At 37.0% G+C, this 288358-nt stretch overlaps 13 protein-coding genes and 1 non-coding gene across 34 annotated transcripts in view; 7 read left to right on the forward strand and 7 right to left on the reverse strand.

The window, feature by feature from the left end:
- The first annotated feature begins 1041 nt into the window (after positions 1–1041).
- Positions 1042–9909, forward strand: ctdnep1b (CTD nuclear envelope phosphatase 1b). The gene is made up of 7 exons (XM_046852015.1): positions 1042–1549; positions 4278–4344; positions 4832–4950; positions 7021–7209; positions 7668–7779; positions 8589–8673; positions 8751–9909. The coding sequence occupies exons 1-7, from the start codon at positions 1445–1447 to the stop codon at positions 8809–8811; spliced, it is 738 nt and encodes a 245-aa protein (XP_046707971.1). The 5' UTR covers positions 1042–1444; the 3' UTR covers positions 8812–9909.
- Positions 9910–13724: 3815 nt separating this feature from the next.
- Positions 13725–17104, forward strand: gabarapb (GABA(A) receptor-associated protein b). The gene is made up of 4 exons (XM_046852449.1): positions 13725–13943; positions 15635–15713; positions 16105–16223; positions 16378–17104. Exons 1-4 carry the CDS (start codon positions 13854–13856, stop codon positions 16441–16443), a joined length of 354 nt encoding a protein of 117 aa, XP_046708405.1. The 5' UTR covers positions 13725–13853; the 3' UTR covers positions 16444–17104.
- A 7117-nt stretch (positions 17105–24221) lies between these two features.
- spata6l (spermatogenesis associated 6-like) lies at positions 24222–30814 on the forward strand. 3 transcript variants are annotated; one of them, XR_006926251.1, is made up of 11 exons: positions 24222–24377; positions 24892–25029; positions 25118–25166; positions 25291–25332; positions 25482–25606; positions 26570–26653; positions 26768–26926; positions 29354–29484; positions 29846–30186; positions 30334–30427; positions 30503–30521. XR_006926251.1 is itself a non-coding variant. In XM_046852447.1 (10 exons), the coding sequence occupies exons 1-10, from the start codon at positions 24330–24332 to the stop codon at positions 30602–30604; spliced, it is 972 nt and encodes a 323-aa protein (XP_046708403.1). In that variant the 5' UTR covers positions 24222–24329; the 3' UTR covers positions 30605–30814. The 3 variants fall into 3 exon arrangements, 2 of the variants coding, with proteins under 2 accessions (XP_046708403.1, XP_046708404.1); XM_046852447.1 differs by lacking the exon at positions 29846–30186 and having other exon boundaries at positions 30503–30814; XM_046852448.1 differs by lacking the exons at positions 30334–30427; positions 30503–30521 and having other exon boundaries at positions 29846–30270.
- Positions 30815–34799: 3985 nt separating this feature from the next.
- slc1a1 (solute carrier family 1 member 1) lies at positions 34800–47029 on the reverse strand. Its single transcript, XM_046852451.1, has 12 exons — positions 46784–47029; positions 42784–42924; positions 41326–41418; positions 41109–41223; positions 40687–40729; positions 40466–40570; positions 40150–40334; positions 39930–40037; positions 38416–38538; positions 37772–37966; positions 37458–37592; positions 34800–36395 (listed from the first exon to the last, which is right to left on the reverse strand). Exons 1-12 carry the CDS (start codon positions 46887–46889, stop codon positions 36155–36157), a joined length of 1590 nt encoding a protein of 529 aa, XP_046708407.1. The 5' UTR covers positions 46890–47029; the 3' UTR covers positions 34800–36154.
- Positions 47030–51749: 4720 nt separating this feature from the next.
- Positions 51750–106983, forward strand: rap1gds1 (RAP1, GTP-GDP dissociation stimulator 1). Of its 3 annotated transcripts, XM_046850808.1 has the most exons (16): positions 51750–52134; positions 57796–57906; positions 59353–59475; positions 61718–61843; positions 66892–67038; positions 70707–70835; positions 71748–71873; positions 73508–73651; positions 75080–75211; positions 75777–75911; positions 76031–76156; positions 77037–77176; positions 77266–77392; positions 78750–78878; positions 82885–83053; positions 106961–106983. In XM_046850808.1, exons 1-15 carry the CDS (start codon positions 52125–52127, stop codon positions 83010–83012), a joined length of 1833 nt encoding a protein of 610 aa, XP_046706764.1. In that variant the 5' UTR covers positions 51750–52124; the 3' UTR covers positions 83013–83053; positions 106961–106983. The 3 variants fall into 3 exon arrangements, with proteins under 3 accessions (XP_046706764.1, XP_046706763.1, XP_046706765.1); XM_046850807.1 differs by lacking the exon at positions 106961–106983 and having other exon boundaries at positions 82885–84513; XM_046850809.1 differs by lacking the exons at positions 66892–67038; positions 106961–106983 and having other exon boundaries at positions 82885–84513.
- Positions 83458–106742, reverse strand: tspan5a (tetraspanin 5a). The gene is made up of 10 exons (XM_046850813.1): positions 106382–106742; positions 97129–97179; positions 94799–94945; positions 93674–93844; positions 91690–91815; positions 89533–89580; positions 88999–89115; positions 88260–88321; positions 86227–86262; positions 83458–86140 (listed from the first exon to the last, which is right to left on the reverse strand). The coding sequence occupies exons 1-9, from the start codon at positions 106463–106465 to the stop codon at positions 86250–86252; spliced, it is 819 nt and encodes a 272-aa protein (XP_046706769.1). The 5' UTR covers positions 106466–106742; the 3' UTR covers positions 83458–86140; positions 86227–86249.
- Positions 106798–111020, reverse strand: LOC124386830 (bone morphogenetic protein 2). Of its 4 annotated transcripts, none has more exons than XR_006926026.1 (5): positions 110276–111020; positions 109545–110157; positions 109380–109460; positions 107122–107328; positions 106798–106868 (listed from the first exon to the last, which is right to left on the reverse strand). XR_006926026.1 is itself a non-coding variant. In XM_046850812.1 (5 exons), exons 2-5 carry the CDS (start codon positions 110421–110423, stop codon positions 109164–109166), a joined length of 975 nt encoding a protein of 324 aa, XP_046706768.1. In that variant the 5' UTR covers positions 110424–110483; positions 110589–111018; the 3' UTR covers positions 108066–109163. The 4 variants fall into 4 exon arrangements, 3 of the variants coding, with proteins under 3 accessions (XP_046706768.1, XP_046706767.1, XP_046706766.1); XM_046850812.1 differs by lacking the exons at positions 106798–106868; positions 107122–107328 and adding an exon at positions 108066–109296 and having other exon boundaries at positions 110276–110483; positions 110589–111018; XM_046850811.1 differs by lacking the exons at positions 106798–106868; positions 107122–107328 and adding an exon at positions 108066–109277 and having other exon boundaries at positions 110276–111019.
- Positions 111021–114753: 3733 nt separating this feature from the next.
- On the forward strand, positions 114754–140574 carry frem1a (Fras1 related extracellular matrix 1a). 4 transcript variants are annotated; one of them, XM_046850818.1, is made up of 37 exons: positions 114770–115009; positions 120131–120505; positions 124320–124414; positions 124565–124878; positions 125059–125255; positions 125353–125676; positions 125938–126046; positions 126155–126286; positions 126388–126732; positions 126830–126972; positions 127169–127365; positions 129430–129520; positions 129607–129774; positions 129990–130198; positions 130290–130383; positions 130488–130740; positions 130922–131125; positions 131686–131875; positions 132016–132211; positions 132344–132566; positions 132695–132839; positions 133499–133640; positions 133824–134019; positions 134155–134419; positions 135273–135690; positions 136209–136410; positions 136497–136641; positions 137124–137253; positions 137364–137436; positions 137552–137701; positions 137829–138013; positions 138103–138150; positions 138590–138763; positions 138848–138979; positions 139093–139208; positions 139298–139383; positions 139489–140574. In XM_046850818.1, exons 2-37 carry the CDS (start codon positions 120272–120274, stop codon positions 139689–139691), a joined length of 6528 nt encoding a protein of 2175 aa, XP_046706774.1. In that variant the 5' UTR covers positions 114770–115009; positions 120131–120271; the 3' UTR covers positions 139692–140574. The 4 variants fall into 4 exon arrangements, 3 of the variants coding, with proteins under 3 accessions (XP_046706773.1, XP_046706772.1, XP_046706774.1); XM_046850817.1 differs by lacking the exons at positions 132344–132566; positions 132695–132839; positions 133499–133640; ... (13 more) ...; positions 139298–139383; positions 139489–140574 and having other exon boundaries at positions 114757–115009; positions 131686–131871; positions 132031–132161; XM_046850816.1 differs by lacking the exons at positions 132344–132566; positions 132695–132839; positions 133499–133640; ... (13 more) ...; positions 139298–139383; positions 139489–140574 and having other exon boundaries at positions 114758–115009; positions 131686–131871; positions 132016–132170.
- Positions 140575–140628: 54 nt separating this feature from the next.
- On the reverse strand, positions 140629–180887 carry LOC124386836 (inactive ubiquitin carboxyl-terminal hydrolase 53). The gene is given in 19 exon segments (XM_046850819.1): positions 140629–141725; positions 143107–143213; positions 143321–144027; positions 144153–144189; positions 152676–152740; positions 156385–156852; positions 156854–157106; positions 160107–160241; positions 161957–162106; positions 163164–163332; positions 164922–165071; positions 167493–167639; positions 168001–168100; positions 168358–168440; positions 168831–168944; positions 170412–170546; positions 170641–170733; positions 171507–172117; positions 180250–180887. Coding segments are annotated over 17 exon segments (3027 nt in total). The 5' UTR covers positions 171651–172117; positions 180250–180887; the 3' UTR covers positions 140629–141725; positions 143107–143136.
- A 3038-nt stretch (positions 180888–183925) lies between these two features.
- On the reverse strand, positions 183926–192838 carry LOC124386719 (myozenin-2-like). 4 transcript variants are annotated; one of them, XM_046850667.1, is made up of 7 exons: positions 192520–192838; positions 191883–191919; positions 191591–191678; positions 190255–190412; positions 189515–189659; positions 187247–187430; positions 183926–186888 (listed from the first exon to the last, which is right to left on the reverse strand). In XM_046850667.1, the coding sequence occupies exons 3-7, from the start codon at positions 191670–191672 to the stop codon at positions 186633–186635; spliced, it is 825 nt and encodes a 274-aa protein (XP_046706623.1). In that variant the 5' UTR covers positions 191673–191678; positions 191883–191919; positions 192520–192838; the 3' UTR covers positions 183926–186632. The 4 variants fall into 4 exon arrangements, with proteins under 4 accessions (XP_046706623.1, XP_046706622.1, XP_046706621.1 ...); XM_046850666.1 differs by lacking the exon at positions 191883–191919; XM_046850665.1 differs by having other exon boundaries at positions 191591–192838.
- Positions 192839–194313: 1475 nt separating this feature from the next.
- On the reverse strand, positions 194314–214637 carry LOC124387256 (synaptopodin-2-like). 2 transcript variants are annotated; one of them, XM_046851479.1, is made up of 5 exons: positions 214483–214637; positions 205752–205903; positions 204394–205109; positions 199328–202827; positions 194314–196962 (listed from the first exon to the last, which is right to left on the reverse strand). In XM_046851479.1, exons 1-5 carry the CDS (start codon positions 214588–214590, stop codon positions 196387–196389), a joined length of 5052 nt encoding a protein of 1683 aa, XP_046707435.1. In that variant the 5' UTR covers positions 214591–214637; the 3' UTR covers positions 194314–196386. The 2 variants fall into 2 exon arrangements, with proteins under 2 accessions (XP_046707435.1, XP_046707436.1); XM_046851480.1 differs by having other exon boundaries at positions 200123–202827; positions 214483–214636.
- Positions 210530–210601, forward strand: trnae-cuc. The gene has a single exon. It is a non-coding gene; the product is annotated as a tRNA-Glu (tRNA).
- Positions 214638–216966: 2329 nt separating the features above from the next.
- Positions 216967–236325, forward strand: sec24d (SEC24 homolog D, COPII coat complex component). The gene is given in 24 exon segments (XM_046851426.1): positions 216967–217118; positions 218129–218280; positions 218623–218710; positions 218797–218945; positions 220404–220676; positions 220766–220905; positions 222467–222542; positions 222545–222577; positions 222851–222978; positions 223842–223980; positions 224123–224238; positions 225819–225943; positions 228452–228643; positions 228829–228922; positions 229437–229553; positions 229646–229816; positions 229940–230036; positions 230187–230332; positions 231221–231359; positions 231526–231644; positions 231916–232095; positions 234452–234643; positions 234985–235074; positions 235328–236325. Coding segments are annotated over 23 exon segments (3096 nt in total). The 5' UTR covers positions 216967–217118; position 218129; the 3' UTR covers positions 235469–236325.
- An 854-nt stretch (positions 236326–237179) lies between these two features.
- kcnip4a (potassium voltage-gated channel interacting protein 4a) overlaps positions 237180–288358 on the reverse strand; it is a 161281-nt gene continuing 110102 nt past the window's right edge. For 6 of the 7 annotated variants that reach the window (XM_046851433.1, XM_046851427.1, XM_046851428.1 and 3 more), the window contains 7 exons: positions 254349–254473; positions 242323–242392; positions 241994–242064; positions 239940–240047; positions 239746–239850; positions 239498–239560; positions 237180–239258 (listed from right to left, as the gene is read on the reverse strand). In XM_046851433.1, coding sequence (XP_046707389.1) covers positions 239211–239258; positions 239498–239560; positions 239746–239850; positions 239940–240047; positions 241994–242064; positions 242323–242392; positions 254349–254473 — 590 coding nt within the window. In that variant the 3' untranslated portion in view covers positions 237180–239210. Of the gene's footprint in view, positions 239259–239497; positions 239561–239745; positions 239851–239939; positions 240048–241993; positions 242065–242322; positions 242393–254348; positions 254474–283568; positions 283921–288358 lie in introns of those variants that run through there. The other variant, XM_046851430.1, reaches the window with a different exon arrangement.

The raw sequence follows: 288358 nt of genomic DNA on the forward strand, positions 1-288358 counted from the left end.
GCAAAATGTGTTCATGTGGTGATTCTGAAACAGGGAAGGTGCTTACAATAGGCTCAATAACAAATGTGAGGTTTATTAAATAGTAGAAAAACATTTAACTGCAGCATTTAACTTAAAGTATTTAATTTTTTTGTTATCATTCACCCCATACATACAGTGGAAAAAGTTTGCACACCCAAGGACAAAATGATTTTTAAATAATCAAGACATTTACCAGATGTTCCTTTAATATCATAAGTAGCAAACAAAGTGTGTGCTTGTTTATATTCTGTTCCAGATGTACTGTAGTCTCCTTTTGCTCTAATAAACTCCATAGATTTTGGAGTGTGTCTGTGGGAATGTGTGCTCATTCAGCCAGAAAAGCTTTTTCATGCAATGAAGTAGTGTAGTAGAAGGACTGAGGAATGTTGTTATAATTAATATAAACGTTTTAATAAAAGTTTGAAATCTGTACCAAGGTGTGATAAGAGATAATCTCTAAAAACATACTTTTTTATAAAATGATACAATCCTCCTAACTCTGATTCGCCACTTATTCTTCCTGACATGTTAAATCTCAGTCAGATTGCTTGTCCAAAATCTTTTTTCAAACCAAATGCTAACAAAGAGAATTTCAACTAAACTTTTGACTTATTGCTTTTTTCTTTCCCAGCTTTTGCTCCTTGTTTTCCTGTTGTCTTCGTGCAAGAGGTCCCATGCCACATCTAGGTATTTAGTTTGTAGGGAAAATGTTTTAATAGAGGCACTGCATTTTATCATTCCAAAAAAAAAACAAAAACAAAAAAAAAACATTTGCACTGAACTGATAAACTGTAAAATCGAATGCCACGCGTCATTTCGCAAAACGAAATAGCAGCTATCCTTCTTGTTAGGAAATCTCAAACACGCACATTGTAACCCTATTGGAATTGTTCACGTTTGTCTGACTTGTCAGTGCGTTTGTTTAGTTCTTGAGTAGAATTAAATAATAAGTATATTTAAAAAAAAATAAATGAAGGGTCTTTACGGAAGTGACGGTGGTTCCGGGTTTGGTTTGAGGTCTCTCAGAGTCTTTATGAGCTGAGCTTCTGCACCATTCACTGGTGAGGAGGCAACAGCGCCGTGTTTCAGCTCTGCTTGTGGACTGGACCTCATGTCACCTCAACAAGGCTGCTGCTCAGGGACGGATCAGATCACCCACTAGACTAACTAATTTTATTTTGTTTGGTTGAGCTGGACACTCATATTTATACCTAAACCGGTTTCTTTCACTAAAGAGCAACACCACACATGCACTTTCGGTTGCTGATTGTTTTGAACCGGTTTATGCAATAAGAGTTTGTCTCAAGGAAGACTGATGATCACAGACTCTTCTGGAAACTCCAGGTTGTAAATGAACTCATTCGGGTTCATCTGAAGTGATTTTAACACGGCGTGTACGGAGCTTCTTGGTGTTCTGGTTGATATGATAAAGACTCGGCAGTGTCTGCTGTGTGTTCGCACTTTCTTTGGCGTCACGTCCAGGTTATGGAGTTTATTCTTATACGTGCTCAGGAAACCTCTAAGAACCGTGAGTATGTTCTATATGAAGATTGGCCCGGAACAGTGCGACTAACAAAACCAGACCACATGCACTCTAAGTTTATTAATGCATCGTTTTACACACTGCTGCAGGAGATTTTATTTATTTTAAGCAAACACAAACACTCGCACCTGTCAATATGGCGATTCATTAAAAAGAAAATTGCTTGAATGTTTGTAGAAAGTTTTCTAATTGTAACTTTCCGTCTGCCATTACACTGCGTTAACGTCTATCTCTCTTCTGATTGGCTTAGAAGCACTTGCCCCGCCCACTCAAACCCAGCAGTGTACTATTACAATTCGGTTCTTACAAATCGAGTTCAGAGAAACTTAAAAAGCAGAAAACCTCCAGGATTTACAAAAATTAATTCGTCCATTTAAATCCTCTCCATGTTTGCAAATAGTTTTAAAATATTTATTAATCAATTAAAACCTAATTTTAATTTAGAACAGGCCTCCACTTTTTTTTTTTTTTTTTTTTTAAATAACCCAGGGATCCTTAATTCTCATTTAAATGTCAAATAATTTCTATAGACCCCCTTTAATATAGATGCATTCAATCAATATTTAAGTGTACAATAATTTTATGTATTTATTGTAAATAAAGTATTGAGTTTCTAAAAGTTCCACCAATAGAACACCACCAAAATGTCCAAATAAGCATAACATTTTTATTTTAATTTAAGCATTGCTTTACACTCAAAACTTTTAGGGCTAGGGTCTCACACAGTGATTTCAGCTTCTTATTGGATTGCTTGTTACTTATAATAATAAAAAAAAATGTGCATATGCTTTTAACCTACTCACAAATGTATTGGCTTCTGTTGCAAAAGGAAACTGTTAAACCACAGCAATAGTGTTTTTCTTTGTATGCATATATTTTCACAATGAGTTTCTTTCTCCTATTTTAAGATGCGCTTACAGTTTATTCAAATTGGCACCATGGCATCAATGCAGTGGTGCCAATTAAAATCTTTGTTTGTTCTAGTGATTACATTGTGTGCAGGTCAGAAGCTGATGAGAGGAAATGTTATAGTGAAAGGACATGTAATTTAAACATACATGGCCAAACTGAGCCAACTACTCTATTGTCCATTTGACCCAGAAATTAATTATTAAAGGTGAAGTCATTTGGATTTTCATACGTTTTGTACAAATAATTATATACAAATAGTAGTTACTTATGTAACGGTATTTAAGATGAAGAACTATGTATAAGATGATCCAACACCCCCTGTTGTTTTTCTGCTTCTTGTTTTTAGGATTTTGCCTTTTTGGGGTCTTGGACAATTTCACTTTTTTTTTTTTTTTATTATTTATTTACAAAAAATTTAAAAACAGTTTAAAAAGCAAAACAACTGGATAACAGTACAAGAGCCCAAATCAGAACAAACTAGCTGACTAACTGGCTTACTAGCTTAGTTTAGCATTCTATCTGCCTGAATCCTTTTACATCTTATAGTATATTGCACACAGTCACTCTCTTTCACTCCCCTCTTTTAAATTTTTTTTTTTTTACACCATTATGTATGTTCTCTCTCTTTTGTTCTGATTGACTGTCACCTTGCCAGTCACCCTGTAACCAGACCTCTTTCAAGTGCAGTGTGATGACGTTTGACATGTCGGAATCTTATGGCGTACAAATTTCCTGCCAATTTCAACCCTACACCTCTGGCAGAAGATAAAAAGAAAAGTATTTTTTTCTTACATGACTAAACGATATAAGTATATTTGTTAATTTTTAAGGAAAAAATTATTTTCAGTAGAGGTTTAATAAATACAGAAATGTTGGCCATGACTAAGCAGGGGTTGCAGTCAAGTTACAGTCAACCCCCAACATCTGATGGGGTCAGCTGGGCTCACAGACTGTGTGTAACTGCATTCAGTATGTGTTCAACGCCCAAAGGCTAGAACAAAACCTTCCCTTCAAAACACCATTCACCCGGGCTACCCCTTCTGTTTGCCCCTGCATTCCCACCAACTCCTAACCTTAAAGCTAATTTTAGCTAGAGTGAGAAGCATTCGGGGGGACGAACAGGACACAGAAGTGTAGGCGTCTCAGAAATGGAGGGAAAATATAACACAGAAGAATGACCCAAATTTTGTAGCCAGAGGTTAGACCCTGATCTCTGGCTATTTCATCATTATGTTTTGGTCTGTGTTTTGAATGACAGTGTATATGTTTTGATAACATGAATGATATTATCATGATGAATGAATGATGATATCTAAATGTTTGTGTGAATTTTAAACACCACCACAAAAAAAGGACACATTTTCTATTTGAGGTCTAATTGCCCACATTTCTGGATTTTGACTTTGCTTTTTTTTTTTTTTTTACACTATATTTTAAAAAAAAATGTATTCTCCAAAAAGAAATGCAGTCTGAATTGATTTGATGCTTTTGATCTGGACATTAAATGTTTTTTTTTTTTTTTTTTTTTTTTGACCAATATTCTGTAATAAATGTTTTTATTAATTCAAATTAAATCTATAAGTCTAAAGGATTTTACCTCATTCCTCTGGGGAAAGCTGTTAAGGCTCTATGTAAAGAAATAGAAATTAACCGTTTCAATCCAATTTTATTTGTATATCACTCGCATTTCTACATTCAAACGCTTATTTTTTTAAGATTATGCGTTTGAAGGTTTAAGACTTTTTATATTCTGCTGCCTTTGTCAGTTTCCTTGTTTTTTTTTCCCCCCTTCATATCCTAGATAATACAATATCAGACGGTGCGATATGACGCTTTACCCTTGTCACCGTTGTCTAGAACCAGACTCAGTGAGTATCTCTCGTTGTCTCTTCTCTTAATGTGTTTTATGAACTTTTTAAAAAGTTTTTTTAATTAGTTTATATCTATTTGTGTAACTCTTTCAATGATATACAATATCACCAAGTAGCTTTACAAAATATAAAGAATATAAAGATTGTGAATGGAGAGGAACCCGAGTAAAAAGGAAACCCAGCCCAGTCACAGAATCATGTTGAAGAATGCTGAGCACATAGCAATAGACTACAAAAAGCTTTATTTATTCACTTATTTATGTAAAAATAATATTAATTTAAAGAGCCTAGATCATGACAAAATACAAACTCTGCAAACAAGTGTTTTGACAGCAGCAGATGTACTTAGTCTCTCAGTAAATAATCTTAAAGCCTTTGAGACTTTGTTTTGCTGTACAGTTTTCAGCTCAGTTGCATACGGCGATGGAACATTTTACATATACATGTTCATTCCTGACCTGTGTATTTTTGTGTGTTTTGGCAGATGCAGTAAAGCGGAAGATTCTGGTTTTAGACCTCGATGAGACGTTGATTCACTCTCACCATGATGGCGTTCTGAGATCAACTGTACGACCTGGCACTCCACCAGACTTTATCCTTAAAGTAAGAATTTTGTTGCATTACAAAATAAATAAAATTTTTTGTGTAACTTCAAAAGACATCACATAACAACACGGACACAGCTGGGAGTATTGTTCAAAAAAGCTAATTGTGCAAATCATTTTAGTGAATATATTTCAAGTCAGGAGGCTTTTATTGTCATTTCTACTATACACAGTGGTACACAGTAAAAACGAGACAACGTTCCTCCAGAACCCTGGTGCTACACTAAACAACATAGAACTACAACACACAACATAAAGCTACATAAAGTGCATTGAGTGCAAACAGTGCAGATGAAAAACAGTACAGACAGACAGGCAACACAATAACGCATAACACATAACTCAGTAAACCTACTGTATACTCTGAATATACAGTACTGTGCAAAGAGGACTATAAAGACTATAACCGAGAGTAAATGTAAACAAACACAATGCAGTGCAAAAACAGCAGTAGCAGCAGTCAAGAGGTGCATATTTGTCTGGCTGTTAAAAATGATACTGGACACTGTGTACTGTCTGTGTCATGACCGTGCCCTGTGATGATGTAGATATTATTGCATTTGAATTTATATTACAGCACTATTGAAATATGTGTACAATAATTTTGGACTTTCTTTAACACATAAATCTAATGCTTCTCAATCTTCGATTTCTGGCCTGTCGCTGAGAAACACGGAGTTTGAGCTCCCTCCAAAGATTCTCTATTGGGTTTAGGTCTGGAGACTGGATAGGCCACACCAGAACCTTGATATGCTTCTTACAGAGCCACTCCTTGGTAATCCTGGCTGTGTGCTTCGGGTCATTGTCATGTTGGAAGACCCAGCCTCGACCCATCTTCAGTGGTCTAACTGAGGGAAGGAGGTTGTTCCCCAAAATCTCACAATACATGGCCCCGGTCATCCTCTCCTTAATACAGTGCAGTCGCCCTGTCCCATGTGCAGAAAAACCACCCGAAAGCATGATGCTACCACCCCCATGCTTCACAGTAGGGATGGTGTTCTTGGGATGGTACTCATCATTCTTCTTCCTCCAAACATGTTTAGTGGAATTATGACCCAAAAGTTCTATTTTGGTCTCATCTGACCACATGACTTTCTCCCATGACTCCTCTGGATCATCCAAATGGTCATTGGCAAACTTAAGACGTGCCTGGACATGTGCTGGTTTAAGCAGGGGAACCTTCCGTGCCATGCATGATTTCAAACCGTGACGTCTTAGTGTATTACCAACAGTAACCTTGGAAATGGTGGTCCCAGCTCTTTTCAGGTCATTGACCAGCTCCTCCTGTGTAGTTCTGGGCTGATTTCTCACCTTCCTTAGGATCATTGAGACCCCACGAGGTGAGATCTTGCATGGAGCCCCAGTCCGAGGGAGATTGACAGTCATGTTTAGCTTCTTCCATTTTCTAATGATTGCTCCAACAGTGGACCTTTCTTCACCAAGCTGCTTGGCAATTTCCCCGTAGCCCTTTCCAGCCATGTGGAGGTGTACAATTTTGTCTCTAGTGTCTTTGGACAGCTCTTTGGTCTTGGCCATGTTAGTAGTTGGATTCTTACTGATTGTATGGGGTGGACAGGTGTCTTTATGCAGCTAACGACCTCAAACAGGTGCATCTAATTTAGGATAATAAATGTAGTGGAGGTGGACATTTTAAAGGCAGACTAACAGGTCTTTGAGGGTCAGAATTCTAGCTGATAGACAGGTGTTCAAATACTTATTTGCAGCTGTATCATACAAATAAATAGTTTAAAAATCATATATTGTGATTTCTGGATTTATTTATTTTTTTTTTTTAGATTATGTCTCACAGTGGACATGCACCTACGATGACAATTTCAGACCCCTCCATTATTTCTAAGTGGGAGAACTTGCAAAATAGCAGGGTGTTCAAATGCTTATTTTCCTCACTGTACATTTAACTTTGAGACACGATGACCTGCAATACCTACTTTTTAACTGGACCATCACTCTGGTATCTCAACACTCTGATAATATCCAGAATTATTAGTTTAAAGGTACTATAAAGATTTCACATTTTCCTCTTCTACTCCTCTTGTGGTGTTTTTAGGTGGTTATAGACAAGCACCCAGTCCGATTCTTTGTGCATAAAAGGCCCCATGTGGACTTCTTCCTGGAGGTGGTCAGTCAGTGGTACGAGCTTGTAGTTTTCACTGCTAGCATGGAAATCTACGGCTGTGCAGTTGCAGACAAGCTGGACAACAACAAAGGCATCCTGAAACGCAGATACTACAGACAGGTGACTCTCTGAAATACCTCGTTCTCATGCTCACTCTTCATGATAGACAGTTCTGTACAAAGCATAAGGCAGACAAAATTAGACAACACTTACAAATGCACGTGCAGCTCATGCATCTTTTGTTTTCTATGGAATCTCTGAATTAGTTGGCAGATAAAATGAAAATTCATAATCACTGAACAATCTATTCTGTATTAACCATGTGTTTACTATATTATTATGGGTTATAATTTCTTTGGAAAGCATATCTCCATGTATTGAACTATAGCACTGCATGATAGTTAACATCTAAACAGTGTATTATACATTGAATAGGGAATTTGGCACATCGCATCTCTCGTGCCTGCTGCTCACTTTGTTGTTTATGTATATTTGTATAAATTTATGCCTAAAGGATGCACTACTACCGATAATCATTTCATTGTCTTTTTATTTTTTTTATTTTTTTTTTTATTTAGCATTGCACACTGGAGCTGGGAAGTTATTTAAAAGACCTGTCCGTCATACATACTGATCTTTCCAGTATATCAATTCTGGACAATTCGCCTGCAGCGTATCGCAGTCATCCAGGTACACCATCTACCTATTACTTATATTCTGTCTCTCATGACCATCTGATTATCACTTGGGTCAATATCTTTTACAAATATGTATTTGTATGAGAATATTTGATGTTTTTATTTCTTCATTCCTTTCCTATTAATGCCTTTTAAAATATTTGATATATAATATAATTTCATATACTTTAATGTATTTATGCCAATAAATTACATTGCACGGTGGTGAGCAAGAGTATTAGCATGTGGGCACATGTGCAAGAGTACATAGTCAATTCGGTCTCCGCATTTTCCCATGTTTAAGGTTGGCTGCCCACATGCACATGGTTGTACTTTCAGTATGTAATCTTGTGAAATCACATAGTACTTCACAGCAAGTATTAAATGGCTTGAATTTACAAGCTCACAATGGGCCTCCAAGCTCTTGCCTTAAAATACTCTACTCCGAAATGTCATTTATTCATGGCTGCAAAGTCACACAAGGACATAAGCACAGCATAATATTTGCTCTTTTCCATTCACGTTGAACTTCACACGTTTGTTTAGCCCAATTTTTATTATTATTATTTTTTTATATATACTGGTTGAGGGTTTTTACATTGACTGTATTGAGACTAAATCTATATGAAAGGGTATGATGAGACTGCAACTTTAGCACACTATAGGTTTTTCAGTTTTCTATTCATATATTAAAGAGATTAAACATTGTGTAAAGTCTTTATCAGCTTCAGACTCTGTATATAAGTGCTGTATCAGTATTGGTAGCGGACATTTTTTTTTTCTTAAGCACTTTTGTACCGTAAATGATTTTATTTTTCACAGACAATGCAATACCTATAAAATCATGGTTCAGTGATCCCAGTGACACAGCACTTCTTAACCTTCTGCCAATGTTGGATGCATTAAGGTAAGGATTTGAGCATAAATTGCAGAATTGCATTCTTTAAATGTCAAACTTTGTTTAAAACATGTCTGTTTCTACAGGTTTACAGCTGATGTTCGGTCCGTCCTTAGTCGAAACCTGCACCAGCATCAACTTTGGTGATTGTCCTACTGAGAGATGTTGTTTTGTTTGTTTTGTACTTTTTCCCATTCAGACTCTGTCCCTCAGTTCTGATCCCTCTTTTTATGACCCCGAAACATCTGAACTTGAAGGATGTAAAGAACATTGAGAACACGTTTACCCTCGGTGCCCTTTCCATCTTCAAACTGGAGTCGCTGTTTGAAATTTCTTTTAGAATAATGTATAAGGTCTGCACACACAACCACGGGTACAGAGGCAGAGCCGTCAAAAAATGGTTTTATTCACGCAGTGCCATGTTTTTAATCTGACAGATTTTAGGAGTCTGCTCTTCTCAGGATATTGTGATGGACAGTGTTCTTTTACTGCTATGAATATGTGGATGAGCAGTAATTTGGAGTCCTTTTTTATACTCTCCTTTCTTTCTCTTGAGTGAAGGCTTTGTAGCCGATAATTTGGGAAAGTAAATGCCGAAAGGTGCTTTTTATTTTATCTTTTTGGTGAGGGGGTGTAACAAGAATCCACTTTAACTCTACAATGAGTGAGCATGGAGACATGTATTTTAATAAGAATATATAATTTTGGACTTGAATAAGTGGTACATCCTTTGAACAGATTTCTTGATCTGTACAAGTTCCCATTTACAACACTTTATATTTTGTGATTAATGTAAAGATTCCTTCATTTCAATTGGTCAAACAATTATTGTTGTTGAGCTGTTGTTTAGGTGCCATCGTTGAATAGAAGAGTTTTTACTGGTTTATGTATTAATGGCCATCTTTAAGTTGGTCATTTTATAAGACTAGTCTAATTTCTATTTTATTTTTTTTATATATATGACTCCGATATTAGTTTTTTTTTTTTTTTATGAATTGTATTATTCTGAACAGCATAAGGTAGCAGCAGCAGTCTGGTTAAGTCTTTAGAAGTAAAAAGAAATGGCATTTATAAAGACATGCAAGGAATGAATATTGTGTTGTAAGCCTGTATAAATGTACAAAACGTTGACTGAGCAGTTGCCATTTTTTTTTTGCCTGCTAGATTGTAAACAATATTCAGTTCAAATCACAGAGCAGCTCTTTTTGAACTGCAGACCTGACATTAATAAAACACATGACCATGTGAGGTTTGTTTGTGACTTATGACTTTTGCAGGTTCTCAAAGATGCTTAGAAAAAAATTACCAGTCAGTTTTCTTATAAATTACATAAAGTGTACCTCAGATTACTGTTTCCAAATATTGACTATTTAGTTTAATGCTTTTTTTTACTGCACTTTATAGCAGATGCTTAAAATGTAAGTATTTACTTTCATTATTTCATGGGGCAGCTCTGTTTTACTGGGTTTTGGTTTTTAACCACATGTTAAGATTTGGGGCACATGTGGTTATTATTTGGTACATTTGGCCAATACAGGATGGCATGGCTGAATGAACCTGGGCCAAATATGAAAATGTTTAAAATGAGTACTCATTTTAAACACAGGTGTGGCCCACATTTATGCATATGACGCACTACAAAAAGTGTTTAGATATGATTGGCTGACCTTTTTATTAACCACATCTAAACTGGCGCTGTTTGTGAGTGTTTGCTATGGTGAGGTATGGACTGCCACAAAGTTACGGGGGGAAAAAAGGTTGTGATGTTTTTTAATTGGTGATTATTTCTGAAAACTTTTTTTTAAGGGTTTGTGGTTAGTTTGCTTAGAGGTAAACTGAGATAAATCACGGTCAGATTGTTATTCCTTTTAAAATAGTTAAAATTTACTGTGTTTTAAGTATTCTGATCATATTGGCAATGTACTCTTGATGAATAACAGTGGTATTTTAAGAAATATTTATATTGTAGCTGTTTATTTTTTTCGTGTTGGTATGATTTGCACAACACTGAATTCTTCCCTTGTTATGCTGAAATACACACAGAAGCACTTATTTAAATGGTTTTTAATATGTATTTGTTTTCCCTTTTTAAAATTGACAGTAGTAAACGAATTTAAATTATTTAAATGATTGATGATAGGGTTTGCCTATCAAAATTTATCATGCCTGTTACTTGGCACATGGTGAGAAATTTTCCCTTGGATGGAAATCCAGACCACAGAAGGGCAACAATCCAAACTCACTGAAATCTAGAGGCAGTTTAGCAGAGTGACTGCCTACCTGCATATTATTTTTTTTTGCCAGTGGAAAAAAAAGTCAGCAACCTAGATAAAAACCACATTAAGATTGTTGGAACATGTTACATTCCACACAGACAGTACACTGTGCTCAGAACCCAAGTATTGTGGCAAATATCACTAACCAAGCCATGTGGTTTAGATTTACCTGATTATTACACCACTCTGATTTACAATGTTGAATTTCTCTCTGGGATCAATAAAGTGAATTATCTAATGTTATGGCGTAACCCAGCCAACTCTTCGCACCGGTCCCATGCCCGGATAAATAGGGAGGGTTGTGTTAAGAAGGGCATCCAGCGTAAAACGTGTGTCAAATCAAATATGCGGAGCACGAATCAGAATTTCATACTGGATTGGTCGAGGCCCTGGTTACCAGGAGGAGAAGGAGAGGAGGAAGACGTCTACAGAGACAGCAGGGATGTTTGTACTATGCCTGGTAAATGTAGGAGATGCAACCTGAAGGAGATTGGAGACTGTAAGGTGTTGGCAGGGGATAGTGGAGCTAGACAGCTTTGGATGGTGGTCTGTAGGATATTTTTGGAGGTGAAGAAGAAGAGGAGGAGAGTGAGGACTGAAAGAAGAATACGATGGTGGAAACTGAAGGAGGAAGACTGTAGTGTGAGATTTGGGGAAGAGGTCAGACAGGAGCTCGGTGCTGGTGAAGAGGTGCTGGATGATTGGGCAACTACTGCAGAAGTGATAAGGGAGACAGCTAGAAAGGTACTTGGTGAGATCTAGAAATAGAAAGGAAGACAAAGAGACGTGGTGATGGATTGAGGAAGTGCAGGAAAGCATAAGGAGAAAGAGGTCGGCAAAACAGAAGTGGGATCCACAGAGTGATGAGAAAAGTAGGCAGGAGTACATTAAGATGTAGCAGCAGGTAAAGAGGGATGTGGCGAAAGCCAAGGAAAAGGCATACGAGGAGCTGTATGAGAAGTTGGACACTAAGGAAGAAGAAAATAATTTGTACCGATTGTCCAGGCAGAGGGACTGAGCTGGGAAGGATGTGCTGCAAGTTAGAGCAATAAAGGATGGAGATGGAAATGTGTTGACTAGTGAGAAGAGTGTGTTGAGAAGGTGGAGGGAGTATTTTGAGCAGCTAATGAACAAGGAAAATTAGCGAGGGTGAAGAGTGGTTGATGTGGAGATGGTGAAGCAGGAAGTGGATAGGATTAGTAAGGAGGAAGTGTGGAAAGTTTGTTGGACCAAATGACACCAGTAAAAGCATGGAGATGTTTGGGAGAGATGACATTGGGGTTTTTAGCCAGATTGTTCAACAAGATTCTGGGAGGTGAGAGGATGCCTGAGGAATGGAGAAGGAGTGTGCTGGTACCGATCTTTAAGAATAAGGGAGATGTGCAGACCTGCAGCACTACAGGGGAATCAAGTTGATCAGTCACACCATGAAGTTATGGGAAAGAGTAGTGGAAGCCAGGCTGAGAGAAGAGGAGATATCCGTGAGCAACAGTATGGTTTCATGCCAAGAAGAACACCACAGATGCGTTATTTGCTTTGAGAATGTTGATGGAGAAGTATAGAGAAGGTCAGAAGGAGTTGCATTGTATGTTTGTGGATTTAGCGAAAGCGTATGACAGGGTGCCGAGAGAGGAGTTGTGGTATTGTATGAGGAAGTCAGGTGTGTCAGAGAAGTATGTGAGGATTAGAAATTAGCTTATTAGAGGGACCACGCATGTAGGACGTTTTGGGTACAAAGTGAGAGAGGCCTGACTGAGATGGTTTGGACCTGTGCAGAGGAGGGATAAAGGGTATATTGGTAGGAGAATGCCGAGGATGAAGCCACCAGGAAGAAGGAAAAGAGGAAGGCCAAGGAGGAGGTTTATGGATGTGGTGAGGGAAGACATGCAGATGTAGAGGACAGAGTAGTATGGATGATTCACTGTGGCGACCCCTAATTAGAGCAGTCAAAAAAAGGAGGAGAAGAAGAAGAAGATCTAATGTTATGGAGCAACACATATTGTTGTTTTAAAAGAACATTCTGATTCTGTTGTTTTTTTCCAAGGTTAGGGGAACGTTAATGGTGCAGTTTTATTACCTTTGGTGTGCCAGCCATTGATGGCCACATATGGGCCTGGTCTCAGGTGTGCAAACATTCAACATAAGGCCCAGGTGTAAACTTTTTAAAACCATAGCACAATTCCGGGGCTGATGTAGCTGTCTTATGGCATTGCATTGTCTATACAAACATAATCCATAAACAGTGTTGTTCTGCTTTCCATCACTGACCATTGGCACAAAGTTGCCAGGTGTGCGTTATGCAATGCGGACGCAGTCTATTTGCATAATACGGCAATTGCAAAATTATGCTTTAAAAACCTCTTAGTTTCTGAAGGTATATTTTATACATTTTAACAGTATTACAGAAGCACTACTAAATGAGCGTATCGCGTCTGGGTTGTTTCGTATTTCGCTCCAAACATACAAAAAATAAATAAATCCGTTTCACTACTTGTCTAAACGTTGACCTGGCAACCCGAATTCTCCCCACCCACTAATCATAATGACGGCATAAACACTGACCTAATCACTACTTTGTAGCTCTCCGCGCTCTTGTGGTTTTACAGTGTAGGCCATGAGAAAATAGGACATATACTACTAGTATAATGAAAAACTTATAAAAATAAAACATTGATGTGATCACATCTATTTCTTTAAAACTGTCGATTTGAAATCAAATAGCAGTTTCACAGCAGGTGTCAGTGAAGCTGAAGATAATATCATTGTTTGACGCATGCATTGTTATTGTATTCATCCGCGGTAAAACCCCCGGTCACAAAAACAGCGCTGCTAGTTGAAGTGTGCCACTCTGCTTTACAGATCATCGCTTATCAGTAACGTTAATTACGCTGCCGCCTCTGACACCGAGCTACAATGAAGTTCCAGTATAAAGAGGAACATTCGTTCGAGAAGAGGCGATCAGAGGGAGAGAAAATCAGGAAGAAATACCCAGACAGGGTTCCTGTAAGTAGCTGCACCCGCTCACCTTGCTAACAGCTGGTTTCAACTAGAACTAGAAACTGGAGCGTGTAAACCTTCGTATTAAAAATATATTCAACAATTTCTGTTTTATTTGGTTAAGGATAAAAATTTGAGGTTGAAATATGGATAGGTGATTAAAATATTAGATTGCGTCATGTTTAGCTAAGTACATGGGTTAGTAAGCTAGCATGTCCAGCTAGTCGCTTCTGTTTACTGTAACATCATGGAGGACTTTTGTCAATCAGTATTAAGATGACCTGAGAGCAAGTTCAGCATGATAATTCGCGAAATAAATTATATAAAGATAACTGTGGGAGGATATTTAAAGCATTAATGTCTGTTAGTTGAAGGTCTTTGTGTTTTGTACTTGATGCAGTCTACAGGAAGTCATCTGAGGTGGGTGATTTGTGCACATTTTTATAGTATTTCTGACCTATAAACAAAGTATAATTAATTGCTGCACATTACAGGGTGTAAATAAGAATCAGATCTACGTTTATATAACGTTTTATATATATGTTTTCTTTCTCCCACAGATGTTGGTTCCTCCTCCCCCACCAGAGTGTATATAGCCTTTGTTTCTAGTTCTCTCCCAGCAATAAGACAGCTTTCAGTGTTACCTTTCATCCATATATACAAAGCTGTCCATTAAAATCTGTGTTCTTTAACTCTGATATAAGTTATGGATATAAAACCATTACGAAGGAGTGCGTTCGGTGTCACGAAGAACCACTATATAAATAACTTTAATTTTCTTTTTTAGAAAAGGCCAGTCTGATTGCACGTAAACCCAGGAATGATTAAAAAAACCTTGCGCAATGCTGAAGATGGGCACTGGGACTGTTCTGTTTTGAATGGTTTAGGGTGTATGATAATCCAAATATTTGTGGGCCATGTAAACAAACATGTCAAGTAAGCCAACTGTGACAATAAAGAAGGGGAAATATCATCGTAGTAGTGCTTACTGTTATAAATTTTTGTGTATATAAAAAATAGGCCAAATCCTTGTATCATTTTCTTTTGTAAAAATGATTTAATAACACCCGTAATCTCTTACTTGCCAGCATTTGTAGCATGTTGTCATTATAAGCTTACAGGAGACAATGTGTCAAAAACATGAACGTAAAAACCGCATTAAATAGGCATTTTATTTAATTATGGCCTGCATTGCCGTCCTACTCAGTGTTTGACTGATTGACATTGTGTATAGTAAAGTTACAAAAATGCTGAGTATCAGATTATTAACGTAACACCTTTTATAAGAACCACAGCGTTTTTAGCATCGTGTATGGTGAAACTAAGGTTGCTGTAGCATGATAGAGGTGTATTAAAACAGCTGAAGTAAGGAAAGTGACTGGGTAACAGTATAAAGGGGTAGAAGGTATTAAATAAATTGATTGTATATATATATATATATATATATATTAATAAAGTAATCATCTGAAGATACAACACTACTGTAACTTGGAAATTGTGGCCTTGTAACAACTGTAGATGAAATACATGCTAATATTATTTGTGTCCTTTGTAGGTGAAATGAGAGTACAGCTTCGGTCCATTATTCAATTGATTTCACTAAGGTTTCCTGAACCTTCACTAATCTGAACCTCTGAATGTATCCGTGCCGGATCTGTATATGCACTTACGGTTTCTGCTTTTTGTTTTTGCATTAGGTAATTGTCGAAAAAGCTCCCAAAGCCAGAATAGGAGATCTGGATAAGAAGAAATATCTGGTCCCGTCAGATCTCACAGGTGAGCAAACCAATACAGAGAAGAAAAAAACCCACAAGTGCTAAATCTAAAACATAACTTATTCCCTGTTAATAGTTCAAAGGTCTTTCGGTAGTTGTTTCTACCTTATATAATATGCATGTATAATATTTAACGAGAGAGTTCTTACACTGTTGGCCAATAGAAACTCGAGACCTCATTGGCTGTAATTCATGCAGTGATATAATTAGTGAAGGCATTATTCAGCTCCTGACACGGCTGCAAAGAAACGACTGCCTCGTTAGTCAGACTGAATCGATTATACAACCAGACCCCGGAGTGAAACGAGTGAATTTATTGGTATTCTGTTCACATCTTTTGTTGTTAAACAGGGGAAAGTCACATTCTCTGTCATGTCTGTGTTTCTCTGCAGTCGGCCAGTTCTATTTTCTTATTCGAAAACGAATCCACCTGAGGGCCGAAGATGCTCTGTTCTTCTTCGTAAACAATGTCATTCCTCCTACCTCTGCAACCATGGGCCTGTTATACCAGGTATGTCACGTGTGAAACCTTTCTTTCATACTTTTTGTGATTGTCCCTGTTGTTCACGGTTTCTCGTTCTTATTATAATACTTTTATTGACTTGAGCAATTATATATATTTTGTTCTCTCTCTCTCTCTCTCTCTCTCTCCTCTCCCTCTCCAGGAGCATCATGAAGAGGATTTTTTCCTCTACATCGCCTACAGTGATGAAAGTGTGTACGGAGAATAGAACCAAAGGGAAACCCCCATTTCCACCTCCTTTTCCTTCCTTTTACATACATATATAAAACCAATTAAGGCAGCCTAGAGTTCAGAGCTTCTGACATCAAATGCACTTTTATTCTTTATTTCTGTTTTCTTTCTGGAGCTTGCTGTAGTTTTTGGGAATTTGGTACATGAAGGTAATTTTTCTTTATACCATAATTTTTTTCTGATATAGCTTTTATTACTGGCCCCTAGCTGACACTTATATTTTTTCACCACTTGGCAGCAAACCCTCAGATGGAGCTCCAATGCTAAAATTAGTTTGCCTAGATTTTGAATTTGGCCTTTGTTTCACTAAACGTGAATAGTTTCCCTAGAGCTTGGAAATATATACATATGTTTTGGGGCATTGCGCATAAGTGCTGCTGATGAGCCATTTGCTTAACCAAAAACAGTCAGCTTTGTTTCAGAATAATATTTTACTATAAATATTCACTGAGTTATTGTACCTGGATATCTCTAGGTAATTTGATTTGAGAGTGTATATCTTATTTGATTTATTTAGCTATTTTATTCTTTGTTTTTTTTGTTTGTTTTTCTTCTTATTTTTTTCGTTTGAACTCGGTATTCAGCTGCATTTCTAATACCCTTAAATTGAGGTGACAATATAAACTAAACATGATCTATCACTGTATGTTTGTCCTGTTTCTTACAATACACTTTGGTTAGTTTGGTCTGAACAATTCAAGTGAAGCAACAGCTTCATATTCGTCACACTTATATTATTGTTTAAATAAGGGCTGTGGTGGGACTGGAGCGTATCCTGGGAACACTGGGAGGTGGGAATACACAGTGCTCCATCATAATCACTCAATAATTTACACATTTGTACACTTAGGAACAAAAACTGGTGTTTTTCTGCTCCTGCACTTAAAATTGTTCTTGAAACCTGAAGCGGTTGTCCTTAGGGTTTACTGAAGTCTTAATATATGAAGCTTTTGTTCAGTGTTTGCCAGATATGAGGTCGATGCTAGGAGTTTTCTTTTCCCAGAGCCAAAGCCGGTGCCTTCTTGTTCTGGGGAAGGCAGTGAAGTACTTATGACAAAAAGCTACATGTCCACAAAATGCGCTCTCATAATTTGCAGCAGCATAATGTGGCAGGGGGGAAAATGGCGAATTCCGAACATATATATATATATATATATATATATATATATATATATATATATATATATATATATATATATATATATAATGTATATATATATATATATATATATATATATATATATATATATATATATATATATATATATATATATATATATATATATATATATTAGTATACTAAAATGTATTCTTATTATTTTGCCATGAATTGCTAGTACAATGTGTTCTGATATTTATTTGTCAAACACATGTCTTGTTTGTTGTGTTTGAAGGCCTACTATTGGCTGTTAACAATGAATGCAGGTAATTAACGCTATAACTATTAAATACAACCAAAAGCTTAGATCATTATTAAACTTTAAAGTTTGTAAAATTGTACATTTTTAAATAGTCGAATCCAAATGCACTTGGTTTTGAAAATTTAATTTCTGTTCCTGAACTTTAAAATATTTTTTGATTTAAAGCCATAGGTTGGTTATACTGAATAACTATTTGAACTAGCTGGATTTCTCTTTTTTAATAAGTTTAAATATTCCACATTTTGCTGAATTAAAATACATTTAAATCAGTGCTGGAAACTGGCACACTGCAACACCTCGGGGTGAAATGGAATGCTGGCAGTACACAGGCCTCCTGACCCGAGTGGTACCCAGAGGTGGGAAGTACAAATACTTTGTTACTCTACTTAAATTCGATTTTTTCCTGGCTCTCACACACCACAGATGTAGACTAGTTTACGAAGCTCACAATGAGCAAAGCAGAAGGCAAGAGGTCTGGGGTTAATGTGGATGAGACAGAGGGAGACAGTGATGTGAACATTACTGAGAACAGAGACATTTTTGATCAACTGATCATCATCATCTTTTCTCTGCTTGGGTTCTATATGGTGGCTGTTCAGCCTGAATACATTCATTAGGTAGTAATTCAAGATTAGTTTTGTATTAATTTAGTCATTTGGGCTGTCAAAATGAAGGCGTTAATAACGCAAAATCATTTTAAAGGCACTAATTTAACGCATGATTGACGCGGCGTGCATTTCTGTTTGACCATTTTGGTAAACATATAAATAAGTATAAAAGACACAATATTAAAACCTTGAACGCAACACATTTATTCACGACGTCCTAGTTTAGTCAGATAAAATAAATACAAAAAAACTTTTTTTTCAATCAGTAAACATGTTTTACTGATGCGCCAAGTCTCAAATCAGACTCGTTTTTATCGTACAGATAAAAGCAATACATCATTCCAATCTGTAAAGGGTCTACATTTATTTCTATACACTCACAATAACAACAAAACGCTGTGCTTTGAAAACAGACAGGGGGCGCTTTCTGTCGTCTCTGTCATCTATTCACATATACCGTATATATATATATATATACAGAGGTGGCAAAAGTACACACATCCATTACCTAAGTAGAAGTACAGATACTCATGTTTTGAAATACTCGGGTAAAAGTTGAAGTACTGATTATAACTTTTTACTTAGGTGAAAGTAAAGAAGTCTTGGCTCTGACATGTACTTAAGTAAAAAGTAGTTATTACTTCTACCTGTTTTAGCTGTTAACTGGACCTCACATCATATTAATATTTGATAGATAGATAGATAGATAGATAGATAGATAGATAGATAGATAGATAGAACATTGTCATTGCATAGTACAGGTACAAAGCAACGAAATGCAGTTTGGCATCTACCAGAAGTGCAAAAAGTAGCAATCGTGCAAATAGTGCAGAATAATATGTAGCATATGTACAGCATGTGATATATATGTGAGCATATGTACAGTGATTAAATATTAAGGCTATAACAGTGCAGAGATGTGTGGACATCATTAAGAGCCTTTGCTATGTTTCCACACGGACAGTTATTGAGGTGATACCGGAGAAACTGCACCTCTTCAAGTCAAGAAGCTTTTATATTTATAATCATAGACATTTTACAGATTTGAATGATTTATTGTTTTTATCTGTACGATCAATAAAGACAGTCATTTATGTTCGTTTCGCCATTATGAGGGAAAAAACGCCACCCAGAGGATTAATTGTGTAAAACATGGTGGATTTGGTGTTTGATTTGAGACTTGGCGCAGAAATAATACAAAAGTTTACTGATTAAAATTATTTTTCGGTGTTTATTTATTTATTTTTATATCTAAGTAAAAAAAAAAGGACGTCGTGAATGTTGTGTATGTATTGCTGGAGGTTTTAATTTCGCCTCTTTTCTTCTTCTTCTTCTTTCGGCTGCTCCCATTAGGGGTCGCCACAGCGGATCATCCGTCTCCATACCACCATGTCCTCTACAGTTGTGTTCAAAATTATTCAACCCCCAATGCTGTAAATGGTTTTAGGGAATTTAGTGTACATTTGTAATTGTATTCAGAATGAAATCCTACAAGGACTTCTTAAAGAACCATATGCAACTAAAATGACATCAATTAGTTTTGTAATACAGTAGTAAATGTTTCTTTTGTGAATTCTTCATTGACATAATTATTCAACCCCTTAAAGACTACCACTCTGAAGAACAGAGGTTCAATGAAGTGTTTTCAATCAGGTATTGAAAACACCTGTGGATATCAGGGAGCAGCAATAAAGCCTAATAAGCACCAATTAGGCAGCTTTAAAATGACTGTGATACTCAGCTCCTTCTAGACATTTACTGGTGTGGTTACAAACATGGTGAGGTCAAGAGAATGGTCCAGGAAGACAAGAGAACAGGTGATTACTCTTCACAGGAAGGGCAATGGCTATAAGAAGATTGCAAAGATGTTAAACATACCAAGAGACACCATAGGAAGCATCATTCGCAAATTCAAGGCAAAGGGCACTGTTGAAACGCTACCTGGTCGTGGCAGAAAGAAGATGCTGACTTCGACTGCTGTGCACTACCTGAAGCGTAGAGTGGAGAACAGTCCCCGTGTGACTGCTGAGGAACTGAGAAAAGATTTGTCAGATGTGGGTACTGAAGTTTCTGCTCAGACAATACGGCGCACCCTGCGTAATGAAGGCCTCCATGCCAGAACTCCCAGGCGCACCCCCTTGCTGTCCCCAAAGAATAAGAAGAGTCGACTGCAGTATGCCAAAAGTCATGTGGACAAACCACAGAAGTTTTGGGATAGTGTTCTGTGGACTGATGAAACAAAATTAGAACTGTTTGGGCCCATGGATCAACGCTATGTTTGGAGGAGGAAGAACAAGGCCTATGAAGAAAAGAACACCTTGCCTACTGTGAAGCATGGCGGGGGGTCAATCATGCTTTGGGGCTGTTTTGCTTCTGCAGGTACTGGGAAGCTTCAGCGTGTGCAAGGTACCATGAATTCTCTTCAGTACCAGGAGATATTGGATGACAATGTGATGCAGTCCGTCACAAACCTGAGGCTTGGAAGACGTTGGACCTTTCAACAGGACAATGATCCCAAGCATACCTCCAAGTCCACTAGAGCATGGTTGCAGATTAAAGGCTGGAACATTTTGAAGTGGCCATCGCAGTCACCAGACTTAAATCCGATTGAGAACCTCTGGTGGGACTTAAAGAAAGCAGTTGCAGTGTGCAAGCCTAAGAATGTGACTGAACTGGAGGCTTTTGCCCATGATGAATGGGCGAAGATACCCGTAGATCGCTGCAAGACACTTGTGTCAAGCTATGCTTCACGTTTAAAAGCTGTTATAACTGTAAAAGGATGTTGTACTAAGTACTAAGATTGAATGTCACTTGGGGGTTGAATAAAACTGATAATGATGTGAGCTCAGAAAAGACATTTGTGGTTATTTCATTATAAATGTTATGTTATATTTGTCTGACCTACACGTGCCTCTTTGATTTAATTGTAAGCAGGATGACTGAATGATCATAATCAATGTCAAACCGACCAAAACAATCAATTTCAGTGGGGGTTGAATAATTTTGAACACAACTGTACATCTGCCTCTTTTACACCAACTACCTGCATGTCTTCCCTCACCACATCCATGAACCTCCTCCTTGGCCTTCCTCTTTTCCTCCTACCTGGTGGCTCTATCCTCAGCATTCTTCTACCAATATAATTCATGTCCCTCCTCTGCACATGTCCAAACCATCTCAATCTCGCCTCCCTCACCTTGTCACCAAAACATCCTACATGCGCTGTCCCTCTAATAAACCCATTTCTGATCTTATCCATCCTCGTCACTCCCAACGAAAACCTCAACATCTTCAGCTCTGCTACCTTTAGCTCCACCTCCTGTCTTTTACTCAATGCCACTGTCTCTAATCCATTCAACATCGCAGGTCTCACCACAGACCTATAAACTTTCCCTTTCATTTTTGCAGATACCCTACTATCACAAATCACTCCTGTCACTCTTCTCCACCCACTCCACCCTGCCTGCACTCTTTTCTTCACTTCCCTAACACACTCTCCATTACTTTGCACTGTTGACCCCAGGTACCTGAACTCCTCCACCTTCTCCAGCTCTTCTCCCTGCAACCGCACCACTCCACTGCCCTCCCTCTCATTCACACACATGTATTCTGTCTTACTCCTACTGAGTTTCATTCCCCTTCTCTCCAGCGCATACCTCCACCTCTCCAGGCTCTTCTCAGCCTGCTCCCTACTCTCACCACAAATCACAATATCATCCGCAAACATCATAGTCCAGGGAGACTCCTGTCTGACCTCGTCCGTCAACCTGTCCATCACCACTGCAAACAGGAAAGGGCTCAGGGCCGATCCTTGATCCAACCTTCACCCTGAACCAGTCTGTCATACCTACTGCACACTTCACTGCCGTCACACTGTCCTCATACACGTCCTGCACCACCTTTACATACTTTTCCGACACACCTGACTTCCTCATACAATACCACAACTCCTCTTTCGGCACCCTATCGTACGCCTTCTCTAAATCCACAAATACACAATGCAATTCCTTCTGTCCTTCTCTGTACTTCTCCATCAACATTCTCAAAGCAAATAAGGCATCTGTGGTGCTCTTCCTCGGCATGAAACCATACTGTTGCTCACAGATGGTCACCTCTTCTCTCAGCCTGGCTTCCACTACTCTTTCCCATAACTTCATGGTGTGACTGATCAATTTAATTCCCCTGTAGTTACTGCAAGACTGCACATCTCCATTATGCTTAAAGATCGGTACCAGCACACTTCTTCTCCATTCTTTAGGCATCTTCTCACCTTCCAAAATCCTGTTAAACAATCTGGTCAAAAACTCCACTGCCATCTCTCCTAAACATCTCCACGCTTCTAACGGTATGTCATCTGTTTCAACCGACTTTCCACTCTTCATCCTCTTAATCGCTGCTCTCACTTCCTCCTTACTAATCCTATCCACTTCCTGCTTCACCAACTCAACATCATCCAACCTTCTCTCTCTCTGATTTTCCTCATTCATCAGCTGCTCAAAATACTCCCTCCACCTTCTCAACACACTCTCCTCACTAGTCAACACATTTCCCTCTCCATCCTTTACTGCTCTAACTTGCAGTACATCCTTCCCAGCTCGGTCCCTCTGTCTGGCCAATCGGTATAAATCCTTTTCTCCTTCCTTAGTGTCCAACCTCTCATACAGCTCCTCATACGCCTTTTCCTTGGCTTTCGCCACATCCCTCTTTACCTGCTGCCACATCTCCTTGTACTCCTGCCTACTTTTCTCATCACTCTGTCTATCCCACTTCTGTTTTGCCAACCTCTTTCTTCTTATGCTCTCCTGCACTTCCTCATTCCACCACCACGTCTCCTTGTCTTGCTTTCTATTTCCAGATGTCACACCAAGTACTTTTCTAGCTGCCTCCCTCATCACTCCTGCAGTAGTTGCCCAATCATCCAACACCTCCTTAACACCACTGAGCCTCTGTCTGACCTCTTCCTGAACCTCACACTACAGTCTTCCTCCTTCAGTTTCCACCATCTTATTCTTCTTTCAGTCCTCACTCTCCTCCTCTTCTTCTTCGCCGCCAAAACCATCCTACAGACCACCATCCGATGCTGTCTAGCTACACTGTCCCCTGCCAACACCTTACAGTCTCCAATCTCCTTCAGGTTGCATCTCCTGCATAGCACATAGTCCACCTGTGTGCACCTTCCTCCACTCTTATCGTCACCCTATGATCCTCCTTCTTCTTAAAATAAGTGTTCACCACTGCCATTTCCATCATTTTAGCAAAATCTACCACCATCTGCCCTTCCACATTCCTCTCCTTAAAACCATACCTACCCATCACCTCCTCATCACCTCTGTTCCCTTCACCTACATGCCCATTAAAGTCTGCCCCAATCACCACATATATATATATATATATATATATATATATATATATATATATATATATATATATATATATATATATATACAATATTGCTTTTTTTGTATTTAATTAATGGACCACACTTTTGCACTAACTTACACCATTGGATTGGATTACAGCATCTGAAATTTGTTCCAAGTAAAAGAAAACCATCATTTAAAAAAAAAAAATGATCAAAACAGCTATTTGTATGCAAGCTGTTGAAAAAGGCCACACAACAAGGACTACAAATCCCAGGAACCATATTCCAACTTCCGGTGTTTACTTTCTAGTTAAAGAGAAAATAAAAGTCTCTAATATAAATAATAAATGAAATACCATGGAAACGCGACGCTCCAATGAATTCACATCGCCGGCTTAACGCTAAAAATGGCAATGTTTTAGGTTTCTCGAGTATATATCCAAACTATTGAAGTATTTGATATATTTGAGCAATGCCTCAGAAAGCAATCAAAGTGGAGGCTGAACTTTACATTAAAGCGGTAAGCTGCATTTAGAGTTTTATTCAGCATGGAGATTTATAGAGATACATATATTTTTTTCTATGAAGTTATTACATGTTTTTCTACAGGCTAAATCTAAAAAAAAAAAAAAAAAAAAGTTAAGTATTCGGGACAATAAATATATAATAATCAACTATCAATAGACTTTTGGATGGCAATTAAAATACCATGATAATGGTCCAGTCCTATTTGACTTTGTACGCCCTCTGTAAGTGCACTAGGTATGGAACCATGACCTACTCAATAATACTAACTACAATTCTGCTGTAGAGCCATTTGGATTTCAGCCAATAGTGTTGTGTTTTCTTTAGGCTAAAAGTTCCCAACCTATGATCCAAACAAAGCCTGCAGGTGTTTTTGACAGATTTCCCTGTTGTACAGGGACACATGCACATGCAACACATGCAAAATAAATACTGGTGAAGATGGGGGTATTCCAGGACCAGAGTTGGGAATCTGTGTTTCAGATGCCTATGTATTTTTCTTTTTGTAGGTGACCTGTCCTGGAGTGCACCTACCAGCAAAGGATGACATTTACCTCAGTGTGTGCCTGATGAACCAGTACAGAATGTCACAGTGTCTACCAGCTGTGTTCCCCTTGCTGTTTAAAACAAAAATGACATTTGACAAGGTTTCACAGTTAATGTGGACATTTGCCCTCGTTAAGGCTTGTTTTTAAAACGGTGTCTATTCCCTGACCTGCTTTATGTTCTTTGCAGATATTCAAGTATACCACTGATCCTGCAGATGTTGCTGAGATGCTTCAATGTACAAAAGATTTACCACTATTTCAGTTCAAACGAGCTATTATTAGATATCTATTAATCCACTGTCCACCCACTAATATCAATTGTAAAAACTAGCGTACGCAATCCTGTTTTCTCTACTGCAGGTCAAACTGTTAGAGTTGAACTCATACAGCTGATTCCTCCAGGTAAATTCTGCCACTTGATATATAATGTTACTTTCATGGACAAAATGTAATGGGAATTGAGAGCCCTGAAAATATATCCAGTAATATTGTATTTATATTGTATCTATATACTATGTATATAGTATTGTCACTTCTTTTTTTTCTTGCAGGTGGAGATGTGTTGGCTGAATATCAGGTTGATGCTAGAAGTTTCCTTTTCCCAGAGCCTAAGCTGGTGCCGTCTTTTTCTGGCGAAGACCGTGAAGTGCTAATGACCAGAGACCCCACTTTCCCTGTAAGTTACATGCTGGAACTGCAAGGGAAAATGTGAACCCCTTGGAATTGGTTTTTCTGCATGAATTCCTAGTAAAATGTGCTCCAATATTCTTTCACGTCAAACACACCTTAGTGTAGAAGTGTCAGATATTCCTATTAGGGAAGGGAGATACCACTTATTTTCTTTTTGATCTAATGCAAAGTATTACAAAGTATAAAGTTGATCTAAGACCAGTACCGATATTGATAGCAATACTGATACCAGTTCTTTTGAATGTCAGTTTTATTAATATGAAATAGACTACAGTGGACAGTTTTCCTCTGTTCTCTTAATAAAAAAGATTTAAGAGAATGCTAACATTTTTCTCAGTTCAAAGAATTCTCTCGAAAGTACACATGACAGCAATCCTAATACGTCTATATGACTGAACGACAGAATATTCGCCTATGTGACTTTTTGTACAATGAACTGAGGCACATCAGAAGTCAAAGTAAATATTAAGGCAGGATCACTATTTTAATGTGAGTGAACATTTGTGAAATGTGAATTTCTTAAAAAAAAACCTACATTGATTCATCATTCACAGTCCTGGATGGAAAAAGTGTGTGACACGTGTAATGTGGTAAATTGGAAGGAGCTCCTACAACAGTAATAATACCCAGTTAGCATTTTTTCACCGTACTGCACAGTAGGACTGAAGATTTTGGTGTCATTTGGGTAATGGTAGGAACCACAAAATAAACAGCTGATCTACAAACATGGGAATTCATGCTTTTTCCCAGCCAGGAATAAGGAATATGATTGATTAATATCATAAATCATTTATTTGTCTGTAGTAAACACTTTATCCCGGTTTAGCTTATCTGAGAAACTCAGTTATTTGTGTTGGTGTTTGAATGAATGCATTTGATATTTTTAACTTGAATGAAAATTAAAATGCAGAACATGTAATAATGACTTTTCTGGCTTTTTCCTTCATAGGGTATTTCTCCAAAGTTAGAGTTCTCCACCAGAACGAAAATCATTGAGTGCTCTGAGCGGGATCTTTTCCAGAATGCCCCTGTGGTATAGCCCTTGTGCAATATGCTTGCTTTCTAAAGGCCTTAACCATGATAATGTAAAGCAGCATTGATTAATATAAACAATCTCTCCTGCCACTGTCTCCTTATTAATTACCAGAAAATAATAACAAGAAAAAGAGCAAAGTCGTCCAGACGTCACTGCTGCTTTTCAGAACCAAGAGGCTTCAGGAGCACAGAGATGCTGAGATCCCGTTCCCTTTCCCCGTTCAGAAGCAGTCCTTCAAGCTGGAACAACACTGAAAATCTAAATGAACATGTAAGTATTGTGTGCTTATAGTACACAAACAATTGCGTCATAATTTCATGTATAATAATGATTATAATAATATCATGTTATAAAGAGTAGTGTCCAGCAGGGGGCACAAAGTGCATTACAGCTAATAGAATAGGAAACTACTGTAGTAACAATAGCTAACACATTTACTAGTTATATATTGTATTATATATTATTGTTTTTCTACCCCAGAGGTCATGATCAGGGCATGATCACTTAACCCATTTTATTATATTTGATTTTAAATTAAGCTTGTACATTTTTGCACAGGAATTTTTATACAAAACCACATCGTTCATTCGCTAGGTGAAGATTTTCATATTTTAACCGTAATATATTCAGTAGCAAAGAGCTTTATTGTCATTCTAATCATAAACAAGTATATGTATCTATGTATCAAATACAAGTTCAACTAAACAAAATATGACTGGAGCTCAATGAGGAGACAATCACTTAACCACACGTATTGCAAATAAGTTACAGAAAAAACTAGCCAACAAATGATCAGACAAGAAACACATTATGTACAAGTGGGCAGAGGAATAAGTGTCAAACAATAACCGGTTTCAGTACTCACTAAAGGCATGACAGCATGTACATACACAATATCTAGTACAACAGCAACGCAGTGAACAGAATATTGTGTGATTCTGTTACCACGACTTGCAACACATAATTGTCAGAACTGAACATTCCTTGTCTTCAGTGTCTTATGTGCTGCCCTTGACCACAAATGTACTTAAACAGCAAAAGATATCTTTGGTGTCCAATCTTTAGCACCATGCAGATTGTACGTATGAATCATCACTCATTTGCCTCAGCACAAGTCCTTTTTATAATCCCTTTAGAGAAAGTAAGCAAGCAAATAATGTATTACAGTTTTTCTCAGCTGCTTTGGATCATTTCTTGAATCATCCTAAATATTTGCAAACCAGTAAGTGCATTCTCTTACCAATGTGTACAAACAGCACAACACATTGGATTACTGTACTTTTCTCCAAAATCCTTAGTTCATCTCTCAAAAGTAAGTATTTATGTTAATGAAAATCTCATTCCCATCAGAATGAAAAAAAGCCCATTTTTCATTGTTCACAAACAAGATCATTAAAATGTTTAGTCATGTTGTCAGTAAGTTCTGCATTTCTTGATATAAACTATGGTTTGGATTGCAGTGATTGAAAATGCACAAAATTGTAATTTCTTCTGTACGGTATCTATGAATTTCAGCAGCACAAATTCATTTATTTGATTGCATATTTGATTAATATTGATTGCATTAGACCGGACAGGATTCACACTTTTACTGTACTGTACAAGTGTCCCTTCATTTCTTAGTTGTTCATCCATGTTCAGATTTTATAATTCTTTGTTTTGCTCTGTCTGTATACACTCTCCAATTGAAGGTTCACAAGATTCACCTTTGACCTGTTTTAGAGATCTAGTTGATTATTGGTTGATCTGATGCCATACACTCTGCTTCATTAGTGATATTTAAGATTCATCTGCACAATTCAGCAATTCAAGAAACATTTACCAAAAAAAAGTTGAATAGAATTTTTTAGATGACAGATGATGACAACTGGTTTAACCATTTTGCATTCAATGACTTATACAATGAATCTGATGAGATGATTTGGGGGTTAAGACTATTCAGGTGAAACCAGTATAATATATTTTGATCAACATGAAAATAAACAACTGATAATGTAGGAAACAGTAAATAATTGTACACAATTAATTAAATGAATGTACAAAAGCATTTTTTTTCTTTGATCAAAGCAACAAGAAATGTTCTTATGGTACAAATGACTAAATGATGTGAAGGTTAAACAAGTAGTTTTGAGAATTTCCTTTCTGATCTGAGAAACGCACCAAAGCAACAGAAAAACATTAATAGTACGGTACATGCAGGGACAAATGACAGAACTGGACATTTTGTCTGGTTTTAGATAAAATTACAAAATAATGGCAAGCACAGCTTTTCTTTTAACCACACTTGATAGCTATCAGTAAAAGTGCTCCTATCTGTCCTTCAGTGGTGTGTGCAGTGTGCATGTCAGACTTTGAAGCCATTATTTTGAAGGTTTAATAATAGTAATGTTGTGGTACTAATAGGTATGTTATGGTTAGTCTGTTAAATGTTTCTAATGAACCTTTTGTTAATTGATCTGTCAGAAAGCAGATTTGGGAACTTAGAAGTGTTTTTGAGGTGACGCAAAAAATTTATTTAGACATGCAGTCTGGAGAGTTAAATTGCAGCTATACAGATTATCTTAGGTGTACACTACATTAGCTGTGTGGCACTTAATTGAACACTGTATATCATTTGTCATCTCTGTTTCCCTGGTGGAATCCCTTGTAGACAAGTCCTGACATACTAATGACCCCTTTGTCTGCTTATTATTTCAGCTCCCTGATGATAAGTCCTCAGACACAGATGATCTCCTTGACAACACAGAGGAACTGTCCCAGCGTAGTCGTCTAGTGGGAAATAAGGGATCTCCCAGCTCATATGCACTAGCTCACCCGAAGTTGAACAGGTTTGAGTGGACGTGTGTGTGTGTGTGTTTTTTTATATGCTTCTGTCATCAGCTCTTCCACTCTTCCGTTTCATTACATATATATATATATATATATATATATATATATATATATATATATATATATATATATATATATATATATATATATTCTATTTATATTCTATTTATATATTTCCTTGATCAAAGTAAATCTTTGTAGTGTTAAATTAACTAGTTTGCTTTTTTTTTTTTTTTTTACATGCCTGCAGCTCTCAAAAACCATAAAAGTCCAGGTGTTTCCAAATGTTTGATGGACAATTTGAGCAAAAGTATTGGAACAAAAATCCTCAATTAAAGTGCACTTAATATTTGTTTGCAGATTTCTTGCTTACAATTGCTTCAACAAGCTGGTGCCTGACAGACATCACCAAACTATTGCATTCTCCTTTTAAAATGCTTTTCCAGGCTCCTTCCAGTCATTGTTTGTTTTGGATTTTTTTTCCCTTCAGTCTCCTCATCAGTAGGTAAAATGCTGCTCAGTTGGATTTAGCTCTGTTAATTGACTTGGTCAGTGTTAAACCTTCCACTTTTTCCCCTGATGAAGTCCTTTGTTGTGTTGGCAAAGTGTTTAGAGTCATTGTCCTGCAATGCCTAGCTGTTACAAAGCAGCCTTACAGGAGACCGAACTCATGCCTTTATCCTGAAATCTTCATGATATAAGTAATGATTCGTTTGTATTTGTTTAATAACAACAGCTTTTTAAAATGTGTTCATTAAAAGGCTTAGATGGCTTGGTGAGTTAAATTGGTCTAAACATTTGCGTGTCAGCTATAAATATGTTAAATACTGCACAATATATTTCAACAGTTTTGTCTTGAACTCACCAAATTCATGGGAAGAGGTTCAGGAGCGAGTGCACAATCTCCTCACTTCTCCCCGAGCCGTGCACAGACTGGCCTACGTGAGTAATGCACATTTTACACATTTTATTGCTGTATCTGTGCCATGTTACACAATGTTTCTTGTCTGATGGCAGGGTGTAACGAAATCTGAAAGAGACGAGGTGCTAGAACGCAGGTCCATATCACAACCCAAGACTTTCTGGGAGCAAGAGTACAAAATGGCAGTCTCGTTCTAAAATATGAGACCCTTTTGTAAGAATTCCTGACATGCTGCTTATCAGATCAGCAAGCTGTATCTAATTCAGTTTTTCTCTCCTTTCTCAATCAAAGATCTGAAACATTTTAGCTAAATCTTTGCACATTTGACTACTGTGAATTGATTCAGCTTTCATTCAGGGTATGTGTGTGTGTGTGTGTGTGTGTGTGTGTGTGTGTGTGTGTGTGTGTGTGTGTACATTTAACTTTTTTTTTGAGAATAAAAAATTGATCTGTGTTTTCTGTGACAGTCCATTCAATTCTTCAGACAAAAATAAAAGTACAAGAACAAATGAAAGAGGTCATTTACGGCAGACACGCGTGTCCAGAGCGACTTACTTTGATCTCATTCGTACAACTGAGCAGCTATGGGGTTAAGGGCCTTGCCCGGGAGCCCAGGAGTGGTAGCTTGGTGTGGCTGGGGTGAAAACTCATGACCTTCAGATCCAAAGTCTATTGCCTTAAGCACTAACCTACAAACTGCCCAGGTTGTGCTTTTATGCCTGATAACAACTATAGTTCCAGTGAGGTGTTGCATACAATTAATACAAAAACATGGTGTCAGAAATAAGGATTGGTGAACACTGGAGAGTTAATGATTAAACCACCAGCGAGACCAGACCCATGATGAGTGAGACCTGCATGGAGCGAAAAGACATGGTTGAAACAAAGTAAGAGAACAAGTGTTTTCTCGTTATGGAGAAGTTAAATCCACCAACGCCTATGCAGCTTGTCGGTAATCTTGCTGATAACTAGAAAGGTTTTAAGCAGAGATTCAACATCTATCCTACTGTCAGTGGTGCAGGTGGAGATGAGAAGTTTAAGGCATCAATATTTCTGCATGTGATAAGTGAGGATGCACTCGACATACATAAAAGCTTTCGACTTGACAAGGCTAATTTAACACTGACTGGTCTCATGACGAAGTTTGAAGAATACTTTGTGACTAGCAAAAATGTCACGTTTGAGAGATTCAAATTTTTCTCTGCTGAACAGAAACAAGGAATGACTTTTGACCAATACCATGCTGAACTACACACACTAAGTAAGACTTGTGACTTGAGATTTAAGAGATTCACTAGTGAGAGACAGAAAAGTCTGGGGGATTCCTGATAATGGTCTCAGGGAAAGACTGTTATGTGAACCAGCTTAGACACTAGAGAAAGCTGTCAACATGTGTAGAGCTGCTGAAATAACTCATGCACAAGCCAAGGAACTGCATAGAGATTATTCTGCAGTACATGCATTAAAAAGAGAGTATAACAGAACACAAATCAACCAACAAAACAAAGTCAGCATTGAGCAAAACCCCCCAAAAAGTGTGGCAGATGTGGCGGGACACATACCACGATCTTGTCCTCCTTATGGAAAGATCTTTAAATGCTGAAGGAAGAATAATCATTTTGCAAAGTGTTGCAAAGAAAAAAGCACAAAGTCGAAGAGCAGCCTGAGAAATTCTTTGTTGATTCTGTTTGAACAAACAGAACAGACAAAGCTAAATGGATTGTACCACTGACTGTACAGTAACGAGACAGTCATTTCATTCTAATAAGATACGGGTGCACAAGTTACCCTGTTGTCTATGGATGTCTACAGTTAAAGTTAAAAACAAAATACACTCAACAAAAATAAAAGTAACAGGATACACAGGTGAGGATGTTCATGTCAAAGGAAGCTGCCTGGTGACTCTGAAACAAAGGGACAGCTATTAAAGACACAAATGCTGATCGTGGAAAAGAGCGTAAATTCTAGGACTGAGCACGTTTTAAAGTTATTTACTTTTAAAGGGGGAAAGATGTGATGTTATGCCTGATAACAACTATAGTTCCGGAAAGGTGTTGCATCCCAGACAGTTCTGGATAAAGGACCTTGCTGGAGAGTGCAAGGCCTTGTGTGTGCACATAGTAAATCAGCAGAAGTTGCAGCAAGTCGTCGTCCTGTGGCATTGATAACATAACACAGGTTTGTGAGGATGACCTTATTTTGTTACAGAACAAAATTGAATGTATGAGATTTGTTTATTTAACAACCTTCCTCACCATGATTTAATGATTTATTTTAATGAACAATTTTTTAACAGTAATTGTTTTAGTATTTTAATTATAGAAAATTGGCTTTGAAAATGTCATTCTGTAGAGTAAGGTGGTGAGAGAGAGAGAAAGAGAAAGAGACAGGTTTAATTTTGAGCAAAACTCTGCTGCGTTGCCTTTAAGACCATTAATAAGTAATAGTATAACTTTAACTGTCCATCTTAATCTAATATTGCTGGGTCTGTAGGTGTTATCATCTCATTACATCCAGCGTCTCCAAAAATTTGGAATCACCAGGTATTTTTTTTTTTTGTTTCTAAGCAACATGTATGTTCTTTTTGTTAAAATGCATCAAAATAGGCAAAAGGCAAAAACACACAAAATTGGACAGTGAATCAATCAAAGAAAATGTTGTGGAGAATTGAGTCAAATTTGACATTTTTGGCTCTAACAGAAATACTTTTGTAACTTGGAGAAGATGGAGGAAGATGTAGGAGAAAGCTTAATGGTTTGTGTTTTTTTTAGGTTGGAGAATATTATTATTCTATATTAGACTTATTTTCGGGTGAGGAATACTGAACCACTATGGCTACTGTTCCATACTACAATGTCACGCCATACAACAAAACAATGACTCAAATACGTCCAAGTTCCATACTGTAAGTGTTATTTAGAAAGCAAACCGTCAGATGGAGTGTTATCTATCATGGAATGTCCTGCCCAGTCACTGCACTTACATTCATTTGAACTGCTCTGGGATGAACTGGATTGCAAGGCCACTGATCCTCAATTAGTGATTAGTAGCTTTGGCTAGTTTCGCAATTGGCATTTTAGCTGAAGTGTATCAGCTACATTTTTTAAAAAACAAACTGTTCTGTTTGTGTTAAGCTGTTAAGGGAAGATGTTTTAATGATATGAAGATTAACATCTGTACATTTATATACAGTATTTGTTTTAGTATTTTAATTATAGAAAATTGGCTTTGAAAATGTCATTCTGTAGAGTAAGGTGGTGAGAGAGAGAGAAAGAGAAAGAGACAGGTTTAATTTTGAGCAAAACTCTGCTGCGTTGCCTTTAAGACCATTAATAAGTAATAGTATAACTCTAACTGTCCATCTTAATCTAATATTGCTGGGTCTGTAGGTGTTATCATCTCATTACATCCAGCGTCCAAAATTTGGAATCACCAGGTATTTTTATTTTTGTTTCTAAGCAACATGTATGTTCTTTTTGTTAAAATGCATCAAAATAGGCAAAAGGCAAAAACACACAAAATTGGACAGTGAATCAATCAAAGAAAATGTTGTGGAGAATTGAGTCAAATTTGACATTTTTGGCTCTAACAGAAATACTTTTGTAACTTGGAGAAGATGGAGGAAGATGTAGGAGAAAGCTTAATGGTTTGTGTTTTTTTTAGGTTGGAGAATATTATTATTCTATATTAGACTTATTTTCGGGTGAGGAATACTGAACCACTATGGCTACTGTTCCATACTACAATGTCACGCCATACAACAAAACAATGACTCAAATACGTCCAAGTTCCATACTGTAAGTGTTATTTAGAAAGCAAACCGTCAGATGGAGTGTTATCTATCATGGAATGTCCTGCCCAGTCACTGCACTTACATTCATTTGAACTGCTCTGGGATGAACTGGATTGCAAGGCCACTGATCCTCAATTAGTGATTAGTAGCTTTGGCTAGTTTCGCAATTGGCATTTTAGCTGAAGTGTATCAGCTACATTTTTTAAAAAACAAACTGTTCTGTTTGTGTTAAGCTGTTAAGGGAAGATGTTTTAATGATATGAAGATTAACATCTGTACATTGATATACAGTATTTGTTTGGTCAGAGTAATCTTCATACTCTTAAATGGCCTAGTTTGTCACAAATAAACAAAAGTAACATGCACATGTCTCTTAAAAACTATAAGAGACTGTGTTTCCAAACTTTTCCAAACTTTTCGCACTGTAGATATGACAAGAAATGTTTTCATAATATTCTGTCCTGTCCTTTTTTGTAAATAAATGTAGTCAAATACAATTCTATAAATTAAAATGATATCTCTGACCTTTCTTCGATTCATGCTTTTTATAAACATGTTTTAATGTAATAAATTTAGCAATCAAGGAAGCACAAAAAGTGTACACTCATATTTTGCTGTATTTTATTCATCTGTAGTTACATAACATGTTAAGTTAAACAGTAGGTTAACTGACTGTAATTGACTGAAACTCTGACAAAAAAATGTGCTTTGAACAGCCTATACAATGTAAATGCTGGTTCACATATTTTACATCTATCATCATAACAACCATTTTCTCAGGCACTTCCAGCCCAGCCCACGAATCCAGAGTACATCCAGTGTATATACAGTGTATATCGAGTAAAAACAAAATAAACTGATTGGCACTAATGTATAACCACATCAACTGTAGTCAAATTGATGGGAATATTTAATTACACTTTATATTTTCTCTGCACCTGTGCAAAGTGTCCCCGGTAGCTTTTACATTATGTTTCTACACACTTGGTAAATGAAAACGTTTAATAAAAACATGGAAATGGCTCCTTTCATTGAAATTCTAAGACAGTAAGCCGTGCTCCATGGCTGTAGCATGCTTTGTATGCATGGGAGGAGGAGTCCATTTGCCTTCATCCTCCCAGATCGATGGCATTATCATGCGATAATGGCACTATAAAATAGCTACCGAGAGTGAAATAAAATGATCCGGGATTCATTCATTCTTCGAAGGCCACATCTGAGTTGTTCATCATATTGCTTCATGCAATACTTCATTAATTGTTAATAGCTTCCTTCATACTAAAACATTCCATTTTGGCACAAGTTAGAGATCTACAATGTTCATAGCTGATGTCTCAACAGCACGTGTTCAGGCAGTAGGGTAAGATCTATGATTTTTAGGGAGAGATGCTGCAAAGTAACCTGCTAAAAGCCAATTACATGGCCAAGCAGGCTGAACCGTATTGCTTTTTAACACTACAGGTCATAAATATACTAGTTTTGTTAATGACATGCTCTTTGTTGCAGTTACATACAGAATACACAAATCTGCTTTGTTGGCACAGTAAAAATCACATGTATTGGACATACTTCTAAAGCAGAACAGAATCTACAGCATTTTCACAAGTGACTGTTAGTATTAAACCATTGAAAAACCACAGCGCAGGTAAGAAAAAGGTTTTACAAAGAGCCTTTGCATATCTCTTGGCAACAGGACAACACATTTTGGAAGCACTCACAACATTTTTTCCCTCAATTCCTCCTGAATGACTTGGCACAAAGAAAGTAGTAGGTTCAGCACAGTAATAGGGCAAATGTGGGGTGAGAACAGTGATGACAGCTATTGGTAATGTCTGCATTTAAACGTGTCCTTCGGAATGAGCCTCCCCCTTGTAATGGCACTGATTAATTCTTTTTTTCTATACCTCTGATTTCTTCCTGAGGTAATTCAATTTATCCATAACTGTTTTGGGGCCTAAAATTGTGAGGTCTCTGTAAAAGAAATCGCATCACTCTTGTCCACAGTGAAGCCACCATTGACGTAAGATTTCTTCTCACACTCTTCATCATCCAGAGTGGTTTCAAGGGCAAATGGATTGGCCACATCTACATCAGAAGTAACGTCCATCCTTTCCAGCTCTCGCTTTGAAAGCTTCTGGACTATTCCAGCACCAAAGGCATCCCCCAGCACGTTGACCATAGTGCGGAAGCGATCACTTAAAAAAAAAAATCGTGAAGGGGGAAAGAATGAAAGTTTCACAATGAGTTAAATTTCAAACTGAAAAAAATGATGCAAAGAATGTTTAGTTTTGGATCCATCCTATATGTATAAGCTTTAACCATGCATAAGTCTCCTTAATAAGTGTAGAATTCAGGGGTGTCCTATTTCTTAGCTATTTCCTGAAAATGCTAACTTTTCAATCCAGGCCACTTGAGTATCCCCCTCTATCTCACATCTCCAAGTATTAAGCTCTAATTTTCCCCTCCGATGGCAACATCGTGTGAGGATTAGAAAAGGTCGGCATTCATGTGGTCCATTAAACCACCTAATGCCAGCTTCTAAGCCTTGAACTGGATTAACACCCTACACACACTCCCTCTACACTAAAGGGCACAAGGTACACAAAATATGTGTGGCCAGCCTTTTTGACAGGTCTTTCATGACATCACGTATACAGATTTGTAATCATCTGTGTTTGAGTAAAAAAAAGCACTGAATTACAACATTATATTATTATATTAAATGAGTAAAGCATGCATAATGGTAGAGGACAATTTCCCATATACTGTGTCTAAAAGTAATATAGGTCATAATTCCAATTATATATGTTGTAATTACATGAATAAAGTATATACAAAGTAAATTGTATACAGTCCATTGCTTATGAATATATACTCACCACTCACTTTCACTTTAATAGAAACATCTGTATATTCATACAATTATCAGCATATGCAGGTGTTTCTATGAAAGTGAATTCATAGAATATTCATATTCATAAGCAATGGACTGTACACAATTTACTTTGTATACAGTTGATTATATATATATATATATATATATATATATATATATATATATATATATATATATATATATATATATAGAGAGAGAGAGAGAGAGAGAGAGAGAGAGAGAGAGAGAGAGAGAGAGAGTTTAGTGCTACTCACTGCACATCATGTGTATTTAAATACTGTTCTGATTTATACAGCTCTCTCTGATACTGTTGTTTCGAATGAATATCGGTCTGAATCTAATTAGTAATTCAGATACTTACATAAGCCAATCAACAGCCACGATTATGGTGACATCACTGGCAGGAAGGCCCACCGCTGTCAGCACAATCACCATGGTTACCAGTCCAGCATTAGGGACCCCAGCTGCTCCGATGCTGGCTACTGTTGCTGTAATACTGCAGAGGTAGCATTAATTAATTCAATGCTGAGTCTTCTGGTTTTCAGTAACAAGACATGAATGAGTAAAAATCACTGTTGTATTTAAATCCCACTAACATAATTTTTAGCTAAGAGTACGATGCTACACGCTAAGAAAATTCGACCCAGATGTGAAAGGAATTAAAGCTATACTTACCTAATGGTCACTATTTGTCCCACATCAAGGTCAAGACCATTTAGCTGGGCAATAAATATGGCCGCCACTGCCTCATAAAGTGCTGTACCATCCATGTTAATGGTGGCACCCACTGGAAGGACAAAACGGGTGATCCGTTTGTCAATCCTATTATTTTCCTCTGCACATCGGAAGGTGACTGGTAAGGTCGCAGAGCTGAAGAAAATCAGTTTAATAGTTAATATAATCATCCTTGTTCTCACGTCACAGTTTACAATATTTCTGCGTAAATCTCTGATTTTAATATTTCATAACCATAAACATATTGATAAAAAAGAACAAAGCTAGCAAAGATGCAATTATAAAAATTATCTCTAATCCAGTAAAATACTAGAATCTCTCTTTTCCTCTGCTCTGTGTTAAATACAGACAGATTTCACCTCTCTGTTTAGATTAATCAGTTGTTTAATAGCTACACAATACAGACTGTCCCAGTTACACTTCTTTTTTTTTCATCTGCTATTTACGCATTTTGTAGTCACAGCAAAGTAAAAACATCAGCTGACTGTGGTACACAAATGCCTTAAACATTTAACCTCTGATTAGCAGTTACTTTTTGCACCATATAGACTGCACTGTAGATGACATTAGAAGCTGAAGCTCACCTTGAGGAGATCATTAAAGCTGTTACCAAAGCCTGTGCCATCCCCAGAGCAAATGTAAATGGATTCTTTCTCACAAAGGCAAAGTAGATCAGGGGTAGGAAAATAATGGCATGGATGGCAAGTCTGTGAAATCATAATTATTGTGAATATTTTGAATAAATCAATGAAGAAAAAAATAAAATGCCTGTTCTGCAGTAAAACTTAGAAACATGCATTATTGGGCAAAGACTGAATTTAAAATAGTTTAAAAAGTTGACTATCTTTTATAATAATAATAATAATGAAATACTGTATTTTACACCAAAACACAATACTGTCTGACCATCACACCCATATTTGCTTGTCGAATATTCCTTTCCAAATCCATACGCATTAATGTGAAGTTGGATGCAACAGCCTCCTATCTACTGGGCCAGGTATCTACTAAACATGTCTATGGGGATATTTTGTGCTTGTTCAGCTACAAGAACGATAGCGAGGCCAGGCACTGATGTTGGGTGAGGAGGCTCAGGCCGGTTGGGTTTCCCATTCCTCCCAAAATTGTGTAATAGGATTAAGAATAATGCTCTCACAATCTTACACTCCAAATTTTTGCTGAAGGAAATTCTTTATGGTAAAGTATAAAGAGACATTCTGTTCTGTTGTTTTTAACTTTGTGGCATCAGTTTGGGCATGAACCACATGTAAAGTGATTGCCAGGTGTCCACAAACTTCATGTAATGTTCATGAAAATGTTATGTCTCTATCTATCTATCTATCTATCTATCTATCTATCTATCTATCTATCTATCTATCTATCTATCTATCTATCTATCTATCTATCTATCTATCTATCTATCTATCTATCGATCTGCCTGCCTGCCTGCCTGCCTGCCTGCCTGCCTGCCTGCCTGCCTGTCTGTCTGTCTGTCTGTCTGTCTGTCTGTCTATCTATCTATCTATCTATCTATCTATCTATCTATCTATCTATCTATCTATCTATCTATCTATCTATCTATCTATCTATCTATCTATCTATCTAAGAGGAATCATTAATCAGAGTAAAAGAAAGTTGTAATGGCATGGATTACAGAGGAGTGATCATTTTCCTGCACACACTGCAATTTTAACATGGTCATGACAGCACTTATATCAGTATTTATTTTTTAGCACTATCCTCCATCCAGCTATGTGAGAATCGAAATGTTTTTGGTATGACTCAGCGGGCAGCAGTTCTCTAGCCTCTTTCCTTTCCACTTCAGTTGGCTGCAGCTACAGAATCTCCTCACGGCTGTTGGGTCAGCAGCATTATTCATGTCATTGGAAATTTAGGGGAGCGTACATCCATCGAAAGGTCTTATTACTATAGCCGCAGGTTGAGCAATTTTAGAAGTCCTTGGTTCTTATCTGGTCAGGGACAGGGCCAGCCAATATAACACAGCATGGTAGACGAAAAAAGGCTACCATGACTGCAGCAGTAAATCCACTTCACTGACAATCAATAAAGGATTGCTAGCATTTCAGCAGATACTTACCCACTAAGCACAGTTACCATGTATAGGCCCATTTTTCTGAAGATTTCCCAGTCCTCTACTTCAATGATCTTAGCAGCAATCAGAAATAGGATGCCTATTGGCATATAACTACAAAGTCAAAAACAAAAAAGCTGACATCAGAACGTACGATTTAAAAACACATTCATTACTTATTACTATTGTATATTGTTTACCGAATCATTAAAAAAAAAGTACTGACCACATAATGATTTGGACTAATCGCATAGTTGCCTCATTCAGGGCATCAAAGAACTCCAACAGGATACGTCCACGTTCTCCCATTTTGCCAATGACCAGTCCAAACGCAACACAAAATACAATGAGTCCGAGAACATTGATGCCATCTGAGTACGTGCCCACTATAGTATAATCTTTGGTCAGGTTCTGTTAGAAGTAGGCAGACAGTCAATTATATTGTTGGGTTCTACTGTCTAAACTTATATCTCTATTCTTTAAATTACTAGAGATGCTTGTTGCTAGAATTATTTTGGTAAAAAATATTTCTTCTCTCTTACCTGTGCAACTGATGACAAGATGGTGGTTAAAGGTGGAAATGTTGTTGTAGCTATATTGCTAGTATTTGAAACAGGCAATTCTATCTCCTTGCGCTGAGTTTTGTACTAAAGAAGAGAAAAACATGGTTACATTGTTCGTTCGTTCGTTCGTTCATTCATTCATTCATTCATTCATTCATTCATTCATTCATTCATTTATTTAAAAAAGATCTATAATTTACCTGCTGAAAACATGCCTGCACTAGATTCTCTGGAAACATATTCCTAATGAAATAACAAAAGACCATAAATGACTTTTTATTTAACATTTTATTTAATATGGGTATCACATAGCACTGGTCAAATACCCAGAATCCACACCTGGCAAACACCAGAAAGATACCAGAAAATGCATTCTTACTCTGTAGCAAACATAATCGAAGTTGATCATGTGATAACAGCAGAAGCCACAGAACCAAAAGCTAAGAATCATTTAAAGTGTAGTCGTTTTTTAAAAAAGAAATCGATATTGGATAATAATTTTTGAACAGGTTTCAGTATCAGAAAAGAAAAAGTGGCATGTGCCATCTCCAATATCAGACACGTAAACAGTTATTTGATTTGTCAGCAAACGTTTACAAATGACCAAATAATAACTGGTTACCTGATAAGATCCATGAGAGTGTCTACAGTGGTGACATTTGGAGTGGATCCAGCTCGATCAATATTGTCTGCTGTCTGAGAGACTCCAGGTTTAATAGTTGTTACTAAGATTATACCTGTTGGGCATAATAAGATTTAGCACTAAGTGATTTAATGTAAAACACACAAATGTTTATTAAAACATAATTATTGAAAAGGTTATATTCCTATTTCCTCACCAAGAATGACTGCTATGATTGTTGTGGATAAATAGTAGATGACTGCACGGAGTCCGATGCGGCCTGACACTTCTGAATCTAGAGCTGCTACTCCTGCAGACAAGATGTTTTATAATATTAAAATACTTTGAACAATGACTTAATCAAACTATATATTATCAAAAATATAAAACGAATAGACTGATAGAAAAAACTGTGCAACAGATTTATTTGCACACTAAAGTAAAAAATATTATTTCTGCATAGTGAGACTATGATACATTATCTCTTACACATTATTTAAAGCAAATACACTTTTTAAAAATAATTTACCTGCATTATTTTGCTGAGCCATATCAATCGTGGGATTTATCAACACCCACTAAAACATCAATCTGACAATGATCAGGACAATCACAGCACATAATGATGTATTACATACTAGATAACGTGATAGTGTGTAGATTAACAGTATATTACGCAGCAAACATTTCTTGAATGTTTATTTTCAGTAGAGCTGAGTACACTGCAAGTTTATCATTACATTTATTAAAAATAAAAATCCAGTGTTTCACATGACTTCTGACTTTTTCTTAGACTTTCTCTTGACTACTTTTTTCTACACTCTGATAAAGACTGAAAATTATTGATTAATTGATCCTATTTTTTATTGTAATTATTATGGTTGTTATTATTGTTATTGAGGTTGATTTATGTTAACAGTCACTCTGATGAAGTGTAAAAACGTAGGTGAAGCATAGGCATGTCTGCATACACAAGATGGTGGATAATTAAATAAAAGTTAGCAAGTGTCCGTCTTACATAGTTGACTACATGTAGATAAAGTGGTTTTTAATACGCCACCTTCACATTAAAAAAAATAACTACAACTAAAGGCTATACTGAAATGTTACTGTGCTTATCTACACAATATGAACGAATACCACTTGAACTTAGAGTTTAATAATATTATGTTTAGGTTTTAGATTATTATTCATGGTACACCTACAGTTCTCATTTATGAATCTATTACTACTGTGTCTTTTTTAAAGGTGCAGTTTAAAATTTTTAATTTCTAGACCAATATAAATCATGCAATTCCAAAGGAAAGCTGTAATCCACAGTGATTCCATGCAGCAGATCTTGTTAATTTAATGGTGAATGTTTTTCACCCTGGAAATAAGCTCCACCTCCAGCTGGAACATTTTGGGCCTTTGTTTTGCAAAAGGAAATTCACAAGGTGTACATAGTAGTTTTAACAGGGCTCTTTAACAAGATCAGATTAGATGGAGGCCTGTCAGATGTTTACATTCCAACTGAAATCACTTTGCCGGGTAATAAAAAGTGCAAATTGGCATTTCAAAAACTGGGCTTGATTTGATACAAGTGTGGCGTAAAGTCCATCATCTATTTTTCTTTAATTTTTTATTTGATAAAACAGAATTTCCAGTGAAAATACCATAAACACTAGATCATTACCTGTTATCATGCTGGAGATGATGAGGGGTAATATAACAAGCTTTAGCATTCTCATTAGGAGTTCGCCTGGGAAACCAAAGTATTGCTTATCAAGGTGTGAGAGTGCAGCATATTCCCTTACTAACACACCCAGACCAGTTCCTGTAAAAAGAACACACACACACACACACACACACACACACAAACTTTTGCTTTATAATATTTACGCATTCTGGAAATATCTTTTGTGGTAAGTATGTTTGTTTTTCTGTTCAAATCCCACTTAAGCTGTTACCAAGAACAAACGTCTACAATATTAGGACAATCTACTGAAAAAAAAAAAGGCATCAGATGTTTATGCACATATTAGTAGACAAAGTAGACAAAATGGCTACTTTATTAAAACATCAAGCACTGCAGTAATTACAAGCTTTGTATAATGACATACTGAAGCCTGATAAATGTTCATGTGAATGAAATTCTGACACTGAATTGTGCTCATACTGAAAAAAACTGCTACTGATTTACAGTAAATATCTTCTCAGCATATCTGAGTTCATTTGACTACTAAATAAAGTTTTTTATAGACTTATTAATTTCTTTGGAATCTCTAATTTTCTTTTAGCTTTATCACACAGGAATGAGCCTTGCATACCCTAATCCCAAGATATTAAATTGTGACTTCAAGTGCTTGGCATAAACTGATGCTAGATTATTGTTCTTACTGGATATTTTTATAGCGCTTACATTTAAAAAAAAATTGTTATATAATTATGTTATATTATTAATTTTTGATATATAATTATATCAATATATTATATAATTATAAGTGCTGGAAATGTTGGGATGTTGCTGTTCTGCTGTTATCACATTAAAAAAAATCCAAACCTATAATTCTTTACTCTTTTTTATTTATTACTGAATGGATGAACCATAAATTTGAAATCTTTCTGCAGTCCATAAACTAGACTGACATGCTGGTTTTACAACCACAAATCAGGGTACATTCTCATCTACATGAATATTGCTTGATATGCTTTGATATTTGAGGCCACTAAGCATTGATGCCCTATAATATCCCTGGTTTGATCCTGGTGAAGTGGAGATTCACATCTTCTCTGTGTTTATGTAAGATTCCTTTAGGTTTTACTGTATCTTATTACTGTTAAAAAACATACTCCGAGGTGTGAATCTGTGTGTAGACCATGTCCTATGATGAATTGCCATCCCATTCAGGGTGTATTCTAAATCCTAGGTGATAGTAAAGTGATTACTGGATAATAATTGTTCTGACCTGGTAAATTAAAGTTTGTATATGACCTAGGTTTACATTTGGACTCATTCACTTTATTCTTTCTTAAGTTTGAACTCAATATGATCTGTTATTTGGGTGTTAATGTTTGTTTTTTGGTTCTTACTTCTTTGTTGGGGCTGCAATGCTAATGTTTCTGACAATAGCTAGTTTTGCTAACTTGTCGCACACATATCTCATACTGCTCAGTTATTATGTAATCATTACTTAACATGCTTATTTGGTGTCTGATACTGTATGACACACTGACAAATATAAAAAAGTACAAAATGCAAAACAGTGTGAAAAACAGGTGTAGCCAACTTGAAACTTCTTTTAGGTAGGTGGTGCTGCCTGAACTTTGAAAGGTGGATTTGATTAATACACATATAGTCAGACATTATGAAGCAGTTTCTATATAATTGCCAATTGGTAACCAAGCCCTGTCTTGATAAAGGAATTTAATTAACCTAATAAAACTTCTTACTTGATAACAAATTTAGGCACATAGCGCCATTGCAGATAGAAAGAGGTATCATTTTGGCAAAAAAAAATGTAATATGCTAAGGATTTGAATGTTGCATGTTGACTTTATCGCTGTTTAGGACTCTATAACTATACAACTGCAATAAAGGAACTACTTAATTGACAGAAGGGCAATACAAAAAATGCAGAACTGTGCAATACTATGTTTTTATGAGGCAATCATGACATTTAGAGCATCTTATAGTTCACAAAGTATGAACTCAGCATGGTTTTGCATCAAAAAACGTGGCAGGTTGCAAAGCAGGATATTCACGTATTAAAATATTGTTTTGCATTGTAAAATATACTTCTAATCTAATCATATTATAAAATACAAAGACAAAATACATAGACAATATACAACACGAATACAATGCAACACAACTAATGCTTATTACCACACAACCTTGATAATTATTAGTTAGATATTTAAATCTGGCTAGGTTTGATGTATGGAAAGCTTTAATCTGGATGCCTGACAGAATAATGATTGTAATTTTACGTTTGACTTTTTTCCACATGAATATATGAAGACTATGTAATCACTTTGTATAAACACTTGAAAATGCATTCCACCATGTGCATATTGACATGTTAAAAATTTGATCACATAATACAACTGCTGTGAATATTTATTAATAACGTAAATATAAATTTATTTATATAAAAACGAAACCACAAGACCTCCATGTGGATATATTCCATTCATCCATATCCTACACTGCTTATAGAAGTCTGGCACTCATCCCAGGGAACTCAAGGCAGACCCTGAACAAGTTGCCAACCACAAACACACACATATACCCAATTTGGAAATCCCAATCAGACTACACATCTTCGGACTGGAGGAGAAAACCGGAGTACCCAAAGAAAACACCCAAAGCACAGGGACCACCTGCAAACTCCAAGCACATAGGATGGAGGTGGAAATTCAAACCTCCATCCAGCAACACCCCATAAATCTCTAAGCCACCATATACCCCAAGCGAATAAATGAATATGTAAAAATATATTCAGTACACTTTTTTAATATACTGATTTTCAATTATTGACAATGTCCTAAAGGACAAACAAAAGGTTATAGTGGCAAGGTATAAACTTCCTGAACTGGCTTACGGTTTAAATTTTGAGAGGAATCGTAATGAAAATGGTCCCATCCTATTCTACATTGCATCAGATTGTCAGATTCTTCTTCTTCCACCAATTTTATTCTATAAGTTAAATGCTACAGAGTACACAGAATCTTAATCTTTGTGATTACAGCGAAGTTTTTAGGTACAATTCAACAGTGTCAAAGTTAAGTTTTCCACTGTTGCATGGGTTATCCTTTGGCATCCACTGTTTATAGTACATGTATTCCTCATTCATGTGGGAGTATAACTATTCTCATGGAACCATTGAATAGGAGCTATGATTTGATGTAACCTTTGTGCATGGGTTTTTATACAATTAACCGTTGCAATGAACATAATTTCATGCTGTATGTGAGGCCCTTCATTCCAGTCATGTTCATAGTCCTGGATATTTTTAAAAGCTCAACATTAACAGAAAAATTAGGAACAACAGTGGATGTTAATGTGTGCTAAAAAAGAGAGATTTTATTGTCTCAAACTATAGTCTAGTCCTGCTTCTCTGTGGTGGCTGTTAAATGTTTGAACAGCCAAGTAAAACTGGGACTCCAACCTCTCTCTCTCTCTCTCTCTCTCTCTCTCTCTCTCTCTTACACAGACAGACACACTGAGACACGCCCACATACTGAGACCATGAGAAAGCTGATCAGTAACTAATCACTTATGAACACAACATACCTGAAATACCTAAAACATCAGTGCTTTATTCACACGACTGTGGTGTGAAGCTACGACAAAAGACCAAGATATCCTATAGGAAAAGACAAACAGCATTTTTTGAATAACCATGATCTGGTAAATGATATCCACACCACAGACAAATAGCACTGTAGAGAGATAAAAAAGAACAGAGAAGGGGGGAGAAATAGAGAGGGGGAGAGAATGCTGCAGCTGCAGAAGAATGGAGGTGCTTTTCTGTCATTGCATGCTTGCATGCAGCACACATAATAAACCCACTGAGCACACAGCAACAGAAAGACAAAAGAATAATTTCTGGAAACATACAGCTCATCACTACAAAGCCACCTGTCCTGCCTTACATTCAGACTGATTTATCATGGAGTAAGAGCCTTACCCAGTAGCACAGAAATGATGGTTGCTATGAGAACCCAGTTCCTCTTCAGCATGCCTTTCACATCCCTGCCTCTTCGCTCCTTTTTGGCCAACATGTCCAAGCTCATAGTCCAAAGCAAGGCACAAAGGCAAATAATCAAACAGAATGGTCCTTGCCACCTTTCTGTAGCTCCACTGGCACAGCTTTTTACACACACAGCCGGGGCGGCTTTATAAAGGATGCTGCTGTCAGATCCAACAGGGTGGGGGGTGGGAGGCAGGAGCAGAGAGCATAAGTGAAGTGTGTGCAAAATGAGCATGTGTGGAGCTGCTGGGAAGGATTTGGTGCTCAAGATAACCTTTGACCAAATATACTGGCTGTAGTGCTTGTTTTCCTGCAGTGTGATCCTGTGTAGATTATGGGGCAGTGGATGTTATGCCACCTTTTTACTCAGAAGGCTTGTTAGTGAAGGGTGACAAAATTGGAACATTGCAATGCTGAAGCTGAAGGAATCAATACAATACCGAAATGTGTAGCTCGTCTAGTCGTTCTTGGTCAGATGACTAATACTTGATATGTCACTTCACTGTCTTTTGCTGAATTAGGTTTTTAGTTTATTGCAAATGAACAAAACTGTTTTTTTTCCAACATTCACATATAGGTTTAAATATAACACTTAGTTTTTTTTTTTTTAATAAAGCGCTTTAAAAAATGACCAGACTTAAAGTTAATCAGTAATTTCAAATATTATAGGACATTTAAAGTTTTAATGTGTCAAAGAATTTATTTTGGTTCTATAATTCTTTAACAATTCTGTCTTACAAAACGCTGAAAAATTTGGTAATAATTAATACCATGCATTCTACAGGAACACCATAGACCAAAAACGAAAAAAAAAAAAAAAAACACTTTATGGCATGCCAGTTAAACATTAAATTATTTAACAGTGACACCTTTGTTTTGTTATTCAAAGGTGTGTTGAGGTTTTGACAGATCTCAACTCATATTTTAATAGTACCACACACAATAAAAGGCTTTTAAGCCATAGATTAGAGACATTCTAATATACTGATAATACATTGATGATAAAAAGCAAAGAATATGCAGGCAATATATATATTTATTTTGTAGAGACTACATTTTGTAGAGCAAAAATCAGATCTTCATCTTCAGAAACCAGTGGCATTCATTTGGCGATGTATACTGCCCCCGTGTGTCAGAAAACATGTAACTGTTAGAGAGCCTTTCTCATTATTATTATTATTATTATTATTATTATTATTATTATTATTATTATTATTATTATTATTTTATACTTTTATTTACTGTTTAATAGGTTCTTATTTTTTAACTATTGGACTGCATAACAACCAAGTGCATTCGCAAGCGCTTTCTGTGACAATATATAAATTAAAATCTCAAAATCAAATAATGTAAATTACTGTTTAATTTGTATGCATGGATGTGTTCGTTTATTTGTAGGGCCTTTTAAACATTGGTTAACATTGGTTTATAATTTACCTTGGCAAAGAGTTCAGCTGCTTTCGCATCACTCTCTTGTGTAATGGACATTTGGAATTAAAAACAAGCTGTATTTTTAAAATTTTTAACAAATATACCCTTTCAACCCCTTTATAATAAACCTTAATTTTTAACCTTATTATGTGTTAGATTACACTTTCTATGTAACTTGTAGTTAAGCGTCTTGCTTAGCTATTTATATTAATATTAACCAGTGGTTTGCCTCTTGACTTGTGCATCAGTTGGAACAAAAGGAATATGCAATTTGCTGGCCAGTTTCATCAGGCACACCTACTAGTAAGGTGCAGTTGATATGTATATAATTATTGACCACAGATCATTTGATTTTGTCTCCTTACTCCCTCAATCAGTAGAAAAGAAAGGCCATATCAAATATTTGCATATGGGCTGTGGTTACTTCTTGGAAAGCCACATCCAGCCTGTGGCTATAGGATTTACTGCAGTTATGTGGCAGGAATTTTTATTAATTCATTTTTTGTTAGAAACAAACAAACAAATAACAAGGGAAGGGGTATTGATTTTGCGTTGTTGTACCTTGAGATAAGAAAAAGTGGGGATTCAGAGGTAAGGTTACCCAGATATTATCACCATTACTTTAGATTTGAATTGACCCAAAACCCAAACTGGCTTCAGCAGCAGTCAACATGGGCACTCTGACCCTTACCCACCTTGTTCAACGGTCCTTCCTTTGCAATGTGGCCTTTGTCAAAGTTGCTCAGATCCCCATTTTTTCTGGCCTCACTGTTCAACTACTGCCTCATGCATTCCATAAATCAATTCATGTTATTTATGCAACCTGCCAGTGGTTTAAATTTTATGTCTGATTATTGTATTTTATGTAGATTCCATATTGATGATGGGAAACAGGAATTACATGTGTTTTCTTTTTATATATCAAAGTGAACTGACAATAACTTACAACACAATACAGCCTTTTTTTTTTTTTTGCTAAATAATTCTGCTGTAATGTTGCTACTAACTGGAACATTTTCATTCTTTGCCTTAGAAATAAGGGATTTAAAGTGTTGTTTATTGTTGTCTGGTTGCAGTTTTAGGTAAAATCAAGGGTCATAGGGGTGTTTCAGCTACATTTGGGACACCTAAGGGCCACAACTCACACAAACATTTCACATACATTTTTACTGTGGCTCACATCTGGTAGAGAGGTGGCAGTGTTGTGTCATTGTTCTGTTTGTACTAATGTGAGATACAGTGAATGATATTTTCTGATACACTTGCCATTTTTCTGTCAGTATCATGTAATTTGGCATAGCATTCTTACCCATATATGAGTGTCTCGAGTAAATGCACCGGAAAATTGTAACCACTCATTTTTTTTTCAACATTTGAGAACCTGTTTGTTTTCATTGTGTGTGTGTGTGAGTGTGGTGGGGGATTCCACAGTCTTCATCTGTGAGGCTATCTGTCAATAATTTGCCATTATGATTAATGCCAAGAATGTTTACATTTACATAGATGCTATGCCACGAGGAATATTCTATGCTATTATGGGACGGCATATTAAATGTTGTTTGCTTGACTATTGGGATTATGCATCTGGGTCTACTCTTGTTAGCAAGAGTGAAGATGGAAGAAAACAAAAATACATTTCCTTAAACTGTAGAGATGAACATATTAAGTAATACAACCTATACAAGATTTTTGAGAGTGTGGTTGAAAAGTTTATGTGTGACAAATATAAATAATCTGACTATGGTTTAACTATAAATTGTTGTCATGTCTTGACAAATCATTTGAGACTTGCATTCCTCTCTTTTATCATCCTGAAATATAAGGCTTTGACTAGTTATAAAGGGGAAAAAAAACCAGAGAGCATTAAATTGACAGAAAATTAGAGTCCAGGCCACTATCATTGTTTGTGGAGATAGTTACCATGGATACCTTCCTCACTAGCTGAGGGACATTTTGATGCCACAGAGGAGCAGGAGGCAGATCAAATTCCTCATTGAGAGCAATGCATTTTCTGGGATTGTGCAGTGTTACAGCTGTTGAGTCGGTATACACCTTGAAAACCGATTCCTGCACCCAGAAGAGGTACACATAGGTCTTCCTATTTAGGTAGACCTTTTCTCTAATGCCAAACTGATTTACTGCATGTGTGAGGTCATGGTCACAAGGTTTTAGTATTAGGACTAGGTCAAGGATATGAGCCAGTGGGACAAAAAATGTGGTGTTAAAAGGAAGTTGAACTACATGTTTGCTTATTACAAACATTTTAGTAGATTTTAGTAAGTGGTTAATTGATACTAGCAAAACATTTTACATTAAATTTCAACTCAGTTTTATTTCTAGAGCTTTTTTAACAACAGGCATTGTCCCAAAGCAGCTTTACAGAAATAAATAGGTTATAAAATGTTTATTTTTTATGTTAATGCCTATAAGTTTAGCTTCTGTAGGTTTATCCCTAATGAGCAAACCAGTGGTGACTATGGCAAGGAAAAACTCTCTGCCATGGTATAAGGAAGAAACCTTGAAAGGAACCCATCCTCAACTTGGTGGCACCGAATGTACATTAATTGTAGCATAAATGGACATTCATTCATTCATTCATTCATTCATTCATTCATTTGCTAATTAATTCATTCATTAATTCTTAATCATGGATATTCAAGTGCAAATGCAGAACTGTTCACACAAAGTTCACTGCTACAAGTCATAAGCTATTTTAGCAGATTTCTTTTACAAATTAATTACAATCCAAACACATCCTCATAGTTCAGAAGTTGCTCAGTAACTTTGTGGAATTTTATGCTGTTCAAGTGGAACCATCTCCAACTGAGGAGAACTGCATCCAGAGGTAGGGCATCAGGGTAAATAAGGTGGATTAGAAAAAAAGAAAGAGACATTACATTTAATTTTGACCTTTGAAATATGTTCCAAACTTGAATATACAAATAACAACAAATACTACTATATTAAACGGAAAAATAGGGCAAAAAATAACAGTCATCCTACATCCTAAAGGAAAGAATCTATCTGAATCAAACAATACCCATAAGCCAGATCTAAAAAGCTTCATAATAATACTAATAACGTATTATATAGGTGTATCTTATGCACATGATTTAAAGGATGGTGATCTTGTAGGGAGGTAGCCAGTTGTTTTTTTCAATGTACCTCTTCTAAAACTGACATCTAATAACATCTGATTTCGGGAAAATGATCACATGTGCCATGTGTTTGCTGTTTCACAAATCTGTGATATTGTAATGCAGAAGTGATGATTTCTGCTTGCACACGGTGGCCGTCAAACTGAGAAGAAGAAGAAGAAGGGGGGCGGGATTACGTTGGTGAATAGGCGTAGCCCGAGCGCGAGAGATTCTGTTTGTATCCAATCAGCGTCGTTCCGATTAGCTCGGCAAGGGCCGATTGGCCAATTAGCGTGTAGGAAGGCGGAGTCTTGTCGCCCAATGTGTCGGCGCTTTGAAAGCGGACTGCTCAGGCAGGAGGAAGTGCACACAGTACGGCTTGCTGTGTTCATGTCCGCGTTGGGTCGTTTATAAACAGTAAATATATATATTTATTTATATCAACGCCGACGTTAGAATTGCGGGGTGCTGGGATATTTTCCGCACTGTCCAAAGAGCTTTGAAGGTTTAAATTAAATCGGAGTGGGCAGTGTGTGTAACTGGAGCAGCGTGGGTTAGGGTGGGCCTTGCCCGGATATCTGTCTGACAAGCAAACTGGAAGAAAAAAAAAAAAAAACCAATATCTTCTGTCATCTGCCTGCTAGGAGTTAAAAATATCAATTATCTGGTACGCATTTAAGTTGCCCTCCAAGTGGACTGAAAACCCCCTCATGCAAATGGGTAAGTGTTGGTTTATTACAATTGTGAGAATGGAGATGATTTTTACACATGGTCTGATTCAGATTTATAGAGATCACCAGCCGGTCTTTGGGATGTTTGGGGGTGCAATGAGAAATCCAGGCTAGACAGGTGAAATATCCACATTTCTTCCATATTCACGCACATTTGCCTGTTTGTTTCTGTTACTGTGGCTATCAGAGCATCAAGGGAGGAGGAGGAGGAGAAAACATGAAGCAGCAGTTTAACTGTACAGACCCAGGACTGAGCTGATGACTGCAAAAATAAATCCACGCATGCATGTCTGCTGCATTGAAGTAGATCAGTGGATTAGATCAAATACAAGCGAACACATTTTCACACAGCTTCACTGTGCTGTAATGTAGATGTTGCTGATGAGAGAGAGAGAGGGAGAGGACATCAGTGATCAGCATCATCTAAACAAAATCACATATCGAGTCACTATTGTCTGTATTAATCCCTTTCTTTTTTTTTTCTTGGTGCATCATCATTGGTGGGCTTTAATGGCTTTGGCTTTAGATGGATTGGTAATGTAGGGACCCTTCAGTGATGCTTCGCCTTAGTCGTTTTTGTACATGATGCCGAGTCCCTTCGTGCAATCATGAGCCTGAAAGTGATTAAAAAAAACAACAACGAAAGCTCTTTCCGAGTTTGTTTAGATGAAAGAGGTCAGACTCATCCACACCCTGCACTCGTCCATCTCTATTCTGACTGAGGGATGAGCTGGATGGGAGAGGAAGCTGGTGTAGGAAGAACTGGGCCTTAGCTTTGACTTTTGTACACCACATACCAATTGAACCAAATCATTGTTATAATATATATATACTTCAGCTAGTCAGCCACTGCAATATACACTGACGGAGCACTTTGATAGGAACCTGTACACCTACTAATTCATGCAGTTATGTAATCATGTGTCAGCAGGGCAATGCATAAGGTCATGTTCACCTCAACTATCAGAATGGGAATAATGTAATCTTAGTGATTTTTTATTTTTTTTTTACTGTGCCATGATTGGACAGCAAAAATACTGCTGGATCTTGATTGATTGATTTATTTATTTTTTACACACATATGGTAGGTTCCGACCTGCCTTTTATCAACAATCCAGGCTGGTGGGGATGGTGTCTTGGTGTAAGAAATTTTTTCTTGGCACTCTTTTGGGTTCGATTATACCAGTCAATTATACTAGGTGAATGCCACAGTCTGTAAATGTTTTTTTGCTGACTATGCATCTTTTAATTCGATTCAATTCAATTCATTTCATTTTTTATTGTATAGTGTTTTTTAACAATGAACATTGTCTCAAAGCAGCTTTACACAGATAATGTGGTGATAAAAAATGAATAAGATGTTCTTTATAAGCGTAAGTTCGTCCCTGATGAGCGCGCCGGTGGCGAATGTGGCAAGGAAAAACTCCCCGAGACGGCATAAGGAAGAAACCTTAAGAGGATCCAGACTCGAGGGAACCCATCCTCATCTGGGTTTGCATTCGATTTTTATAGCCACAAGCTCTCCCCACTGTTCTGTTGTCTTCCCAGTCACCAGATGTAAAACCAATAAACACCTTTCGTATGTGATAGAACTGATGATTCACAGCACGAAAGTGCACTTAAAAAAAATCTGCAAGAATTGTGTGATGTCAACATGGACCAGAATCTTAAAGGAATCTCTCTAATGTCTTATTGTATACTTCAGTGTCCTCATTCACTCAGATATGTTTGTCTTAATATGCTTATGAGGACCTTAATAATTATGAATCCAGCTTCTCTCTAACTTCTAACCTCAATAACCAAAGGAAACCTTTAACTCCTGCCTCATCAATCCAGTGTCCTGAGTTTAATCCCGAACCTATTTTGCTCTCTTGCATGTTCTCCTATTGTTTATATAGGTTAACATGATGGAAGGTAGATTGACTATGCTAAAGGTGTGAATGAATGAATTCTCTTTTCCCATGCCAGGTGTTACTAGGATAAAACAACTGTGACCCTGACCAGGATAAAGCAGTTACTGAAGATGAATGGATGCATTTTTGTTAGAAGCAGCTTTACTCTTGGAGACCAGTCAGATGTCCTTTCAAGTTCAAATACGTCAGATATTTAAGGGGACATTTGGTCCGCACCAAGATATTAAAAACATGATGCCCCTTATGTAAACGCACTCGGTTGCATACATGCACAGCTTTTTTTTGCACTCAGCAGATCCTTTTTGAGTTGATTTCTTTTAAGCCTGATGTGTTGTTCGCCCTAAATCACTGCGATGATTAGATTTGGCAGTGGATTTCAGGTGTCCTGTCACTGCCTGACAGAATGCCACTTGCAGTTTGGGATCAAGCAAAGAACTCTGCTTCTGAGGGCAAAGGAGTTCTCTTGTTTAATAGATCAGATAAAGCCAAAAATGCACTTGACCTCTATGTATGCCCCGTTCTTCAGCGTGATCCCTGACACGGGTTTATTTGATGTTTTAAAGAGGAATAGGCCATAATAAAAAACACTTTATAAACCAGCAGGCTGCAGATGAAACCCTGCATTTGAAAAGCATTATATTCAGCATGTTTGATGTTGGTTCCTGTAATGTATCCTTCACTGTTGAGCATAATTGCGAATTTCGTTTCTGTATAAAGTAAAAGAGGGAAAAAAAACGCTGCATACTCTAGCTTATTCTCCAACTAATGTTGAGTCATCATATATGTAGGATGCAGTGACCACCAAAAATAATTGGTACTCTGCTTTAAAGTGAACGAAAATAATGAAATATTGGTCCTTAAAAAGTTTTTGCAGGATTTACGTGAATGATTTCAGCATTTGGCAAGTGTGGGTGTTGAAAATAAATCCTGTTTTAAATTAGTCATCCCAGTCACGTGAATAAAATCAGGTAAAACTAATGCGCTCTGAAAACCTGAGTGCTTTCTGATTGTTTATTTATTTATTTATTTATTTATTTATTTATTTATTTATTTTAACAATGACCAGTCCACCGACCAGTCAGTTTGTGATTTTTACATATTTATTACTACCCAGAAGTAGGTAAAACTGGCACAGTCGTCTGCTGATGTCCATATATTTCCATCAGAAAATACTTAGACGGATTTGCAGCATGTTCTCCTTCTTCACTTATCCATGAAGAATTGCCTCCCCACCATATGGCCAGTCTCAAATCCTTCATTTGCTTACCTTTTTATTATGTAGTAAAGTCTGGGTTTTCTGTTTGTAGTTTAGCCAACTTGTGGGTGTGATACTGCTTTAGTAGCAGCGTTTCAGACACAGTTTTTCATAGTAATAAAGGAGCCCGACAGGCCATTTGAAACATTGCTTATTCTCTTCACCCGCTGAGGGTTCCTGCTGACCTTCGTTCCAAGATGACTGAAGTAGGTACCTTAATAGCCTCGGTACTTATCTATCAATTGTAATGCTTCTACTGTGGCAAGTATTCTCTTGCATTGCCATTTTAATTGGCTTCCCCTGTGTTCACAGTGACATTAGTAGAGCTGGCATGCCTATTGAAATAAGATTCATTACCTACATAGTGTTTCCTGGATGAAATTGTTTGTTCTGATTTCTTAGACGAGGTTTATATTTTGTGTCTTTCATTTAATAATGAGACTCTGGGTCTTTTATTTACAGGGCTTCACAGAATATTGCAATGTTGCAGAAATATCGTTTATTTTGATGAGTCATAGACTATGCCTGAAACAGCTTATTTAATGTGTGTGCATCCCTGTGTGAAATCAGAGTATTTGCTGGAAAAAAAGGTATGATTGTGTTGTGTTTTTCCAGTTCTTAAACTCAGACACTATGGTGAGGCAACTTGAATCAAATTTGGTCAATTATAACTTTAAATGGATCTTTTTTAAAAAAAAGGACAGACAATTATGTGTTAAAAATAACACTTTTGTAAAATGTAATTAATAGACTAGTTCAGGGATCACCAACCTTTTTTTAAAACTGAGAGCTACTTCTTGGGTACCGATTAATGTGAAGGACTACCAGTTTGATACACACTTCTGAAATAACAAATTTGCTCAATTATCCTTTAATTATATGTTATTATTAATAAAGAATGATATTCATCTATATCTAGTCATCTTTATTTTAATACTGTCATTTTCAAATTCACACCAATGCAAGAATAGCAACAAAAAAAAATCGTTTTTGTTTTCTATTTTTAAAAAAGGCCCACGGGCAACTCGTGTGGTCCTTCTGGGCAACCTGGTGCCCGCGGGGACCATGTTGGTGACCCCTGGTCTAGTTCTTTAGAAATGAAGTGGACTTGTATCATATCGTCTCCTGTTGTATTGTTTCAGTGATATCATGCAATATCAAATCGCTTTTTTAAAACCAATCCATATTTTTGTAGAAGTCTATTGATTTATGCCTATGTGTTGTACATTTAGCTAGCCAATGGTTTTAGATCAATTATATTTCTCTACACCACTTTCCAACAGGAAAACCACTCCACCTTTTTCCTGATGTCTAATTGTTCCCTATGATTCCTGACGGAAGAGGGTTTCCCATTTTTAGCCATATCATTGTGTACATTGTGAGTGAGAGTAGGCTAGTGTGATTTGTGGTATTTCTTTTCTTTTTATTTGCTTGTTTTGACAGAATATGACAGATGTTTTTTTGTGATTAGAACCCCATTTCATGTAGCTTCAGTTTGATATGAAGCTAGGGTTGGATGCTAGATAGTGTGGATGGTAGTGTGGTACTCTGTAGACTTAATTTTTGACTGTATACCAATTTCTGCCTTTTATTGCATATTACATGAATATCTAAATCACCGAGTAGAATCTACCCATCATACCGGACACATTTGGGCTACGAGTCAGCAGTTTTCTGAATAGCATTTATTTTATACATGGTATACTGTAATAGCATCACGTTATGTTTTCTATATAAAACAGTTCTACTCAACATTAAAAGTGACACTCGACCTTTTAGAGGTCCTTAAAAATACATTTCTCTTGCCGGTCATGTATTAAATATCATCTCCTGTTAATGCACTGCTGTATTAAAATAGCTCATGAAAACCACACATTTTCTGATTTTCTCTATTTCTGTAGATAATGATAAAATACTGACACAATATGACACGTGTTAAGAAGTGTTAGAAATGCTAATACATTCATCTTTAATTAGCATTCATGTGTTAACAAGTTTTAAGTTTGTTTTTTGTCATGTGTACAGATATCGGTGTATTGTACAGTGAAATTTTAAAGTGAGGCCACAGGCAAACTACAGCAATATAAAACATTAAACATTTATCAGTGTTAAACAGCAAAGAGAAAAAGGAGAAAGATGTAATAATGAGGCATTCCCATTAGCGTCTTCAGTGCATCTGGAGTGGAATTGTTCTAGAATTGTGAGAAGGTGAAAACGAGAAGGTGGCACATGTTAACTTAAAGGGAAGAAATTTTGGATTTCAGTGGATTCACAAAGAAAAAGCTAATGGCTTCAAAACCAGCACAGAGAACCTTGTGTGCTACTGCAATGACAGTCCATTGTCTTCATCCTGTACAATAATGTTATCCATGACTGTGTTTAATTAAAAGATTGAGTTTCAAAACTGGTATTTTTTCCCTCTTATGAAAACCGTATTTATTTTTTATTCATTTTTTATTTTATACTGATCTTTTTCTTTCAGCTGATAACCTGAGCGAAGCCTTGAAGACGCTGAAGCTCTCATCAGCAGACAGTGCGTCAGACAATGTAGAGAGTTGCCTGGACTGCCTGCTTCAAGCTTTGGTCCATAACAGTAAGTATTTCATCTCACTATAACGCTCTTATTTCCATTCAGGTTTTAGCTGAATATTTGTACATTATTTCAAGCATTTTAGGATAGAAATTGACATGAAGGAACTGCTAGTAATCATCCATTATGGCTGATTTGACGATTGCCGTATTGAAGTGACGAAACGTCGATTCGAATAGTAGAGTTTGTATAAAGCTTAAATGTGTTGCAGCACAGTTTTATTATATGCACATTTACAAAAGGGAAAATATTTTTAAAATGTTTGTTTGCTTTTCTTGGGGTTGGACTATGAAACCTCCGATTTTTTTGCCATGTCATTGACATTTTTTCATTTGTGAATAAAGTAATAAACATTATAGTTGTAAAAAAAAAAAATGTGCCTACTTCTAATTGGTATAGTGTAGTTTTTAACGACAGTCAGGACTTAGTTTGACTTTTCAGGAGCATTATGTTGATGTGACTCCAAAAGATAATGTTGATTATTTATTATATTCAGTTAATGTTATACTTAATAGTTAATATGTTTAATTGTGATAGAAGGGTATCTGCAAGAGTGAATGGGAAAGTTTATAGGACTGTAGTGAGATCTGGTTTAGAGATGGTAGCATTGAGTAAAAGACAGGAGGTGGAGCTGGAGGTAGCAGAGCTGAAGATGTTGAGGTTATCGTTGAGAGTGATGATGATGGACAAGATTAGAAATAAGCGCATGTAGGACGTTTTGGAGGGAGGTGAGATTGAGATGGTTTGGACATGGGGTATATCGGTAGGAGAATGTTGAGGATGGAGCCACCAGAAAGGAGGAAAAGATAAAGGACAAGGAGGAGGTTTATGGATGTGGTGAGGGAAGACCTGCAGGTAGTTGGTTTTGAAGAGGCAATGTAGAGGATGGGGGGTGTATGAAGACGGATGATCAATATTGTGATATGGTTTTATATTTCAGCCTTCCATCGCTTCCATATGAAAACTTGTGAGACGGACATCTTTCAGTCAAATTGTGTAGTTTGGAAGTATTTCATAAACATTTACTGTAACGGTGTCAGAATGATGTTCTCTTGATATTGTTCAGATGAGAGCAGTGTTTTGATGATCTGCTGATCTGAGATTGTCGAATGCCGTAGGCTTTTTGTGGTTTGAGAGGTAGTGCTCTACTGATCCTTAGGGCACTTATAAATAATGATAGCGAGTGCCAGAGAAAGAAATAATGAAATTTGGCCTTGTTGCTTCTCTATGTTTGTCAATAATTATTCACAGGATTATGGTCTGATTTTCAGATTTTTTTTGGCTTTACTCTTGAAGTAAAGCAGTACTTAAATTGATTTGTGTAATAGTTGTAATATGAAGTGTAAATATGATTTCCCATTACATGAACATGATGTAATGCTATTTGACCTTTTTTGTGTATTGCAATGTACCTGCGATGCATTCCTTTTAATCCATCTTTATGTTCAGATGTTGAAGCCAGTGGAAAAATCCAGGAGATGGGTGTTCTTCAAATGATGCCTTCTTTATTGGCCTCACAGAATTCCTGCACACCCAAAGTAGCCAACATCATAGCGGAGGTGGCTAAAAACGGTGAGGACTCCTAATCCTGCTTTGAAGCTTAATCTACCTGTAACAGGGTCACAGCTGCCTGTAGATGGCCCTAAATATTCATTTCTTTGCTTATCTTTTTTGACATAGTTGAAATGGTTTGAGGTAAATGTCAGATATTTGATCTTCTTAAGATATGTAAGCAAACCTGACAGGCTGTGCTTTGTAACAAGATAATCAACAACAGAGTGGCTGAATGTGGACTGACGTGACAGAGTAGTAGCCCTAAGGTTGAATATTTATAAATAACAGCACATTCCAAAGTGATTTCTTTGTCTAACACCATAGCAATTTACCAATAATCACATTTGTTTATTAATTAAAGACAATATACTTATTTTTTTCTATGTAAACGCTATATACATTCCTCTCAACACCCCGTGTTTGAAGTCTGTCTGAAATTTAACAAACGAGGGGAAAAAAAGCCCTCATCCAAAATGTAATAATAAACCAGAATTACTATCAGCGCCGTGCTGTTCTAGAAAATTAATCAACTATAATGTTTATAAAACATGTCATTATGATCTGTTATCTATAGATTTACACAGAAATGTCATAATATTTTATTGCAACTTGTAAGAACAATGGTATCTTTTTACGATTATTAATTCCACACAGAATAATAAATATGTCAAGTTGGGTTATTGTTGTAAGAGTATAATCGGAAGACTTGGAAGACTTCTGCAGATTTTGAGTCCCCAAAGTGCAGACACAGCCGTGCTGTTCCTGTGAGCTTGGCAGGCTGTCTAGACTGCGAGACTGTTCTTTTAGTGAACATCTACAGCAGTGTCTTCTTGTTGGAGAAATTTGGACAGGCTAAATGTTCAGCTGAACTCAAATGCTTAGTTCAACCTAGCAAGTTTGAATTGAATCTCAAACTTAGCCCCCCCCCAGATTTATTCAGTTTTACCAGCAAAGCAATCCGTATATTGGAATCCGTTTTTTTTTCCCAAGGTTCTACAGGACTAATTTTCAGCTCAATACAATAATCACGAACAATGAATCATCACAAGATTCACTCCAGCGACTGCACAGGTTTATATCCTGTTCTGCCACGCTGCTGCCTGCAAAAGCTATAAAACCTGAATTCTGCCGAGTCAGAGCTTGGCCTACTTCTCTGCTTTTAGGCTAATTATACAAGCGCTTCTTGCTGCTGGAAATCTAGGTGTGTACAGACTGGCAATGAATTATGTTTGTAAAAGGAAAAAAAAAAAAGGTTTAAAATGATGAATGGGCTTTTTAGCAGAATGTGTGCCATCTAATGCTAAACCAAGCTGGTGTAGCATGATTTTGGTAGCAGCATCCCACCAGGAACATCTGTGCTCTGTCCATTTCAGGCTGTAGCTCTTCATAGGGTATGGAGGCATTTTAAAGGTGCTATAATTGATGTATCATTTTTTTTTGAGCCAAGATATATAAGAGCAAAAATGCTTTTTCCTTTTTAGCACTTTCTGTTATTGGCTGTTATGACTTGTTACACAGAACTTTATATGTGCAGTACTTATCAAAAATATTAAACTATCAAGGCATGTGTAAAGAAGCTCTGGAAATTAAAGATAAGACATGTTTAGCATAAAAACTGCTCTAATAAGCAGCAAATAGTAATAAGTAATAAAAGATTTTTTAAATGATCTTGCAGTGAAGTATTATTATTTTGGAAAATCTGGCAACCTGGAGACTTTGTAACACACGCTTCTATTATTTATTTCTATCTAAAATGTGGTTTATTAATTAATATTTTGTTACTTTCCAGGCAAACATACAGACAGAAAACAAAAACAGCATCGAATCCAAATATTTGTTTTAAGAAATGCGTGCTTATGACTTTTCACAGTTCTATATTGTGTACATAAAATACCTAAACATTTTTGAATGCCAAATAATGGAGATAACCTTTATTTGTGTAATCACACACATAAAAAATTATTATTTTTTCTGGTGTTCTTCAGTGTTCTATTGTCATTTGTAAAACCTGCTTGTGAGATTTTTTGCATATAAGTATCTCTTGGTTTGCTGCATGCTTTTGCCATGATTTTGACAGGAGAGACAGTTGCTGCATTGCTTTTAGCAGCAGCTGTTATTTTGACAGTAGCACCACAAGCAGCTTGTTCCAGCATAGCTGTAATTATTTTAAAGAAAGTAATTCTCCATCATACAGTGACATTCAGGAACCATGTTCCTGCACACAAAGATTGATTTTGTAATGTATTATGTCTCCTTGCAGAGTTCATGAGGAGTCCGTGTGTGGAGGCAGGCCTCATCCCCCCACTGGTTCAGCTGCTCAACTGCAAGGACCAGGAGGTGCTGCTTCAGACGGGTCGAGCCCTGGGCAACATCTGCTATGACAGCCGTAAGTCCCCCTCCCCTGCCGCTGCCATGTGTTTAGGAACCGTTTTAGGGTCTGCAGAAAACTGTAGGCTTATTGAAGAAATGGATCAAAGTGAAAGGTGTATTAAAGAATAAATCTGGAGTCATGTTCATTTTGCTGCCTCGTTCAGGTCAGAAACACCGCAAATAACTTTCACCCACTCACTCACCGTCTGATAATTACATTGTTACTATGGAGTATCTAGTGGATCAGATTAAATCTTTGAAATCATAACTGCCCACTGTTTATTGCTTCATTAGAGTTCTGCTTACGTCTCAGTCTGATTATTGGAATTGTACACATGCTAATTAGTCTCGTCCTTTCCTGGTAAATTGTGATATTTTAAATTTTGTTGTTATTATTATTATTATTATTATTAATAATAGGACTATGGAAGACGCTTTACTGCCTCAATGTCTGTCGATTGTTGGGGACGTGACGGCAGAACGGTTTACAGGATGGATATAAATGTGCTGCTAAACTTCCGCACCTGTAAACAGAGTCTGTCTCTGTGTAGGCTCCTGTGGGTGTGTGTATCTTAAGAGTAGGCCTGCAGAAAGAAAATATACACGTGTGCAGCCAAACACACTGTTGGAGTTAACTGTTTGACTGAGAAAAAAACAGTGCTGCTGGGTCAAGTGTCTGGAAAACAGCAAGGCTCGTGCAAGTTTCTTTTGGCATGTCAGTTCTGAAAAGGAGATTTGTGGAAAGCATATTTAGCGTTTGATAGTTTAAAAATAAGTCCAAATTTAGATTTTATTTTATCAGATGCTTATAGCTTCTGGTCTGTGACATATAATGGGATTTATAAAAAGAGAAAAGGGTAGAAATCAAAGATTAAAGAAGGAAAAAGCAACGAAAAATAGAATTAGAAAGATAAAATAGAATTTAGAATAGAATAACAATAGAAGTGCAATAAAATACCGATATTTATATAAAAGTAGAAATAAAATGTTCAGAATTTGCATACCTATTGGAGCATTTAAATTCGTAACTTATTTCCACGATGTGCATCAAATGCATTTGTGGAAAAAACTAAAATCAAATAAAAAAAAAAAGTGGAGCAATAAGTTGAATTTGTATCTAAACGCACATATAAATAAAACTAAATAAATAATTTAATAAATAATTTAAATTTAAGATCTGGCTCTGTTGTTTTTGCTCCACATTTTTTAATATATATTTTTTAATATATATATATTTTATATATATATATATATATATATATATATATATATATATATATATATATATATATATATATATATATATATATATAATATTTATTTATTAAAAAAGTGTGTGTGTGTGTGTGTGTGTGTGTGTGTGTGTGTGTGTGTGTGTATATATATATATATATATATATATATATATATATATATATATATATATATATATATATATATATATATATATATATATATATATATATATATATATATATATATATATATATATATATATATAGTGGACCACGAGGCTACGCAGGCACTTTTGTTACATACCAGGTAGAGCACATAATACCAGACAAAAAGGAAATCGTTTGGGATTGTGTCTTACAGTGGTTGTGGGGCACAAATAATGCAAGCTAAGTGTAAACTAGTGTTAAAATGCAATGTGGTTTTCATCATCAGAGTGGAGGGAAGCATTTTTGGCTAAGAAACCGAGAATGTTCACTCCTCTTAGTGTGTCTGCACACAGCAGTAGCGTAGGCCATCCAGAGGAGGCGAAGAGTAGAAATGGAAATAGCGCCTGCCAAGTGAATAGATCTAAATAATGATTCAGGGGATGAAAAGCATATAGGGATTGAGCAAATGTAAACGTAGTCCGGTTATTGTGTGAAGCACAAAGATGGATATACTGCTGCTTCTTGTTTGCCTTTATATATATATATCGTGCTTTTATATGCACAATTTAGAATCACGAGCGGCAATGTGAGCAGCGTATAAAGCTGTGTATATCGTTCTCAATATGCGCTCTATATGTGCAGTTTAGTATACATGGGAAGCTCTTGCGTGTCTTAAATATTTGTTGTAAGTTATTGGCTCTATCAGTCAGCCAAAGTGCAAAAAGAACAAACTGATAAAGACAGAATTGTATATACAATTAACCCCCCTCCCCACCCCCCTAGGAGCGAAATTCATGAATCATGAATGCTTTTGCTAAATTACTGGCAGTTGAATTGCTCATGAATGTCTGAACCATTAGCAAATCTTGTGGTTTTGAGGTAAAGAGAAGTATTTCTCAGTCGCTCATACCCTGTTGCTCTGTACGCTGGCTGATGGAGCAGCTGAACTGGAGCTCAGATGCGAAGACCCTGCGTCTAAGCCAACACATGTTATCACAGCAACAGCCAGTCCATTGCAGGCCTTTGTTGATTTTACAACCCCACTGAGAGTAATCCTGCTCAGCGTCTACGCCTGGTGAACATCCTTATCCAGCGAATCTGCATGTCCTTGGTTATTGTAAACTATTAGAATGTAGGATATTGAAGGATTCATTGCGATAAATGCGAGGCCAAACACTAGCACAACTGATGCCTGGAAACAACCAAAGCCTGATGGTGAATGCTCTGATGTTTCTTCTTTCTTCCTTCATGATTCATGAGCTGTGTTTATGTGGGGGTTGTGGGTAGTGGGCAGCTGTCCTAGACTCTGCGTGGGCATGGGCGAGTGAGACCTGGAGTTTTTTTCCTGCCAAATGGAATGACTCACAGATCACACACAGCTTATAGTTATAAACAAGAGAGATTTGCTGAGTTATAACATACTGTGCATAAACACACCTGCTCATAGATGGGGTCTCGTTTTCTCTCTTACTTTACAATAAAAGATGTTCACACTACGAAATAATGCATATGGACATATTAAGTGACCCAGAAAAGTGTTTGAATCGAAGTTGTTTTACTCTTAATTTAGCATTAGTATTTTCTCAACCAGCTTCATGAGGGAAGTTTCCAAGTAGATCTGACTGGTTGTTTGGGAGAACAATTTAATTGAAAAACTACTTGATATGTGCAAAGGTTTCATTTAAAATTACACTCTTTTTGACTTTATTTAATTTGATTAGGAAAAATTGCACCATTATTTTATTTTCTGTCAATCATGTGGCAGTCGTGCAAATCATAAAACTTTACAGATAAAGTCACGAGCTCTAGTTAATAGTCATATTAGACATCAGACGAGGGCTGTTTTACTGTGCAGTGCCTGTAAGCTTGAACCAGTCTGGTCATTCTCTCCTGACCTTTCAGATTAACAATTCACAGACTAAATTGCTGTAGGATTGTCACGTTTTCATGGGGTGTATTTCCAGGCAACTCATTGCGCAGTGCTCAACAGCTGGAGACAAAAAAGTCTTTAATGTGCTTCCTCTGGTTTTTGGAGACCTGAGAAACCACAGCTGAATATGCTTAGGAAAAAAAGCAATAACTGCCCTCCTACAGAAGCTCAGAGAAAGTGATTAATAAAGTGATGATTGGTGTTCTATGTGTATTCAGTACAGGGTTATATGGAGTCATTTTGGTCTCTGTGTTAGTAGTTTACTTGGTGATTATAAGGTTACAATAGTTTATTCCACTGAGATCAGCTTTGCGTCTTCTGCTGCCGATGTCCTTAACATCCTAACAACAAACACTGAAAAAATATCATCTTCCATGAAGTACTCTAGCATGTCCAATTAGAAGGTTGCAAGGACCAAATATAACCTTAATAAACAAAAAATAATTTCGTACTAATTTTAAGTTTATATTAGTACTTTTTTTTTTTTTTTTTAAACCTATTATTATTATTATTTAATTATAACCAATAAAAAATTACTTTCTGAAAATAAGGTTAAGGTTAAATATAGTTTATTAATGGGATTATGTTCGAGATTTTTACTTGCTCCATTGTCATTTTGTGGAGCTTTCTCAAAATAAGCCCAATGCATGATGTGTGTGTGTGTTTGTGTGTGTGTGTGCGCCCCTAACAAATCCATTTTGTCAGCTAAAATCCGATCAGTAGCACTCTTTTCCAACTGCTTATCAATGTTTAAGACACTCAGACTGCTTCTGCTTTTCTTTGTGCTGCTTTCTTAGTGAATCAAGTGCATATGTTTTTTTAAGGAACCAGCAACATGGTTCAACGTCCAACCAAAATTGCATGACAATGAGTGGTCCCCTGCTTAAATGGGTTTGTTCACTCTAGTTTTAATATCAAAACATAGGAATCAGACAGACATATCTCAAAACTGTATGAATATTAATTAAAGCGTTCGGGTAGCAGAAATACTCGGTGCATTTTATCTTTCTTTTTTAGATTCATCCTCAGTGTTTGTGATCTGCATTGCTGTTGGCTCTGCAGCTGTGGTCTTCAGCGATGGCCTGTAATTTTCTGGGGGGTGTTTCCTTCCTCTAACGGAGTGGAGGAGATATGTGAAGGGAGGAGGGGAGTTATCGAGTTGAATGGAGGGGTAGGAATGAAGAGAGAGAATGCAAAAAAAAGTGGGATTTTGCAAGTGACAATCTGTGTGATGTGATTTTCACTCTAAGTATATCCAGCATAGAAGATGAGAGGAATGATGAGGTCTGTTTGTATATTAATTGTGAAAAGGTTGTACTAGTTGGCCATTATTATTTGTTGCAGATTTTTGTTTCACAATTACTTAGCGTATAGTCTTTATATGGGGGATTTGTTTTGCAGTCAGGAGAATTGAGTTCATGCTGGTTTTCATCAGGTCATGGCAACACCATGAAGAAAACAAGAGACCTCTATAAGAAACACTATCAGTGATCAGGAAGGTTCTGTAGCTAGTATTGCAATTTTGTGCTTGATTGTTTTTCTTTTCTTCTCCATTTTTATTTATTTATTCGAACTTTATCAGCAGTTCTCCTGTTCTAATAATTATCTCCACTCATTTATTTTAATATTCAAATCCGGTCATATGCAATTTAAGTTGCCTCCTTTTGCTGTCATTTATGATTTGCAGGTTGTTGTCTTTTTGTATCCTTTTTGTTGTCCTGTTTATTTTTACGTGACCTCTTTGTTTTGCAGATGAGGGCAGAAGTGCAGTTCACGAAGCGGGCGCTGCTCAGATAGTAGCAGAGCACATTAAGGCTCTGGCTCATAACACTGACCCGGCCACCGGGAAGCTCTTGACTGTCTTTTGTGGCATGCTGATGAACTATAGCAATGATAATGGTAATGACCGAACCCCAACCAGGGGGAAAACTACATTTGGGTGGTTCCCTTTAGATGAATCCTGAGATGCTCTAGAAACTGTCAATGATGTATTAGGCTAGTTGGACTTATTTATTCTTTTCCCTTTTGCATCTTTGCTTTGTAGTTAATAACTATTTGGTTTAAGTATGGTTTTTTATACCTAGTATAGGAAATTGTTGACAGGTTGTTGAGTGTCAATGCTAAAATCTTTAGGGGACCATTCAAATGAGGATAAATGTTGATCAATTTGTTCTCAATGATGGGTCACTAATCACAGTCTATAGACTCGTTCATTAACATACAGTATGCCGCTAGTAACCTGTAAGTAAACTGTTCCCAATACACGTTTTCAGTGGTTTGCTGGTTGCTATAAGGTCCAGTAAAATGCTTTTAAAGCATTCTGTGAGATTTGAAAGCTGCAACCAAATTGCATAAAACTAAACTGTGAATAGGTGGTGACAGGATCTCCCTTTCTAATCAGTAGGATTCTTTAATAACACTATCAACAATGAAGTGTAGTCTAGATGCAATTTTACCTCGAATAGGAATGCATGCCGAGTATTTATCTCTTTGTTACTGCAGTGAATAATGAGCACACAGGCCAAACTCCATTTTGTTCTCTGTCTTGCTGGTATCGTGGCTGGGCATAAAATGGTAATTACTTTCCAGTGCCTTACCTTTCACAGCTAGCAAGCTACATTGGGGTCAGAGTTTCTCATTCTGTCATGCTGCTTGCGGGGGAAAAAAGTGCACACGGCTACTTTAAAAAAAAATATAATTTGATTTGAACAGTGCAGAAACTACTCAGGTGACGTGTTTGCAGCTTCAGACCCACACAACACATTTTCATAACTATAAGCCTGTATAAATCACAGCAGGGTTTTGGATGATAGGGCCTGGGTTGAATAATAGAATACTAACCTGCTGTATGTACACTATAAGGTCAGAAGTTTAGGGACACCTGACTTTTCCAGCCATAAGCAGTTCTTCCCTAAACTGTTGCACAAAGTCTATGGCACACAATTGTATAGGATGACTTCGGATACAGAAGAATCAAATTTTCCCTTCATTCGGACTAGGAGACCCAAACCTGTTCCAGCACGACAATGCCCCTGTGCTTAGAGTGAGTTCCATGAAGATATGGTTTACATGGTTGGAGTGAAAGAACTTGAGGAGTGGCCTGCTATAGAGCTCTGACCTCAACCGTGTTGAACAAAATTGGAATGATGACTTTATGTTGACCTTATGACTGAATGATTTCCACAACCACACTACAAAGTCTTCCCTGAATCATGGAGGTTATTATAGGGGTTAAACATGGAATGGGATGCTCAGAAAACACATGAATTTATGGTGAGGTGTCCACAAACTTTTGCCCATAAATTGGATGTGGGGTTGATATGTACCCATTTATTTTTTTTCAGAATTGTGTCTGTGTTTCTGTCTCTCTTCTTTTCCTTTCTGCACTGTTTCTAGATTTCTGTCTTGTCAGGTGCATCTGTGTGATTAGGCTACACTAAGAAAGTCCTAATGTAATGAAACATTTTCCTGCTTAGTGAATTTGGATAGAATAAAAACCCTAAGCATTACTTATTGCCAGTGACTCAACAGTCTTCTTACACAAGATAATAACTTATAGTCATTCTGTGCTGCAGTGATAGATTAGCTGTAGCATTAAATCAAACCCTTTCTACTTTGCATTATGCATTGCACCAATTGGAAAGCTCCTACAAGTTTAACACATGTGGATCCTTGATTTTCTTTTCTCCATTTTAACAGATAAACATCTTTGTGTTAGACAGCAAATAACCCACAATGTAGTTAAGTATAGAGCATCAGAAAGAATGTCTGCAGCAGAGCTCATAGCTCATTAGTGTGTGAAGTTTGGTTTCTAGTATCAAAGAAATTGAATAAAATGTACACTTTGTTTTTGCTAATTTTGTATCCTTAAAATTAGTGGGTTTGTTTTTACGAGATGACTGCATCAATCAAGCTAAGAGTCAATGGCTGAGAGAGACTCCACAGCGACATGAACAAGTACTAAATGGAGCATGCATTCACTATTGGCAGTATTTTCGATTAGAGCTGGATTATTTTGGATTTGAGTTAAATGGGTTTTATAGTTTCAGGAAATCTTCTCGTTCCTTATAAAATCCAGGAAATTAAACCAGCAATATTTTTCAACGCGGAATAGTGACACGTTTCCTCCATTTCAAATTTTATGCTTGTGTGCTACCCAGAGACCTTACAGATGAAGACCTTGCAGAAATAAAAGTAATGTTCTTGGCCGTGCACTGAGCTGAAGTGGGACTGTCCATAATAACTAGCCGTTCAAGTGTTTGCATTTACAACGTGCAAAAGTGTTTGTCCGCATGCCAATTTGAGGCTCACTGTTTGCACACGGCTACTGTAGTTCTCGTTAACGTCCACGGAGGTTTAAGTGCTTAGAGCTTTGCCTGTAGTAAAAACACTGCTTCTTGTGTCAAAATCCGCTGGAAAATTCTTTTTAATATGAGAGCTAAGGGTGCTCACTGAGGTGTGTGACCGATAGATGGAAAACATTTGCGCTACTATTTTAGGCCTTGTACATTGCATTATTGAGAGTCATAAAAGCTAAACCTGAAATAACCATGTTTGCTGCTTTTAATTCCTGGATTTAACACTGTCAACAATCATAGCTGTAATATGTCCTCTTTTCACAGTTATAACTAATGTATGACCACACGGTATCAATTAGTGATCAAATCTAGCCATTGTGTATTATAATCTGGTGCACAAAAAAAGTGGAAAGTGCTCAAGAGACTTAACTGCCAGCCATATTTTGGCCTTTTGTGTTCTATATAATAATGCAGCAAGCATAACTTGAAATTAAATCATTCAAAAATGAAAAAGTGTATCTTCTCTAACCCTACATTCTTTTCTTTCCATGGTATATGCAGCATCTGGCCTTTATATCTAATACCCACCCCCCTCCCTTTTTCATTAGGTCTTCAAAATTCTTTAGTCTCTCCTTCTCGTTCGTCTTTTTTTATTGCTGCCTCTTGACTTGTCTCCTTTTGGTCTATTCCTGTTCTGTTCCTTCTCGCCTCCTCTGTCTGTCTCCATGAGGGTTGTTGAGTACAGTTTTGCAGTCATGAGACTATGTGAGAAAATAATTTTTCTTCAGGATTTATCACCCTTTTGCTGCATTGATGGGGAGGGGGTGCTTGCTGATAATGCGATTGAATCGAATGTGACAGGGCTACCAATATTGTAGTATAACGGACAAAAACACTCCAATTCGTTTCGTTACGTAGTCAAGATGCACGCGAGACCATGCTGCTGGTGTGAGACAGCTGAGACAGAAAGGATTATATCGCTTCAGGCTAACGCATTTGTACCCGTGAGATCTTTTGTATCAGTCAGATTATCGGATCAGGGTTATTTTATTTAGCTCTACATGGTTCCTAAATGAGTGTTGCTTTATTATGTTTTTATTATTTATGTTAATAAATAACCTAAATAAGCAAATGATTTTAATTGACAGTGTCACAATGATGATTAGGAAAACATTCATTTTGCAGCTAAATAAACTAATCGGCTTTGGTGCACTGATTTATGTGAATGTTGAAGTTAAAATGATGTATTTAATCTCTTTGCATTCTCAGACACATTACAGGCCCAGCTGATTAGCATGGGAGTGATCCCCACCCTGGTGAAGCTTCTGGGAGTCCATGCACATAACACAGCGCTCACAGAAATGTGTCTCATTGCCTTTGGAAACCTGGCAGAACTGGGTAAATACCTGACAGACTTATTTTGTTCTCCTTCATTCATTCCATTTGACTCCTTAAGTGTTTTCTGGAGTTTGTTCTGGAGCACAGAGATGCAGAATTCAGAAGTACCAGACTTGGGTCTAGGATTAGGTCTAAAATATTAGACCTTAAAATATTGGAGGAAGAGATAAAGGTTGAAAAGAAACTCTGCAGTGCCGTGGCCTTTCCAAGACTGGAAACTTCTCTTGTAATCATTTCCATCTTGATGCGCTTTTTGTTCAGCTGATACCAAACAAGTAAGATTTAATCTATTGTTGAGTGAGAACTCTCAGGAATGGATTTGTAGACACTGACTGCTATGGAACATGAATCAATAACATCTACTGCTTTTTGATGAAAAATCTTCCTTTTTTCGACACGTTCTTCTGCTATAATTGCTAGAGATAAAGCAGAGATAAGAATATGGTGCTAGTATAAGTTCCTATAAGTATACCACATGCTAATTATGACCCCCCATTATAAGTCTGCCAGTTTTTTTTTTCTTTCTCTTGATTTATTTGTTAATTTTTTTTATTATTAAAACCTTTTTTTTTTTCTGAACTTTCCATTGCCCTGACAATGGATCTTTTTCCAAAAATCACACACTTATCACAGAAACTTTATATTAAAATTACATACAAATAGAATAAATGTATTTGGAGCATCCACTATACAAGATGTGTAGAAATGATAAATTCAGTATGAACCTGGATTTTGTCTTGCAACGATGTTGTTATAAAAAAATGATCATTATCTGACTGTTCAGATTTGTTTGGCTTACAAAAAATAGATTTTCTCCTAAAAGAAGAATGTACCATTATTCATGTGTAGTTGAGATGGTTTTAAATTTTATGCGATTATCCTTATGTGTGTCTGGTCATTCGGTCTCTGTAGAATCAAGCAAGGAGCAGTTTGCATCTACAAATATCGCAGAGGAGCTAGTGAGGCTTTTCCGCAAGCAGTCGGAACATGAAAAGAAGGAGATGATATTTGAGGTGCTGGCTCCTCTGGCTGAGAATGGTAAGAGTCAGACATGGATTCTTTTTTTTTTTTTTTTTTATGAATTCCTTGCAGTATGATTGTAATAGTTGTGTCCGATTGCTGGAAATTTGTTCATTCATTATTCATTATCGCAGTAGAGTATATATGATTTAAGATGAGAGACTTTATTTGCTAGTCCTAATTAAACGTGATCACATCGACATGTATATGTACGTGAGATATGTAGAGCAAGTATTCATCTTCAGGGTTTGATTATCTAGGAGCTTTTATTATCTAAAAAGAGGGACAATTGTATTATTTATATATATATATATATATATATATATATATATATATATATATATATATATATATATATATATAAAATATATAATTAGTGTTGTGCTTCCCCCATTGTCTGGAATAACTCTAATCAGTTTGCTAGTTCAAACAAGTAGAAGCACCAGAATTATACAGCTATTGTGCTTTGGTTCTTCTTCAGACTTAGCAGTATTGCAGAGTGGTGTACAATTAGCCAGCTGCTCGAGTTGTTTGAGCATAGTCTGTGTTTGGATAATAGGTGCTGTCACTTGCTCTCACTGCAATCGCGCCCACATTAAGAATCGGGGATCTGTGAACAGCTGCAATCTGCACCACTTCTGTGACGTGAGAATCGTCTCTCAGCTGCTACCCCGTGTCTTTTATCCAGGAGACGGGTTGCATTTTTAAGAGAAAATACGCGTGCAACAGTAACGCATGCCGGAGAGAGTGCATGATCCATTTTTAGATGCGTGGATCTTTCTAAGCGTGATTGTAGAGATTCATCGCTAAAAATAGCTTAAAAACACACATTGGAGTGTGTGTGAATGTGTGGAATATAAAAGTGTAAAAAAGCCCACAGGGGGGAAAAGGTTGTGTTAAAGATACATGTAAAGTTTTTACAGAGTGAAAGAGTGTTTGTGTGAGAGAGAGAGACCAGATAGATGGCGTGGCCCTGAACATATGATGGTTGAGATGGCAGAGAAAAATTAGTGTGATGGAGACTCTAAATGTGTGGGGAAAAAAAAAGTCTTGGGTGAGAGGTTGATCGCCTGAATGTTTCTTATCATTCAGTGCACAGAACAGTGCTCTCTGTCTGCCAGTCTCCAAGACAACGTCCTACTTAAAAGCTACTACATTGTACTATGAGAGAGAGAGAGAGAGAGAGAGAGAGAGAGAGAGGCTCAGATTTTTCTGGAGTTTCATCACCAAGCACAGATCTACAATCGGCCTTAGAATGCGTTTTCACATGCACTTTCTGTTTCTTCTTTTTAGTTCCTAGTACATTGCTTCTTAGTAATGTGTGATACTAATTTGTCTGTGATGCGTGTTTTTTTTTTTTGTAACCATTGCATAATGTAGTCTATTTTAATAGTGATTAATATGCATATTACTCATATTGTGCATAAATAATAAGTACTGAAATTCTCAGAGCGGTGCACATATGTACAAGCTCAGTGACTATCATTACTGTTCCTCAGGGTGGTTTCTCCATCCGGATAAATTGAAACTTATATGTAGTTTACTTTCTGCTTCCCTCTGTTCGTCTGTCTGTCTGTCTATCCATTGTTGTCACTCCATCTGTATGTCCTATCTTTCTGTCTCCTCGGTTTCTCTCTCACACACTCTCTCAGATGTGATAAAGCTGCAGCTGGTCGACGCTGGTCTGGTTGAGTGTCTGTTGGACGTTGTGGCTCAGACAGTGGACAGTGACAGAGAAGAAGACCTGGCTCAACTCAAAACAGCGTCTGACCTCATGGTGCTGCTGCTGCTGGGAGGTGCTGCTCAAGGCTTCAGCCATTAATCCTTAATATTGATTTTAATTAATGTAGATTTATACAGGAAAACGCTCCTCAGGCTCAATTCTGTTAAAATCAATGTAATAGAAATTACTCGAATTATCCACAGATCCAGACTTTACTTTGTCCACATTTTTTTTTTCGTTCTGATCGTTCTGGTACTGGCATCCCCACAGTAACTAAGCCTTTAAGTCATTATCAGCCCTGATACCAACACTCGTAATCCCTAGTTTGTTTAATCAGGTATTCGAGTATTGATCATTTGCAGTGACTTGAGTGTGTTGTAGAACCAGCTTGTGTCACACAAACAACTACAGCAGACTTCACTATATTTAGCTGTAGCAGATTTTTTGTCCCTGTGGAGAAGTCTTTCTGCATTAATGGTCTCCAAACACACCTCACACCTGAACATGTGGTCCTGTTTACCTCGTTAGACCAATTAGCATTAGAATAACAAGACTGAATAGAGGAGTTTAGAGACATGATATAGATAAAATACACAATCTGGTATTTTGTCTACTTGACATGTATATGGATATGCTCAGATGTTTTATAGGTAGCATTGAAATGTAGGTCGGTTTGAAACTGTTTCTAGAAAGTTCAACAAATTATTATTAAAAATGATGTTTTTCTAGGTTTTGTAGCTTGAATACACCAAATTACTACTTGTTTGAAAATGCAACTTTTGAAGTAAATCTATGCATCACAATGACCGAGAGAGAGAGAGAGAGAGAGAGAGACAGGAAGCCTCTGTGTGAAAATGGATGTCCTCTGGACCTCTCTTTCTTTCTCACTACTTAGTAGGCACCAGATTGTACAGGCTGCAGAGCGGGGTTTGTGTTTCATTTCACTGAATAATTGATGAAGGCTGAATAGGTCGCGGGGTTCTAACACAATTCCACTTCCACTGTGTGGCATTTTATGGATGGAGCAAAGCTCTTTTCCGTTTTGTTTAGTTTTTTTTCCCCTGGGGTGGGGCAGCCGGGAGTAGAAGGGCTTCTGTTATGCGTCCATGAACTTTGAGACACCTCCAAGACACTGCATTTAACCAAGAGAAATGTACTTTAACGCTAATGGAGCACTACATGGTTATGTAGCAGTTTAGCTTGTCCTTATGTAGCTATTGGCCGAGTCACTGTTCTGTTATCCTGAAAAGTTCAGTGGTGCTGTAGCTAAAGCATTGTTGATGGGCATAAATCACTTCATTTCTTTCATTAGAAGATAATGTCTGTGAGAATTTTTGTTCTTCCTAATGTAAGAGACAGAACACCACCTGATAATAAAATTAAACAGTTGCTGTTTAATGTTCCTGCATGCAGGACTGATATATTGAAGTTGTGTACAGTATATTTTTGCTGTAATCAATGCACATTATTATATAAGGTCAGTCATTTCTTTCTTTCCCAGATGAATCCATGCAAAAGTTGTTCGAGGGGGGTAAAGGTAGCGTGTTCCAGAGGGTTCTATCTTGGGTTCCATCTAACAACCACCAGCTCCAGCTGGCTGGCGCTCTGGCTATCGCCAACTTTGCCCGCAATGGTAAGAGCATCGATACACAATGTAAAGTATTTTTCATTGATCATTAATAGTGAGAATAACTGTTCACGTTTCTGAGTGTTGATGTTTCGTTCCACACCTGTGTACATTTGCTACAGCCAGCTTTATGGAGACTTAAGTGTTACATACACCAGATACACACATTCATATCATGTAATGGCTTGCTCTGCTGCTCTTTGACCAAATTAAGGCTTGGACACTGCACTGAGAATTCCTGTGATATTTCTCAGTGTTTATAAAGACACGTTCTTCAGGGAGGTGTATCCTCATGTGACTGGATAGACTAGAACTGGTTAATGCTTTGCCTGATTCATTTATGTTCATTGATAAACTGTTATGATTCTACCAGGCAAATGAGATGTGTTGGTGAAAATACACCCTGGATGGGGCACCAATCCACTGCAAGACAGGGCACACATTTTGCAATGCCAGTGAGTCTGGGAATTGAGAGAAAAAAAACGATAGAATGCCCACACCACATGGGGAGAACATGCAAACCTCCACCATAGCATGCTGTTATATAATTTAGTTGGCTCTTTTCCTTCAGATGGGAACTGTATCCACATGGTAGACACAGGAATTGTGCAGATGCTTTTAGACCTGCTGGACAGACATGTTGAAGAGGGGAATGTTACAGTGCAGCACGCAGCCCTCAGCGCTTTAAGGAATCTGGCAATCCCAGGTTAGTGTTAACTGTTTACTCTTCACCTTTTCTGTATTTCAGCAGGCTTTAAAACCCAGTATCTGTTAACACAGGCTTTTTACTTACCATCATTATTTCTCCTTCCCGTTATTAATCAGTGGTGAACAAATCAAAGATGATTTCGGCTGGAGTGTCTGACGTGGTGCTGAAGTTTCTTCAATCAGAAATGCCACCAGTTCAGTTCAAGCTGCTGGGAACGTTAAGAATGCTTATCGACACACAAGGTAGCTATAGCCGACTTTATAAAATGCTTTCAATGTACCTCGTCTGTGCTTAAATTTAGAAATTGACAAGGTAGCCTAACTGTAGATAGGCCAAAAACCTACAAAGCAGCATTTGCTGCATTCAATGACTGCATAAGCAATTTGTTTATCCCTATTAAAGGAGCTTTGCCAGGTATAAGCCAGTTCCCCTCTGTCCTGTGAATTAGAAAGCTGTTATCCTATAAGTGAAATGGACTAAGACGGGGTTCAATGCCACGGTGCTGAGATATAATTGCTATAGATTTTGAGTGACTCTGCAGCTGCCAGTATGGACAACAGCACTTTGCATTCTCAGCACAAGGTGTGTAGCCAGCAGCTTTAGTTTTCACTGACACAAGGTGCAGTCCACATCAGCAGTGCTTTAAATACAGCTCTAGGGCATTAAAGAAAGCAATTTATAAAAGTATTTGATTGAAATCTTGTGGGCATAATAATTAAAGGTAGTGCTTTTTTTTCCTTTTTGGAAAAAAGAATGATGACCAAAAATCCTTACTGGGAATATTTTATTAGTGTTCATAAAGAAGTGTTTTTTATTTTTATTTCAAAAACTAGGACCTGTCATATTTTACATTAGAGTACCTTTGATACTATGAATTAATAATCTTAAAAAAAAAAAGTGAAGTTGTCTTTATGCTGTTATTAAACTTCGATTATTTGATTAATCCAACTGGATCCATCTTGATAAAGTGTACTCGAATACTGGAGCTATGTGGAGATTGTGGCTTAATAACTACAAAATGACCCAATGAAACAAAACTATTAATATTAGTTTGTTTGGGTTTTAGGTGCAGAACTGATTTAATGCATAGGTCAATGTTTAATGTCTGTCTATGTGATGTAGCGGATGCTGCCGAACAGTTGGGAACGAATCGCAAACTGGTGGAAAGGCTGGTAGAATGGTGTGAGGCCAAAGACCACGCAGGAGTGATGGGAGAGTCCAACCGCCTGCTCTCTGCACTGATCCGACACAGCAAGTCAAAGGTCCAGGTCTTATACACATCCACAGTTTTTGAGAAACTCAGACTTTCTAAAAATGTAATTGTGTTTTGATGTCTCTCGGCTTTGTACAGGAAGTGGTACGGACGGTCATTCAGTGCGGGGGTGTAAAGCACTTGGTGACCATGGCAACGAGCGAGCACATGATCATGCAGAACGAAGCACTGGTGGCTTTGGGTCTTATAGCAGCACTGGATTTGGGTAAACTGACCATACACCAAACTTTCACCCAGACTAATATCAGCCCTTTCACATCAAGTATTTATTGTCTTAATTAACCTAAGGGGGGTTTAAAAGTCCACATTATGCCTAATCTCTGAATGCTAGAATACTGCTTTATGCTTCCTCAGCAGCTTTATACACCAGAGGTAAAGGTTTAGTCAGTGAGTCAGAACATGTTTTGTAAAATCTTCTGATATTTTGCATAAGGCAGCTGTCCATATAATAATAATAAGGAAATCTAACTATCAAGACCTAAAAAGTTCATTCATGTACATGCAGATTTTTCCTGTAATGGCTGCCATGGCTGTGCAGTATGCTTTGGTAAAATCCCAGCTCTCTTTAGTTAGTATAACGTAACATTTTGGAGAGTTCTGTTGATATTTATTCAGGTTAAAGTATATTTTAAAAAGTGCACAAGATATTTTCAGACAAACTAGTGTTAAACTTCACTTTTTGTCTTTTACACACCGCAGTGTGCAATATACAACAGGTTTACTGGTGGTGCTGTTTTGTGTATTTGTCTTGCACTGTCTTGTGTTGTCTTTGCACTGTTTGCACCACGTTGCACACAATGCACTTTATGTGGCGAGGACACTAGTTCTTAGCCGTGTATTTACTGTATTTCACTGTGTACTGCGTCAGCTATATATGGTTGAAATGACAATAAAAGCTTCTTGACTTGACTTGACTTGACTAAACATTACCATGAGCTTCCACCAAGGCCAATGAATCAGCTATCAAACTCTAACTAGCCATGGGCATCTGTAAAATGTATAAAAATCTGTTGCCATCTGTTTTAATGTCATTGTTATTGTAATGATCATGTTGATGTTCCAAGGGTTCAAACACCTATGATCAGCTTATCCTCAGATGCATAAAATATTTCCTTTTTTTTTATATATATATATATATATATATATGAAAATTTACCATATAAACTGACAGAAAATGTATGTAAATGCATTTAGATGTATTCAGCTTTGTTAGTTTGAGTTAGATTTCTGTGAATACTGTGACAGTGAGTCTACTGCAGATATTTTTATGAGAAAACAAATCTCTGGATCCCCAGAATTTATAAATAGTAGGAAAACAAACAGTATAGATCAGCAAAAATCTAACTAATTGAGGGAAGGGTGTTCGGACATCTCTACATACCTGTAAGTCAGGGAACATGATAAGCAAAGACTGAATTTTGAATTTCTGAAAAAAATGCTGAGTAATTAGTCTAACCCCTGGGCCAGGAAAGCTCATTTGAATAAAACCCACAGTAGAAACAATAGACTTACTTTTTTTTTTCTCATATATTAAAATAACATCGATGTCCTATTTGTGACAGATTCAGCAGAGAAGGATTTTGTTGGAGCCACTCTGGTACAGGTCTTACATAAGCTGCTGACAGAAGAGAAGAGTGCTCCTGAGATCAAGTACAACTCCATGATCCTTATCTGCTCCGTCATGGGCTCAGGTGAGGAATATTTCTACCGTGGATATGAACCTGCATTTCACCTGATACTATTCTGCATTAAAAATAAAGTCTAGATATCTTCATATAGTTGGCAAAAGAAATGTTTTATTTATTCACATTAAAGTATATTATTGACTATTATAATTTATTTAGTAACTGTGTTAAGTAGCTCAGTTGTGTATTTATGAGTGTGTGGCGTATAAGTCTGGACCCAGGTTAGTTTCAGCTATTTTAGGGGATATCTGTGTGTGCAGGTGACTATTACTGTGCATAATTATTAGGCAACTTAACAAAAACAAATTCATACCCATTTCAATTATTTATTTTACCAGTGAAACCAATATAACATCTCAACATTCACAAATATACATTTCTGACATTCAAAACCAAACAAAAACAAATCAGTGACCAATATAGCCACCTTTCTTTGCAAGGACACTCAAAAGCCTGCCATCCATGGATTCTGTCAGTGTTTTGATCTGTTCACCATCAACATTGCGTGCAGCAGCAACCACAGCCTCCCAGACACTGTTCAGAGAGGTGTACTGTTTTCCTCCTTGTAAATCGCACATTTGATGATGGACCACAGGTTCTCAATGGGGTTCAGATCAGGTGAACAAGGAGGCCATATCATTAGATTTTCTTCTTTTATACCCTTTCTTGCCAGCCACGCTGTGGAGTACTTGGACGTGTGTGATGGAGCATTGTCCTGCATGAAAATCATGTTTTTCTTGAAGGATGCAGACTTCTTCCTGTACCACTGCTTGAAGAAGGTGTCTTCCAGAAACTGGCAGTAGGACTGGGAGTTCAGCTTGACTCCATCCTCAACCCGAAAAGGCCCCACAAGCTCATCTTTGATGATACCAGCCCAAACCAGTACTCCACCTCCACCTTGCTGGCGCCTGAGTCGGACTGGAGCTCTCTGCCCTTTACCAATCCAGCCACGGGCCCATCCATCTGGCCCATCAAGACTCACTCATTTCATCAGTCCATAAAACCTTAGAAAATCAGTCTTGAGATATTTCTTGGCCCAGTCTTGACGCTTCAGCTTGTGTGTCTTGTTCAGTGGTGGTCGACTTTCTGCCTTTCTTACCTTGGCCATGTCTCTGAGTATTGCACACCTTGTGCTTTTGGGCACCCAGTGATGTTGCAGCTCTGAAATATGGCCAAACTGGTGGCAAGTGGCATCTTGGCAGCTGCACGCTTGACTTTTCTCAGTTCACGGGCAGTTATTTTGCGCCTTGGTTTTTCCACACGCTTCTTGCGACCCTGTCGACTATTTTGAATGAAACGCTTGATTGTTCGATGATCACGCTCAGAAGCTTGGCTATTTTAAGACTGCTGCATCCCTCTGCAATATATCTCACTATATTTGACTCTTCTGAGCCTGTCAAGTCCTTCTTTTGACCCATTTTGCCAAAGGAAAGGAAGTTGCCTAATAATTATGCACACCTGATATAGGGTGTTGATGTCATTAGACCACACCCTTCTCATTACAGAGATGCACATCACCTAATATGCTTAATTGGTAGTAGGCTTTCCAGCCTATACAGCTTGGAGTAAGACAACATGCATAACGAGGATGATGTGGTCAAAATACTCATTTGCCTAATAATTCTGCACTCCTGTATATATATATATATATATATATATATATATATATATATATATATATATATATATATATATATGAAAATTTACCATATAAACTGACAGAAAATGTATGTAAATGCATTTAGATGTATTCAGCTTTGTTAGTTTAAGAGTTAGATTTATGTGAATACTGTGACAGTGAGTCTACTGCAGATATTTTTATGAGAAAACAAATCTCTGGATCCCCAGAATTTATAAATAGTAGGAAAACAAACAGTATAGATCAGCAAAAATCTAACTAATTGAGGGAAGGGTGTTCGGACATCTCTACATACCTGTAAGTCAGGGAACATGATAAGCAAAGACTGAATTTTGAATTTCTGAAAAAAATGCTGAGTAATTAGTCTAACCCCTGGGCCAGGAAAGCTCATTTGAATAAAACCCACAGTAGAAACAATAGACTTACTTTTTTTTTTTCTCATATATAAAATTACATCGATGTCCTATTTGTGACAGATTCAGCAGAGAAGGATTTTGTTGGAGCCACTCTGGTACAGGTCTTACATAAGCTGCTGACAGAAGAGAAGAGTGCTCCTGAGATCAAGTACAACTCCATGATCCTTATCTGCTCCGTCATGGGCTCAGGTGAGGAATATTTCTACCGTGGATATGAACCTGCATTTCACCTGATACTATTCTGCATTAAAAATAAAGTCTAGATATCTTCATATAGTTGGCAAAAAGAAATGTTTTATTTATTCACATTAAAGTATATTATTGACTATTATAATTTATTTAGTAACTGTGTTAAGTAGCTCAGTTGTGTATTTATGAGTGTGTGGCGTATAAGTCTGGACCCAGGTTAGTTTCAGCTAATTTTGTCAAGCTTCAGCTATTGTTTGCCAGCCTGGGAAAATGTTTTACCTGGTGAAATATAAAAACAAAAATTGCATATTTAGATTGTCATCATCATTATGCGACAACTGGTATTTACAGTCTTGTGAAAAAGAAAGTTCATCTGGTCCTAAACAGGTTTTAAAATTAGCCTCAGATGAACACCACCACCACATGACACATTACACTGTGTGAAAAATTAAGTATATCTTTCCTGCCTTCATAGGAATTAAGAGGTTAAGTAGCAGCCAGGTTCTGCTTTTCAAATGCTCTTGATTTAACTGATCATCAGCAAATGTGACTACCACTATAAAAGTCGAAGTTTTAGCAGTTAGCTGCTTGGGAGCATTCAGCGTGTGTTAACACAACACCACAGAAGAAAGCAAACTTAGAGAAGCAATTATTGCCGCCCATCAATCTGGGAAGGGTTATAAGGCCATTTTCAAACAAATTAAAGTCTATCATTTTACAGTGAGGAAGAATATTCACAAGTCGATAACATTTTAAGAAAGTTGCTAGTCTTGCCAAGAGTGGGCATCCCAGCAAATACAGGTCAGACCGTGCAATGCTAAGAGAAATTGCAAAAAAGAAAATCCAACACTTACAACTTAGACTCCAGATCCTCAGTTAGCATGCTAAATGTTAAAGTTGAGGACTGGTGGAGGGTCATGATTTGGGCTTGTTTTGCAGCCACAGAACCTGGTCAACTTGCAGTCAATGAGCAGACCATGAGCTCTTCTGTATACTAAAGTATTCTAGAGTAAGCTTGGTTGAAATTAGTCCACGAAGACAGTGATGCCAAGCACACAAGTAAATCTGCAATATAATGTCTGAAAAAGCCCAGAAACAATGAAACTGGCCCAGTCAAATGCAGACCTCAGTCCAGCTGATATGTTGGTAGAACGTTAAGAGAGCTGTGCATAAACAAATGCCTAAAAACCACACTAAAGAAACACTAAAAAGAAGAGTGAGCGAAATTCCTTCTATAGGATAGTCATACAGAACATGATTATTTCAAGTTATTGCTGCTAAAGGTGGTTCTACAAGCTATTGAAGGTATAATAAGTTTTTCACACATGGCTTTTCCGTTGTCAAAATAAATAATGACAAATGTCTCATGCTGTTCATCCAAAGTTGTATTTATCTAATTCTAAGACATGATAATGACTAGATTATTTTTACTATGTCCTGATAGGATTAAAAAAACTTTCCCCCTTTTTAAAAAATGTATTGCAATATATGAGACCAAAGGTTTGGAGACTCCAAACTATCTTTGGGTAATCACCAGACTGGTGCAACAAAGTTTCAGGTGCACAAGTGTATAGTGTCTTTTTCTGTTGTAGCTTTACAATTTCCCTTCCCTAGAACTAATTAACTCAAAACTGCTCCAGCATGAAAATATCCCAGTGCATACATCGAGGTCTTTGAAAACACAGTTTGCCAGGGTTTCTCAGAGTGCCAGACATATTGCTAGAAAATGACATGAAGTTTGATTTCTACCTGCATTCTTTCTCTGCAGAACCTCTACATAAAGAAGTACAGAGCTTGGCCTTCATTGACGTGGTATCCAAACTACGTTCCCATGAGAACAAAACGGTGGCCCATCAGGCCTCTCTAACAGAACAGAGGCTCACTGCCCAGAGCTAAAAGACTCTTTTTACACACCCAACACACACACACACACACACTCCATCCATTCTCTGCCTGCCAACCTTTCCTATCCACAATCTTAACCTCCTTCGAGTCCCATCGTCTCCCTCTGTCATGTGCCAAGGTATTCAATCCCACTCCAGCTCCATTCACGCATGCGTTCGACACTTCGTAGGACATCGTAGACTGCCTCCTGCAATAGGTTGTGCGAGTGAGTTAGGAAGCGTGCAACACACAAAAACAGACCATAGCTGTGATAAACAAAGCGTTCACATCTCATCGAGGAAGACGAAACCTGCAAAAAAAAAAGGAACAAAATAAAATGTCTAGACAATAACAACATGAGGGCTAGAGGAGAAACTAGCGCAGCCATATGTTCTTGCCGTGTAAACCCCACGTGTTCCGTGTAGCTTGAATACCTGCTGATTTTGACACCTGCATGTTTTTTTTTTTTTTAAGTAGTCTGATTTAATGGTGCATCTGTGTTCAGCTAGTTACACCTCGCTCTCTACAATACACTTTCCCCCCCTTTAATATATACACTAGTACCTGCCTTTGACATGTTTCGAGTAGAGATCAAATGTGTTTGTACTGTAGGTGGGATGACCTGAGCAGAGCAAACTCTTTACGTTCGAACCCCCTCATGGTCCTAGTGCCACTTCTGTTTGTAGTCACTTTCCTGGAAAGAGCTAATTCCATATCACTGGTCTGTTGAATTTTGAAACAGATTACTGTTGTCATATGGATATTATGAACAAATAATAGCATCTTGTTAACAATTAATAAGTATTTCTATTTGCCGCCCTTTTGTCAGAGTTTATGACGATGTCTAGGCTGCATACACGTAGTCAGAATAGTAAAAAAAAAGTTGCTTGACATTACATTGTTAATAATGTTAGGCTATATGATCTGTTCTATAGCACGCTGTTTAACACAACTGTCTTTTTAGCAGGCATAACAACGCAAATGGATATGGATCATAAGGTCTTTAAATATATAATAAGCAATCATGTCAAGTGTCAAGAATGGGCTTAGACAAGTCAGTGCATACGAGTGTTTTATGTTCTGAGGTGGTTGAAATTCTGCCAACAGTTCCACAATCCATGGCATTGAGCAACAATTCTGAGTGCCCGAGACGACGTGCTCTCTTCAGTGCTCGTTCTCAAAGGTGTACATTTGATACTGTGGTACATTTTTATTTCCTGAGCTGGATTTTTTTGCATGTGTACAGGTTTGTCTTTTACCAACCCACTGAGTATCACGAAACATGCCTTTCCATTGCATGTTGGGATACCGTACCTCCCTGACGTGGTCACTTTATGTACGGTAAATGTTATTTATCAGATTTGTAACCTTAAGGAACCACTCAGCAAACCAATATATCTATATAAAACTGCATTACAAATATTTAAACTCGAATAGTTGTTGTAAATGTCACTGATTAATTGTACATTTGGCAGATAGAAAATGATTATTAAAGACAATTGCTGGCGATAAATTGCTTTCATGGCCCTTTTTTCCCTTATAAGTTTTTACTCATTTAAAACAATGATGTTTAAACCTATAAAATTCTCAAAGCTACTTCACGAGAACTTCAGTTAAACCACCTTTCTTTTCAGCTAGTTGTGTTCTGGTGGCCTGCTGCAGTTTTTGCAGGGTGGCATCTTTCTCGCCCGTCACACATTTTTGCATTGGAACATGCATCGATCTTGGAGATATTAATAGATTTATAGTATTCAGAGAAGTGATTTCAACCATTTGAATCGTTGCATGTATCTAAAAATGTTAAAAAAATACCAGGAGAAAGATGTGGAATGAGGAACAATACTAATAGTATTTCGACCCCAAAAGCATTTATATAAGTAATTGCACAAGTTAATACAAGAGAACAAAAATCCACAACAGGTCCTCATTAATATTTAAAGATCCAGTGACTGAAAAACAAATACAGAAGATTAACTGAAAACTAATAAGTAGTATAGAGCTTCTCCTGTCTGTGTGTGTGTGTGTGTGTGTGTGTGTGTGTGTGTGAGAGAGAGAGGAGAAATAGTTTATTCTTACACAATACTAATACATGAAAGCTCTACACTTAATTTACAGGTTTATACACAATACTACATTTATAGTTTTCATAAACTCTACTAAGTTTCCATAAAATCCTCAAATTCTGGGGCTGATTTTGCAATTTGATTTATGATAATAATGAGCACCAATGTACTTGGTAACCAGATGTAGTTCCTTTCCACATGTTTAATGTGAGGCACAACGTCAGGTGAAAAATTGTTTATTTGATAAAATGGATAAGTAGAGCACAGAATTGACAGTGTATTCAACATTAGTTCCTTTGCTTATAATATTCCTACATTAGAGAAACATTCCCTTATACATTTTACATTCTTTCACTTAACATATTTATGTTCATCAGACATTTCTTCATTGGCTGCTTAAATAAACTGTAGAACATCCACATGGAAAACCAGTCAGGAAATCACTCTAAAAATCCCTGACCTTTATAGAAAGTGTGTAACTGAATACTTTTTGAAGTATATTTAATCTAAATAGATATTCATCTCTCCAAGCCATTTTTCTACTAACATATTAACTATTATATTTATCAGTGACTATAACCTCTGAACCTTTCGATTTGATTATAAATCACTACACAATACTTTCACTGTATATTCTGCTGGTGTCAGAGGTCGTTCAATATTATAGACTTTACCTTGATGAAGTACAGGTTCATACCTTTTGAGGTATTACGGCACCAAACGGTTACCAGTCACTGTCCACAAACGGGACAGAGATTTGTTCATTAGTAGAATAATATCAATGTGTGTGATTATGAAACAATGTTAACAGGAAACTAACACTCTAAATCATTGGACATAGTGAAGATGTAGTGCATACTAATAATAAAATATGCCAAGAAATGTGCACGCGCACACGTGCAAATGCACAGCCACGCATTTATACATTTTATACACACGTGACTGGTCTGTGAAACACTGAAAAGATCTTTATTTCCCCAATAAAATATAATGAGGCAGGTCACGTCTGTACACACACACGCAACCTGATGACCGCGGCATGTTGGGTTCTGTTGCTGGCGCCATTACTGTCGAATTCTGTAAAAAAAAATAAAAGGAGAAGTTTTAAATAGTAAGAATAGTTCTGGCTTTATGGTGTGAAAGTGTGTTTGTCTGTCAATTACCTGTGTCTAAGGGAACATTATCTTCAGGTGAACAAACTGCAAGAGAGATCAAATTAGTGAGACTCAACTAAATGTGCTCATCAGGTCAAAAGGTGCATGCACCATGCTGCAGCTTTGACCAGGTTTTGGAGCACAATATTTGGTGTTATCCCACCACACATCTAATTCTTTTGGAACCATGTGTACTCATAGCCCTTTTAATACACAATCTGTTTAGATTAAGAAGCAAAATGTCAGTGGTAGGTTTAGAAATAACAAATGACCTCTGGAAGACCAATGAGGACTAAACAGTTCAGCCTCCAGAATGTAAAAAAATGCAAACAAATAGACTTGAGTTCAAATACAAAAAATCAGGAGAGATTAATATGTTCAGTGAAGAACTGCATTACAAGTCACCACACCATCACCACAAAAGAGCTGATATAAAGTCAAAGATTTGAAGATTTTTTCAAAGATAAAATTTTGTTTCAATTCCTTGAATGGTTACGTGTCTAAACAGCTGTGATTACTGAATGGTTTACTCAATACTCTTGAATTTACACTTCATATTCTGCACTGTTATGGCTAACAAGCAACTATGCATTTTCCTTTCTGCTGGTATGTAAGGAGAACCTCCCAAAATACTAAATGACCAGCTTAATCATGGTTTCAGATCCAGAGTACTGATTAAAAGAGTAAAACAGCAGCAGGTCACTATACATACAATTACACTGCAGCACTTAGAAAAAGAGTGCTGGTAAGAAAACAGCCCTAGAGGAGGACAAAATTGATATGGACTTGGGGGGGGGAACGTAGCAAAGCGAGCCAGCTTTTAACAGGCACATATAGAGTGTATCAAAGAGAGGATGAGAGACTGTGTCTTTAAATGCTCATTGAGGAGTAGCATGATGACTTGCAGCATGCACAGAATAGAGATGCACAAAACGCAGAGGAGAAGAGAATGCAATTTAAAAAAATCCATTCAAATGTTCTGCATGCTGACATCATCATCTAGGAAGCTGTGAAATTTGTCTCTGATTCTGAATCAGTGGTTTCACCAATAAGGAGGCAGTGAAGCACAATCGGGGGGTTCTGAGATATTTTTTTTTCACTTTTATTGTTATAATAGCATTATTTTAGTCTTGACCTGTTTAATTGGTCTGAATGGGTTTAATTTAAACCCCAGTAACTGGAAAATAAAAAAAATTAACCCTATAATGTCAGAATGTTGTTCGAATTTAATCAAGTCTAATATGTAAATAGTTTAGTTATGATAGTCTGCACTGAGTGGCTCTGTTGAGTTTATTTTACAGCTATAGTGGTTCTCGGTCCAAAAGTAGATGAAGAAGACCTAGTATTAAAGAAAGCCTCAATGCAAGCCTGTGGAAATGAACCGTTTTCAAATGCATGATGAGCAGCATGGAAGGGGTTAGTTTATTATTTACCTGCATATACACATTGTTAAATTAAAATAGCAATACCTGCAAATAAAACGGAGACAAATCTACCCCTGTGATAGTTTTAAAATTGTTTATTATCCTGAACCTCACGTTTCTGTAAGATCTGATTATGTGTCAGACCGAAGACTGGCTACTGCAGAGTTGTGAGGAGGAGCAGGAATGGAAAACCTTGCAGGGCTTTCCATGACTAAAGGAAACATGCTAAATGTGATGGGTGTGGCCTAATTTTTCACCCACAAGGTGAGTGCCTCTCTCACAAGTACACAGGGGTACAGGGGGGTACATGCTGGTACAGTCTCATGTGGACAGAGGAGTAGTGATAATGGTTATGGGAATACCCCATTTATCAGCTTCTTTTGGAAGTTAAAGGGACAATAGTGTCTGCAATTACTTTTTTTTTTTTTTTACAAATAAGAATAAATGAAATGACAATTGATGAATGGATTAATCAGTAGAAATATAAAGGAAATGAGCAGGAACATGCTTCTAGCTTGGTTGCCTACTTAAGAGTTAGAATGCAGTGTTTTGCAGATACAGCATGCATAAGCAAAGCAGACGTATTCAAACTTCATTAGCCCGATCAGGTTCACTTACCAACTTGCCTGCACGGCTTCAATATCACTCACTAGATTTTGGGCCAGGCATATTCCAAAAATCTGGTAAACAGAAAGCAAGTTGATTGTCTCACATAACCATATACCAAAAAAACACGTTGTACATTATAATATACAGCAATATGTACAATATCATCACAACCCGAGACTATTAGAAAGGTAAATAAATATGTTGCATGATGGAGAGACTGGTGAGTCCACCGTGCAAAATCAGATCTGACTATGGCATGCTGATATTATTTTATTTGCACTACTTTACAATGAAGCCCTCACATTCTGCACATGTGAACAAAAGACCTACTGTCAACATACGTTTGCAACTGTGTACTGTAAATAAAATAGACTGATGAGGAACAGTGCAATAAATCATCTTATACCATGATAATTGAAGAATTTATATTTGTGAGAAGTACAGGTAGTCGTCGACTTACGACCACGATTGGTTCTGACAGACCGATTTGGTCGTAAGTAGAGTAGGCTATATGTACAGTACTGTGAAATTATGTTGTAAAAATCTTGAAGTAGTATTTGTTCATTTTATGCCATTTGTATCATCTCTACACCATTTTGATTCACGAATGCTTTATCTTTCAAAATCGCGGAGACTGGTACGCACTGTCGTACGCCGCGGCTTGTGGTCGTAATGTCGAATGGTCGTAAGATCGCAAGGTCGTAAATCGACGACTACCTGTAAAGGGAAGAAAAAAAAGAACCTTTACCTGTAGCAGTGCAATGCCTATGAAGATTCCGGCTACTATGGTCAGGTTGTCCTGTAACCACTTCTCGAACTGAGGCACACAGCCCTTCACGTATATGTAGTTCTTTTGCTCATCATCCTACAGAAACAAATATCATCATAATCTTATAGAACATTATATTTTCTTCAGATTACTCTAAATATATTTATAGCAGCACCGTGTGCAGTGGTTTGCTTATCAACATAAGGAATGTGTTATGATTCATGACCTGCAGGGGGCACCTCATCCTCACTGTGTAATATCTGATCACTACATGCAAATTATTTTTCTCTAACTGATAAACAAAGAAGGAAAAAAAAAAAAGACACCAGTGGTATTTCTACATTTTTTTTACCAGAAAGTAACTGACATTTTTACATATTGTGTCGCTATGGTAGATGAGAATAAAAAAAAAAGCATGAGAAAGATCAGGATATATTACTGTATTTGCTACAGTTCATTCTCCTAAATGTGATAGAAGGATGGACTCGAAAAGAAAAGAACAGTTCAACATACTATTTTAGCCCGGACGTCATATCCACACTGTGTGTTGATCACATCCTCCTAAAAAAACAAGAAGTGTGTTATAAATAATAGTTCTTTCAACAGAAGCAGCAACCATTAACAAAAAAAAAAAAAACCACAAGTAACAAACAGTACTGTGGTACATGTGGACTGGTAAAAAAATAAAATAAAAAAATAGCATAAAAACTCTTTAGCCTACATTTTTTTCTTATCTTCTGTATTCACTGAAATAATTTGTGGAAACTCTAAACCATAGTTTTGTTTAATTCTGTTTTCTTCAAAACATACATCTGCTAGACCTGACTGTTAAAGTGATGTAATTACACACAGGGAGGAAAGAGATGAGTGATGAGTTATGAGTTACAGCATTTAAATAAAAGGCTGATTAATCCTAGCATATTATAATGAATGCTCTTTACCTTAAATGGCCTCCTCCAACTCATTCTGCTTACTGAGGTGGGTTTTTTATGATTTCTTTGATCTTATACCACAAACCATCATGTTCTCCTGATCACTCCCAGCATCCCAGAAGCTGCTCTGGGATATTTGAGTGCCACCACCCAGAGATTTGTAGAGGGGCAAACAGGTGATCACTGCTGTGCTGAAAATAATCAACTCTACATGTCCTCCCCAGGTGGTGATCTCAATCTAACCTCAGCATTTCAGCCTAGATGAAGCATCAAAGCTTTTTAGGATGAAAATAATTGTGGTGATCCTGCAGGTTCGCCCTGCATGACATCAGCTAAAGATCACACTAGATCTGGTGGAATATGTGGGAACTTATCATCTAGGCAGCTCATAACTTCTCTAGTCTAAGTCTGTGCTGCTAACTTGTACCACCAGTGGGCTGTAATGTTACAACAGAAAAATGAATTAGAGAGATCTTTAATGTATTTGCGTTCATTTTCCATCATCGCAAACATGCAGCCTGGGGTACTTTAGGGCATTTACAGAGTTGTATAAGCCACTCCTTTGTTGTCTTGGCTGCGTGCTTAGGGTCATTGTCATGTAGGAAAGTGAACCTTTGGCACAGACGGAGGTCCTGAAAGCTATGGAATAGATTTTTATTTGGTATATCTCTGTACTTTTTGGTTTGAAAGAGGCAGACGAAGAGGACAGGGGGTATGGAGACGGATGATCTGCTGTGGTGATGACTAATAGGAGAAGCCTAAAGAAGAAGATATCTATAAACTTTGCCCTTTCTCAACCCTGATCACTTGTCAGGTCCCTGATGCAAAACAACATCCCCACAGCATGATGCTACCACCATCATGCTTCACTTTTGGGATGGTTTTGGGCAGGTGATCAGTGGCACCTGGATTCCTCCAGACATAATTTTTAGAACTGAAGCCAAACAGTTAAATCAGACCAGAGAATCTTGTTCCACAAACTCTGATAGTCCTTGTCTGTTGGCAAACTCCAAGCAGGCTTCCATGGGTTTTGCAGTGAGGCTTTCGCCTAGTCACTCTGCCAAAAAGCCCAGATCAGTGAAGGGCTGCAATGATGGTTGTCTTTCTGGAACTGTCCCATATTCACACAGGATCTCTGCAGCTCAGTCAGATTGACCATCGGGTACAATTGTGAGCAACCGAGTGAATGAAACTTGCATGTGTGTGTGTTGCCTGTTGAAATTGATCAGATTGTAAAAGAATGTAGCTTTCTGCTGCTCGAAAACGGCTAATTGCAAAGAATTCATAGTACACACGTGGTTATTTTACTACCTGAACAACTGCCTGCAAGTTTGCTACTTTGGTCAATGCTTTCTTATTGGCAATTTTTTCATGCAAGCTGTGCTTTATTTCAAATTAAACCGCCAGTGAGAAAGCTATGAGACAGCATTGTATTTTTGATTCAAATTGTCAAACAGAGCATCACTAGCTAATTGTGTATGCAGAAGTGGGCAGTGTGATCTTTATTTTAACTGTGTTATGCTGCCCTGTAATGCCTCATGAGCAAAAAGCAAAAACAAAAACAATTACATGATAATTTCATCAATCTTTTCACAACCTATACAACTTAAAGAGATTGTACTGTACCAAATCAGTCTTGTTATATAGATAAAAAAGATTCATACTAAAACTATTGCTAAAAAGGAAATAAAATACAAGCAGTTAAACCAGGCTCCTACATCGCCCACTGCTCTCTTACCGCTGGGTCCTTGTTGCAGCAGGAGAAGGGAACACCACACTTCTCTCGGCTGTGGTTGTTGTCTGTGCAGTTAAAGTAGATGTTGAGATCCCAGTCATCGGCTGAAAATGCTCCACAACACTCCCACTGCGAATATAAAATAACATGCTCTTTTCTTCCACTGTTTATTGGCTGGTATATGTATAAAAATGCTCTTGAAAATCACTTAAATAATTCTTAAATATTTAGTTATTTTTAAGCATGAATTATGACAGTGGCTTTGGCAACCACGCATTAATTTTTCACAAGCTAACAGAAAATAAATATTAAAAAAGGAACCGTCTCAACTTTCATTGATTGTACATTCAAGGCTGCTTCTGCTGAGGACATTTATTTGTTTACAGCTTTTTCATATTTACTAAAAGATACACAATTTACACAAAAGCATCCGGACACCTTTGTGGTTAGAGGCACACAATTGAATAGGATGTCTTTGGAAATGTTTCCTTCACTTGAGCTACGAGACCCAAACCTGTTCTACCATGACAATGGCCCTGTGCACAAATCCAGCTTCATGAAGATATGGGTTACATAGTTTGGAGTGGAAGATCTTGAGTGGCCTGTTATAGAGTACTGACTTTAACCTTACTGAACACCTTTGGAATGAACTGGAATGCTGACTGCACCCCAGGCATTAATACCTGACTTACTAATTCCTGTGTCAATGACTGAGCACAATTTTCACTCTGCAATCTAGTAGAACTTGTTTTCAGAAGATTGGAGGTTATTATAGTAAAAAATGGGGAATAAATGTATAATGGGATGTTCAAAAAACACATAGGGAATATTAGAATGAGGTGTCCACAAACTTTTGTCCATATAGTGTATGTTTAGGTTTAGCCTGTTTGTTTGATAATGTTTAATTGTTCTCTATTCGAATGGAAACACAAACCCTATAACTAAGTTAAAAGAAATTTTTTGGTCATAAAAATAGATAAATTCAGAAACATACAATAGTCTATTAATTCACATAGAACAGTTCACTGTATTAAATTTAGGTTTTGCCTCAGGTGGAGAAGGACTGGCTGGTTAAAACAGTTCATGTGATCTGTCGCTCCAGTATCTGTCACTGGTAAAACAATGGCCCAGAACCCTTATACTTTTTAGATTTAATCCTATTTAAAATCCAATATATTACTCAGTGTTGTTCTACTTGATGAAATGAAATGAATTAAGCAGACATATGACCACATATGTGGCATGTCCTGTTTGTGCTTTAATCAGGCATAATAGCATTGTTTCCTATTCCATTCTCTCCTTTTAAGAGAAAAATTCAACAATTCTTGGTGACACAGGACCAATATTTTACTCTAAGATGTACAAATAAAGCAAAATCCTATAATCCGAATCAGTAATTGAGTAAACTCTGATTTAGATTCTGAATTAGATTCCTCTAAACATAGTTATCATGAGGAAACATGCGTTTGTTTTACATTTTAGATTTAAGACTGCATAAAAGTAGTGGACATAATGTTGTGATGTGCCATTCAAAAGGCACTGCTTTGTTTTTTTTTTCCAAAATAATACTGAGAGCTTCTATTTTTTCAAAGATGGTTTGTCTGGCAAAAATGTCTGTTAAAGATAAAATTTTGTGAAACAGACAGACTTTAGCAGCCCAGTGTGATGTACACAGCAATACTGTCAGCTAAATAAAAGTAGAAGAAAATAAATGAGTTGCATTGTGGGGATTCTGCCTATTACAGCCAGCACAATGAAGAGAACTGCTATGGTAACTGTCTCCATCACAGCCTCTTTGAGATACAGCAACTGTTAGATCTATAATGCTTGTTCAAATCTTTCTCTCTTTTTACTCTCAATTTCTGCCTCATCTACTTTCTGATCAAGCAACTTTCATTTCAATTATTTTCTTTTCTTATTGTTCTATTTAAGTTTTTGAAAACCTCCACTGTGTGTTGATGAAAATAGCACACACGATATCACTTACATATTCCTGAGTGAAGTCGATTAGATTTTGTAGGTCAATATCATCTCTATACGCTCGGATGTTGTTATTTATGAAGAAAAAGAGCTGGTCTTTGATCCAATCCTTAAAGACAAAGGCAAGAACTCCGGCTGTCAGTTCCAGGAAGAAAATAATTCCCAGGAACACTGAAAACTGGCGTGGGCCAAAAAGCAAGGACAAATAAATATTATTACTTAAAGTTAATACTTACTTAAAAAAAAATCATGTATGAAATGATGTATGAATTTATCTGAATAATTAGATCACCATACAAATGTTAAACACTCCATGGAGGGATATTGGACACTTTCATACAGAACATTTTAAACTTATACATTTTAAACTTATACAACTTCACATGCTACATGCATGTGAATTTTCAATTCAAGTTTATTTCTAATGCGCTTTTTACAGTGTATATTGCCTCAAAGCTGCTTTACAGAATTGTCCTCTTTCATGTAAGACCGTGGTCTGGCTTAGTGATCAAATCAGGATACTGAGATGTCTGCTGCAAAAGAGTGATTGTGTCCACAACATGTTAGGAGTTGTTATCCAACTAATGCGGAGATATATGTTCAATCCAGCACTGCTGTGCAGTGCCTGTATGTTAAATGTGCACTGTTGGTTTACTCTTGCATGACATGCTTGGCCAGTAAAGCTGATTCTGTTATGTCCAAGTCTTAAGCTTTTGGAAAAGGCTTTTTTTTCCCGTCTGGAATACTGTTAGATTAATAATGACATTTGTCATGATAAAGCTTCCCCCACCAAAAGTTGCAATGCATCAAATATCCATCCAAATGTTTTAAACATCTGTTGCTTCATGCTGTGCTCATTGACCATTAACAGTAAAATATACTGTATGCATAGTGTGCATATAGTTTGAGCTCATCTGTCCACAATATGCGTGTTCAGGAGTATTTCCAAAGAGAATTGTTTTAGAGTTCTGTATTAAAACCCATATTTAGCCCATTGTGTGAATGTGCACTGAAAAAAGTAATAGTTGATATTCTGGAAAATAATTCATGAGTTCAGTCCATATTTAAAAACAAAAAAGTAGCTCACGTTTACTGTCTAAAAAGAATACAGTGAAGATGGAAACCGACTTACAAATTTGAGGAGGACTGTGTTCTCTCTCAGAGCTCCGATGCAACCAGCAAAACCCAGGATAAACATCACACCCCCCACCACCAGAAACAGCCAGACGGGGTCAAACCCACCCAGATCAGTGATAGAGGAGATGTTTGAGAGCACGCCCTGACAAAAACAGACAGAGTATTAAAATATATTAAAATCTAGTCAGCCACAGTAGGACTGCTGTGGTGTTTTAACACCACCACCACAGAGGATGAGGGAAAAAAAAGGAAATTAAAATGACAATTTGACAGTTGAAAATTCAACAATTAAATAATTTTTTAACAGTAAAATCTGTCAGCTGGAAACATACTGCTAAACTCCAAATACACTCTTCCAATCCCTAGTTCAACACTGACTTGTGTTGTAATATCGAACCATTTACAGCATAAATAAAATCCTGAATAAAGCAGTACTGAAACATGCCAAACTCCCCTGTACATGTGCACATACTACAATCCACTTGAGACAGCTGTTTAACACCAAGTGTGAACAGAAGACAGAGAGCTGAGATGGAACAGATGGTCATTATTGTGAGGGTCTCAGTATATAGCATATGGAACATTCTTTTGGCTTTAGTAAATGTAATAAAATAGAATAATGTTCTGTATATTATTCTTTGTGTGCAAAAACTGTAGTGCACTGCTGGCTTTGATTCTGTCGTTCCTTCAACAACATCTCTGCTGAGAGCAGGCCAACCCGACCATACCAACCTAAATCTCTGGTTCTTAAACCTGAATAATACGAGGTTTATTCAATTTCAAGGCGTTGTCCTCAGTGCCTTCACTGCCTGCCAGGCTTATCTTTAGCTACATCCTCCCGGGCTACACTGTGTACTAATCTGTAAAAATGTGAAGCAACGCTTCTGTAATTTTCTGCAATCCAATTACCGAATACCATATTTACAATAGTATTGTAACTGCATTGCTTTGTGTGGTTGATTAAAATAAAATAAAAATATATAGTATATAGCACTTAAAATCTTTGTGTAGAGATGGCACACTTTCTGCTACAGTCCTATCGGCATACGTCGTTTAAAATCTGCTTCATCAAATTTAAAATGATCAAGCTTGCACTTGGTTAGCAAACAGAGGCAGGATATACAAATTGACCTTGTTTAAGATGTGCATCTGATTTAATAATACTGCTTTGGAAAGAAAATCACTTAACACCACTTAAACCCAGCAGTTAAACACAACTGCTGGGTCAAATTAAGACTTAAGTAAAATAAGAACAATAGTACAAATGCACTATACCAGTGGTCCCCAACCTTTTTTGCACCACGGACTGGATTAATGTCGGAAATTATTTTCACGGACCGGCCATTAAGGTGCGGCGGATAAATACAACAAAATAAAATGATATGACCGGCATAAAAACTAGTATTTTCTAAATATAACAATAAACGTGAATCCACCGTGTTGTTTTTTGTTTATTTTGCTAGTTGGGGGTTTGAATTTAGCGGTAATGTATTATGTGTTAGCGGCCAGAGCCCCTTTAAGAAGGTATCGTGTGGAGGTAAGACATGTGACCGAGGGAAGCATCATGACATGCATCAAGTCATAGACAGACAGTTTTCCAAAATAAAACATCTTTCAGAATTAAATAATAAATAAAATGGAAAATAATGTAAGTTATGTATTCTTTCTATGCGGCCCGGTACCAATTGACCCACGAACCGGTGCCGGTCTGCGGACTGGGGGTTGGGGACCACTGCACTATACCATTCAATTATGTTTACTGCAGTTGTTTTTTTGTTTATTTGGCTCCAAATTTAGTCAGTGCCAATTTCCACCTAAATAGTTCCACAATAACCCTCACACCTATTTAAAGGGTTAATGGCTCCCTAAAACCATCCTCCTTAGAGTCCTTTAATAAAAAAAACCTGTTGCAGAATTCTACAGAAAGTGTTCTTTTAGAAAGACAAATAAATAACAGGGAAAAAACAAGTGTTCTAGATTGAGCCTTTATGTAAGGGTGAAATGCTTCACATACAGGGTCACATGGCTGTTAAATACCGTATCTGTACACATGATCTGACAGAAGAGGAAGACTATTTCTTTCCATGCTGAAGCTTCAAAAAACCCCTCCCAAACCCCTGTTTATAGAAGACTGTGGGAACATTGAAGTTTGAACTTGTGATTTCTTCAGTAAGTTTCAGTACAGTACGTGTGTCAGTGAAAGTACACTGCTCACTGGCTTTTCTTTTATTAGTTCTTTCACTACATTCATGTTGTACATGTAACATTGTTCAGCATATTTGATTTTAAGAAACTCCAGTCAATGTGTGTTTGACATTTTCTCACCTTCTCACTCCATGCCCATAGTCCAATACCAAGGAAGGCCACACCCAGCAACTAAAAAAAAGAAGAAAGAAAGAAAGAAAGAAAGAAAGAAAGAAAGAAAGAAAGAAAGAAAGAAAGAAAGAAAAAAAGAAAGAAGTTTCAGTAAATCAGCAATTTGTTCTAATATTCACCATTTATTCAGTATGTTTTTTTTAATTCTAAATTTTATTTAACATATACAAAGATCTAACTTAGTCCAATAACATATATTGACTCTCACTCTACCAAAAAAAACAACAACCCAAGAATTAAACAAACAATAAAACCTTCGGGGAAGGCACCCTAAATAAGAAATAAAGCCAGGGGTCAGTGTGAAAGTGGAGTGAATTTCTGACTGTTTCCAACAGTTCATTGTACTAAGGTTCAAGCCTTATAATGAGGGGAGATAATGCAAAACATCTGAAAACACTTACAGTGTTTAAGACAAACAGACTATACTAATACATATTTGTTTTTCCTAAAGAGAATAATCCAGTGTTTTTAATAAACAGCAGAATCTCTGATACTCAAATGAAACATGAAAATATATTAACAGTATTAATTTGACTTTATAGAGATTACTTTGGCTTTAGAGGAATAATGAAAACGTGTTCAAATATACTATGATTCCTAATTATGAAAAAAAGTCTTTACACATTTGCACTAATAATAATTGTGATGATCTCTCCATTTCTCCTAATAAATATTGAAACAGCATAACCTTAATTCAGGAGCACCTCACTGCCAAGTCATCAGCAATAATAAAAGGGTTTAGACTGTTAGTGTTATCAGTGATTCAAACATGTAACTCCTTTGCAGTGTCTAGCACCGGCTGAAACGAGATTGATTTCAGTATATATTTACAAAAAACAAGAAACAAAAAAGCTCTCCTGAAAAATCCAGTAACCCAAATCCTGTGTGTACAATTATAGTGACTTTCCCAATGATCAGATTTGTTGTTAAACCCTCCAGTATATGAACTAAATAATGTGAACATCTCACCATTACAACAATAAATTAGCCCATTTAAAAATGTCAAATTTCTGTATAAATATGACCGCAGAGTCTATAAAAGCAAACATATACACTTTTTTCTGTATCATATTTATAAGATCTCATTGTTCATACACATGGTCTGACACTGAGATCTGCACTCATTACAGTGCTGTTTGTCAACTCTTATTTCAAGCTTTAATGTTGCTGACATTCAAATAGGAAGCAAAGTAAATCATTTACCTCTAGGCCTAGCTATACTACACACAATTGATATAAAAACATCAAATCCATTTGTATGGCCAATTTTGGGATTGGATTTTGGAGTTAAATAGAATGAGATTCAATATCTTATATCTTTTGGTACAATGTTCTTAAAGGGCCAGATGTTTTTCTTCATTGTTATCCTTTCCCAAAATATCAAGAAATCAAACAATTGGAAAGAGAGAGAGAGAGAGAGAGAGAGAGAGAGAGAGAGAGAGAGAGAGAGAGAGAATTTATGATTATGATGTTATGATTATCATCTTTCAGTTTCTGCCCTTTAGGGTTCACAACGCATGCAGTTTAAGAAACTTTATTTATATTATATTTATATAATAATTTTTATTTATATTTACATTTAGGAGTATACAGAAAAGTAAAGTCATGTTACTTTTGACTAAAGTCATGTTTAGTCATGTTAGCCTGCAGTAAATGTGAAAAGAAAAACAAAACTGCTTAATAAGAATAAAAGTCTGTGTTTTGCTTCTGAATTTAAAATAAATAAAGCACATTTAATCTCATTCCACATTTAAGTTATGATAATATGCCTTATAAATGTATGCTTATAATATTACGTATATAAAGAACAATGTTGATTCAAAAACCTTCAGCATACACTCTTCTAAATGAATGCTATTGGTGCTCTATGATTATTGTACTAGTATTGTTCAATGCACAGCCACCACAAGTGGTGTACAAAACCCAGGCTAAGGAAATATGGTTTGTGTGTGGTGTAGCAGTGGGTAATTTGGCAATTTTTTTTTTCAGTCTGTATCACAATATGTATACTCTTCATATATGTATCACAGTATCATCATATGATCACAATTAGTTTTTATGTTGGTTTTGGACACTTAACTTGTAACTTGGTTATTTACCAAGTTACTGAGCAGAGCATCCAATGATAAGAATATAGCTCTAAAGAAAACATACCCTTAGAGAGATAAAAAATAATAAACCAATTCAAGCAAATGCCCATTTTAAACTAATCATAACAAAGTACAATAACCAACTTAATGTAAAACAATTCAAAATGTTAACAGCTGAACAACAATCATGCCTTGACAGTGTACAATAAAAGGTAAATAAATATGTAAATCAGCTTTCCCAATCTTCAATAATAGTTGCAGTAAATGGAAAGGCAATTTATCAGTATTTAAATTTGTTGATATAAGTAATAGACTAGCTTAATTCTTAAATGTAGCTTTAAATTGTTTTAAAATTGAATTGTTTGGGATGTTGTTATACTTCTTTTCACCATTCTGTGCCTAGCTAAGAAGTAGTGATGTTATTCGCAGCTCAATAAGCTTTGAAGCTGCTTAAACCACTTTATTAGTTTATTTATTTATATTGAACCATTTTGATGGGTATTTCTTTTACTTTCTTTTGAGCTGGTTAAATGCGAGTCTTGCTTTTGCATATTTTCAAACTACTGTTGTCTGTACCATGTCTGGCATGTTCAAACCAGTTCCAAATAATTGATTTTAAATTTTTCAGCCAACAATGACAATTTGTCATGTTGCCAAACAAAACAATTAGGAAATCTTCGATCAGGAACTGTCTGAAGATCATTTTGAGCATTCTCAGCATTATTTCTCTGTAAAAAAAAAAAATAGACTGTAAAGGCATTTAAGAGTCCCGATTGGGTGCTTAAAAAAAACAATCAGTGAAAATTGTTGTAGCTGCAGAGGCGGCAAAATTACACACATCCTTCACTCAAGTAGAATTGCAGTTTCTCAGGTTTTAAACGACTCTGGTAAAAGTTGAAGTAATGACTAAATTTTTTCACTTAAATTTAAGTAATGAATTTTAGGCCTGATATGTTCTTAAGTAAAAAGTAGCCATTACTACTACCTGTTTAAGTTTCATGCTGATAACTGGACCTCACGGTATAACAACTGAACGTTTCCGGAAGAACGACGCGACTACATCGTCCCAGTAGCAGCCATTCAAAACATAGATAACTCCTCTTTCAAATGGTCACGGACTCAATCCATGACGATGCTTAAGAACTGAAGCAATGAGTCAAGATTTCGGTTCATTCTTTTTTGAATAACCCTGTGTGTGTATGTGTGTGTGTGTGTGTGTGTGTGTGTGTGTGTGTGTGTGTGTGTGTGTGTAGATAGATAGATAGATAGATAGATAGATAGATAGATAGATAGATAGATAGATAGATAGACAGATAGATAGATAGAATATGCCTGTGGTGCATGAGGGCCATCAAATAATACAGCATTAGTAAAGTTTGAAAAATCCAGTTTGATCATGTCACCAAGTAGAAACTAAAGTAACAAGCTTGTTTTGAAAATGTAAAAAGTAGAAAGTACAGACATTTGTGTAAAAAACTGAATGTGTAATAGTAATAGTGAAACAAAGTACTGGCACCAGAAAAGGTCACTTAAGTACAGTAACAAAGAATTTGTACTTTATTACTTTCCATCAGTGTGTAGCTGTGCCAGGTTTTAATTCTCTAATGACTTACAGTTCACACATTCAATATTTTGATGTCTTCCAACAGAATGATGCAGCAAGTGTACATCATTACTAGTATACGCCTGTGGTGTGCTGGCTAGTTATAGAGTGATTTGCACATTTCTGTTTTAATTTCATCTTTTTGTTTGAATTGTCCATTGCTAATCTCACAAATTCTACTGTAGTAATGATTAGCATCTACTACAAAGTGGATTTTTATGTGATGAAAACAGAGGAACATAGCCCCAGTCTGTTTTTGGGTAATATAAACACTCACAGAATGTCGCCTGTCATAATCAGTAGAAGCGGGAAATAACTGTTGAATAACATGTATGATAAGATCTATTCACACACTAGGCAGCAGCAGCAGAGGTCGTCGTATACAGAGTGTTTGAAAGATTTCGCTGTACATGCACTCGCTGCTACTTGCTAAATTGATATTTGCACTTCTGGCTAGACCCACAATGACAATAAAGAATCTAATGCAATCTACATTTATTACATTTTAGAGCTGATTTTACATCTACATGTCAAACCCAATTAAAACCACTTTAAGATTTATTGTGCTAAAATAACCTGTAATTATTATTTATATATATATTTTTTTAATAATGATTTTTTCTTGTTACATGTTGGAAACCTTGGGTATTACCATACCAGATTCTGTAGGGCCAGGGCCATTTTATTTGTTTAATCCATCCAGAACTGTATTACATATCTGGAAACAACATGGCCTAAAATGCTATTGAGGAGAAGTCTCAATTTACTCAATTTAACCAGATAATCTCCTGCCAATCTTGTTCTATAACTTAAAAATAGTGTTATAATGATATTAGAGGACTTTATAATCTTATCAGCCCATTCAAGATCTCTTTTATTCATAATCAAATCCTCTGTACACTGCATGCTGAAGATTGCTAGTCTATATTTAAATCAGAAGATTGTTTTTATTATTGCAGCTTAGTTACTATAAGAACCAGAGACACATAAATGCATAAAACATAAGACGAACAGGAATAGTCAAAGCTGGGGTGGTACACAGAGGTCACCTAGTGTAGGACATAGCTCTACAACTGTGCAGCTATATTTATCTATGTGCAATGATGAGAGCTATAATTAAACATATATCACCATGATGAGACTTTTATGCCTTTCTGGTGCTTCACTGACTGATTTGACAAAATGGAAAATGCAGCAGTACAGCATGCCCCAAAAAGCCTACATCATGTACCCTGGAAAATGTCATGCGGAAAAACAAAGGACTTCTTTCATTTGAAAGAACAAGCTAGTGGAGGCACGGCACTTACAGTAGTTAACAGAGACCCGCTCTGATGCTCTGAGAACATGGAAAGTGCATCAAAGTAGCCTGAAGTTTGAAGCCTAAAAAAGACTGGACAAAGCAAAACCAATCTGGATAATTAAAAAACGCTACATTATATTTACTTATTTTCTTTCGGTTTCATTTTTTAAAACATCCATTTATTTCTAACATTATATAAATATTAATCTGGGCAACTTTGAAAACTTTATGTTATTGTTCACAATTATTTTGGGTGCTTTATTTACTGCTCCCAGGAACATGTTATATGGAATACAGACATGGCAAAGCATAAGCAAATACACACCAACTTGACATTTGAACTGTACAGTTTCTATGTATCTGATATCTAGTCATTCATCTTCAGTAAGCACTTTAATCCAATCAATATTACACCAGATCCAGTTAACAGTGGGGCTGAATTCTGACAACAATTGCTATGATAGCTTTAGGACTACAATTGTAACAAACAATTTTGAACTCAAGTCTCCATCAATAAACGGTTCAACAAAAATAAAGAATTTCCTGTTTTTCACTTTTTGTACCGTACAGTAAACAGTTATAGAAGGGAAGCTATTTTTATTTATTATAATTGGACTATCCAGTGTCAAGCAGAAAAAGATAGGTTTCCTTTTGAGTCTGGTTCCTTTGTATGTTTCTTCCTCATTTCTTCTCAGGAACTGTCGCCTCTGACTTGCTAATTAGGGATACATTTGTAGAGACGGGTTTATTTTAAAATTTTCATACTGAATCTATTATACATAAAATTATGACATTATAATATTATGACCGGTGAACTGAATATCACTGATTACCTCTTCATCATGGCACCTGTTGGCGGGTGCAATATATTAGGCAGCAATTAAACATTATTTACAACACAATATTAGGCAGGTGGTCATATTGTTATGCCTGATCTGTGGCTGTAAGGTTATGCCTGACCTGTGTATATATTTCTGTAAACCTGCCTTTAGAGACATTGACTATTCCTGAAAGCACAATACACATAAAACTCTACTGAAGTAAGCATTAAATCTGGTTGATAGCCTGGATAAACTGAAGATTATTACTTTAACTGGCTGTACTATACATTTGCAAGCACGAAAGTATACTAGTGTTGCAATATCATTTGATCAGCTATAACGAATGTGTTGACAGAAGACCAATAGTGTCCTGCTCCACAGACTTTTACAACCAAGACACTGCAGAGGTACTGCTTTTCCAACAGGTAATTAGATCTGAATGCTGTAGTTTTATAATATATATATATATATATATATATATATATAAATGAAGCTTTGATTTTGACATCCTAGTATTTTAGCTTATTTCTTTAATAAGGTTTGCCTAAGCTAATCAGGATTCTTAGAGGAAAAAAGTGCAGACAACAGTAGAAGTGTCAGCAATTAATAAAAGAATGAGGCCAATAAAGGTTATTTAATTAGCATGTAGTGCAATCAATAAAGCTCTAAATTTTACAACAAATCTATACCCGTTTGCAAAATAATAAAATGTACACATTTCAAAAGAATTAAAGTGTAATAGATATATGTTTCAGATACAAATGTAAGACCATCATTGCCTTACACTTATACAAAACAACAAGAATAATGAACCATAAAAAAAACCAACATGGTGTCCTACAATAGCCTGATTATTAGTCTGATGGCACAAAGACGAGTTAAAACAGAAATGAAACAAAAGTGCCTGTGTTTGAGGAGAACAGAAATCCCCGAAATGACTTAATGGAAAAGATGCATAGCTTGATATTGTGTGTAGACTAAAGTGAAAGTGTGCTGATAAGACTGTCTTCTGTTTTGGCTCTCCACTTCAACTATAGATTACCTGTAGATAATATAACACCGAGTATATACATTATAAACACATTTTGTTTTGGTGAGAAGAATATGGGAAGAAAGTAGTCAGGAATGGAAGGGGAAAAAAAAGGAAAACAAACAAAAAATGCTAGATATTAATTATTATTATTAAAATTATTATTATCATCATCATCATCATCATCATCATCATCATCATCATCAGACACATTTGCTTGGCTTTTCCAGTAAACTTAATGCTTAGCCAAATTGATTGCTTTGGTTAGATGGTTAGACAGCTGAGAGAACAATATGGACCAGTTTGGAAAATGTTATACCAGTATAAGAATTCACAACCGTCTGAAACGTCTATTTCCATGTATCAGATCAGTATTTAGTATTAGATCAGTAGCTTAGTATCAGATCAGTATTAGATCAGTCGTACAGTATCAGTTCAGTATTCAGTATCAGATCAGTAGTATCAGTATTCAGTATCAGATCAGTAGTATAGTATCAGTATTCAGTATCAGATCAGTAGTACAGTTTCAGTTCAGTATTAGATCAGTAGTACAGTATCAGTTCAGTATTTAGTATCAGATCAGTAGTACAGTTTCAGTTCAATATTCAGTATCAGATCAGTAGTACAGTATCAGTTCAGTATTCAGTATCAGATCAGTAGTACACTATGAGTTCAGTATTCAGTATCAGTATTCAGTATTAGATCAGTAGCTTAGTATCAGGTCAGTATTAGATCAGTCGTACAGTATTAGTTCAGTATTCAGTATCAGATCAGTAGTACAGTATCAGTATTAGATCAGTAGTACACTATGAGTTCAGTATTCAGTATCAGATCAGTAGTACAGTATCAGTTCAGTATTCAGTATCAGATCAGTAGTATAGTATCAGTATTCAGTATCAGATCAGTAGTACAGTATCAGTTCAGTATTCAGTATCAGATCAGTAGTATAGTATCAGTATTCAGTATCAGATCAGTAGTATAGTATCAGTATTCAGTATCAGATCAGTAGTACAGTATCAGTTCAGTATCAGATCAGTAGTACAGTATCAGTATTAGATCAGTATTACACTATGAGTTCAGTATCAGATCAGTAGTACAGTATCAGTTCAGTATTCAGTATCAGATCAGTAGTACAGTATCAGTTCAGTATTTAGTATTAGATCAGTATTCAGTATCAGATCAGTAGTACACTATGAGTTCAGTATTCAGTATCAGTTCAGTATTCAGTATTAGATCAGTAGTACAGTATCAGTTCAGTATTCAGTATCAGTTCAGTATTCAGTATCAGATCAGTAGTACAGTATCAGATCAGTAGTACAGTATCAGTTCAGTATTTAGTATCAGATCAGTAGTACAGTATCAGATCAGTAGTACAGTATCAGTTCAGTATCAGATCAGTAGTACAGTATGAGTTCAGTATTCAGTATCAGATCAGTAGTACAGTATCAGTTCAGTATTCAGTATCAGATCAGTACAGTATGAGTTCAGTATTCAGTATCAGATCAGTAGTACAGTATCAGTTCAGTATTCAGTATCAGATCAGTAGTATAGTATCAGTATTCAGTATCAGATCAGTATCAGATCAGTAGTACAGTATGAGTTCAGTATTCAGTATCAGATCAGTAGTACAGTATGAGTTCAGTATTTAGTATCAGATCAGTAGTACAGTATCAGTTCAGTATCAGATCAGTAGTACAGTATGAGTTCAGTATTCAGTATCAGATCAATAGTACAGTATCAGTTCAGTATTTAGTATCATATCAGTAGTACAGTATCAGTTCAGTATCAGATCAGTAGTACAGTATCAGTTCAGTATTCAGTATCAGATCAGTAGTACGCAGTCTAAACTGATATTAAAGCCGATTATCATTGTGCACAGAAACGCGCTGGACTCAAAGGCGGCTGAATGTACACCAGAAAATACACTCAGAAAATGTAACGATGCTAGGAAAAAAGGAGGATATTTGAAGTTTTGCTAGGTCTTTAGAGAACAGAACAAAACCCATTGCTCATTCCAAGAATGGAATAAAATGGACGGGGGGAAATAAGACACTAGAACAAGCAGGTCGGATCAGGATGAGATAAGTATCATCAGTGTTTTGATTTCCATCTGAAATCAGTATGAAGCGGTCTGTCGGTGTTTAAATTAAAATAATAATTCCTTCCTTTCTTCCATTCTTTCTTTCCTCCTTTCTTTCTTTCTTTCTTTCTTTCTTTCTTTCTTTCTTTCTTAAAGATCACGTTACCCATTGTCGTTTTCTCATCGGGTATAACACAGTTCTATTTTCAAAGGCATCACCATTTAGATAACAGCCGACAAATTAATAAAAACAAATTGAAAATAAAGCATGTTCTTACCCAAAATATTATGTTAAATCCAAATATAAAATATTTGATGCAGCAACTGACTTCCTGTCCATTGTAATGCTTTCCTGACATCATTGGTGCTCGTCCACATAAGTCCCCTTCTCCTGCCTCTTACATGTGAAATGAAAAGGAAAAGTGTAGCAGGTTCAGGCTGATCACTAGCGCGTTTCTCTTTTATCTACAAAGCGATCTCGTGCTCCCCCTCACTGCCACCATCCATACATCATTCAGGACTGTTTTTCCGCAGATTAAATAGTAGAGATTGTATGCATATACACGGGTCGTGCTATTGGGCAGAAGCCTCCGGTGGCTCCTGCGCGAAACGAATCTCGGCCTGGTTTTGCGGTGAATCTGAGCCGTTGTCTCGCTGCTCCGTTTACACTTGACACGGTTGAGTTTGATGGACGGAAATTACCACCAATCGAACGCTCGAAGCTCTCGGGAGAACGCGCTGGGCGGGACTACAGGCTGCGTCACTCTGTTTCTCCAGTGTTGAATACAAATATTTCGATGAAAAAATTATTAATCTCTACATATAATATACGCAATATAATTTATAACTAATATAATACACACACACACACACACACACATATATATATATATATATATATATATATATATATATATATATATATATATATATATATATATATATATATATATATATAGGCTATTTTCAGAAGACGAATAAACCTATACAGGGCATTAACAAGAGTCCTACTACTCACAATCTTAATTGGGCGATTGTACAAAGGGGGAAATGCTGGACTTTTATGAAGACGTGAAGAAACTGAGGTCCTCCTGTAGGGGGAGACATCAAGCTCCTAGTCCAAAATGCCCAGCTTGGATTGTCTGGAAGTGAGTCGGTGCATTCGGTTCAGAGTCGATTCTCTTACCACTGTCTAATTGTCTCATTGACGCTTCCCTTCCAAACCCTAAAAAGTTGTAGATTTCGACAGTATTTTTTTTTTTAAACTGTTAAGCTTTACCTCGTGATTATCAAAAGAACAGTATACTGGATATTTATAAATCTATTCAAATAAAAAAAGCAACTATTATGTGGCACTCAATCTCAATGGCTTGTCAAAAAACTGCACAGCTTTATTTGCTAGCGATTGGACTAAACAACATAACTTTTTTTTGCTAGAAATAGGATTACACATCGTAACTTAACTTTCCAGCTAAAGGACCATACAGTATAACTTAATTTGCTAACTATTAAACTACAGAACACGTCACAGTTTTATTTACTAATCATAAGATGAGAAACTTGCTGCTACATTATGCTCAGAAATGTTTCAGGCCTAATTTTGTGCACATGAATGAGATCAGGTGAAAACTCATTGAGGTACATTTCTTTGTACATGTAAAACTCATTAGGTGGTGCTCATTTTCATGCTCAAGTGGGTAAGATTATAGTCTTAGTGGTATAAAGGATAACAAATAAGAGCAACTCTATAAAGCAAAATATCTGCTGAAATGCCTGACCATTGCACAGCCTTGTGACACTTTTTTGTTTCTGCAGCATTTTCACGCTATTTTGCAGTGAGACTTGTTCCCAACAGTGTGTTTGAAGCAACTCCCAACATCCAGATTTTTGTTATTAACAGTTATTAGTTTCCTTATAGTACTGTTAATTACTGGATGGAATGCACAGTCTTTGAGTCCATCATAGGTTCCAATAGAACACATGTTTATTATTATTATTTATATCACAGTGAAGTCATTTTGCTGTAGCTATGTGCACTTTTTTAATAGAACTTAACATTATAGATAATACTAACTGAACTTTACTTATATCTATGTGAGAAACATAATTCAAGAAATTACCATATACAAGCAAGAACAATTAGATGTACAATATAATGTACAATTGTACATTATACATTAGAAAATTGACAAAGTCCTGGACAAAAAGCCAACATTTTTCTCCTTTTGTGGTCAAAAGTCTGGATATACATTTATGCAGGCTACCTTTTCAAGTGAATTCATATCCATTGCATAAATATTTAATAAATACCTACTTGAGGATTTATGTAAGCTTTAAAACCATGATGACATAGCTTTTATTAATTTATATGGCTTTGTTTTTGCTAATTATGAAAGTGGAACATGTCATCTTAACTATCTGGAGATTTATTTACTGTACAGTATGTACATTTATAGGAGCATAAAATTAAATGCTGTTCAGATAAATAATTTTTTTTTTCCAAATATATTTTACTATGTAGTGCCAGTCAAATATAAATTTACTTTGTATTAATTGCCAAAACCAGGTGTTAATCAGTATAACATGAACACTGTTTCTAACGTTGATAAGCAGCAGATTATATTTTTGAATGTCCATGTGCATTGTATCTTCTTCTGCTATAAATATTGTATGCCTTCTTTTAACTCAAAGTGTCAGGAATATTCCGAATGATAATTAGGCATGGCTTTCTTTTCTCTCCTTCAGTACTACTGAGTGCTGACATTCATTAACCTAATAAAATAATTATGCACATTTTATTTTTTCCATGCACTGGGTGATTATAATTGGTGGTAGGAAAGACTCTATCATCCAAGTACCCTATGAACACTTAAGCAACTGTTATTAATATGTTAATCACTAAATTAATTTATGGGTTATATTTTTTAGTGTTAAAACTTGTATGTCTATTAAGTAATGAAATTATAATCAACACACTGTGTGACAACACATAACTTTGTATTTGGGTAGATAACAATGTTTTCAGCCATTAATACTCCTAATATATAATGTTCTAATTTTCTAAGATCTAATATTGGGCAAGCAAACACATCTCATTGCCCTGATATCTCTTAATTGCTTTATGATGATGTCACTTGTTCTGGTCCGATACATAACCGTGAGGGGAGATGTCTCCTGTGAGGTGCAGTGTAAACTGGAATCAAACACATTCTGTTTAAAAGTTCTGTTTTCAATACAAGTGAAATGTACGTGTCAAATAGTTTTAAGTACAGATACCTTTTGTCATTGTCCAAATGCTTATCCTTTGCTTTCTGATCAGCCAGAAAAGGATTTGCATTTTCCGTCATGCACAAACCCCTGTGAAATACAGTAGATATACTGCTCAATATAACAAAAACTTACATATATATCTGATTAAAACTATTACACCACCTTAGCTACCTGCAGAAGCTGATGTTAAATGCTGTTGGCTGCAGTATCCATTGACCCAGTTCAGTCTTATGTATGTCAACCAGACGTTCATAAAGTTTGCATGCTGTGTCATTTGTGCTTCTCTGCTCTCTGAGATGTGAATTCTGTTTAATCTGATAAGTGCTTTCTCTGCAGTACTGCTTCTGCCTGCGCTTGAAGATCTGCCACTCTGAAGTTTTCACCTTGTAGGTGACCAGAAGAGGCTGACTCAGGGAGCTTGTGTTTAAGCAGTACAAGCTCTGCGTTAGGGCCTCATGGAGCACCAAGCTGCCACTTTCATCCCTGAAGCGCAGCTGGAAGCCAAGTATGTGTGGTCCATGGGCATGATGAGGGAGAGCTGCTGTCACATTGAACACATCATATCTTGATAGGGGAAGTTCATCCAGAGTGAGCAGGTGCTCAGTTAAAGGGCCACTTATGCTCAGGTTTCCGGTTTCGAATGAGAGACTGTGTACAGACACTGTTACTGTGAGTGGCTCAGTGTGTAAGGTTTTTCTCAGTAAAATCAGCTCGGCAACAGTCATAGAGGGCTGTAAGTATGACAAGTTAAACCAGATCCAACCAGGGTTGCTATATTTTGTGCCTAATTAGAAAACAATTGAATAAGAATTGATGGCATAGCTTTTAAAATGTCACTATTCACATATGCTAAAAATAATTAGTTGGTAGTAAAATTGCTTGTACTAAAGAGTATGTCTTACCTTGTATACTACGGAAACTCTGTACCAGAGTCCCATCTGGGTCGCTTTTCTGCTTCGATTCTTGTGTGCTCAGTAGGTGGTAAATTTGCTTCATATACGGATGTGGCTTTTCTTGTTGAGGGATCGACAGTTTGTTGATGTGAAGCATCTCCAAAATGGCCTTGCTAAGATCACTGTTTTCAAAATCTTCAGGAAGATTCTCTTCAAACTTCAAGCCAATGGCAGCATTTAAGGTTATTAGTACATACAAAAAGCATAACAACTCCATGTTGAAAGCCTTAAGACAGATAAAAACAAGATTCCTGGACTGTACCTCAGAGATAAGATCACAGTAGAAAAGCTGAACCTCATTTGCTAATTGGGTGTGGGAAGGATTCACGAAAAGCACAGCACACAGCCAAACAAGAGAGAAAGCAATTACTGCTCACACTGAAAATGCCTGGAATGTTACAGTCCATTTGACACACATTGTGTCTGTGCTGTTTCTGGCACCAGAGCAAAGCAACAAGGCTTGTTTTGGTTTGGGGGATGATCACTTTTTTGTGTATTCAAGGACTCTTTTCAACTTCCTGAACATTTTTTAACAAACTTGTCTTTTTGACAATGGTTTGTAACAAGTACAGATACTTAACATTTGCATGTGGAAATCATGCTTTTTCTTAAGTAATATGTTTTCATGTACGATTGTTTTATGTGGTTGTTTATGAATCTACTGCGCGTTCATGGTGTCCTGGGTTTTATCTTGTCAGTTTGTAGACTTTTTGTATGTGTGGTTTTCAATAAAGATAAGTGAACTGGCAACTCTAAATTGTACATATTGTTAGATTGTAATTCCATGCAATAGACCTTGTTTCCATCTAGAGTGTATACAAACCCTGTCTTACAAACAGTGCCTGTCTGGGGTAGACTCAGAGTTCACCACCAGTTAGTTATTTTCTGAGGCCACATGTTTAAAAAGAAGATGTCAGTTTTGATTAATTTAGTTGCAGCTATCAATTATTTTAGTAATTGTGTATTCTACTGCTTATTCCATTGATTAATCAAGTAATTATATAAGAAGTCCTTTTTTTTTATTAAAGATCAGTACTAAACATATAAGAGAAAATATGTCAACTCTCTTAAATTGAACAAGTAATCTGTTTCCTTTCTTAGAAAAATTTAAATTTTTATTTCTGAAATTGCATACAAGAATATCTGTGAAAATGAAACCCATTTAGTGCATTTAATTGCATATTACATCAAAATGCAACTACAAATATACAAATAAAATAATTATTAATTAAAATAGAAAAATTATTTTAAGTTACTCAAAAAAGTATAGTGTATAGTGTTTTCTTTATATTTCCATCATGAAGATATCCGGCTTCTCATTCTGGAGAACTCCATAGCAAGTGTCATACTGGGCCGACCCTGGCTGGCAGAACACTCCCCCAAGTGCTCATGGAACCCTGTGTGACATCCTCGAGTGGAGCCCCCGGTGCAGGGATCAGTGTGTGCATCACCTACCCCGTCCACGGCCTAACCCGATTCCCCTAGCGGTGGAGAGCCCTACAAAATCCCTGGAGGTGGAGATTCCCCCTAACTAACAATCATTTGCGGACGTTTTTAGTGAGCAGGCAGCGACCCGCCTGCACCCCCACCGCCCTTGGGACTGCGCCATAGACCTGGTGCCAGGTGCTAAACTACCTAAATGACGGGTCTATGTGCTGTCTGTTCCAGAGCGCGCAGCTATGGAGGATTACATTCAGCAGGCTCTCCGGCAGGGCTTCATCGCTTCATCCTCTTCCCCAGCCGTCTGCAGGTTCTTCTTTGTATAGAAGAAGGGGGGCATAGACTATCGGAACCTACACACCCAGATCGCTTCCTGGGGTACGCCTGTTCATCCAGGGCTTCAGTTTGGTCACCGCCCCGCTCACCTCTCTGCTGAAGGGGAAGGTCAAGACCATTACGTGGACCCTAGAGGCTGAGGAGGCCTTCCAGGAGCTGAAGAGGAGATTCAGTGTCTCCCCCGTCCTACGACACCTCTCATTTATCGTGGAGGTAGATGCCTCCTCCACCGGTGCAGGGGCCACCTTGTCCCAACAGTCGGGGACTCCACCACAGCTCCGGCCCTGCGCCTTCTTCTCGAGGAAGTTTTTCCCGCGTAACAGAATTACAACATTGGGAACCAGGAACCCCATAGCCATCAAACTGTCCCCCTGCCTATCCCGCAACGGCTGTGGTCACTCCTGGGGATTGACTTCATCACGATCTGCCCTGTTCGGATGGTAACACCTGCATCCTCGTGGCCGTGGACCGCTTTTCTAAGGCCTGCAAGCTGGCCCCTCTCCGTGGCCTGCCCACAGCTCTAGAGACTGCTGAGGCGTTGTTCCATCACGCCTTGCAAGATACAGGAGCTCAGAAGCTACCTTCGGTCGTACTGCAACCAGGACCAACCTAGCTGGAACCGTTTTCTCCCCTGGGCTGAGTACACACAGACCTCCCTGTGCCAGGATGCCACCGGTCTAACCCCGTTCCAGTGCGTGCTGGACTTCCAGTCACCTTTGTTTCCCTGGATGGACGAGCCCTCCAACATTCCCACGGTGGACTACTGGTTCCGGGAAAGCGTGCGTGTGTGGGAGTCAGCCCACACACAGCTCTGACGTGCCCTCAGAACCAACAGGAGGTTTGCGGACCATTGGAGAACCAACCAGAGGATTAGGTCTGGCTGTCCACCCAAGATTTGCGGCTCTGGCTACACTGTAAGAAACTCCCTGTTTCATCGGGCCGGATCATCAGGCAGGTCAATGATGTGGCCGATCAGCTGCCTCCTCGGTACTGCATCCATCCAACCTTCCACGTGTCTTTCCTAAAGCCCTTCACACCTCCTACCACCGAGCACCCTGGAGTCACCGTAGGTCTTCCTCCAACGTAAATGCTGGACCAGCCATTGGTGTACTCCGTCCAGGAAGTTCTAAACTGATGACTTAGGTGTAGCACCCTGGAATACCTCGTGGATTGAAAGGAGTACGGACCGGAGGAACGATCATGGTTCCCCAGACAGGACCTGCTGGATCTGGCACTCCTGGAGGAGTTCCACGCCAGCCACCCCAACCGCCCAGCACCTCGGGGCTGTGGGTGCCCCAGGTGACGATTTAGGGCGTCAAGAGCCGCCCTTTGATGAGGGGGTAATGTCAGGGAACCACTGGCCACGCCCCACCTCTGCACTCAGCACACTTACAGCGCCTCGCCTTCATACCAATCACCTTCACCTGTCTCCAATCTACACCTTCCCTTTATAAGGCCCCCTTTAGCATTTACTGCCCATCTGATCGACGGTTCATTCTGGCGATCATCCCTGAACTACCTGTGTTTCGGAATATACCCGTTTTACTACTAAAGAAAAGACAGTACAATCAAAACAGTGATTTAAACAAAAAATCTCACAAAACATTTGGAGCTTCAGTTTGTAAACTGTAATTGTAATTCAGCATTTTTCAGTAATCACATAGCTAGTGATTTAGTTATCAGGGGAAAATAGTAATGTCACTATTATACATTCATGACCTTGTCTGTTGTTCAGTGTGAGGAAGGTGAACCTGGATCTACTTACTTTCTAAAACATTTCATGTGCCAACAAGCCCAGAGGGAGTAAAATTTGCAGATAATAGGTTGTATGTACATAAGGACTCATTTCCTGTGAGTACGGAGGACTGGGATACTGTATTGGTTGGGGGTAGGTGAAGGGGAAGTTGTTCTTTCTGCAAGCAATTTGAGTTGGTTGGAATTAGATCCAGCTTTGTTTATTGAATTCAGATTTACATAAGAACACAACAGCCATCTGCTTTTTTTTCCATCATTAATTATCTGTGATTATTCTGTAATCTTTTGTAATTTTGTTTAATCATGTCTGCACTCATGTGGATGGCCATATAAAATTTAATATTAGCTTTTTACTTTCTAGTTATATTCTTTCCCTCCTTTTCATTAATCATACCACACAAACACAGAGCAGACTGTTATTCTTCTACATTCGATTTATTTGAATTATTAACAAGCAATCTTATTTAAGTCAAAGATTACATTAAAAAAATAACCCGGAAGGTTAACAGATAACTGTTGGTTTATCCAAAGCTTGCTGTTATGAATATTTTAGTTTTGTTGTTGACTATTTTGCTGCTGGTGGTTTCAGATAGGAAATGTTTGTTAAATTTGCTATGATTTCAATACAAATCTCACTCATTGCCTGAGTGGAATTAATTCTGTAAAAAGTACAAATATTCGTCAAATTCGCACTTGTTCTTATGGAATTAGCATAGCATCTTTTCTTTTAAAATCCATTTCTGTTAAGCATTCCTACATTCCTGTTAAGTTATACTTTTTCTTCAGTCTTTAATTATCTAATGGTGCAGGCTTTGTCATGTCCTGCAGTCCTGAAAACATTCACTATTCTCTTCTCTTTGAACTTACATTGGGTTTGTGTCTCTATTCTGCTCGCCTCTGCACTTCTCCCTTTGTTAGGAGACTCTGTACTTTCAAGCACTCCTCCCTCTGGACTCTGTGGAGTGAGACAACATCTCTGATTCCCTCCCCTGTGTTCACACAGACTGCCACCCTCGTCCCTCCCTCTGTCTCTCCCTCTGTCTCTGTGCAAGCTGCTCGAGGTGCTTTGCTCAATTAGAAAGTTGCTGAACAAGGTAGAAGACTGCTCTGGGGCAGGAATTGGGATTTTGGAGATCATTGTTTGTGCTTTAGGTAAGACCACAGCTGTTTGTTCTTTTTTCTATGTCTTGAAATAATCAATTAATTAGATTAATTCATGGAAGAGTGACTGGTTTATACAGGCCACAAATGCATTGCTGTCATAAATGCTTGTAAGACCACAATAGAAAATGTTCTTATTTTATCAGCATTTTTTGTCATTTATAACATTGGATTTAAAAAAAAAATAGATTTTTCCTAAAAAAAAAAAAAAAAACAGCAAGGACTTGCAATATATATTTCTTACTTGGTAAAACTTTGAAATTGATACAGTTTCAAAGATTATTTTCTATATTTGTACTAGCTTGCTCGTGGCTCCAGTCTTTAACTAGTATAACACTGATGTCTATTTTGGCCATAATCTGGAGCATAGGGATATTCTTCAGCAACAGATTAGTTTCAACAAGTCAAAGTCAAGTGTAAACCCAAACAGTGTTCTTAAGACAAGTGCACAACTTGGATTTGGCACAGGCCTTTTTGCCCAGGAGTCCTTAAAATTTTTACACATTGGGCAAGACTTAATGGTATCCTGCCAAAAAATGGAGTCTGAGGCTAGTTAGAAAGAGGAGAAGCAGCTTTCTGCCCCCACCCCCCATGCACCCCTTTGTGCTTTACTCATCTTTGCTTTGGAAACAGTTGGCTGTCCGGGACCCTGTCATTAGTGAGATGAGAAGCAGGGCTCAGAACTGTGAAGAACAGGCTTCCAATTTTGAAGGCTCCAGTCGTTGCCCTCACTTGTTCCCAGCTGTGTATAGAGCTATAGAGTCTGCTTGTCGAAAGAGAAACACCATATGTTTTTCTCTGTATGACTCAAAATTGTGTCTTATGGTATTTATAGTGTGCTGTGAGTAGTGTCAATTATACCTAAGAGTTTTATACAGCCAGAGATGTATGCATTGTTTCACTATGCTCAAAATGTTCTTCAAAATGTATAATGCATATGCATAATGCATGTTTTAGTAATTAGGAAGATAAATTAAACACCCATAAGCATGCTTTTTATCAATGACATGTTGCGCTTTCAGCTATTAGATTTATTTCTCCATATATTTTGATGTCGGAAACTCTGCCCCCTCATGATTGAATGGAATTTAAGGCTAAGATGTGATAGTTCAGAAAGCGTGCACACTGTCGGCCACCCACCCTGCCTGATTTTAACTTGGCTTTGCAAGGAACTTCTAAATCTCATTACTTGTCTGAATTATTATGCAAGTAAACCACATATAAATTTGTACATATGAAAACCTGTAGTGTTTAGTTCTGGAGCAGGTCAATTGAGTTACATGTTAAAATAATAACAATAATTATATTACATAATAATAATAATGTAATATGCTGGCTTTAATTAAACAATGCTGTTAACTATATAAAATGCTAAATCATGAATGTGTATAATTTTAAGGAATGTACACTGTTTTGTCAGGATAATTAAGTCCATTGTTTTTATTGAATATCCTTACTATCCTTGATTCAAATGTTGACTATGCGTTTAAGATTTTTATAAAAAAGTAGGTGCAGCTTGAAGGAATTTCCGAATAAAGTGACCAATGTAGACTTGAACTCACAGAGTCCATTTAATGAAGGGTTGTTAATCTTGTTCCAAACCATAGGTGGATCACCCCAAACAAGGCGAAAGGTATAATCATAGACAATGTCTTTACAGTACATGTTGAATCTTGCTCCGAAGAACAATGTTTGTGGTTTGGGAACTGTGAGACTCTTGTTTTGCGATCAGCTTGTTTTGCGATCAAGTGTTGGGAATGAAGTGGAAAGAGGCATTGTGTTTTTTTATTGTACAGCATGGCTGGCTTTGGATTATATATTATATTTTTTTAGTACAAATCTGGAAAACAAATCGAATATTTGTTCATTTTGACTTTTTTATTTTTTGTTTTTACCTCCTGCTATATTATCTGCACCAATTAGAACCAATATTCAGTAGACAGAGCCTCATGTCCTCTCATAATTCATCATAAAAACTATATATATATATATATATATATATATATATATATATATATATATATACTTCAATACTTCAATTAATAAAAATGTTGTATATAAAAGTATGTTTAAATTATCTTTAGTGTAAGTGGAATAATATTGTAACATGTCTTGTAATGTCTGTGTATTTTTTCAACCATTGTTTAGTTATTACGGTGGTCTTGATTCAATTAAAACTTCATGGAGACTACAATGGTATCTTCTTTAGAGTAGATGTATCATACAACTGGAGTGTTTAAGAGAGCAGTGATGATATCATTCTTCACAAAATCATTTCCACATGATAGAACTACTTTTTTTTTTTCAACAAAAACCTTTAATACAAAGCAAAGCTGATAGAAATCTGTTATGTCTTCAGAGCATTTAAGTGCTTTTACACTGGTTATTATAATCATGTAGCTCTGACATTAATATCAGCTTTGCCAATATCATATACAACATGTAAATTAAACTTTGTCTTTTTTTTGCTCAGATTGTTACCTACAAGACTAACTTAATTCTTTAAGTTATTAATAATCCTTAGTTAACATATATACATGCATAAATATAAATATGCATAGAGAGAGAGAGAGAGAGAGAGAGAGAGAGAGAGAGAGTTTCTACACTCATCCCTACCTCCAACATTTAGGGAGATAGGATCTGTGATTTAAGACAAGAATCACTCAGGGAGTTATGTTTATTTTACATCAAGCTGACAGATTGATTAAATATAAGCTCAAAGTTGACTTTAAAGATGGGAATGGTCTGACTTTTAATCTGCCCCAAGCACAGTAAGGAATTTGGTGAAGAAAAACTCACAGAACTCACACTTAATCCTCTCTCTGTTGTAGGCATCCTGACCTGCAGTGCTTAGTAGGATCAACTTACATTAGGTCACCAGAAATGGGCTTCACTGATTATTAGGTTGGAGTTAGTTTAATGTTTGCTGGTGGCTTTTTCTGCTCTTTTTGGACTACATTTTCAACTAGAACCTTTAAACACATAGAATGCATGTACCACTAAGTTATGAATTCACTTTCTCCACATCAGTGTGGAGTCTGACTAATGTCTTCTTAGCATGAAAGCTGTTAAAACTGAAAACACCTTTTACTGTTTTTTCATAAGTGAAAAGGAGGAACAAGGAGTAAAAATAATGTACACAGTTTCCACTCTGAAAAGGTTCACAAACACCTTAAAACTTTGTGACCTCCAAAACCACCACCTACATGACTTTTCTTTTTAAGACCCCACCAAACATTCTCTAGTTCAAACCACATTTCTGGTACTTTATCCTATCTATCTTTCGTATCTTAAACTAAGGTGATGATTGAGCCAAATCTGCTGGTCTCCAGGTCATGCTTCTTTAGACTCCACCCATTCAAGCCTAAAGGTAGTTTTTTGCCCCAATCATAAAAATGTAATAGGGCTTAGAATTGAGGAAACACAGATTGCAGGGGAGCCTTTCTTCGGTCATTCTGCTTTTTAAAACCAGATTGACCAAAGAAAGGCTTATCTCTATCTCCAATGTAAAGGAGCTAGAGATAATTCCAAGATTTGTTAATTGAAGAAGATGTGGAAAGGAGAATCTAAAAATATAATGTGGATTTTGTTTTTAAAAATTCACATAAATAGGCTGAATGCCATTATTAACTATTCACTTACAAACAGCAATAGATTTTAAATAGATATTTTAAAATATTTATTAAAAGGATAATTCGGGTTTCCCTCCTTGAAGGAACTTATTTAGGAGACTTTTAAATATGTACCATGTGTGGTAACAGCCAGGTGTTAACATGTGCACCCAATGAAAAGTATGATGTCATTTCCAAAAGCAAGAATGGAAGTGAGATTAATCATAATTTGGGTTAGAGGGAATGTCTGTTTCTGAATGTCAGGCATGTTTCTGTTAAGGCAAAGTACATATTTAACACATTTTAGTGTTGTGGGGTTTATCACAGATAGACAATGACATGCATTTTGGATATTAAATAGTACATAATGATGCATACTAAACATATTACCCAAATTACAACCAACACTTTATTGAAAACATACGGATGGCCTTGAGTGAGTGCCGGACATTTTACAAATCACATATAGTCACCACTACAACCTCTGAACATGTATGATAGTATATTGATAATGATCTTTAGTTTAATGTGAGTGGAATAATGTTTTAACATGTCTTTTGAATGTCTGTTTTTGTGAATGGCATCTGCGTATCTTTTTAACCACTGTTTCATTATTGTTGTGGTTTTGAATCAACTAAAACTTCATGGAGACTACAATGGTATCTTCTATAGAGTAGATATATCATACAACTGGAGTGTTTAAGAGAGCAGTGATGATATCATGCTTCACAAAATTATTTCCACATGATAGAACTACATTTTCTTCAACAAAAACCCTTATAACAAAACAAAGCTGATAGAAATCTGTTATGTCTCCAGAGCATTTAAGTGCTTTTACACTGGTTATTATAGTCATGTAGCTCTGACATTAATATCAGCTTTGCAAATATCATATACAACATGTAAATTAAACTTTCAGTCTTTTTTGCTCAGATTGTGTGATGTTACCTAACAAGAATAACTTAATTCTTAAAGTTGTTAAAGTTACTAACTTTTATTAGTTATTCTACATAATTCTTAGGTAAGTTGTATACATGCAGCAGCAAAGGGGAAGCCATTTATCATGTCTCTGAAGTTTTGCAAATTAACTATAGATGGAAGAATTAACCCTATTTAGCTGTGTTTTCTATGCTGATATATTAGACAGCAAACATCACCTCAGGACTGCTAGTTTAGAATTTGAGGTCAAAGGTCATCAGTCACTTTGATGTTTTACCTTATTGAGACTGGGTCATATTTTCATGTCTATCCACAAACATGTCAAGAAGAAGTGCCAATTAAGAATTTCTTAGAAACAGGAGAAAATGGTTTTCCTTGCGCTATATCTAGAAGCCATTGCTTTTCATTTGTTTATCAAATTTATTTTTTCTTCTGTATGGTGCATTAAGATGTATATTCTTGCTTAAAGCTAAAATGTCAACATTTCTATAATAACCAAATTACAGTACAATATACTCTATACATAAGTACAGTATTTGAATTTTTTTTTCTGAACTTACAGATCTTCCCTAAACATGTGATGATATTCTGAAAATGTCCTGAGAAGATCATCCAACCTGAAACAAAGCATCATAACAACCAGAATCATTTTATCCAATTGAAAAATATATGAGGAACTTTTGAATGAAAATCCAAATCAAGAATGGTTCTTAAAAAAAGGACTTGTATGTGGCCATTTTTTTTGCTGGGACTTCTGCAAGTTTGTATGTGCTCTCTGGTGAAGACCAATCATGGCATGCGGGTGAAAAGAGGACAGTCAGCTTTTTTGCAGGAAGGAGATCTGCAATTCCACATCCCCCGAGAGAAAGACGCCTGCAAGCTGGAAGTGATTTTGAATGAACCTATTACCCAACGTGTTGGGACGCTGTCCCCTCAGGTTACTCTCCCTACTTTTACACTCTCTGTTTATATCTCAGAACATGTCTGCTTAAGAAAACTGAGTTGAATACCTAGTCTAGCTAATTATCAGTTGTGAAAAGTCATCAGTTTCACCTGGCTGAATGTATCGTTTTTACACTTGACATTTGGCAGTGCAACACCCACAGACTTTGTACATAAAATGGTCACACTTTGAAATACTGCTTAATAAATGACAAGTAACTATGTAGGGACTAAACAGGAATGATGAGGAGGGTCCTATATTAACTTCTATTCACTGCTAATGGGTAATGAGCAGTTGCTCTCTACATAAAAGCAAAAAACTATGCAGTTCTGAAGAACTACTACTACACTGCAGATTAAATACTAATCACATAAGCTCCAACTATTAAAAAAAAAATGCTATGAAATGCAAAGTACTCTACTTTAGCCCTTCACCCACTAAAATATAATGTTTTTGCCTTATACTGTATGTGTTATATAAAAATTAAATGGTGTACTCGGAGAAGGACAGTCTTCATATTCACCAACAATCCTCCAAGCTTTCCAAAAAAATGTATATGTGGCAGTAAGAACCAGTTTGCACATTGGACGGCAAACAACCTCTAGGGTTTATTACAATACATTTCATCCCCCCATTATTTAGTTTTGTAGGAGTGTCACTGTTTCTTTGAATCATCATTTAAAATCAAAGAACTCATTCACATACAAATATGGTACTCTGTACTAATATAAATAGTGAAACACACAATACACTTTAGTAAGAGTACAAAAAAATGCTGAATGAACTTTAGTATCACAAATAAGAATAACAAGCAATGAGAATTAAATTAAATTTTCTTTTTAATTTACGTTTTCTTTCTTTTGAAACCAAATGTTTTTCTACAAACACATTGCAAAGCTCACCCATGCAAACTTTTACAAGTACTATGTGGTTATTATCTCAGTCTTGGATTCTTATTTTACATGATTTATGTATTCATTTCAAAGTAGTGAGTAATGGCATGCTATTCTAAAATGTAGTGGAGTAAATTACACATTAAAATATAGAGAAGTAAACATTTCCAACAATTAAAATACTTTAATTAACTACAGATATTTTAAAACAAAAACTACTCAAAAACTCCTCTCTAAAAACTACTCTATTATTGTCCACCACTGCTAATTATTAATGACTAGTTTTGTGATAATTTCCCCCTGGGATACAGTTGTATACAAAAGTTTAGGAACCTCTGACAATGTCCGTGATTTTCATTTATAAATATTTGGGTGTTTGGATTAGCAATTTCATTTTGATCTATTAAATAACTGAAGGACATATATATTTCAGTAGTGAAATGAGGTTTATTGGATTAACAAAAAATGCGCAATATGCATCAAAACAAAATTAGACAGGTGCATAAATTTGGGCACCCCAAATGAAAAATCACATCAATTTGCTTTGATGGTTGCCGAGCATGGACAGCCCGCTTCAAATCACCCCACAGATGTTCAATGACATTTAGGTCTGGGGACTGGGATGGCCATTCCAGAACATTGTACTTGTTCTTCTGCATAAATGCCCGAGTAGATTTTGAGCAGTATTTTGGGTCATTGTCTTGTTGAAATATCCAGCCCCAGCATAACTTCAACTTTGTGACTGATTCCTCAACATTATTCTTAAGAATCTGCTGATATTGAGTGGAATCCATGCAACCCTCAACTTCAACCAGATTCCCAGTACCAGCACTGGTCACACAGCCCCACAGCATGATGGAACCTCGCCCAAATTTTACTGTGGGAAGCAAGTGTTTTTCTTGGAATGCTGTGTTCTTTTGCTGCCATGCATAACGCCCCTTGTTATGACCAAATAACTCAATCTTTGTTTCATCAGTCCACAGCCCCTAATTCCAAAATTAAGCTGGCTTGTCCAAATGTGCGTTTGCATACCTCAAGCGACTCCGTTTGTGGCGTGTGTGCAGAAAAGGCTTCTTTCGCATCACTCTCCCATACAGCTTCTCCTTGTGCAAAGTGACACCATCTGCAGCAAGTTGATGTTGTAGGTCTTTGGAGGTGGTCTGTGGGCTGTTTTTGACTGTTCTCACTATCCTTTGTCTTTGCCGCTCCAATATTTTGTGGCCTGCCACTTGGCCTTAACAAGAACCGTGCCTGTGGTCTTCCATTTCCTCACTATGTTTCTCACAGTGGACACTGACAGCTTATATATCTGCGATAACTTTTTGTAGCCTTCCCCTAAACCATAATATTGAACAATCTTTGTTTTCAGGTCATTTGAGAGTTGTTTTGAGACCCCAGTATTGCCACTCTTCAGAGTAGAGTCAAAGAGAACAACAACTTGCAATTGAGCTCACCAAACCAATTGTTTGTTCCAATTTATCAGTGCTTAGTAGTTACTGATTTGAATAACTGTAACTAATTAGCACTGATAAATTGGAACACACAATTGGTGTGTTGGTTTTGATGCATATTGCACATTTTCTGTTAATCCAATAAACCTCATTTCACTACTGAAATATTACTGTGTCCTTCAGTTATTTGATAAATCAAAATGAAATTGCTGATCCAAACACCTAAATATTTATAAATGAAAATCATGGACATTGTCAGGGGTTCCTAATCTTTTGTATACAACTGTAAATGTCTGGATATCTTTTTAAACTGCCTGGAAAAATGGGAATGTGTTGACAGATCAACACTCACTTATAAAATCATACTGTGCCACAGGTTTTCTTCTTTTGTCCTATAGGCAAATTTAAAGATTTTATAGTTTTATGTTTCACATTAGTAAAGCAGAACTTGTATATAAATGGCTTTTTAATGATTTGTCACAAAAGAATAGACAACATAGGATAAAAACAAGTGTGTTTTGCTTGTTGTAATATCAAGGGGAAAATGGAGATATAAATGTATTGTAATATCCTAATGAATTCAAAGATATTCTTATGAATTATCAAACATTTTTACTGCTTCAAGCATAACTATTTTATTTCTTTTCTTCTATTAAAAAAACCTGCCGTGCCTGCATTTTTCTCCCTAAGGTTTTTGAGGAATTTAAGAAGGAAAAGTATGCATGCATAACAGGGTTAACAGATTGTTTTTGGCAAATTTGGATGACATTCTTATTTTTATTAGAGAGAATATACTAGTGCCGAAATTTTGATTTGATGGTACAGTCAGGTGGAAATGGTTGATCCAGTGGTCAAATTTATTCCGGCAGGTGTGTAGGTATGTGCATAATTTGCAGCAGATTTTATAAAACTGAAATTTTCTAATTTGTCCACGATAACATATCAAACAGTGATTTTACATAGCAATTCCAATTCAAACTAGATGGACAATGGAAGATACATTTTTAGATTTTCAGCATGTTAATGGTTATGACATTGCCATATTTAGAGCATATGCTATAATTAGAGCTTTACAGTCTTTCAAATGGTGCATGTAGTCATTTATGTTTTTAGTTATTCCCATAAAGTGGCCGCAAACAATTAAGCCCAAAGTAAAGCATAAAAATTCTTCAAGTGTGCATCCTGTTAAAAGCCACATAAAGCAAATGTTTTGATGCTTTTTAATGCATTTTTTCTCATTTTCATGTGGCTTGCAAGAGTTGTTTAAGAATGTGGTGTATCACCACACCATGCCAAAGTTACAGAAAGGGCTGTGGACAAATAGCCTTTTATGCATTTTTATATTTATCATTAAAACATCATTATAGCTCATCTAATAATGTTACCTTTTTTTTTTTTTTTTTTGCAAAGCTCATTGAAAGGCATTTTTTGTGTTTCATTTATTAATTGCTATTCTTCCATCAGGTGTTTGACTGCCATTATTTGACCGATGAGGTCAAATATACTCATAATGGGTGTCCTATTTTAAAGGAAGATACCGTCAAACTTCGACTATACAGGTATTTGTGTTGTTTGGGAATGGTTTCATATTTATTGGAAACATGCAGACAACATAATAAACAATAACTAAATTAATTAAGCGTTCATTATCTGTTTATAATCATCATAAGCAATTTTAATTAAAAACCCTTACATGCTTTGCATTTTAGATTCACAGAGACAGAGACATATAGTGAATTGTTCTTACTCTATATTGAGATTATGGAACCTGACTGTAATATTATAAAGTTGGGACCACAGACATTACAAGTTCCAGAGTTCTATGGCCTTTCCAATATGCTTGATGGAAATGTGATGTCCTTCCGCTATGATCATCGACCCAACATAGAGTGTACTGTTCGGGTGACAACACCAGATTCTGGTCTGCCTGGACATGGTCAGTTGGTCACTGGTGAACCTGAAAAGCTAGAAGGGCCAAGAGGAGATGAACCAGACAGCTTTGTGTCAATTCGACAACAATTAGGTATGCCATCCTCATATGTAAGTTATGCACTGTATAGAGAATCTGCACTTTAGAGCCAGCATAGCACAGTTCTTGGCCAAATTAAATTAAATACAATTTATTTAATGTAGTTAAACAAATTAAATACATTGGATATTTACGTAATAGCATTTTCTTAATATTGTACAATTTCTTTTTTAGAAAATAAAGCCAGAGCCAAATGCAAACGAGAAGAATGTTTGAAAGGACTAAAATTGGTGACGATTACAAAAGTGACTTGCGAAGAATTTTTAATGATGGGCATTCGCTATCAACATATTGATCCTCCATCACCTGATATTGATTACATCGCTATTAAACTGGACCTCACAGACATAAGGAGTGGGAGTGTAATCCAGGTACATGACAAAAGCATTGATCAGTGTGGCATCCAGTCACTTTTTCCCTATTTTATCATATCACACATTGTGATTATGTTGTTTTTTAATCCTCCAGTCAGAGCAAGCCTGGATCCCTGTTTTAATTAAAGGTGCTGTTCCAAATCAGCCCCCAAAGCCTGCCTTCATGTCGATGTTTATCCTGGAGGTGGATCAGTTTATCCTGACACCACTTTCTACAGCTATAGTTAATGCAGAAGATGCTGAAACCCCAAAGAGCAGGCTGGTGTTCAATATCACCAAGCCTCCCAGTGAGGGCTTTATTACCCATTTGTCTGAGCACACCAAGCCTATCTCATCTTTTACCTGGATGGACCTCAATGAAATGGTTATCAGCTATCAGCCTCCCAATTCCAGCCATACACAACGTAGGAACTTTGAGGTACCATTCAGATACTGCACAAGATACCAACTTCAACCCTAAAAGCATTTACTCCAAACTAGATTATTCATAATTTACAACTTGTACTCTTAGTTCTTTGTGTACTTGGTAAAATGGTTAGCATATATAGCTTTATTTGTTGTAACGTATTGTACAGTTTTGCATAGAACCTGCAATGAAATACTGTAAAACATTCAATGGCTACTTTTTTATTTAAACATTGGGATACTCTCACTAATACTATAGCCTTTACTTGATTAGGTAGAGTTTGAAGTCCATGATTTCTACTTTGAGAAAAGTTCACCTGTTATGGTACATGTGTCAGTCAGGACAGCAGATACAAATGCACCAAGAGTGTCATGGAACATGGGTAAGTATTGTATGCTGCTTAATCACAGGTTTATTGGTTAACTTGTTAATTATTTTAACTACACTGGTAAAATTGTCACTTGTATATTAAAAAAATACATTTCCAAAGGTCTCAGTCTTTTGGAAGGTCAGTCTCGGCCTATCACATGGGATCAGCTGCAAATAGTGGACAATGATGATCTGAAGGCTGTAAGAATTATCACTGTGGATGGCTTACAGCATGGGCGGCTGACAGTCAGAGGTGTGTGATTATTTTTTCTTCCATTTATTATTGATACAATTATCCTGAAACCATCATCTGTTTACACTGCATTAGTGGCTGATTAGAACATATGTTGTTAGGTGGAAAAGGGTTCATGTTCACTGTAAGCGACATCAGGGCTGGAGTGGTGCGTTATTACCATGATGACAGCGATACCACCAAAGACTATGTAGTCTTTCGGATCACTGATGGCCGTCACCAGACCAGACATAAGTTCCCCATCAATATCTTACCCAAGGATGACAGTCCACCATTCCTTATCACAAATATGGTCTTGGAACTCTCTGAAGGACAAAGGGCTCTGCTTAGAGGTTCGATTCTTCAAGCGTCAGATATGGACTCTAGTGATGACTACATCTTGTTTAATATCACTAAACCTCCTCAGGCAGGGGAGATCATGAAGTTGCCAGGTCCAGGAATTACAGGTTAAAAAGGTTTTTTTTTTAACTATTTAGCTTAATCTTTGACAAATCTATCTTTCTATCTGTCTAACATCTTGTGGGATTCATGTTTTCTTTATAGGTTATCCTGTGATGCGTTTTTTACAAAAGGATCTCTTTCATTCCATCATCTACTACAGGCACTTTGGCAATGAAGTATTTGATGATTCTTTTGAAGTGGTGTTATCAGACTTCCATGATCCTCCCAATCTCTCAGAGCCACAGGTATAATTTGTTGACACATGCAAAACCAGTCCTGTAACCCGTCTGGAAATCTTACTATCACTGTCACAGAGACACATAAAGCAATCTACTGTATTGCTTAATTTAACATTCACCACTATATTTCATATTTGGGTAGGAATGAATTTCAATGTGTCTTTTATTTATTATTTTTTCAAATCTCTTGCATCTTTTGTAGGTCATTGTGATTCAAATACAGCCTGTACCAGACCAGCCACCTAAAGAGGTACCAGGAGTGACTCGGCATCTGATAGTCAAAGAGACAGATGTGGTGTATTTAACCAAGCAGCAACTACATTTTGTTGATGTGGAGTCCCCAGACTGTGAGCTTACCTACACTGTTACCACCCCACCTTTCTACACTACCACTTATGGGTAGGTGGTATTTAATATATTTTAAAGATATTATATATTATATATTATATTGGCAGTTATGTGCAAAACATAAAAAACAAAGAAACAAAAAAAATCAGTTTCAAGTAAAAATGGAAAAGGACATCACATGCTTACTGCTAATTAGCTACTAAGATATTTTAACTAAATTCATCTACTGATGACTCCTTTTTTTGTGTTTATTTTTTATCGTACTTTATTATACAATGTTATTTTGGATATGGTGTCAACACAGCATTAATATTACAACCCCAAATCAGATAAAGTTGGGACAGTATGGAAAACGCAAATAAAAAAAGAAAGTAGTGATTTCTAAATTTACTTTGACTTGTATTTCATTGCAGACAATATGAACACAAAATATTTCATGTTTTATTTGGTCAACTTCATGTCATTTGTAAATATACATCCTTTCCTCTCATTCAGACCTACAACACATTCCAAAAAAAGTTGGGACAGGAGCAATTTAGGGCTAGTAATGAGGTAAATTGGTTAAAAAATGATGTGATTCGAAACAGGTGATGTCAACAGGTGATTGTTATTATAATTCGGTACAAAAGCAGCATCCAAGAAAGGTCTAGTCCTTTAGGAGCAAAGATGGGCCAGTTTGCCAACAAATATGTGAGAAAATTATTAAAATGTTTAAAACAATGTTCCTTAAAGAAAGATAGGAAGAGATTTGGATATTTCACCTTCAACAGTGCATAACATAATTAAAAGTTTCAAGGAATCTGGAGGAATTTTAGTGCGTAAAGGACAAGGGCACAAGCCTAAGCTGAACAACCCTGATCTCCGATCCCTCAGGCGGCACTGCATCAAGAATCGTTATTCATCTATAAGCGATATCACCACATGGGTTCAGGACTACTTTGGCAAGCCTTTGTCAAGTATCACAATACGTTACATCCACAAATGCCAGTTAAAACTGTACTGTGCCAAAAGGAAGCCCTATGTTAACAGTGTCCAGAAGCACCATTGACTTTTCTGGGCTCTGAGGCATCTGGGATAGACCATTACACAGTGGAAACATGTACTGTGGTCAGATGAATCAGTATTTAAGGTATTTTTTGGGAGGAATGGACACCGTGTGCTCCGGAACAAAGAAGAAAAGGATTATCCAGACTGTTAAGAGCAACAAGTCCAAAAGCCAGGGTCAGTCATAGTATGGGGTTGTGTCAGTGCCCTTGGCAAAGGTAACTTGCACTTCTGTGATGGCACCATTAATGCTGAAGTACATAGAGATTTTGGAGCACAATATGTTGCCTTCAAGAAGACATCTTTTTCAGTGACGTCCATGCATATTTCAACAAGACAATGCAAAACCACATTCTGCACACATTACAAAGTCCTGGCTGCGGAGGAAGAGGGTAGGGGTACTTGACTGGCCTGCCTGCAGTCCCGACCTGTCTCCAATAAAGAATGTGTGGCGCATTTTGAAACGCAAAATGCAACAACGAAGACCCCGTACTGTTGCCCACGTTAAGACTTGTTTGCAGGAAGAATGGGACAAAATTACACCTGAAACACTTCATCACTTGGTGTCTTCAGTCCCTAAACGTCTTTTAATGAAGTAATGAAGGAATGGCAACATTACAAAGTGGTAAATTCTTTACTGTCCCAACTTTTTTTGGAATGTGTTGCAGGTCTGAATGACAGGAAAGGAGGTATATTTACAAATGACATAAAGTTGACCAAACAAAACATGAAATATTTTGTGTTCATATTGTCTGCAATGAAATACAAGTCAAAGTAAATTTAGAAATCAAACTTTTTCTGATTTGGGGTTGTAGTATCTGAACAAATAAGCCCATTTAAATGAAGCATCCCTATTCCAAAGAAAGAATTGCACCTTGATAAGTGCACAATGATCACAATGATAATATAAGTAGCTCTGCATTAAAATCAGTTTTCACTTGACCAATTGGATGTCATGTCCATTCAACAATGTTTAATAAAGAGCTACATTAATGATGCATTTCTGAATGTTTTTAAAGTTATGAAAGTATTTACATTTTAGAAAATAATGTATCCATTTATGTTTATCAGGAGACATGATGCAGGACGGTTGTTCCTTGTTGATAGCATCCCAAAATTGGCCAAGGATCCCAATGTTCCAGTGCTTAGACTTTTCACACAGGTAAAAACAAAACTAGCTTGTACCTTTTCTCACAGTTTGCTATTTGAAAGTCATGCAATGCTAATTTTTTTTTTCCATCACTCTAGCATGCTGTCAACTACATGAAAGTGGCTTATATGCCTCCCTTCCAAGATATTGGACCTTATCCTCTGCATATTCAATTTGTACTCTCTGTGACCAGTGAGCAGGGCCGAACTACCACTGGAATCTGTTTCAATGTTACGGTCACTCCAGTAGACAACCAGTCCCCAGAGGTACACAGAATTATATTAAATAATGTTTATTATATAGAGCATTTGTGTATTATATAGAGCATACGTTATATAGAGAGTTACAAAAGCATTACAGACATTTGCACTGATTTGTAGTGAGACAATGCTCATCTGATAATGTGAAGCAGATACAAAAATAAACAGATGAATATGATCTACATACAGGTTAAAATAAAAGTGTTTTGTTTGATTCTTAGGTGCGCACTAACCCATTGGTTGTGGATGAGGGTGGTGAATGCTGGGTCAGTGCAGATTACCTACACCTGACTGATGTGGATTCTCTGGAGGACTCACTGCGTGTGGAACTGAAGAGAAGACCTCAGCATGGGAATGTGTATCTGGATGGTGCACCCTTGAGTCAAGGCCAAACCTTCACTGTTAGAGACCTACAAAGCCTAAAAGTTCGGTCAGACATGACAGCCTTTTATTCAGTATTGACTGATAACCAATTACTTGAAAATTATGTGTAATAATGGTCATGCATTTTCCCCACACAGATATCACCACGATAGTTCAGAGACAGAAGAAGATAACATTGAATGTATAGCCACAGATGGGGTGAATTCAGTCGACTTTGTTTTACATATCCAGGTAAAATACAATTTTAAAAGACATGGAATAATGTGTTTGTTGTCTTCATTAACAAAACTATTTCTTAATGATATCTAAATGTACACTTTTATATTCATTGCCAGATAACACTTGTGAATGATGAAATGCCAGTTCTGGTGCCAGGCTTGAAGACTGTTCTAGAGTGTTCAGAGGGACAGGAAGTAGTGATTACCATAGAGTACATCTGTGCAACAGATGTTGATAGTGATGACAGCAAATTAATCTATCTGATTGCTCGTCAGCCAAATCATGGTGTAGTTCTAAAGAATGGCATTGTGGTAGACCGGTTCTTTCAGGAGGATATACAAGCCAGCATCATCAGTTACAAACACACAGGTACTAAAACTAATCCTTCTCTCTTCTTATTTGTAGTACACAAAAATATTATTAATATATTATAATTGGAATCTGTTTAGACCTCATGTGGATTGAGAAAATATTTGTCTGTATTTGAATGCATCATGGTTTTATGATGTTTAAAATGAACATAAATTGTAATATGAATAATATTCCAAAGGCCTGGAGGTTGGACTGCTCCCTCGTCAGGACACCATCACATTCGTAATCTCTGATGAACAGACGAGTCCAATTCCTTCATGCTGCTTTGACAGACCTTCGCAGTTTGATGGGCAAACAAAACATCCACAGGACTCTTTGCTAATCTATGACCTCAATATTACTGTTTATCCTGTGGACAACCAGCCACCATCTATTTTTATTGGTATGTCATTTGATTAGTTCAACTTGCAAGGCAAGTGATCTTTCATTTTTATGAAAGGGATCACAAACATTAAAAGGAGTGCTAAAAAATAGTGCAATTCCAAAAGTCACATGTTCTTTTTAAATAATAAATGCTTCATGTAACTTGTAGGCATTTGACATAGACTGGATTTGACACAAATTTGGCTACGTACACACATAGCGTATACAGTAGGTACTTTGTCGGTGTACAGCTGCTCTTTATGACTACATTACACTTTACCATCTCTACTTCTCACTACCCTGTTAGAGTCACTGCTGTGTTGAGAATTTGAAGTGTCAAATCTGTTCAGCATTAGACATATGAACTTTCAACAATACACAGAGTATGGGGAGCATAGCTGTTTGTGCACTGCAACAAATGTGCAACAGTAGTTTAAGTAGTGTTTATACAAGGTGGGCGTGCTTAGGTAATTGTAGATCTTTTATGTTTAGCATAGCATAAATTTATAATTCGAACAAAAATATACAATAGCATGATAATTGGTTCTTATCAATTAATAATGCGTTCTCCCTCCACAGGTCAAGTGCTTCAGGTGGATGAAGGAGGTTCTGCCTCTATCACTGAAACACATATAGGAGCCTCTGACCCTGACACATCTCTGGAGGAAATGAAGCTTGTATTGGTGTCTCCACCACAGTTTGGCTATATTGAGAACATTCTGCCTAATCCAGGGTTTGAGAAGAGCAATATGGGAATCAGTATTGGTCAGTGTTTTCACTGTCATGGTTTGTCAATGGGCTGATAATAAATGACTACCCAGAACTTAAGTTTTTAACTATAGAAAAAAAAATCAATAAATAAATAAACACACTAATTAACATTGGTGGCTTCCATTGTCTCTGTTTCAGCCTCTTTTTCTATAGAGATGTAATGAATGGACATATAAACTATGTACAGTCCAGACACCAAAGGACTGAACCCACTGCTGACCAATTCATGCTTTACATCTCTGATGGCGAACACCAGTCCTCTGCAATTCCCTTCTACATCATCATCAAGCCAACAAATGATGAAAGCCCAGATTTCCTAGCTAGGAATATTACTGTGAGTTTAAAATAATTGCTAATATATAAAAATGATTAAATATTTTTCCTAAAAAACAAAAAAAACCCATTAACATTGTATTAAAGAAAATGTGGTATTTTTCGTAATAATAATTAAAGATGTGTTTTGCAGGTCAGAGAGGGAGACATGAAGGAATTGGATGCCTCCATTATTAATGCTGTGGATTTGGATGTTCCTCGAGACCGATTAACATTTCGCCTCATCCAGCAGCCCCAACATGGTGCTATCATAGGTGGGCATCATGGAAAAGATGTGGCTCATTATAGAAGATCCATCAAGACTCAAAAAACAGAGTTTCAAGTCCAAGTCTTCACAATGGAAGATCTCAGAAATGGTACATAGTGATGCAATGAACGAATTAATAATTTAATGAATTAATTATTCAGTCAGTAAGAAGCACGACTCATTGCATTCTGTGATATGCACATTTTGAATTGACTTGACTTTACTCTGTCCTCACAGGAATGACACTGATGTATTTGCATGATGACTCAGAGAGCAAACAGGACAGCTTCATCATCCAGCTGTCTGATGGAAAGCACCAGCTCCAGAGGCAAATATTGGTCAATGTGATGCCTGTCAATGATGAGAAGCCGTGTATCATTAGGTATCTAATACAAAATAAAAATATTTTGTAGTAGTTCATGCATTTTTCTTATCACAGTTTAGCATATTCAGGAGTGGAAAAACTACTCATAACATACATATATGTAATTGAATGTATCGATGATGGAAGAATTAAAAAATGTACTCGGGTAAAAATCAAAATGTTGCTTTTAAAAGTATTTAAAAAAAGAAGTTTCTAAAGTTTCTCTTTCTTGATAGTTTCTTCTACATTTTCTTAAAAAAAAAAAAAAAAGGAAGCAAATGTAAATACAGTGCAGGGCCATATACATAATAGGTAAAAGTATATAAGCACATGACCATCACTTTCATACGAGTCTTCTGCAAACGATTACTGCAAAATTGGAGCGAATTGTATAGAACGACTTTGTATGCTGTTGCTTGTAGAATACTCCGAACATGTTCCAGCATGATAATGCCACTATGCACAAAGTAAGACCCAGAAAAACATTGACTGGATTTGGAAATGCAATTAGGTAGAAGAAAAAGCCTTAACTTAAGTGAAGTATAAATAGCGCAATATAATACCTAAGTAAAATCACAAAGTACAATCACTTAAAGCACTATTCATTTTTTTTCACCCCTGAGTATATTCCTTTTCTTAATGAACTAAAGCTAAAACCTACAGTGGGTGTGCTGCAGGAACACTGGGATTGAGGTGGAACCAGGAGAAGCCAGACTTATTTCCAGTGCTGTCTTAAGTGCTCAGGACATTGACACTCCCTCCACTAACATCATCTATATGTTTGAGAGTGTTCCCATTCATGGTCTGCTTCAGATTAAGGTCAGCGCACAATTATTTGAAAAGATATAAATTTATTTTTTATTTCTTTACAGTATAACGTTACCGGTAAATGAATATACTGTTTCGGATAGCAGTGTTTGGTGTTGCGTAATTATGTTTTTTTTCAAAAATGCCAATGATTGTATGTCATCATATAATCTAACAATTATGTTGGCTTCTCAGGCAGGCCAGGACTGGAGGACAATGTCACCAGGAATGAACTGTTCCCAAGAAGCTGTGGAAATGAACTTGCTGCGCTATGTGCACACAACTGAGCCTGGAGCTCCCACACAAGATTCTTTTGTCTTTCATCTACAGGATGGAAGAAACCGTTCCCCTGCGCAACACTTCTACATTTCATTGAAAGAGCTAGACAAAGGTTTTCCTCACTAATGTTTTAATCTTACAAAAAAACTATTCAATATTTTATTATATGCAAAACAGTGACATATACAGTATATATTACATGTAGTAGATCTGATCATGTGGATTTTCTTGATTTTCTGTTCTTCAGGAGACATAGCATTGTTTGTAAAGCCAGTTAAAGCCAGCCGTGGAGAGCATGTAATAATCACTACGGATGTTTTACTGGCTGTAGATGGCACTGAAAAGCCAGAAGAGCTGCTCTATATGATCACAGTACCTCCAGCACATGGTCATTTGGAGTACATCAAACACACTGGCATTCCCATACACTCATTCAGCCAGCTGGATGTAGTGGGAAATCTGGTGTGCTACGTCCATGACAACAGAGCTACTTCACCTAGAGAGAGAGTGCAGTAAGGATTATGCACATTTTCCCGTTGCTTTGATATAGGGTTTAATACATTTTTTTTTTTAAAGAAATTCACAAAGTATATTATCTTCATGAGTATTATTAGCACATCTCTTCTGACATCCAGGATTTATTTTGTAAATTGAGCTTGCATTGTTTATACAAAATGTCTTTTATTGTCAGTTTAGTTTACTGTTACAGTAATTTGATTAGTAGTTTCCTACAGTAATGACAATGCTGACTACTGAATGATAGCTGTTAAATGGTGGTTGTGGGATTTAGCCCTTGCTTTATTTCGACCTGAAGACAGAAACGCAACAGTACTTGAATCCATCATAGGTTGCTAAGTAGCTGATCTGAGTCTCTGCTGTAACATTCTTAGAGCTACAGTGCATTCTGGAACATATTTGCTGTGTGCATTGGGAAGCTCTTTTTTTGTTTTAAGCATCAAAGCAAGAAACAGAATGGTTTCTCTTTCGTTTGAAGTAACTGTAATTGTCTCTTCTTGAATTTAATTATAGCTGTGCAATGTCTAAATGTAATTTAAAAAATACATATACAGGATTTGTTGAATCATTGTAGGCCTCACAAACATAGACAGAAATAATATTTTCATGTCTTTTGTTGAACCTATAAAGCAAAACACTATAAGGCTCTTGTAGTGGAAAGTAAAAATCCAGTGTTTCCTTTTAAGGAGCATTTTTGAAGAAATGTTAAGATCCACTGACTATCAAACAAACCTTAACAACAACAACAACAAAAAACACTTTAGCAAACCTTTCCTTCCAAAAACACACAGAACATGAGGTGTATGCTGATTCTTTATTGAAATTTTAATTATTTTAACTTGTGTCTAGGTTTGTCATCAGTAATGGAAAATCGACACGTAACGGCACACTGGAGATTTTGGTGGAGATGACTGACAGAGTTTTCCCTACACTAGAACTGAAGGCTGGTCTGCAGGTTCCTCAAGGTTCTACAATTACCATCACAACTGATAACCTGCACCTGTCTGATCCAGATACCCCACCTCATTCCCTGATCTTCATGCTGGTGCAGCCTCCGCAGTATGGTCAGTTGATTGTAAGGGGTTTCCCTTTAGCTCCAGGAAGCAACTTTACACAGCAGAACCTCCAGGACCTGGATGTTGCATACAGACACGCGGGTGGAGCTTCTCAGATTGACCACTTTACATTCACTGCTGCTGATAGCACAGCAAGAGGTTTCCTGGTTGGAGGGAAGGTGCAGACAGAGCCAGTCTTCTTTTCTATACAAGTGAGAGAATTTTTGGTGCAAACTATAATCACTGTTTGACATTTTTACTATTAAAAACAGTAGGCATAGTATTGGGTAAAATACAAGGGGAATTGCTGTCACAGGAAAACAATTAACATCAAGGTTGTGTGATGCTGTCAAAGCAAATTTGTCTCTTTGGCTCCTTATAAATATACAAATTTCTGACACTTCAGACTACTTCCATTAATGTTAAATCAACTTGTTTGAACAGAAAACTTCTCCATATAAATAACTATTAAATAACCACAATTTAAAAAATACCCCAAAGAGTCCATAAAACAATTAATTGTAAAATAGTTGCCAATATTAAAAATAGAATGAGAGCATTGTTTTTTGACAGAAAATGGTATAGTGCATGGTATAGTGCTGTGGTAATATACTTAACACATAGCACCATTGATAATCTATAATAGGTTTAAAATTGTTTCAGTGAAGTAACAATATTAAGAAGTAACAATGCTAAAATTGTATTTTTGACCATAAATGTGTGTGTACAGATTGAAACGTTAGACCGCTCTGCTCCAAGCGTGACGGTTCTTGAGACACTTTGGAAAGTGGAGCTTCTAAAAGGTGGACGTTTTGGAATCTTTATCTCATCCAGAGAATTAAGGGCTCAGGATTCCAATGTTGCAGATGAGGACCTCATCTTCCACATCCTCCGAGCTCCGTACTTTGGATACTTGGAGAATGCCACCAATGGTAAAACGATTATGTACATGTAAGAGTGTGCTGAGTGTATCATTGGTTGACCGATATCACCATCAGACTTTCTGTTTTGTCTCCAGGTGCATTTGTACGTCAGAGGTTTACTCAAAGGGATCTGAACAAGAGGAATATTTTGTATATAATCAATCTTTCCCTTGAAGCCTTAAGCGACAGTCTGGAGTTTGCCGTCTCTGACACACTGGGCAACACTGGACCATCTCACAAGTAAATACATGCTGAAAAGTTTGATTAGACACCACAAGTTCAGAAAGAAGGCTAGCATTCTGAAAGAAGCAGTTTGTAATTGTATTGCCCTCTGTTGGCTGCGAGGTGAATTACAGTTACATTAGAAACAGACAAGCATTTTCCTTTTTGAAGCTATATGTGAATTGAGATTGATTGTTTTTTTTTTTAAAGGAAACTGCAATAAATCTAAGTAGTTGTGTTTTGACCATAGTTTATTTCCAGACCAGAATCATTTAAACAGAATCTTAGATGAGGAAATTTGACAGTTCTTTTGCTGGGCAGTATTGCAAAAAATAAAAAAGAAAGAAAGAAAGAAAAAAAAGACATCATCATTACTGTATGTATAAAACACCTTTAAATGTTGCAGACAGTATCTTCATGATAATAACAACAACAACAACAACAACAACAACAACAACAACAATGCCCATCATGTTATTTCTCTTTCTCTCTCGCTGTAGATTAGAGTTCAGCTGGGCTAGTGTAGAGCTGACCAAGACAGAGTACCATGTGTGTGAAGGCAAAGCACCACTGTCTCTTACTGTTCAGAGGAAGGGCAATATGCAGGATTCATCATACGTGACTCTAAAGGTAAATAAATTGACTCTCTATTTTCAGTAGGAAAGGGAAATGGAAACTGATCTTAATGATGTGGGTTTCAAAAAACATTCATTTGTGCTTATGTAATTTCCTCTCATTAGGTAAAGGAGCAAACAGCAGTCATAGGAAAGGATTTTATATCGTCTCCATCAACTCTGATTCAGTTTGACCCTGGTATTGTACATTTGCTGATTCTATTGTTACTGCAATGCCCTGTTAATAATATAACAAAGGGAGAAAGACTAAAAGCACTTATTTACCAGACTGGATACTAAATCTGTGTGTCCAGGTGTGGCCAGTCGACAATGGAAGGTGGAGCTTGTAGAGGACTTTCTGGAGGAGGCTGAGGAGATGTTTGAAGTTACACTAGATTCCCCTGTTGGTGCAATACAGAGAGGAAACGACAAAGCTGTCATTATTATCATGGACAATAAAAACGGTCAGCTCAGAAATAAAAGAGCCAAAGAGCTCTTTGGCCTGACAGCTACTTTTTGGCAAATAAATATGTATATTTGTTACATTTCATACATTTAGTAATTAATACTCATTTGGGTATGTTTTTAAAGGTCAATGTGCTGAGAACCCGTCTCCCAGGGAGACAGGACCCTACCCTAAACATGGTATTATTCAGGTTGAGACTTTACCTATTATTTCGCGAGATGGATCAGAGATTGCTAGAGGTGATAACTTGCCACAGGTTATTACTCCTGCCTCAAAGAAAAGACTAAGAACCAATGGCAATGGAAAGATTGTAAGTTGATTTTCCTTATATGGTAACGTGTTCCTCTTGTAGATAATTACACTAGTGTTATTTGTGTAATAGCTTATTTTCATGCACAGATTCGACCCTCTTCAGTCATTCGGAGTGGAACTGATGTTCTTTATACTGTAAGTCAATGCCTCAAGATTTCTTAAGCTTTTACTAATAGATGTTGTGACAAAGCAGCTTTGCTTACACATAAATTTAGAGTGAACTTAGATCCCTACTGAGTAAACACAGAGGCAAGAGTATAAGACATTTTTCCTGTGATGTCATGAAGAAAAAAACCTGGAAGGAACCAGAAGCAAACTAGAAACCCATCCTCTTCTGGGTATGGCTTTAAATTACAATGTACTGGTACAGAAGAGTGAAGTCTAACAGCAGAAAATGATGATTATATTATTATGACTATTAACATATTGTGAATAAAAATCCTGGGACACTCTTTAGAAGGAGAACTTATAGTTTTATAGCTGCAATAATTAAGTTTCTGTATGTGGTGTGGTATATGTTACATTAATAAAATTATGTAACAGTTTATTTGAAAAGAGTTATTCTTTATTGCAGTATCACGGAATAATGTCTTTGACAGTGGAGGATGAAACTTCAGCCTTTAATTCTGGGAAGAAGGCTCAAGTGCAGGTCACCAGTAGAGGGCAGCAGCGTCCCCTTCCAGCCAAAAGCACAAGCTACTTAAGAACGATTCCTACAAATAGCCAAAGAGGTTCACCAGCTCCTCAGGTAGTGCATACATCCAGAAATGAGCATTAATTTGCGTGAATATTTATCACTATGTAATTAATGCATACATGGTTATTTCCTCAGAGTGGTTTTTCTAGGCCTGAGTCTAAGGCCTGCACTCCAGAGCTGGCAGGTTTTCTCCATTTTAATGCAAGCTTAGGGCAGCTTGTGCAGTGCAATGGGATATCCTGGAAACCCTGGACTGCTACAGATAAGGTCATCAACATAAGACTGACAACACCCTTTCTCTTGGATGAATCAACTATTTCTTGTAAATCAGTTTGTTGAAAACAAGTGATCTAATTTTATGAGCTTTTTTACTCTTCTAGGTTGTGAATTCACAGAAGTGTCCACAGGGTTGGACTTACCACAGTCACCATTGCTATCTGCTGAGCACAGGACGGAAGGCTACATGGAACGATGCTGCCAGGGCCTGTCGAGAGAGGTGAGACCAAAAGCAAAACCGCAACAGATATTATATTTTTATCACAGTTCAGCTTTGCTTTATCAACTCTACTTGTTATTTCCACCCAGGTTCCAAAGCAACCTTGTAAGTGTGCTATCAAAAGCAGATATGGACTGGCTGTGGGACTTCAGTGACAGGAAGCCCTTCTGGATCGGTAAATCGTTCTGCACTTCTCTTAGTTCATATACAAATTTAAGCAAATTACGAACATCTAAGCTAAATCTGCATCCTAATGGACACTTGTGATGACTCTTTGTAGGTCTGAATGCCCGGGCGAGTAAAGGCCAGTGGGAATGGGTGGATGGAGAACCGGTTTCTTACACCAACTGGAGGCGGGGTCCACCCAGAACCAGAATTAAGGGCAACAAGAAGTGCGTTTTGGTCTGGCGGGGGACAAACTGGCAAATCCGAGATTGTAAGAAGGGAAAGGGACACAGTTACGTGTGCTATGTGAAAACATAAGCTGCTACTGATTACCAAATAATTTATAACCACCCCTAAGGTTACTGTGTATTGTGTATTACTGTGTATTTCATGATATGTGACCATCCAATTTACTGTATAATAGTCTTTATGGTACATTATGGACTGGAACTCATATTTGGAAGGTAAATGGTGAAGTATTTTTTTAAAGTACAACACTAGGGAGGCACTGCATACAATAATAACGGTGTGAGAAGAACATCAGATGAACAAATGTTTGCTAGTGGATGCAAATATTAGTATCTAAACTGTGTGCAATTTTTTTTTATTTTACAGTCAAAATTAAGTCTATGCACATTGACTGATTAACAAAAGCAATACTGTACACGTAAACTCTCCCAAAAACCTTACTGGATAATTATTTCAAGTAAGTATATACGTATGTACAGTGAGAGAACATTTGGAGCGTTTATTAAAATGTAATAAATTTTATTACATTTTTTCCCCCAAGTGAGTATTATGATGCTTCAACGATGCATTATTATCGATAATTTGATTTCTATTTTATGTAACCTTGACATATACATATTTTTAAATAGTGTCCAAATATTTTACTTCCTGTGAATTTCATTTTTAAACACCTTTTTTTTTAATGCTTATGAATACATGTTCTTATTTATAGGTAGATTCAAATAGCATTACATGTTGATTTCTGAAGTAGATATAAGCACTGGAGATGTATTAAATAAGAAAAATGTCAAAATAAATATTTTCCCCTCACTGTATTTGTAAATACAACTTAGTATGGGATTTAAATGCATTATGGGCTTAATGGACTTGTAGAAATGACATCATTGATCACCTGTAGCTTTTACTGCAACCATTCTGCTGATATGATCATAAATAAACAATGAACTCCCTATTCACTGGATCGTAATTGTTACTATTTTAAAGCCATCAGCACACAGGACCATCATCATGACCAAATAAAAATCATTTATTAAACAATTGTTGGCCAGTAGAAATTCAACACAACATACAAAAGATATTACGAACAGCTATTTTCAGTTCTGTTCACATACAAAATAAGGCACTGTTTTATTAGTCTCTGTCTAACAAATGTACAAAATGTAATTGTTCTTTAACAAAAATAGAATATAAAAAAAATTTACATTGTTTCTAGGACATTAAAAAGACAACTTTCAAAATAAAACTATACAGTGTACCCATATATTTTGGAACAAATGAAAAGTCATATACAAGCATACTATATATTTTTGTCAATCATCAAATTTCCTAACAGAAGACAAACCAAAGGGTCCAGTCAAAAAACAGATCACCAGGAGGAGATCATCGTTTCAAAGTGCAAAAAAAAACAAAAAAACAAATCGGGTAGAGTTTATTCAGTTTCATTTGTTGGAAAAACTAAAAAAAATCAGTGTGCTTTAGTATATTACAGTGTTTCTTCTTCCTCCTGCGTTACTCAGATTTTTATACTCTAACTCTCACGCATAAGTAAAGAAAATGCAGTTTAGTGCATCTACAGTTAGTTAATTGAACATCGAAATGAGAGGCAAACCATTTCAACTGCATCCAGGAAAATAGTAAATTATGAAAACTCAACAGGGGAAAAGTCATTAAGCAGGATTGGCTTTATCTCAAATAAAAGAAAACCAAAAACATAAAAAAATTAAAAATTATAAAAAAAAAAAAATTATGAATCAATTCCCATTTCACAGAAGATCTCTCCCAAAACCAGAAATACAACATTTTCCACACATTGAAATCAATATTCACTGTGGTTATTTTCCAGTTATTATCTTCCTTGCCTTGGGTCTTCATAGTTTACTAAATTCCGCAAAAGCTAACATTAAAATACATAAACTGAAAAGAAAACAGTGAAAAAATAGATTTATTTTATTCTATAATGGCTCATAAATGTGCAATAGCAAAAAATGTCCACAGAATTGTTCTTAGAATTGATCTGATTTAATTTAAAGATTGGCATCCACATGTCTGCATGAGTGTCTGATCTTTTTGGCACAAGGTCCATTTTAGAATCACTTTTCACATCTGTGAAAAGAAGCAAATAAATATTTATGTAAGCACTGTAATTTTACACACACACACACACACACACACACACACACACACACACACACACACACACACACACACACACACACACACATATACACTGATTTGCACACATTTCTGTGTGACAATTTATTTAAAATATACATAAATAAATATAAAAGAGATGAAATTCAAATCTTAAACGCAACTCACATTTATTCACGACATCCTTTCCTTACTCAGATATAAAAAAAAAATTAACTCCAACAAAAAAAATCATTTAATAACTAAACAATTATTTTTCTGATGCACCAAGTCTTAAAACAAGCACCAAAATCCGCCATGATGCACACATCCGGCAATTAAAACCGTCCGTGTGGAAACAGCAAAAGTTTCCTGATGATTTACATACACCATAATTACTTTAAAACATTTACAAGAATATTTAGTCTTCATGCTCTATGTTGAGTTTGATTTCACTAATAATAAACATACATTTGCATAAAGTATCCAGATTTGTCCAGGCTCATGTTGATTAGAGTATTAAAAACTTAAAAAGTATTAATTTAAGGTACATTTAGAAAAGGTAAATTAAGTTGCAATCAATCAACTTATTAACAATTAACTCATGACAATTATGTGATTAATAACAGTTAAATATTTAAATTAATTGACAACAAATATATATTTAAAATAAATGATGTACAGTATGTGCCTGCTACAGAGCTCAAGCCTATTCAACACTTTTGGGATGATGGTTTATACTGTAGCTGCAATAATGTAGGTAAGAACTCAAACTTACTTACGGCTGCTCCACAACATTAAATGTTACTATAAATAAATAAATTGCATGTGTAAAAAAATAAAAATAGATAATAACGTGGTTACAGAAAAACAGTTAAGGTGGCACACTATGGCCCTGTTGTGTTTTAGTATTTGCGTGACTAAAGGAATTAATTTCTCCTCTACAACCTTTGTTCTACGCTGTCACACTAACTGAAGGATATTTTGAGTATTGATTATGATTAAGTATTAACACTAGACAATCGTTTAATCACTGAAAAATTGTGTTCAATCAATCAATCAATCAAATTTTATTTATAAAGCACATTACAACCACCAAAAGGAGCACAAGGCGCTTTCCAGAAAAGCAAAAAATAGACATAAAAGTAAAAGATTAATTAAAAGTAAAAAATTTAAAATAAATAAAAAATTAAGAAATAAATTTAAAATTTAAATCAAAACACAATGTTGTGCATTTAAGCTCCTGTGTCTTGTTTTTTGATTGTTTTATAGACACACACAGTTAGATCACAACTAAATTCAGCAATAGCACATTAACACCATGTACACACATAGTAAGTCATGTAATATTTACCTTTATGTCTAGCAGGAGTGATGTTTGGTGTCAGAGGAAGCCATGTTCATCCAGCCCCTTCACAGAAACAGGATTCCATTTAACAATGGGTTTACTGCTGGTATAAGCTGAAAATAAGGAGATTCTTTGGTCAAATTTAACACTTTACCCCGGCCATGTCGACTATAACAAATTATTAGTATGTCAAAGACATTACACTACACTGTAATAATACCTGTTTCTTTTTTAGTTCTGGGTGAAACTGGGATCTTTAAGTCTGCAGGAGCTGGGGAAAACCTTTCTCCATGATCGCTCTCACTAGATGATGTGTACTCTCCTGTTTTAGAATCTGAATGAAGAGCAGATCTTTTCTTATGGTACTTAGCCCGGTAAGTGTCTGTCATGCAGCTATCAACAGAAAAGTAGGTGGTTGGGATGGTGTGCTCTCCGGCGACATTGGATATAGTGGAACAATCAGGGATGCTGGGACACTTGTCCTCGCTCTCGCTGGTAGACAGGTCGTTCCTTTCGTTATTGGACGAGACGGATTTAGAGCTGCTGCCTGACGAGGAGAATGTGTGCGTACCAGAGTTCTCCAGCCATATCTCTGAGCTCATCTTTGACACAGCCACTTCTTGGTAGGCTGGGACTTTGGGGCTCAAGTGAGCAAAGTCTTGGGTCAGACCTCTCCTGTATTCATATCTCTGGACATGGGGTTTGGGGGGTAAAGGTGGAACTGAGGTGTGAGAAGGTCTCAGGGATGGGTGGTGAGGAATGAGTGGAGGAACATCAGATTGAGATAAAGTATCCTCCTGCTCTGACACAGGCCCAGACAAGTCATCAGAGCTGTTCCACTCCGAGCTACTCATTTTGCTTAGAAATGCAGGCCCAGTGCTCCCATTCACTTCATCTACTCTGTCCCATGGCCCTCTTTTGTTTTGTCTGTTACAAAAAGAAAATATAATTAAATCATCTTATCAAATTTACCAATGATTTTGTGTGTGATTTTAAGAACGCAAAACAACTTGAAATGGTCAAATCGACATAGATTTTCATCAACGCTTTACCTGGGAATGAGTTCATGAGTTTTTCCATGCATTTCACCTGTTCAAAAAACAAAATATAAATTAGACTTAGTTTAGACTTCTTTAAATTGTTTCAAACATACATTTTATCCGTTTGTATTTACTATTTGTTTAATAGACATATGTTTTACAGAGAATTGGTATGAATAGGTTAAAATTTATTCAGCCAAAGAATGAAGTTCTGGATGAAATCCCAGTTCAAGCCGCCTCTTAGTCGCCAGGAAATCAAATAAATAAATGAATAGATAACAGAAAACCATGGTAAAACTCCATTAAGTAAACATAGTAAACAACATGGAGTAAACAACAAATAACTGAGGAAATAAACTGTCATCAAGTCACCAGTGTATAAGATTTGATCAAATCTAAATTGCCAAAAAAGTAGCAGCATTTCTACAGGAAACTGAAAAAGAAAACACAGCCACCAGGGGGCGTTCAGGCTCCAGCTAAAGAACTGTTGAGAAGCAACTACACTACACAACGAATAAAGTGGTCTTGAACTCAATATAAAGAACAATCGTCACATATAGAAATTGAAAAAATTGTTAAATGAAAAACGGAGCATCCAAATTTCCAATAAATTCCAGCTAAATAAATATCATCAGGTACAAGGTACAGAAATAAACATTCTGTAGAGGCACCTGATAAAAAGTACGCACAAACAAAAATGTAGACAAAAAAATCCCTGCATGGCCAGAAGACATCAGCATTTAAACAGAATGGTGCAAGTTCTCCCCTGAGATCGAACCTGCAAGCCAAGAGACATGAAACTCCACTAGCCTGCATGACAAAGATGTGATGTGTCAGCGGACTGTTTTCTCCCTCCTTCTGTTATTATTTTTTTAGAGCATTAGCAGCCAAATCCATTTCGGCCAGCACACTATTCTGACAGGACTTTTTTCCCCCTTGTCTCTGCAAGCCGATCGTGTTTAAGCTGCTAAGCCCCTTGTAAAGCAGCTCTATTCGAAGACCGCAACCAAAGTGATGGCATCAGATACAATGTAATGATATCAACAAAAAGAACTTTGCACATGTTCAGGTGAAGATTAAAACAAATAATTTGTGGATTTTTGCTGCTTGAAGGACCACAGGGAGTAAGTTGTACTTATTCATCTAATAAATTTGTACTGCAGACAGAAAAACAACCATAAAATATATCTTTTATTTTTCATTTATTTACTACCTCTTGGTCATATTTGTAGGAAATGGAGCATTAATTTTCATTGTTATTCAGATGACACCCAGCTATATTTATCCTCCAGACTAAATTGTACCCTTCTTACCTCCTCTCTTTTGAAATGTATAGAAAAGATTAAATCTTGGTACTCGTGCAACTTTCTCAAGCTGAATATTGACAAAACAGATGTTCTTCTGGTTGGCACCAAGTCGAATTTTCAAAAATCAATAGTTTCTTACTTTCTATTGATAACTCTATAATCTTCTCATCTCCTCAGGTTAAGTGTCTGGGTGTTGTCCTTAATAGCACATTGTCTTTTGAAAAGCATGTGAACAATATTACTCGGTCTGCGTACTTCCATCTACGAACATCATCCGTCTTCGTCCTCACATCTAATTCCACAGCTGTTCTTGAACATGCTCTAGTTACCTCTCACATTGAATATTGTAACTCCATTCTGTTTGGTTTACCTCACAAACTCCTTTACAGAAAACTTCCATTGATCCAGAACTCAGCTGCCCGTATAATTACTAGAACCTCCTCCATCGAGCAGATCTTCCCTGTTCATCATCTACACTGGCTTCCTGTCAAATATCTAATAGATTACAATATTCTGCTTCTCACTTCCAAAGCTCTTCATAATCATGCACCCCCATACCTCTCTGACTTGCTTCATACCTACACCTGAAAGCGCACTCTCAGATCTTCCTCATCCGGACATCTGAATGTCTGGGATGCAGTCAGGAGCTTTGGGGTGCAGTCATTATACCTGGACATTAGAGATATTTGACCTCAAACTTCACAAACCATGTCTTAATGGGGCATACTCTGTGTACAGGGATTACTGTTATGCTGGAACATATTTGGGCCTCTTAGTTCCAGTAAAGTAACTCTGCAATCCTACAGCGTACAAAATCATATAAAATTGTGAGACTATTGTAAGCCTAAAAAATTCAATGTCTTCTGCTGTTGTGAGATTCCAAGTTTGGAAAAATCTCACAAATTGGTTTGGTCAACCTTTGACCCTATAGTGTAAAGTAGTTATACCCAAAGCTGTGGAACCACAAGAAGACAAGTTAGGTCCTGTTATCATTTTCTCTTACAAAACAGTCACTCCTTCACCTGATCTTTCTTTCTCTGACGTGCTGTTGCCTAGAAATGACAACAAACCTTTGAAGACATTCCTGTGCCAGAAACCCTCCTGGGCTTTTAAAAAGCATTGATATCAAAAATAGCATCATATCAATAATTTCAGTCATTGTTTATTATTAGACTTAGATTCTGTGGAGTGCATGCAAGTCCCTTTGAATGAGTTATTACTATTGAAACACGTTATATGTTGAATACAGAAGAGTTATAGAAAAATTAAGAGTAACCTTCATTTTGAATCACAAGCATTTAACAAGGTATATATATATATATATATATATATATATATATATATATATATATATATATATATATATATATACACACACACACACACACATACATACATACATACACACATACACACAAAAACATTTTTTTTTTCTAAGCAGTAAAAACAATAACCACAGTTTGAGACATGACCTCATTTTCACTGCCCCCTGTATACACCTTGACTGAACACAGCCCAGCACACCGAACACTGATATTCTAATGATAGTCTCACACTTGGAGAAGCATTAATTAAGAACATAAATACATCATGTGGTGCGACGGCCCTCCTGGCAGCATGAAAGCTTAAGATAGAGTGGCTGAAAGGAAAAGGCTGTGGGTGGTACAACTGCACCCATAAATCAACACCGAGTTGATCTGGTCTGAACTGGGAGAGTGAGATCACTGGAAGTGACACGACTCAGCTTGCTGTTCCACACCTGTTTTGCATGTTAACTTAGCCACACTTCAAAATCAAACAAATGGCTGATAAAGTACAAGCAGATGCAAAGGACATTTTTAACATATTTGCTTCTAGCACATTTATGTACAATTCCGAAGATGTACTCGACACTGATCTTTAAACGTGTAGAAAACATAATTGACGTCCAACCTATAAGATATATTTGGAGTCCAAATGCTAAAACGATTCACGTGTCGCTAGCGTCAGAAGAAATTCTGTTCCAAAAACAGCCATTACAAAGCTACAATGATCAACTCTCAGGCAGATCAGATTGCTGTCAGATACACATATCAAGTTCAACCAATAATTCCTTATTCTGCACACAGTATTATTAGAAACAGATTATGCTTAATGGTAAGATTCTGTTAAGGTTATGTCCATTTAACAGGTTGAACTTTCAGTAGTTCCTGCTGACTTGACCTTTGGCTACAGCTGGTTGAAGACAAAGTGCAACTCTCAGCTGGGGAAAAGTAGTGAGCGCAGCACTGAGCTTATACAAATGCAAGCAAAATACAGGGCAGTTGGCATTTGAGGGAAAAAAGAAATCACACATACAAGCAGCTTTCTTTTAAACGCCTCCTTAAAGGCATAAGTTAGAACATTAATACAGTCTAACCAAGCATAGTGAATGTGTTGAAATGGTTCTCGCTTGAGTAACCCGGGTTCCAGACCTGTTTGTGACACAGATAATAAAGACAGTGTGCAAAGTTTCAATTTAATTTGGACTGAAAATATATGAAAAGAACAAACATACTCTATTAGTAATAGTAATATTAGTATTAACTATTGAGGAACTATCGTTATCCATTAACATGGCTAATGTTTTAAAATATTGCTTATCTCGCATTTTATGCATGTACGAATTGAAAAAGAAACCTTATTTAAAATGATCTTTGTTAAATATTATAGATATCAATAAATATAAAAAAAAAACTATTTATATAGATGTGCCAGGTGTGATAGAAGGGTATCTGCAAGAGTAAAAGGGAAAGTTTATAGGACTGTGGCAAGACCTGCGATGTTTTATGGTTTAGAGACGGTGGCATTAGTAGGACTAAAAGACAGGAGGTGGAGCTGGAGGTAGCAGAGCTGAAGAAGCTGAGATTTTCATTGGGAGTGAGGAGAATGCACAAGATTAAAAAAATGAGTTTATTAGAGGGACCGTGCATGTAGGACGTTTTGGGGAAAAAAATGATTGAAGTCCGATTTAAGTGGTATGGACATGTGCAGAGGAGGGACATGGGGTACAAGGGTGAGAGAATGCTGAGGATGGAGCCACCAGAAAGGAGGAAAAGAGGAAGGCCAAAGAGGAGGTTTATGGATGTGGTGAGGAAAGACATGCAGGTAGTTGGTTTGAAAGAGGCAGATATAGAGGACAGACTCTCCACAAGACTCTCTTGTCTACCCTTGCCTTGCCTTGGTATCCACGGAACAGCATGGGAATGATTTGCTTCCTACCTGGAAGGTCGCTCATACCAGGTAACATGGAGGGGATCTACATCTGCCCAATGCAGACTCACCACTGGTGTTCTACAAGGCTTAGTACTTGCTTCCCTCCTTTTCTCCCTCTATACCCACTCCATTGGTGAATTAATATCCTCACATGGGTTTTTATACTACTGCTATGCAGATGACACTCAACTCATCTTTTTTTTCCCTCACTCAGACACCACAGCTTCCACCAACTCTTCATGACTCTCTGCTCTGCCCTTAAGTTACTGCTCGCAACCTTGGGGTAACTATGGACAATCAACTGTCCTTCTCCTAACATGTCGCTTTCTTCTCTACAACATCTGAAGGATTCGACCATTTCTGTCCACACAGCTCAGATGCTTGTTCGGTCTCGTCATTTCTAGACTGGACTACTGCAACTCTCTGCTGGCAGGTCTTCCTCTGAACGCTATTCGTCCACTGCAAATGATCCAAAATGCAGCTGCGTGACTTGTGTTAAATCCACGCAAGTTCTCCCACCCCACCCCACTGCTGCGCTTTCTTCACTGGCTTCCATTATCAGATTCAAAACACTGATGCTTGCCTACAAGGCCAAAAATGGACCAGCACCATCTTACCTCAGAGACCTCATCACACCTCGCACTGCACCACTCTGTCTGAGATCCTCCAGCACTGCTCGACTGGTACCACCTTCTTTCATAATGAGAGGTAGGTATACTTCAAGGCTCTTCTTTGTTCTGGCACCGAGGTGGTGGAATTAACTTCCCCTAGATGTCCGTACAGCAGAGTCCCTGGCTATCTTTAAGCGCAGTTAAAGACCTACCGCTTCCTGAAACACTTAATTAGCACTTTCCAACTTTGCTTTGTCAAAAAATCAAGCGATATAGTCTAATTTATATAATGTTTGTCCTGTAGCGTAAAGCTCTTTTGTATGTCGCTCTGGACATAAGGGCGTCTGCTAAATGCCGCTAATGTAAATGTAATGCAAATGTAAATGTAGTATGGAGATGGACAATCCGCTGTGGCGACCCCTAATGGGAGCAGCCAATAGAAGAAGAAGAAGATAGCCGCGTCAGGCCGCAGTTTAAGAGCAGAAGTGGGCGAAGTTTACACAGTCTAAATGTACCTAAGACACATAGATTTCTTTTATTAGATGTGAGCTATTTTACATTGATCCTTTTTGTATTGATATCTGCATTACCATTACTAATATACCATGTTTGTTCTTTTAAAATAATTTTAGTCCACATGAAGTGTCTGCTTTATATAGGGGAAAAGACTAAGTGATACTGCATGCTGTCTTCATCATCACAAACATGGCTCAACCCCTGGTCACTTAAGGTAGAAGTTGACACTCCTGTGCAACTCGGGACTGAGAAATAAGTCATAGTTTTTATTTAATAGGTTCCACAAAACACCAAATCGATTTTAAAAAATATATAATCTAAAAAGTAAAATTCTTAAAAACCAAAAAGAAGGGCAGAGCAATAATTTAGTCCACACAACATAGCATGAGATCATAAGAGATCAATTACATTACAGCAAAGCACAAAGACTAAGTCTTAAAAATGGGGTGTGGAAAACAAACTTATAGAAAACAGCACTCCAATTATGAAACGGGGAAAAATCTGGAAACAGGGCAGGAGACTCAAGACACACAAACTTGGAACCAAGAACGCATGAAATCACATAAGCAACATAACATACCGGACAACATAACATCAAAGCATAAGAGCTAACAAAACATAACAGATTCTTAACCCTGAATGTGGCTTACAGCAAAGTATTTTCTTTATAATTGTTTTCTATGGGAGGAGACGCTTAAGGTGGAAGTGCGGATTGCGTGTAAATATGCTTCGTTATATCATCAGACGAACTCCGGCAGTTGACGGCTAATGTGCATACGATTGTGTTTAGTCCGCAACTTCATTAAAAACTCAAATTAAATTTTCATTGAATATTTCAGATATTGATCAAATAAAAATGTGTAAAAATAGCTGATACCTAATTTCTTTTATTTATTTATACAATCTATAGACTGTATAAGCTCCGCCCACCTCTGGTCTGAAACTGCTGTGACGTATTGCTGCTTCTGTTATGTTTGTTATACAAAATGTTTGTTCCCATTTGATTTTTTTTTCCATTCATCAACAAAGAAACTGAAAAATGACTTGTTTCTCGTAATTGGTTCTGGAGTATTTAAAGAAAAATTAAATGTCGGTCTTTTTTCATCCTAATTGAAAATTGAATGATCAGAAGATACATGGACCCAGTAAGACCACTGCAATCTGGCCCCTGGATATCAGACATTTCAGACAAGAACATGAAGGCATGGGAGTGGAGAAACTCAATTATATGGATTGTCACACTTTTACATTTTTGCAGCTGTAGTCTGCAGGGAAATACATTTTTTGTTTATTTTGGGGCTAACATTAAATTGTGCTTTTACACTGAAGGTCTACTTAAATAAAAAAATATGGAAACAAGAAAGTAAAAATATGTGATTAGTACAAATATTTAAATATCAGTAAGAAAAATAAAAAAATGGTAAAATATATAATAATAATAATACTAGATTAATTAATTCATTCATAAACATTTTGACTCAAAATTATATTTGATCCCTTATCATTTTGTTTTGCTTAAGAATGATTTGCACCTTTTATGGTAGCACTTAATGTTCATTTTGTTTGTGGCATTATAAAATAATAGACTATTTAGTATTTGAATGCATCCTAATATAAATCCTTTCAACTAAATAAAATTCTAAACCAAACTGAAGGAATTAGTCTCAAAATCTTCATGCAGTTGCATTAATCTTAAAACAACCAATATGGATATTACGATAAAATTGTGTAAACAATCACTTTTGTTCACTTATAACATGCAATGCACAGACATGTTCCAAGAACCACCTTAAAATATATGAGCCCAAACATGCTAAACGTTTTATTTGCTGCTGCAGCTTTAAACACTTGGATCATGACGCTAAGCAGAATGAACACAGTGAAATTCGCACTGCAGACACAAAGGGCCTGAATGAGTGCCAAAAATGGCCTGTCAATACAATCTGCAAAATGGAACAGAATAAAATAGAAGGGAGAAACACTGACATCACATACAAGTCAACATCGAATGTAAAATAACATGCCAGAACTCACAGGCACCTACATGACTCCAAAATGGCTTGTTCTGCAGTTTGGTTATTAAATACTACATATGTGTATCATCAACTTTATTATTTATTAAATATGTGAACATCTTAAAGAAGAGAGAAAGAGAAAACAACTCTTTAGAACAGAAAAACAGCAGACATGTCCATTAGTACAGAAGAGCTCACAGGCAGCACAAACTCAGCTCTAAATGCTGCTCTTTCCGCTTCAATTCATCAACTCATAACTGTTACATAAAGCACCTTGGACAGGACAAAAACAGCTAAAGCTGATGATCGGGGACAAATGTTCAGCTGACTGATACCACTCACCCCTTTAACACATCAAGTCATCTGAGGTACCATCATGGGGCAGCTCAGAAAACAAGAGCAGAGACAAAACAAAAACACTTTCTTTACACGTGGGTTTAAATGTCACCTTCCTGACAACCATGCTCTCGTCATTTTCCACCAGTGTGGGCACAGCTGGGCAGCACCAGTCTTTAATTCTGCATCACTCCTGCAGAGAAGCCAAGAAACACTGGCCCTGGCTGCCATTCTGAGAAACAGCAAACATTTCTTTGTCTTTGTTGTTTACTTTCTAACGAGTGTGTTGCATTCTTGACTAATCCGTAGGAGGCTGAATGACATCTTTATTGTGAGCCGTGTGTCACAATGAGCAGACACAGGGCACACACTCAGACTCCTGCACTCTCCCACACTCTCCCTCTTACACTTTTGACATTCAGAAAATAAAAAAATAAAACATTTAAAGACAAGATTCCAGTGATCTGAGACAACATCCATCTTATTTTGCTATCCATCAAGAGCTGGTGCACTTACCGTAAGAAAGCCTCTGTGAACCGTCTGTCTTCGTGTCCTCATACCTCCGTTGGTAGTCTGGGTCCCTAAGAAGTACACAATTAACACACTTGGTGACAAAACACAATAGCTAAACTCTTTATGTGGATTTTGTCAGTGTATATTGCAGGTTATAAGTTTTTCCCACACACCCAAGGCTTTTCAAGAGCTAACACCCTCAACAAAACTATTGCTTCACCATGGTGAAATGTGATCACCACATCTCTTCTTTACCTCAGAAACATTTATGCATCCATGACTGTGGAGGGATTTGATAACACTGTAAATTATACGTTGGCTGTAAAGATTTATCAAATTACAAACTAAAACAAGTAGAACTAAGTCACAAATGCAGTAAATACTACTGACACTCGCATACAGCTTGTTACATTCCTACACAACAATGCCTTAATCTTCTAGTCAGACTAATAGCATGTTTGAAATGGCTAAATAACAAAAGACATATTTACATTATATAAGTCTAAACATTGTTATATTTCATTAAACTACCACCACAAATACTGTATTATAAAACCACAAAAATATACATCATATGAACAAAAGTATTGGGACACCTGACTTTTCCAGCAATATGTGGTTCTTTTCCAAACTGTTACCACAAGTGAAAAACTCACAATTGTATAGCATGTCTCTGGATGTGGTAGTATTTCATTTCCCTTCACTTGACTTAGGAAACCCAAACCTGTTCAGCATGACAAATTCCTTACATGGGATGGAATCAGGGCTACAGCTAGCGATTATTTTAGTAATCAGATAAAAAGTATTTTTTCTTTATTAAAGATCAGTGCTGAATAGACAAGAGAAACTAAGACAGGTGTTTTACAATGAACAAGTAGTTTTGTTTCCTTTTTAATTCAACTTGTGCCAAAATTGCATATAAGAATATCTGTGAAAACTAAACCCATTTAGTGCATTTAATTGCCCTATTACATCAAAATGCAAATACAAATATGTAAATAAAAATCATAAATAAAAATATAAAAATCTATTTCAAATAACTTTACAAAAAAGGTTTACGCACTGTATGGTGTTTTCTTTATGTTTCAGTTTGAAATGATCCCAAACTTTGTAAACTTTCTGTTGTGTTCTTTGGCCTGAATCCTCGCCCCTCGCCGTTTTCTCTCCGTTCCGAATTATTTCTTTCGGCAGCGTCTTCTGTGTTACCTTTCCAGGGGTCTCTTTTATAAATGTGGTGTACGCACAAAACCACTTTCCACAAATTGTGATTTATATAAAAAAATAAAATAAAAGAAAGAAAGAAAAAAGAAAAAAAACGAACACAGAAGGCAAGAAGGGGAATTGGCAACTCAGATAGCGCACACAGCCTGTGTGTGGAACGTGGCATACGCACGTTTTCAGCCCCGTTTTCTGCAAACCCACGTTTATAAGTGAGACCCCAGAGCGGTCTCACTAACAAGAAATTGCCTCGATAGTTTTTTTGTATTTAAATTACTTGAGTTACTCGTGGAATCGTTTCAGCCCTAGTTGGAAAAGAAGATTTTGAGCAGCCTGCTCCGAAGCTTTGACCTCAACCCTATTAAACACATTTGAGATAAATTGGAATGCTGACTGCACCCCAGGCCTCCTCACCCTACGTCAGTCCTGACTTTACTAATAACCCTGTTGTTGAATGAGCAGAAATCTCCAATCACACAGCAAAATAAAGTGAAACGTCTCTTCAGAAGAGTGGCGGTTATTATAACAGCAAACAGGGTCTAAAGGTGGAATGGGATGTTCAAAACGCACATACGAATCTTATGGTCAGGTATACAAAAACTTTTGTCCATATAGTGTCATCTAAACACAATACTAATAAAACCCCCATTTCATGCTGAAAGCAGAAACATTAAACATGCATTAAAAAAAACAACAATCCTTGCTTTAATATTGAAAATGCTCATTATGTTATACCTACTAAAATCTGCAATTATGATATTTGATAGTTGTACATTCCACCCCACTTATTTCACTTCAGCCAGTTTAATTGAAGGCCTTAAATAAATTGGCCTTAAGGTTGTATTACTATTTTATCTGTGAAAAACTGCCAACAGCACCGACATTCAATTTCAATTACTGAGTCTGTAAATTACTGCAACAGCAATTTTCCTCATCGAACTCTGCCACAGCGAGAGAGCACTTGAACATGGATGCAGCACTTTAGCACACTCAGTAGTTTGATGTCTGAATGGTGTATTAGATTTTTTTTTTAGTAATAGCAATTAAAATCAATCAATCAATCAATCGGTAATCAACAAAGTATCCTCCTAGGTCATGAATATCACACAAATATACTGTACATGTTTGAGGTAGATCAGTAATAAATTTTATGAATAGTTCAAAACATTTGAGTTTTATACCACTTTGTAGCAAAAAGTAAGCAATTATACATGTAATATAGTGCTCATTAAAAGTGCTAATGTTATTTTAACAGCAATAAATACAGTGGAACCCGGTTATGTCGATTTGTCCTAGGGGATCGCCAAAAAGCATAGAGGTAACCGATGATCGAGATAAACGAAAATCAAAATGGCAGCAATATATTAACATGCTTGAAATTTCTTTATGTACATGATGTGCGTTAATAAATGAGAATGTGCATGCACGTGTTTTTGAAGGGGTTTTTTACACAACAGCGTTGCTGCGATTTGTTTGATGAAGGCGTGCTATTAAAATACATACAGTACATGTTTGTCTGTCAGGAATCCACCTGCCACGCCCCCTTCTCCCCCTTTAGCGTGTTATGTGCTTTCTCGGCCGCTTTCTCTGAAGCTCCCGGCTTCAATCGCGCACATATGGTGCTCGTTTAGCATCATCACCAGCTCCTATTTAAACTTCCACACTCTCACTGTCCGTTATTGTTGGTATATGTTGGTTCACGGCGGTCGTTGTTATCGCACATGCGTTTCCCGGTACGTGCCTTCCCACTGGCACTCTCTCAACGGCTGCGCTTTTCTTCCCAATTTCTTGCCCCTACTAACACTAGAAACACTAGCACTAACTAACAGCAGAGATTCACCAGTATACAATACAACACCTGTAGCATCTGTAAACCTTGATTTTTCCGCCACTTTCGCGAGTTCTTCTGCGGCTGCACCGGGTTCCACTGTAACCGGGTTCCACTGTAATACAATTGTGTTCAAATCTGGGCAAAAGTCGCTCTATTTAATATTCCATATAGCAACCTGCAATATGATGTATAAGAAAGCCTTAGCATACTGTAGATTAATTTATGTACGGAAATATTTCAGTGTGTGGAAAATGCCATTGTGGTGAATTATTTGTATTTGCTCAGTTAATTTAAAGCTTGAGATAAACGTGGTCACAGTGATGACATGTCTGATCTAAAGCTGGAAAAAAGTTGTGGACTATCATATACTTTTAGTTAATATGTTACCAAAAAAACAGCTTTAAGCCACTTAGCAAAAAAACACATACTATTCCTAACAATTCTAAAAGCATTATTTATCTCACACTGAAGTAGAGGGATACATGCTTCCTACTCACAACCAGCAGCACTTCAATACTTCAGTCAAACTGAAAATAACAGAAACCAGCAACTTCTAAAATGCCAGAAATGTCACTTTTAATCATTGTTTTTTATAAGAAACCTGTAACCCATCTCTGATTTCACCCAATGACAAAAGAAATGCAGAAAGAAAACCACCCTTACCTCAGCACACGTACCTCAGGCACACGTCGTAACTCTTTCGTGCCTATATTCTCCACCACAGGAAAATCCAAAGTAGCTGAACCATTGCTGATTCTGTCGCAGCTCTCATATCCGGATTCCATTCGCTGGTTTTTCCAGTTTTCCTTTTTCAGTGTGAAGTGATTGACAGTGCCTTTAGTCCTTTCCCTATCACGGCTTTCTGATTCCGGTGAGCTCCTGTTGCCCAGCTCGTGACGCTGCTCATCCTCATAAATAGTCATCAAGCTTTTAGGCTTAGCATCTTCACGTGGAGACCAGCTGGTTTTTTGCTCATAGGGAATCTTCTTCTGGCCGGAGACCATTTGACCCTGGATAGGGAGATGATGGTCACCGTCACTGCTTAGTATGCTGTCTACATTGAGGACCTCACGCATGGGCTTCCATCCTCGGTTACCACGAGTGCGTGATGCTACATTAGGACGCTCTCGAGTCAAAGCTACTGTCCGTATCGTAACCATTGGAGAAATCTATTTTTGAGGACGGATTGCTGGACGGAGGGAGAACCGGGACACGAGGCTGAGATTGGGAACGTGGTGCATGGGCTACACGCCTGTTTGTGCGGGGCGAACGCTCTGTCCGTGTCGGGCCCCTGCCCTGACTTCTATATAGCCGAGACTCTGGGGTCATAAATCTGTTCTCAGGAGGAGAGAGCGACCGTGAGTAGGACCTCTCAGAGGCAGTGTCTGGGAAGAGACATTAAAAAAAAAAAGAATTTCACATAGAAATTTTCTCAATACTTTGTAGTGAGCATACTGTGGAAACAAGTTTCATTTGGTCTAAACAAGGCTACAGACTTCTCTAGATCTCTGGTATGAGGATAATACACAATGCTTTGGTGCAAAGTCCACTGCTTTTTATCTTACGTTAAATGTACAAGGGTAGTGACAATTGAGCTAGGAAAGACCATTAGCAGGCCTTGAGACTGAGTAGTAATAACAAATATGCACATAAGTTTATAGGCATGAAATAAAAATCAGTGCAGTTGCATTCAACAAGCATTTGCAACCTCAAATCCTGCATGCTTAAATACTTGTCTGAGAAAGCAGAAAGAACAAGCGCCATCATAGGGGTCCAGTTCCAGTAATCGACACAGAATCTATAATACTCAAAACACACGCACACCACCTTTGTGTAAAAGCTGTTAATGATTGGCATTGGGTTCCTATCCAAGCTCATAAAAAACATCTTAGTGAAACAGACAGTCCAGAAGTAAATGTACTGCAGTGACAGTTATGTGATATGATACGAGAGTTAATATCAGCCGGGATGCTGTATCAATCACTGGATAGAAAACTACAGGGCTTTTACTCTGGTTACATTAGCCATTTTGTGATATTTTGCTGACAAGGCAGGTGAATAGGCTTTAAATCATGCTAGGACCAATTTTAGGTGCCTGTGTGTATGTGTATGCACTTCAAACATTACATTTCAATTAAAACTCAAGGTTTTTAAAACCCTCCCAAAAGCTCCTTGCATAATAATTGATTGATGGCAGCATGTATGGTAAGAAGAGTAAGAATTTAAAGTCATGGTACAATTTATGGAAAGTGTATGCATTAAAACAAGCACGTGTTCCACTTTATAGGTTAGGTACCTATTTTGAATTCAAAATGAAAATAGATTTCTTATTAATAATTATCTTTTAAGATGTTAGCTGTACTCCAACTGAGACGCTGGTTTACCTATTTCACCAAGAGTTAAATACAAACTCACTTATTTGCACTAATTCGGTGGTCTATTTCTAGACACAGACACAGTATACACATGTTTAAAGGCAGTGGCTCAGTGATTAAGGCCACTGATCAAATAGTATTATAGTGTTAATTAAAATTGCTACCCAACATCCCTGCATATTACAATTGTGATAAAATCGCAGCAATAGCCTGTAATAAGCAATTCATTCAGCAACTAGCAACAGTCTATTTAAAAGGCCTCAGTATACTGTACATTTATTTAATATGTGGAAATATCAATATCTGGAAAATTCAATGACCAGCTCATGGGTGCAGTGGTGTTCATCTAATTTCAAGCTTAGTGATTAGGTAAACAATTAATATACATAGTAATATGAAAATAAATATACACTCTTAATTTTATTGTTTTATGTATTAGTACCTGATAAAAAAAATATATATCTGGTGCTTAGCGGATCACAGAATTCCTTAAATATAACTGCAGATGCACAACATATATTGCTCCATGTCATTATCCATTTTACAAAAATAAAGCCAAAATGAAGAAACTATATGTAAAAAACGAAGTACGCCCTCACTGCTTCCACAGGAATTGAGTTAAGTAGCATCCAGCTGCTGCTCAAATGCTCTTGATTAATTGATCATCAGCAAGAGTGACCGTCTCTATAAAACCCCATGTGTTCAGGTGTGTGTTAACACAATGCCAAGGAGGGAAGACAAAAGCAATGACCTTATAGAAGCAATTATTGCTGCCCATCAATTTGGGGAGGGTTATAAGGCCATTTTCATCAATTTAAAGCTAATCATTCTACAGTGAAAATGAAGACAAAACATTTAAGAAGTTGACAATCAGGAACAGAACAGGGAATTCCAGCAAATTCACTCCACAGTCAGAAAAATCACAAAAAGACAACAGTTACACCTCAGACTCTTTAGGCCTCACTAAGCATGATAAAGTTCACGACAGTACAATTAGGAAAAGGCTGAACAAGTATGGCTAGGTTGGAAAGTTCTAACCCATGTTCTTTAGAGAAAGTCTAAAGAACATGGCAGATAGGGTTAGGTATGCATCCAAACAAACCACAAGACTTTTGGACCAGAGTCAGAAGAGCCCAAAGTGGAGATGTTTGTCCATAATTTAGTGACTCATTTGATGAAAACCAAACACAGCAGATCAGCACAAGCACCTACAGCACAGTGGTGGAGGGGTGATGACTTGGGCTTGTTTGGCAAGTCACCGAGTTAACAATGAACTCCTCTATATAATAAACTAATGACAGCTAGAGATAAGCCAAGTCTGGGTCATGCAACAGGACAATGATTCCAAGCACACCAGTAACTCAACAACGGAATGGTTTTACAAGGTGCTGAAAGGGCCCAGACCTTAAAATCCAGACCTCAACCCGACTAAAATGTTGGCATGACCTTAAGAGAGCTGAGCATAAACAAACGCCTGCAAACATCAATGGACTAAAGCAACAATGAATAAAATTGAGCAAAAATTCCTCCACAGTGATGAGAGACTAAACGAGTCATACAGAACACAATTACCTCAAGTTATTGCTGCAAAAGGTGGTTCTAGGATGCACTAAGGCCTGCTGGGAAAAACACTCTCACTGCATGACTCCATTCCTAACACAATTAATAAAGCATTATTTACACAACACCAAACTGGAAAAATGGTCTACTTCTATTCCATAAAACCAAAATGATATCAGAGTCAGCTGAGCTTTTAGTGCCAAGGTCCCTAAATGTTGGAATGCAATCATCCAGGAGCAATGTTCATGCATTATTACTATTATTCTTTTTTCGCTTTCTATTGGTATAAAATAATAGCATTTTTTTCCAACATAAAACTTTATTTTTCACACTTTCTCCTTATTTACATTTTAATAATTTTCCTTGTCTTTTTTTTGTGGACAGTGTTATTAATGCTATAAAACTGAAACAAGTGTGTTTCTGTGTCTGTGTGTGCATATTCCTTCTCACCTCTGTGTCTTGATGTTTCTGGCCCTTGGCGTGATTTATCGTTGTCTTTCTTGATGATGTTGATGTTGCGGGCTTCTCTGGCTACTTCTCGGGAGAGCTCTCTCAAGAAGGCTTTTGGGTCACTGCTCATTTTCACTGCAACAAAAACAGGGTTTGGTGTAAACCTAAAAAGATCCAAAACAGTTGATAACTAAGCTCTGCTTTTAGTTTTAATTAATAGTTATGTTCAGTTTAGATTTGCTGTTTCTAAGGTACAACTACGGGACTCAACTAATAGGACAAGCAAGAAAACCTGCCGAACTGGCAAATCCTTACAAAAACATAACTTACATCTACTTATAGTCATACTATGCTCTTATTTATTTATTTATTTATTTATTTATTTATTTATTTATATTATAGTAATTGTTGCTCCAGCTTCACGCGCTTATTGTAGATCTTACACCGCATTTATGGGAAGTCTTACACTAAACATTACTTAGACAACAGGAAGAAATATCTGCTACCAGACTCTCTCACTACACCCTTGAGGCTTCTGGGAAAAGCCTGGAGAGACTTAAAAAGGATCGATGGCTGTTTGATGAATGTGTGCGCTGCTGTTTTTTGCTGCGTGCAAGAAAAAGAAAAAAAAAAAACAAGCAAAGTGTTGCAGAAATGAGCACATTGTACAGGAAAGACTTTCCAATGCTATTAACACCACTCCATACCAAATCAGCAGTATGAGAGGAAACAAGAAGAAAGGTTTAAAACTATTGAATATTTTAGGGTGTATTTGAGCATTGGGGAAACATGAGCTATGCAATGTGCTGACAAGAGAGGAGTGTGCCCTGCTTGACGAAACATTCTGATTCAGCAGGGCAGCTACACACTCACGCAGCCAGTCAGGCAGCATTTCTCCCAAAATGTACTGAGGCTGGATGAGATTGCGAAATGTGCATTAGCACACGTCATGCACCTTGTTCAGGAAGCACGTTCAAACCAACACCCTTCCAGGCTTATATTTGTAAGCAACTGACATTGGAAAGGAACTTGTCTAAATCACATGATTTTTAAACAAACAAACAAACAAACAAACAAAAAAAAAAAGAGGAAAATCAGCATATACTGTATATGCGCAACAATATTTACGTCAGAGTGAAGCAAGTCATGTGATGACCTAACAAGGTATTTTGTCGCACTAGAATAAAAACATTGCGTCTCGTACAGTAGGAAATGTCCTCTGAAAAACTGCTGAGCTGAACCCCTTCAAAGCTCAGCCTTGCTTTATTAGTTTCGTTTCTGAGCCAGAACAGATACCTCGGATAACTCGAGGTGAAAAAATTAAAATAAAAATCCTTTAAGGTCAGATGAAAGCTTTCATTATTGAAATAATATTGACAATCATAAAGGAGGCTTAATCTAAATACAGATGGTAACAAGAGAGGAATGTCCAATAAGAACATGCTGTCCTTTTCCGTTCTTTATTGGATTTCCATTGGATGCCCACATTTCCTCAAGCCATTCCTCTCTACTAAAACCTTCAGGATAAACTGTATGAAAACAAATCATACTGTCAGAGTTATTACTGGCAGAATCAACAATGCTGTACTTTGGACCTTGCTACACTATATATATATATATATAAGAAAAGAACTGCCTGCTAATAGGATTTTACATTTCTTGTCAAGCCCTCTCGTAAAAATGGAACAGCAACAGGAAAAACTTTTCATCTTAAGCAATAAAATGGGCAACATTCTCCTCAGCACTCTGATAAAATGACAAAAAGAAGGGTTTTATACATGGACAGTGTTAATCAGTCATAGGCTTCTTTTAGGTTTATACTGTGTGCTGCTGCTTGTTTTATTCTCTACCTGGTCCTCTTCCGCCGCTGGTCTGGTTCGTGCCACGCTTGAATGCCGACAGTGGCTGGCTCTTATGCTTTAAAGTACCCTGACCTGACAACAGAGCACTGAGGTTTTCTCGGGTCAGTTCCAGCTTCTTGATGCCTGGCTGCGGGGTGCCTGTGTGTGCATATGTGCGTATTCAAACACACAGAGAGAAATAAAATTAAGACAAACCATTGCACCCTAAATGAATACATTATACCACTCCAAAACATGGTCGTTAGTGACATTTTAAAATGGCATATCAAACCATCAAAATTTCTTATGTACTCTTTGCGGGTTGTCGTTCAGGGTATGCAAGGTCGACACATAGTTCATCTTTCAGTGAAAGTACTAAGAACACCAACACGTATTACTTCCACATGAATGCAGTAGCGCACTCAGTGCACGGTACATCAGCTTTTAGTCTGCCCTCTGTCCCGGTCAGTGTTATGTAGTCTGTTTTTTAAAGCAGACACAAGTTTTCAAATAGAGCTATAACTTTTAGAGGCAATATGTGTAAGACACCGTCATCTTGATCATTAGTCACTGAACCAGTTTATAATCATAAGCGAAGCCTACTGTCAAGAACACATGGCAAACTATTTAATATTTTTTTCAACTTAGTATGTTTTAAAAATCTACATAGATGGCACATGGCACCAGAGAATTATCAAAGTGGCAAATGTAAACTGACTGCACTGACAGCAAAAGCAACATACAGAAGTCAATTTGCATGATCAATACATGAGCTCAGATTAATCGTATCACTGTTTGTCCCTCTTAATGTTGTGCACACACACACACATACACACAAAGTCCAGCTCTAATTACCCACCTGCACAGGATTCTATTTATTTGTAATGCTTTATTAAGTCTAAAGTTTAGCAGTTCATCACAGAGGCCCACAGAGCATGAACATCAGCGCCAACTGACGCGGCTAAATCAGCACTAATCAAGCTGAAATGTTTTTATCCCGCACCAGCTGTGTACAAATAGGTCACGTTTTACCAAAAGGTCACTAAGCCTGCTGGGTTGCTCGGGGTCAAATCAGGACGTTAGAGCCTAGAAACCAGCTCTCATTTGTCTCACTTACGAGACATGGAGGATCCAAAAAGAATGCTTTAAAAATATATAAAGCTTTACATGTTCACTTATATTCTCACTGTAATAAACACTGTACTATTTTCTCTACCTGGGATTTCATCATTAGCTGAGGGCTTGTGATGGCTTGCTGAGCTTTCAGTCCGAGGGACCTCAGCTCCTCTCACGGCGCTCCCCTCAGGATCAGAGTAAAACAAGAGCAGCGGCTGAAAGTGTCCTCGGATGCATTTAGTAACAACATCCTTCCATTTAGAGCCCACCTGTACAAACACCCAGACCGACACAAACACACACACACACACACACACACACACACACACACACACACACACACACACACACACACACAAAGAATTGAGTAAATCTGCTAAGATTAGGCACAAATCTGCTAGTCTTGTTCATTCATATTTAGTAAACAGTATCAGGTTTCTCAAGGTTGAGCTGGATTCTGATTTTATCCTGGGAACACTGGGTGTGAATAAAGAAAACAGTCTAGATGGGATGTCAGTCTTTTGCAGGGTACCACACAGGTTCACACACTCACTTGCACATATTTAAAATTTCTATTTTCTAATTTACCCACTGGCAACTGGAGGTTGGGGGGGAAACCTGTAGAAATCACGAACCGAGGCAGTGGCACTAGCCCTAGCATGACCACCCCGCCTTAAACCTTGTATCCTGCTTATTAAGTATTTAACCGGACATGCAAACATACAGTCAACGTGGCCACAAATGAAAAGCTAGAATAAAAAGTGGGAGGGATGAACATTTTTTAATAGATAGTTGAGTGTGTATAAGTATTCGACGAAACCTTGCTACTTAATTAACAGAATCTGAAAAACTGAATCTGAAATGGTTTATTTATTCTAAGCAGACCGTGAAGCAGGATCGGCAGACTGTAGAAGAAGGGTAATGGTATCCTAAAGCATAGCACATGTACATTATGAACCCAATAATGGGATTACTGAACAATCAAGACACAAGTGTGTACACTAGAGAGGTACACATTGTAGTAGTTAGACCTCTGGAATATAAAAAATTAATGTCCATACAGAAGGCTGAAATGCACACAGAGGCTAGAAAGCAGATGAAATGAAACAGTGTACTTATTTAATTAGACGTTAAAAGACTTATTCTCTACTACTTTAAGAAAAAAAAAAACATATCGCACCTGTCCCAGTGCAATATTCACTGGTGTGTGTGTGTGTGTGTGTGTGTGTGTGTGTGTGCGAGTGTGTGCGAGTGTGAGAGAGAGGGGTAATTCATCTTTTCTGGAGAGACGAGCACTTTCAGCCAGGCAAGCGTTGAAGTGCACACACAGCACAAGCGCTGCACTGCTGATAGATTGATAAAGAGCTCCAGAGCCAGCCGACTCGCCTGTGCGTCTCGGCACACGCACTCCCACAAGCGCATTATTAGTTAATGTTTATGGAAAATTGGTAACAGTTTAGGAATTAAGTTCTGCATGTAAAGCGAGAGTAGGAACCGGTTCTGCGTGTAATTGGTCTGAGAGAGAACACAAACCTTCAGTGTACAGTTACAGAAATTATATGAAAATAAAACCATGGGTGTACTGTGTAAGGAGTGAGCTGGTTCATGTGAGGTGAATGGAGAGGGTTGTTTTCTGGATTATATGTACATAAAGTACAAGTAGATGTACTTAATAATAACCACTGAAGTTATAAATTGTATTTGCAATATGCCAAGAATATGCCAGGTTCTTGGCTCATGTTTAGAACTGTTCTTTTTCAAACAAGCACAAGCAGGAATGCATCCTGAAGCTGGTAAATATTTGCCAAGGTACAGTGCAATTATTCTTTATTCTACTTCATGTAAATAAGGCACACACCTCTTTCACCATGGCATCATCAAAGAAGAACCATTTGGAAGACTTGCTGTGAAAAGCAAAGGTGCAGTAGTGTTTGCTCGTGTAGCAGATCATCCCGACTAGCTGCAGGTCGCTCTTTTTGGCTTGTTCATCTGTGACATGGTAAAAAAGCTGAAGAAAGAGGGGGAGATATTATATTCGCAACATGACTTCTTTAAACCTTGAACAGCTTGTTTTACAGAGCTGATAAAAAGAATCGTGTACATTTCTGAATTCTGCACAGTTCTTGATGAAATAGGAAGTGTGACTTGAGACCATGATTCTGCATCACTTCTCTCTGATATGTGTATGTTACATTACTCTACATTGGCTTAGATATTTGTAAATAACACCACACATAATTTTTTTTTAAATTCACCACATAAATTATGTTTACCAATGATGACATTAGGATGTATCTCCCCAAACTAAAGAGGGAACCATCAATATTAGCCGCTAGTTCAATAAATATTGAGAACAACATATAAGGTCACTTGTGGATCCTTCACTCAAGTTGAAGTACAGATACTCATGTTTTAAAAGACCATGGTAAAAGTTGAAGTACTGACTACACTTTTTTTTTACTCAAGTTAAAGTAAAGAAGTTTGGGCTCTGACATGTACTTAAGTAAAAATAGCCATTATTACTAGCTGTTTTAGTGTCATGCTGGTAACTGAACCTCATGTCATATCAATATTAGGGCTGTCAATCGATTCAAATATTTGATCGCGATTATTCGCATGATTGTGAGTTAACTCACGATTAATTACAACTTAATCACACATTTCAATCTGTTTAAATGTACCTTAAATTAATACTTTTCAAGTTTTTAATCCTCTTATCAACATGGGCATGAACAAATATGGATGCTTTATGCCAATGTTTATTATTAGTTAAACTAAACTCAAAATAGAGCATGCAGACAAAATATACTTGTAAAAGATTTAAAGTAATTATGGTGTTTTAAATTACATAAATCATCTGGACACCAAACGGAACTTTTTTGATGTTTTTACACGGACGGTTAATGAAGTGACGGCACCCCATTCGTTCATTTCACCCCCTTAGTCCTTGTGTGTTTACAACCGAGAATTTAAATCCAAAATTTACTCATATTAGTTAATAATAGAATAGAATAAAATTAATAATAATTATTGATGATGTTGGTGCAAATTTCATTAATATGAATCACTGCTTGTGAATAGAACTGCGCTAAGAAACAAACTGAAATAAAAAAATAAAAAAATCTCTTTACAATATTTTTGTGCAAGCCCTAGTCCACAGAACTGCTTTTCTGCAGGATAAAAAGTCTTTAATAATAAGATTAAGGTCTTGCCTGCATTATGAAACTCTTAAGCCCCCTAATGAAAAGAGTAAAATCAGCTTGCACAAGACCAGGGTCACTTTGTTCTCCAGCCTTAGTTCCCCATGTGCTGATTTTTTTTTTTTATGGAAACATCCTAAACAATGGCTCATAGCACAGGAGGGGAACTATTTTCCTGCTCACCCGCCAGCATCACATGAACATCTGAAGTATGAATTGTGGCCTTTGTAGTCACCCGTAGGCTTCCTGAAAGACTAACTCACTACCGTGGGGTGTTCAGATCCAGAGAACAGGGCGTTGGGAGGAATGTGCGCTTTCATGCCCCCAGGGGAAAAATGTCTTGATTGGGAAAAGGCGGAATATTTAAGAAAATATGGCTGTATAAAACCTTGTAAGAAGCCAAGCCCTAGACCTTTTTGCTACACAAAGCTGATGACCTATAGCCTTATAGAGAAAATAAGAGACACCGTGGATGACACCCACACAGCAGATGACACAAACACACACCAGATGACCCGTCATCAGAGGTCTGGTCGCCAGTGTAGGCCAACTCCACCCACGAAGCTGCCTGACAACATCAGTCTTATGAAGGAGATGAAATCTGAGTTTCTCACATTAGCTTAGCTACACCAAAATAAACATCTCTGTGTTTCGGCTGAACTTCTGTGAGGTCAAACACATCTCTTTTAATAGCTATTTCATCAAAACTACACTGACTGCAGTAAATGAGGAGGAAACGATGATGGTTTAGAGAAGTGTTAGCTCACTGGGTCAGATGTTAGACTTCTGATAGAAAGGTCAGAGGTTCAAATCCCAGCACAGACCTTAACCCTCACTTGCACAGTTGTATAACTGAAATAACTGTATGTCCCTGTATGGTGTAAAAAAAATGGTTGGCAAAATGCTATAAATGTAAATGTTGTGAAAAGCATGTACATCATAAAGCAGATGCAGAAAACTTTACACTGACAGAACTACATTGTTGCTGACAGTGTAAAGTTTTGTACATCATAAAGCAGATGCAGAAAACTTTACACTGACAGAACTACATTGTTGCTGACAGTGGTGTAATTTGGCCTGGTCTTGTTATAAGCATAATCAGACTGGACTAATCTGCTGGCACAGCCAGCCACTGTGCTGACCAAACATGAACTTTAGATTGTCTTTAAAAATCTTGCATCAAAACCAAAGCAGACTTTGTAAATCTGTGTGTGTTATTTCAGGATTACCCCTGAGAGGCTAAGGCTTGGTCTAAGAGTCCTGAAGACGTCATCCATCAGGTCAGACTGCTCCGAGTCCCACACAAAACCAATGGTGACTATTTCTGGCGAGTTCATCAAGACGCGCCGGATCGTGATCATCTGACCACACTTACTCTGGTGAAAAGACACAAACAGTTGTTAAGACAAAACACTTATATGTACAGAATATAGATTAGCAGTCCAAAATATTAATTTCTACACAGCTTAAAAGTATCAATGCAAACAACATAAAAAAATACAGGACAACAAATTGAGGCTTTAGAAGAAAAAACTACAACTGTAAAAGGTTAGTCTTAAGTCATGATGACTTAAACTGGGGATAAAAGGTTATGATAAGTCTCAGATTTTTATATTTATTCATATGGTAGTATATACCTATATATACACACACACATGCACTTTTTTTTTTCCTCATAATTACTGACATTACATTTTTATTCATGTAAAGCATGAAATCACACAAGAAATCACCTACTGGACATTCGCGCTGGTCTCCAATCGTACTGGCTGCTTGGAGCAGTTCACCAAACATGTCCGAACGTGGCTTATCTTCCTTCCTCTCAAAGAACTTTTGACTGAGCAGTAAAACAATGAGGAGAGAAAGAAAGAGTGAGAGGCAAATGGCTAAATGAGCTTTAAGACATAATGGCTAAATATTAAAATCTGAAATCTAAATCTAAAAGCATTCTGAAATGCCATCACAAAGATCTTTGCGATACATTAGATATACACTCTTAAAGGCTGTTTAAATCTTTTAAATATACAAAGTACAGATGTTGTGTTCTGGATTCAGCTCATGTAGTGTCAGATGCAGAAGAGAATTTCAGCTTACCGAAGAGCTGTGGTGGAAACATAATGCACTAACTGAGTGAAAGGCAGAGGGTCAGAGGAGGCTCCACAGCTTCGACATACAGCCTGCCGAGCACACACACATGCACACACACACACACACACACACACACACACACACACAGTCAGCTACAGTAGGTGCCACCTGGCAACGGCTAAATGCTAATTACTTCAGCAGCCATGTCATTATACCGTAGGGGACTTTGTTGTTTAGGCAAGATTCAATTGGTTTCTTTGCCAAACACTTTCTACACTATAAACACAGCATGCTGAATACAGCACAATCATCAGTTTTAGCCACTGTAAATGTCATTGATACCAGTAATCTATAGGAAGGCTACCATAACAATAAATAAATAAATAAATAAATAAAACCAGAAAGAAATGAATGGGGTCCTAAAAAGCTGCACATATTCCTAATCAGCCGAACAGTGCACGTGCTTCTTTAGGCTATACCTGTTCGTATAGAGTCATAGCAAACTTCTGATGCGTGATGCAGATTTTGGATGTGCAGGCGTCTATATCGGCATCAGGAACAATATGGAGGTGTATCCTCTCTAGAATGTTTTCCTTTAGACACAAGAATAAACACATGCCATGTATTGGAATTACACATGGGGGAAAAATAGGAGGGAAAAAAGACAAGACAATACTTTCCATTGTTAATACTATCCATTGGTAATACATTGACTTGCGTTTGGCATTTAAGTGCAAAGAAATTAATAAACAAACACTAAATGAAAGGTTTTCTGAATATCATATAATTGACCTCCTGGGTTTAAGAAGCCAATAATATACAAGCATATGGAAATAGTTTATTTACTATTTAATCATGAAAAGATCCCAATTCTCAATGAGACATGGTGGAAAATTTTAGTTTAGAAAATAGTTATTGACTAACTAAATATCACTGTGACATATACAGTACAGACATAAGCAATTTATTTTAGCATCAGGTATTAGCTACATAACCCCACTGGTAATTGGTAACCACCACACTGTGGTGCAAAAAGAATGTAATGTTTAACTGTAATTTCCTCCATTTCCAATTTTAGGGGGTCAATAGAGTTACAAAACGCTAGAATTTGACTTTTAGTAAAGAAACATGCAAAATAAGCATATTTTAGTTCACATATTATAGAATACCATAACAAAACAAGGTCCCCTGATGAAATGAAAAAAAAAAAATCTTAATCAGGCATCTTTACAGCTGGTTAATTATTTAAGAAGTTACCCGAGTTATAATAATGACACTGTCAACTAGACTGTTTTGGTGTCAGTGAATAACTGGACACATGGTAAACAAAAGCTTCTCCAAGTTTATCATTATCTCCTCATACACTCTTTCAGACAACACATCCTGAATCTGAATCAGCTCTTCATAATGGGGTGACTGCAGTAGTTTCTCCTTGGTTGTTTACACGTAAACAGAGAAATTTAAGCTGACAATAGGATCAACAAAAGCACCGTTGCAAACTGCAGTGGTGTCAGAAACAACCGCCTTGTATACTGATTAGTCTGCATCCCACCTAAGCTCTGATAGAAAGACTTCATTGAGTTTCTTGTTATGTGTGGCAGTACTGTAAATGGATGTATACAGAGCTAATGACCTACTCTGTATAGCACTGTGAAAGTAATGATGATTACAGGTCCCCTTGCTAAGCAGGTTTATTGCAATTATGCTGCTTGAGAAAAATCCTATACAGGCTTACAGGTAGACAATACGTACTTCAATCCCTTGGGTACGGAGACTGAATTGGAAAGCCTGTAGAGCCTGGAACAATATAATGCAGTGTACACAGACTTGTCTCTAGTATCTCAATGACATTTAAAAAAAAAAAAAAAAGAAAAAAAAAGATTTTACATTGTTATTTTTTCCAAAACAGAAAAAAATGGACCTAATTATAAAAATGAGTAAAAGCCGTATTACACTGCACAGACCAAAATAAAAAAACCAAAAATAAGATTTGAGGAAGTTTGTCATGATGTCTGCTATGATGTGTCCTTTACCGCTCTCTCTATTAGTCACACACTTACAAAACATTCTGCGGCATCGTCCATAAAGCCCAACTGGAAACGTTGCTCATCCTTAAAAGTCTCTGCTAGTGCAACACGCAGGTTGTCTGAAGGAAGCGCTCGCTCTCTGCTGTCCTTAAACTGTGAGAATATTCCCTATAAAAGAAAACAATACAAGACCTTCATAAAAGCACCAGCTGAGGATATAGTCCTTTACATCAAGAGCTTTTTTGTGCTTTGAGGAAAGTACCTTTAATGCACAGAAGATGCAGGCTTCCCCTAAGCAGTAATGGTTAGGAACTTGCCGTAGACTTCGTCTAAAGATGTCAAGCTGCCACAGCACCTTTGTTGGGGATATGAGAATGTTAAAAGTTACCTAGGACACACAGTTCTATGTCTTTATGTAACTGGTATGACCCTAAACAAAATTATATAAATGTGACTTCAAAATAAAAAATTAAAATAAAAAACATGAAAAGAATTACATAAATCAATACAAACATAACCCATAAACACTGCACAATACACATGGACATACAGAGTGTTTGTCACTCCTCAGAGTCAACTGTACCAGCAAATGGAATATATAAATACTTGTATTATTGTAAAGAAAAATAATAAAAATTAAAAATTAAATATGGTCACATTTGCTTTCTGCTTTGCACTTAATAGTTCAAAACAATTAATATTAAATCTTTATCTTAAAAGCACCAAAGACATCTTTTTCCACCTTTGCAGGTCACTCCCACTTGCATGTCACAGGAAGCTTTGACATGTGGAGCTGAATCATCGCCAGAGTATGACCGTGTTACAAATTTACGAAAGACAAGAAAGGGAAAAAAAAGGAAGCAACGTGGGAGACGGTCAGTCATAGTGCCCATTTACCCACAACTCGTCTTCTAGTAACAAGTTGACAGATTGGGAGCATGACTAAGTGTCTCCTCTGAGTCACTTGTGAGAGATTGAGAGTGGGAGTCAAGATGGAGTAAATATTTGTCGGTCGAAACCTAGATGTACATTCCCAAGGGAGATGACACAATAAAAAAAACAGGAGGTTCGAGATGACAAGTTGCCACTGAAAATACAGAGAGGAGAAACAATAAATAAAAAAAATACCTGCACTGCACTGTTAAGGAAGCAGCTGTTTTGTCCTGGTTCGTTGAGAAGACCTTTGGTAGGAGCCAGGGACAGCATAGATCCTGGCTGGTAACCCCTGCCAAGATTGCCCCCTGGTTTTTTGAAGAACTTTGCCCATGCCATTTGACTGTTTGAGGGTAATCTGCCTTCTAGTTAAGCAAGGCACTTTTATTGACACAGGTTAGGAGTTATTTCCTTGAACTGGATAAGCCTCTTCAATAGGAGGCTAGGTAATTCCACAAGCAGAAGCTAAAGCGTTGTTGAACATCAGAGTAGAATTTTGCGACTGCTTCACACATGAGGCCGATGTCCAGAGAAGTCTATAAAAGTTTGGTCTCCAAGGTTACACAAACCAAAACAAATGACCCACTGGTTTTACAAGAAATGGTGGATATTTTGTCCACCTGTGTCTTTTAATGTTTTGATTATTCCATTAATGAGATTTGTTTATTCCCCCAAGTGGATCCAGATCCTTATAATTCCTTGACCACAGCTGAACTTTCATTGTTTAGCAGCTCATTTGGGAAATCACCCATATCCTAGGTGTTGCTCCATGAGTACTTTAATAATAAGTACTCAAAAAATCCAACCTAAGAGAAAAGAAAGTTGGAGAGTGTTAAATATGATTAAGAAAAGAAAACATCAGCAGAGCCACATTTATTTTTTTTTAATAATATACAAATCCACACTGAGTACAGCAACAAGCACCAGCTTTTTAAAGCAGTTTACATAGAAGTAAGAGGATAAATAAACTCATGGAACTTGTCTTCCACTTCTCTATGTAGTGACTTAAGATAACTGATTAACTTACTGTGTTACAAGTATTTACTAACCAGAAAGAAAACATTCTCTTCTTTTTGCTTTTCCTCATATTTTACTCTTTTGTTTGCCATTACAACATACTTCCTGTGGGTTTACTATAACATCCCAAAAAAAAGTCAGTAAGTTGGATTGGCTAAGATAAATTCCCCCAAGTGTGAATGAGTGTGTGAATAGGTGTGTATGTATCCTCTGAAGGACTGTCACCCCACCCAATGTGTGGTCCCACCTCATGCTTAGTGTTTCCTAGCATGGATTCAAATTCAGTGTCCCTGGTGAAGATCAAACTCTTACTGCAGATGATTGAATGAATGATCAGCCAGATCCAGTTACTGCATGTATCTCACTCTTCTCCATAAAATCTTAATTTATTTAAACAATCGTTTACATAATTAGCACTTAAGCAGCTGTTTCTCTTCAGATACTTTCATCGCCATCGTCTTTATCATCATAGTCCTATTTCTTGCATACAAGTTATGTCTTCTGCCCTATCAGTCATCCTAACTGACTAATGTATTCCATGTCAAAAATCTCTTCAAGCTACCTTAAATAAACAGATATCCATTTTGCTGCCTAGAATGATCCAACTTCCAGAGACTGATAGGAAAATATTTTAGGTTGGCTTGCTCTCCATGTGAAGACCTGATATCTGGAAGTTTATATGAACTTGCCAAACCATTTGCCTCAGCAGCACATTTTGGTAAGACGCGCGTACCCTTATAAGCTAACCTTTAAACTATGATGGATAAACAGTCCTCTGTAGCATAGCAGCACTTCATTTTTTTTGTCCACACAAACCATGCGCACTTCCTGGTTAAGCCTTGGTTAACACTGTGGAATGAACATCTGGTCAATTTCAACACACAAAAAAAGAAGATTACTTTGGTGTGAAACTCGCCAAAAATAAGAAATGTATAATCCTTTCTCGTTTGGAGTACTTTTTCCAAAGAATGAATGGACAAGTTGTTCAGGCTTTCAGTTCCAACATCTGTTAAAGGGTTCCTATAGTAAATAAGAGTTGAATTAGTGAACTGTAAATTGTAATCTAACGATGGCTAAATACTGATATCAGGTAGAGCCTAAAATTGTGCTCAGTAACTCTTACTGGTACTAAAACGAAATGCTGAGATACTGGCATCCCATACCAATGTGACTTTAGCCTAGTGAACACTGTTGTACCACTCATAGTACATCACTTCATTACCATAAACTGTTTACATGCCATTTTTGCACAACATTTAGTTTACATTTTTGCTACTGTTCACTTTGTCTTTTGACAACAGGTTTACTGGCAGAGCTATTCTGTGTTTTGTGTATTTGTGTCATCTTTGCACTGTTTGCACCAGGTTGCACACATGCACTTTATGTGGCGAGGACTCTAGTCCTTAATCCTGTGTTTTCTGTTGTCTGTGATTGTTGTATGTAGCACCAGGGTTCAGGAGGAACGTTTGTTTCATTTCACTGTGTACTGCGTCAGCTATATATGGTTGAAATGACAATAAAAGCTTCTTGACTTGACTTGAGCTAATGAACAAACGACTGAAAAGGGCTGCAATCTGGATGTAAGCTGGCATTCAAAGCATAGCAGACAGCAAACTGCGCTCTGTGAACATATCAGGGTCAATATCTTTCTACACTACAAGTGACCTGATTAAACATCTTAAACATAAAAACGTGAGGAGCTTGTTGATAGTAGCGCACCACAGCAAACAATATAGTGGTAAACTTTAGCAGCGTAAGAAAGTCTAAAAAAAAAAACCCTACTTAAATGTAAATAAGTTGACAAATAATTACCCTCAAACACTGCATAGAAGAACTATTTCACTAATGAAACAAAACTCATTCACCACATCAACTATTCTCTCTCCAACAATGAGCAAAATAATGCTAATAAGAATGAGCCCAGAACCTAAAATACAGGCTTATTCTAAAAATCAACCGATTTCATTACGCAATATGACAACTGAACGTTTCCGGAAGAACGAAGCGACTACATCGCCCCTGTAACAGATCTTCAAAGTTTAGATAACTCCTCTTTTAGATGGTCACGGACTCAATTCATCATGATGCTTGAGAACTGAAGCAATGCGTCATGATTTCGGTTCATTCTTTTTGAATAACCCTGTAGTGTATTTGGTTTTATGGGCTCTATTTAAACTGGGGAATCCTAAGCAGTGCCAGACACAATGTTTCATAACATCTCTAATGAATACCAAGTAGGTTCCACATTTCATTACTATTATGATTACTACCAATGTACTCTTACTCAGTTTGAAATAAAATGGTACAGTAAAAAATAATCGCTACTTCAACTCTACATCAAGTTTTTTGCATTTTCCCTGCGAAAATGTATGAGTACCAGATATTTTGCCACACACAAAAAACACTCATTTACCAACCAGTCCAGCAACATGTTTGAATTATTTGTACTTCAAAAAGGTTCCCAAGAGACACTGTGGGAAGCTTGCAGTTTCACTAGCCGTGTGCTTCTCTAGACTGGATTTCAAAGTTAGCATAACAAACAAGATGTGATAAACATCAACAAAATAAAAATCATCAAAACAAAACAAAACAAAACAAAAAAAAACCTCTATCTGAGGCTTGGAGGCCCTCTGCACGTTTGTAACACTGCTATTGCTGACCATGGCAACAGCATTCCAAGGTGATCACTTAAGCCTGACTGTGCCAAAGACCTCCAGCATTTTGGATTAAAATCAGTGCTTCGAGACAGGAGATGCATCTCCGGATCAGACAGTAAGCATTTGCAATAAAGGGTGAATTGGTCTAGAACAAAACAGCACACAATTAATTCATATAAAACTTGCATTGTATTGCATATGACTGAAGGGCTAAAGAGGTTTTCAAGAAAAAAGAAAACAACCATGGCAACCAGTAAATCACCACAAAAACACTTTCACTGTTTCCACAAGGTTTCAAGAAGCAATTGTGGTGATAGAAACATCAATGTGCCAAATCACCAGAAGAGTGCGATAAGGCCGGGACCAGGCGAGACGAATAAACATTACTTAATACAGTTTCCAGTCCCCTATTTGTATTTTTTAATCTAATATCAGTAGCAGCGCAGGTCGGGTTTATTTACATAATTTAGCCCTTATGCGTAGACATCAGATGAAGTAAAAGCATTTCAAAGAGAGTCAGGCACTGCTGCCAAACAGACCATGACTTGTGTAATAATCAGTCCCACATTATCCAGTAATTATTTTTGGCTGCCTCGCTGTGTTGGCAAATTATTAAGAATTAAATTTGAATCAAGTGGATTAGAGCAGATGACATCTACACGAAATGTGCCACAAAAATGTCTCTCTATGCCAAATTATTTTATTTAGTCATTTAAGTAATCCAAGGTCATACAGTTTACCGAATATTACTGGTAAGCAAATCAACATTTGTCAATTCTATGGGAACCGGGCATCAAAATAAAAAATATGGCTGTTGCAGTGAGATGATTATGATTCACAATTAGAGTGGGAAATACATTACAGCTCTGATAGTAAACCTTTTTTTTTCCTGCTCAACTGCAGCTCACACTCTAGTTCCATCATGATATCACCCTGGGTGTTAAACTGTAACTCATGTCAGACAACTCGAGATTCCAGGGCATAGGTCTGGTCAACAGTCAGAGAGGATTCTATTTTATGTCTACACTCAAGCTTCACTCTCCTACACAGAAAGACTTGGCTTTTTTTCTAAACTAGATTCAGACTAATCATACTCCCACACCTAAAACAACATACTTCAATATGACACCATCAATAAGAGAGCATTATCATATTCTATTCCAAGCAGCTCAGGTTTCTAAACATGCCACATCTCTCCTTATTATTGCCTCTGATGACCAGTTGGAATAGATGAGGTCACCGTATCAGCCCTCGCTTAAACCAAACAACTCTGCCTGCACCCTTCCTACAGAGGGCAAGACTGCATGTGAGATAACTTCCTGCAGTCCCCTTATTAAGCCTTTTGATCATTACCATGAGAAAATCCACTGCCCAGGAAACAACATGCTAGCTATAGCAACAACTAACTTGAAAAAAAAAAAAAAAACCTCTCTTTAGGAGACTAATTGCATCTGAAAAAGGAATTTAGAATTGGTCCGTTTGCTATTTAGATTAGGGAGCCACATTAGATTAGATTATCCCTAGATCAGTGCAGCTGTATATCAAACATGCAGGGTGCTCCAAAAGTCTCATTCATAGTGAACCATACACCATATGGGTGAAAGTATTGAAACACTTTTCCAGTCATGTTATCACAAAGTTGGAGGACCACAATTGTATAGTTTGCTTTTGGATGTGGTAGCATTACTTTTTCCCTTACTGCACAAAGTGAGCTCCATGAAGATATGGTTTAGATGGGATGAAGTAGAAGATCTTGAATGGTCTGCTACACAGCTCCGGCCTCAACCCTATTAAACAGCTTTGTGATGAATTGGAATGCTGACTGCACCCCAGGCCTCCTCATCCAACATCGGTACCTGACTTTATGAATGCCCTTATGGCTGAAAGAGCACAAATCTCCACAATTACACACCAAAATGGAATAAAACATCTTCCCAGAAGACCGGAGGTTATTGCAACAGTAAATTGGGATTTTTGGTCAATATAGTGTATTTTAGCAAACACACTCGGTTAGTTTTATTTATACACAAATATATATTTCCACTATACACTTTGCACACCCTGTAGTTCCTTGATGGCAGCATCATGCTGAGTCCGTTACCTTCCCATGACTTAAATAATTCTACCTTATTAGCTGCTTAAAAAACTCCCAAGTGATAAAGTGATAAATGACACACTTCCAAGTGACAAATGAGTTCAATAACAGAAAACAGTCTAAAATAAAACCCACACACCTGCATTAGAGGTGAAATATGGCATCACATAAGACATGTAATATATTTACCAATGTCTCCCTGATTTAATTACTCTCATTATATATTAATTTCCTTATTCATCAATGCCAGACACTTTATTCTGGGCTGGGTCATAAGTCAAACTGGAGTATATCCAGGGAACAGTGGGTGAGAGGAAGGAATACATTCTAAAATGGCAGGAAGTCCATCATATGACATAACCAAACTACTAGCAGGTACTGTATGCTGTTAGAAGTAAACCAAAGAACCTGGAGAAGACCCACTTGGACAAAGGAAAACCCGGTCTAGAACGTAAATAACTTCACTGCCACGGAAAGCCATATTATACACTTTCACCTAATCAACAAATTACTACTACAGTAATATGGGCTGATATGGCTTTGAAAGCAAGGCATCCAGAAAAAAATGTATATGCAACTAGTAACAAGAAGTGTGAAATGGAAACAGGTTAAGAGGATGATCAATAAAACAAACCTACAAAATATCCAAATGAATGAAAAGCGTGTACGTCAAAAATGAAAAATAAATAAACAAAGAAATGCACATTATCTTATCGAATCCTCCAGAATGGGTTTTCTCACCGTTTTGAACTGACAAGCAATTGATGAATGAAACCATAAATTTGATTAGTAGCAATTAGATTGTCAGATAGAAGCATTATGGAATTTGCAAAAGCCATAAATTACTAACACGTGTGAAGTGAAAACATCCAAAACAATAGACCAACTAAGCTAGTTAAGAAAAAAAAATAAAAATGCACAATGGCAGTTTGAGCAAATACATGGCAATAAAACAGGAATGTAAGAAATATAGGAAGCTGTGCACCACTGTGAACAAGCCAAGACATATACTTCTGTTTTCACAAAAAAAATATCCTCTTCCTAATCACACAAACACCAATGCCAGATGCGGTCGAGCAAAAAACCTCCAGCCTTTGTGCAAGTGTGTGTAAGGGCGAAATGTGACACGCTCCTGAAACTCAGCAACAACACTGTAGGAGCGGCTGGATTCCCAGTGGACAGGAGCGGGACGTACTGGCTTCCAGCAACAATGCAGTGGCCGTTTCCTGTGTGGGCTTCCTGTACACTGTGCACCGTGTTCCAGCATGCAGTCAGCACTTTGAGCCCTGAGAGACTGTACAGGTAGTGCGTTTACACACACACACACACACACACGCACGCACGCACGCACGCGCGCGCGCCACCAAGCCTCAAACGCACACAGCCAAGATCTAGAACATTTTTTGCTGCACATTCCCTCTCACAGACACACCCAACCTCGGGAAGAGTACATGAAACAACCCGGAGCCTTTTTCCTGCAGCATTTCCGAGAGGTTGAATATTATCCCTTATATGTCGCAAGTCACTTCCTAAACACACTCATTTCCATGTGGCTTGATAATAAATGTCAGCGCTACGGTGCAGCCAACAGCTTTCCATTCCATTCATCTTTATTGTGATTAATGGGATTTCTCAGACGGCGATGAAACGGTAATTTCAAGCTCACTCTTATGAATTCTTTTACAAGATACCAGACTTCTTTTACAGGAGCCCATTACTTGTGGCCTTTTTTATTGTATCATAATGATCTCACACTAGATTTTTTTTTTTTATATCTCATGCAATCATTTTGATACCATTACTAGGCAGATATGCAGAAATCGACTGGAGATTCAAGATTTTTCACCTTTCTTTTTTTTTTTTTTTTAAACAAGGTCTGTAATGAGGCAATAACATGAAAAGCATTGCTAATCTTAGGGCAGATTGCAGCAACGTGCCAAACCTCAGCCGGTTATTCAGCATTCTCTACAGGTAAACATACTGAAGAGCTACCCATGTGACAGGGTACAACAATTTTGGCTTTTTTAATTTTTTTACAGTAACTTTTTTTTTTCTCAATAAACTAAACCACAAATATATACTCTTACCTACACGAGCAGGATCAGAAATGGGTGCTTTTAAATCTACATTATATTATAGCTTTGTTTATGCCAAAAATGACCAGGGCCCAAGATGCATTTATTTAAAGATGCTTAGTAATATCTAGATAACTAAAAAGCAGCAAAATGAAGAAAAGACAACTAATTTAAGTAATTCGTTTGGAGCATTATTTGCGGAATACAAAATACTATAAAACAACTGTCTACCAAATCTTTACCCACAAATGCATTTTGTTACTCGTATATAATATATAACCGTGGGGATGTTTGTACAGTATGCGACTTATTAAAAACACAGATGCTATTATGATAGCGCTTCAATAAAGATTTATATCTTCAACATATAATAAAATTCACTACTAATTTCACTGATCATAAACATTTGTTTCTCTTTACTTGCTGCTTTTCAGGTAATTGAGTAATATGTGTGTGTATGTTTTCATTTATTGGATATATTTATTTGGGAATACGGTAAACTCAAATTAAATATTTTGGCCTCTTTTAAAAAATGTGATGGGTGAAGGGAACGACCAGGAGCTGAAAATCTCAAGATGTAAACAAGAGCAGGTCTTTTCGAAATTCCTGGAGTGCTGCGTAGTAGAACTGAGGGTGGTATCGATAGGAGTTTCACTGAATTAACATGAATAGAGAACAGGTTATTCTAAAATTAAAAATAAAATAAAAATGACGCCCAAACACACACACACACACACACACACACACACACACACATCTACACTACTGAAAGAAAAGAGCAAATATTAGATGAAAAGGCAGGAAGCTACGCAAGAGGTCGAGGTCTGGCGTTGACGTTACATATAACTTCAAATGACATATCGCTTATTTGTTTTTAGTGATATAATACAACAGAGATTTAATGTTTTTAAAGGGTACGACATATTATTTTATATGACGGTGAGCTCTAATATGGTGGGAGCAACAAAACCTGATCACCTGAGTCAGGTAGATTTCCGGCTCCGTCACATGCGCAGAGGGAGACAGAAAAAAATGGAGGAAAGTTTGCAAAAAAAAAAGCTTAACTCTTTGGTATGGTAACACACCATACTCACCATCTGGATGACTTTTCAGGATGATTTTGTCTCTTTATCCGATCGACTTTTGCTCAGCGATTATTCCCAAGTGTCAGTGTTTTATGCTCCAGCGTCGGCTGCCGGAGTGACAAAGGCGGAAGAAGCGCTTGTGGTTCAGTGAAGTTGTCACTTAAGTAAAGTAAACGAATGACTGGCGAGACAGAAAGTCTTTTTTGCGTTGAAGTTGTGATTTCTTAGCCATTTCATTTTTTTTTTCATCCGCATCTCAATGAAAACACTCGGAATCACAGCGTCCCCGGTAGGATTGCAGCTCCCTCTACAGTGAATGTTTGTGTGCGGCGGTAGTGAGCAAAAGTCGACTCTCTGCAGCCACCTGAAATTCAGGATCAGTGATGTTTCCAGTGTTGAGCTCAAACTCCGCCCTTGCATGTACGTCGTACCGCACTTACGCCCCGCCTCTAGTACGGAGCCTTGTACTGAAGCCACGCCTCTCCCACTACAAGAGCTGGTACTGAAGCCACGCCCGTTTTTGGGGTCCGCCTCGCCGCAAAGCCCCGCCCACCAGCACCCACTGTGTTCTCTGCGCTCTCGCGCTTTGGACACAGCACGTGCTACCCAAAGGCAAAAGGGAGGAGTTGCATGTCTGCTAAACTCTCAATCAATAAAGGTATTCTACTCATTTTAGGATTGTTTCAACATTGCGGCTCTTTCCTGATATTTCTCGTTTTGAAAACTTCCTCAGAGTACGCTTGTGGCTGCAGGAGCGCAATGCAAAAAAAAAAAAAATCATGCACATCAAACATCAGATCTACAAAAGTGTAATCTGTATGAATGTGATCACACAGCAGTCTCTAGAGTTTACTGATACTGAAGAAAAAGTGTGGAAACAACATTATGCTAATGCTGATTAATTTTTAATGATACAGGGATGATCACTATATAATACAATGTATGCAAAATGAAAAATATATGAATAAAAATTAAATAGTACATACATAAATGCAGTAGGAAAATATACCAAATAAAAACTTGGCTGTTAAACAAATGGGTCTCTAGTTGCAAAAAAAAAAAAGAATACAATATAAATATAGGCCCATAGTTACCTGAAATAATAATAATAATAATAATAATAAAACATTTATATCATATCCCTAATTAATAAAGTCTGCTTTCTTTGTAAAGAAAAAACTTTTCCAGCTCTGCTTTGAACTTAATATCATAATTTTCATAATGATTATCAATATGGTATTTTAATATATACTGCATCTATTTGAATATTTCTATAATGCATGCAGCCTCTTTCATAGAAGAAGTATTAAAATATTATTTATTTTGCATTTCTTTAAGTTCCTAGAATGTAAACCTTTTTGGACATAGTTCCTAAGTTATGTCCATCAAACCTGGGTCAATAAATCTAGCACAGAGGGCAGAGGTTCCTATCAGTGCACCTGCTAAGCATGAGCTGTTTGATTGTTCAAAGCGATCAGAGCAAGTAATAAAGCGTGGTTGGTGAGAGGTCACATTGTATCTCAGTGGGCCAGGCTTTTCCTCAGGAAGCACTTGAGAAGCCCATTGACGAGTCAAAGCATTTCCCTTCTGTAGGCTCCAAACAGAGTATATGTTTCAGCACTAGTAATGAGGTAGGCTGAAGTCTAATCCGCATTGACATTAAAGAAAAACAATGAGTCAAATGTTTGAGTATATGTTTGTATGAGGTACGAGGGTCTTGCAGAATAAATTTCCTTATGGATTAAGAAACAGCATTCCATAATTGTGATGCAATACTATATGGCCACAAGAATTGCAAGCCTCGTGGATTTGCAGTAGCCTTGTACAGTCGCTTTAATATTTCCAGAAAATGATCATACTAAATAATATCTATGCAGCTGAAAAGAAGAACTAGGAGTGTTCAGCAAGGTCTGCAACTAGATCTTGCAAAATTTTATCTATTTCTATGGTGGGATGATCTGTTTCCAGGAACTGTGATAAAGTATCAAAGAGAATGCAAACTGGAATAAATAAGCAGATGTGTAGTGGTGTGCATTGCAAATTGGAATAACTGATATACAGCATGTTCCATTACATTTATTTATTTTTTCTTAAAATAGTATGAACCATATTGGTGTTAACCTCATATTTATTTGTATGTTTAAATTTGTAAAATATTTTGAAATCATGGTTTAACCATTCGCATTTACATTTTGACACTCTTTTCCAGAGTGACTTATTAATGTGTATGCATCCTTATACTAGTTTGCTAGGTCATAAACTACCAGTATCCTTTTGGGAAAACTGTATAGTAAAAAAAAAAAAAAAAAGAATAAATTTAAACGAACATAAATGTGCCTATATGTGCCTCTGTGGCATTAGTCATGTTTACACTTCTCAGGTGTGTAGATTCAATGTGGTTGCATGATGACCTGTTGAAAGAACAATATGATGTTGATACCTGGCCAGTGATATACTTTACAATCAGTAAAGATTTCATTGCACACAGCCTGTTTGTTTCACTGGGGGAAGGGTATTAAAAATATGAGTTGTTTTTTTTAATTGAACTCAAAGATTTGAGTAAAGGTCTAAAGACAGGAACAAATTTCTGCCATTTCTGGCATTTACCCATGTTACATCAGCCATGGAACATTGTTGAGGGGTGATGGTGATGTATTTTCCTTTTAATGTTTGCTGTAACCGTGGTAGCAAAGGCTTTCACTGATACAGCTAGAGCAGACGAGCAGTCCCTGACATTTAGGATAAGATACAAAAAATGTTTTTTCCATTGACACATCATTGAGGAAAACTCTTGCCATGCATTGCTTTGTGTGGATAAGTTGCTGGAACACTGACTTTTCATTTTACAACTGATGTGAGTATGATAAATATAGCTCGGTTCAACATATATGGCATGTAAAATCATAAGTAAAGAATGTATAGTTCAGTGCTGGTTCAACCAACTGAAACAGCTGCATATATCATTCACATACATCCGCCTCAGGAGAACAGGTTGTGTTTTACTTGTTGGCATTGTTGAGGCATTAATTGGACTCTGGAGGATCCCATTTCCATTTGCAAAACAGGGAAGGATTTTGACCATGACTCAGTAAAGATCTGGGCTTCTTAACATGAATTAAATTTTAGTATAGTAAATGTATTTTTTTCTCCAGTGTATATTGCTAAAATCTATTTAAAGATATTATGTAGAAGTTGTATAGTATTGCACCAATTATTGAAATTTTGTTTAGCTCTTTTCAATGGACAAAACAAAAACTATATTATAATAAAAATGGGTAGAATGTTGCAATAAAAAATTTGAAATTAGCTTCAGAATGTTAGTGCTTTGAAGCGGAAGCTTTCCGTGTCACATTTGACACATTATACCCTGCTGCTATGCAAAGTTCTCTGCAACCCAGCACCAAACTTTTGACCTTGCATATTTTCTCTTTGACTGAATCCAGTCTGAGATGTACAGTGCACTGTAAGCGTCTCCTGAAGACCACTTGTTCCTGGGTCATTTGTTGATGATGTGCATGCTTTACATTCAGAGAGCATATTATGGATTAACTATAATTAAAAAGACCCCCCCCCCCCCCCATCTATTTAGATTTGCAGTGTATTGAAATAAGTCTGAGGCAGGGTCCTAGTATGAATTTAACATAAAACATAAACATACAAGCCCTGTGTTTATTTAAATGTCAAAACCCGACTAACAGAAAACAACATTACAGTCTTATAAAACACAAGCAGAACTAGAATGATTTATACTACTCTAAACCCTGCTACCACTATGTGCCAAATGAATCCATTTAACCATAAACCAAAAAAACAGATAATAACAGAAGAGATTTTCTTCTGTATCTGTTCCTGAATATGTGGAGAGTCATATTCAAGGAAGAACAGCTGTGTTGAAAGTTAGCTCGACCAATCAAAAGAACTAATAAACCTTAGTGTCAAACACATTCAGTTAGCGACTCTCAAATAAACACTTCATGCCTGAGTGGGCCTTTAAGTATCTTCATTTGCTTATTGAATCAGGATGTAGTGGATGACCAAAAAGCCTTCAAATTATTTTTGTCATGCTTTGCTGAGGTCTTCATAGGGCAATGAAATTCCAGCCATGAAAAATATGCTCTGAAGGACATTTCTTAGCATGCTGATTAATAAAGTATAAATTCATCATATGTAAGTGAGGGACTTTTTAGGAAATGTACACAGCATGTTGTATTACACGTTGTACTATATACATGATGTACTAGATTACTAACACTTATGCCCCTCTGCCCCTCTGCCCCACACTTGTGTTTATGTGAGTGGTGAGTGGAGCTGAACACAGTGTTCACTGATTAACATCAGCTGAACATAGTGGTGAAAATAATAATAATAAAAAAGATGATGACGATACAGTATGAAATATAACAATACATATAAATATTTCTTCACCTACTAAGTCTCTATTAACCATTAATTATATTCTATAGTAATTATTTTATAGTAATTATTTAGATAATGAGACATAATAAGACTTTATTTGTATTTTGCCTGCTTTTAAGAATAAGGCTGAAAACTGACATCACAACCTCAAACTTTTAATTGCTAGCAATTAGATCAACATCAGCATGCCTAGTATGTGTTGTAGTCTGTGTGCGTGTGTGTGTGTATGTGTGTGTGTGTGTGTGTGTGTGTGTGTGTGTGTGTGTGTGTGTGTGTGTTATGGTACAGTAGATCATATGATATGAGCTTGTGCATCAATCACACATCAGCTCAAAGAAGATTATTTGTAGTCTGGTTAGATGAATGTGCAATCTACTATCTTTGATGCAGGGAGTCCCAGGCTAATTGGTTGGAATCTATCCAGCAAGAACTTGTTCACCCATGAGATGGATATGTCGTCGAGCTGCACTAAATTAAATCCGGTGTTCAATGTGTTTAACATGTAATAAAAAGTTTTTACATTTTCTCAATTGCATCTATAGATCAACTAAACAGCATAGTCTGCAGATCAATCCCAGATAGATTTAATATAATTTTAAAGCCTCCGTCTTACTTGAATGTATATTAACATAGACATGCACTCATAGCAATGTATAATGCGAAATTCCAAAATTTAAATGGAAAAGTAGCTTATGAGGAAATATGCTGGTTTGCCAATTTCACTTATAAAGCTTAAAGTAAGTTAAGAGTAGCTGGTGCTACTCTGAAACCACCAAGGGAAACTAAAATGCTCGTGTTAATGTAAAATCAAAAAGAAAAACTCAGAAATGACTGTAAATTACATAAAGAAACTGTTTTTACAGACTGACAATCAACACACAATCACAAATATATAAATCTGCATTGATCTCCTGAAAAAAAATGAACAGTGCACTGAACACATCACTGTCAGCCTGACTGCATGAAAGAGACAGCAGTGTAGCCAAAAGGCAAGAGACATGTCACTTATCCCATCCTCTGAGTAAAACAGATATGGTTTGTCAGGTCTGGAGATTGTAACCTTGAAAAGACATGTTGACTTAAGATGTACAGTGCAACTAATTTGAGCAGCTGTATGTTGTTCATATCAAAACCATTCACCATTACACAACTATTAAATGGTTGTGTACATTTTACCTGTTCTTTCTAGTCACATTATAAACAGGCCACATTTCTGAACAAATGCCTTGTCTTTTATTATTTGTAAATAATAATAATAATAATAATAATAATAATAATAATAATAATAATATTTTATGGTCTGCAACAAGTAGCTTGGTTATATCATGCAAATATCATGTAAAAGTAGCATATACATGAAAAGCTAGGAAAGGTTTCCTATCAAAACATTGCCCAGAGCATCAGACTGTCTTCACTGACTTGCCTTCTATCCATAGTGCATCCTGGAGCCATCTATTCACCCAGCTGCATGACAGCAAGAACATGATTCCTCTGCTATCATGGCAGCACTTCCAGAAGTTTTAAATTTAATAATAAAAAAACCATTCTTCTTCACACTGCATCTTCCTTTACAAGTATATATACACTCGTTTACTGTGACATGATAATTTTACACATGAAGTGTTGTTTTTACTTTTGTCACTCACATGTGTTTGTTCCCATGTGCTAATTGGGAATCATGTATTTGTAAATCACTTTCACATGATTTTAACATGTGGTCAAAAATTACACATAATGTAAGATTTCTTTCCAGGGCTTACATTTAAATATAATAGAATAGAATAGGTAATACTTTATGGGACAGCTTTAAATTATAGTGTAATTAAACAAATATTTCTTTATATATATAAAGGAAAACTCATATTACATAATTCTGAAATTATGTGATAACAGCAATGGTTTTCTTTAAAATAACTAAGACTTATACATAGAAAGTCAGTATAACTTCATATTTATCACATTAGCAATGTAAGTACTTAAAGTTCGTCAGATTCAGGGATAAACATTGCCAGCTTGGATGATTTTGGCTCCAGGGAGGCAGAGGCATGGATCAGAGGGGCATTATCAGTCACCCAGCCTAGAGCTGTCCTGTTGAAGGAGGGTCGCAAGAGTGGGAGGTCAGCTGCAACTTCTGGGGGTGGAAGACTGGAGGCACTTGGGAGAATGTTAACTTCAACTGACTTGACTGGGGCTTTAGGGGCATTTCCAAAGCCACCAAATGGAGTTGCCATCCTAAGCAACAGGTTACATGTTAATGCTCCTGAAACTAATATGACTAAATAAAATTACTGTCTGATGACACATCTGCTATAAAAAAAAAACTCAAACATTCCTCTTCTGTCAAATGCAGGTTTGAATAAATTTGTGGTGGAACATTGTATTCTACCCAGTCAAACATTAGGTACTAAAAATACTTTTAGAAAACAGTTTAAATATTTCCATGTTGCATCATTTGTCTCAGAAAATATAGTTGTTCTACAATAAAGAAACATTCCTGGATTCTGCCATACCCCTAAGGCATGTTAAAAAGCTGGATTTAATATGATAGACAGATGAGTAATATATTTCTTTTATTCACAACATTACTCACCGATTAAAGCTCTTGTACTGTGGGATCTCAGGTGTAGGCTCAGATTCAGGCAATTGTAAATGCAGCGTGTCAGCTAAAGAGGGATCACTGAAGAGAGCCTGCTCCCAGGGAGAGTGGTAGGACTTTGGAACAGCTGTGCGGTTGAATTTCTCTGCTGGAACATCCTTCAGTGGACCACCATAACCTGAATAACACACATCAAAGGTGAGAAATGATCCTGAACAGCCCAAGCAGAGAAACAGTCACAGGTCAGATATGACCTGCAATGCTTTCATTAGAAATGAATGACACCATGTCTGCAGCCTTCTTTATGGAGTATTTCTGAGGAAAACGTTTCCTAATATTTGTTAATTATTTGAAATAAGATAATCTTTTATGTGAAAGTATCATCACTAGGAATAAGAGGCATTTAAAAAATATTTCTATTAAACCAGATATAAATTACAATCAAATATAGATCAAAATAACTATTTATTATGCACGATCTCCATTATTCACTTGTCTAAGGCATAATTTATTATTATTATTATTATTATTTAATTTTATTATTATTATTATTATTATTATTATTATTTATTGAAATACAGTGTTTAGATTATCTTAATGGAAAAAAAACTGATAAACGCAAATTTTAAAATGACTGGAAAACTATTAAAGTACACATTTGACTACTTTGGCTACTTTTGTCTTTGCATAGTGTCATGATAATTATGCTCATGTTTTTTATCTATCCTGAGTTAACAATGACAAACAGCCATTTTTTTCTGCAAGGTAAAACAACACTGACACACTAACTAGGATTAAATTTATTTGTTAATTTATTAATATTTGTTTCAGAACTTTTCTCAGATGTACTGTATATACTAAAGAACCAGACCTAAGAACCAATTGGATTAGGAAGGCTCATCAAATATATTTATACTATTTGTAGACTCAGTATAATTTCTGTACATTAGGTTAGTTAATGGGAGTAAAAAATTACCAACTTCTTTTAGATGAACATGCAGACTTAATGACTACAGTATGTAAGGTTAGGTTTGGCGCCATCATTCGGTCAGACAAGAAATTGGGGGATCTACGGGTAGACAGGAAAAGGGTTTTACTGCAACTTTACCACTTTACTGCGTTACTGCTTTACGATTTCAGTTTGATTTCACAGTGGCTAGTTTCAGTCTAATGTTGTTCATTGTGTGCAATGCTTTAATTTTCACCAACGTCAGTTACCATTCAACCACATTTAATCTTTTATTTCTCTTCTATTACTGCTTTTTTTCCATACATACATGTATTAAAACTTAACCTTCATATTACTATATCATATTTTCTGGTGAGGTCTTTATGAATTCGGTTCACTATGAAGGCCAATCATTAAAGTATTTTTAATGATTTTTATTAAAAATGTTACTTAACTTAATTTTATTTTTTAAGTTTATTTTTAATCCTTCTTTACTGGATTTGAATTTACTGACATTTCAAGTCCCTGATATTCAAAGGATTATTTAGTCCATTTTTTCAAAGTAATTTTCCTTTCGCCCTCTTTATAGTAAATCAATATGAAACAATTATGTATCATACCTGTGTGACTTTGCACAATTAGAAAAAATCAATAAAAAAAAAAATCATAAAAACAAGTAGAAAACACAACAGCACCCCTCAAATCTGGCCCAAAACAGAGTTTATGTAACAATGTTATTTTGTCACTGTGTGCTATTCTTGTTTAGTTTAACAGGCCCACAGAGGCCTGAGGGCCTGACCAGGGTCAAGACAGAAAGGCTACAGATAACTAAGATTCTTTCAGCAGTAATTTTCAGAATGTTCTACAATACTGCTTCTGATTAAAAAAATGAATCAAATTGTTGGTTTACAGAATGTGCAAGCAGATGTTGCAAATTTTGGTATTTGGCAAATTACATACTTGTACATTTACATTTGTGACATTTGACAGAACTGCACATTGGATTACAGTAAAGCCAGTAAGCACAGCCTAGGTTTAGAAAGCCAGATCAGTGTGTATATAAGCGATACAAATCTGTTAAATCTGAAATGCGATCAAGGACAGCTGCTGCAATGGGTCAGAACCTAAAAGATACAGGAAATGCCTGACAAACTTCCTGGTGAGGCTCTAGACTATTACAGAGGAATGCTAACAGTCAGGATGAAGCAGAATGACCTTTGTCCTTATTATCAAATATAAAAGGACATTTAATAGGCTTCCAGTTGGTCCACAAAGTGGAGTTTTGAAAATTGTGCATTTGTATGAGCACTAACCTGGGGCTATAAAGTCAGGATTGTGTATATTGTGTGAGTCAGGGGTGTTTGGAGGAGTTTTTGATGCTTGGTCAACTTCAACACCATTTACTTCAGTTTTCATAGCTGTGTTTTCAATACCTGGTGCAGGAGGAATCACACCATCCTGCAAGAATTATAAATGAGAGGAGCATTGGACAGTGTAAAAGAATGAGGGGATTGTATTTAAAAGGTACTTTTGTTAAAGTTATCTAAGTGTTGCTTGGAGGTGCGTTATATCTCAAATTCTTAGAGTACATGATGCATCATTTTGCTCCATTTTTCCCTAAGCATTGTTAAGAACATTACAGTAGAGAGAATAGAATTGTAGAGAAAGTGTATAATGCTTTACACACTATTGGTTAAAAAGAGCCATGTTGTAATATCTGATCTGGGAGGTCTGTACTTTATCTGCAAACCTGCATTATGACAGCTGAACACCATCACTCATTCTTTTCTAACCTGTTGCTTATCATTGACAATCTTTAAAAAAAAATATTTGGGACAAAAAAAGGTATATACTCTAATAATTTAACACATGTACATATTAATATCATTATGCAACACTGCTAAATCACCTGTAGCTTGTGACCCAATAATATCTGTGAAGTGTACAGTAACATAGTAACTCCCTTCCATTTTCTATTGCTGACATAAACTGATTATATAAATCTGTTAACTAATTGTAGCATTTTACTTTCTACCTAAGTAATCACACTTACATTCATACGAATAGACACATTCTGGATTCTATCAAATGTGTATTTCTCTGAGCGTTTCTGGCGCATCTTGAAGAGCCGAGATCCCCTGTTTGAAGCTAAAGAGAGTTCTTCTAGCATGATTTCTTTAGGTGTGTTCACCTTTCGGCCCAGGTCCATCTCTGTGGAAATCAGCAAATCATATGTTAGGTGTGCAAATTCTGTAAAAATGCATTAGCTTATAAACTATTTGAAATAGTCAGGGTTATCACTTAAATCAAGACAATGTCACGATTCCAATCTAGGCCTGGTTTCCACAAACAGCTCTAAAAACTCTGACAGGCACTCTGGTTTATATCAAATAAAATAGATTAATTGTGCATTTCATTATCACAATTTAAACCTAATCTTTATATTCTGAAGGGCAAGAATTTCCTTTGCCACATTACAAAATCTATAAGAAAGCCTTCCCTGGAGAGTCGAGGCACAAACAAATAGAGGAAAAAGTCTAGAAAAAAGTCTAGAAAGAAATCTAGAAAAAAGTCTAGTGTATATGTAGTGTAAATAAAAAAAAAATAAAGTATATATATATATATATATATATATATATATATATATATATATATATATATATATATATATACCACAGTAAACAATAATATACAATAGTTATCCCATTCCTTTTCTATGTTTTTTTTTTTTTTTTTACGACAATTAAATCATTACATTTGTGCCTCAATCATTTACTCACTCATGCTTCCTTTGACAGGAGATCTACCATTACGTTTCCCACTGAGGTCCTGTTTTTAGGCCCTGGTCTCATTTATCCAGTCCATACTGACCAGTGCAACACTGGCTAATTACGGAGGTGTTATAGATCTACCAAACTTTGTGAAATATACACCATTAGCATACTTTCACAGCTGGTAAGGATCTTTAATCGCTCAGCTGCCAGTTTTCCATGACCAGAAATAGTGCTTCCTAAGGACAACTACAAAAGTATTAGTTACTTTCAGTTGTAAAAACATCTCATTGGATTATTTACAGCCCAGCCAGGGTGTGGCAGAGAGTGATTTACAAAAATAAACCTCATGAACTGGTGGGCCGGCTGTCTGTAGGTATAAATGCACTGTGCATTACATTATCAAATACAGAATGACATGTTATTTGAATGATTATAGCTAATTTAGTACCTATACAAATGTTAATAATTCTAAGTTAAAATGCTTACACATTTTAATCACTCTTTATGCTTCACATTATTTTTCACACACACATAATTATGGTCATGAGACCACATATGCAATACAAATAAAAGTGCATTTGTTTGTGTCTCTTTATAGCTAAAGAAAGATCATACCATCAGTGCCTTGAATTTCTCTGCAAATGGCCGCTGCCTGCATTTTCCTCTCTCTTACTGTCATTAAAGAGTGCTGTGACATTGTGTCCTGTGTAGAAACAAAAGCAGTTACATGCATATACTATTATATAATTCCATGTTCTCTATATCAAAGACTGAAACAATTCACAATGGTTATTTTCACACCCTGTTCATGTGATTTACAGTATGTAGTTAAAAATTAAAGTTAGCCCATCCCTTAAAAATGTTGAGCCATTAAATACAAATACAAAATGCTGTGTCAGACACTCACTCAAAATGCCTATAAACCTGAATGGTCCTGAATATATCTAAAGAGACACAACATTCAACATTAAACATTACACTTGGCTGGTGAATCTGATGAAGTGTTTCTAAATTAAAGAGAAGTGAAACACTGTCTCTATGTATCATTTCCACACTGCTATTATGATCCCATATCCCCAACTAAGACTGTCTGAACATACTTAAGTTGAGATTTCCCAGACCAAGGATGCCACGCCAACAGAAATAGGAGAAATATGGCTTTATGAAAATTTTAAAGAAAGAGAATCATTGTTTTAGGTCTGGAACCCTGTTCAAAGTAGGAAATGCAACAAATAAACCTAAGCAGAATTTCACCATACACATAAGCAAAAAATGGAGAATTAGATTGATCAGAGTTACAGAAAGTGCAGCAAGGCTAAAGCAGAAAACAATGTAGCATTTAATTACAAATGATAAAACTATCTTAATTATCTATGATATGATTAATGATGTTTTCAGTGTATGAGTTGAATTTTTTTCCCCTACATTAGTACAAGTGCAATATAGCAGATACTGATGAGTGTAGGTCAAGAGTCAGATTCATTCAAATGCTCTCTCCATTTGTACGCCTATAAATACACACATCTGAGCAAGGAGGGCCTTACCTGTGCTTTGGAGGTGTCTGTAGGTGACTTTGGTTGTATATGGATCCTTCAGAGGATATAAAGTAGAACAGACTGAGTAATGTGACCCGTCTTTTCCAAGGACTGAGGTGGTCTGGACAAGTGCATTATGGGGGTAAGGGGGAGGTGTCTCAACGGGTGACTTACACTGTATGTAGTTAAATATAGTATGAGGACATACATACTATGTTTAGGTTTCATGGAGCTAGGTAATGTCAGTTCCTGCTGTAATTGTTCTCTAGACTTTGTCTGTTTTTTATAGTAATGTGTGTGTGTGTGTGTGTGTGTGTGTGTGTGTGTGTGTAAAATAAATAGTACAACATATACAAAAATATACAATTGTTACTATTTGAGTATATATATATATATATATATATATATATATATATATATATATATATATATATATATATAATTTACTTATTTATTTTTTTATTTTTCTTATATGTTAATGTAAATTATGTGCACAGATGTTTTTAACATCTATTTTCTTTACTATTTATATCTGTCATTGCTGGGAAAGTCTTCCTATTAAATATTGCAGCCTGACTATGGGGGTGTGACCATTCATTAGTGAGGTCAAGTACTGATGTAGGGCATAGAGACCTGCGGCACATTGAAATTCATCCCAGATGTTCAGTGCACATATGCATGTTATAGTTAGGTGTCCACATTTTTAGCAATACTATATTGTATTTTCATGGAACAGTTGTGATACAGAGAAACAAAGAATGTGATCAGTAAACTCATGGTGAGGAGTTATTACAGTAAACTACAATAATACAAACAATTCTTCATTTTTCATTCAGTGTCCAGATTCTGCTAAATGTCTATGTTTCCTGTCAGCCACTAAACCCTCACGTCATATCACATGATCTCTGCATCTGTTTCACATTTTTGTTAAATATCACTTTTCTTACTGTTCACCTCACTAATTATCTCATGTTTGCCTTCCATGGTTATTGTTGCCTGTTGTTGCCTTCCATGTTCCAGGTATTGGTTATTGTTTGTTTGACTTGTTGTTTTTGTGTTCTTGTTTATTTTAGTTTTCCAGCTTTTTGCACTGCAAATAAATATTATTGGCATCTATCTCCACCTATATACAGCATTTCTGTCACCTATTTATTATACTAGCAAAAGTTTCTGGACACCTGACCATAAGATTAGTATGTTTTTCTGAACTTCTCATTCCACATTTAGGTACCATTTACTGTATTACAACCTCCATTCTTGAGATGATGTTCCACTAGATTTCAGAGTGTGGTTGTGGAGATTTGTGCTCATTCAATCACAAGGGTGTTATTAAAGTTATGTGCTGTTGTAGTAGCATTCCAATTCATCCCAAATGTGTTCAATTGAGTTGAGGTCAGAACTCTATAGCAGGCAGCTCAAAATCTTCAACCCACTTAAACCATATCTTCATGGAGCTGGCTTTGTGCACTGAGGCATAGTCATTTAGGAGCAGGTCTGGGTCTCCTAGTTTAATTTAATGGAAAATGTAATGCAACCACATCCAAAGACATCCTATATATTTATAATTCTTGCAATAGACTATTTTTCTTCTTTTTTTCTGAATACTTCTCTTTGCAAAAAATAAGTCTTTTGTATTTTTGCTTCACATACACTCTAACATTACGTTGCTTGTAATCAACAAAGAACGATAAATACCTGGTTCCAAATAAAATTAATTTGTTGTCTAAGGATAACAAACTTTTGCACTCGACTCAACCTATTATCATTATTTAGAACATTAACGAAATAATAAGCAACACCATCTGAACTTCAACTCTCAATTTAATTGTGGCTTCAGAAGTGATTTCTCACAAATGTCTCTGGCAAAAGAAGTGCTAAAAGTTAGCTAACGACTGATGAACTATAAATTGCCAGCTTCGGTGGCAAATGCAAATGTTCTGCGCTAAACAATGCGTGGAAAATTAGTAACAAGTCTGTGAAAAAAGGGAAAAGCACACGTGGTCACAATTGGCAAACTAATCTGTATGCTTCAACAATTTCACACAAACACATGATTTGCTGTAGCTTGAAATTCACATAACTGAACGAAAATCACCATGGGGGTGGGGTAGCTTAACCGGCTTTAATGGGCTATACGGTAAAACTCACAACAGTGACACACATGTCATGTAGCATACAAAAGTTGGACCTACAGTATGTAGCAACTATAGGAAGTGAACAAATTAAAGTGGAAAAAAAGCAGATGCTGTTATGCTGTATTTTGCTGACATGGATATTTCCTATCCTGTCTCATTAAGAAGAAAGGATAACTGAAAATCAGTAAAAAGATACTTAGACTAATCACATTTATACTATGAACAGTTTTTTTTCCTGATGAAAGTGGTCATCACCAGATATCAACCTTATTAAATACTAATGGGAACCAACGTGTACGTGTTAAATGGAGCTCTCCAACCACACGCACTGTGTTTAGTGCACTGAAAATACTCACAATCACATTACTAAGACTACTTTATGTAGGGTTTCTTGAATTTGTCACAATACAAGAAGAACAACACAACATTCCACAACAATTCACAAAAAAATGTGAATGAATGCATACATATTCAACCCTATGAGAAGAAAAATGCACAGTGTGACATAAGCCTTTACAAAATATGTAAATGTGGTCACACTGTGGTTACAGTAAAAGCTGACCGAATTAACATTAGGTTTGAGTAATGCACTTATTTAATATTAATACCTAAAAACCTCTTTGATTATGGTTACTTCATGTTTTGTAGACAAGCTATAGCTGTGAAGTACAGTAGGCTAATTAATGTACATAGCCAATATTAAGTTACTAGGTTGGTAGTATTAAATTGCAAGACAGATTTTATTTATGTTTTAGCAAATTAAAATGCTTACAGATTAAAATATGTTCCTGCCTTGGTAACGTATTCTTGTTTCATATTAACTATTAGGTAATGGTAATGAAAGCTTGTTCACTATACAGTATGTAATGTGCCTGGAGTAAAGTGAAAACAAAATCATAATGTCGTGATTCGTCATTACCAACTAATAAGCATGACTTAACACAATTTTTTAGCCCTTATTCATATTATTCAACTTTAACAAATTCATCATTTAATCTAAGTCAACATCAGACATGAACTAGCCATTACTGAAGCAGCAGCCTGTTATATATTCTCAATATTGCTTATGTTAATTTCCATTACTGAAATTGATTTTATTGAAAAAAAAAAAAACAACGTGATATTTATGCAATTTGGAATGTAAATCTAATAAAGCCACTAATGTGCTAAGAAAATAAAAAAAAAACAGACTCCTTATCCAGACTCTCAGTCACCTCTCATCCAAACTCTCTCACCAACAGGCCTTGTTACTAATAGGATTGATTACTGTGTATATGAAAACATACAGTAACAAAGCTGGCAGTGGTATACTGTATTTACGTATTGTGTACACGCCATTCTGTTTTAAGATATTGAAGCATTGCAATGTTTCAAGCATTTAGAAGTTTATGTCTCATCACCAGGTACTAAACAAATTGTTATACTGCACCGAACTTTAGCCATTCTGCTCCAGAGACTGTGTATCAATGCTGACCCTGTGTTCAAACCCCAGCTTTCAATCCTATATATGTGACAAACAAAGTCTTTTACTTCTAATGTTAACATTTTCCATCTTTCAGACTTCTCTAAATCCATCTATAAACAACATTTCAACACTGTTCAAACTCACTCTTCAAATTTTTTTTTAGAAAACTAGAGTGGCTTGTAAATTTCTGTACAAAACCATTCAGAACCTGCTGTATTTGCACTGACCTTTAACAACACTAGTGTTAACAATAGTGTTAACAATACTACCATGAATTTACCATCTCCAGGTGTTACTATATGTGCTTCTATATACTGACTGTCCCAGAGACCTTCTGTATTGTTGCCCAGACATAGAGGGACCTAGACTGGCCTCGGTCAAAGATCTAGGTGGCTGAGACTGTCTCAAGGGTGATCCATATGGTACAGGAACAGCAGGGGCAGATGCTGTGCTTTTGGTTGGGGAAAGGAAAGACAAAGACGACTGATTCATTCTCCAGCCCTGGCTCTTTGGTGAAGGCTCATATGCAACTTTGGCCTTCCACTCAGCTGGAGGTTCAGGTAGCATTTTGCGATATGCTGCTGAGCGCAGATTAGAAGCAATTGAGTGTTGCATGTCCTGGTCAGCAAAGGCTTCATCCACTAGCCCCAGTGGGTGGCGTGATGCAGCCTCCCATGGGGTCAGGGGCTTACGTCCTTTCTCCAGCCAGAAAACCTGTCTCTCTTTTGAACGAGTGTTGTAGGTTGCATGAGATGAAGTTGTGGGTGATGGGGAAACAGACGCAGACCTGGAAGCAAGGCCCAATGGTGAGAGTCGAACTGGTGGGGATAGTGATGAGCTTCTTCCAAGTGCCTGGAAAAAATATAAATTAAACAGTTAAGAAAAATGGATGTAAATGTATTGTGACATACATAGTGATAATTTATTACATTAGATTACATTTGAACTATAACAACCAATTCAGGGAACAATTTTAGGGCATATTTGGCAGATTTGTAATGTTTATTTGCCTTATGGAATGATGGGGTTGGGAAAGTCATATTCCAAGTACTCAGCCATGAATAATGAGCCAAACTAGAGTTTAGGGGTTTTACAAGGTGGGTATTGAAACATCAGTACACAACTTCCCATCTAGTCCCAAACCTGATGAGGATGACGTAGTTACTGAAGATAAATGAATAAGTTAATAAATTACTTTAACTCTACATACAGTACTTACTGGAGCATTGCCCTCTTAGACATGTTAAGTGTACCTGTGTCTATTATTTTTTAATTTAGGTTCATAAAATGAAATAAGATTGTGTGATTAGCACACAAAACTGAGTGCAAGGCAGAACTTGATCTGAAGGTCTCTGCTACCACCTGCTGTTTAAATCCTGCTATTTAAAATGCTGCATTCGCATACCAGTTGAACCAGGAGTCACTGTGCTAGCAACTGGTGCTAAGTCAACATTTTACTTGGGGTACAGGGTTTGTTTAGGAATGATTTAAATAGTTACTGACATACAAATTTAGTCTTCTTCCTGTATATTTCCGCTAATTATCAAATGATATCCTGAAACTGAAGTGAAAGTTCTTAAATGATTATTATATTATAATTTTTTTGTGTTTTATTTTATATATATATATATATATATATATATATATATATATATATATATATATATATATATATATATATATATATATATAAAGGTACAATGATTGTGACTTTTTACCCATGTATCATATTCTTCTAAAAATAGCATTGGGTCTTGAGTCATATTACTTCAATATTTCAGCAATGACAAGCCTTTGCATTACTTAACTTTATGATGCCATGCAAGTCCATGTTTAAGGCATCTATAATAATAACTTATCCTCTAAGCGTATTAGCTGTTGGGTTAAGGATTAAATGATCTTTTTTTTTTACTTACCTCAGTTTAAAATGGTGAAGCATTTAATGGGTGATTGTTTTACATCATTTCATAAACACTTCTGCAAGATTCTTAGTCTATTCAATAACCAGTATAAATTGTGGTAGAAACTTTGCTAGAGACTTTGACTGTTTTTCTAATGCAAACATATTAAGCAAATAATTGAAAATGATATGACAGTGTGAAGCTAATGCAAAGCATGGAGAAATCAAGAGATGCATGCAGTGTGAACCAAAGAAAGCTGAAACAGAGTGACAAAGAGTCATTTTAATAGCACTCTGGCAGGTCTATCAGAAATTGCACTGCAAAGAAAACCCACAGAAGAGAAAAAGGAAAAGAAAACATGGGAGAAAATGCAACAAAAAGCAAACAAATTACAAAACATTTAAAATTAATGTTTTAAACACATTGCAAGTTGCTTGTTTAATTCTCTTAAATGTATGTATCTAAAAACTAATTTCTTGAAAAGAATAAGAAATATAGAAAGAAACAATGAAACAGAAAAAAAAGGACCCAGGTGTTAATACTTACACATCATAGTTTGGGAGCTTTCAAAATAAACCCTTACTTTTAAGTTCAACTGTTCTTAAGTACATCACACAGTATCTACAAAATTTTAAAGCTGTTAAAATAATGCACTTTTCCAATCAATTTTTTTAAACACATCATTTGATAGGTTATATTCAATATCACATATATATATTGCTCTATAAACCTTTAGATATCTTTCAATTGAAAAATTACAAATTTGTTTTCCATAAGTTAAATAAATGATTGTCCCTGACTGTTTAATATGGCCAAGGCGGCCAAAGAATACTATTTCTATTTTCAAAGAATACTTAATAGTTTGTTGTAATCTATTCATTCTTTCTTACAAAACATTCTGTTCACTTGAACCACTGACATACTATAAATTTTAATTAATACCATATAAAAACAGATATAGTTTTCTGTCATAGTTTTCAAGAGCTTTCTGTATTGAGTGACTACTCTGCATGATCAAACAATCTCCATCCTTATGTGATTCCTTAATTACCTATCTATATTTTCCCTTCACCATCAGACGAACATTCTGAATCATTTACTTGCTCAAGTAAAAAATATTTGATCATTTCTGGGAACGCTTTGTATCAACATTCAAAGACTTTCTTAAATTTTAGCAAAGTTACAAGTCCTGTGCTTAATTATTTGCTACATTTTTTCATTTAATCTTTTAATATATAACTCTAGAGCCATACTTTGCTATGCCAAATAAGTAAAATAGACTACTTTTCAACACTTTCAGCCGCAGGTTTCCACACCTGTGCATCACTTTTCTTGGCTGAAAACTTTGGTTTTGGAGCAGAATAAGTGCTACTTCCTGTAGCTGAATTTGATCTTCCTGCTACTGTACAAGTAGGCACTACATAAGAGGCTGGGGTTGGTTGATAGCATGGTACTTGTGAAGCTGGACAGGGTCCAGCATGATATGGAGGGGGCTGCTGGTATGGAATATTTGGGGGGTGTTGGTAAGAGTTAGAAGGAGGATGTTGGTAAGCATGTGGAGGATTATATATTTGCTGATAGGGGACTTGTTGATAAGCATTAGGGGTTGGCTGATAGCTGTTAGGAGTGTGGTGATAAGGGCCATCATGCATAGCAGGAGAGGGGACAGGTAAATCATAGGGCTGCTGGGCTGGCTGGGGTTGCTGTGGTATAAAAGCATAGCCTTCAGGAGCTTGAAGCTGAGCTTGGGCTTGGGCTTGGGTTTGAGCCTGAGCTTCAGCTGCTTTTTGAGCAGCAAGCTTTTCAGCTGCTTCTTTTTCTGCAACAAGTTTTTCTGCTGCTGGCCCATATGTGAAAAGGGAGGATTTTAGTTGGTATGGTTGATGCTTCATGACATCCAGAACATTAAGTGGTTTGGGTGCTGTTTTGTCTTTTTCTGTGGCTTTATTTTTGTTCTTTAAGGCAGGGCTGGAAGAGGTTGTTTGCTTGATAGCACTTAATGGATATGAGGGTGACTGTAATGGATTGTATGCCAAAGGTGGAGGAGCACGACAATTAGGTGAATATTTCCATGAGGCTGGTAAAGAAGGAGAAGGTGACATAGATCTTGCCTTGTTAGCCTGTACTGTAGAAGAATCCACCACATACTTTTCCATTCTGGATTGCCTCTTAGCAAAAAGTTCAGCACCTTTCCCTCGCAATGCTGGCATCTCAAAAGCTGAACCCATTCCAGAGGATGAGCCCATTTTAGACATCTGTGATGGTACCTTTGATCTAGGTGTAAGTGAGTTTGCTTGATGTGGAGAAGGAGGTTGAGTGGTCTGAGGTGGACTCCAAGGTTTGAATGGTTGTGTCAGCTTCTGACTTTCAGTAGAACTCATGGTAATGGCTGGACCTTGCTGGGGTCGTGGTGGCCAGGTACTTAACAATGTTTGAGACTGAGGCTGTGGTGGTGTCTGTTGCTGAGGTGAATGAGACCATGGGGGTTGTGCCTGAGCTGGCGATTGTGGCTGATTCCAGGTTGGCTGTATTTTGTTTTGCTCTGGTGCCCATGAGTTCATTGTTTGTGGATGCTCTTGAGGCTGTTGTGCCCATGCTGGTTGTGATTGTGACTGTGGGGGTACTGAGGTCCATGGATTCTGTTGTTGATGCATTTGTACTGGAGGCTGAGAGGATGCTTGAGCCTGATGTGTCCATGGAGGCTGTGTTTGAACTAAACTCTGAGATTGGTTCCATGTATTTGCAGCTGGTTGAGGCAAGGTTTGCTGTTGGTTCTGAGGAATCCAAGTTGGTTGTGGCTGTGGCTGGTTCTGATGTTGACTCCAAGGGGACTGGGGATGCTGTTGAGAGGCTGTCCAAGATGGTATTGGTTGAGATTCTTGTTGGGGTTGAGCCCAAGGTGGCTGTACTTGAGGCTGATTTAGATCTTGGGACCAAGTACTAATGGATGCCTGTTCTGGCACTTGACTTTGGGCCCATGGGGGTTGGTGTGGTGATTGAGTTGGAGTTGTTCCCCATGTATTAATTTGAGACTGATGGTGGGGTTGATGTTGGGGTTGACCTTGGGCCACCCAGGAAGGTTGGGGCTGTGACTGTGTTGGAACAGACATGGGTGGTTGCACTTCTGATAGAACTTGAGATTGTGGCACCCAAGGTGGCTGCATCTGGGACTGACTTTGGGCAATTAATCGTGATGGAACCTCAGCTGTACCCCAAGCAGTTATTGGTTGCTGCTCAAGAGCTTGAGTTGAAGATGGACCCCAAGAGCTAACAACTGTCTCTGGCTTTGCATGTATCTGTGACTGGGATTGTTTCTCATGCCAAGTTTCTATTTGCTGTCCAGATTGTTTCTCCGAAAGACCCCATGCATTGCCCGCTTCTGCTTGAACCTGTGAATGTAGTTGAATTGAAGTTTCCTGTTGATTAGTAGCAAGTGCTAAGGATGGCTCTTCCTCTGGTATGGCTGAGGACTCCATTTCAGGGACAGTGTCCCTGGCAGTTACAGGGATGTTATTTTCAGCATCTTGATGAAATGGCTGGCTTGCAATTTCTGGTTGTGGTGACCAAGGAGGAGTAACAGGGTTTATTTGAGGCTTTGGCGCAACTGGTGGTGGGGTTTTGTTCTTTAATTTAGTGGACTGTAAAAAGTTGCAGGCCTCTGCCCCCAAGCTTAGATAATCCTCATCTGTACCAGAATCAAAGCCTGTCTTTTTGTCATTCCTGTTGAGAAGACTGAGCAACTCTGGATTCGGAGAAATTTTTTGAGGCTCTTTAAAACTGAACATGGGTTTAGCTTTGTTCTTTCTGCTAGTATCTTGCAGAATCCCTGTTTTGATTGCAGGTACAGAAATTCGCTCATCTCTGGAAGCAATCTGTTCCCCTTGACCATCTGAAAAATAAGACAGCCCCTGGTTTGCAGATGGGGAATATGGGGCTTCACCTCTACTCTGAACTGAGAATGGTTTGGCACTTCTGTTAATGACTGATGATTGCATTTCATTTATTTGGTGATTAGACACACCATTCATATTATGAATATATGGTTGCACTTGCTGTTGTTGAAGCTGATATTGTTGACCCTGCTGGCATTCCTGCTGTTGCAGATAATGTTGTTGCTGCTGATGGTACTGCATCTGCTGTTGGAATTCTTGAAATTGATGCTGCTGTTGCTGTTGATAATGCTGTTCCTGGTATTGCTGGTACTGCTGGTGTTGCTGGTGGTGGTGCACATCTACATCAGTGTAATTCTGGCTGTCATTAGTCTGAATGAAAGAGTGCACATTCACATCTTGGTAATTTTTATCAGCTTCCTGTACACTCTCAACAGGAATCCCTTTACTTCTCATCTCTTCGTGTTCAGCTGCTATTTCATCAATACGCTGCCTGCGCTGTGCAAACATCAGGGCGCCTTTGCCTCTCGTTTCAGGTAGGGCATTCATATCCTCTTGGTTGTGAAGCTTGCGCTCTATCTCAAGCAGTCCAGTATCCAAATCAAAGGTTACAATGTTCTTGTGGCCTGAGGAATTTGTGAAAAAATCTTCATCAATTTCAGTTTTACTGGTGGCTAGAACTGTAAACTCAACAGCATGTGTTTCCTTGTCATCGTTCTCTTCGTCCTCAATTTCTGGTTCATTTTCTCCAGTTCCGTAACTTACAATTGTGTATTGCTTGGCTCTTTGTCTATGCTTTTTGAACATCAATAACCCCTTGTTATTAGGGTTGGCGGCAGAAGTAGTCAGGAGGAGGGCAATACGCTTGCATTTAGACTTCGCCTCCTTCACCTGCTTATCAGACAGGCTTTCACTTCGACGGAGCCCTTGTGAAAAAAAAAAAAAAAAAGAAATTGAGGTAAATTTAGTATAGAAATGTAAGCCTCTGTCACTAAAATGATAGATGTAGATTGGTTGAAAGAGAGCACACAATAAATAATTAAATAAATAATAATGATTAAAGAATACACAACTAATTACAGTGCTTTAATATTTTTGCTTTGGCATGCTCGCAGTGTTATTCCAATTGTCCATGGAATAAGCAGATGAATGAAAGGTCTTCCTGACTGACCACCTTTCTCCAATGATGAAACAATTGTATTCAGATTAAAAATGCCCCTCACCACTTGAACATTCAACAGATAAGCTACTGTAGCTAAAATTGCTGAAGAAGTTAACACTTTTAATGCTCAAAGAATCAGGACTGTTTTGGCAGCAAAAGATGAACCAACACAATATTAGGCAGGTGGACATAATGTTATACCTGATTGGTGACCATAAAGATACGCTTGGTCTGTGTATTTAAAAGGGGCATTAAAATCAACAACTAGCTTTTTACTTTGATTTTAAAATGATATAAAAAAACAACATATAATTAGATAACAAATTTAAATAAATAAAGTAAAATTAGCTGAAATTTGGCAAATTTTTAAAAATTGACACATACAACCAAAAGCATAAAAAAAATTATCCCTAGTGGTACTGGTGGTATTTTAATCTCAGACAAATAATCATGGTCAAGTAACACCTTTCAGTCCACAAACATTTCCATATTTTAATAATCAATTAAAGAGATGTTTGGTTATAAAATTACATCTTTATATTTGAACTGTAAATCTCGTGATGCAAACAGCTACAGGTCAGAGCAGAACAGTTCCCTTTTCAGTGCTGTTAAGATGGCCAGCTTTGAAGGATCAGGTAACTAGTCAGTGTCACACTTGCTGATGTCTGTCAAAGAGCTCTCAAACAGGCAGCATTAGCATACCCATGTTTTATTATTATCCTTACCACGTCACCCTCAAGTTCCCCTCCCCATCCTAGCCATGCATGAACACAGCACAGTTTAGCACAGACAGCCAATCCAGTTTATTTTTCTTGCAAACAAAAACCTAAAACAATTAAAAAGAAGCCTAATGTGGCAGAGAATAAATTTTATATAAGGTTTGAGGTAACTGCCTATATATATATTTAATCAAATATTTGTACTTAATTATAGATTTCATTAACCTAAATGCAGACTAAAAGTAACAATTTGAAATGCTAAACACAGTTCCATGGTCCAAGATGTCTTCATTGATTGAACATAGGCTAATTACACAAAAACATATATTACTCTCAACAATGTTTTCTTTACATTTGTTTACGTTTTTTTTTTTATGGTACACTGAATTTAATTGTTCTTGTCTTGCTGTGCATTCTACTATTTTTTAAACATTTTTACCACTAGTAAAAAATAAATAACCAATAAATTATTTATACCATTTTTAGAAATATTCTTCCTCAATAAAATTTGTATAGCAAAACAGTACAAAATACATTTTACAAACATTGATTTATCAAATCACATAGACTAGTAAAAAAAAGAGATGGTTAAATGATAGTAAAAGACTTACTAGCGTGTCTTGCCCGGTGCTTGTTGGGCTTGTTGAGCTCCCTCTCAGACTCAGAGTCCTCTTCTGATGGAATTCCAAAGGAGACAGAAAAGGAGGTGGGATCTTCATCAGTGTGCCCTCCTTCTCCCTCAGCATAATCCTGTTGTTCATTAGCTGTTGCCTCAGTCCCACTGGCCCCCACTCTCCCTGTTCTGGAGTCCCTCCCAAGTGGTTGTATGGCGACTTCCACCTGTCCCAGCAAAGCAGAGGGTGAACTGACAAGCACGCCTCGTTGACCTAAAGGCTCTCTTTCATGCAATGGTATATAGAAAGAGCACCCTGGTGCACTAATTGTAGTGTCCTCGTTTTCAGTGTTTGGTTTACGGCACAAGTCTCCTTTAACTCCACAAGCACTGCCTAATGAGGTACAGCCTTTGTCTTCCAGGGTGGTCTGAGAGAGTGACAACTGCAGTTCAACTACCCCTCCTGGAGTAATTTCTAACCTGGGGCCTCCATCACTAGAGTCATAGATTTTTGGTCCAGCTCTATCCTTGGGTGCTGGAATACAAAACTGTGTTCGAACCATGGTGTTCCCTTCAGGGCACTTTGTATTTCTGTTTGTTTTTCCATAATGGGCCTCACTGTCATTCTCAGATTTGAAGGGTTTCCTCAGTTCCCTCCAGGATGCCTGAAGTGTGGTGTTAACTGACTGAGACTTCTGAGGATATAAACAGCATCTGTAAGGAAACAATAATGGTTAAAGAAAAATATTGTTCATATACTATACGTACTTCCACAACAGTCAAATATTCATTTGTGAATTATGCCAAATCGTAAAAAAAAAAAATTGAGAGGCCATGTAGAAAGGTCATTGTGTTTAATGGTCCAGACTTTATTCAATAGATGTTGTAAGGTCACACTTAAAAAGAGGCACATAAAACATTCACCAACGAATGGTAAAAAATAAATAAAACTTCATAATAGATGCGTTTGTGTGTGGGCTACGTTTACACAGAAAGCACAACCCACTGGTATATCGCCAGCAAAAGCCAACTGCTATCTTATGTTAAGTAGTAAGTGTCCAGAGCCAAACATGAAGTAACTGTTTTGCCATTTGGTTGAGTCAAAGGTCATATCAGTCATTAGTGAGAAAACATTTGCTCTCTTAATTACATTAGCAATCAAAATGCAAAGTAGATATTAGACTAGATATATCACAGGGAGCTTTCCTACAATAATATTCATCGTTCTGCACTTGTTTATCTGAAGCCTCTGTATAAATTTATGATGAGATTAAAATCATGGTATTGGAACCTGGTAATCTTGAAGAAAACATTTTAGTGGCTGCCTGTTTTAGTTTCAGCACAAACATTATGTACCTTTTTACCAGCAGTTGCAGGCAGTCAGTGGCTTTCTCAATGAGAACAATAACTTCTGCAAGGCTGAGGCTGGAGCAGGAAACTCCATTAACAGACACGAGCTCATCATCCTCACACAGACCAGCCATAGATGCATGACTGCCTTCTTCAACCTTTAGGAAAGAACACAGCCAAGGGAAAGCCTGTTTTATTATAATTAACAAAAACTCTGTTGACATTTACATAGATTTGATTTTGGTAATTCAGGTAAATGTCACGCCCCTGCATCAAACCAAACGTTCTTTTTCTGAAACTCAAACCTATAAAAATTTATAGATACAATAATGTAAATAATTAGTTTAGATTTTCTCAGACACTGTATGCTTGAAAGATCATTAAACATCCATTAAATTTATAAAGAACACTTTTTGATTCCTAGCGGTTGTTGTGTGTCAGCTTTCAGAAATGCCCCCAATATATCACAGCACAGCAGCTGCATGCTACTTGACCAAACAATTCTCTCAGACACAGAAACAATAACAGAGAAAGAGCACTGTCACTAAAGTGTCAAATTTACATTAACCTTTAAAATGGCAGCAAACAGGTCCTAAAACCCAGATTGTAAAGATTGTAAAATATGATAAAACATTTTTCATAGATGATCAATTTTGACAAATTATTTTGTTGTTACAAGTGAAGATGAATTTTGTTAAGTAGTGTGAAATTTCTTAAGCTGTATAGGCAGGTAAAAAAAACTCAGTGACAAAAAACAGACACATTACTGGAGTAAAGGTCAATAAACATTTAGACAGTAATTTACAAAAAAGAACATATCTGTACAATTTAAATAACCATTAACTGTATTACCATGTCACATCTTAACAACCTATTAGCCCCTAGTGGTTTAAAGAAGTGCTACAGAAGCTGTCAACTTAGATACTAACAGCATTATAAAAACCATATGAGCTATTTTTAACTTCCTACATGCAATAAATCAGAGTTGACACATTAAACAGTGTTGCATGAGTACATAGCTATTTAGGCATGGGGAAAAAAGACTAGGATTAATGTCTTCGAGGGTCTTTTGTTCAGCATTAATCCTCTCACATCATATAGAGCATAGGTGCACAGGTAAATAAATACAATTTACACATGCTTTATTACAAGTTGTGCATACTGCCTCAAGGATTACAAAGCTCTGTTTTGTCAGTTTATAGTTCTTGTGTTCCAGGCAGTACCTTGTATCATTTATTACTGCAAACCAATATTCTGTGTAAATACATTTCAAATGTCAAAAACTATTATTTTTCAGCAAAAACGAGAACAAACAAACAAACAAAAACCTCTGCAAAATAATGATTGTATATGTTTTAAACCCCTTCAGACAAACACCTTTTATTGCACTAACAGCTTTAAGTGTTGGTATAAATACTACCAACTTTTACACTGTTTGTGAAAAATGTTTGCCCATTCTTCCTGTCAGGTTTGCTCCAGGTTTTAGAGGTTTATTGGATGTTGTTTGTTGATTGCGATTTTAGAACATGGTCACTGTTTTTCAATCGGATTCAGATTTACAGCATTGCAATTTTATTGATTTAGCCATTGCAGAACACTTTCCATTTTATTTATAGCCTCTCCAGCATTGCTTTTCTCCATATTTGGGGCAATCTTTTTTTTTTTTAAAAAGGTGACTTTTCTTCAACTAAGCTGTAGGGTTTTTGCTTGATTTTTTCTTCTTTCTCCCTTCTAATATTCTCCTATATTTGCTTGGTCAATTCTCCCTTCAATCTGATCAATTTGAATATGCAAATCATCTTTAGAGCAAGATGCTGCCACTCCCAAATGCAACTGTAGAAATGTTAATTAAGTTATGACTGGTGTAATGTCTGCACCACAAAGAAGTGTTTTGAAACTCAGATTCAGCATTTGACCTTGGTTTTATCATACTTGTATTTTTTTGGGGATACATTTCTTTTTTTCTTTTTATTTATTTCTTTTTATTTTTTTTAAATTGGAAGCAGGTCGGTGTTGTTCCACTAGAGGGCGGTGTTCTAACATGAAACCCTGTTCACTCATGTATCCCACCTGACGGTACGCTTATGATTTAAGGCACAAGTTTCTCGTTTCCCCCGCATTGTCTTGCACATTTTAGTGTTGTGGGGTTCTCAGGACCAGATTTGGAAAAAAGTGAATTAAGAAATACTGAGATGACTTAACATATTGCAGGAAGAGATACAATACACAGTCTTCAGAACAGTGTTGCAAACATCTGCATCTTTTAGTGAAAACATTTGGACATATTTCAAACCTTGTGCACAGATAATCAAAACCTTACCACTAGTGTAACCTGAACCTTTTTTAAAAACGTAAACTCGAATCATTTGTAACATAATTACTACAGCATGACATCAATATAACTATTACAACTTCACAAATAACAAGCAAAAACTATTATTCACTGTGAAGTATGGCACAATTCCAATGACTATATATGGTCACTTTTATGCGAAGCAGCAATAGAGTATACTGTTTTAGATAGTGATAAAACAGGGCCAACGTGGGCTTTGTTTTAACAACAGTAACAGCAGTGGTTAATGGAACAGTTTACGTTACCCGTATATGGATCTCTCATAGATGCACTGTGTGTGTGTGTGTGTGAGTGTGTGTGTGTGTGTGTGTGTGTGTGAGTATATGGAGTGATTGCTCAAACAGAAAAGGTGGTTGCCTGAACTGCCAGTATCAGCATTCACTCCAAAAAAGGATGGGAAAATAGCAAAGTGTGACAGAAGGAGGTGAACTATATGACTTCAGTGCCTTATGGTGATGTTATGCACAGCATAAACCTGTGTGGTATCTGGTTTTTGATAGCCTATAAGATTATTCGCTCAAAACATGTAAATGTCTTGATTAAATGTTGATCAAACAATAATGATCCATTACATTTGCACTATAAATAGCATGCAAAAAAAAAAAAAAAAAAAGAAGAAGATTTGCTCATTAAAAAAGTGAAATTGCATCTTCACAGTCTTGCACTACACACATATCTTTAAAGGACATTTGCAGCTGTTTCTCTTGGCCAGATTTTGACTGTGTATGTTCTCAATTGTCTGACTAACAACTTCCAGGCCCTGGGCAGGTAAAAAAACCCTAACTATTCTATTTTCAGGCACATAAAGTCCTATAGTTAAACAACCCTCAGCATTTAATGCACTGCCTAACTATACATATGCCAAAGGGCTAAATGAAACAGGATGCCTGATAATGGTATATACTGAATATGGATATAAGTGTGTGTGTGTGTGTGTGTGTGTGTGTGTGTGTGTGTGTGTGTGTGTGTGTGTGTGCACGTGTTTGCCTCAAAGCACCAAATTATGTAATCAGTTTTTGCTGTTTTTCAGTTTTGGAAAATCCAGCTATTATTAATTGAAGTCAGTCCCTGAGGAAGTCACTGCATGTACATAGGCTTCAGCTTTTTGCCTATTTATCATGTGCATGACTAGAAACATGTCTTATAATATTTTTTTTACACAAAAGCATTATTTCTTGTATTGTTTTGGAGAACTATGTTACCTTAAGAGTAGTAGGTGGAGCCGAGCCATACCATGTATTTTTTGATAATAATCTTTATAAAACTCATTCAAAACTGTATACATTTTATACTAACTAATGATCGACCTTAAGTAAGCAACAATTTCAAGAAGTATTTGGTATTTAATGCTAATGTTCTATTGATTTGCTTGTTAAGTGCAATCATTAAGTGCTGCACATGCAAGATCTATAGTTGTAAGAATGGGTTCTACAACAAACTTTAGTAGATGTTGGGGCAGGAATAATACCTCCCCCATAAACATTTTTTGACTGGAGGAGGAGTAGCCGAAAGGACAGTTAATGATAGGGCTGCCAAGAGCAAAAGCAGAGAACAACTGAAGAAAATGTGCCTCCCTTTGCAGTGTATGAATTTAATTTTGGTGTGTATTTATGATTATTATTTCTCCTGTGTTTGGCTCATACATTTTCAATAGTATAAATGCTTACTATAAAGAAAATAGTTTAATAAAGGCATGATGAAAAATGCTTAAAATTCGCTGTTAGATTGTATGCTGTGTGACATTGTTGACTACTCTCAATCACCAACAGTCTTATGGTATTTCGTCATATAGTCACAAACTTTAATCTATTGATTTGTGTCCATGGACATGAATTTTCCTCTTTTTTCGTGTCACTCAGCATTTCTGCCTCCATCTGGCTCTGTCTCCAAAGCAACAGGGTAGAGGACCATTGGTAATGCTGTCAGCAATGCTAAAGGTAATATTTTTTCTCTATTTTTAGACGATAGTTTATAATAGCAGAAGATTAAAAAACAATAACAAATGAGAAAAAACAATACCGCGTCTGTGTATCCAGTGGCAGAAAAAAAACTTTGCAGGATGCACCAAACATACTTCCTATTGAAATACATTACACAGAAAGTCGTCCTCAGTAACACGAAAAAAGAGGGAAATTCGTGTCCATGAATACGAATCAATAGATTACATTTCGTGACTATATCACGAAATGTCATGAGGCTGGGCTGCAATTGCATATAATAGGGCTACTCTAAAATTTTACTGTACAGTCAGTCAAAACACAAAAGCATTATCCAACTCGGAAAACTAACAGCAAGTTGCGAATTATCTTAAAATTCCAGAGAATCCGCAGCTGGACCAAATATCCAGGAACATTAGGATTAACATTTTAAACTATGTATTTGGTCAAATACTGTACACTATTACATTTATTTAGTGACATAATGTCTAGGTTCCCTGGTGGTCTAGTGGTTAGGATGCGGCGCTCTCACCGCTGTGGCCCGGGTTCAATCCCCGGTCAGGGAACCAACCCCAGCCATTAGGGTTGCACAAGCCTTAATGCCGGTCCCAAGCCCGGATAAATGGGGAGGGTTGCGTTAGGAAGGGCATCCAGCGTAAAAACATGTGCCAAATCAAACATGCGGATGGTCTGCTGTGGCGACCCCTAACGGGAGAAGCCGAGAGAAAGTTTGTTTTTTAGTGACATAATGTCTAAATGAATTCACTAAGGTACCATAGGGGCTGAGTCCAAAATTCACGGATTTACGTCTTAGAGCGTAACCCCCCGCGAGTTTAGGGGGTCACTGTATAGTGTCACATTTACTGTCAACTTTTCCACTCTAGGTCACCAGAGGTCACTTCCCTCCAAGTTTGAATTGGTTGTTTTACAGATTTCCTGTACACACCTGTCTTGTGTTTGCCTTGATTAGGTGTTTTCAAGTTCTATGTTTTTATACCTTTAGCTTCTTGGCAGTTTGGTGGTTTTGTGTTGTCCTGGTTGATTAGGAAGTTCAGTGGTTAGAGTAGAACATTTGCCCAACAAACAGTTTGACTATCTTCTTCTTCTTCTTCATCTTTCGGCTTCTCCCATTAGGGGTTGCCACAGCGGATCATCTGTCTCCACACCCCCCTGTCCTCTACATCTGCCTCTTTCAAACCAACTACCTGTATGTCTTTCTTCACAACATCCATAAACCAAACAATTCAAATATAATCTGTTATATTTTACATTGTAAAATCTGATAGTTTACATACACACAGTGTATATGTACTTCAATTAAAACCAGTGCCAGGCTGTACATCTAGATAATGATACATGAGTCAAAGGGATGACATCATCATGTCAGGAATGAACAGTTAAGTTGATGTTAGGTTTATGAGAGCTCTGTCTGCTTCTCCAGGTGCAAGTTTTACTTTCAAATGTTACATTTGTGTTTTGCAACTCAAAGAATGTGAAGAGATATGACTTCACCACTTTCATGACAATGCCAGAATTTCCCCAAAAAACTGATGACAAAGGAAGAAGAAAACAATCTTCCTTATAAGGGAAACTGTCTCCTGCATGCACACACACACACACACACACACACACACACACACACACACACACACACACACAGTTGGACCCAAGTATGCATGCACAGAAGCATATAAACCTGAAACGGCATGCAACACTTTCAGGGTCAGAGAACATCTGAAATATTTCTTATGTTCTTGCAATATTTTCATTTTTTACTGATATGTTTGCCTTTCACCTCATCAGAAAATCCTCAATCAGGTTCAGATATGCCTTCCAGATTACGTGCTGGATGAACAGAATAACCTCACAAAACTGTGTGAGGCGTCATTCTATCATCTTGACCCCCTTTGCAGGAGTGCAGGCAAATATTTATCCACTCAGCTAAAACATCTGATCTCACACATGCCTTAGAGAAGAGTGAAGTCAGACTTCCCAGTTTTTTAATTTAGAAACCTCTAGCAACTCAAACAAATACACTTTTATTTGAACAGATGAATACTCTAGATAATGCAACAAATTTTACCCATGATTTAACATTATAAATGCCTTCCTCGGAATGTTTCCCACTTGGCTGACCTGTTTGTGGTCAGCCATTATAGTTTGATCTGAGGCCAAGTGACCACATCACAATACTGCAATATTCTCATCATCACATGTACCTTTAAGCCTCCCTCAAATACTGTAAAACACTTTGATGAACATCTTATTTGATTCAATGTATACTGCCAGGAAGGATTCTAATATGGCAGATGACTTACAAATCTTTCAAATAGAATAATAAGGTGAATATAGATTAACACCTAAAAACACCGTCTTACAGTGGTTCCTAAAGTCTGCTTTGATTTGCACTTTGGCAAGCATCCAAGTCAGTGGAATGCACATCTTTGAAAAGTAAAATTTTTTTGACAAGCTAAAGGCAGCTGGCCACAATCATTATGAAAGATAACACTCAGAGCACCACTGACAATCAAACTGGAATAGTATCAGCTTCAGGCAGGTTGAATTTATTAAACATGCTAAAACCTTAGATTATAAGACTGAAACTGAGACTGAAAATACTTTATACCTTTTTCCTGAAAGAACTCAGTGTTGTAACCTATTAAATATGGAAAATGTTGTATAAGTCTTCTGGTTTTATGCTGAAAACAGAGCCCATTCCAGGAACACTAGGTGTGGGGTGTTAATATCGCCTAAATAGAACATCAGTTAATTGCAGGGCATCCTAAGAAACACCACGACACAGCAAACTATAGTAAACCAATTGATTCATCACTGCTACCTACTGTGCCACTTGTTCAGAATTTATTTTTTATAATTTAAGTGTTAGTGGGTTATTAATATGCCTGTTTTAGTTACAAACATTTCATGAAGCGGCAATCAAGCTCCTGTGAAGAATAAATAGCTCCCAGAGAAGCATAATGTTCTTCACAGTAAAGAAAAGCTAAGGGGCCTGTGATTTTGTTGTCATTCTGTCAAAGCTAGCAGAACATGACGCTAAGAATAAATACTAAAGTGTGTCACATTTCTGACAAAAAAAGGATTGCTGGATTTGTTAACCATTTATGCGATAGAAAAACACTTTTTTTACTACACTTTGTTTGGTTTACCATTGAACTTAGGATGTGTAAACACTGGAACCCTTCAAGGTTCTAAATGTTTTACAAGTGGACCACCCTAACTCGAGTGTTTTATGAGTGCATGACTATTATGTACACTTTTTTTCCACATGCAGTCATAGACGCAAAATTACGTGCAAAAATATGAACATTTAATGGTTGTTTTTGTTTTTTTCTGAGTGATGCATTACTAGTTCTATGCAGAACACTAATAGAAAGGACTCTTCAGATTCTATTGAATGTTTAAGGGGAACTTAACAATATGTTGTAGGTTTGTACAAAGAACTCTTGAGGATTCTCCAAAAAGACTAAATGGGGACATGGCAGAGGTTTAAAATTAAACTGAATTTTGCTTCTATGATTGCATAGAAAAATATAAACTTCTTACATAACAGACATACTCTTGTGTAAACATTTAAGTAACTCTTAATGTCTATTACAGGGCCCCCAAAACTAACAATTTTCACTTGTTTAGATTGTGATCGTATCCATGAGAGTGTTAAGAAGTAACATGCTACACTGACCCACTAGCAGCTGTTTATTACCTTATAAGGACTCCTGCTTGAGTCTGATGGAGGAGAGGACTAAGAGCACTGTGCCATCACTACTTTAATCTTCTACCATTTACTTACGTGGGCTGATTAAGTAGTATAAATCATAGTCATAATGTCATAAATTACTCTTAGAACTGAAAAATGAAAGTTTGCCCGAGTCTTATTGTTTAAGCATAAATGGAGTAGTCAGTATAGTTTCACATCTTAAGCTCACAATAAATCAGTAACTGCTATTGGGTTGTGCTGTTATTGCATCTTTAACAGTAAACTGCATTCAGTGTCAGCTCCAGAACTTCATGTCTATTTGGAGAAGATTTAATAATAAAACTCATAATTCCCTTCCATTTGTAAGTTCTGTAAAGCTGCTTTGAGACACTGTCCATTGTGAAAAGCGCTATAGAAATAAAATTGAACTTTAATTTTGGCTTCCCATAAATTACTGTATTTGCCTCCAACCCTGAAAGTTCAACTTGCATATATAAGTAAACCTCGAAAGATTTCATAGTTGCAGTCAAACTGATGTCTTGTCTACACAGAAGAATTGATCCATAAAACATGAATTTAACCAAAAGACCATAAACGCAGCATAATAAGGATGTCAGTCACGTTGCTCGATGCAGTGAAAAATCGTTGTTTCCAGAATTAACGCATTGGATAGACATATATTATCCTTGCAAAGCTGTATAGAGTTCTTGTGTGTTAAGAAGTGAGTCTCACCTGGTGCACCTGAACACTCCGGTGTGGCTTTGTGTCATTTTGGCGCAGCTGGAAGCCCCAGGGCGCGCGACCCCGCACCGTCACGCATGCGTAATCCTGCGCGCTCATCCCGCACCGCGCGTGTCTGCCTCCGCTCTGAGTCTGGGTTCGGGAGAATCTGTCCAAGGGTTTAGGTAGGTGAAGAAATCACGTCCAGCCCACTGCTCCGCGTCATTACTCTGAGACCTGCCCAGAGTCTTTCCGATCGTTTCAAACAGAAACTTGAGAGAAATGTTAAAGCTTAATCTTTGTTTTTTTCTGCAACACCGACCAATTCTCCCAGTACCCCATTTACACATGACCAAAAAGATGCTACCAATTCCATTACGCACATCTTCAGCTCTACCACGAGTAGTTTATTAGCATTAACATTACATATTCTATTAAATGAGAATAAGAAAGCAAACTGGTTAGACTGGGCATTTTATATAATATTTCTGATACAGATTTTGCAAAAACTCTTTAACATCATTAAATTCACTTATATTTTATTTGTACAGTGCTTTAAACAATTGACATAGTCTCAAAGCAGTTTTACAGAAATAAATGAATTACAATTATACACTTGAAATGTATAAATTAATTCCAAATTTTATCATTAATGACAGTGTAGGAAAAAAAATTCCCTGAGATGGTTTAAGGAAGAAACCTTGTGAGGAACCAGACACAAAAGGGAACCCATCCTCATCTGGGCGACGAATGTCCATTCATTATATTTCCATTATAGTTGAGGTGTATCAACAATCACTGATGGAGACTGGAGTCTAAAACAGTTCATGGTGACTTTAGTCCTAAGCCATTGTACAACACTTTTCAAAATAATTTTAGAATCCATTCTCATGGTTCTTGAATTTATACTTCTATTACTCTTCATTATATCAACAACTGCTTTATGAGCAATAAAGTAACAATATTGCATTATAGGGACTTTTTTTTATCACATAAAGATCTGTCTGTCTGTCTGTCTGTCTGTCTGTCTGTCTGTCTATCTATCTATCTATCTATCTATCTATCTATCTATCTATCTATCTATCTATCTATCTATCTATCTATCTACATTTACATTTGCGGCATTTAGCAGACGCCCTTATCCAGAGCGATGTATAAAAATCTACACTGGTACACAAGATTACAAACTTACTGTAAATATAACTCTTGAATTCTACAAGTGCTAATTAAGTGTTTCAGGAAGAGGTAGCTCTTCAGTCGTCGTTTGGAGATAGCCAGGGACTCTGCTGTATGGACATCTAGGGGAAGTTCATTCCACCACCTTGGTGCCAGAACAGAAAAGAGCCTTGATTGATTCTCTCTTCATTCTGAGAGAAGGTGGTACCAGTCGAGCAGTGCTGGAGGATCTCAGACAGCATGGTGCAGTGCGAGATGTGATGAGGTCACTGAGGTAAGATGGCGCTGGTCCATTTTTGGCCTTGTAGGCAAGCATCTGTGTTTTGAATCTGATACGTGCAGCTACTGGAAGCCAGTGAAGGGAGTGCAGCAGTGGTGTGGTGTGGGAGAACTTGGGCTGATTGAACACAAGCCGTGCAGCTACGTTTTGGATCATTTGCAGTGGACGAATAGTGTTCAGGGGAAGACCTGCCAGCAGAGAGTTGCGGTAGTTGCTGAATTGGAGAGCAGAGAGTCATGAAGAGTTATTTGGAGATCTTGACCTGGAGATGAATCCCCAGGGATGACCAGCAGTTTTGTTTTGCTGGGGTTAAGTTTTAGTTGGTGAGCACTCATCCATGAAGATATGTCTGTCAAGCATGCCGAGATTCGAGCGGAAGCTGTGGTATCTGATGGAGAGGAAGAAAAGATTAGCTGAGTGTCATCTGCATAGCAGTGGTTAGAAAACCCATGTGAGGATATGACTTCACCAATGGAGTGGGTATAGAGGGAGAAAAGGGGGGGACCAAGTACTGAGCCTTGTGGGACACCAGTGGTGAGTCTGCATGGGGCAGATGTGGATCCCCTCCATGCTACCTGGTATGAGCGACCTTCCAGGTAGGAAACAAACCATTCCCATGCTAGCTATCTATCTATCTATCTATCTATCTATCTATCTATCTATCTATCTATCTATCTATCTATCTATCTATCTATCTAGATATCGATTAAAGATATCTATCTAGCTATCTAGCTATCAAACAGGACAGACACAGACAGACAGACAGACAGACAGACCAACAGACAGACAGATAGATAGATAGATATCTTTATTCATTATTATATTCGTTATCTTATTATATTCATATTTATTGTTTATTTTTTTAGTTTCATTTCATAAAACTGAAATTAGTAGGTTTCGAGAAAAAATGTTCATATTTCCTTTTGCGTGAATGCATCCTTGTTTTGCATTTCGCATGCGCTGAAGAGCAGGAAGAGTGGAAGATCTCCGTCTCTTCTGCTCCTATGATTTCTCTGCGCACGCCTGCGTTCCTGCATCTTTGCTGACGTGTAGCGGGTCTTCGCCACTACGCGCATGCGCAGAGGCAGCAAAATAGCCGAGGCCGGTGCCGGGAGTTTGACGTGGCACTCCCGTTAGGCTCGCCTCCCCTTCCCTAGTAGTCAGGACGCTCGGTTTCATCTCTACCTTACAGGTAAATTCTAATACATTTTTTTATTCAATATGTTAATACAGCTCGGACGTCTTCTGCGGCAGTGTAAGGTATTACGTGATATTATGTTCCACGTGTTTAAAACAGACTTTCAGGAAACAGGAAAGTTTGAGGCGTCCGTGAGTTCCGTCTGTCAGTTAGCGCAGTAGATGTACCGCGACTCTGTAGCTATCGATAAAGATCATACAGCGTTAATAAAGCATTAATTCTCACCATACAGGTGGCTAAACAGACTCTATCTGGTTTGTAAGGAAAATATGATCTTATAGGAGCTGGCGTTTAAAAACGTGTGATTGTTTTCATGTTGAACACTCAGCTTTGACGTGGCAGCTGAGGGCAGAGGTAAATCCCTACTCCAGTCTCACTGCTGAACTTCCATAAACATGAACATATATATTATCAATCAGGGAGTATTTCTGATCAGTTAATGCTATACTTAAGCTTCTAAATGGCTTTAGTTCATTTTTCGGTGTTAAACAGGATATTGCCACAGGTCAGAGTTGATTCGTATTGACCAAATATTTTCAACTTTAAAAGTTCTCACTACAGATTTTTCATTTTATTCAAAGCGCATGACTTATGGTTCTCTGTACAAATGAAATTGAATTGAAATGGTTAACAGGTTACTATCTGCTTTATTATGTTTTCTGCAAGAACATTTTTAATGGTTTGATACTCACTCACACACACACACACACACACACACACACACACACACACACACACACACACAATTTAAGATCCCTTCGCTTTATCACATTTGTTATCTCACAATAGTTCATCGGTCCATCTTACAAAAGATTCTGAGATGGCACGCATTATGGCATGAATCAAGGCTACGGAAGACTATGTCATATCGCACAAAATTATGTCATATTACACAATTTAAGCATTTGCATCTAAAGTAGGCGTCACTGCTTAAAGTACAGTTATAAATGTTGACATAATTGGAAGAGTCGTACTGCAATACTGATATTGTCATGCTCTAACAGGATGAGCCAGCAGGGTTATGTTGCTACACCACCATACTCGCAGGCCCAGGCAGGAATGGGGGGATACCCCACTGCATTGGGTGCTCCCTCTCCTCAATCCCATTACGGGCACTACGGAGCTCCACCACAGTCCTTCCCTCCACCACCAACAGGTACAGTGAAATTAACTTTGTTTTCTGTTTTGACTTTGGTTTCACTTTTAACAAAAACATGTCGTCTTTTGTTCAGTGTTTATATGTGCCAGCTGGCTCTGCTGTCTAGACATCTTAATGCAAGACTACAAGCATATGACTAACCATATATTTTTATTGTTTTTCTAAATACAATTCTCTGATCTTAGTCAATTTAGTAAAGTTAGAAACAGTGTGAAATATGAACTTCTGCTTTTTATAAACATAGTCTGTTTGTTTTTGGTGTTTAAGTAGCTCAGTAACTGTGTACTAACTACTTATTAAAATTCTGTAAATGTTATATTTTCGGTATGCTCAAACCAGCTGCCTCCTGTCCTACTGGGATGCCTCTACAACCTGCGCCAAGCCAGTATGGATCTCCGATTCAACAAAATGGCGCACACTCACAGAAGTAACTTACTGTACCAAAATAAAGATTTATTTTTGTGTGAAAAAAAAAATCATAGTTTAAATTGAACCGCATCTCTTTTTTGGTAGGTATCCTCAACCCCCTCAGGCAGTCTCTGCACCTGCCATGTCTCCTTATGGACAGCCCCCTCAAAGACCATACCACAGCATGTCTCCAGCCACGCATCCAGCCAAACAAATAACAAATCAGATGAGTGCTATGAACCTTGATGGATATGGTATGTTTAGGTTTATCAGTTCTCTTTCTTAACCCGTTAGCCTTCGACACAGATTTTGGGACTCACAGCTGAAATGCTCTACCTAAATTTAAATGTTAACAGTTACTGATAAAAAAATGTGCTACATACACAATTTAAATATCTTTGGAAAGAAGACACTTTGAGATTTACTGTCAAATATCAAAGTTGATATTGCTCAAAAAAGATATTAAGTTATAGATGATGAAGTCCGATGGATATACATTTCCTGCATTAAACATTATTTTTATTTCATATATAAATACATGAAATCAGTCCTAAAACAATCCAGAAAAGTACTTGGTTGAAAACCACGTCTCATGAGTTTATATTTCAAATTTTATGAAGATTTTCATAACAAATGACACACACACACACACACACACACACACACACACACACAAACTTACTTTTCAAGCATTTCTCCTACAAAAACAAACAGACAATAAAACCAATAAAATCGTATAAAGCTATAAAGGGATATTTATTGTAACCTACAGATGCAGATCTCCATGTCTCTGTTGTTACTCCGCCCCAAAAATATTTTCTTATTTGATTGTCCATTTTTTTTCCATTGTTTTTTTTTTTTTTGTAAACAAAGTCCAGTTAGCACGAGCTATAAACAGCTGTATGTGTTGAACTGAGAGCTGCATCACTTCCTGGTTCGTCACTACGCACGTGTTTATAAAGAGTAATAAAACTAAGTTTCACACACGTGGAGAATAAAATCCTCCCATATATCGTTAGAATCCTGCACTTATTGGCTACATTGTCCATCAGTCATTTTGTTTCTATAATCCTATTGGCTGGAAAGAAAAGGTTTAAAATGAGAGGCGGGGCTTAAAAAAAACATGGCGACACCTACAGAGAGAGTAGAGACTTAACCAAAGATTCCGCCTTTTTTATTTTTATTTTTTTTGTGGTCTCAACCGTTTTGTACCACTATATTCTACCAGCCATATATATATTTTTTTACCAGCAAGATGTCGTTTTTTTATGTGAAAGTTATTCGGAAATATATAAACACACACACCAGCCGAAGTTCTGTGACGTAAACAAAGGAATAAACATCTAAATTACAACTCTGTTGTTCACTGGACCCTTATCTTTCCTAATAAACCGGGATTAGCAGCAGTGCATGTGTTTGTGACTCGTTATTACTATAATAATATAAGTAGTTTATACATGTTGTTGTGTACTGCTTACACAAATTCAGTAAATACATTCGTTATACGTTTTCCATGGAAAAACACTGATCTGAAATCGCTGCTTGAGACTATGAGCTTTAGAATGATGTATAGTAAGTCATGGTTACTCTTCTCCCTATTTATTTAATCTATTGCAAATCATTAACACCTGAAAACAATTGGCTATAAAGTTTGTTTTGTGATTATATTTGCTATTTCTTCTGACTTGTTTTCTTTTCATTGTTTTATTAAGCCCAAAGCCCCATGCAGCTTCCTCAGTCTTTAGCAGCACCACAGCCTTTCCAAATGTCTCCACCACCAACAATGGGACATCCACCAATGTCTCCTCCAGGGACTCAACCTCTTTCTATGGGTACATGTCCACCAATGGTAGCTAGTCCACCCATGAGTGCAACAGGGCCTCCGCCAATGGGACTGTCTAATTCAACACCTCACCCTCCTTCATTGGGTGGACCTGGATTTCAACAGCCACCAGCACCTCAGGGATTTCCACCTCAGCAGACAGGTAAATGGAGGTTTGGCATTTTGTTTCAAAACTGGAATGTTATGCACAGTCAGCTGAGGCAGTACTCTATAATTCTTTTTTGGTTACAGGATTATATGGAGGACAGATGCCAGGGTCACTGATGGCAGGGCCACAGCCAGGCGCTTTCCCAGGAGGCTTTCCAGGAGGAGCTGCTAACATGGCAGGACCTCCTCAGAAGAAACTCGATCCAGACTCCATCCCAAGCACAGTAAGTACTGATTGATTTAGTACTTACTTGTACAAGAAACACTGCAATACTCCCAGTATGTGAGAAGTGTAAACAAACAAATACTTAATTTACCTAAAATACTTAATACTCAATTAACTAATTAGTAGATGATCACCACTATCGGTGTCAGCATGGTCTAAACATTCTATAATAATATATCTTTTACATTTATACAATATATTGTATTATGTATTTCCTAGATTAATACAACAAAAACGATTGTTAATATATAATAACAATAATATAAACAATGAATAATAAATATTAATAATAGTTAATATAATTATAATATAAATAATACATATTTAATAATATGTAATAATAAAAATATATACTACAATAATATCTATCTCTCTTCTTCTTCTTCTTCTTCTTCTTCTTCTTCTTCTTCTTCTTTTTCTTATTATTAGCAGTTAAGTAATTGTACATTTAGCCCACATTTTGCATCCTACCACTAACAATGCAAAGATAAATACTGTTAACATGTAGTAGTATATCTGACTATTACATGATTAAAAAACAAACAAACAAACCAATAAAGTGCCCTGTTAAAAAACACAGCTCTTGATTGAAGATGTTGTGGAAATTAGAAATGAGTGGGGGACTGAAAAAAAATCTTCATTTGGTAAAATGCTAACATTTAAGTTAGCATTTTCAATGTACACGTATTTTCTAAAAGTATTGGGACACCTGGTCATAAGTAAAGTATGTGATTTTTGAGCATTGCATTCCACATTAAGTCCCAATTTGCTCTTGTAAATCCCTCCAATCTTCTGGGAAGCTGTTCCATTAGATTTTGGAGTGTTATGGATATTTGTGTTAATCAGCCACAAGTGTATTATAAAAGGCAGGTACTGATGTAGGATGAAGAGGTCTGGGGTGCAGCGTTCCAATTCATCCCAAAGGTGTTCATTAGGGATGAGATCAGAGCTCTATAGCAGGCCACTCAGGATCTTCCTCTCTACAGCATGTAAACCAGATCTTCAAGGAGCTCACTTTGTGCACAGGGGCATTGCCATGCTGGAACAGGTTTGGGTTTCCAAGTTCAAGTGAATGCTAAATGTTATTATTGCGCATCTAAAGAAGTCCTATAGAATTGAGTGCCTCCAGCTCTGTGGTAACAGTTTGGAAAAGAACCAAATATAGCAAGAAAGGTCAGGTGACCCAATACTTTTGAAAATGTACAGTATCTCAACTATGTCTCATCACCAAAACGAAAAAATCACTTGCAGCATTTAAACATAACTCATTGTTAGTCCTTTAGTCGACTCATCTATCAGTGGGGGCACAATTGCTAATTCATTCAGTCATTATACCATTAAAAATGTAAAACTGTTGGCTGACAGCTATCTGTACAAAGTGTGTAAGTTCTCTTCTGTATTTATGGCATGGATATGACTATTTGCACTTTATATTATGACACAGGTAAGATTATATGCTCTTTATATTATTATATGTATGCATAAAAATACATTTTTAGATTATCTGAAATTCTGCATCCAATCTGTTTTAATAAAATAATTTTCTTCCCACTCTATAGACACAAGTGATTGAAAGTGACCAGGCTAGGAGAGGTGAGCAGGTCTACATCACAAATCTGAGGGGTCAAGTGCCACCCTTGTCACCACCAATTTCACTGTACAAGATCAAGGTGAGTTTTGTGACAAAGGAACAGCCTTGTGTTTGGATATACTTTTAGACTGTTTAGCAAACTGTTTTACTGAAGTTCTTTGTGGTCTCCTATGGTTTACACTTGAACAAAGAAACCATTAAAGCTTGTCTGAGCTTCAGTAGTACACTTAAAGGTTCTATCATTGAGTGATGCAACAAATGAATAAGCTTTAATTACTCACTTTGTAGTATACCTGAAAAATAAGAATTATTTCTTAGCCAAAGTGTTTATTGTTGTTTATTGTTGTTTCAGGAAATGCTAGCCCAAGGTTCATGCGATGCACTACCTACTCATTTCCCTGTACCTCCGACCTTGCAAAGCAGTGGCAAGTGCCTTTGGCTGCCATCATCAAACCATTTGCCACAGTGCCCAAAAATGAAGTATGTAATCTCGACCATTGCTAGAGATCTTTTTCTTTAACATATTATGTTATTACAAATAGCCAAAATGTGTGTTTGTTTAATTCCTGTAAATCCCAGTACATCTGGATACTATAGCCATATTTATTCTATTAAACAAAGGCCAATATCTAAGACTGGAGTATACTAGTAACATGTAACTGTATACAAGGTATTATTGATTTGACAATGTTTTACAATCATTTGACACTATTAATACAATTAATGTATTAGTGTTTTGTATGTGACAAATGATAGTATGTTGCATTAAAATTCTTGATCGGTGAGTTCATACAAGTGTTGTGTGGTCCAGAAATCTTCAGTCAGTCTCACCTTTCTGTTTGTGACAGCACTATTGCTGTGCATCCTTTTTAGGTAATGTTAGTGTACTCTTTCACAAGATTCTAATTAGTATAAAATTTAATCTCTGTGGAACATGCCAGATAAAAAAGTTTCTAGGCCTCCTTATTGACTAGAACTAGCAAATAGCCATAGTACATATTTAATAAAAGCATATTTACGACTATATTTTATCATTAGGTAACCCTTCTTAATTTAAATTATGGAATATCATTTACTTTAGTTCTTGTAAACATAGAATGGATTAATGGATGTGAACAGCGCATACAGATAAAAGAGAAGTGAACAGAGCACACTAGCTTTATTACACAGAAAGGATGCCGTTCCAACTCATTCTGCGAATGTTTGTTCATACTAGTGAGTTATTTGTCATGTATATGAACCATAAATGTGTGTGGTCTTTATATATTATAATCCTAACCACCTGAAGGCCGGTCCAAATGATAAACATCATCTTTGTCTTCTCTTGATTTTGTTTACATCAGACTCCTCTATACATAGTAAATCATGGCGAGGCAGGACCTATACGCTGTAACCGCTGTAAGGCCTACATGTGCCCCTTTATGCTTTTCATCGACGGTGGAAGACGTTTCCAGTGTGCCTTCTGCAGCTGTGTTAATGAGGGTCAGTACGACAAGCCACCAACCAACTTCACTGTTGGTTTTAAAGTATTTTCTTTACATAGCAACAAACAAATACATTTTTTTCCCATAAAGTTTTTTTATTTTAAGACAAAACAAAGAAGTAAAAATGTATCCTGTTTTAGTTCCTGCCCAGTATTTTCAGCACCTGGACCATATGGGCCGAAGAGTGGATGTGTTTGAAAGACCAGAGCTGTCACTGGGTTCTTATGAGTTTGCTGCTACGCTGGATTACTGCAAGGTAATGCTTTATTTAAGGGTCCTTTTCAACAGTATATTATATTTTGCTCACTGAGGTTTTTGTGTCTAAAAATTTACCTATTTCTGTATACATTTGAAAATGTGATCTAGTGTATTTATGTAAAGTGGTATTATTTAAAACATCAATTTACAACGATTAATGTAGAATTTAATACTTGTAATAATTTGTGGATAACAATTAAATTGTTTAGAGTGGTTATTTTAGTACCGGGTTTCAGCTTGCAAAAGAAAACATCTAATGGAGCTACATTACAGTGGGCTGAAGACAACAGGTTCAAAACAAAAGCACTGTCATATTTTAGTTCATTACAAACCTCCCCTAAGCAGCTGAAAATATATAAATTGTTGATTTACGTGGATTTAGTTGAATGGCTTGTCCATGAGAATAGAGCTGCATACATTATCACAAAATTATTCTCTTTTGCATTCTTCACCTATTGCATTATGTAACATCTTTTTATAACATTATATATTTTTTTTTGCATTGAATACTTATGAATTAAGGTTTGATCTTTAGCTCGCCATTATAAAAATATATAATCTGCCTAGATCAATAATACACATTACTCACACATTATTCCTCACTTGCAGTCCAGGCTAAAAATGAATACCCTTGTATTTAAAAACAGGTAGAACCTTTTTCAGCATCAATAACCTAGTAGTTACCAATCATATTGACAAGAAGACTATTAATCTCTATACAACTATTTCAGATCATCATTAGATGAACAGCCTCATGGGTTAAGGTCTGAACTGACAGTTGGCCATTTAATAATATGACTGCGGTTCTGCCATTCTGCTGTAAAAATTATTGTGGGAACAATGAATTTGGAACCGTTTATTTTGACTAGAAATTGTCCAGACCCTGACACAGCTCCAAACCATGTTACTTCCTCCAGCTTTAATCACAGATGGGATTAGTTTTTTTTTTAAACGTAGTTCTGTGTGTGTCTGCCAAATGGTGATCATTTGTATCATCCTCACATAAAACTTTCTATTAGAAATGTTATGAAACAGCCGGGTTCATTTCTGAATTTGGATTTGGATGTGCTGTAAATAAAGCAGATTTTGTTTGTCTCCATAATAGCTAATTATGTTTATGTTAATACATTAACCATGTTATAATTTTACATTGATTCATACATTTAAAGTAATTAAAGTTTTTATCCACTGTTTGCACCAGGACACTTACTAGTCCTTAGCTCTGTGTTTTCTGTTGTGTAGCTTTATGTTGTTTTATGTAGCACCAGGGTTCTGGAGGAACGTTGTCTCATTTCACTGTCATGCGTCAGCTATATATGGTTGAAATGCCAATAAAAGCTTCTTGACTGGACTTGACTTTTACAGTAGATATTGTCATTAATCAGCTATGCATAATCCATATGATTATATTTAAAAATGAAGATGCCTCAACTGTATTGTCAAATCAATATGTAGTGAATATACAGTATTATAGACAGTATGTACTACACTATACTTATATTCTTCACTTTGTGTCTATAAGTAAGGTTGTTTTAGTATAATATTTATAATCACATATATATTTTTTATTTTTTCCAGAACAATAAGCCTCCCAATCCTCCTGCTTATATCTTTATGATTGATGTTTCCTACAACAACATAAAGAGTGGACTTGTCAAACTGATATGTGAGGAACTAAAGACCCTGCTGGAGCACCTTCCAAAGTATGTGAACATGCATATTTATTAGATGACATTTATTAAAAAAGATTAACTCACTTTGCTTCAAGACTTCAAGAAATCATGTATACCACTGGAGGAAAAGCTACTAGTTTTATAAAAGCTAATAGTTTTATACACATGTATTGCCACATTGACAACATGTTATTTTCTTCTTTAGTTTTGGAATATGGTGTAAGGGGATGATAGAGGATGATATTTATTAGCTGTAGATATTTTTTACATTCCCTCTAGAACTCCAAATATATGCTGTTGAAGCCTGTTAATCCGTCAAATGTGACTATTAGGGAACTTTTGTATATCAAACCAATCAAATGTTTGTCAGGATGGCTTTGGTGGAATACTTCTGGTGTAACACATGCATGTCTTAGCTGCCGTCAGTTTAATAAGCAGCTGATTACACCTGAAAAGACCCCACAGTTCCATGCCGAATATGGTCAGTAAAAAGTAAAACAACAAAACTCCACCAAGTTAAGTACTGCGGTATCTCAGCATTAGAAAATTCCCGCCTGCATGATTTTTGTGGGGGCTGATCAAGGAAAAGTGCAAATCTTTAAAAAGTACATGGAGCACAATGCTTTTGTAGGTAGGTTTTTTTGCCTTTTTTTTTTTTTTTTTTTACTTTTAATTTATCATGTAGTAGTTCACAGGCATATCTCCTGCAAAACTTCTTATTCCTTCTCCACCAACCCCTTTGGGTATGTTCATGTTTGTTTAGAAAACTGACCTCACCTCCAAAGCATGCTGGAAGTGCACTCCAAATAAGCCTGTGGTATTAAATCTGATTTCTCCCCTGTGTTTCTGGCTTTGCTCACTAGAGTGCATGCATTTAATCAAAAACACATTGGACACAGTCGACGTTTTTATATGGCTCGACTTACCACTCTGTGAGCTCTCATAGTAAGGAACGTTCAAAGGCCAAGCAGTTTGGTAGCTAATCTTAGTGCAGCTTGATTTTATTGTATTTTGTCCCTTTTTAGTCATCAAGCTTATAAATATGCCCTGAAATAATCAGGGTGCTGGTGCTCTCAGTCTTGGAATGAGGTTTGTTTTGATTTTGTTTATTAGGCCCTGCGTTATTAAGGCAGTAATTTACAGTAATAACACGTAATTTTAGAATTGTTATATTCGAAAAGTGTACAAATCCCACATACAGGTCAGTTTACCTTATCTACAAAGACTTATAGTCATGGGCACAGAATGCACATTTCGTTAGAACTTTATATTTTAATGCAGTCCCCCCCCAAAAAACAAAAAAACAAAAACTGAATTCTACTGTAAATGCATCATTTTGTAAGCAGATTGTGTGTCATTTCACATTCTTCTGTCTAGTTGGAGCTTGTGTGAACTTTTGACTTTTGCTCTTTGTAACTTTTCTCAGTCAGCCTAGTGATAAGGTAGAAATGATAAGATGATAAAATGATTTTAATTGCTTCTTCTTCACTCTTCTCAATTTTGTTCTTTTTGCTTAAAATAAAAAACTTTTTTTTAATTATATATAGCCATGTTTTTACACAGATTCTTGACCCACTATTATTCAAATATTTCTGGCAAGATCAAGGCATTTAAACCCATAAACAAGCGTTTTTTTTACTTTCCATATCTGTAATGCTGTCCTAATGGTGCAGCTAGAGCCAAGATTTTCACATCCGAAATGAAACCAGTCAATGTTTTTGACCCTTTTTCTTTAGCTCTGGGAATGTATTTTTGGCCTTGTTGACCAGTTTTCACAATTATTTATGCTGAGGAAGTGGCTCTTAAAAATATAAACACACAGTCCTTTACAAGAAAACATGTTTCTGTCGTCTTCCAGTTTTTCCTTGTTTTATCAGTGCAAATGTTTGGATATGTCCTTTGTCTTACAGAACTCAACTGAGCACTTCTTTAGGAACACCTGTACACATACTTATTGATAAATCACCTCAGAATGCACAAACAGCCAAACCTTCGTATGAATTGGCTACTACAGCAGTCAGCCATGAACAGAAAGCTGAGGCAGCAGCACAGGCTTACTTGAAAACTAGAAAAATGTACCGTTGGATAAGAATATGACACTAAGAGCATGAATCCACAGACCCACTTACTTTGTGTCAGCAGTCGACGGTGGTGGAGTTTAATGGATTGGTGTGGAATAAGGTTTTCTTGGCACACTTTTAGCCTGTTAATAACAATAAATCATTGCTTGTACCATGTGCATCCCTTCACAGCCAGAATTGAGCAACTTCTTATGGCTACATTTAGCATGCTTTTGCACCATGTCACTAGGGAAATGTTGTCTCAACCTGGTTTCATAAACAAGACAAAAAGTTTATTGTCCCAGTCTCTAGATTTGAATCTAACAGAACACTTTGGGATGTGGTAGAACAGTAGATGCACAGCATGAGGGGAATCTGAAATCTTTGCATGAGGCAATGAAGTCCACAAATGTTGTCGCTTATAATAAAGTGCTTTTCTGAACAATAACACTAATGTTTCCTGACTCTTGCTTTTAAGAGAGGAGGGAGCTGAGAGCTCAGCCATCAGAGTGGGTTTTGTCACCTACAACAAGATCCTGCACTTCTTCAATGTGAACAGTGCACTAGCTCAGCCCCAGATGATGGTGGTCTCTGATGTGGCAGAAATGTTCGTACCCCTTCTGGATGGATTCCTGGTCAGCTTTCAGGAATCACGAAGTGTCATCAACAAGTAGGTTAACCAGTAATATTAAAATGATAATTTCTTAAATAAAACCAAAAAATTATCCGGTACTATTTGCAATGAAATGTAATTTGGATATATTTTGGAGAACGTCACTTTGATATTTTTGCAAAGTTAGGAAAAGAAGGATTAAACCTGAATGATCTTTTTGTTCTTTGTACTGTTTATTATAGTTTGTTGAGCCAAATCCCTGAAATGTTTGCTGACACAAATGAGAGCGAAACTGTTTTTGCCCCAGTTATTCAAGCTGGAATGGAAGCACTGAAGGTAAACCATATGTGTACATACAGTATATGTGTAGAGCACATACCTATTTGTTATTTGGTAAATATATACAATTGACATAGCATACTACTGCAAACTAAACTCAAAACTCAAAACAGTTCCTAAATTACACTTTCATTTTCTCCTTAAAACATCATATCGGAAGGTGGTAGCTCAGTGGTTGAGGCATTTGAATTTGGATCAGAAGGTCACAGGTTCAAATCCCAGCACCACCAAGCTGCCACTTTTAGGCCCTTGAGCAAGGGCCTAAAACCCTAACCTGCTCAGTTGTAAGTCGCTCTAAAAAAGAGCGTCTGCCAAATAGCATAAATGTACATGTAAATATCTCTAAAAAGTAATCACTTACGGGTCCTCCTCCTGTTTTTGAGTTGCAGTTCTGTGTGTAATATCTAACTCTTATAGCCTCTCATAGGATTGATTTATTATTCATTATTCATTAATCACCTATTTATTAGGTTGTAAGTTATTGATCATGCCAATCCCATTGTGCCCTCAGGCTGCTGAATGCAGTGGAAAGCTTTTTATCTTCCACTCCTCCCTCCCAACTGCAGAAGCACCCGGAAAGCTGAAGAACAGAGACGACAGGAAGCTGGTGAACACCGAGAAAGAAAAGGTGGCGTATTAATGATCTCTCTGTGTATCCAAATCAATACATTTGTGCACATTTAAACTGTAATACTAATCTGTGTATATTTGCATTTGCAGACTCTGTTTCAGCCACAGCGTGGTGTATATGAGCAGCTGACTAAAGAGTGTGTGAGTCAGGGATGCTGCGTGGACCTCTTCTTGTTCCCTAACCAGTATGTGGACTTGGCCACTATGGGTGACATTCCAACACACACTGGCGGCTCAGTTTACAAATACAGCAACTTCCAGGTGTGTTTTAGCACTCGCGCATGAACAAGCACAAGCACATTCAAATTCCTTGAGGTGTTAAGGATTTAGATGTTTGAGAAAAGTCTCTTGTAATGAACCTCAGAACTTAATCTCGTCCATCAGGTTCAGACAGACAGTCAGCATTTCCTCAAAGATCTGAGACGAGATGTGGAGAAGTCCATCGGATTTGATGCTATAATGCGTGTTCGCACCAACACAGGTAAAGCCGGCACTCTCAAACAACAGTTTGGACACTCAGGGAAACAACACACTCAATGTATAACATAGAAGACATTTGTAATAGACTAAGCTTACTATTGTCGATTTTAGGATTGCACACCTGAGTCTGTGTATATTATCTATGCTTAAGGATTTAGGGCCACAGACTTCTTTGGTGCCATCTATATGAACACAACTACAGATGTGGAGATGCCTGCAGTGGACTGTGACAAAGCAGTTACAGTGGAGTTTAAACATGATGACACACTCAGTGAGGAGGCCGGGGCACTTATACAGGTCAGTTCAGCACCTACACCACCAAACACAAGGAAACAAATACAATATTTGCATATTGCATGTATAACTTATAGATAGTTTTATCATTTAGAGTCAATAGAGGTAATAATCATACTTTTAGCCAATTTATTTAAACAATTTATTCATGTTTTAATTTACCATGTTATTGATTGTGCTTATAAAGTAATACATTTTAACAACTGCCTGGTGAGCAGCCAGTATTGCAATGTTGTCTTCGCAATTTCCTGTTGAAATAGTGAGCTTGAGTGATCTGCTTGCTTAATTTAAATTTCAAGTTGGCAGCATTTGGATTTCTCTAAGCGAAACTGAAAATATGTCGTGCAGAATACAATAGGACATCTCTGTCCTATTGACAAGTCTGACAAGTCCTGCAACAAATATGTTGCACATTAAAAAGAGAAAACACAGACAAGGTACTCTCTTCCAGTAATGTTTGATGCCAAACTCTGTATTTGATCACATAAACAATTACCACAGCAATATTGCGGTTTATAATTTTGGATGACTGCCTGGTAAGAGTCCCAAGCAGATCACATTTCTACACTGCAATGTTTAAAACAATATTAATTTATCCATTCTTCTTCAGTAAGTATAATAATAATCCTGGTCAGGGTTGTGGTGAATCTGGAGCCTACCCCAGGATATAAGGTGGAAATACACTGTGAATTGGGAAGTAGTCCATTGTAGTGCACCATGCATACACATTTACAATCATTAAAATTTAGTGTATCCATTTGGCTTGCTGACATGTTTTGGAAGATGTCAGGATCATACCAGTACTTACTATTACTTTTATTAGTAGTATTTGTGTATTACAGTTTTTTTTCTAGGTCTGCCCTACTATGTGTGATTCTCTTGCTTTTTCAGTGTGCTGTGCTGTACACCTCTATCAGTGGTCAGAGACGGCTGCGCATTCACAATCTCGGTCTGAACTGCAGCTCGCAACTAAGTGAGCTGTACAAGAGCTGTGAGACTGATGCTCTCATTAACTTCTTTGCCAAGTCAGGTAAAGCGTCTAATTTTAGTATCATGATTGTTTCAACCAGAGTCAGTTTATATGTATTACACCTATCTCTATCCAAGACTCCATTGTAGTCAAGTGTGTCATATACAGTATGTGTGTTTGTGTGTGTCACCATATTCACACTAAGTGTCTTTCTTTGCTTGTTCAGCATACCACACTATTCTAAGTCAACCAGTGCGAACCGTGAGAGAGATTTTGGTGAGGCAGACTGCTCATATGCTGGCCTGCTATAGGAAGAACTGTGCTACATCTTCTGCCTCAAGTCAGGTCTGAAACGTAAATAGCAAATAGGCTTTCTGCTTTAAATCCTGCTTTAGCTCTGCAAACATCATGTTGGACGTCACTGTTGTTTATATAATGTACTTGTGGTAATTGTGAAATTGAAACTGATTTGAAGCAACACTAGCCTTCATATTTATCACTATAAATCTCTGCCATTGTTATATCAGGTTAGATTTTTTACTTTTATTGACTGCAGGCAATTTGAATGTTTATGTCTGCTGACCCATTCTTTTCCCAATCATTTTCTCCAATGCAGCTGATCCTACCTGATGCTATGAAAGTGTTCCCAGTCTACATGAACAGCCTGTTGAAGACTCCAGTTCTGGTGGGAAGCACTGAACTCACTACAGATGATAGGGCTTTCCACAGACTCAGTATGATGTCTATGGGAGTGGAAGAGAGCCAGGTCCTGCTATACCCACAGCTCATTCCAGTGGTGAGAACACAATCACAGAAAGCGGGAACAGGGAACCAAAGACTAAATGTACACCATTTAAATAATGCTGTTTTATCATCTGTAGGAAAACAATGCAGGCTGAAAAAGATATAATCATTTAGCCATTTGCTCTCCAAACCAGCTATATTTTGTGCACAAAAAATTTAATGTATTGTTCATAAATGTGGCAATTGAGGGTAAGATGAGTAAACTGGCCTTTTGTCTAATAAATTAGACATAGCATAACTCTTCCAGGATCAGAGAACCCAGAGCCAGGACTAAATAAATGTTTTTGTTCATCGACCCCTGTTTCCAGAACACTTTAGAGTTTTCCCTTTTGGCTCAGTTTGCATCTCATGGATCATTTAAATAGTTCAAATCTTCCAAAATGTTATCCATGACCCAAAATATACTCCATTTTTGGTTCACTTTTTGCAGTTAGCTTAAGGCAAAGCGAAATCACAATCAGTTGGACACCATTTGCTAGGCAGTTTAAACTTGTTATTCTGGTCTGCACCTGAGAGCAAAGTCTGGGTTTTATCTCCATAAATAAAATGCATCAAGGAGAAAACTCTCTAAAATACAGTGCATTACAAAAGGTATTCATACCCCTGAATATTTCCACATTTTGTCACGTTATAACCACAAAATTAATGTATTTTATTGGGATTTTATGTGAGAGACAAACACAAAGTATCGTTTAATTGTGAAGAAAGGAAGGAAAATGATACATGGTGTTAAAGATTTTCTTTAGAAATAAAAATCTGAAAAGTGTGGTGTGCATACATATTCAGCTCCCCTGAGTCAATACTTTGTCAAACCGCATATAACTGCAATTACAGTTGCAAGTCTTTTTGGGTATGTCTCTACCAGCTTTGCACATCTAGAGAATTTTGCCCCCCCCTTTTTTTTTTTTTTTTTGGCAAAACAGGTCCAGTTGAATTGGATTGGATGGAGAACTTATGTGAACATCAATTTTTAGGTCTTGTCAAAGATTCTCAAAAGAATTGATGTCTGGACTTTGACTTATTCTAACATATGAATATGCTTTGATCTCAACCATTTTATTGTAGCTCTGGCTGTATGTTTAGGGCCGTTGTCCTGCTGGAAGGTGAACCTCTGCCCCAGTGTCAAGTCTTTTGCAGCCTCTAATAGGTTTAGCTCCATCAGTCTTCCCATCAACTCTGACCAGCTTTCCTGTCCCTGCTGAACAGCATCCCCACAGCATGATACTGCCACCACCATGTTTCACGATGTGTATGGTGTGTTCAGGCTTATGTGCAGTTATTTTAACAAGACATAACGTTTTGCATGTAAACCGAAAAGATACATTTTGGTCTCATCTGACCACAGCACCTTCTTCCACATGTTTGATGTGTCCCCTACATGGCTTGTGGCAAACTACAAACAGGACTTCTTATTCTTTTTTGTCAATAATGGCTTTCTTCTTGCTACTCTTCCATAATAGCCAGATTGGTGGAGTGAATGACTAAAAGTTGTCCTGTGGACAAATTCTCTCTCTTGAACTCTGGATCTCCTCCAGAGTTACCATGGGGCTTCTGGCTGCTTCTTGGATCAATGCTCTCCTTGCCTGGCCTGTCAGTTAGGTGGACGGCCATGTCTTGGTGGGCTAGCAGTTATGCCATACTCTTTCCATTTTTGGATGATGGATTGAACAGTGCTCCGTAAGATGTTCAAAGAATGTGATATGTTTTTATAACCTAGCCCTGCTTTAAACTTCTCCACAACTTTATTCTTGACCTGTCTGGTGTGTTCTTTAGTCTTCATGATGAAGTTTGCTTACTAATGTTCTCTAATAAACCTCTGAGGCCTTCACAGAACAGCTGTAATTATACTGGAATTTAAGTACACGCAGGTAGATTCTAATTACTAATTAGGTGACTTCTGAAGGCAGTGATTCCCTGGATTTTATTTAGGGGTATCAGAGTAAAAGGGATGAATACGTATGCACACCACACTTTTCAGATTTTTATTTGTTAAAAAATCTTTAACACCATGTACCATTTTCCTGTCCTCTTCACAATTATACGATACTTTGTGTTGGTCTCTCACATAAAAGCCCAATAAAATACATTTAAGTTTGTGGTTATAATGTGACAAAATGTGGAAATATTCAAGGTGTATGAATACTTTTGCAATGCACTGTATACAGGAAGGCAACCTCAAAGATAATTAGCCTTATTGTTTTTGCTACAATCCAAGTAAACTAAGTTAAAAGGCAAAGTGTAATCAGGCAATCAAAATGACAAAAAACACACAGTAGGTCAAAAAAGGTACCATTAAAATAAATATTTTGTGCCTCTTTGAACATGGGCTCTTACTTTGTCTCTGTCAGCACTCCATGGATGTGGCAAGTGATTCGATTCCGGCAGCAGTGCGCTGCTCTGAAGAGCGTTTGAGCGAGACCGGTGCGTTTTTACTGGAGAACGGTCAGTCCATGTTTCTGTGGCTGGGCCAGGCCTGTTCTCCTGAAATCATCCAGAACCTCTTCAATGTGCCCTCCATGGCCCACCTCAGTTCAGACACGGTCAGAAACACACCAGCATCACACACAAAATCAAATGCAGTCAGTGTTTACCGCCTTTAGTCAAATGTTGAATTGCATTGGGGTTTAAATGATTCAGGTCCGAAAAGCATATTCCAATTAGTAGCTTGAATTAGTAATTAATGATTAATATTTATTTTTGATGCTGAAATTTACATTTGTAGTGATGTATTTTTGTAAGGTTGCTTTGGGACATTGTTTAAAGTGCAATACATATAAAACTGAATTCATATTAATTATACAGTTTTTTTTTTTTTTTTTTTTACATTTAAGTCTGTAAAGCTGCTTATCACTGACAAGTATTAATTTTAATTTACCTGCAGATGACATTGCCAGAACTAGATAATGCCCACTCTAGGAAGCTTCACTCCATCATTTGTGCCATCTTCCAGCAGCGGTGCAAGTCCATGAAGGTACAACTCCCTCAGTCCTTTTAGCTTTATTTACACTGTGTTTCAACAACAATACTGCTTTGTTCTGATATATATTCTGCAAGTCACTGTGTTAGGGAGTGACAAAATAAGGTTTTTATGTTTTAAAAAAAGTTTTATACATCTCAATGCTGAATGCTTTTTCTGAATTCTGAATTTTTTTTACTAGAGCGCCCTCTAGAGTACTTTCAGGTCTCTTTTGCTGTAGAGCTTTAGCACTGTTGTCTTTTTGCAGATGGTGATTGTGAAGCAGAAAGACAGATCAGAACTGCTCTTCCGCCAGCTCCTAGTGGAGGATAAAGGCCTGCATGGAGGAACTTCGTATTTGGAATTCTTGTGCTCTGTTCACCGTGAGATTAGGCAGCTCCTGTCCTAACATACAGTACACAGACTCATATACAGTCACCGGCCACTTTATTAGGAATGTCTGGACACCTGATCGATTAATCAGCCAGTCATATGTCAGCAACACAATGCACAAAATCATTAAAAAATAAACAATTGTTTTGAGCTTACAATAATAATTAAGACCACTAAAATGTTTACGCTAAAATGAGCAGAAAAATAGCACACCAAACAACATACCAAACATTGAAGAGGGTGCGCTACAACTGCAGATCACCACATCGGGTTTCACTCCTGCCAAACAAGAGCAGGAATCTGAGACTGCAGCTGGCAGTGGCTCACTGAAACTGTTCATTTAAAGATTGTGAAAAACTTTGCTTAGCCTGATAAATGAGCAGATGGAAGATTTAGAAATTGTCATCAAGAGCATGAATTTGAAGACCTAGCTTGTGTTGTGTCAACAGTCCAGGCTGCTGCTGTTGGTGTAAATAGTGTGCCGGGTATTTTATTGCCACCATTTGGGCCACTTAATATCATTCAAACATCATTTAAAAGCCACAGCTTATCTTCTATTGTTGACCACATACATCCCATTATAGCCTGAATTGGTCTTACATGAGAATGAACTCATAAAGGCTACTTTCAGTATGATAACATGATAAAGGATGGTGTTCCTAATAAAGTGGTTGGTAAGTGTATAGTCAGGCAGCACACACAAACTTCTTACTCTTTCCAGAGCTGCCTTTCAGTGACTGTACACCATCAGGACTTCACAAGTGTTCTTATTTTTTTTTCTCTTAAAATTCTAGTTTGGGATTAAGCTTGGCTTGCTTGTATGTAATGGTATGTTATTGTTTCTAAAAATATTAAAGGAAAACATTTACTCAGTATTTGCCAAATTGAAAATTACATCTTAAAAAATTTAATTTTTATTAAAAGGTACCAGAAAAGAATAAAAAAATGTGTTAGTCTGTATTAAAAAGGTTTATTAAAGTTTTTTTCCTGACAATTACTAACGGGAATGCTGTATATGAATCAATTACCTTTCAGATATCATTAGTAATATTAGATACATTAGAATAGACATAAATTGAAGTGAATTATTTTTCAGTTAAGTAATATTTATTCATAAAAAACCTTAAGAAATTGCTGTACTCCTTATTCGGTGGTATGTTTTTTGTTTTAGTCCCATTTATGATGTACATTTGTACACAGTGAACCGATTATTGTCAGTGTTCAGTAGTTTACTCATAAGGCACCTTTTTTAGCATTGCTTTTTTTTCATGCTCAAAGAACCTGCTTCATGGCTTTCAAAGTAAATTGATTCATTGATTACATTTTTCACATTCAGTATACGTGAATCTTTTTTTGTGGTACATCACAAGAAGCAGTGTATTTTTTAGTACTTCTTTTATATATTTGAAAGATTATGGCTTATATGTAAACATACTTCAGTCAGACCATGTAGAGAGATACATGTACTGCTTACATTGTAAAAGTAGATATTTTTACATTTCTGAACATTAGGCCCATTTAAGGAGACAAAGTGCCCTATACATTCCAGTTTATAAACATCCAGTAAAAAAAAACCTTGATTAAAAGTCTGAACTCAGGATTTTTTTTTTTTTTTTGCAGTGAATGTTTTTCATTTGTGTGAACACTAAAAAAGACCTAATGTTTATAGCTCTATTAAGCACATTCTGCATGGCTGACCTAAGTATCAGACTCTCACCACTTCCACACTAATCATTTTTTTTCTGCCACAAACTGATCCAACAGTCAAAACACAACCAAGCACATACATTCAGAGCTGTTTATTGAATCAATGTCACCTAATGCCTCTATGTCCTCTAACAGCATAGGGATGTGTGACTAGATCTGCTTTATTCAGTACCATCCCTTTCTAACCGTCTCTAACACAGTGAAGCGTTCACTAACATGCAGCTGCCAGTCCTTCACCCAGCATTTCCGCTGCATTTTAAAGGTTAGCATCCTCGATGCAAAAGTTCTACAGCATGTGACATGTTTCCAAAGATAGTTGGTGTGAATTTCGATTGTAAACACATTACAAAAGTATGTGAACAAAATCCCAAATTAAACAGACTTCAATTAATGATTTGGTCCTGCACATATTTCACATTTCCACTAGGTGGCGGTATGTTAATGTAAATACATCATTTCAACATATTGTGGACATTTAATTTAATGTAACATTACTTGCAAAAAAATATTGACCTTTGACTTTAAAAAACAATAATTAAATGAGTTCATTTTTAATATGAAATTGTCTATCAGCAAATCAGGAAAAAACATGCTATTAAACCAATACATATATAAAAAGTGTACCTACAAAGTTGAATTTTTCTCAGTTTTATGTTCACAGCACCAGCAAAAAAAATACTGGAGACTATTTCTAACACAAAATAGAAGTATATTTTCTTTTACACAAATCAGCTTGCTTGTCAAAGAACCCAGTGCATGCCATGAAGCATATTGCTGGTGGTAATTGCATTACATGGCAGTTGCAAATGTTGCCTTTGTACAAGTGCTCTCGAATGCTGCTGGGAGACAGAAAACATACATCTGTCACCCAGCATGCGCGCTGTTCTGTCTGTGCTGTAGTCGGTCTCAGCTCTACCTACATCTTTGATTCAGGCAGCGGGAGCTAATCAGTTTTAATCCCAGAAAACAGTAGAGAGAAAGGAAAAAAAGAGATAATAGGCGACTGCTTTGGATTGACATAAAAAGGGAGAAATATGAAAGGATGCTCTTTGTAGCTTGCGACATAATATGATGAAAAAGCAGCAATGTTCATTGTTCCTGTGCCAGGAGTGGCTGGAAATAGAACACAAATTTTACTTCAAGTGTAAATCCAAATAAAAGACACTGCATTTGCACAAATTAGTGCCTCTCTTCTGACTTTGGATGTTAGGTTCTTAGCACACACACACACACACACACACACACACTCTGTAATAAGGATCATAAATCAAATAAAATACTGTATAGCTCATGCTGGTACTCAAAAATATGCCGAATAAGTCATTGCCACTCCTTAAGTTGTTATTCTGCTAAGATTGGCAACTATTTATGACTAAAGTTGGAAAACTGCATTTACTTCATATACACTAAATTCAGCTGATATGTGTATGTGTGTGTATGTATATATAGAGAGAGAGAGGGGACTCTTGTCTTATGAAGCTTCTGGAATCAAAATATCTGTGCCTTTGGGCGAGTTAACACCAATTGACTTATTTACAGATTTACAGTCAATCAATCAAAACTGATTCCACATGCACTGTGTGTATAAAACATGCTCCTGCAGGACAGATCAAACTGACCAAGCCTAAATCTCCCAGTCTTTCTCACAAAATATTAAGAGTAGAAATAAATGTTACTGCTATATGAGGTAATAAAAACAATATTGTCATTTTCTTTCAGTATTATCGGGAACACATAATGAAACATGGCTGAGAGATTACAAGTAATCGGTTTCAGCATGACCTCGTGTGTAGGTGGTGTTCAGAATATACTACATGCACAACAAAACCTTTCAAATGGCAATTGTTGTAAGTTGTTAATTGAAAGCATGACCTCTATACGGGAGCCGTAATGGAAAGAAGCGAAATGTGGGTTGAACTCGAAAAGAATGGTGTTTACTGGGTCGAGTGTTTGCCATCAGTTCAGATCCGTTTATCTTAACGATAAATGTGGAGCGGAAAGGTGCTCGCATGAGTCGACAAGCCACCAGAGGCATGCTGTCCCCCCGGCTATTAAATGACATTTTCAAAAAGCTGCATCGATCTCATGATGTTTTCATCCTGCGGAGAACATACAAACACATGCGAGTCCATTAACATTTGATTGGTAAAAAAAAACTTGGTCACAGTGAATACATAACATTTTTCAATTAGTTTTGTGGATAGAATAGATGATGCATTTTAGAAGAATCACTCCGATGTCCTGCATCCTCATATCTATTTGGAGAGATTTAACCATGCAGCTGAATAGAAATACTTAATTGTTTTATGTACAAGGAACTAATGGTAAAGAAACTTACATTTTGGCAGCAGTCTATAAACTCATCAATGGTGACAACGCCGTCCTTATTTTTGTCCATTTTCTGTTACAAAGACACCAAAAAATCTTATTAGAGTCACCAATCCAAGACCTCAAGAGTTAAAGAGCTATATAACAATAAAGAATAAAGTTTAATTTCCTTCAGTGTGTGTTGACTAGTAAATAAAGAAAATTGTTGAATCAAACACCAGATTTCACAAACAAAAATGTAATTAAAAGTCGTCTCACCTGGAAAAAAATCTCCACATGTTGTCTTGGAGTTTCTTCTTTAAGAATAGGATATGTCCACTTGCCCATCATGTCATAAATGGCTTTCATGATGTCTAACATTTCCTGTGATAGAAATCACAAAGGATTGTTTTTTTTCTCTCAAATGCATTTACGTTCCTTATGTTCATGTTATTGCTTCAGAAATTCGATACCTCTTTTGTTATATATCCGTCTTTGTTAATATCATACAGGTTAAATGCCCAGTTGAGTTTCTCCTGGACTGTGCCTCGTAGCAATATTGATAGGCCCATTACAAAATCCTGAAATGACATTGAATACAACATCCAAGCAGATTCATCAGCACTATGGTAGACATATGCTTAAGATACTGAAAAGATGAAAAATCTGTTTTTTTTTAGTTCTTTAGTGATTTGCATAGTGACTGGTGCCAGATTTTGTTCATAAACACAAGCAGTTGTTGAAATGGCTTAGTTTTTTTGCTAGATGTTTATTTGGCCTATTTGGAAGGAGTCTTTAATGGCAGTGCTTTGTTACAGTCAGTGGCAGGCTGTAACTTTTCAGGCCAGAGGGTTTCACAGTTTCTTGGTAATGCATTTTCTCTTATTAAACCCCTTCTCACAGTACACAGGCACTCCATTCTGCTCTTTTCAATCACTATGAAAAAAAGTATTATTTTATCAGCACTGGTCTTTAATAGCTACTGTTGGGTTTCTGTGTGTAGAGTACCATGACTGTGTTTAGCTCCTAGTAAGCAGGGTGGTGAAAGGATGAGAGCCCCCTGCATAAAGTAAGCAGCGCTAACAAACCTTTTTTTTAATAAATAGTAAGACATTGTCTACAACTGCCACAATAAAATGTTAACATTTCTAACATTAGTAAACATCAGTGATTGCTCATATCTGCTTTATTAGAAACAAAAAAGGTATCAAAACATAAAATGTAAAAATAAATGGACTAGAGTGAGTTAAACCCAACAGAATGTGCGATCAAAGGAAAATCATGTTTTGGAGCAGTTTCATATCAGTTGATACAATATAAAAAACTACATTATAATGCATTAGAAAAACAGGATTTGAGATTTATAAGAAATAACCAAGAGGCCTGAAGACATTTGTGAAGTAGAAGCTCATAAAGCCGATTCTAATTAAAACACAAAACCAACTTTCATTTATTTACCATGCTGAAAACCTGTAGGCTACTCAGCTCAATTGTAATCCACATTTGGATTACACACCGCACACACAAACTGCACACATAGTCACAGGGAGCACCAACCTTCATAAGTCAGTGTGCCAAAAAACAGCATCTTGTGTACATCGGAGGCTGTAAAAATTGTGCTATTCTGACCACGTTACCATGTCTGTGATTTTATCATGAACAGCAAGTAAGAACAAAGAACAAACGTGAAATTCTTAGTAAAACTGCAAATCTGCCACAAAGATGTTGGACATGATTCGGCAAGTTTATGGCGATGCTGCAAAGAGACGTTTGAGGTGTTTTGAGAGGCGCACGCAGTTCAAAAGCGGAATAATTTTACTGAAAGGCAACAGGTGATCAGGAAGACATTCGACAAACTGCAAGCTCAAACTGTCGGAACCATTCGGCAACTTGTGCATGACGGTCATCAGAGAACAATCCGCAACATTGATGCCATTGTCGGGTAATCATATGGAGCAGTCCAGGGAGCCCTCACATGTGATTTGTACATGTGCCGTGTTGCTGCCAAGTTTGTTCCCATGCTGCTGACCCTGGAACTAAAGGAACACCACGTCAAAGTCAGCCAAGAACTCCAACAACAAAGTCACTGTGCCGTAGATGACCCGTCCTTTATGTCGAAGATCATTACCGGTGACGAAACTTGGGTGTGCGGGTCCGACCCTGAGACGGCATTGTGCTTTGAGAATATGTTCCCAGGGGCCAGACCGTCAATAGCAAGTTCTACTGCCAGGTTTTAAGGCATGGTTTGAAGAATGGCATTCAGTGAAAGCAAGCTAATCAAACTTTTTGATACCACCTTGTGTATATATATATATATATATATATATATATATATATATATATATATATATATATATATATATATATATGTGTGTGTGTGTGTGTGTGTGTGTGTGTGTGTGTGTGTGTGTGTGTGTGTGTGTGTACATGAATGTAAGCTTTATAAAACAGATGATTAGTAAACAGATGAGGAGACAATGACACTTGGTAGCACATAGAATCTTGAAATATGCTTGGCAACATTTACCTCAAAACTCACTGCTCCGTTGTGATCTGTGTCGAATGCGTTGAAGAGAAAATGTGCATATGTGGAGGCATCTGAAACAGAAACCAAGCATGCCAATTTGCATTTTATGTTATTTCTTATATATAAGAAATAACATTAATTATTAGAAATAATATATTATATATACAATAACAATATATATATATATATATATATATATATATATATATATATATATATATATATATATATATATATATATATACACACACACACACATATATACATATACACTGATATATAACATGGAGAGAGAAACAAGCACCAGTTTGATTCACAGACGTACTGACCTCCTTGTGGAAAGAACTGTGCGTAAATGTCCTTAAACGTGTCCTCATTGACCACACCACTTGGACACTCCTGTAACAAAGAAAACATTAATTATCCATGACAAGATCAATTAACCTTCAACAAAATATTATTTTAACTACTATACAATAACTGTAAGAAACATATTCCAATAGTGCTGATTGTGTATTGCAAAAATCACTCAATCACCCCATCTTGTATTTAAAATATGTTATGTATTTTGCTTAGGATAAATGTGAAATAAAAAGCAATTTTATATGCTATAAACTTCATGTATGCAACAATGCTATCTCATTCCAAATAGCTGCTTCCTGAAGAAGCAGGACTGAAGAAGCCATTCATGCTGAGAGGCTTTATTAATCATTCTTTGTTGTGAGAGTTGATTATTCTTCATTGTATCACTGTAGCTGATTCAGCAGCCAAAATGAATTGGAAAGCTCACCCTGATTTATAGCAAGGGCTCTCAAATGGAATTGAACTAAGTGCTTAAAAGATAAGACGGTGTCACTAAAGTGTCATTAATAAAAAGCCAGAGAAAACACAAGCATGCAGTGAAAAAGTGAGGACTGTGGTTTAGAAGAGGTCCATCTTCACTTGACTTTCAATAGCTAGTAAAGGTTATATTCTTTATACTTACACACTAAGTATACTGTTATAAACAGTATAATACAGAGATCTTGCAACAAAATCAATGACATGCTATACGACCAAAACTATTCAAAACTATGCACACAAACCCTCATAGCCACACTACAAAATTCACTAGAAAGCCTTCCCAGATGAACAGAGGCTGACACAGCAGCTACTCCATACATGCCATCATACTGTACATACAACAAACCTTAAATGCCCAACTACAAAGTCTAGTTGTGATAGTCAGGTGTCATTGTCCCACCAAAAACAAGAGAACCACTCAACCTTGTAACACCCTGGTGGCTCATATACCTGAACGCCACAATATTGTCTAAGCATGTGGTGGGAATGAAGGAATGGTGTGTATGGGGGGCAACACATCACATTTTAGCCTTTAATAAGGAAGCTCAACAACTACTGTCAAAAATGCTAGCACACGCTAAAGGTGGCGTAGTGATTCTGAAACCTGGATTTTGTCTCTTTTTAAAGAGACATTTAAAATATTTTTATGGCCATAATGAACATTATTTAATGTATGTAATAGCAAGTGTCAAAAATGCAACAGATAAATAACTGTATGCTCTGTATGCTCTTGCAAAATAAAATGGAATTATCGAACTCTTTCAAAAAGTGCCTACTTGGTAACTGGTCTGAGAGACAATGCACTCTTATAATGGATGCAGTGAGACATAGAACTCACAGTTAAAACAGTCCTTAATGTGGCATGACTGTACAAAGTTATCAAAAAAATGCAGACTGACCTAAAAGTAGAAAGAAAATTTCGATCTAATAGTGACATAGTAACAGTAAAATAATAAATATTAAAAAATAAATAATAAATAAATAATAATAAAAAAATTATAAATAAATAAAAATTTAAAACTTCCCAAGCATGCACCAGCCCTAAACCAAAGCAAATTTGATAAATGGTCATGTGAAATGTGTGGGAAAACACCTAGTCATGGGAAATGGCAGTGTACAGCCAATGATGTTAAATCATAGGCATCAATAAAAGAACATTGCATAGCACTGCGTGCAAAACAGAACATGTGGCTGAAACAGTGAAACAGAGGCCTTTTTTTGTTGTTTTGTTTTGTTTTTTTAAAGACACGGAGCTAAGTGGGCCAGGATGTTTGGGCCATGGGATTGTCAATTACGCACAATAAAGTAAAATTTAGTCATTCCAGATTTCAAATTTAGAAAAATAATAAAAGGATAAACCACAACAAGTGCCAAGTGGGACTCCACTATCTCTAACAGGTTTGTCCCGTAAATCCCTTACCAAAGGAAAGCTCAGTGTGCAAAATAAAATCTGTGGTCATTCTGCACACAGCACTGCCAGCTATTTTAATGTTCAATCTGGTTGCTATATTTATTTACTGTCAGGGTCTGGGCCGTATCAGCCATACACAATTACTCCATTCTCTATAGCTATATCCCAGGAGAGTAGCACTTCTTTGCTGAAGAAAGTCAGTGCAATTAGTATGCATGGCATAGTTTGGAGTTAGAACTAAGGATGATGAGCTGACCAACCAACTGCAAAATAAGAATATTACGTAGCTGTGTTGACCGCACAAAACTCAAGAAGAGGGAGTGTAAGAAGAAATACATCCTTCAACTAAACAGGAGTTCTGACAGATTCCACTGTCAGATCAGTTAGCCGAATACACAAAATAACCTCAGTTGGAAGATTATTTTAATATGCTAACATTTTGTAATTGCTTGTCAAACTATGCAAACTATTGGGTCATATAATTTCAGCAAACGATGTGAAGCCTAATCCACACACCCACAGTGCTCAGGGTCAGCAAGCTTAGCAGTTTACCTTGGTATGGTAAATTATCTAGGTTTATTTATACCATACATTGCAGATAAGGACCTCTTATATAGTGTTGAGACAAAGCCCAGAAAGAAGATTTTGGTAAACTTAAACGCAAGCTTTCATCCCCACTGGTACTCAAACTGAAACTAATGAATCTGCAGATGCATCATCATATGTGACATTACACAGCTTACCTCATTCATATAACATGAAAGTTAAGACAATTACTGCCAAACATGCATCAAAGAGAGTCAATCCAAAAGAGTACTTAATACCCACTGAGTTTCCTGCCAGACTATGGTTTAAGTTGGGTGAAGAATTGTTTTCAATGCATCCATCTTTTAGTGGGAAACTACTTTTCCAGATTTGTGGAGACTGCCAGATTTTTCCCTGCAAGATTTAATGATGTAATAGTGCACTTAATAGGATATCAGATTCTGTGCCATTAAAAAAATCAAGACTTTCTTTGTTTCCAGCCGAATGTCTGAAGCCACAATTAATGCAGTGTGCTTTTTTTGTTTCACCATTTTTATTACAAATATAAAAAAAGAAATATAAAAAATATTACCAAAATTGAAACCTTCAATGCAACACACATTTAGTCACAAACATTTTTACTCATTAAACATTTGTTTTACTGATGTGCCAAGTCTCAAATCCGTCTGTGTGAAAACATAGCAAAAGTTTGGTCGTTTGGTATCCTGATGATGTACGTAAATTAAAACACCATAATTATTTTAAAACATTTACAGAATTATTTTGTTTTTGCTGTAGGTTAAGTTTGGTTTTACTATTAAGAAACATACATTTGCATAAAGCATTCTTATTTGTCCATGCTCATTTTAATTAAAGTATTAAAACTGTTAAAAAAGTATTGATTTAAGGTACATTTTGAAGACATAAAAATGTGTGATTAAGTTGCGTTCACGAGTTGATTGTCATGAGTTCATCACGATTACATTTTTTATTTAATTGACAGCCCTAATTAATATATATTGCTATACAAAATAAAGGACCAATATCTGGCATTCCTGGCTTACAGAACACTGCTGACAAATGACTGCAGTAACAATTACAATTACATGCAGAGGCTCTAGGGGCCCCTGGCGATGCTCTAGGCCCAAAAAGGAGCCAGCTGGTGTACACCTTGTTTCATGGTGCCCGTCCCTCCGCAGCATGACTGGAAGGCCAGGCTGTTAGTTTTGCCACAAAATGTGCCCTCCTCCAGCAAGTGTCTCCCTCTACTTCCGCCCCGAAGATCGCTGCGGATGGGGGACGGCTGCTGGGCACTGCTCCAGCCGTTCAGATACAGAAGGCTGGTCTGTTAGCCCTGCCAATAGATGTGCTCAGGGCGCAGCCTCCCTCCAGTGGGTGTCTCTCAGCAGGCTTCAACGGCTGTAGGGTGATGCTCCAGCCGCTTTGGAAGAGTCAGAGGCCTGGGGAAGGCTGACAGATGTGTCTCAGTGGGTCCTGCATACTACAGAGAGGGGCTGCTCGATTTAATTCGGGTCCTCTACTCCCCGGTTCAATGGGATGTGTCCTACCATGGTGGGACCTGAGCAGGCTCTGGTCCTGGAACAGGAGGTGCACACTCTCCTGAGGAAAAAGGCTATCGAGGTGGTCCCCCTCGGTCAGAGAGTCAGGCTACTACAGCCCATACTTCCTTGTTCTGAAGAAGGATGGCGGGTTTCGTCCGATCCTAGATCTGCGCTCCTTGAACCACTTACTCATGAAGCTCAGGTTTAGGATGCTCACTCTCAAAGAGGTCGTGTCACAGATCAAGTCCGAGGACTGTTTATAGTGATAGAGCCAAAGGATGCATACGTCCACATAGCCATCCTTCCCGCACACAGGAGGTTGCTGAGGTTTGCTTTCGGGGGCGAAGCTTACCAATACCGAGTCCTCACGTTTGGTCTGGCGCTCTCACCCCACACCTTCACGAATTCGGGGCATCCGCATTCTGAACTATATCAAAGACTGGTTGATATTAGCTCGATCAGAGCTACAGGTGGTCCGGCATCGATTCTAGTCATTCTAGCTTGTATAAAGGAGCTGGGGATACTCGACCAGGTTGTGGGCATGGTTGTCTCCCGCCCGGATCGAAGCTATCCTGACTGCAGTCAGGAGAGTAAAAGAAGGCCAGTCACTCACTGTGAAGCAGATCCAGAGGCTGCTAGGTCTCGTGGCATCCTCTCCTCTTGAGACCCCTCCAGTGGAGGCTCCGGGACAAGGGGTTCTCCCGAAAGGGCAATCCACACCGTACCATCAAGGCAAGCTTCGAGCCACGTCTCACGGTCGAGCCCTTTGAGCCTTAGATGTGTGGAGAGAACCGAAGTTCCTGTCCCAAGGCCCCCTCCTGGAAACTCCATGTCATTGGGTAATGCTAACGACAGATGCGTCCCTCACAGGGTGGGGAGCAAGCCGCACCTCTCATGGCACATAAACTGCCTGGAGATGATGGCTGTTTTTCTAGGTTTGAAACACTTCCTCCTAGACCTGAGAGGCCACCATGTGTTGGTCCATATGGACAATACAGCGGTGGTCTGTATATCAACCATCAGGGGGGTCTCTATTCTTGCCCCTTATACAAGCTGGTGCGACGGATCCTTCTGTGGATCATGGGAAACTCCTCTCACTAAAAGCGGTTTATATCCCAGGATGGTTAAAATAGAGAGCAGACGCCCTTTCGAGGCAAGGGCCGAGGCCTGGGGAATGGAGGCTCCACCCCGAGCTGGTGGAGCAGATATGGCAGAGATTTTACAGAGACAGGTGCATCTGTTTTCGACACAGCAGACATCGCACTGTTCCCTCTGGTTCTTTTTCTCTCACCCAGCCCCATTAGGGTTGGACACCATAGGGCAGATGTGGCTGAGGCTACATCTGTACGCCTTTCCCCTGATCACGCTGCTCTCGGGAGTTCTGGAGAGAGTTTGCCAGGAAGGGGGCCGTCTACTCCTGGTAGCACCTCGTTGGGCGGGCAGACCATGGTTTGCGGAACTGGTGTCCCTCCTCTTGCACTGGTGTCCCTCCTCGTCCCTTGAGGGGTTCGTATGCTGCAAGATGGCGTCTGTTTACTACACGGTGTTAGTAAGACCCTCTTAACTAGTTGATTCAGTTCTGGAGTTCTTACAGGAACAGTTTGCCACAGGGTTGTCTTCTCCAACCCTGAAGGTTTACGTGTCTGCTATCACGGCTTATATTACCCCACATGCTGGCGGCTCTATCTGACAGTCTTGCCTGGAGTTTGCCCCTGGCAGTGCATTCCTCTACCCAAAACCTGGGTAGGTACCTAAGATGCCTATGGCTTCCTCCCACATTCTGCCCTTTTCCGTTCCTAGCCCCCAACCAGGAAAAGCAAAAGCGACTGTGTCCAGTGCAAGCATGTATCTTTCTCCATAGGACGAGCCTGTGGAGAAAGTTAGAGCAACTGTTTGTTTGCTATGGCCCTAACAGGAAGGGATACCCCGCCAATAAGCAGACTCTCAGCAGGTGGGTAGTGGATGCTATCTTATCGTCCTATGAGTCCCCTGGTCTCCCTGCTCCTCTTGGGGTCAAAGCTCACTCCACTCAGAGTGTGGTGGCCTCTATGGCCTAGTCTGCTCGAGTCTCACTCCAGGACATCTGCGATGCTGCGGGCTGGTCCACTCCGCTGACCTTCCTCAGGTTTTATGACCTCGACCTTAGAGACACTCCGGGCTCCTCTGTCCTACGTGCTGGTTGTGAGGCTCTCACACACTAGGCAGGGTCTGGTCAGAGCGGCATGATTGGACACTTGTTCCCAAAGCGTTGTGACGCAGCTCGAGTTCCCAAATGGGGAACGTCTCTAGGTTACATATGTAACCCTAGTTTCCCAAAGGGAACGAGATGCTGCGTCCCCGGGCCACGCTCCCTGCATCCCTGCGGTGCTTACCTCGTACCTGCGTTGCAACGTCGCCGGCTGATAATGTCAAAACTTACCTATTGACCAGATTTCACACATGGTTCAGAGCGTGGACAACGGGAGGCTTTCCCAAAGTGTTGCGGCGCAGCGTCTCGTTCCCTCGGGGAACTAGGGTTATAGACGTAACCTAGAGACGATATAGATAATATAAAGTCTAAACCCTGTAAAGGGTTAGAGTACATTTTCACACATGATCTATAGCAGGAACATAATGCTTGATAAGAACGTTGTTTTTTTTCCAGCAACCTCATTTCTTAGAAATTGAGTGCTTTTTGGTTTGTATTCATTTAATTTACTACACACTGGCCCCTGCCTTGAAACAACACAGAGAGCAAATCAATCAAACCACATTATGCTCTTATGTTTTAGACAAATCTTTCCAACCATCTGTATTATGAAATAATCTGAAATGGTATCTCTATTTGCACATGTGGGACAGACATTTCACATGCATTTGCCTGTTTAGTATTAGGCTGAAGCACTAACAACACCTAGTAGCTCAAAGTCATTATCCTCTATAGAGCAGCTGGGAAATCAAGAGTCTAATAATGTACAATTTATCATACCTGTGTCCTTACTTATGAGAGTACACTAGTGTTTTGGCATTTTCATGCAACTGGTGTTGTACAACTGGTGGTTAATTTGATATTACTATCAAATAAAGGGACTAATTTGCTGTTAAACATATTTTAAACATATTTAAGTGTGAATATAACAAAAAAAACAACAACTAAATGTTCAGATAATTCAGAGACCAAAATCTTAATTTAAAGTAAATCTGTTCTTTCCCCACTCATTAGACATGAACACCAAACAGCTACAATATAATTTCATATTTATTTTCAGGTTTCATATGCTTTCTTTCTATTTCTTAACACTGTAATGTTTGGAAATGTATCCATATTGAACTCATAATTTTACATTTCTAAATTAAACTGCTGATTCTTTTTAACAAACCTGCCCCTTAATATAGCAACATTATATAAAATTGGGTCTCTACTGTATATAGTGTTTTCCTGTTTCAAAATAAGGCAGGAATTTGTTTGAATCCAGATTTAAAATAATAAAATAACATGAGAAGATGCCTATTGTTTCTCAGCACGATTTATAAGACACACAACAAGCTGCATATACTGTAAGAGTGTGCGTTTTCTACAGCAGGTTTGCATCTAAAAGAGTTCACTCAGAGAATGCATATTCTTCTTGAGAAGAAAAAGTAGTAGATGTTAAGCAGCTCAAACTGTTCTAAATGAATCCTTTTCACACAAAAAATAATATATCTAGAGATAATTATCTATTGATTGTGGCTTGTTTATGATTTTAAGACACTGTACACATACTATGGAGAATATATTAACATACTAATGTAGAATAATAGCATATTATAAGCACAATGAATTTAAAAGTCCAGCTAGTACAGGGTCATTTCAATTACACATACAATGCCACAGCTTATTAACATTTGTAACTGCACTGTACAGCTTCATAAAAATAAATAAATAAAGGAGGTAAAAATGTGTGTGTCTCTTAAACAAAAAAAAAAAAATGTTTGGATAAAACTAAATAAAATTTGCATTGTGAGACTGGCAGTGTAATTAATACATGAATTGTGATTAAGGCTTCAATTCAAGGTAAGTATAATTATAAAATATGTAAAATGAGGGGGTACTGCAAACAATAGCATGCTCTGTTAATAAATATAATTAAAGTATCTATCTTTCTATTCATAAAGGTTTTATTGTCATTATTATTTTGACATTGAGTTTATCTACTATGAAGTCAACCTTATAGTATAGTATAGTATAGTATAGTAAACTTTCCAATTGTTAAAAAACATTAAGACATAATCCTGATTTTTCATTATTAATATTTTAAAACATTATAATTTTCTTCAACTGGTTTCCACAAGTACAATTATATAATTTTAGATTCAAATCATTAGCATGCAAAACTGTGCTTCCAAAAGAAATTTCTAGGTTCACTAATTCCCACTGTGGGGGTAAAATCTATTTTTACAGGCATTTGCCAGTCATGCAGATGTTAATATAGAACATACCAAAAACCCAAAGCCATAATGCCTTTTTTAAAACCCACAGTAAAGACATTTATCTCTAGAACAATATATTTGCATTTTTTTACAAATCCAATGTTTTTAGTTACTAGGAAAATTTCATTTCAAGAAAAAATAGAGTTAGTACCAAATGTTCCTTGTCTTCATTTTATTTCTATGTCCCTGGGCAATTTTGTATGTAACAGTAATCTGCAGAAAATCATCAGCATTCAGAAGCTATGTAGTATTGGTCATTAAGTCATCAAATATATTTTTTGCACAAAATGTTAATCTTTAACAATACTAAAACTCCAAGGTCACATAATTAGCTTGTGTTGTGCCAGGTAAACAAACACACAGCAGAATTATAACATATAATTGAATGGTGCTCAGACCGAGAGCCTGAACAGATTCTTTGTTGTTGAGCTGAACTCTGGTTAATTAAACAGGAATGCCTGTTGAAGCTGTCATCCTTCGCCTAGTTTGCACAGAGGATGAGAGACGCAGAGTAATTACAAGCTAAAGAGCCACTGCTTCTCTCGCTATGCCATCACTTTCTTTGGCTCTTAACAAAAGTCAAAAGTTCTATTAACATCATTTAGCCTGGAGCAGCAACACACAGTTCATTACACTTTATAAATAAGCTGAGTGTAATTAAGCGTTTTTCTGCCTTGTCATCCATGATTAATCAATAATTAGCTTACAAAGTGATAGGGTTGAGCTGGGAAATAAAGTCATGTTGAAGGACGTTTCTAAAGATTCGGATATCTGCGGTATAACAGACAATATAACAAAACAAAATTTTGTTACAAAACATTTGATTTACAGAATGAATTCAAATTTGACACTGCTGTCTCTAACCAAAGAACTTATATAAAAAGAACTTGATGAAATACTTAACCAACATAGCTAACCATTCCATCCTTCAACGTCATTGGAACACACTGGAACCAAATTGATTTACCAAACACCGGCTAATTCACCATATAACAAGACAATGACCTGAAGTACCTGTATAGGTCTCAGCTCTGCAGGCATTTTTTAAATAGCAGTCAGCTGGAATGTTATTTATCATGGAATGGCCTGCCAAGTTCCTGGACTTATAGAACTGACGTAGAATAAACTGGAACACAAGGTCAGAAAGAAATATCCAACTAAGAGCTTGTGAACTTTGGCAAGTTTAACAAGAGGCATGACAAAGAATTTTAGCTAAATGTTTGGAGAAACTAACTGTTCTGATTCCAAGAGTGTGTAAGGCTTAGTATAATATTCATGCTACGGGTGATATTTAAATAAAAAATAAAGTTTAACAATTGTACATTAATAACTTGTTTGGTAATTCATACTATTAAATTACTTAGTTTGTTGTGCAAGTACTTAGTTTGCTGCATATGTCTAAAAGTAAACTATAAAATACTAGGTTTTTCCACACTTTTGACAGTTATTGCAAAAAAACCTTCAATTAAGGGGAAGACAGAACACACTGGAAGCAATATTTGATTAATAATTGGCAAAGCCATTTTAGACCCATTCACAAAGACTTTAGGTACATACATATACATTTAGTCCAATTTACATTTATCCTATCTTTTAGTGCTTCATTTAGGATTACTGTAAATGCACGACGATGTTTAAGAAATCAAATCTTTAAATGCTTTTTCGGTTTTGTAAAGATCTGAAAAATGACTGGATAAATGTACAGAAGGATTTCTAAATATAATTAACAATTACAAATGTCACCATTTATAGTGCATTTATGTTGCGTTTGAAAGGAGAAGAGGTGGTGAAGGTGGAGGAGTTTAGGTACCTGGGGTAAACAGTGCAAAGTAATGGAGAATGGAGAAATAAAGAAAAGAGTGCAGGAAGGGTGGAGTAGGTGGAGAAGAGTGATAGCAGGAGTGATTTGTGATAGAAGGGTATCTGCAAGAGTGAAAGGTAAAAGTTTATAGGACTGTGGTGAGACCTGCAATGTTGTATGGATTAGAGACAGTGGCATTGAGTAAAAGACAGGAGGTGGAGCTGGAGGTAGCAGAGCTGAAGATGTTGAGATTTTCATTGGGAGTGACAAAGATGGACAGGATTAGAAATGAGTTTATTAGTGGGACTACACATGTAGGACGTTTTGGAGACAAGGTGAGGGAGGAGAGATTGAGATGGTTTATATGTGCATCGGTAGGAGAATACTAAAGATGGAACCACCAGAAAGAAGGAAAAGAGGAAGGACAAGGAGAAGGTTTATGGATGTGGTGAGGGAAGACATGCAGGTAGTTGGTTTGAAAGAGGCAGATGTAGAGGACAGGGGGTATGGGGATGGATGATCCGCTGTGGCGACCCCTAATGGGAGCAGCCGAAAGAAGCAGAAGAATAATAAGAAGAAGGAAAAGAAGAAGAAGACAATTATGTCTAAAGAATACTAAAGTAGTTTAGATTAAGCTTATCATAATAGGTACAATCATTCCACATTTTTCTATCAAGGCTTAAGCTTGTATTACAAGCCTACTTGTTGTAATGAGAGAACTTATTGGGTGAGATGTAAGCACACCTAGTTAACACAGTAGTACGGTAGTAGTCTTTTAATTTCCTTCTAGAGATTTACAGAAGGCCAACAGTTCTGACTATAACTGCCATAAAGGTTTTAAAGCATGGCTATGGACATCTCCTACTTCAGAGATGATGCCAAATGCCTGTTACTTAATTTCAGGCTTTGTGTCAGGTTGAAAGCCAGATAAAGATTCAAAATTAAAACAATTAAAAAGAAAGAGGCTTTTAGCACTTCACAAAATGCTAGGTAATGGACAATCAGCGTTCTATCATTGACATTAATTACAGGAAATCTGGTGGATGTTTGGATCTGGTGGAAAGAGGGTTATGAATAAAAAATGTTAATTGATACTTAGTATCAGCAGACATTTAGTGAATAGACAGTGTATGCTGTTGGTCAACAATACTTTATCCTTTAAAATGGCACAAATAGGAGATGATGAGAGATATTTTGACAGCTCCAGAAACCTCAGCCTTTAGATAGGCCCACTTCACCAAGCTCTTCCGCATTCACCCTATTTACATTTCAAGAGCTTAAAATGACAATAAATAATATTTTGATAATATTATATTATTATTATGCATACTAAGCATGCACAAATATCAAACTATCTGCAGATAAATGTTCTCCTCCAGCTTGCTATACTGATACTGATGCTATGAGTCAGTGTTTTGCCAAAATTAGGACATGCATTGTTGATCAGTTTTCTGATCTTCATATCTGGATCATGACTGGCAAGCAGATTTCTTTGGGTTTGGAGACACTGTACACCTTTTTAAAACATGATACTATTATATCACAATCAAATGAAGTATGTCCTGGTAAGAAAGTTTCTGTAAGGGGTATGTGGTTTAATAAATCTTAAACAGCACTGCCACTTGTAACACTAAGAACATGTTTTATGTGAAAGTTTTTATAATCTCCATCATTTTAATGCACTTATGTCCTTAGATTTGTTACTGATTTACTATATTAACACATCTTACGTCAATCAATCTTCAAAATGAGGATGTAGCTTACATTTTTGAAGCCGCGGTAGAGAATCTGTAGCTCTTTGCGAGAGAAGCGAGTCTGGGCTTCCAGCTGTTCCAGGGCTTCTGGCCGATGGCGCACAGCTGACAGCTCCAGCTCATCCTCAGTGCTGTCTGTGGAAGACACAGTGGAATATATGCATGCATCAGACTCACTGAGTCTTTTTTTTTAAATAACTGTACACATGTTAAAAATCTAATAAAGCTATAAGCATTGCAAAAGGCCCTCAACAGCTGAGACTAATAATCACTGCTGTCATATCTACAAGTGACAAAGAATTAGTTAAACATCTGTCATTCTCATTACAGGGTTCCTCGTACCTTCTGCATTCTCAGCATTTTCTTATATACTTCAGAAACTTCTCATTCAGCCATGTCCTTAATTCTAAAGCAAGCATTTCAAGTGTTTCTGAGCTACTAAACTAAGCTGTAATGACGATGTCTTGTTCACACTATTTGGGTGTGTGGGACTCTCAGCCCCTCCCACATTCTGACCAGTATCAGCAAACACTGGACAAAAGATGCAACCAGATACAGTACAAATGCATTATTTGTAATGCACATATTGTTAGAAAGCTATAGCTACAATAAAGATACATAGAGTTAAGCTACTAGTTTGTTTAAAACCAAATAGTCAATATTTTAACCGTTACAAACAAACATTAATATTATCTTTATCTTTTACCTAATGCTTAAAAATGTTTTTTTTTTTTATGCAAGTCCACTATACTGAAACATATTTGGAGCTCTGAACAGATGTATAGTGTCATTGTGGTACACTTGTACTCTTGACACTTTCTGTCATCTCCGGCTTTTCTTTTCTTTTTCAGTTGTGATATTTTCTAATAAGCCTACTGGTTCTGTTTTACAAAATATAAACACATAATTCTCATTAAGCAAAGAACTATTAATGAATTAATTCACAAACCCATTAAAAATTGTCTGTACTGGTTTGAAAACCGCAACTCGCATAGTTCAAATATGGTTCCTTGCCGTTTGAATTAATCACTGAAAACTTTCAAATGTCCAATACATTCATCTTTTTTAATCATGTTTTTTTTGGTACTGATCGCTTTCTGTACATCTGCTGGCTTCATGCTGACAATGCATTTTTGTCACTGAGTAGTGGCATTATGAAATAAGAAAATTGAGTTTTCTTTAAAAAACAACACATTTGAGTTATGCCAAAAAGAAAATAATACTTTATGTACAGTACAGCCCAAACTAAGGCATTTTTTATTCTCTCTTAAATGTCAATCAGCAACCAGACTCTTACCTATGTAGAATGACTCAAATACTGTAATTGCTTCAGTTTTCACCTGCATAAATTCGGTCAATTTGTGTATTTAGGGATTTGATGATAAAGTCAATTATTCAAGTTCTTTGATGCTGTGACTCTTTAGTACCACATCTTATTAGGTGCTTAATCTGCCTCTGATGGGCATTTTGGACCGTGAATATTAAATCATTAATTCAAAATATAATGCTTTGAATATGAAAACGAATATACAGATACCAGCAATTATTACTTAAATTGATTAGAAGCAAAAAAGGTGCCGCTTTATTGCATTGGACATGAAGTAAATTATTAAGTAGAAATGTGAGTGTGTCCTTTCTAGTCAGTGTTCAAAATATATATTCTCTCTTACTGCTCCACTGTGTCTTGTTGTGTTCACATCCCCTTAGACACCTGATAAAAGCCAAAATGAGTTCAGTGTAAACAGCCAGCTCTCTTCAGCTGTTATCAGACCTGATAGTCCAGGGCTTTCGGATTGGTAAGAGGCACTCAACCATAAAGCATATCACCATGGTAGTGAGGTCTCTTACAGGTACAGCACTATGACACAGAGGACCAGTTAAAGGGCCATATGTGTCTTTTTATTAAAGGCTGGTGTGTTATGTTGCATAACACATGATTCAATCACTTCAGCATAAAATGCATCTGGAAGAAAAAAACAAAACATCAAAATAAAATTGTAAATCAAATACCATTCTTCTAAACTCAGCTTTTTCTATTCTATACTATTTCTATTCTATTTTTCTATTTTCACATAAATTTTTTATTTGTGAAAAATAAAGTTGTTTAATGAGTAAAAATAATTAAATAATTAATGCAGTTGTCTGCAATGTTATTTTGTGCTCAAGTAATTGTTTTAAAATGTAAGTTCTAATTAATATTAATTACACATAATTAGTTTATACTAGTTAGAACCTTATGGCAAAGGCTGAATCCCATTTGCACCACTGCCAGCGTGTAGTTGAATGTAGTTAAAAAAGTTTATTTACTGTACTCTTCCTTCAGAATCACCCCTACACAATTTCTCTTTCCATCTACACCATGATAGAACAGTTTAACCCCACCTCCAATGTTCCTGCTATTACTCCCTTTCCCTTTGGTCTCCTGATCACACACCATATCCACCTTTCTCCTCGCCATCATATCAGCTACCTCTCTCCCTTTCCCAGTCACAGTACCAAAATTTAAAGTGCCCACCCAAACCTTCACTCTCCTCCACTTCTCCTCTCCCTGCTGTCTCTGTCGACGTCTTCCTCCTCTCTTTCGGCCAACAGTAGCCCAATTTCCACCGGTACCCTGTTGGCTAACAATACCTGTGGCAGTCGTTGGTAACCTGGGCCTCGACCGATCCGGTATGAAATTCTAGTTCGTGATCCGCATATTTGATTTGGCATTTATTTTACGCCGGCTGCCCTTCTTAACACAACCCTCCACATTTATCAGGGCTTGGGACTGGCACTAAGAGTGCACTGGCTTATGCAACCCTAATGGCTGTGTTCTGTGAAGAAATAGAGACTGATAAAGCCAAAAGAACAGTGCAATGAGAGGAGATGGAAGCACTTAATTAGTTTATACTAGTTAGAACCTTATGGCAAAGACTGAATCCCATTTGCACCACTGCCAGTGTGTAGTTGAATGGCATAGTAGCAATGTACAAAACTAGTAACACTAAGCGCACAATAGACCAACATGTTAAAAAAGTTTATTTATATATATATATATATATATATATAAATAAACTTTTTTAACATGTTGCATATATATATATATATATATATATATATATATATATACAGTGAGGAAAATAAGTATTTGAACACCCTGCTATTTTGCAAGTTCTTCCACTTAGAAATCATGGAGGGTCTGAAATTGTCATCGTAGGTGCATGTCCACTGTGAGAGACATAATCTAAAAAAAATCCAGAAATCACAATATATAATTATTTTATTATTAACTATTTATTTGTATGATACAGCTGCAAATAAGTATTTGAACACCTGTCTATCAGCTAGAATTCTGACCCTCAAAGACCTGTTAGTCTGCCTTTAAAATGTCCACCTCCACTACATTTATTATCCTAAATTAGATGCACCTGTTTGAGGTCGTTAGCTGCATAAAGACACCTGTCCACCCCATACAATCAGTAAGAATCCAACTACTAACATGGCTAAGACCAAAGAGCTGTCCAAAGACACTAGAGACAAAATTGTACACCTCCACAAGGCTGGAAAGGGCTACGGGAAATTGCCAAGCAGCTTGGTGAAAAAGGTCCACTGTTGGAGCAATCATTAGAAAATGGAAGAAGCTAAACATGACTGTCAATCTCCTCGGACTGGGGCTCCATGCAAGATCTCACCGTGGGGTCTCAATGATCCTAAGGAAGGTGAGAAATCAGCCCAGAACTACACGGGAGGAGCTGGTCAATGACCTGAAAAGAGCTGGGACCACCGCTTCCAAGGTTACTGTTGGTAATACACTAAGACGTCATGGTTTGAAATCATGCATGGCACGGAAGGTTCCCCTGCTTAAACCAGCACATGTCCAGGCACGTCTTAAGTTTGCCAATGACCATTTGGATGATCCAGAGGAGTCATGGGAGAAAGTCATGTGGTCAGGTGAGACCAAAATAGAACTTTTGGGTCATAATTCCACTAAACGTGTTTTGAGGAAGAAGAATGATGAGTACCATCCCAAGAACACCATCCCTACTGTGAAGCATGGGGGTGGTAGCATCATGCTTTGGGGGTGTTTTTCTGCACATGGGACAGGGCGACTGCACTGTATTAAGGAGAGGATGACCGGGGCCATGTATTGCGAGATTTTGAGGAACAACCTCCTTCCCTCAGTTAGAGCATTGAAGATGGGTCGAGGCTGGGTCTTCCAACATGACAATGACCCGAAGCACACAGCCAGGATAACCAAGGAGTGGCTCTATAAGAAGCATATCAAGGTTCTGGCGTGGCCTAGCCAGTCTCAAGACCTAAACCCAATAGAGAATCTTTGGAGGGAGCTCAAACTCCGTGTTTCTTAGCGACAGGCCAGAAACCTGACTGATCTAGAAAAGATCTGTGTGGCAATCTCTCCTGCAGTGTGTGCAAACCTGGTGAAAAACTACAGGAAACATTTGACCTCTGTAATTGCAAACAAAGGCTACTGTACCAAATATTAACATTGATTTTCTCAGGTGTTCAAATACTTATTTGCAGCTGTATCATACAAATAAATAGTTTAAAAATCATATATTGTGATGTCTGGATTTTTTTTTTTTAATTATGTCTCTCACAGTGGACATGCACCTACGATGACAATTAAGTGGGAGAACTTGCAAAATAGCAGGGTGTTCAAATACTTATTTTCCTCACTGTATATATATATATATATATATATATATATATATATATATATATATATATATATATATATATATATATATATATATATATATATATGTGTGTGTGTGTCTTATGTCATTTGTAGTGATAAACATATTATATTTCTTTTCTTGTAAATTGTGATTTTCTTTTTCTCTAAATATAGTGATGGAATAATAGAAAATAATGGAAACTCTAGACCCGCTGATGTGGTCTGGGATTTTAAGCAGTTACAACATTTTTGTTTATAATATTATGCGAGTTGTACAAGATGAAAAAAATTGCCATTTTATTATTCAGTTTTTTTTATTCTCTTTATTCTAGTTATTCCGTAATTACTATAAATTATTCACAATCTACAGTAAAAATAGTGAGGAGATAAAAGATGTGTTGTAATGATAGTGAAGGCTCAGAATGTGTGGATGGGATTTAAGTGTTTAAGAAGTGAAAGCAGTTGCGTAATGGTTGAAAATTTGTTTGTTAGAAGGCATATATGAAAACAAATAATATCCTTTTGTTTGTCAAGTCCACTGATCTCAAGCCCATGAAAATACTGGCCTGGAAGATAACAGAACAGCCGTCTGTAGGATAAAACCTGAATTCTAACTATATAATATAGCACAGCCACTCTACCACCAGATACAGTACATCAACAAATAGAAAAATAGATTGAGAGGGTGCACAAAGAGAGAGACAGATTAAAACCGGTCTGTGAAGAAATAGAGACTGATAAAGCCAAAAGAACAGTGCAATGAGAGGAGATGGAAGCACTTAATTAGTTTATACTAGTTAGAACCTTATGGCAAAGACTGAATCCCATTTGCACCACTGCCAGTGTGTAGTTGAATGGCATAGTAGCAATGTACAAAACTAGTAACACTGAGCGCACAATAGACCAACATGTTAAAAGTTTATTTATATATATATATATATATATATGTGTGTGTGTGTGTGTGTGTGTGTGTGTGTGTGTCATATGTCATTTGTAGTGATAAACATATTATATTTCTTTTCTTGTAAATTGTGATTTTCTTTTCTCTAAATATAGTGATGGAATAATAGAAAATAATGGAAACTCTAGACCCGCTGATGTGGTCTGGGATTTTAAGCAGTTACAACATTTTTTTTATAATATTATGCGAGTTGTACAAGATGAAAAAATTGCCATTTTATTATTCAGTTTTTTATTCTCTTTATTCTAGTTATTCCGTAATTACTATAAATTATTCACAATCTACAGTAAAAATAGTGAGGAGATAAAAGATGTGTTGTAATGATAGTGAAGGCTCAGAATGTGTGGATGGGATTTAAGTGTTTAAGAAGTGAAAGCAGTTGCGTAATGGTTGAAAATTTGTTTGTTAGAAGGCATATATGAAAACAAATAATATCCTTTTGTTTGTCAAGTCCACTGATCTCAAGCCCATGAAAATACTGGCCTGGAAGATAACAGAACAGCCGTCTGTAGGATAAAACCTGAATTCTAACTATATAATATAGCACAGCCACTCTACCACCAGATACAGTACATCAACAAATAGAAAAATAGATTGAGAGGGTGCACAAAGAGAGAGACAGATTAAAACCGGTCTGTGAAGAAATAGAGACTGATAAAGCCAAAAGAACAGTGCAATGAGAGGAGATGGAAGCACTTAATTAGTTTATACTAGTTAGAACCTTATGGCAAAGACTGAATCCCATTTGCACCACTGCCAGTGTGTAGTTGAATGGCATAGTAGCAATGTACAAAACTAGTAACACTGAGCGCACAATAGACCAACATGTTAAAAGTTTATTTATATATATATATACAGTGAGGAAAATAAGTATTTGAACACCCTTCTATTTTGCAAGTTCTTCCACTTAGAAATCATGGAGGGTCTGAAATTGTCATCGTAGGTGCATGTCCACTGTGAGAGACATAATCTAAAAAAAATCCAGAAATCACAATATATAATTTTTAAACTATTTATTTGTATGATACAGCTGCAAATAAGTATTTGAACACCCTTCTATTTTGCAAGTTCTTCCACTTAGAAATCATGGAGAGGTCTGAAATTGTCATCGTAGGTGCATGTCCACTGTGAGAGACATAATCTAAAAAAAATCCAGAAATCACAATATATGATTTTTAAACTATTTATTTGTATGATACAGCTGCAAATAAGTATTTGAACACCCTGCTATTTTGCAAGTTCTTCCACTTAGAAATCATGGAGGGTCTGAAATTGTCATCGTAGGTGCATGTCCACTGTGAGAGACATAATCTAAAAAAAATCCAGAAATACACGGGAGGAGCTGGTCAATGACCTGAAAAGAGCTGGGACCACCGTTTCCAAGGTTACTGTTGGTAATACACTAAGACGTCATGGTTTGAAATCATGCATGGCACGGAAGGTTCCCCTGCTTAAACCAGCACATGTCCAGGCACGTCTTAAGTTTGCCAATGACCATTTGGATGATCCAGAGGAGTCATGGGAGAAAGTCATGTGGTCAGATGAGACCAAAATAGAACTTTTGGGTCATAATTCCACTAAACGTGTTTGGAGGAAGAAGAATGATGAGTACCATCCCAAGAACACCATCCCTACTGTGAAGCATGGGGTGGTAGCATCATGCTTTGGGGTGTTTTTCTGCACATGGGACAGGGCGACTGCACTGTATTAAGGAGAGGATGACCGGGGCCATGTATCTGAGTATTGCACACCTTGTGCTTTTGGGCACTCAGTGATGTTGCAGCTCTGAAATATGGCCAAACTGGTGGCAAGTGGCATCTTGGCAGCTGCACGCTTGACTTTTCTCAGTTCACGGGCAGTTATTTTGCGCCTTGGTTTTCCACACGCTTCTTGCGACCCTGTCGACTATTTTGAATGAAACGCTTGATTGTTCGATGATCACGCTTCAGAAGCTTGGCTATTTTAAGACTGCTGCATCCCTCTGCAATATATCTCACTATTTTTGACTTTTCTGAGCCTGTCAAGTCCTTCTTTTGACCCATTTTGCCAAAGGAAAGGAAGTTGCCTAATAATTATGCACACCTGATATAGGGTGTTGATGTCATTAGACCACACCCCTTCTCATTACAGAGATGCACATCACCTAATATGCTTAATTGGTAGTAGGCTTTCCAGCCTATACAGCTTGGAGTAAGACAACATGCATAACGTAGATGATGTGGTCAAAATACTCATTTGCCTAATAATTCTGCACTCCCTGTATGTGTGTGTGTGTGTGTGTCTTATGTCATTTGTAGTGATAAACATATTATATTTCTTTTCTTGTAAATTGTGATTTTCTTTTTCTCTAAATATAGTGATGGAATAATAGAAAATAATGGAAACTCTAGACCCGCTGATGTGGTCTGGGATTTTAAGCAGTTACAACATTTTTTTTTATAATATTATGCGAGTTGTACAAGATGAAAAAAATTGCCATTTTATTATTCAGTTTTTTTTATTCTCTTTATTCTAGTTATTCCGTAATTACTATAAATTATTCACAATCTACAGTAAAAATAGTGAGGAGATAAAAGATGTGTTGTAATGATAGTGAAGGCTCAGAATGTGTGGATGGGATTTAAGTGTTTAAGAAGTGAAAGCAGTTGCGTAATGGTTGAAAATTTGTTTGTTAGAAGGCATATATGAAAACAAATAATATCCTTTTGTTTGTCAAGTCCACTGATCTCAAGCCCATGAAAAATACTGGCCTGGAAGATAACAGAACAGCCGTCTGTAGGATAAAACCTGAATTCTAACTATATAATATAGCACAGCCACTCTACCACCAGATACAGTACATCAACAAATAGAAAAATAGATTGAGAGGGTGCACAAAAGAGAGAGACAGATTAAAACCGGTCTGTGAAGAAATAAAGACTTCTTCTTCTTATTTCGTCTTCTGCCATTATGGGTCGCCATAGCAGATAATCCGTCTCCATACCCCCCTGTCCTCTGCTTTTTTTTATACCAATCTCTGAACTCCTCCACCTTCTCCACCTCTTCTCTCTGCTACCGCACCACTCCACTACCCTTCCTCTGATTCACACACATGTACTCTGTCTTACTCCTACTGACTTTCATTCCTCTTCTTTCCAGCACGTACCTCCACCTTTCCAGGCTCTTCTCCACCTGCTTCCTACTCTCACCACAAATCACAATATCATCCGCAAACATCATAGTCCATGGAGGCTCCTGTATGGCCTTGTCCGTCAACCTGTCAATCACCACTGCAAACAGGAAAGGGTTCAGAGTTGATCCTTGCTGCAGTCCAACCTCCACCTTGAACCAGTCTGTCATTCCTACTTGACACTTCAATGCTGTCACACTGTCCTTATACATGTTCTGCACCACCCTCACATACTTCTCTGACACACCTGACTTTCTCGCACAATACTACAACTCCTCTCAGCACCCTGTCGTACGCTTTCTCTCAATCCACAAACACACAATGCAACTTCCTCTGACCTTCTCTATACTTCTTTGTCAACATTATCAAAGCAAATATTGTGTCCATAGTGCTCTTCATCGGCATGAAACCATACTGTCGCTCACAGATGGTCACCTCTTCTCACAGCCTGGCTTCCACTACTCTTTCCCATAACTTCATGGTGTGACTGATCAACTTTATTCCCCTGTAGTTACTGCAGGTCTGCACATCTACCTTATTCTTAAAGATCGTACCAGCACACTCCTTCTCCATTCCTTAGCCATCCTCTCACCTCCCAAAATCTTGTTAAACTGCCATCTCTCCTAAACATCTCCACGCTTCTACCAGTATGTCATTTGGTCCTACTGACTTTCCACTCTTCATCCTTTTAATCACTGCTCTCACTTCCTCCTTACTAATCCTATCCACTTCCTGCTTTACCATTTCTCCAACATCCAACCTTCTCTCTCTCTAATTTTCCTCATTTATCAGTTGCTTAAAACACTCCTCCACCTTCTCAACACACTCTCCTCACTATTCAACACATTTCCATCTCCATCCTTTATTGCTCTAACTTGCAGCAAATCCTTCCCAGCTCTAGCTCCAGTATCCCCTGCCAACATGGTACAGTCTCCAATCTCCAGGTTGCATCTCCTACATAGAACATAGTCCACCTGTGTGCACCTTCCTCCACTCTTATATGTCACCCTATGCTCCTCCTTCTTCTTAAAATAAGTATTTACCACAGCCATTTCCATCATTTTATCAAAATCTACCATCATCTGCCCTTGCTCATTAAAGTCTGCCCCAATTCCTAATTGTTCTTACCTAGGTACACTCTCCTCCATCTCGAAACCCAATTGTGGAGCATAAGCACTGATGACATTTATCATCACCCCTTCAATCTCCAGCTTCACATTCATCACTCTATCAGAATCTTTACCTCCACCAGACTCTAACTGTACTCTTCCTTCAGAATCACCCCTACACTATTTCTCTTTCCATCCACACCATGATAGAACAGTTTAACGCTACATCCAATGTTCCTGGTCTTACTCCCTTTCCACTTGGTCTCCTGATCACACACCATGTCAACCTTTCTCCTCGCCATCATATCAGCTACCTCTCTCCCTTTCCCAGTCACAGTACCAAAATTTAAAGTGCCCACCCAAACCTCCACTCTCCTCCACTTCTCCTCTCCCTGCAGTCTCTGTCGACATCTTCCTCCTCTCTTTCGACCAACAGTAGCCCAATTTCCACCGGTACCCTGTTGGCTAACAATACCTGTGGCAGTCATTGGTAACCTAGGCCTCGACCGATCCGGTATGAAATTCTAGTTCGTGATCCGCATATTTGATTTGGCATATATTTTACGCCAGCTGCCCTTCTTAACACAACCCTCCACATTTATCAGGGCTTGGGACTGGCACTATGAGTGCACTGGCTTCTGCAACCCTAATGGCTGTGTTCTGTGAAGAAATAGAGACTGATAAAGCCAAAAGAACAGTGCAATGAGAGGAGATAGAAGCACTTAGCGAACTTGCTTTGCATAGTGGGAGACTGCTTTATGGCAGAGGAGCAGAGGAAAAGCTTGCGGAGACGTGCTCTTACTCCACTCCTGCCACCTCGCCGAAGACAAACAGAACCTAGAAGATTCACCAGGAGCATCAGCATGGTTAGCAACAGGATATAAAACATGCATTGAGTTGGATCTGGTGCAGGAATGACAGGTTTTCACTGAGATTGGAATCAGCATTGTTGAATATGTGTTGAGTGTTGAAGAGAATCCTGTATGGCCTTGTCCGTCAACCTGTCAATCACCACTGCAAACAGGAAAGGGTTCAGAGTTGATCCTTGCTGCAGTCCAACCTCCACCTTGAACCAGTCTGTCATTCCTACTTGACACTTCAATGCTGTCACACTGTCCTTATACATGTTCTGCACCACCCTCACATACTTCTCTGACACACCTGACTTTCTCGCACAATACTACAACTCCTCTCAGCACCCTGTCGTACGCTTTCTCTCAATCCACAAACACACAATGCAACTTCCTCTGACCTTCTCTATACTTCTTTGTCAACATTATCAAAGCAAATATTGTGTCCATAGTGCTCTTCATCGGCATGAAACCATACTGTCGCTCACAGATGGTCACCTCTTCTCACAGCCTGGCTTCCACTACTCTTTCCCATAACTTCATGGTGTGACTGATCAACTTTATTCCCCTGTAGTTACTGCAGGTCTGCACATCTACCTTATTCTTAAAGATCGTACCAGCACACTCCTTCTCCATTCCTTAGGCATCCTCTCACCTCCCAAAATCTTGTTAAACTGCCATCTCTCCTAAACATCTCCACGCTTCTACCAGTATGTCATTTGGTCCTACTGACTTTCCACTCTTCATCCTTTTAATCACTGCTCTCACTTCCTCCTTACTAATCCTATCCACTTCCTGCTTTACCATTTCTCCAACATCCAACCTTCTCTCTCTAATTTTCCTCATTTATCAGTTGCTTAAAACACTCCCTCCACCTTCTCAACACACTCTCCTCACTATTCAACACATTTCCATCTCCATCCTTTATTGCTCTAACTTGCAGCAAATCCTTCCCAGCTCTAGCTCCAGTATCCCCTGCCAACATGGTACAGTCTCCAATCTCCAGGTTGCATCTCCTACATAGAACATAGTCCACCTGTGTGCACCTTCCTCCACTCTTATATGTCACCCTATGCTCCTCCTTCTTCTTAAAATAAGTATTTACCACAGCCATTTCCATCATTTTATCAAAATCTACCATCATCTGCCCTTGCTCATTAAAGTCTGCCCCAATTCCTAATTGTTCTTACCTAGGTACACTTTCCTCCATCTCGAAACCCAATTGTGGAGCATAAGCACTGATGACATTTATCATCACCCCTTCAACTTCCAGCTTCACATTCATCACTCTATCAGAATCTTTACCTCCACCAGACTCTAACTGTACTCTTCCTTCAGAATCACCCCTACACTATTTCTCTTTCCATCCACACCATGATAGAACAGTTTAACGCTACATCCAATGTTCCTGGTCTTACTCCCTTTCCACTTGGTCTCCTGATCACACACCATGTCAACCTTTCTCCTCGCCATCATATCAGCTACCTCTCTCCCTTTCCCAGTCACAGTACCAAAATTTAAAGTGCCCACCCAAACCTCCACTCTCCTCCACTTCTCCTCTCCCTGCTGTCTCTGTCGACATCTTCCTCCTCTCTTTCGACCAACAGTAGCCCAATTTCCACCGGTACCCTGTTGGCTAACAATACCTGTGGCAGTCGTTGGTAACCTGGGCCTCGACCGAGCCGGTATGAAATTCTAGTTCGTGATCCGCATATTTGATTTGGCATATATTTTACGCCAGCTGCCCTTCTTAACACAACCCTCCACATTTATCAGGGCTTGGGACTGGCACTATGAGTGCACTGGCTTCTGCAACCCTAATGGCTGTGTTCTGTGAAGAAATAGAGACTGATAAAGCCAAAAGAACAGTGCAATGAGAGGAGATAGAAGCACTTAGCGAACTTGCTTTGCATAGTGGGAGACTGCTTTATGGCAGAGGAGCAGAGGAAAAGCTTGCGGAGACGTGCTCTTACTCCACTCCTGCCACCTCGCCGAAGACAAACAGAACCTAGAAGATTCACCAGGAGCATCAGCATGGTTAGCAACAGGATATAAAACATGCATTGAGTTGGATCTGGTGCAGGAATGACAGGTTTTCACTGAGATTGGAATCAGCATTGTTGAATATGTGTTGAGTGTTGAAGAGAATTCCCTGTTAGTCAGAAGCAAGACCAAAACATGCCATGCTAAGCAAACATTAGCAGGACAACACTTGTTTGATCAAACATTCTATATAAGATCCAAAATGGCAAAATATTAAGTTTTATTGGTCTTAATAATTGGTCAAGATATTGAAAGAATTAAATAAATAGTTAAAAAAACTTAGTATGGGAGATTCATCTTCATCCCTAAATATATTCACATAAACCATGCATGGGGGGGTATGACCTCCTGTGCCAACATCTCCACAGACATCTGCTTTGGCTTGAGGAATATTTACTCGGTTTGTTATACAAACATACACAAAACTTCATGCCCAAGAGTAATACAATGAAGCTGTGGTAGTTTTTTGTTATTCTCTCTTTATATTTAAAAAACCTGACATTTTTCTAAGTGTAAGGTGTGTGTGTGTGTGTGTGTGTGTGTGTGTGTGTGTTTGTGCGTGTGTGTGTAAGACAAGTTTCAAAGGATCTTTTTCATGTACTGTGCAGCTATAACTTGTGAAAATGCCTGTGCACATAACATTTCTTCATTGCGATGGAAGAATGTTCTATATAGCTTGTTTTATATAAGGTTTATGTTTTGTCTGTTTTTTCCATTCCATGTTTTGTAGCCTACACATTGAAACTTTGAAGAGCACAACTCTTTTTAGGTTTGCCTGTACAAATACATCCTACCTCGCCTAGGGTGCTAAAATCAGTGTTTTTAGCCAAGCAGGATGCTAAAGCTCTAAATGACCCTGAAGCACTGCTGAAGATCACACTGGTGGTGTGTGGTGTTTAAAAGATAGAGTGGGCATGGGATGACCAGCATTTCTCCAGAACTAGCCATCTATCACCTCACACTTGCTCAATTATAAGAGCAACACAGAGAGTGAGGAAAAAGACACTGTAATAGAGTAGATGTCAGAGCTGAAAGGATAGTAAACTAGGTTGGCAGCTTTGTGGAATCATTTAAAAGAGCAGATAATTGGAGATTGTGCAAGTCATTATTTGGCACAAATGCAGGTCAAGCTTGGAATCCCTCCTGCATTGTTTGGTTAGAGGCATTAGCATTAGGCCAGAGTACAGGAAATTAAAGTATGTGCACCATCAGTAACACATTGTGAACTTGTGTTTTGTTTGACTATTTTAAAGCAAACAACACAAACGATAAATGTATGCTAAAATGCTTTAAAAACACCTTAAATGAAAAAATTTGGCAGAGAATTTATATATTAATTTGATGCATCAGTTGTCAATCCAAGCAGACACATGCACACTATCACTGCCTTTTAAAGTGCGTATTAAGTCCAAGCAAAACAAATCAATTATGATAGTTAAATGTTGATGATGATAAAGAGAAATGTATCAATATTTCACAATGCTGCATCAAAAAGAAAAACATACCTGGTATCATTCAATAAAACACAAACAGGAGAGAGCTGCCATGATGTACTTTTGCCATTCTGTGCAGAAACCTTGCTAAAATTATCCAGAATTCATAACATCTAGATAGACAATGTGTGAAATGTCAGTCTGTGACTCAAACCTGATCTTTAACCCTCACCATATAAACGTCATCACTGTCCAGAACTCTGATGTTAAAGCAGAAATAAAGTCAGAGACATTTCACAGCCAGAGGAATGAATATTTGAGCTGAACATAAACACATCCATCCGTGATCATCACAGTTCTCTTGTAACTTTTTGTAAGAAATTCCCATGTGCAAAATACAACAAAATCATAATTGCTAAATTCATAATTGCAAAACCATTTCGACCACTGTGGTCGTTTTCCTTATTAAATGCCCTTTAACAATATCTTAGCTTTTCTGTGAATTGCTTAATGTCCAGTAAAGTCAGTACAGTAAGAATTAATGACACTCCAAGAAGAAAAAAGTGTCCTCAAATAAATAATGAATAAATAAACATATATGAATAAATAAAACAAAATATTTTTATATTTTGTATATTTTTTGCTCACAAACATGCAGCGTGGTATTTTAGTACCCCCAAGAACCTTTAAATAATCAGTCTTAAGGAAAATACCGAACCACCGCTCTATAGTGATGGATGAATAAAATGACAAATACTAACAAAAAAGTTGCTGTGTAAAAAATAATAAAGAATTTAAACAACTACCACAATCAACAGCTACAAGTCAACAAGTCTGCTGTTGGAAGAAATGTGTGCAAGGAGCATATCTTTAAAAAAAACCTACAAAATGAAGCACCTAAGCTTGAACTATATATTACTGGAACTTCAAATTCTGAAAAAAAATTATTTTTCATTGTTTCCCAATGTTTATCTCTGCTGCACACTCACACTCTTGATGTCACCCAAATGAGAATGGGTTCCACTTTTGAGTCTGGCTCCTCTCAAGGTTGCAACCTCATAACATCTAAGGGAGTTTTTCCTTGCCACAGTCGCCACGGCTGCTCATCAGGGATAAATACACACCATTCACCTTAACTGTTAAAATCTGTAAAGCTGCTTTGAGACAATGTCTGTTGTGAAAAGCGCTATGGAAATAAACTTGACGACTTGACTTGCAAACATGCTGTGTGAATTGTAGGAAATCCTCATGCACAAACCTACAAAGACTACAAAGGAGATTGAAATGCTTATTAACAAGCTTTCTCTCAGGTTTTCTCAAAAAGTATTATAGATTATAGAAAGAGGCTTAGTGCTATTATTCCCTCTAGGGCAGTCTTCAGCAATTAATTAGGGAAGCCACTGTTTTTTTTATTGTAATTTTTTTACAAAAAATGCAGTACTTAAGAATCCTTATAAAACAATATTGTGTTTAAATAATACTTTACAGTCAGAATATATATATATATATATATATATATATATATATATATATATATATATATATATATATACTGAATATATATAAATATTTATATATATATATATATATAGCTTACCGCTTATATATATATATATATATATATATATATATATATATATATATATATATATATATATATATATATATATAAAAGCCGGTAAGCTAAGCCGGTATAGCCTGCTGACGTTACTACACAAAATTGATTCCCCACTCACTGGAGGGCTGTGCTGAGTTTAGGTGCTGGGTCTGCACTTCAGCACATAGACATACTGACCAGAGCAGCACTTTTCTTCAGAACGCTGATGAGTATAATTATTAGGACTGAATGACCATTAAAATAACTACACTGTGCCACACTCCTTAAAGAACTGCACAAAGATGCTATTACATTTTTTTCATTAGTCTGTTGCACTGCAAAAATCTTAAAGGTTATTTGTAAAAAAAAAAAAAAAAAAAAAAAGATTACCTCTATAGAAAGTTAGTAGCTTTCAAAATCCATAACCTTTTAGACTCCAACCCTTTTGTGCAATACATTTTTTTTAAGTGTGCTTTATAAACGAGAAGATAATTTAAAGTTTAATTTAAAGCATGGTTATAACCTTAGTTTGAAATTGAACAAAAAAAGCCCCAAAGTCTGTGGTTGGTTTAAACAAAACCAGTCAGCTTGATGTATGTACTCCAGACCAGTGATCAGTTTGAATAACCATAGGCTCTGTACAATCAGTCTAAACTCATACATGTATTGACAGTAAATTACTTATGACCCTCTTTAATTATATGTTAAGTCACCTAGAACATAGGCTGTATTTATGAGTCTGGATAGTTTCATTTTTCTGCACTTCAACATCTCCTGAGTTCAGAGTGAATTTATAACTTTCCATTGCCTGCTGGCATCCATCAGATTTCTCACTGCTCTTTCACATATATTATGTACATAGACTGGGCCAATGATGCATCTACGATCTTTGGGTCTCCATTACTGTGTATTGTGTGATTTACAAAGTTTAATGCTCCACAAAGGTCCCTGCCCGTTAGAACAGACTAATTTATGATCTGTTCTCAGACACAACCACCTGCCTATGGCGTCAACAGTAGATATGTTTAGAGCACATGCCCTGGTGAGCCACAATTCAAAAACCCAGCAGGCATTTTAAAAGCTACAACTGAGAGTGATGTAAAAGTACTTCATGAGCACTGCAGGAAGACTGAAACAATATAATCCCACCTTTACTGAGAGCATGGACTGCATATTTAACTGTAGAAAACAATGCTTACTGTCATTCAGTGACGATGCGTTAGTTGTATGTCTGAACCCCTTATATATATTTACTGTATATGAACAGATGATTAGGATGTCTTTCAGATTCAGGTCAAACCATGCTTATGCGGCTGCTCTAGCAAAATAGTTCAACTAATTTATTGTACTTTCTCTACCAGAAGGTTTGATGGCTGTCATTCTCTGTTACTTTAATGGAATTACAGCTGTCAAAGGCACACAGATACACACTGCATGCTCTTTCTGACTATTAATGAAAGATCAATTGCACTGTATAATTGCTGCTCAGTGTTTGGCTCTGTGCACAGAGTCTTCCATCTCTGTAACTGGCAGAGTCTTAAACGAGAGAATAAATGAGCATAAAATGAGGTGTCTGTTTAGCAGAACACTGATCTGTACACCTCCAGCTGGACTTTGGAAAATGAAGAAGAATTTGACTGCTAATTGAAAAATTGTGCAGGTGTTAAAAAAACTCAGGATCACATCTGTTCTGCTCAGAAACGGACCAGCAAAGACACAAGCATACACTCTAAAACCTTTAAAGACATACGCACACAAAAACTCATTTAGTGCCGGGATAGAGAGTGCAAAAACTCGTTCAACTAGCTTTCTGTGACAAATATAACATATAATAAACATATAATGTAAACCGAGGAGATTTGTTCTGTAACTTGTAAGCCTGCCAAAAAAAGGACATGGTGCTAACATGAATTGAAACACTGCCTTAATCTTGTACCTGGAAAAGAACAAAAAAAACATATACAATAGATTCTAGTGAACACTATGCTACAGAAATGATACAACTTTTTGCAAGCCATTATTTAAAATTATCACCAATGCATGGGGTCAAAATGGAATTAGAAAGTAAACGAGCCCCCATTAATAAGTACCAACAATGTGGAAGCAACAACCATCAAATGAACTGATGGACACAATAAAATAAAAAAATCTATTTACCTTTTTTCCCTATTAATCTGCATTTAGTCTTTGTTTGAACAAAATGCTATAGGATAAAGGGATATATCTAAAGTGATCTTGACATTTGTGCTAAAATTATATAAATGATAATGTTAAAAAATGCTTACAACATAGAAAGCAAGCATGTGGAAACTTTTGTGGAAAAGATGAAACGCATAAATCGAGATGGACGGTTTTTACACACATGAATTTAACTCCTGGCTTTAGGTTCAAAAACTGTAAATCAGATGTACAGGATATCCAGTCCCAGGCATTCCTGTCACATTTACAGTAACTTCTTTTTATTATTCATATTGTACTTCAGACACCCACAGTGGGTATCTGGCAATGCCAAACAGCTAATGCTACTACTATTAATACTTTTACTACCACTACTACATTTCTAGTAATATTAGTACAGTTACTTGTGTCTGGAATGTAGGACTCTTTTTGAGCTTGATGCCCAGCAACTGACCAGCTGAACTTGCATCCCAAGTATTCCTGCGTTGTGCTCAATGTTCTCAGCCTTTTCAATAGATTTTAACTTTTCTTATTAACACTCTGCCCCAGTCAATTTAAGAAAGGAAAGTTTAGAAAAGAGAAAAAAAGGAATATAAATTAATAAATATTTTCAACAACAAACTTTTCCTTGTCTTGTCCAGATCTTTGACAGATTAGTCGATGCAGTATCAGGACTGAAGCAAGAAGCTTATTAGTTTTATAAATAAACACAAGGTTAATAGTATAAAGCAAGTAGAATAATCAAGACTGCATGTATATAAACTTTGCATCTGTTATACTATTCGTTAGACAAACAATGTGTGCTCAAGTATATTCCCTGGGTGTGTCGAGGGCTGGCTTTTAAATTAGGGATGAGTGACAGGAGGAAGCTACAGTATCAAAAGTCAAACAATAATAAATCACAGATGGTCATTATGCCCAAAACATGTCCCACTTTTCTCAAATGTTAACTAGTAGTGGCAAAATACAAAACACACCTGTCATATCCACCATCCATTATATTCCAGTCTTAGTATTTGTTGTTTTGTGGTTATGTGAGTAGATATCTTCTGGCTTTAGAACCATCCAATTACTATTTATGTTTGTTTTGTTTACAGTTTGTTTTGAAAGAAAGAAATTAAGTAAATTAGTGGTATGCAATGTAACTACAGATCGCTTATTACAGGCCATGCTCCAAAACACATTACTGAGAGCAGAGTGACAGGAACATAAATAATGGCATTATGAAGAAATGACTTCACTGGTAAAGAATTATTTAAAAAATGACTGACAAATATACTGACCGAAAGCAAAAAAAAAACTTATTTTACTAACAGAATGCTATTTTGATGTAGGGTAGTTATAGCCTTAAACAACAACAAAAAACACTTCTTTGTTAGACTACACAAAATTTTAATCTATTTGATTCTACTGATTTAAAGGCTACATCTTTTTCTACCATTATTACAGCTGATGATGACCAAAGGTAGACTACATTCAGATATCTTTAAAAAATACATAAAATAAAATAATTTAAAGGTTATTAAAGTTGTGTCACTCACAGAAACACACCATGCTCCTAATGAATCTCTTGTATCAAACACATTGTTATTCAGCATTTTGATCCTGTATCTTGTATCATTAATAAAATAAAATTGCAAAGTTCCTTTTAAAAACCAAGCACACAAGCAGCTGCATTTTAGGATAACCCACCTTCCCTTTAAGATAAGAAGCTGAGCTTTGAAAAACCCACTGCTGTACAAAACTGAGCTAAAATTAGATATGCAATTATCATGGGAATTTAAATGGAGATTAGACATATTCACTCAGGGTTAGACATACATAATAAACAATCTAAAATATATTGAAATGTAGAAAAATAGTATTTAAAACTGTGAAGTGTAAACTAAATTATTTTAATCATTCAGAATGATTGACTATAAGCTAATATGCAATATATCTAATATATTTTGCATATTTGAACTTACACATGAACTTGCGAATCAGAGAGAAGTTGATGGGACGTGTTTTTTTCACTTCTAACTTTCTAATTAAACTAGATATTATTGCGAACTGTAAATATTCTAACCAGATTGTTTTGAGGAAAGTTTTGAATTTGTCCCTAAGGGTAAAATCTTGAAAAGGCTCCTTTGCATCCGATTTCTAAATTGTGGCAGGAGATTATAAAATCTTGAGTCAAAGCCAGTCATATTGAAATGGAACAGGAAACCATGTATACTGACTAACAAAGGTTTAATCCATGTCAAGAAAAAATCAAAATGTGATTTATACTTAGCCATGTTTCTCTACAAAATGAAGCCATTTTTTTTGCTTAGGCATCAAGGCTAAGCTATGACATGTCTGGCATTTAAAGCAATCAGTTTTGTTTTTGTGGTCTATATGCTTGCATATAAATCTGCTGCACTGCAAATGCAGGGACTGCTAAATAAAGATTGCATTAGTTATATAATAACTTGAGTATTATTGTGCTATAGGTTAGCTTTATCATGCTCAGTAATCACAAATCCAACTAGTGTCACAGTCCAATTATATTGTATCATCCCCATAATGTGGACTTAATGGGGACTCAGAAATAAGACATAGGGCCTCATAACTGTTTGTATGCCAGCTGCACGCCTTAGTAAAAATGAAAATGTCTTTTAGTCCATTCGGATCTAGCTGCTGTGAAGCTGTCCTCAATGTTCCCTTCTCTGGACAGGACAGCCATTAGCATTCATTAAGTCCCTGTAATTCTAATGGATTGAGACAGTCCTCACTTAAGCGTCCACAAATGTGTGGGTCAACCTTCTACCGTCTGTCTGATTGTAGTTAAAGCCACCTGAGGGGAATCACAGAAACTAAACTGGAAAGGTCATGTCAGTCTTTTACCCAATCCCTAAAACCTTGAATGAAACATTGGAAAACGCAGCTGAAAACACATTGCCCTTTATGTTGTGTGCAATATAAGCAACAAGAACTCGCATTCACACAAATGGTACACTTGTGTGACATAGTAATACATTACTCTAATTTGACAAAAGGTTTTCATTCATTTAGCTCAATTTAAATGCAGTTATATATAAGGCTGTGTTTATTTACATAAAGAAACACAACCCAAATCACTATATTATAAAATATATACAGTGAACCCCCGATAATTTGCGTTTCTGAACTGGCGGCTCGGAAAATTCATGAGTTCTCATTTGGAACCTAACTAACAGCAAGTTGTGGATTAACAAATTTCATAACATTTTTAAAACACATTATTCTTTTCTTCTTCTTCTTCTTTCAGCTGCTCCCATTAGGAGTCGCCACAGATCATCCGCCACATATCATCCGTCTCCATACCCCCCCTGTCTTCTTCATCTGCCTCTTTCAAACCAACTACCTGCATGTCTTCCCTCACCAAATCTATAAACCTCCTTCTTGCCCTTCCTCTTCTCCTCCTTCCTGGTGTCTCAATCCTCAGCATTTTCCTCCTGTGTATATAACCCATGTCTCTTTTCTGCACATGTTCAAACCATCTTAATCGCACCTCCCTCACCTTGTCTCCAAAATGTCCTACATGCGCTGTCCCTATAATAAACTCATTCCTAATCCTGTTCATCCTCATCACTCTCAATGAAAACCACAACATCTTCAGCTCTGCTACCTCCAGCTCAAATTTAGTCAATGCCACTGTCTCTAAACCATACCACATATCAGGTCTCACCACAGTCTTATAAACCTTTCCTTTCACTCTTCCAGATAACCTTCTATCACAAATCACTCCTGCCACTCTTCTCCACCCACTCCACCCTGCCTGCACTCTTTTCTTCACTTCTCTAACACACTCTCTATTACTTTGCACTGTTGACCCCAGGTACCTAAACTTCTCCACCTTCACCACTTCTATTCTCTGCAACTGCACCACTCCACTGTCCTCCCTCTCATTCACACACATTTCCTCTGTCTTACTACTATTGAGTTTCATTCCCCTTTTCTCCAGCATGTACCTCCAGCAAATAGGAAAGGGCTCGGAGCCGATCCTTGATGCAGTCCAATCTCCACCTAGAACCAGTCTTTCGATCGAACTGCACACTTCACTGCTGTCCTGTCACACTGTTTTCATACATGTCCTGCACCACCCTCACATACTTCTCTGCCACACCTGACTTCCTTATACAATACCACAACTCCTCTCTAGGCACCCTGTCGTACATTTTCTCTAAAGCCACAAACACACAATGCAAAACACAATATTTTATTAAAGTAACATAATGTCTAGATGAATTCACTAAGGTACAATATGGGCTGTGGGAGTGCGTCTAAAATTTGCGGATTTTTATAACTCGCAACCACTGTGTGTGTGTGTGTGTGTGTGTGTGTGTGTGTGTGTGTGTGTGTGTGTGTGTGTGTGTGTGTATATACAGTACAGACCAAAAGTTTATATATATTATATATACAGTACAGACCAAAAGTTTGGACACACCTTCTCATTCAAAGACTTTTCTTTATTTTCATGACTATGAAAATTGTAGATTCACACTGAAGGCATCAAAACTATGAATTAACACATGTGGAATAATATATATATAACAAAATGAACTGAAAATATGTCATATTGTAGGTTCTTCAAAGTAGGCATCAAGAGAATGCCAAGAGTATGCAAAGCAGTAATCTAAGCAAAAGGTGGCTACTTTGAAGAACCTACAATATGACATATTTTCAGTTGTTTCACACTTTTTTGTTATGTATATAATTCCACATGTGTTAATTCATAGTTTTGAGGCCTTCAGTGTGACTCTACAATTTTCATAGTCATGAAAATAAAGAAAACTCTTTGAATGAGAAGGTGTCCAAACTTTTGTCTGTACTGTATATATATATATATATATATATATATATATATATATATATATATATATATATATATATATATATATATATACAAACCAAAAGAAATGGTTAGACTCTTACATGAATAGCTTGTCTGAAAACATTGAATACAAATTAAATGCAAATTAAATGTGATGCTGGCAGAGATCAACTATGATTGCACCGGTCAAACAAATCAAAAATCAAACGATGAGCTATATCTCAGCAGAGATCTGTGGCCAAAGCCTTATGTGCCAAATGTTCATGCATGGTGATATTAGTCACTGTCTGCATCACTCAAATCAATCCTTAGATGTACCTTTTGTAATATCACTAAAAATGTTATCTGTCCCCGGTCTACACCCTGTTGTCAACACCACAGCCAGCAATTACTTTATCAGTTATGCTGAGGTGATTGAGTAGGATGAAAGCTCCTCATAATCAGTTATACACTCATATACATTGCTGCCACTGGTTGTTTCTGTATATCCATCTAAATATACTTACATCCTTGGGTAAAATAATAAAATCAGGTGTCTAATTTTTTAAATATCTATCAAATAATTTCTCAAAGATTATGACAAAAAAAATTTATTACCACAAAAATGTTTAATAGTTATCTTTACAAAACCATGTGCATACCATCAAAGAACTGATTATAAAAATAGTGACATCTCAAATCTTTTAATTAAGACAAGTTTTAAAAAAAGTTTAATTATTGAATAGTAGTTCAATTATGACCTTCAGATTGTGTTCTAAATTACTGGTAAAAATGTGAGAATTTTGTATTTGATTTGATTTGTATGTGCTTTTTAAATATCCCAACCCATATTTTGTCTCCAGTCTTCTGGGAAGATGTTTCACTAGACTTTTATGTGTAATTGAAGAGATTTGTGCTCACACTCAAGATCTTCCATTCCAACCCGTGTTGGAAACTAGAAGGGCATTGTAATGCAGGAACAGGTTTGGGTCTCCAAGTTCAAGTGAAGGCAAAATGTTATGTTACCACATCCAGAGACATCCAACACAATGTTATGTGATGAGTCTCCAATAGTGTGGTAACAGTTTGGGGAAAGGATGACATATTGCAGAAAAATCAGGGGTATTGTACATTAAAGCACTTATTCCAGAATTTCCTAGTTTCATTAGGTGTAAAAGTGTTGTAAAGTGTGGGTTTTTCTCTGTTGCTATAATGATAAAGAACCATTTAATGTCACAACTTATTTAAATCAAACGATGGTGTTAAATTTCCATTACAAGTGCACACTTTCCAGGTTGCTGGGCGGACAATGTAATTGTTACCAATTCTAGTGGTTACAGAACATTACAGTGACAGACATCTTTTTTTTTTATTAGGACAGCCACTGTACAAACTGTGTGATCTGGTAATAATCTGCCTACTTGCTCATGGCATCATTTAATGAAAAAAAATAAAGGAAAAAAAACGATATAACTAAGGTGAAAAAAGGTCCTCTCAGGCATATAAGCTTTTGACAGGCCATTATCATAACTCATCTCTTGTGGCTCTTTAGTGTACAGTTCAGACTCAAAGGTTCTGGCAGAGACTTGTGAATCTTGTGCAAGGACGTGCCGAAGACAAAGGCCAGGAGAAAAAGTGCTGTGGCCATTACACATGCAATGCTCCCTTGGCTAATGGTCGGCGCCACTGTTAATCTGACATAAGCGTCCACTGTGTGTGTGTGTGTGTGTGAGTGCGCATGTATACGCACAAGTGCTCCGCTGAGCTAGACAATATTTATCTTCACTGACACACCAATTAGTCCTCACCTTACAGTTTCAGTGAGGGCTATGATACGAAGGCTCTGTTTAGATCTTTATTGCCGGGCCACACACAAATCAAGTAGGTAAAAAAATCCCTAATACCCTGCCAGGAAGTTTGGATAGTAATGACTCAAATATTTAATTACATTAAATTTTAGGAATATAAGAAGGTTTATTTTCTAATTCTAGGTCTCCATTTCAGTAGCGTAGAGTCACTCTCAGACAGATCATATCACATTTATTCTTGCAGACAAAATTCAAACCTTCTCACAATTGAAACTGGGTTTGCTTATGGCATTATTATGTCTAGGATTGTCAAGTGCAGCTGATTACATTTGTCAAGGTGCATTTCAGTTTTTTTTTTTTGTCTTCCAGTGGCTGCTTGCCCAGGACTCTGCCTCTGGCTTTGCTGGGAAAGTGAATATTTTTATAATGCAAAGCTTAAATATTAAATTGCAAATCATGACTATAAAGAAAAGTTTTGTTCAATGACACTACTTTATAGCTCAGAGATCTGATATCATTGCAAAATCAGTCAAAATCTCACTACCGCAAAACAACCAATTACTTAAATACAATGAATAAATAAGTATTCTAAAATTACTAAACATATATTTTGGAATCGACTTGGACCATTTCATGCGAAATCACATGATGGCAAGAAGGTTTCTATTAAGATACACTAGGCAAAGTGTTTGTGTTTCAGCAGCAGAAACAAGTCACAGGTGAAATAATTTTAAGCAGTCAATCATTTAAAGTCTGTACTATTTGCTCCTGCAGTGCCAGAAAGTAAGTATATATTTAAAACCAAACCAAAACCCAGGAAGTATACACATTAATTTAGAAATATATACAAATATTCCTAAATGTAATATCAATGTATTGAAACATAATACCTATAATCTCATGACCAAAACAAAACAAATTGACCTCCACACCACCATAATCACCAAAATCAGGTGCACTGTTCAAATGCATGCTCCATGTTGTAAAAACACTGTTGCACTACACAAGGCCAAACCTTTCAATTATTTTTTTGAAAGAGCACCTTACATAACTCTTTCAGCAAGCAAATCACCCACTTGACATCTCTTCATAATATACTATGCTTTTCAAACAAATAAATGGGGTAAACTCCTTGTAAACACTGTAAAAGTAAAGAGCTATAGAAATAGAGCTATCTGATCTATTTGTCAGACTAGTTGGGACTGTGGATGACAAAACCTAATGGCAATTGAAATATTAGGTTAGTGTCCTAAAAATGGAGTCACTTCTAAAAAGATCATATTGTTCTTAAAGCCAAAGCTCCAGCCTACTTACAGTGTAACTAGGTTTGTTCATGAATTTAATGGCATGTTCATATGTAGGATTTAAAAAACTTATTACATTTGTGATCTTTTTCACTTGGCTTAGGTTTAGTTTATAGTCAGCTTTGTACAGGCCATCCTACATAAATTAGGGGCTGTCATGATTTGCAAATTCATTTTAACGGCGCTTATTTTATTACCGAGCTATTAATGCAGTGTGCATTATAAAATATAAGAAAAAAAATTAATAAATAAAAGAGATTAAATTCAAACCTTCCACAATGTCCTTTCTTTATTTAGATATGAAAAAAATCAAATTAAAACCTCACTAAATATTTGTTTTATTTATGCGCTAAGTCTCAAGTCAAGCACCAATATCCGCCATGATGCGCACATCCGGTAATAAAAACCGTCCGTTTGGAAACATAGCAAAAGGTATTGTTTGGTGTACTGATGATTTACATAATTTAAAACACCATAATTACTTTGCGACATTTACATGAATATTGTGTGTTTATGCTCTTTGTTGAGTATGGTTTCACTAATAATAAACATACATTTGCATACATTTAACTAAGGGACATTATGAAAATTAGGCCATTAATTTTTTCCTTGTGCAATAAATCCAGTAGCGTCATGGGTTTTAATACATTAGTGAATCACTAAATATTTAATAATGTTTAATCTGTAATAAACTGAAAATGGACATTGAACAGTGGTGAATATATTGAACACTATGGTGCGTCTGCCCCAAACCGAGATGATGAATTTGTCAGTGGATTTTCTACATAACTAATGGTGAAATTTGGAAATTTGAACACAGCTTAGTTCAGTGCACATCAATATTTGTGCATCTCAAAATCCCAAATTCTTAGAGTAAATGAAAAAAGTTCTAAAAACTGGGTGTATGGCATTTTTGCTGTAGGGGATATACATGAAAATGCTTCCTCATGCTGGGTGTAAATACTTTTTAATGCTTTTAAATGATTTACTTTTCAAGTCAACTGCTCAACTGACTTCAGATATTCATGATGCCACTTTAGGTGACACACTATCTTTGAGAAGATACAATATGCACTGAAGGTGTAATGGAATGGAATCTAATGTGGCAAAATACAATTCTCAAATCAATCAGATATCTGATTTACTGTATATTCTTGTTTCTACTACGTCCAGCAAATCTCATAACTGTCTCCTTTCAAGGTGAAATTATCTGCCTATATATAGCAAAATTATACCCATTCACTTATTTTTTATCAAGCACAATGGGAACATAATTTCGGTGACTTGGAACTGCCTCTATATAGGTGACATGATTTAGGAGTCTTTATATATAAAATACATTCAAGGTTCTTGGTGATTAGATATCAGTAAAAGATGAACTTGTAGCTTCCTGGTGGACTCATTCTGTTCCTGTTATTTATTTAATGTGTCTTGTCCTGTTTCCCTGCCATACTTATTATTGGCATGGCCTGCATGTTATGTAGCAATACAATTGTAAGACTAAAAGAAACAGACAGGCCTTAGAATGTACAAAAATCTGATTTTTAATGATCTGTTTAAAAAATGCACTGTTGTCTTTCAAAATAAATCATGAATCTGAGTTAGTTACTGCCTTTCTGTACAAATAAGTTATTCTAGCCAATAAATACTTTAAAGTATACTGCCATCTTTAATTAACCCGAAGCAAAACATCTAATTAAAACCTCACAATAGTCAGAATACTGAAATGGCTAATTGCTTGCACAAAAGAATGAAGTTTTTCAGGTTCTATGTTTCAGTGTCTGAATTGAAGCTAGCAACCTTCACAGATGCCAAGAGAAGAGAAAGTAAAAATGGAAATCTTCAGTATCCAAAAAGATTAAGCCTAACTGAGGACAGAAGCAGCTCTTCTTGACAGCTGGCGGCAGAGCTTTGGCTCATCTTGGCAAGCACTGGCCTTGCTGTCTAGTGATATTCAGGAAATGATCATTATTGTGAACTAGCTATAAGAAAAAAGTGGAAAAAAAATGTAAAAAATAAACTGATCACTGAGATCCCCCCGCCCCAACAATAAAAGTTGGTTTAAAAAGAGTTAAAAGTGGCAATTTATTCACCTTAACTTGACAATTAAAGCACACGTGATGTATACGATAATCTAAATCCATGTCATATAATTTTCCAATACATAAAAAGTGCTCAGGTATTATTGATATATAAATCTAAACAGTAATAAATGCTAGAACATTGCGACACTTAACTTTCTAGTCTCCAGTTTTCTGCTGGGAGAAAGTGCAGTTTCTGATAAGACAGCGTGTGAAACTGAGGAAGCAAATAGCACTGCTTCAGAGTTTCACGCAGGAGGTTTAAAGCATCTCTCTGAATTGCTGGTCTTGCTGTGTAATTGTGTTAAATGACCCATTTAGACCAAATACTACAGCTATGAAACAAAATAAAAGTAAACAGGAAAAGCTGAGGATGTACTGCTCTTCAATACATCATAAGCTACCACACACAAGACACAGAGATTTAAGGTAGTTTGGGTTCTATGGAGAGGATTCGGTGCCAAACCACTACGTTTAATAAATCGCATTCTCAAACCAAAATTGCAGCTATGTACTTAAACCAGGTTGCAGTTGATCAATTTTGATGATTATGTCTGAATGTCAGATGTTGCAGCCGTTTCACAAGCTGTCAGACATTTCACAGACTGATTACGGGAGGAAACCTGCTGTACTCAAAGTGCCACATTGCTTGAAAAACATTCTATTCACATTATAATATTCACATGTTCCCCTTGCCTGATGGGTAGGCTGATGCTGTCAAGTAAAAAGGATTTGGTTTATGCAAAGGTTGAAGATCAGCAGAGGATGATAGAATGGAAAATTGGAACCGAGTGTGAAGAGGGCTATAAAAACATGTGATGAAGTTGAAGATGTAGATTATTTACAACTGTCCTTGAGGTCCAATAAGTCTGAAAGAATGCTCAAAGCATGCCAACAACACTAACCTACTCTTTAAAAAAAATAAAAAATAAATATAGATAATAAAAAAAAAAATTTTATTCAAATATTTGATCTAAGAACTCTTTTTCTGAAACATGATCTCTCCCTTTTTGAACTACCTACCTTTCTTTTTTTAAATAGGCTCTTTTACTGTGCATCTACAGAAACAGAGATCTGGAAAATCATATATCATCTATCCAGCACACATCTCCACAAACTTCTAATATAATAAGAAATTTTAACACTAAACTCCGTGTATATTTAATAAACATTGCTCCTGTGTCTCGTATTTTCCTTACCCTCTGAGAAGCTGATGAGGCCGAGCAGGTGCAGCAGTTTGAGCGAGGCGCAGACAATCACCACGATGCCCAGCGTCTGCAGCCCCTCCGTCTCCCACGCCGTGCCCAGCATGCCACCCTGCCCTGACTCATGCCACCCCCCTGGCTCCTCCACCTCTGTGCTCCAGTTCCCCAACGCCCATGTGCCCTCCTCCAAAGACTGGCACGGGCCCTGTACCCCAGGGCACCCACGTGTGCCACCCAGCTCCTGTCCCAAATCCAGGCTGCGTGGCCAGGGGACAGTGCTCAAAATGTTAGGACAAAAAAGGCACAAGAAGCAAAGGAGAAGAGGAGAGTTTGACCCACTCTGCTGTGTTAGTTGTACTGTGCTCTTATTTGAGAGACTGTACTCATGCGTTTAGTTTCAGCAAAGGGGAGGGCTGGGAACGAAAGAGAGCAAGAAGGAGGGACAGAGGGAGGAAGGGAGGAAAGTAGTAGACTGAAAAAGGGAACGGTGCAGCCGTACAGACATATCTGATCTGTTTACCATGTACAGAATGCATGATGCACTTTTTGCTGTTAGTTCGTTGCTATGTTCTCAAATTTTAATTATGTAGATTACACTACAGTTGCAGTAAGGTATTTAAGATGCTTTTCAGACAAAGGTTTTAACAACCTGAATCTTATTTACATTTTGTAAATAAATTCAAGCTCAATGGAAATATATTCTGCTTCCTGACATTTCCATTTACAGGCTTCTCATGCTAGATAATGAGCATGGAAAAGAAACTTAACCGTTCTGCCAAATTGAACAAATTATCCTCATTAGGCAAAAGACGAAACCGATAGAAAGTGCCAGTTTATAAGGATTTATTTTGATTTCAGACCAAAGACAGTCATTAGCAAGAGTCAATACCTCTGCCTCAGAAGTTAAAACACATCAATAACCACAAACCATTTCTTAGAATACTTAACTACTGCCCCCTGCTGGTCATTTGTATATGCAGTTTTGTGTTGGTACTGAGTGTGTGTGTGTGTGTGTGTGTGTGTGTGTGTGTGTGTGTGTGTGTGTGTGTATGCGCGCGCGTGCATGTTCTCGCGTGTGTACAGACACTAATGAAAGCTTTAATGATGAACTGCATGGTTACAAATTTAGGAAAAAGTCAATAGATTGCATTATGGAACTGTAAATAAATATACAGAATAAATGTGGTGTCAGATTACAACATTTGCCAAAGTTATGTGGACACTTGATCTTACCAAACTATCACCATAAAATTTAAAGCACAGATTTTTTAAGGATATTTTTGTATGCTATAGCATTAAGATTTCCAGTGACTTGAACTAAGTGACTCAAACTTGTTCCAGCATGACAATACCCTTGTGCATATCTCAAGATCTACAAACACAATGTTTGTGTAACCTCTTTAAAATTAGGGTAGTTATCAGACTAAATACATTTAGTACCATTGATAACTAATTGATGCTGGATACATATTAAAATATGCATGTTGTAATGAAGAGATAAAAGATCACAAAAAAAACAATCAGAGTTATATTAAATGTGTTTAAAATGAGCTGCGTCACATGCTAGCTAATTAGCTCATTAGAATTGGAGCATGTGACTATTTGATGACATTTATCTATGACATTCTGTTCTATCATGGTGTGGATGGAGGGAGAAATGGTGTAGGGAACAGAGGTGATGAGGAGGTGATGGGTAGGTATGGTTTTAAGTAGAGGAATGTGGAAGGGCAGATGGTGGTAGATTTTGATAAAAGAATTGAAATGGCAGTTGTAAATACTTCTTTTAAGAAGAAGGAGGAGCATAAAGTGACACATAAGAGTGGAGGAAGGTGCACACATTTGGACTATGTTCTATGTAGGAGATGCAAACTGAAGGAGATTGGAGACTGTAAGATGTTGGCAGGGGAAATTGTAGCTAGACAGCATTTGATGTTGGTCTGTAGGATGGTTTTGTAGGTGAAGAAGAAGAGGAGGAGAGTGAGGACTGAAAGAAGAATAAGATGGTGGAAACTGAAGGAGGAAGACTGTAGTGTGAGGTTCAGGGAAGAGGTCAGACAGAGGCTCGGTGGTGGTGAAGAGGTGCTGGATGATTGGGCAACTACTGCAGAAGTGATAAGGGAGACAGCTAGAAAAGTACTTGGGGTGATTTCTGTAAATAGAAAGGTAGACAAAGAGACGTGGTGGTGAAATGAGGAAGTGCAGGAAAGCATAAGGAGAAAGAGTTTGGCAAAACAGAATTGGGATCGACAGAGTGATGAGAGAAGTAGGCAGGAGTACAAGGAGATGCGTTAGCAGGTGAAGAGGGATGTGGCGAAAGCCAAGGATAAGGCATATGAGGAGCTGTATGAGAAGTTGACATGAAGGATGGAGAAAAGGATTTGTACCGATTGTCCAGGCAGAGGGACCGAGCTGGGAAGGATGTGCTGCAAGTTAGAGCAATAAAGGATGGAGATGGAAATAGGTTGACTAGTGAGAAGAGTGTGTTAAGAAGATGGAGGGAGTATTTTGAGCAGCTGATGAATGAGGAAAATGAGAGAGAGAGAAGGTTGGATGGTGTGGAGATGGTGAAGCAGGAAGTGGATAGGATTAGTAAGGAGTTTTTATCAAGTTTGTTTAAAAGGAATTTTGGAAGGTGAGAAGAAGCCTGAGGAATGGAGAAGGAGTGTGCTGGTACCGATCTTTAAGAATAAGGGAGATGTGCAGACCTGCAGTAACTACAGGGGAATTAAGTTGATCAGTCACACCATGAAGTTATGGGAAAGAGTAGTGGAAGCCAGGCTGAGAGAAGAGGTGACCATCTGTGAGCAGCAGTATGGTTTGATGCAGAGAAAGAACACCACAGACGCATTATTTGCTTTGATAATGTTGATGGAGAAGTATAGAGAAGGTCAGAAGGAGTTGTGTGTTTGTGGAATTAGAGAAAGCTTACAACAGGGTACCAAGAGAGGAGTTGTGGTATTGTATAAGGAAGTCAGGTGTGTCAGAGAAGTATGTGAGGGTGGTGCAGGACATGTATGAAGACAGTGGGACAGCAGTGAAGTGTGCAGTAGAAATGAAAGGCTGGTTCAAGGTGGAGGTTGGACTGCATCAAGGATCGGCTCTGAGCCCTTTCCTGTTTGCAGTGGTGATGGACAGGTTGACAGATGAGGTCATACAGGAGTCTTCATGGACTAGGATGTTTGCAGATGATATTGTAATTTGTGGTGAGAGTAGGGAGCAGGTTGAGAAGAGCCTGGAGAGCTGGAGGTGCGGTTGCAGAGAAAAGAGGCGGAGAAGGTGGAGGAGTTCAGATACCTGGGGTCAATGGTGCAAAGTAATGGAGAGTGTGTTACAGAAATGAAGAAAAGAGTGCGGGCAGGGTGGAGTGGATGGAGAAGAGTGGCAGGAGTGATGTGTGATATCTGCAAGAGTATCTGCAAGAGTGAAAGGGAAATTTATAGGACTGTGGTGAGACCTGGTTCAGAGACAGTGGCAGTGAGTACAAGACAGACGGTGGAGCTGGACGTGGCAGAGCTGGAAATGTTAAGGTTTTCTTTGGGAGTAACGAGGATGGACAGGATTAGAAATTTGTTCATTAGAGGGACAGCTCATGTAGGACGTTTTGAAGACAAGGGGAGGGAGGCACGATTGAGATGGTTTGGACATGTGCAGAGGAGGGACATGGCGTATATCGGTAGGAGAATGCTGAGGATGGAGTCACCAGGAAGGATTAAAAAAGGAAGGCCAAGGAGAAGGTTTATGGATGTGGTGAGGGAAGACATGCATGTGGTTGGGGTGAAAGACGCAGATGTAGAGGACAGGGGGGTATGGAGACGGATGATCCGCTGTGGCAACCTCTAATGGGAGATGACGAAAGAAAAAGAAGAATTTATGTATGACATTCAGTTCATTTTATAGTTGTCCTAGAATAATATGTCTGTTTAATATTAAGGGTATATTTTTCACGATTTCCTTGTAAAATAATTTACTTTGAAAAAGAGAAAAAAGTGTGAATAAGTGAATGCCAATGATTGATAAGTTCTATGCATTATGCAGGTTGTTTTTTTGTTTTGCTTTCCTTTGATAATTTCTCTCAGATTCAATGTTGGACGATTGAATGGCAAGCCAACAGTATGCAGTCACAGAGTGTGATTTCCTGGAGTGAACTTAGCACCTTTAATGTTAACACACCATACACTCTCGATAATTGAAACAGAATGTAAAGAAGTAGTAGAATTTTTTCCCTTTTTCAATGTCACATGACTATTTTTCCTTTTTCTTAATAGTTTTTCACTTTCCTTTGTTTTCCTGGAAGGATTATCCTTTATAAGAAGACAAAACCTTTAAACTGTGTTTTGGGAGAAATATTTTTTTAGTATAAAAATAACAGGCCTGATTGTTTTTTTGTTTGTTTTATTTAATGCATGTTTGTGAACATTAAAATAATTTCACTTAATGGCATGAATACATATTACTTTCACTTAATTTATAAGCCACAGTGCCTTTGATGTCTGGAATCCTCCTTGCGAACTTAGACGTTCAGTATAGTGATATGGTGATATGGAGACTGTGCCTATTTAATCTGATCGGTTCATTTAGAACCAACCCTTAGTATGTTATTTGTAAAGACTGGAACAACTGCACAGACCCCTGACTACAACCCTACTGAACATCTTTGAGATTGCCGAATTTTTTTTTATAACAGCAAAACTGGAATGCTATTTACCGTATAGTGAGTATGGTAATTACATTGTTTACTACCCGAGCTAAACAGTTATAATTTACCATAAAGCTTGATATAAATA

This window comes from Silurus meridionalis, chromosome 6, assembly GCF_014805685.1.
Source record: "Silurus meridionalis isolate SWU-2019-XX chromosome 6, ASM1480568v1, whole genome shotgun sequence".
NCBI classification, from domain to species: Eukaryota; Metazoa; Chordata; class Actinopteri; order Siluriformes; family Siluridae; genus Silurus; species Silurus meridionalis.

What these genes read in the sequence shown, in the direction of transcription:
- ctdnep1b (XM_046852015.1), top strand. Translation starts at nt 1,445, where the DNA reads ATGATAAAGACTCGGCAGTGTCTGCTGTGTGTTCGCACTTTCTTTGGC. An exon ending in GTTGTCTAGAACCAGACTCA is followed by an intron (nt 4,345 to 4,831) that starts GTGAGTATCTCT and finishes GTGTTTTGGCAG; the next exon opens with ATGCAGTAAAGCGGAAGATT. An exon ending in AACGCAGATACTACAGACAG is followed by an intron (nt 7,210 to 7,667) that starts GTGACTCTCTGA and finishes TTTTTTATTTAG; the next exon opens with CATTGCACACTGGAGCTGGG.
- gabarapb (XM_046852449.1), top strand. Translation starts at nt 13,854, where the DNA reads ATGAAGTTCCAGTATAAAGAGGAACATTCGTTCGAGAAGAGGCGATCA. An exon ending in GGTCCCGTCAGATCTCACAG is followed by an intron (nt 15,714 to 16,104) that starts GTGAGCAAACCA and finishes GTTTCTCTGCAG; the next exon opens with TCGGCCAGTTCTATTTTCTT. An exon ending in CCATGGGCCTGTTATACCAG is followed by an intron (nt 16,224 to 16,377) that starts GTATGTCACGTG and finishes CTCCCTCTCCAG; the next exon opens with GAGCATCATGAAGAGGATTT.
- spata6l (XM_046852447.1), top strand. Translation starts at nt 24,330, where the DNA reads ATGCCTCAGAAAGCAATCAAAGTGGAGGCTGAACTTTACATTAAAGCG. An exon ending in CTGAACTTTACATTAAAGCG is followed by an intron (nt 24,378 to 24,891) that starts GTAAGCTGCATT and finishes TTCTTTTTGTAG; the next exon opens with GTGACCTGTCCTGGAGTGCA. An exon ending in CCGTGCACAGACTGGCCTAC is followed by an intron (nt 30,428 to 30,502) that starts GTGAGTAATGCA and finishes GTCTGATGGCAG; the next exon opens with GGTGTAACGAAATCTGAAAG.
- slc1a1 (XM_046852451.1), bottom strand. Translation starts at nt 46,889, where the DNA reads ATGAGCTTGGACATGTTGGCCAAAAAGGAGCGAAGAGGCAGGGATGTG. An exon ending in ACTCTCATGGATCTTATCAG is followed by an intron (nt 40,730 to 41,108) that starts GTAACCAGTTAT and finishes TTATTTCATTAG; the next exon opens with GAATATGTTTCCAGAGAATC. An exon ending in ATGGTAACTGTGCTTAGTGG is followed by an intron (nt 38,539 to 39,929) that starts GTAAGTATCTGC and finishes ATGATTTCACAG; the next exon opens with ACTTGCCATCCATGCCATTA.
- rap1gds1 (XM_046850808.1), top strand. An exon ending in TGGAAACCTGGCAGAACTGG is followed by an intron (nt 70,836 to 71,747) that starts GTAAATACCTGA and finishes CGGTCTCTGTAG; the next exon opens with AATCAAGCAAGGAGCAGTTT. An exon ending in CTGCTCCGTCATGGGCTCAG is followed by an intron (nt 78,879 to 82,884) that starts GTGAGGAATATT and finishes CTTTCTCTGCAG; the next exon opens with AACCTCTACATAAAGAAGTA.
- tspan5a (XM_046850813.1), bottom strand. Translation starts at nt 106,465, where the DNA reads ATGATGTCAGGAAAGCATTACAATGGACAGGAAGTCAGTTGCTGCATC. An exon ending in GATTTAACATAATATTTTGG is followed by an intron (nt 97,180 to 106,381) that starts GTAAGAACATGC and finishes TCTTTTTTTTAG; the next exon opens with TTGCTGGGTGTGGCCTTCCT. An exon ending in TAGGCATTGCACTGCTACAG is followed by an intron (nt 88,322 to 88,998) that starts GTAAAGGTTCTT and finishes TCTGTTTACCAG; the next exon opens with ATTTTTGGAATATGCCTGGC.
- LOC124386830 (XM_046850810.1), bottom strand. Translation starts at nt 110,543, where the DNA reads ATGGAGTTGTTATGCTTTTTGTATGTACTAATAACCTTAAATGCTGCC. An exon ending in GAGTTTCCGTAGTATACAAG is followed by an intron (nt 110,158 to 110,275) that starts GTAAGACATACT and finishes TTTTCTAATTAG; the next exon opens with GCACAAAATATAGCAACCCT. An exon ending in CATTTGGACAATGACAAAAG is followed by an intron (nt 109,297 to 109,379) that starts GTATCTGTACTT and finishes GTTTGATTCCAG; the next exon opens with TTTACACTGCACCTCACAGG.
- frem1a (XM_046850818.1), top strand. Translation starts at nt 120,272, where the DNA reads ATGGTTCTTAAAAAAAGGACTTGTATGTGGCCATTTTTTTTGCTGGGA. An exon ending in TCTGATTCAGTTTGACCCTG is followed by an intron (nt 137,437 to 137,551) that starts GTATTGTACATT and finishes CTGTGTGTCCAG; the next exon opens with GTGTGGCCAGTCGACAATGG. An exon ending in GCCAGGGCCTGTCGAGAGAG is followed by an intron (nt 139,209 to 139,297) that starts GTGAGACCAAAA and finishes ATTTCCACCCAG; the next exon opens with GTTCCAAAGCAACCTTGTAA.
- LOC124386719 (XM_046850665.1), bottom strand. Translation starts at nt 191,708, where the DNA reads ATGCATGTAACTGCTTTTGTTTCTACACAGGACACAATGTCACAGCAC. An exon ending in AGAAATTCAAGGCACTGATG is followed by an intron (nt 190,413 to 191,590) that starts GTATGATCTTTC and finishes TGATTTCCACAG; the next exon opens with AGATGGACCTGGGCCGAAAG. An exon ending in CAGTACAAGAGCTTTAATCG is followed by an intron (nt 186,889 to 187,246) that starts GTGAGTAATGTT and finishes CCTGTTGCTTAG; the next exon opens with GATGGCAACTCCATTTGGTG.
- LOC124387256 (XM_046851479.1), bottom strand. Translation starts at nt 214,590, where the DNA reads ATGAGCGCGCAGGATTACGCATGCGTGACGGTGCGGGGTCGCGCGCCC. An exon ending in CTGCAACTGCTGGTAAAAAG is followed by an intron (nt 205,110 to 205,751) that starts GTACATAATGTT and finishes GTTTCCTTACAG; the next exon opens with ATGCTGTTTATATCCTCAGA. An exon ending in GCACCGGGCAAGACACGCTA is followed by an intron (nt 202,828 to 204,393) that starts GTAAGTCTTTTA and finishes TTTTTTCACAAG; the next exon opens with GGCTCCGTCGAAGTGAAAGC.